The following is a 214,884-nucleotide window of genomic DNA, read 5'->3' as shown; positions in this document are numbered from 1 at the left end:
CAACGTGATTTTGAATTGCTAGGTTGGCAGGCGCTGCAACTGAGAAACAGGAGCTCACCCTGTCGCGGGGCTTCAAACCACCGACCTTCTGATCGGCAAGTCCTAGGCTCTGTGGTTTAACCCACAGCGCCAGCCATGCAGTTAAACTAACAACTATTGTTTGCTAGAAAGGCACACACAGAGGAAGTTGGATCTCACAGGGTCTACAGGAAATCCCACCAGTGAGAGCCCCTCCCACTGTGTCCAGCCAGCCAGGTAAAAGGGGCACCACCTATATAAGCTGGTCAGGTCAGGCCTGCTTTCTCTCTGCTTCCTGATATCCAGTCTCTCTCATCTCTTCTCTTCAGCGTCTCATCAGTGACTAGAGACATAAGCCCAGACTCCATGTTAATCTAAACTACAATATATGTCTGTAACTACCTTTTAAGCCTGCCTCAAGACTGCTACTGTGAAATGCGAGTGAGTAAATTTATCTTTACTTCTAAGAAGACTGTTTTGCATGTATGTTGTTTTAAGGGAGGAAAGTGGAAATTGCCAGGAAATCCAGTCTGCAGTAAAGCATCCTGATTACTTAAATTGAAAGGCTGATCAACAGCTTCCTTATTTTTGCTGCAAAGGTAGATGTATTCCGCTGAATTCACAAACCCAAGGAAGGATAACATCTCACAAATATATCCTCTTCTAGATTCTGTACACAGCCTGACATGGTTTGCGAGGAATGGCCTGATGGACCAGCAGTGGGCCATAGTTGGGCTTTAGCTCTGTGGTAAAGCATGTGTGTTGCCTGCATGCAACAGCTCCCTGGTTCAATCCCTGGTACCTTCAGGTAGGGATGTGAAAGACTCTTGACTAAGACTCTGCCTGTGAATGTCAACCATTCTGACCTAGATGAACCCATGGGTCTGACACTGCAGCTTCCTATGTTCCTATGGATTTGCCCCAGCAAAGGTATATGTCTCACAATTCTGCCCCACAACTCCACATTCCTTTGGTAAGAGGTGGGGAGAGAAGGGGCAGAGGAATATGCTGGGTTCAATGTAGCTTTATGTCACTGAATATAGTGGGAATGTGTATCCGCGCATTTCCATTAAGTCCAATAGGACCCCTGTTAATCTTGTTCCTGAGATGTGGGCTATGCATTCAGCCACAGCTCCATCAGAGTATTTCCTGAGTGGGAAATGGAAGCTATGAAGAGTGAAGTGCACTTCAGCTGGTGCAGAGAATATGTCCGAGGTGAGCTCTGGACCAGCTGTAGGTGGAGAATTTGTGCTATGTTAAAGCTAGTCAGCAGAGGAAGAGAAAACGAGAAAACACGGAGGAGTGAAAATCCTAATAAATTGAAACTTAGTGAAGATGCACAGCATATTAATAATAAGAATAAGTCTGAACCCTTCTTAGTATTTCAAGTTGCAGTGTGCCTCTCTGGTGGGGTATATTGTTTTTATCTTATTTTATATTGCATATTTCAATCCAGAGGTTAAAGTAGTTGTTTTTATCTCTTGATGCTTATATTGTCTTGTTGTCATAAATTGTTTCAAGTGTATTGCTGAGAATATGACTCATGCTTTTATAAAATTCTGTCAATTCAGGCATTGTGTATAGAGAATATTTTATAAAAACTGTACAACTGAGTTTATCTAAAAACAACCATTGCTGATCCATTATTCTGGCTCTGACTGAAAATGGGAGGGAGTAGGACATTCTAGCTCATGTTCAGCTGATGCTCAGTAGTCTCAATGCATACAGGGTATACCAGGTGTGAAAAACTAGCCACACAGTCTGTCAAACCACTCATGTCACTGTAGGTAGTAAGAAAAGCTTGCAATGCCCAATACATCCCAATGGCTGGGATGTATGTGTGCTGGGCAGGAAGTGGTTGCTCACCCTCACCTATTTCACTATTGAAGTTTGGATGGTCAGGCTGAAGGGCATGCCCTTTAGGGAAAGACAAGCGATGCTAAGAATATTCCCAGCTGAGTTCCATGCTGTTTCTGGTGGATGCAATGTCCCAGGACACTTGGAGTGGACAATGCTTCATCAGACGACAAAGGAAGAGACGTCACAGTCTAGGCTTGTAAAGATTCCAGTAGTCATCTTCTTTAAGTTTGCTTTCTAATTTCTAAGGCTATTTCAACCTTAGCCTTGACCTCCACCAGTTGCCATAGTGTAGCCTTCTCCAACCTGATGCCAGCCTGGTCAATGGCCAGGGATGATAGGAGCTGTTGTCCGAAACGTCTGGAAGGCACCAACTGGGAAAGGAAGAGAACCATGTGTCTTGATGGTGAAATACAGGTTCTAAAGTAAGGTTACCAGATGTCCCCGTTTCCCGGGTACAGTCCCCGGATTTACAAATCAGTCCCCATACAAAATCAATTGAAGTTGAAAAGTGTCCCCAGATTCATTGAAAAAACTCTGGGAACCTTATTCTAAAGGGCTGTTTTGTTTGGGGTATGACACTGATATGGTGGTTGGAAAGAACAGGACTACTATTAGAGCTGAGATCTTGAATGTACAAGTAAGGAAGCCCCACTGAAAACCGTGGGATATACCTCTGAGTAACAATGCATTTAATTGCACTGCATGGCTACAATCCATCCAATGCACAGTGACGTGAAAGGAAATCCCATCGAACATGCATAGGACTGGGGTATAAAAGAGGCAATTTGGTGATGTCACCTACTTAGTCTGGATATGCTACAGTGCCCCACACCCTGCCAATTGTGATAGCACTGGAGAATATATGGATCAGCAGAAGTCTGAACTGAACACCGGAAGACCATGGAGGAAAACATTTATGCTTGGAAGCAATCACACTGAGACTTTTGGTATGGAAAATAAGAAAGTTTAAGTTTATTACAGAAAATACGTTTCATAGTAAAGAGTTCCTAGTTCTATCTAACTACAATGGAGGTGCAAGGGGCCATGCTTGGTTCTTTATCTCAGCAGAGACACATAAGAGTGGTGTGCCCTGGCCTCTTTGCCCTGCTGCTGAACCCACACCTCTGCTTAACTCACCTTGACACTTTGTCAGCTGGGCCTTCCTGCAGCTCATGGAGCAGGCTGTCCTCATTAGGTTGGTCATGGTGTGACATATTCAGCATGAGCCTTACTGAACTATTGGACCACACAGGGCGAAGACATGACTGTGTTCAACAATGAGTAAAGATCAATTGTCTGGCTTCTGTTTGTTGAGTGTCCAAAGGAAAAAGTTGCTCTATTCCCCAGGATAAATTTATAAAAGGGCTTATTGAGTGTTTTGCCCAAGACCTCCAAAGACTCCACTTTTTGTTTAAAGATTGATCTATTTTGCATTACATTTTCCTTTATCTTGTGGACAGACAAACATTAACAGAAAAAGTCTTACTGGTTGCAGTCTTTCTATCTGGTGTTCACCACAGCCAAGGCAGATTCTGTGAAAAAGGGGTGAAATTCAGCTTTAGGGTTTTCAAATTTGGCTTAGAGCCCTACAGTATTGTTCAATGGACAAACTGCAATTGTATGTCTTTCGAGCGGCTTACTCTGCTAAATTAACAAATGATAATTTATTACTTGTACCCCATCCAACTGATTGGGCTGCCCCTGCCACTCTGGGTGGCTTCCAACAGAATATAACAGAACACAGTGAAACATCAGACATTAAAAACTTTCCAGTACAAGGCTGCCTTCAGATGTCTATGGAAAGGAGTTAATTTCTGCAACATGCTCAGCCCCCTGTATCACATTTAATTCATCGCTGTTAGCACAGTCCACCATTATTTCTTGTTGCATCTCTTCAGCACCAGGTAAAGGTGTGTAGCATTCAACTATAGAAAGACTGCAAATAGTCAAGTCAGCAAACTGCAATTACATGTCATAGACACTCCCACCCACCCCAAATTATTGCTCTGGACACCCATGGATACCTCCCACTAGGGGCAGGTGTTAATTCCTGCAACATGCTTAGCCTCTATATCACATTTAATTGATAGTTAAGGGAAAACAGAAGGATTAAAAAGCATCAAAATCCACCAGTAAGGGTCTATTGAGACCACTTTTTCATAGTGTGACTGGTTTATTCTGCACAAAACCCCCAGCATTGTATTATTATTTTTTTAAAAGACTCCAATGGAAGCCACGTGTCTATTCCTAGAGACTCTTCAAAAAAAGTGCTTTGCTTGTTCCTGCTTGCTTGCCTCCCCTCCCTACACAAAGGCAAAAATATTTCACTCCCCCCCCCTCCCTGGGAATTCCATCACAAACAGATGCATAAGAGGAGAGACAGGGAGCGATTGGGCAAGGGAGTCAAGGCCCTGGAGCCTGCTCAGAAAGTGACTGAGAGAGAGAGAGGGCAGGATTGCAGCTGGCTTGGAGAACAGCTTCAGCCTGGCAGTGGATCAAGGGTCTGAAGAGTGAGGCACTGTTTGGGACTTCCATCTGCAAGTGCTGGGAGACAGAAGCAAGTGGAATGCATGCAGGGGCATTAATCTGGCTCCAGCCACAAGAGAGGCCTCTATCCCAACAGCTGCCCCCTTCGACTCGCTTTACCTATTCCCTTCTTTCAGTCAGCTGTTGGGTCCAGTAGGGAAGCATAGGGCTCATTCCTGGGTTGGTGGGGGAATTAACCTGCATGATAGGCCAGGAGGAAGATGTACCCTCAGCTGGGAAAGGGAGAAAAGGCCATGGCGAGATGTGCGAGAGCAGCATTACAATGGGGTCACTGAGGCAGGAGCAGGTGTTCCCTGAACTGTGGGGTTGGCTGGGAAAGAGGGTGCCAGCCAGCTACTGTTATCTGAAAATCTTCTGAGGAAGGACAAGCAATGATCTAAGGCATGCAGCTCATCCCAGAGGTGTATTTACTCAGAAGAAAGTCTGAGAGATGGGCAGGTCTTGCTTCCTTTTACTAGAAAGTCCCAAATCTGCAGTCATGCGCATTTTATTGGTTCTATCAGTAAGTTGTTTTAGTGCTTTCTGTTGCTATTTCATTATTTTTATTTTATTACTTTTTTATTTCTCTAGCATTCAACATGTACAACAGATTTTGTTACAAATCAAAACAAGCAAACATACCCATCTGGATTCTTGTTGTGGTTGTTAATTGGTCATCTTCCATGATCCAAGGTGATGTACAAAATATAATTACACATAGTTATAAAACAGCACAAAAAACCAACAGAATGAATTTTAAAAATCAATGAAGTTTAAAGGCCATAAAGAATATTCAGTACAAATTTTGCTGGATAATTCTGCTTTTCCTATTGACACCCAAGGGCATTCTCCTATAGAAGACTATATGTGGAAGGAAGCTGGCAGTTGTGCTTCTTAAGCCTTGCATTTGAAACAAAACACTTCCAAATCTCATTAATAAAATGTGGCTTTGCAAATTATTCCTTCCTGCTCCAATGTGTTTAATCAGGTTTTCCATTAATGCAATGAATTGCAACTGGTGTTATCAGTGAAGCATCAGGTCACCTGTCAGGGACCACCAACGTCTACTTGTCTCTACTTCTATTTGAAAGGGTTTTTAAAAAAAGTTAAAAAAAGGTACTGCTTTTTATTGCTTTACCGTTCCTGTGTTTTTAACATTTTTATTGTTTTCGTTTGTTAGTCGTCATCAATCTTGGGCATTCTGAGCAGGAAGGTAGTGAAAAACGTTTGCAATAAAGTAAAAAGAAACAGAAAGTGGTCATAAGGATATTAACTCAGAATGAAATCTTGTTGCAGTTAGCATAACATTAATGGCTAGAAGATTATAGCCTTCAGAATCAATGGAGTATGGAATCCAATAACCACACACACACACACCTAGTTTTTTTAGTATTTTGCTTTTGCTTATATTGCCAAAAAGGCACCGTGCATGCACAGGACAGAGATAACAGGAGACTTGAACTGCATACACACCACACATTTAAAGCAGACCCCCCCCAAAGAATCCTGGGAACTGCATCTTACCCCTCACAGAACTACAAGTCCCAGTAATCATAAGAAACTACAGTTTGTGTGTGCTTTAAATGTATGGTGTGTACGCAGCCATTGGGAAACTCCCAACATTTGCAAAAATATGAAAATCTTTACAAAGAAACCCAGGGGGAGGGAACCCCACTCCCCACAACCAACACACTGAGGATTGAGTGTGCTTAAAAACAGTAAAGGGGACCCCTGACCATTAGGTCCAGTGGTGACCGACTCTGGGGTTGCGGCACTCATCTCGCTTTACTGGCGAACCAGAGCAGTGCACGGAAACGCCGTTTACCTTCCTGCCGGAGTGGTACCTATTTATCTACTTGCACTTATTGGCCACCAAATGCTGTTTGTTTGGGTGGGAAAGCAAGCAGAACACTGGATAGATTGAGGAATGGAGTATTCTGGAGAACAGCATAGCAGACTCACCCAGACACTAAACAGAAGCATGCTATTCTGCAACTTTTCATTGCAGGTCCCACTTTTCTAATATTTGCTATAGGAGCTAACTTGTGGAACAGAGAGGTTAAGGTTAGTTTTAGTGTCTTATTTTGCCTGTTATTTCCCCTGAGAGTTCTATAACTCTCCAATAGCTATGCTGTAAGTGTAACTCTGTGGTCAGAGGCAGTATCCCTTTGAATACCATCAGTTTATGGGAATCCCAAGCAAGGGAACAGCAGTTGGGTTTATGTCCTAGTTGAGGGCTTCCTATGGGTATCTGCTTGACCGCTGTGAGAGCAGGATGCTGGACTAGGTGAGCTGCTGGCCTGATCCATAAGGACTTTTCTTACATTCTTTGCATTTGAACAGATAATGAGAAGCCCTTTCTTCATCAGGGGGTGATGGGAGCTAGGCATATCATGCACACAAAACACATGCTCAACCTTATAGCACCCAAGAAACTGCATGACGTTAATGAACTACAAGTTCAGAGAAGCAGGCATTACACCTCAAAGTTACTCAGACACCATGATGACCATTGTTGCAGCTTTTGAAATGTTGATAGAATTACATCCACATTACATTGGGTGACATCTAATGTTAGTCCTACGTAGAGCAGACCCATTAAACTCCGGTGACTTGATTTAAATTGGTCTCCTCTGAATATGACCAATGTTGGCCATCAGCCGTGGTGTATAATCTCAGCTTCACTATGTCATGCTGTAATAATGGAGCCAAACCCTTGCTTATTTTTGACAAATCAAAGGCACTTTTCTCATCCAGTTTTGCACACTGATTAGCTTTGCATCTTCGTCTAAATATGCTGCATATTCATGTCTTGGCTAACTCTAACATTCACAAAAACTTTGCACCATCAGATCACTACATCTTCAGTTACTTGTGCTATTAAAACTTTAGCTTCTCTGCAAAGTGTTAAATTTCCACGAGGAGCTGTGCCCAGTCCCTGGAGAGCACCTGGCAACATCTGTTGACACATCAAGGAACAGCTGAGCTTTTGAAAACTTTCTGTTTCATGACAGTCCTGCTTCTTTTTTAAATTTTATTTAAAGGCAATATTCTCCAACAAAATAGCCCCTTTGCCCTTGCAGCCAATTCTGGAGAAAGCAACCTATCATGTTCTCCAGAAGCCTGCTCTTCAAGGCTAAATGACTGTAGCCCACGGAAAGCTTCTTAATTACTGAATGTCTGTTTCTGTTGCATTCTTTGCTCTGGACTTTGAGATACCTGCCTTCTCAGCTTCCAGGAACCAGTTCTCTTGTACATCCACATTTATTTATATGGCCTTTTGAATAAGTATCTTAGAAGACAGGAAATTCATGCTTAGGTAGACCGTGGGAGCATATGTCTCCCTTCACACTAACTTCCTCACACCAGAGACCTGTTCCTTTTATGTCCCTTACGTACAGCAGTTTCAAACAGTGCTGGAATCAAGCTGTTGGAGCTCAGCCATTCGAAAGCCAACTCTTGTCAGGTAGAGATCAGGAGGTCAAGTTTAAACTGAGGGGCAGGTGTCGTGCAGAAAATTAGTTTCTACTTATACCACTGTGTCCCATTTACTATCCATCTAAAGCATTTATGAGAGACATGTTGCAGGCTTTGGTGTGTGTGCCACCTGAAGAACTTCACCCTCTTAAGAATGTGTTGTGCTGGCAGATCTTTTCAACCCAAGTCTCCTCTGAGAGAGTTTCCCCTTGAAGCTGAATCAACAAAAATACTAGGACACCATCTGGATAACAGGAGCAGGTTAATGCTAAAAATTCTGTCACTAACAGGAAGACTAACATACCAGGAGTTCCCATCGCCAGGCTCACCATTACTGATCTTCTTTAAAGTGTCAAAATACTAGGGAAACATACGTTCCCATAAAAAATCATATATCATAACCTACTTGCCACCCCAATTAAAAAATGCACTTCAAAACTATTTACTCAAAGCAGAGGGTTGTGTTAGGTACCTTTGCACTGGCTACCAATTCCCTTGCCCTTCAAAGCAATCCTCCTAGTGATGGATCAGATGGGACTAAAGGTCAAGTTTATGTTGTACTGCAGGTGTCAGAAGTTTATTGATCTAACAATTGAAGCCTGTTGAAGGTCAGCATAGATCCTCAGGGAGCTGCAAACACCCCAGTGCTTCCTATGTTACAGAATTAAACAGATAAAATGAGCTTATTGTAAGAGAAAGTGAGAACCGACAATACTGCTTTGGTGTTGTAATTCTCCTTTGCTGGAGTGATGAGAAAATAATTTGTATAATCTACTCAAGGTCGATATAGGGGAAAGCAATAAAAACCATTCATCTCAACACAGGATGCAACTTCAGAAGGCTCAATGGAGTAAGTTCCCACTCATACGGGAGTAAGACCCACTGAATAGGACTTACTTCTGAGTAGGCACAGGCAGGATGTACAAGCCTGTGTGCCTTTCTATAGCATCCACTTAATGCACACATTAGTTCAAACGCCACCGTGTAAGATAGGCAGAAGCTCAGTAGCAGAGGAAGGTTAAAAAAGAAAAAGAAAAAGACCACAACAGACTTTAAGGAAATGATGTGATTCCAAACCCTATTTAAATATGATCCCATTTTTTAAAAGGTAAGCACCCATGCTGATGAACTAGATATGGGGTGTTCAACATTATCCTCCATGATATTAATCTCCGCAGTGCATTCTGGGTGTAATCATCCTACTCCAATTAATGCTAGGAGAAAATATTTTTTTCAGCTTGCCATTATGGCACAATCGGAATTATATTCTCTAGGCTCTGTTAGGACAAAATGTTCCTTGACAAAAGGCATATAAAGACATGTTCATCCATTAGGGAAAAAAATCCAAAACTCACAGCTGGGCAGTAGGAGTTCAGATTGTTATAAATCACAGTCTTGGGGAACAGCTACACAACTCCCAGCTTGCACTCTCTTTTGTTCAATGTCTTGTTGCCCATTATTTTGTGGCATTATGCTCAGGAATTATCACCAGCAATGGAATCCAATAGAAATACATTCCCACATCTCTTTTCATTACATAAATGTTATATATATGTTCACTTGAGCGCTTCAATTTGTGGAACTGGCCCTATTACTAGGGCACATAATATCTGTTCTGCATTTGTAAGGAATTGATATTTTAGTGTGGGAGCACCTACACATTGGAATTCCCTGTCTATTGACATCAGGCAGACACCATCACTTTACTTTTTAAATGCCTGCTAAAAACAGTTTTGTTTAGAAAAGCCTACCCAGAAATGTAGACTGTCGACATGTGGATCAAGAGATAATAATAAATTTAATAACAATTTTATTATTAATATGCTGCCCAACTGACTCGGTTGGGTTTTGGTTGGGCAGCTCCCAACAAAATATTAAAAACACAATAAAACCTCAAACTTTAAAAACTTCCCTGTACAGTGGTTCCTCTGGTTAAGTACTTAATTCGTTCTGGAGGTCCGTTCTTAACCTGAAACTGTTCTTAACCTGAGACAGCACTGTAGCTAATGGGGCCTCCCGCTGCTGCCGTGCCGCCACCACGCAATTTCTGTTCTCATACTGAAGCGAAGTTCTTAACCCGAGGTACTACTTCTGGGTTAGCGGAGTCCGTAACCTGAAGCGTCTGTAACCTAAAGCATATGTAATCCAAGGTACCACTGTACAGGACTAGACTTGTCACTGGCTCTGGAAATGGGAGAACTGACTATGTCTGGTACTTAAAGCTTTCAATAGCTGATGAAATTTCTGCACATTGCTCTTGTATTTTAGCTCCAAACTGAATAATCTCACTTAGCACATTATTAAGATAAATTCTATTTTTGTGAATAATGTGCTGTATGTCCCATTGAGCTTCGTGTGACTCAGTCCTCAGCAAACATGCACAGAAAATCCCCCGCTGCCCAGTAAATATGGGAGCAGTTGCCTTTCTTACTAGTGCTTTTCTGCCTTTAACAACAGTAAGTCACAAGTAAAGCAGACAGAGGAAGTTTCCCCCAGTATTAAGACTAAATTATAAGGAAAAAGTGACCTGCTTAGGGCCAGACCAGACATAACAGTTGGCAACATGCCAGGTGTTTTGTTTTTTTAAAATTAAATAGCACATTGAGGGGCAGAGAAGTGATTTTCCTATATTCCTCTTTGTCTCATTTTCTCGCCTCACTGCATGTATTAAATGACTTATTGATATATTACTGAGCTACAATCATAGGTCATTTCAAATTAATGGAGACAAAGCAACAGAATTAAATTGCATGTTATACTTTTTGCTGTCTCTGACATTGTTTGTGATCCTCAATCTATCAGGTAAGGAAGGAATCAAATTGAAATTGTGAGTTCCAGAACCGAAGTCACTAGGGGCGGTTAAATGCACTGTACATATTTCTTCTGACTTTCTTTTCTTTTCTTTTCTTTTTTGGACCACTGCAGTCCGGCCACAACCTGCTCCTAAGCATGTTTCCTCAGAAGTCAACAGTGAACTAAGTTACATGGGCTTTGTACAAATGATTTGAACTGAGACACTTCTAAAGTCGCCCTGGACAAGTGCTTCAATGTTGGGAGGCTTGGTTTGAATTTTAGAGTGCCCTGTCACCTAGTGGCTGAAAAATACATAGCACATTTGGTAGGCACTAACTAAGCAAACAACGTCTTGACAAAACAGGGCAGGGTCTGAAGGTACCCGATGCAGCCATCTTGCTGAAACAAAGCAGGTCTAGGGTTGGGCAATACCTGCAGCAGAAAAAAGGCCACACAGAATCCCATGCACACTGCTCCAAACCCCTCAACAAATTTGTTGTTGTTGGTGGTGGCATCCATCTGTCTTGAAAGACAATGGAGTATGCCACTAGGGGTGAAGCACCAAAGTGACCCATCCGGGGCACAAGCCTGGGCAGTGTGTATGGAGGTCCTGGGCTGCCCAGATGACAAGACCAGCCCACCTTGGCCTCAATGGTGTAATCCAAAGGAAAGCAGAGCAACACGCTTGGCACCAGCTTGGTTGCAGGGGTTGCGGGAAGGAGACATACAAGACGCCATCCAACTGTCTTAGAGATATGCGTAGGGTCTACTCCTGAGCCTTTTCTTCTCCCAAAGATATCCCACAAGGCAGTGAAGGTTTAGGATCAGTTTTCCTTCGCCTAGGTGGTCTACCTTCCTTAGCTGATGAGCTCCTTTTGCCCCTCACTTACCTCTACAGCACATGCAGAAACCGCCTTCTTGATCCTTGGACCCACTCATCTCATCTGCTCAACCTGCCAGAGCCTTTCTTCACATTCAGGGGAAGTCCCTAATCCCCTGAGGGTTTGCGAGCCATCGGCTACCCTCACCTGATTTAGGCAGGCAGTCAAAGCCATTCCCAGGGTGTGGCCACCGTTATCACATGCTGACAGCTTCTATGAGCCACAGGTGAGAGCTGAGTGCAGGATGGGGACCAAAGGTGGACAAACTACTGCAGAAGGAGCACAATGTGTACCAGGGCTACTCTTTCTCCCCTAACACCCCATAAACCCTGATGGAATGCAAATGTCAATGAAAAATAAGAATGCACCCAGCAAAGAAATGATACGTGTAGTAAAGACTTATGGTTTTAGCCTTTTTCTAATAGAGCAATCCTGTAATTGGATTGGATTGCAACATCACCTTTGTTGAGGTGATCCATGCAACTAATTCGACATCTTTCTCATGATGCTGCTAGTATCCCTGTCTTGCAGAGGAAACCACAATGAAGTCCATGTTAAAATTATACAGTATAGGCAATATTGGAGTTGAGAGATTTCCAGGTGCTTGTTGCTAGCATCCTGTCAACATGATTTACTTACTACCTGTCCCGCAGCTCTCTGTTTTACTCTGGTTATTCAGAAAATCTTTTTGATTAAGAGGCTATACAACTGCACCCCTAAAGATAACTACTAGGGAGTCAGTTCCATTGATCTTGATGTAAGTAAGTAAGTAAGTAAGTAAGTAAGTAAGTAAGTAAGACTCTTGAGGTTTCGGGCTGCACACAGTCTCAGATCTTTCTGCTCTGCAGATCTTCTGTTTCCACTTCAGATGTGACTGTTTATGAGTTGGTGGTCACCTAAGTATAACATTTTCTTTGCCTCTCCAAATTAAGGGGCACTCACTGCCACTTGGTGCCAACCACATCTGGAGTCCAGGCGAGCCGGCACATGGGACAAAACGCAGCAAGCCTGGAGGACTGCATGGGGCTCGTGCCAAATGAAATGCAGCTCTGTTTATTTAGAGGAACTTTCTTCCCCTTTTGAGTCCCAGACAAGGTATCTCCGAGGAGGAGCCGCGTTCCAATATTTCAATGAGCAATAAACATGTCTGGTTATTGTTACGGTGACACTTGGAAAAATAACCAATATGTCAGGATGGAGGATTGTGGGCCGATGGAGAGGAGATTGTTAATGTCTGCTGGCTTTTGGCTGCAGAGAAGAAAAGAAAAACAGCTAAGCCACTTTCTCTGGCCTCAACAGTGACAGAAGTTGACTAAAAACTAATAATTATTTGGCTGGGAAGCTTTCTGCATTCGCTCTCCCTATTTATCTTTTTTAACGCTTCTGGAGATGTGATTTCTACCTGCATACGGGGATCTTTTAAAACAGGAATATAGGGGGCTGCCTTATACCCTTGTTCCACCGAGTTCAATATTTTCTGCATTGGCTGGCGGAGGCTGTCCAGGGTTTCAGAGAGTGGACATTTGCAGTCCTACCTGGAAATGCTGGGACTGAACCTGGCCCATCTGCAGCATGCAAAGGAGATGCTCTGCCACTGAGAAACAGTCCTTCCCCCAAACAAACCTGGTCAACCAAAAGTCACAAAGCAAGGTGTGCTCCATCACCAGCCTGTGGGTTCACCAGAACTCTTATACCGACTGAATATGAAGCAAAAATGTGGGGGCCCCTGCAAAACAAGGGCAGGTTGAGAGAAAGAGAATTGGCTGGATGCGAAGGAAGCCCTAGCCTGCATATTCTAACAGTCTTAAAGCAGAACTGAGAAAAGTTTGCAGACTGCATTTGATGCACTTGGGAATCTATAATAGCAAATCTTTCATCTCACACGACATTTGATCATTGTTATCCCATTGGCTTCATGCAAAAAACTCTGTGGCCAAGCCTGTATACAAATGACACTATGTAAGGCATAAGGAAATTGCATTCTCGGGAATTGGATGTTGTCAGAGCTGCTTCCAGATCCTAGCTCACAGAGGATCACGCTAGCCAGCGATCATTAAACAAAAGTCTTTATTGAGTTACAGTTTCCATTCTCAAGCTGCTGCGTGCAACTCTACGTCTCATGGTTAGATCGGCGAAGCTCCATCTGAGTCTCCGCCCCCTGTACACCAGTTTAAGATTCTAGCCTTACTCCACCTCTTCCGTCTCTCCTTTCTCCTCTGGGTCCTGCTACCCCCCGGGGTCCCTTCCTTCCTGGATTCTTCTGACGCTGACGTTGACCCCCCTGACTCCTCCCCGTCTTTTCGGCGGGCTTTGGGACCTGGCTCCCTATCCGGGCTGCCAACTGCACCGCCCTCCTGTACATTTGAACTTGGCGCGCGCGCCCAGCCTTCAACCTTCCTCTCGACCGTTTCCTCGCTCCCCGATGGAGGCGTGGCCAATCCTGACTCATGTCCTCCCACTGGCAGTGCGCCGCCTGATCCCGATGCCTGGGACTCCTCCCCCCTACTGCACTCTGGTGTGGACGCTGGTCCTGATTTCCAACTGCTTCTCTCTGAGTCCCCTCTGGCCCCTTCTTCCTGGGGTGTCCCCCTCGGCACCCCCCTTGCTCTGACCATGGGAGCCCCTTTCTGTGAATCTTCCGATTCGCTGGAAAGACTCAGAGACCTCGGACCGCTGTCATCGCTAACATTACCTTCGGACTCCTCCCCCTCGCTCTCTATTTCCTCCCTTTCCTGTGCCTCTGCTCCTGAACCCCTGACATCCATCCCCCCCTCGAAGCCCCCCCTTCCCCCCTCCCCTCCTTCAGGTGTGGGTACTGGGTGCTCCGTCGTTGTGGGGGTGAGTGCCGGATACAGTTCGTCCCCCGTGGCGTGCATCCAGCCGGATAAGTCCGGCTCGTCCTCCGTGCTCTCGCCGACCTCGATTTCCTCTGCTTCCATCTCTTTGCCGCCGTGCTCGAACCCAAGGTCCTCCCCCAACACGTCCATGTCCGTCTCTCCCCCGGTCTCCTCCGGGGACGTTGCCTGCCAAGGACCCCCCAGCCACTTCCTGCGCCACTGCTCCTCTGGTCGATCGTCCCACCAATAGGAACGGTCTGAGGCCGACCCCGAGGGTGATCCCTCCGGGGAACATGTTTCTAGTGCCGGTTCCTCGTCCGAGGTGAACCCCTGGAATGTGCTGGCTGAAAATGTGGGTGTGAAAAGCCAGTCGTCGAAATACTCGGCTGGCATGGGCCTGTGTGGGAAAAGGGCATGAAACTCGTCCTTGAGAAGAGGCTCGTCCAAGGCATAGTCCGGCACCCAACTGTTGGCGCTGGCCGGGGCACCTTCTCTGGCGAGAAAATATTCTACACCCTCTTCCCCCCATCTCGAGTCTAAAATCTCTGTGACCTCGTTGATGGGTTCCCCCCTTGGCGACCCCCTCCTTGGGGGCGTCTCCCTGAGCGGGTCTGGTGCCGTGCCCGGCTCCTGAAATCTGTGAGGTGCTTTGTAGGGCGTGAGCACTGATCTATGGAACACTGGGTGCATTCTGGATCCCTCCGGAAGTGTCAACCGGAAGGCCACTGGATTGACCTGTGCCTCGACTTGGTAAGGGCCTAGCTGCTTATGTCCGAGCTTCTTCTTCGCTAACGATCTGGCCGGCACCGCCTGGGCTGCTAACCAAACCCAGTCTCCCACCTGTATGTCTTCCCCAACCCTTCTGTGCTTGTCAGCCTGCAGTTTGTATGCGTGCTTTGCTAGTTCTAACTGCCTCCGAAGCTGTTCGTGAACCTCCTGCAACTCTGACGCTAAGGCTTCCGCTGCCTGTGGCTCCCCCTCCCCCAGTCTCTCTAATCCCCAGAAGGTTCTGGGATGCCTCCCGTTGTTGGCGAAGAACGGTGTCACCCCCGTGGACACGTGCTTCGTGTTGTTGTAGGCGAACTCAGCGAGCGGCAGGTAGTCCACCCATGTTGCCGGCTGCTGATTTGCGTAGCATCTCAGGTACTGCTGCATGATGGCGTTGACTCGCTCCGCTTGTCCGTTGGTCTGCGGGTGTCTTGCCGACGCTAGGTTGATCTTGACGTTCAGGAAACCCATCAGCTTCTGCCAGAAGTTCGAGATGAACTGTCGCCCCCGGTCGGACAGGATAGACCGTGGCAGACCGTGAACCCTGAACACGTGGTCTATGAACAGTTTGGCGGTCTGTTCCGCTGTGGCCACCTTTGCGCACGGAATGAAGTGGGCCATTTTGGTGAACATGTCCACCACCACTAGCACTGCCGTCTTGCCCCTCGAGCTGGGCAGATCCGTGACAAAGTCCAGGGCCACTCTCTCCCATGGTTCGAACGGAGTTTGCAGCGGTTCCAGCAGTCCGGCCGGCGGTCTGTGCACTGGTTTGGCCCTCTGGCAGGTGTCACACCTCGCCACGTAGTCCGCGACTTCCCCTCTCATTCCGGGCCACCAGAAGTCTCTGGCGACTAATTCCACCGTCTTCTCCTTGCCAAAGTGCCCGGCAGTGGGCGCGTCGTGCAGCTGCTGCAGTACCTTGGCGCGAAGTTCGTCTCCCGGCACGTAGATGGCCCCTTTACGGATGAGCAATCCATCTCGCAGCTGGAACTCGTCGGTCGCTGCCGTGCCCTTGCGCACCTCTGCCATCTTTGCTTGCGCGAAGGAGTCATCCTGCAACGCTCGTCGCACCGCCTCCAGGTCAACTGTTGCAGCAGCGCACGCCCACACTGTCGGTGCGAAGATGTGCATGGCGGCCGCTGGCGTTGCCTCCTCCAGATACTGTGGCTTACGGGAGAGAGCATCCGCCATGATGTTGGTGTCCCCCGGGACATACTCTATTCGGAAGTCGAAGTTCGCAAAGAACTCAGCCCAACGTATCTGCCTCTGGTTCAGGAACTGTGCCGTGCGCCAGTGCTCCAGATTCTTGTGGTCCGTGCAGACCTGCACCGTGTGCTTGGCGCCGATCAGGAAGTGCCTCCACGCTTTGAATGCTGCATGAATGGCCAGCAACTCCCTGTCCCAGATGGTGTAGTTCTGTTCAGACTTGCTGAGCTTCCTGGAGTAAAACGCTCCCGGCCTCCAAGCCCCCTGCGGGTCTTTCTGCAGCAGGACTGCTCCCACGGCTCTGTCCGAAGCGTCTGTCTCCACCCTCATCGGCCTGCTGGGGTTGACATGAAGCAGCTGCTCTTCCGACGCGAAGAGACGCTTGAGTGCCTGAAAGGACTGCTCCGCCTGCTCTGTCCAGATGAACTTCTTTTTCTTGGAGCTGAGCGTGTCCGTGATGGCCGCTGTCTGCATGGCAAAGCCTTTGATAAACTTGCGATAGAAGTTCGCGAAGCCGACAAACCGTTGGGCCTCCTTCCGGTTGCGTGGGCTTTTCCAATCCAACACTGCTCGAACCTTGGCGCTGTCCATGGCGAGCCCCTTGTCAGACAACTTGTAGCCCAGGAAATCCACCTCGGTCACGTCGAATTGGCACTTCTCCAGCTTGGCGTAAAGCCTATGTTGCTGTAGCCTGCTCAGCACTTCCTTGACGTGTCTGTCATGCTCCTGCTGCGATTCCGAAAAGATCAGGATGTCATCCAAGAAACAGACGCACGTCTTGTAGAGGAGCCCCGCCAACACGTGATGCATGAAAGCTTGAAAAACGTGGGAACCATTTTGCAATCCAAAAGGCATAACTCTATATTCGTAGGTGCCCAGGGGCGTGAACATGGCCGTCTTCCACTCATCTCCTTCCCGCATGCGAATGAGGTTGTACGCCCCTCGCAGGTCCAACTTGGTGAACACGCTGCCCTTCCGTACCTTTGCGAGGAGGTCGTCGATTCGGGGCATGGGGAAGTCCGATGGCTTGGTCACACTGTTCAAAATGCGATAGTCCACTACAAGTCTTTTTTGGGGCGTGTCCCGCTTCTTAACAAAGAATACCGGACTGCCCCCCGCTGCCTTGGACTCTCGGATGAAACCGCGCTCCAAATTATGATCTATGAACTCTTTGAGTTCCTGCAGTTCGTCCTCAGACATGGAATACAGCTTCCCTTTGGGCAGCGCCGCCCCCGGCAGCAGGTCAATTTTGCAGTCATATGGTCTGTGGGGGGGGGTAGCCTGTCTGCCTCCTTCTCGCAGAAAACCTCCAAAAATTCTGCGTACTTGTGGGGAACCGCTTGCAGCGTGCCTAGCTGCAGCTGTGACTCCTCTTCCTCTCCTTCCTGCCGGGGCACGATGCAGTGTTCAGCGCAAAAGGAAGAGCCGAAGGTCAGCTGCCTCTGGTACCAAGCCAGCGTCGGGCTGTGCTTGTCCAGCCAACTCATGCCCAATACAATGGGCGTGTCCGATAGTTGAGTGACATTGAAGCTGATGATTTCCCTGTGATTCCCAAGTCGCATCACCATTGGTGGCGTCTGCTTCACCACTTGCCCCCCTAGCAGCTCCCTGCCATCCACCGTGACAACCTGCAGGGGCAGCGTGGCAGGCAGCAACTGTATAGCGTGCCGGTCGACAAAGTCCTGCCCTATAAAGTCCGCATTGCTTCCGGAGTCAATGGTGATTGGCACGTCCATGGTGATTCCATTGGGTAGCTGGAGCGACGCGGTGAGCCTCACTACTGGTTTGGGCGGGAGGGGGTCCATGGGCTGTAAAATCTCTGGGGACTGCTTCACTGACACGTCTGGCTGGGCCCCAGTGCCTCTTTCTCCAGCCAGACTCCGTCGTTTCCCTGCTGTGGTTCTCCTTGCTGCGTTGCTGCAGTTACCATTGCTGAGGCTGCAGTGTGCTTGTGGAGCCTCTGGGGACACTCTTTCGCCATATGCTGTGGATCATCGCAGATGTAACACTTCCTGTTCCCTCTAGGAGGCTTCGCTTTCACTGCTGCCGGTGCTAGGGCTCTGGCTGCTGACTGAGCCCTTGCACCTCCAACCTCCATAGGTTCCGCTCCTCCTCCTGGCGGAGGCGTGGATTGCGCACGCGCTGCTTCTCTGGGAAGGAAGGAGGAGCCCCTGGCTGGTTCGCGCCCTCCACGCCCTTCGTCCCTGCTCCACGGACATTCTTCCAGCCGCACCCCCACCGCCAGCGCCCTCTGAACGATCTCCTGCGTGGTCCGGGGTCTCTCCCCCCTCGCAATTTCATCTTTAACCGAGCCGTGCAATCCCTCCCAAAACAGGTCTCTTACAGGAGCCGAATCTCTGTCCCATTCCAGAGCACTGACCAAAGCGAAAAAGCGGGCATGGTACTGCCTTACGCTGGCCCTCCCTTGCTTCAGTCCATGTATCTGCTGCCGAGCAAGATCCACGTCAATGCTTGATAAAAAGCACCCATCCATCGCTTTAATAAAGGCATCCGCATTTTGGAGCGCCGGATCCTTATCTCTCCACAAATTGCGCAGCCATGCTTTAGCATCTCCATGCAAATGGGACATGATGAATCCCACCTTCTCTTGCTCATCTCTAAAGTCTTTGTTCAGCAGTTGCAGTGCACACATTACATCTGCTCTAAAGTTGGGGTACTGTTGCAAATTCCCATCGAAGTGAGAGACCAGACCGCCTGTTCGTCTCCCCAACCCAATCCCCTCCGGTTTGGGTGTCAGTTGCCCTTGCTTCGTAAGCACTTCCAACCTGACCTGGAGATCCCTGTAGGCGGCAGCTGCGTCCTCCTCTCTCTTCCTGGATGCAAGAGCCTCGGCATTCAGTCGTGACACTGCTTCTCTGAGTTCAGCTATCTGCTGTTCGGCCGTCATATTGTCTGCCGTTCGTGAGCTCGCTAGTAGGCACCCGCTTTCTCTCCTCTCCGCGAGGCCGTAGATGCCCACAATTTAAGGGATGGAGCTTACTGTCAGAGCTGCTTCCAGATCCTAGCTCACAGAGGATCACGCTAGCCAGCGATCATTAAACAAAAGTCTTTATTGAGTTACAGTTTCCATTCTCAAGCTGCTGCGTGCAACTCTACGTCTCATGGTTAGATCGGCGAAGCTCCATCTGAGTCTCCGCCCCCTGTACACCAGTTTAAGATTCTAGCCTTACTCCACCTCTTCCGTCTCTCCTTTCTCCTCTGGGTCCTGCTACCCCCCGGGGTCCCTTCCTTCCTGGATTCTTCTGACGCTGACGTTGACCCCCCTGACTCCTCCCCGTCTTTTCGGCGGGCTTTGGGACCTGGCTCCCTATCCGGGCTGCCAACTGCACCGCCCTCCTGTACATTTGAACTTGGCGCGCGCGCCCAGCCTTCAACCTTCCTCTCGACCGTTTCCTCGCTCCCCGATGGAGGCGTGGCCAATCCTGACTCATGTCCTCCCACTGGCAGTGCGCCGCCTGATCCCGATGCCTGGGACTCCTCCCCCCTACTGCACTCTGGTGTGGACGCTGGTCCTGATTTCCAACTGCTTCTCTCTGAGTCCCCTCTGGCCCCTTCTTCCTGGGGTGTCCCCCTCGGCACCCCCCTTGCTCTGACCATGGGAGCCCCTTTCTGTGAATCTTCCGATTCGCTGGAAAGACTCAGAGACCTCGGACCGCTGTCATCGCTAACATTACCTTCGGACTCCTCCCCCTCGCTCTCTATTTCCTCCCTTTCCTGTGCCTCTGCTCCTGAACCCCTGACAGATGTAATAACTCTCCTACCACCTGGGAGTGTTGTACAAAGGGCAACAGAGGGAGGCTTGCTTCCTTACAGCAAGTGACACTCAGGGGGTGCTAAGGGAGCCTCCTCCCTGCCCCCATCTCTGAGTAGCAGGTCTTTGTTGGGCAAAGAGGCTGAAATGTCACCTCCTCTGCCTCCCATCAAGTATCCAAAGCAGCTGTGAGATTGCTTGCTGCTTGAGATGATTGACAGAACTGAGAGCCAATGATAGCCCCGTTTTGTTTTTCATGGGCTTTCCCCACCCTCCAAACCCCACCACTGAAGGAAGTTAAATCACATGCTGAGCCTACATGGCTTTTCTGCTTTGATCTTCCTTCCAATGGCTCCAGGGTGAGCGTGAGCACTGTCATCTTAGCTATCTCCTTTTTATCTTGTTTATGCTTAGAGAGGCCCAAGTTTATTTTTCTTCGGCTCTGGAAGGTACATTTATAAGTAGAACACACTTCAAAAAAGGCAATTCTCCCAGCCTTTACTTTACACATATCCACTGTGTTCTTCTGGTGATTTAGTTGCTGTTGTGCATTACAATGAACACTAATATTACCTGTGTATCTTTATAGTATGGCATTATGGTCCATGCTGTTTGGCCTAGAAGGAGCCAGCACACTATGAATATATACAGGAGGAGCAAGTGTCGCCATCAGGGAGCTGCAGTCTTGCACTAACAGAGGGGAACAGATCAGGCTTCAATATCTAGAACTTGTCAATCTGACTATGATTGCCTGCCCAAGTGTTTTTGGCAGCCAATCCCAGTCACCAACACAGTATTGCCAGATGCGTGAGAATTCTTGAACACACAACAACTTTTGCATCCAATGCGAAACCATACAAAAAAAGATCATAGCAAAGTGGTAGGGCATCTGTTTTGCATGCAGAAGGTCCCAAGTCCAATCCCCAGAGACCTCTCTTTGAAATCCTGGAGAACTGCTGCCAGTCAGTGTTGACGATACTGAATTCAATGGACCATTGGTGTGACTCCAGATAAGGCAGCTTCTTTGGTTCCTAAGAATGTAGAGTGGCAGGAGTAATTTGGATGGTCTAGGAGCAGTTCCTTGTTCAGCCTGCAATTTTTATACATGAGCAGAAGAGCACACTAAAGGAGTCTGGAAAGAAAGAATCCATTTTTTGTTGTTGCTGCTGCTGCTGTGCATCTGGCAGTGGATCTTCTCTTCCACAGCAGCATTGGCATATGGGAGGGAGGAGAAGGAGCACATGACGACACAGACAATTCCCTTAGGCAAATTGAGAAAGAAAGAGGGCACACCCTCCAACGTTTCTCCAATGAAAATAGGGACACCCTAAGGAAAAGCGGGACATTCTGGGATCAAATCAGAAATCAGGATGGCTTTTCTAAATCAGGGACATCTGTGGAAAACAGGAGCACTTGGAGGGTCAGAGAGGATGCACTACCTTTTTCTCTCCTTCAGTTTGCCTAGGTGAGTTGCCTGTATCATCATGTCTTCTGGCAATGCATATCAGGAAGTGGAATAAAAAAGGCTGAAGATGGCTTTCTTTCTTTTTTGTGAGAGTGGCACAAGTACAAAAACTAGGCCTGAGCCTAGCACCTTTGGAGAACTGACTGCTCCTCAATCCTGACTCCAGTCTTTCAGAACCAATTTTGTTATACATGAAAGAGTTGCTCCCAGATCTCCCAGATGTTGCTTCCTGACATTTCCAATTGAACAAGCGGGAATCAGAAACACTTTGCCTGTCTATTGCAAATGTTCCAGCAAGTGGTATTTCATTGGGTACCAACCCACCCCTCTTCTAGGGATGCAGTACTGAAGTTGCTTGGGGACTGGGACTGCCCATGGGTGGTGTTTGCCTTCCACCTGCTCAACCTTCATGCTTGCAAATGAACGGTTGATTACCGCCATAAGTCTAACCAGCACTTCCTCCTCAAGAGAAGACTCATCCTGTAAAAGGGTGCCCAGGAACTTCTTACTGCGAAGGGAAATGAGGAACAGGGGCGTAATTTTTTACCTGTTGCCATTTCAGGCTTTGCTCTCTAGTTGTTGAGGCCATTTAAAAAGTCAACGTTGTAAAGTAATCCCATTTATCATATGTGTCAGTTCCATTTTTCAGGGTTCTCGTCTCTCAATTTGGATTAGAATGTGGAGCTGAACACAAAAAGCCAGACCCTGCAAAGGATCAAGATAAAGCATCCCTGTATGTGATACAGTTAAAAAGAAGAAAGTGAAGCACTTTCATCTTGTTCTATAGATATATCCCACGTGGGCCTGTCTATGGAGCCTGGTGTGCTCTGATCCTTCCGGAGGCCGTCTCCCTGCCTGCCCTCTCTGCACTTATCACAGGAACAGAGGGACACAAGCAGCATTATCGCCTTGAAAGGCTCAGAACGGCATTTTCTTTTCATGCAGAAAGTGACACTGAACACAGAGCAAAACGTACTCACTCACAGTGCGACAAGGTGGCCTGCCATCTGGGCCCGGCAGGGTTTAAAAGGTGGAGATAACTGGGCTTTTGTTGTGCCATTAGAAAAGCTGACAACACAGTCGGATTTGATCAGTATCACTTTCTGTATCTAAAAATAAAAATATGGGACGGGAGGGCTGGCATAAGCAGCGCCAGGAAATGTCTCACCTGCATTACCAAGACATTGCGGTTCACTGAGGGAACTCTCATTGCCTTTCTCATGACATATCCTGCTAACATGCTATTCCTAAAATAGGCAAAAGAGGATGTTTTTTGTTGAAGCGAGTTGCTGGAAGATGCAGCCTTGCAAGCCCTTTGTTCTATCACAGGTATTCAGAGCAAAAATGCAGTCAAATGGAATGTGGTAACAATACTGAAGTTTGGCCTTTTGTGGCCTGCTTGCCAAGGTCATTGCTGAGCAGGAGGATATGCAGTCCTGCCTATCATGTGATATGTAGGTGTTGAAGTCCTTTCCAGTTCTTTGCTATGAGTAGTTGTGCCACCGCCAGGACAAAAGTGGTGAGTTCCTTATAAAGTAAATTGAGCTGATTTTCTTTAAACATTGTACACAATGATTAGCAATATTGCTTATTTCCACATATACACTTTCCCAGAATGGTTGCACATCAACATGTGTGGAATGTCATACCAACTGCCTTACATCCCCTCCAACACAGTGGTGAAGATGTTTTGTCTATGTAACTGTATCTTAAAGGTGTTAAATGCCACCTATAACTTAACAGAATTATCTCTTATGTGGGTTGACACTGATCTTAAAAGGTTTTTTTGCCCTTAAGATGTTCCAATCAGTCTCTTCAACTTTGGTACGCATAATAGTTTGGTTGCTGAGCATTGTCCATTGAGTATTTTGTACAATATCCAACTGCTAAATTTTGAAGCTGCTTTCGCATGGGATGAGCATTATATTTTGTTACTGCAGAAGTTCCTGATGCTAATTCTTTCCTTTTCACAGAAAAATTTTACCCTGGAATGCTCCATAACTTGACCCTATAGGACACTGCCGTATCTGATCTCATTCGTTCATATGACTTCCTTGGCTTCCCTGATCATTTGGACTAATGCCTTTGTACTGTGCTGGTGTGTTTCTTTTTCCCACACACAATTCCCATGAAATAGCCATGAAAATTTTGAGTTCAGCACATGTCAAAGCCAGACAGTATTCGCCTTTATTTGATCTTTAATTAAATGGGTCATCTAAAATAAACGATCAGGAACTCAAACTAAAGTTGCTTTCAACAACTACTTGAACATTCAGTTTCCACAAATATTAAAGACAGCTTAAGCGCTGAAATGTTTATGGAAAATTTGACTGAAAAAGGCAGATCTGAATTAGGTCCCCACCCCAGTTCACACACTTGTGTGTGTATGTTTTAACACTGGCCTTACACTAATTCTATAAGTATTGACAGGAGGTAAGGAAAGGATGGTGTAAAGCCAGCAAATAATAACATTTCCAATAAATTTGCCCATCAGTTGTTGAACAAACACAGCAGACAGTTTTGAAGCAATAAAAAATATTTAAATGTAACCTGAGCCTTGGAGTCAAATGAGAGCTACGGCTTGTTTTTCATTCTTAAAAACTGGATGTGTTTCACAATGACACAAAGTTTCCACTTCCGATAATACTTTACTGCAGATTGCCAAATTTAAAACTGTTGACTTACAGGAGTAGAAGGTCAACTGAATTATTGAAAGGCTGAATGACTTAAGACAAGGCAAGAGAGCTTTTCACTGATGGCAGAACAATACCTTTTACACTGCAAATTGAATGTTAAATCTAGCCATCCAGGATAGCCAGAGTTTGTTTCTACTCAGCTGGGCTGCCTAAACTTTTAAATATAGTTACTATTGCGGAGGGTTTTCTCACTGAGCTTTCACTGAGCTCTCAGTGAGCTTCTTTGCAATCATTTTGAAACGCCAGTTGTTTTGTCCAAAAAATCTGGAGCAGAGTGAGCACAGACACATTTATACCAGTCCATGGAGAATGCAGTTCACATGCAAAGCTGTTTTCCATGTGTGGATTGCTCTCCATATATGACCCTTCAGGCCTGGGGCCAAATTCAGACTTCCGGCCTTCTCTATCTGCCCTCAGGTGCCACCTCCTCCTCAACTATGGCCTCTCCCCAGACCACACCCCTCAGCTGCACAAATTTGCACTTCCCTTGAGTGCTTTTGCCTGACTGGCCATGCCCTTGAACTCTGATAAATGCCTCTTGCTTGATGGGATGGTAGATAGACAGGCATGTGTGAGCTTCTGTAACAGTAGCCTACTGCATTAAGGTAAAATTTACATTTGTTGCTGGCCTCCTTTTGCATCTGGTCCGGTCCTCCACTGGAATAATAATAATAATAATAATAATAATAATAATAATAATATGCAACCCATCTGACTGGGTTGCCCCAGCCACTCTGGGTGGTTCCCAATAAAATAATAAAAACTCAATAAAACATCAAACATTAAAATCTTCCCTATACAGGACTGCCTTCAAACGTCTTCTATTTTGTCAAATAGTTGTTTATTTCCCTGACATCTGATGGGAGGGCATTCTATAGGGCAGGCACGACTACAGAGAAGGCCCTCTGCCTGGTTCCCTGCAACCTCACTTCTCGCAGTGGGGGAACTGCCAGAAGGCCCTCAGAGCTGGATCTCCGAAAGATGCTTGGGTTTTGGAAAGTCTCCAGGGGATCTTCCTCTCTATGTACTTAAGCCTTTGGATGTGGTGGTGACGATAGCTAACGAAAATAGCAGCAGCAACAGGGTGTGGCCCACCTGGCTTCCTCCCTCTGTTTTCGAGAGGAGCTGTGCATACCTACAGGCAGGCTTGCATCTGCAGCTTGTCTATTCTCAGCCTCGCTGGATTGCAGCCAGCCAGCCATTCCCAGCCCTCTCCCAGCTGGCATGCGCGCCTGAGCCACTTGGCAGGCGACAGCCACCACATGCATCTGACGGTGGCATTTTTAGAAACACCACAGCGATGAACTCACCCTCCCGTTTGGAGGAAGCGTCTTAATGTGGAAAGCATCTCTCTCCAATAAGCACATTCCCCATCCCACATCAATTCATTGAAATGTTATTTCTGTTCTCTACACACAAGTCATTCTATTGTCTTTAGGACAGTCTAATTTGAGGCGGATGCTGCTTTGGGTGCAGGGTGACTGCCCCCTCACCCCCATGTGCAACATGTTAAGCAGTGCAAACATATGTAATTCGCAACCGAAAAAGGAGGTGGGTGATCTAAGCAACAGCTTTCGCCATGGCCATTTATGGCATGCGGTTGCCAGCCTTGGTTCGGTATAAGCAACTGCCTATGGACAAGACCGTATTTCCTGCATGATAGTTGTACGGTGATCAGGCCTCCACAACAGTGGCTACATGCCAGCCTGGGTAGGTTTGGTAAAACAGCTACTTGTTAGACAAATTGTTTTAAGTGATTGTTTAACTAAGTTGCTAAAAAATAAATGAATCATATACTTTTTTTTTTTTTTTTTTTTGCAAAATTGTGCAGAGATTTTTTTGTTTTGCTTTTACTTCCATTGAAAGTTTAGCACAACAAAATTACATTGAAACTTATTAGACTGCAGGGGTCCACAATGCTTCTAATGACAACAGTTGCATTGTATTATGTGAAGACAGCATACAAATCAGCAGCCAAATTGCAAGTTAACATAAGATGACAAATAAGAACCATGTCTCCCTGAAGTCTCCTTCTTGTATTTTCCTACTCTCTAGCCTACCTTGTTAACTTTTCAACATGGGCTGGATGCCAAACACAAATGACCCCCTTCAAATAGGGTTAAGTTTCCACAGGCTCCCAATTTTGCTCTATTTTCATGCATACTACAAGCAGCATATGCTGCAACAAGCCTTTCAACCTTAAACAGTAGCTACCTCTTTTGGACATCCACAATATGGGTTCCATCTGAGGTTAAGCATCAGATGCTATGGTGGACAGAGAATACTTGCGCAAAGGTCAGAACTTATAGGATTTGGGGTACCAAACGTCCTATGAGAATAAAGAGAAAAGGTTCTGAGATGGACCACACAGCCAAGACGGTGAAACAGGCTGGGCAGGCATTTCAGCCCATTGATTTGTTGGGCATCTCTTAGTCAGAGGCATTTACACTGGAGCAAGATGAAATAGCGCTGGAAGTTTTATGAATGGAAGGAAGGAAGGAAGGAAGTTATTCAGCTACAAATAGATAAAGAAAGAAAAATATTTGAAAACACACTCAAGTCTAGTCTAAACCACAGAGCCTAGGGCTTGCCGATCAGAAGGTCAGCGGTTCGAATCCCTGCGATGGGGGGAGCTCCCATTGCTCGGTCCCTGCTCCTGCCAATCTAGCAGTTTGAAAGCACGTCAAAGTGCAAGGAGATAAACAGGTATCACTCTGGTGGGAAGGTAAACAGTGTTTCCGTGCGCTGCTCTGGTTCACCAGAAGCGGCTTAGTCATGCTGGTCACATGACCCGGAAGCTGTATGCCAGCTCCCTCGGCCAGTAAAGCAAGATGAACCCCGCAACCTCCGAGTCATGTGCGACTGGACCCAATGGTCAGGGGTCCCTTTACTTTTACCTTTAAGATACTAGGAAAAAGAGAAAAGGAGAGGGGGTTTGCTTTTATAATTTGTGATTTTAATAAATACATTACACTACCATGCAGTAGTGCTGATAATGAAGATATGCATGTCTGCTTTCATCTTTTGATCAAATCCATATTCGAAAACCCCCCAAAGAATGGTATTCATAAAGAATAATCATCCACATTGTTTGCTGAGCAACAACACCATGTTGTTGCTCAAACACTTTTGGACAAAAACTATTAACGGTTGAAAACTTTTTTCTAGTTTGCTTCCACGTTGCCAACCTAAATTATGCAGTCAGTGCAGAGTCTTTTAAAAATGTTTTAAACATTTTTAATTTAATTTTAGTTGTACTTAGTATTAACTTTTTGGTGCTTGCTGCCCCGTTCTCCTTCGAGAGGAAGGGCCGGCTAATAATAATATAATAATAAACAAATAAATCTATCATGGGTGCAGAGCTGTGTGTATATGCAGAACAGTTAACAGCTGAGATCCTTCTCTACTCAGCAACTTAGCTGGAGCCATTACCTGAAATGAAAGACGCTGCTCGTAGCAGCCAGTGGCCCAGCTTAGACCAGATCCCAGGAAGCAAGCAACTCATGCCGTGCTAACATAGCCTGCATCCATAGCTTTGGGCTCAGCTAATGGCCATCTGTGTGTCATGGCTGTGGACAGTATCTGAGGCTGCAGTTCCACTGGCACAGCAGACTTCCATGGAGCAAACATCTTCCTCTCTTCTTCCCTCCAGCCGCTCACCACAAGACCAAGTCTGGAGGGTTGGGGGACCATCCAGAACAAATTTAGAGGCAACGCAGGGGGAGGAGAGAACGTGGAAGTCCTGTTGCATCAGTGGAATGCTGCTGGCCTGACGCTGAATACAACCCCGTGTGCTTAGGACATTATGCACCCTGTTGAGAGCCGACAGGGAAGGAGAGGGGCTCTATAGTGTCTTACAGGGATTTCCTTCCATGCTCACAGGCCTGCAGTGGTGCAGCTGTAGCCACAGGAAGAGATGGGTGATGCCACTGACTTTTAATCCTGCAAGATATTCCAATGCCTTTTAAACTGATGAGGAAACAGGAAAAGGACAGGGAAGTTTCAGGAGCTGATATGCCAAGCAATTTACATCTCTATCCAATGCAAAACTTGGAATGAAGCAAATGGACTGACCTGAGCTGCACTCTTAAGATAAATAGATGGACAAAGGAAGATACAGTACATTTACAATAATGCCAGTTATGGAGAGATTTTAGAAATCGCCTCGTTGCTTCTTTCATTTGCGGAAACAACTGAAGTAAAAGTAACTTAAAGGGCGACGTTTTCTCTTTGAGTTCATAAGGTATTTTTTTATTTAAAAATTCAGGACTCCCTGCTCTATCTGTATTCAAATACACTTTATTAAAGGAATGTATCTAAATGTATTTTCAGCAATACCGTCCCCCTCCTCTCAGGAACAGATCTCTGGAGGAAGGAAGTGGAATACACATTCCAAGCCAAAGACAAGAGAGGGGCTTAGTATGTCTTCCACCATCCAGTTCAGAACTGACACCTGCCATTCTCAGAGAAACAGGTCATATTCTTATTGTTCCTTGTCCTAACCTGCAGCTCATTTGGCTTACATAAGCAAGTCTAAATCTTCACAGACTGCTAATATGTTCTGTTTATGAACATTTGTGAATGTTCTCTTGATTAGAAGAGTGTCAGGTCTTTGTGAGAAAGCCTTCATTCATCCTTCCTCAGTCACGCTTCCTCTCCTCATCTGAGAATTTTACAAGAAGGGGAACAGTCTCTTCTTCAGGATGTAAAGCACGGTGGCCAAAAACAAGGCAAGGGCGAGAAAGATGAGCAGTTTATCTGTCAGCTCCCTGCGGTTGTACTTGGTAATGAGCTTCCGTCCCAGCTGTATTGTCCCGGACATGGATTTGAATTCCTCACTGGCATCCAGAATGGTTCGTGAAGAAGTGACTGAAAAGAGAAAATGCAACATTTCAGCCCAGTGTTTCAAAGGCACTATCAAAAGCACACATACTATGCAAGTCCACTTTGGGTCCTGTAGCACAGAATACAACACACAATGCAATAGGTACATTGGCTCAAAGCCCCATGAAGCAGGCTACAGAACTTTTCCATTTGAGAAAAGCTGAGGACAAGTCTGATGAAGACAACGCAGCACAAAGGAGATTGTTCCACTAGTGCAAGCATATCTACTTGCCTGATGGAATGATGTTCCCTCTCCTTCCCCAACCCACCAGAGCAGATTTGGGAAAGGTGCGGAGAAAGGAACACGGCAAGGCTGCCCAATTTCTCCATTGCTCTTTATATCGGTCCTTGAGGTTTTGTTAAACATGATAAGAAAGGACCAAGAGGTTAAAGGTATACAAGTGGGAGCTAAACAGTACAAACTGAAAGCATTTGCTGATGATTTAGTATTGACTTTACAGGAGCCAGAATCCAGTACTAAAAGGGTATTGGAACTGATTCAAGAATTTGGACAGGTAGCAGGTTTTAAGCTGAATAAAATGAAAACTAAGGTTTTAGAGAAAAACCTAACTGTGAATGAGAGAGAGAAGTTTCAGGAGGAGACAGGACTAACACTGGTTAAGAAAGTGAAATATTTAGGGGTTAACATGACTGCCAAAAATGTGAATTTATTTAAGGATAATTATGAAAAATGTTGGATTGAAGTGAAAAAGGATTTAGAAATATGGACAAATTTGAAGTTATCATTGTTAGGTCGAATTGCTGTGATAAAATGAATGTGCTGCCAAGGATGTTGTTTTTGTTTCAAACATTACAAATTTTGGATAAGATGGATTGTTTCAAGAAGTGGCAGAAAGATATTTCCAGATTTGTCTGGCAGGGCAAGAAGCCTCGAATAAAATTTAAGATATTAACTGATGCTAAAGAAAGAGGTGGATTTGCCCTGCCAGACCTTAAACTTTATTATGAATCAGCTGCTTTTTGTTGGCTGAGAGAATGGCTGCTTCTTGAAAACACTGACGTGTTGGATTTGGAAGGTTTCAATAATGCATTTGGATGGCATGCATATTTGTGGTACGATAAGGTAAAAGTACATAAAGTGTTTAAAAATCATATTGTTAGAAAAGCATTGTTTAATGTTTGGATAAGATATAAAGATTTGCTAGAAAAGAAAACCCCAAGATGGTTGTCACCAATGGAAGCGAAGGCACAGAAAAAACTCAATATGGAGGCCAAATGGCCGAAATATTGGGAAATTCTGGAACAAGATGGAGACAGACTAAAATTGCAGAGTTTTGAAAAATTGAAAAATAAAGTGCAAGATTGGCTCCATTATTACCAAATAATGGAGGCATACAATTTGGACAAAAAAGTTGGTTTCCAGGTGGAAAAATCAAAATTGGAAACAGAACTGTTAGATCCAAAAATCAAGAATTTGTCAAGAATGTATAACTTGCTGTTGAAATGGAACACTCAGGATGAAATGGTGAAATCAGCTATGATTAAATGGGCACAAGATGTTGGACATAATATAATGATGGCTGACTGGGAACAGTTATGGACCACAGGTATGAAATTCACGGCATGTAATGCCTTAAGAGAAAATTTAATGAAAATGATTTATAGGTGGTACATGACACCAGTCAAGCTTGCAAAAATTTACCATTTGCCCGACAATAAACGTTGGAAATGTAATGAGACTGAAGGTACATTCTTTCACCTTTGGTGGACATGCCCAAGGATTAAGACATACTGGGAGATGATTTATAATGAAATGAAAAAGGTACTTAAATATACCTTCCTGAAGAAACCAGAGGCCTTTCTCCTGGGCATGGTCGGCCAATTGGTGCCAAAGAAGGATAGAACCTTTTTTATGTATGCAACAACAGCAGCAAGAATACTTATCGCGAAGTATTGGAAGACACAAGATTTACCCACAATGGCAGATGAAGTTGATGGACTATATGGAATTGGCGGAAATGACTGGCAGAATCCGAGACCAGGGAGAAGAGTTGGTGGAAGAAGATTGGAAAAAGTTTAAAGACTACTTACAGAAATACTGTATAATCAATGAATGTTGAAAAATGTTGGAATGAAATTATATGGCTTTAGTAGAAATGTTATAAGGATTAAGTATAAATAGATTAATAGAGTATTAAAGGAAAAAACAAGGCTAGAATGTGTTAAGATAATTATAGGATAGAAAACAGAGGAAGATGGAAAGGAATTGCTGAAACAATTAACAGAAGCGGAATACAAAAAGGGAGGTGTGAGGAGGTCGTGGAAATAAGTGAATGAAAGATAAGATATTGAAATTGTTTGATTTATTTTAAACTGTTTTTGTTTTGTTTTGTTAGTTTAATGTGTTTAATGTGTCAATGTTATGTAGTGTTTTTGTATTGTATTATACTGTATTGTATTGTTTTTGTAGTGTTTAAATTGTTGGAAAAGTAATAAATATTAATTTTTTTAAAAAAGAAGATGATACTGTTTTGATACATTTCCAAACAAGGTTAGAATGTGGATCAGGAGCTGTTTAAAATCAATCATGATAATACCTTGGGGAGAAATTTAATACAGCACTAAGGAGATCACTTTATCAGTGCAAACATTTTTGCTTGCCTGATGGAAATATCTCCTCCTCACTCCCCTTGTAGGCTGTTCATGGGTTCTCCCAATCCTCAAGGAAGGCACAGGGGGAACACTGGGGTTAGGGGAAGCCCTGTTGCACTAGCAGAAGTCCTTGCACAGGCTTCCACTAGCAGGACCACTTAGTTGAATATGACCTACGGACTTCCTAATACACACAAGTTGCTCTGATGTCCAGCACCTTTTCTCTGAAGTGAGCAAAATGTCATTTTTTAGTCTTTCTCTCTTGCAGAAATGTCAAGTAAACTAAAAACATGTGTGCTGATCATAATAAATTACACAGCTTTGCAACCAAGTACAAAATATATTGCAAGAAGTGGCCCTAAAATGAACCACTGTGCAGGGCTTCAGTTTCCATTATGGGAGGTCAATTAAAACACACACTAATGGCAAAATGTTTAGAAGCAAGCAGCTAAGGAACCAGTATATTCCTATATAGGTGGCCCCGAAAAGGGCATTTCAGTTTGCAAATACATTTTGCTTGAGAATGAAATTTTATCAGAACCAAATACGTTTCTTTGCCATTTTATTTTCCAACCAAAGAGAAACGTTTTGTCATTCTCATGGTACATGAAAGATTGAGGTTGTTTATCATGGGAAGTGACAACTGTGGGCTTCCTGACTCCAGATTATTTATTGCTTGCTGCTGTAAGGACTTCTTCATTTTTCCATCGTGGCAACATTTTAATGGTAGATTAAGTACAGCTGGCTTTTTCAAGACGAGTGACCTTTGCTAGCTATACCTCAACCAAACAGGATGGACTCTTTAACAGAGGACAGTCTCACTGCCAAGACTGTCACTTAGTGAGAGAGGAAGCATACACTGAGGAGCTGCAGACAACCATCAGCCCTGGAGGGAGAAGGAAGAGAAGAGGCGGACACTGCGTTTATTGAATCCATCCCTTCTGTTTCTCCCAGCAAAGAAAAGGCAGAAGGTCCAGCTGGTCCACTTTCCAAATGACCCACGAATTTTAACAGATTTGATATACAGTTTTGAGGGCTGAAAACTGTCAGGCCAAACTCTGGCTTTCTAACGCAAAGCCCAAAACTCTTTTAGAAATGCTTTAAGACACTGCTTGAGCTGAGTGAAAGAAGTTAATGTGGGTGGGAGTTAACTATTGGTGCACTTTAAAAAGAAAAGCCCCATTTGAAACACATGCATGTTCTTCAGAGTCCATGCTGTAGAGGTCTGGATTTGATACATGGTATCCTGATGTATGATATGATATGATGATATGATATGACATGACATGATATGACATATTATACTATAATATCAACATGCTGGTTAGGGAGAAATGAGCGTTTCTTTTTCCATAGCTAGTGAAGTAGCCAAGAGAGCTACTGGAGGAGGGAATCAATCATGTTGTTCCTCCTTTGCCATTTCACTGCAATTCTGTGCTTCCCGGCATAGGATTAAATATTTAGCTGTAGGAGGCAGCAAGTGAGAGAAAATGAAGTGGGGGAGCGGGAGAGAGAGAAGGTATGCACTTTTGTGTTTTTATATGGTAAACCATCCTGTGATCTTCAGATGAAGGGCAGTATAGAAATTTAATAACTAAAGGGAGTTTAACAACTCCACGGCAGATCTGGAGGGTGGCAACATGAGAACAGGCCTTTTCAGTAATATATTCCTGTTTGTGGAAGGTTTCTAAATTTTTATTGGTTGGCTTGCTGTAAATGTAAGTGTTTATGCTGTGTTGTAAGTTGCTTTGATGAGTCAATCAACTATTATTATTATTATTATTATTATTATTATTATTAACAACAACGACCAAAACTGCACACTGTGGTCATTTACTTACCTAAGGTCTGCATCGTCTCCTCACTCTGCCGTACCTGCTGAGACATCATCCTGCTAATACCCATCAGGTTCTCTGTGATGTTACTGGCCCCCTCTGCCAAACTTTCCTTTGTAGTTTTTCTAAAAGAAAAGAAGGGGGTGGGAATCAAACTTAATATAAAAACAAAATTATATTCCCGATTACTCAAAATGCTTCAAAAGTGATGGGAACCATAGAGCTGGAAGATATCAGCCAAGCATTCAGATACACATACAAATGCAAGCATACGTCTTTAACGTTCTGTTTCAAAATGAGTCTTAAATTAGAAATCAGGCAAATTATGCATACAAGGTTTAGGTTAATCTTTAAACATTTCGTCCAAAATAGCCATCTGGCTGAAGTACAGGGGTAAAATTAAAATGTAATCAAAGATCAATACATCTAACTTGGCACAATGGCAAGCAACCATTTTAATGATCTGAGATTCTGTTTGCTCCTTACTGTGCAATCCTATTCAGAAGCCAGTAAGTTAAACGGGGCCTACTCAGTCAGCAGAGCATGACTCAGGGTCGCAGATTCAAGCTGCGTGTTGGGTGGAAAATTCCTGCCTTTGCAGGGGGGTTGAACTAGATGATCCTCGTGGTTCTTTTCAACTCTACAAGTCTATGATCCTACTCTTAGGAAGGTGGGCACAAGACTGCAAATAGTGACCTCCTAAAGCAGAGCTTGACACAAAAGGCTTAGGAAGTCCCACCACATAACACCTGGCAGCCGAATTCCAGAGTTATAAAAAGACTGTGTACCTTTGTCGTAAAGGATCTCCACCTCGAAGCAGTTCATCTTTCTCTGCATTGTCAATGGCAATTTTACAAGCTAGATTTGCCTTCCTCCAGGCTGTCTGATTGCTGAAATTATTAATAATAGTGAGATTTAGCACAATGGTGATAGAAACACCCGTCTGTATCAAGAGCAAAGCAACAAAGATAACTGCATACATTAAAATGTAACACTCCATTATTATTTGACATAATTAACAACGATCCTTAACGGGCATGCTATATCAACACTATTAACAGGGGCATCTTGCATTTTCCTCACCTTTTTATGTTCCACTCTTTATCTGAACACTATGAGAACACTGTTCCTGGCTCTACTGTCTGTTCAACAATGAAAAGGTCTGGATGTCCGAAGAAATTAATAACAGTCCATCCTATTCTCTGGAAGGTTGCTAAGGACACTCACAGTATTGGATGGATGCCCTGAATTATGCAGCCATCATTGAACTCAATGGGACTTACATCTGAGTAGACGTATAGCCAGTACAGTGCTGTGAGTCTAACCTAGACACCCTCCATGCTGTCACTGTTGCACACAAGTGTTGTCTATACCAAACATGTGTCAGAGCTCTAGGTTTGTCGGTGTTGACACCAATTGAGTGTTGGGAGGAAGGGGATACAAGATCTTAGCCTAAGCACTTATTGGGAAGAACCCTATGTTGCACAAACAGACTCCTGCTCACACAACAGGACTTTACCCTCCTTGTCTCCTCCCGTGCAGGCCCCCACATGCCCCCAAAATCTGCTCCAGGGGTCCCCCAACTCTCAGGAGTAGATTATGAGGGCTGCAGGAAGGAGGAAAGGAAGGTGGTCTTGTTGTGCAAGTGAAAGTCCATTTTGCTTGCACATGGACACAGCATTGGATACAGCCCAGTGGTAAACAATATTTAGGGTTCTACTGACCTGAGCATTTGCTTCTTATGGTTCTCTACTTCTTGGAGCAATGCTTGCTTTTCTGATTCTCTATCTTGCTCCTTCGCCATCTGCTCAAGCTCCTAAAGCCGTGAACAGCAGGTGCATATTATCATTTTTAATATTATTTTTATTCAATTTGAATACAAGCAACAACAAAATTCATTACAATGTTGTTCCTACTTGGTAATAAAGTCTAGCTGTTCTCTTGGGTATTTCTTTCCTAATCAAATTATACACAGTTATTCTTTTAGCACATCCTTTTCAGCAAAAAGATAGCTGGGTCTTTGGGGCTGTTAAGGTCACATTTTGCTTATGAGAGACAGAAAACAGAGAACCAGAAAACCAGGTTTCTAAAAAGCTGTTATGCTTAGTGACATGCTATTTTCAACAATCTGTTTTGCTGTAACAGAAAAGGGTGCTTATTTGTGGCTCAGTCGGCAGAACATGAGACTCTTAATTTCTAGGTCATGGGTCCGAGCCCCACATTAGGCAAGAGATTCCTACATTGCAGGGGGTTGGACTAGATGACCCTTGTGGTCCCTTCCAACTCTACGATTCTAGGATTTAGCAACTCCCCACCCCCACCCCAAAATCTATTTAGTCCTCACCTGTATTCTAAGCCGTAAATGCTGAAATTTTTCCTTTACTTTGGCATTCAGTTCTGTAAGTGTACTTACAGGTCCCATACAATCCCGAATGTCCTAAAGGAAATAACAAGCAGTGTATAGAATAAACACATTTTTACATTGATGTTCTCTTGGGCTGTATGTTCAATTGCCAGCTTGATTTTTTAAAATATAAAGTGTAACCTTTTTAAGAAAACAAAATGTTTATTTTAAACTTTGAAATTGCAACCACCAACAGGTTGCAAATTGACACAGAAATATCATCCATATTATCTACAAGCAATGTGAATTTAGTCCTAAAGGCTGCCCCGACTGCTACAAAAAGTTACATAGTAGCTGATATGCTTCATGCAAAGATAGTTACATGACAATCCTACATATAAATCAATTATTTACAAGGATGCAAACTCACTGTACAGGTACACCTATCCATGGCTTAGCCATGTGTGAGCACACAACAGTAAATGCATGCAACGGTTAACATTTACAGCTCTAATTCCTACTTGGAAGTGCCTTCTCTTTATAAATTTACTAGCATATAAAGTGGCCCCCTCTGAGCCTATTTTTGGAAGCTAGGGAAGCCTGGCATTGTGAGAACTGAACTGAAGGGGAAGGGAAGGAAGGAGGAGAGGGCATGCTTGTTTCATCACATTACTGTATACAGAACCTAATCAAACTGCTTAAAAGTTTCAGCATGCAAAACTGATGCCGAAGTTGCCCGCATGAAGTTGTAACCATGCCAGTGGGTACCCCCTGATGGGAACTAAATATGTCTTTCAGATCATTAAGAAGCTGGTTGCACTGGAAAGCTATGGCAACATCATTGCGTTGTTGCCTGCCAACCGTGGGAAAGAGCAGGAGGCAAACAAGAATTAGTTATCTACAGTGTGATGAAATTCTCAAAGGTTCTTATCCCTACCAAAGGTTTCTCACATAGCAACACTGCACGAGGCCCTCCCACCATCAGACACCCCAGCTCCCAGTGCTGCCTCCAATCATGGCACAGAAGAGAGAATATCATATTGTGAGCAGATTTTTTCCAACACAGAGCTGAAGGTGGGAAAAGTTGCAGGAACTTTCCCTATCGTGGAAACTTTCAAAGGCTGAGGAGGCACCTCTCCAGAGTCTGATCCTGACACCTCTGCAGCTAAAAAGCTGTGAGGAAGAACTGCCATCGCACCAACAACAACACAATCATGCGGCACCTTAAAGACTTAACTGCATCTACTGTGGCACGTGGTAATTTGTGTGGATCATCAATTGCGTGGAATGTCACCCTGAACTGGCATTTGTGTGCATCCTGAGAAGTGCACGCCAGCGCCCCACAGCGGGCATCGTTGCAACTGCGTTGGCCTTCAAGTGCCACGTGACTCCGCTAGGACGCAGGCGGAGAGGGCGGCGCTAAGGGAACCTGGCTGCCCAGAGGGGGGCGTGGCCACGAAGCCCCACCCACCCCGGTGTAACAAAAGACGGAAGTGCGTCTCTGAAGATAAGAGCGTAGCTGCCCGTCGCCCGCGATGTATTGACCGAGGCCGGGGGCTGCTGTACCTGCACCGCCGCCTTAATCTCCAGGTCGAATTTCACGATCTCTTGGTTGCAAACTCGAACCGGCACGTCACCGGCGGCCGCCATCTTGGGAGGAACTACGGCGAGCGCAAAGGGGACAAGAGAAGAATTTCGAAACGCGGCCTCTCCGCCCCGCCCTGGTAGGCGGTGCCAACAAGCAGGAAGAAAACAAACCGGCGGCAGGAGGAAGGCGGCCGAGGAGCCTCCTCCCTTTTCGGAGAGCCAGCCCCTCCCCACCCCTCACTCCGTGCGGCCCCCCGCCCCCAGTCTGCATTCGTTGGTCTTTTATGCGCTGCAAGACTCACCTGGCTCTTTGCTGCCCGGTTGCATTTGCTGCCCCAGGGGGAGAGCCGTACATCTCCCCGGCAGAGCCATTCTTAGAGCAGACTGGCTGTGGAAAAACAAATGGGGTTTTGAATTAGCCACAATTAAATTAACTCACATGGGTTTCAAAAGATCTGCTCACTGCACGACTAACTCTGGATTCAACCCTATATTATTATGGCACAGACCCTTGGGATGATCTCCCCAGGGAGCCTTAATTTGGCACAGAATCTGGTGACTTTTTGGCGGGACTTGTAGCTGGAAACCATTTTACTTAGTACGGGCTTTTATGTGTGTTCACTTTCTTCCCCGCCCCCGATCATTTTTATTGTACTTACAGATTGACTATTCCTAAATTGTATGTAATCTGCTTTGGGTGTGTTCACACATCTTCGTTTAAAAGGCATAGTTAACCATGAATGCCCAGATAACTGCAGCTTCCCTCCTCACTCCAAAACCATGATCCTTGCCTTAGAGTTATGTTCAGCCCAGGGATTGTGGTTTGTTTTGATGCAAGCCATGAACCGAGGCCAATGATAGTATCCAACAGAGACCATGTATGTGGGTAGCACAGACTTCAGTCTCGGGCAAGAGAACTGCACCTTCCCTCTCTCCCCTCCTGCAGTCCTTCAGAGCGGATTTGGGAGTCATTGTGGGGGGAGGAGAGGAAAGTGAGGTTATTTTGTGAATCTCGTCTTCCTTCTGCATTAGCGGGAAGGTCACATCTCCCATTCTACACATTAAAGGGAGATGGAGATGTCTAGCAGTAATCAACACCTCGCCTGTCTCCGGCTTCCAAAAGGTGTCCTCCGTCAGCCAGTCAGACGTGAACGGCTGGTCCCAGCCACTGGTTAACGACCTATGTGAGCTAGAAACTCTTTAAAAGGTGACTGTTGCTGAAGAGTCCTTTGTCCCTCAGCTGACTATCTATATGCTGACACATGAGCTCAGAAACTTGTTTCTAAGTAGCTGTATTAGGGTAGACTTGAATGAAAAGGTTAGCTTTGTTATTTTCTTGAAGCAACATTCTCCCTCTTCCGTTTGTCCTCTTGTTTCATTTTCTATTCTGTAGTAAACACCATCAAATTTGGCTGCTGGAGTGTTGGGTGCCAAAACTCTCAGGGTTATTTCAACCTTTCTCCATGCCTAGTCACTTGGTTCATATTATATGTGTGAGTGGGGTTTGGCAGAGAAAAGCAGGCTACTTTGGACTCTGGGTGCTATCTTTGCTTCCCTTTGTATTTGCCTCTGTTCGCTGCAAAACATACCCATTGGGGATTAAAGGGAGCATATGGGTATAAGTGGGACGCAGGTGGCGCTGTGGGTTAAACCACAGAGCCTAGGACTTGCCGATCAGAAGGTTGGAGGTTCGAATCCCCACTACGGGGTGAGCTCCCGTTGCTCGGTCCCTGCTCCTGCCAACCTAGCAGTTCGAAAGCACGTCAAAGTGCAAGTAGATAAATAGGTACCGCTCCGGCGGGAAGGTAAACAGTGTTTCCGTGTGCTGCTCTGGTTCGCACATGACCCGGAAGCTGTACGCCGGCTCCCTCGGCCAATAAAGCGAGATGAGCGCTGCAACCCCAGAGTCGGTCACAACTGGACCTAATGGTCAGGGGTCGCTTTACCTTTACCTTTAAGGCTATCAATGGCTACAGGCCATTATGGCTCTGCACTACTTCCACTATCAGAGGCAGTATGCCTCTAAATACCAATTCCTGGGAATTGCAAGGAGAGTGTGTGCTGTTGCACTCAGGTCCTGCTCTAATGTTCCACTCATTGCATGAATGCAAGCTTTGAGATACGTTCAACTTAAAAGCTATAAAACACACAATACTTACTTCTGTGGCTGGGTGGTTCTGTAGCATTTCTACATTAAGCATGACTAAAGAACCCTACTACTCCCAATGAAGGAAGAGAAAAGGCTAAGTGGAAGGAACCATGGTCAGAGCAATGTATATGGAACACAGAAGGCATCTCCTGTGATGAAGAGCCCAAGGATTCTTTTTAGCCACCTGTAATGGAACACTACTTGACCCCAGTCTACAATTTGGGAATTACTGGTCTAATCTATTTACACACTTTGCCAACCTAGCGGTTCGAAAGCACGTCAAAGTGCAAGTAGATAAATAGGTACCGCTCCGGCGGGAAGGTAAACGGCTTTTCCGTGCGCTGCTCTGGTTCACCAGAAGCGGCTTAGTCATGCTGGCCACATGACCCGGAAGCCGTACGCTGGCTCCCTCGGCCAATAAAGCGAGATGAGCGCCGCAACCCCAGAGTCGGTCACGACTGGACCTAATGGTCAGGGGTCCCTTTACCTTTACCTTTAAACAGAGAGACTAGGGTTGACCAGTAACCATTTTCCTGTGTGTAACACTTTGCATGCTCGCTCATTATGTAGCCTGTCACTCATTAGGTAGTACTTTGGGAGATATCCAACACTGCATGAACAGAATGGGACTTCTCCCTCCTGACCCCCCCCCCCAAATCTCATGAGTCCCCCAACTCTCTAGAACAAATTTGGGGGCACACCAGGGGCAGACTGCAGAAATATCAAGGCTCAGCAACTAATGTTTTAGAATATTGTGAAACTCTGAAGTATTCACCCAGATAAATGAGGTGGGGATTGTGTTCTTAGTTTGTTCTTAAGCACCTATATGGATCTAAAGCTTTGAGGCTGGGAAGTATGAAGCAGCAGTTCTTGATCAGATAATGGCAAATAGGCCAGACTATATTTAATTTTTATGTTAAGTCATAATTCCAAAGGGCTTTTTCTTGATGTAGTGATTAGAACTCCTAACTGAGGGGGTTCTGTTGGAACCTACAGTTGCTGACTGAAATAATAAAACATTTTCATTACTAGTATGGATATTTCTGTTACTTCAAATGAGTAAGAAAGCTTATGTGGGAGCTGTAGTTAATGTTACTTAGCGGTCTATGAGCTAAGTGCCTCAGACAGAAAACACACAGAAGCCAAAATACTGTCAGAACTTCTCTTCACAATTTATTTTCAGTTACAAAGGATGTTGCATACATTGATGAGTTTGTATCTGAATAGAAGTGCTCGGGCCCCAGGGTGACAGGAGTAAACAAAATCAATGTTTTAATTGTGCCTCTTTTTTTAAAAAAAGAAAAATTACACAACATTAAACATTATAAAAATTGCAAACAGATCATGCTTTTAACAGGATAAAATTTTCTGAACAGAGACAAGACCTTCAATACATTTGTCTGAGCTCCAGTTGGAAATGGACTACAGAACATTATAAACAGCATTACAAACATGATCCCAAGCATAAGATCACCAAGGTTGTTAATATGCTTTTTTTTGGTTTTCAGAAAGCTTTGCTGTGTTTGCATATGCTGTCAGCCTTGTGCCCCAACCTAAACCCATTCATTTGGAAGCAAGTCCCATTGATTGCAATGAGAGTTGGCCCTGCTAGCAGTTAAGTTAGGTTAGAATTGCAGACTTTGTTCATTCTTAAGTATATATATGGGCCAAAAGGTGTTGAGAATGTTTAAGGCAGGAGAAGAGAGAGCGAAAACTATTCATGCATTATACTTCTGTAAAAGTGAATTGTTTCATTATTCCCTAGTTCATGGAAAGCTGTTGGGAAATGAGGCATCTTGTTAGCCTCTGAAGATAATGATGGGTTAGAAGAAGCTTTGGCCTGGTCTCACAAGAAAATTATTTTCTTCTTCTCGTTTCTTAGCTAGGCCTAGCTTTGGCTTAAACTTGCTTTCCAGAAAGATTAAGTCTGCAATCCTAAACTGAAGTTTTACCAGAACAAATAGGGCTTACTTCCAATAAAGTGTGTTTCGGTTTATGGAGAAAAAAATGCATGACCAATATGCTCTTGTGGAAGTTCATTAACATCTTAAAAGGCTGAGCATCACATTGCACAAACACCTTTCTACTGCACTAAACCAATTGGGGGAAATTAAATAGACTGAAAATACGTATCCATGAGACCCAATCAAGCTTAGAATGCTGTGAAGGAAGTATATGCTAAAGTGCCATTTCTGCAATGTTGACAAAGCATTCCATTTACACTGGAAAGTATCACTAAGCGTTGTACTCTCAATGTGGTAATGCCCTTAAACATTTTTTTTTTTCAAAGGAAAGGATCAGCTTTTGGATTAGGAACTGATTGAAATGTACTTTGTATAATCCCTCAGGTAAAACAAAATAAGAAACTGCACTTTTGTGCAGCATTTCAGCTAGCGAAAATATAGGCTCCCATCTGATAGCAGACTAAACTAGACAATTTGACAGCTAAACCTTACCCTACAAAAGAAAAAAGAAAAATAAGAAAGCATGATTAGATGTATGAAATTCAAGTCAGAAGGCTGAATTTCAATATTATGTATTTTGACTGTGCCTCAACAGAATTCCAGGAAGACTGCTAAATAAGTCAAGGAACAGACTGGCTATGCTATTTCTGCTGAAGGCAACTTGTAAGTAAACCCATCAAACACAGATAGGAGGTGATTACCATTTCAAAACTAGCTGTATTAAAAAGACTTACATAAGAGAAACAATACATCATTATTGACATTTGTGAATAAACAAGCAGATTTATTAATGAAGGCAAACATCAGAAAAATGGTATAGACTTATGTGAAACCCACACTGACAGTACGGTATTTGAGAAATGTCTGTTGCTTTAAGATTATTCAAGAGACCTTTAATCTGTGTTAGAAATCATTTTTGCTCTTTTCCACTGCACTTCAGTCTACATTTAAAAATAAATTACTGACCAAACTAGTGGACTTAGTATATCTCTGTGCCCAATTCCTACAACAGTGTCACTGTTTGCATTGATGCCAGAGTTGAGTGGAAAGAGCCAGTCCTTGACTAGCCAGAAGACTAGTACTTATGAGCCCCAAAAAGTTAAATATCAAGGTGTGCTTGATAAATTCAAGAAAAGGCAGAGAAGCTTTTGTAAAGAGATGTAGTGGAATTACTATAAAAAATCCTATCTTCCAAGACCACTGAAAAATTGGTCACCCTATGCCAGTACAAACTAATCAATACAACTAAGTAAATCTGTTTGAAGTTCCTTCATGATGCTTTTATTGTAGTTTGCTTCCAAAAGGGTTCAAGGGTTTAAGGAGTCCTGGGGAATGAAAAATAAACTTGGTTCTAATATACAAGTAAGGCACAATATAAAGCCACATCATAATCTGTCAATGGAGAAAATGGGTAAAGGACAAGAACCATACATGGTACAGAGTAAGTAGTTCATATCCATTCAAAAATAGAAGTGTGGCACTCAGTTTCAGACTGACAATTTTTTAGCAAGAGCATGTTTTAATATGGAAACAAACTCTAAAGTATCCAGTGTATGAAAGAGAGTTCGGAACTCCTTTTAAAAAATAAAGTGTATAATTGCTTCTGCATGACATGAGAATATTCACAATGCCTACACTTGTAAAGTGACCAAAGACTTCAATAAGATCCACATACTGTGTATGAACACTGAAAACCTTTAGAGAGCTCCTCTAAAGATAATCATCCAAAAATGCATGCCACAATTTCCCAAAACAAAACATGAACATTTGGTTTTTTAAAAATCTTTGTGATAATTATACACTAAACGTATATTAAATGACACTAGAGGAAGCAGATTGTTACTGGCATTAAAAGTACAACCATTTTCTAGACTGTTTTAAATGCCACAGAGTCCCCTGGTTAAAATGTAAAGCTGCACAGCTTGCCTATGTCATCTTTACAATAAAGGTTAAACCAGCAAAGGTCTTAACTTTACTCTACATTTTACTGCCAGGTTTTATTTAGATCAAGTATCGCTGCAGCATTCTGACCAGCCCAGAGTTAGCAGCAAATGGCAGGAATCATATAAAATGCAATATCTTTTTTTTTCTTTTTTAAACAAAGTGCTTTTCTAAGATATACATACATATATAAATAGATACAAAATAAAGTGTCACCATTAAAAAGCTCAACTATTTCAAAGCTTTTAGACTATAACTTAATACATAGAAAACACTGAAATGCAAGGGTGTGGAATCCACTAAAAAGATTCAAAGTCTCTTTTCAATGCTAGACCAAAATCATATTCTGGTTTTCAGACATGCACAAAAAAGGCTGCAAATGCAGGATTAGCTCAGAGAAGCCTGAATTACTACAAAGGGGTATTGTATCTTACTGTTGGTTTGTCTTGCTGCACAAGTCCTGATTGCAAAACAGATGTATCCCACTGTAACTATCCTATCCACGCTCTTCTGATCCAGTGTTAGAATCTTAGCATGAATCATATTTAAACACCATCCTTCAATGAAGCTCAACACTATTTCAGTATATCAGAATAGGCTGATGTAAAATACTTGGACACAGCTCTATAACCAGCGTTAAATGAGATACATTTCTGATATGCCAGAACTATTGCAGGCTTGACGCTTAAAAAGAAAAAAGCAGCAGCTCCATCATGACATGCAGATTTGTGCTGAAATTATGCAAATACTTTAGATCAATTTTTGAAAAGGTAGATAGCAATAAGCAGCAGTGCAGGCAGAAAGAGCAAAAAAAGCTTTGGGGTAGTACAACTCTACAGTGGGAGCTACATCTTCCTCAATCTTTCTTTTTTTTAAAGAATGCATTGCTTGCCTATTACAGGAATGTAGCAATTCCCAATGTCCATTTAGATATAAGGAATCACACTGTAAGGTGCATGTAAAGAATTGGAGGGGGGGATAATGAGATTTTTGTATTTACTTGGAGCTGCATCTGAATTATTTGGTATCCTTCATAAATAGTGTTATGTAGTCACCTGTCTATCAAACAATTGGGAGGAAAGGCATTCATGAAACCAGATAATGATCCTGTCTTGACATAAACAACTTTCTCATCAAGAGATAAAGCTTTTCATTGGTACTTTAACACTGACTAAAAGCAGACTCTCGTGAGCCAAACTGCACACGCATTTGTATTCCCCCCAATCATAGAAACTACAAGTTAACAATAAGTCACATAGAAGTTTGAAGAAGCTAGTTGAAATATCTGTACAAAAATATAAAATCTATAAATTCTTTTCTTTTTTTTAAGCCTGTGTTGATCCTTGGAAACATCACATGCACAATAATACAACAACTGGAAAAGTGGCAACTAAGGAATTAGATATTTTAGCTCTTTTCTTTACATATATACACATTACAATAAAAATAATTTTATTTTGGTTGTTTGGTGGAAGTATCCTACAAGCTAAATTTTTAATTTCCAAAGTCAAAATCTACTTTACCAATAGCTTACTAAAATCCAAATATATTAAAATTTCTACTATGTGCAGAAAAAAAAGGATTTACAGACTTCTAGATGGCAAACTTATCTACTATGAAGCGAACTAGAAGAACAGCAAAATAATAGTTATGTATGAATGCTCCTTCCGTAGACAATTGGACCCAAAGAGAAAAAAAATTCACAGTTCAGTAAGATCCCTAACCCTGACCTTTTAAGTTTTTTTCTTTTTATACATTCAGTACAGTATCATGTAAGCTGTGCAAAACTTTACTTAAACTGGCAATCTGCCATATCAGTTGCATTTGTCTTTGGTACAAAAATAAACAATCGCATTAATGTGCAAGTATTTGTTTTCTTCCGGCCAAGTACCGAAAATGAGTTTTCTAGAGCCATCTTTTATACAATACATAGACTCTGTGGCATATCTACATTTTCAACATATTCCTATATACATTCAAAAATTTGTAAGAGCTGGAACAAATACATTAAAACCCATGAGACCATCTATACATCTTCTCTCCCACAAGGGTTTCTTACCATTTTATAGTTACATTTCTCCCCACCCACCCTCCCCCTCAATACAAGGCACAAAGAGTATACATTTTCTTACTTGCACAGACATTTAAATACCGTATCAAGCTCAGAAAACTATATTTTTTTATATGGCACACTAGCGTTATTGCCAGGTGTGCTATGTACAAGTTATGGTTGCAAAGAAAACTTACTGTTTAGTTTAGAACAAAAGAGCAATTATTCTTGAAAAAAACCTTCTTAATCTGAATTCTAAGTTTTTATTTTTCTTGGAGCATAAACCTGCCATAACGTTTGGCATTTCGCAAGATTTTTACTTGCAAAAAACATGTTTTGCTCCTGCATGTTATATTATCTGGTCCTAGGTAAACTTAATTTAAAAATGAATATGTAGTCACCACATTTATGACAGAAGCAGATTTAAAACTACAAGATTTATGCTCCAAAATGCCAGTAAGCATTTTATACCATGCTTTCACTTATCTTACTACATTGTTATAAAAAGGAAAAAAATGATGGAACTGAAAACTGTGTTTTATAGAAAGCTAAATTCACATGCAGACCAGAAATAATTTTACAATGTAGTACATGACACAGGCAGAGCTCTGACCAATGTGAATGGATCAAGTGATGTCTACTAAACTTTTGATGTTGGTATTCGTAGCCCTACAAGGCCTCCTGTAGGATCTCCTTCTGCTGTTTTTTCTAAAACTTGGTTCACAAATTCTGATGTTTGCCCAGATACAGGTGGCCCTGAAAAAATGAATGAAGACATATATTCAGATGTGTGTTTTCTGCCTTCTGCTCATTGTTAATTCAGGATTTGTTAGTGCCTACACATATAAAATGAGGGTGGGGAACCTCGACCCCTCAGGTCATTCTTGGTACACCAGGCCCAACTATTTGGCCTGGGAGGCTGTTTTGGGCAGGCCACGCCCATCTACCCTACATTTGTATGACATCAGATAATGGCAGAGCTTGGACGAAGCCCCCTTGCGCAACTTCCCAAGTACAACAGCTGTTTTACTGAAACAAAGGAAATAAACTTGCATTTAGCGGCACTTTGCTGCCTAGATGCTTTGAAGTTCCAGTTTCACAACTTCAGAGCACCAAATCTCCTGATGTCGTTTGTAACATCAGTTGATTGACAGGTGGGGGGGCCTCACCCACTTGTCGCATTTGGCCTGTGAGGCAGATCCTGATACATATCTGCTGTGTGCAGCCAAGACAGGTTCTGCTTCCCTGGAAAGGATCTTTGTCAGAATAGGTAACAGGTTTGAAAGTCAAAAATTAGGAAGACGGGCCAATAATGAAGAAAAAGAGTAAAATGCACAAACATAAAACCGGAGACCCTGAGTTAGACAGCAGCATTTCCTAGAATATTAAGGAAAACATTCTTCTTGGAATAACAGGTTTGGAATTGCCCATGAAAGACGTTAAATTATTTTTGTATGCCACGACCGCAGCTAGAATTTTGTTAGCGACAAACTGGAAAACACAAGAAGTACCAACAGTGGAAGATTGGCAGATGAAGATGATAGACTTTTCGGAGCTGGCCAACCTGACTGGAAGAGTCCGTGACCAGAAGGAGGAGGAGTATCAGGACGAATGGAGGAAATTTAAAGAATATTTAGTTAAATATGTTAAGTTAAATTAACTGGAAAAGCTTGCAAGCACCAGACAGGCCTAGGATTTAAACATGCAGTGTGATGAATTAATATGTTTAATGTTGAATTGTAAAGAAAGAAAGATGTTAAGTGATGAAGTTAATTTTATAAGAATACTGCTTTTGGAAAACCGTTAAAATGATATACAACGAAATCCATCCAGGGGGATATGAGGAAGTCACTTAACAATGTTATTAAGTTTGGTTTAAATATGGTTGAGATTTTTGTTTGTTTATTTGTTTGTCTAAAAAACTTTTTTGGAAAATTAATTTAAAAATTGGAAAAAATTAATAGAATATTAAGGAAAACAAACAAGGCAAACAGTGGTTTGTTCAAGACCTACTCAGACCATTTAATGTCTGCTGAAGTCCTAGTAGCTCCTTGGTGCTGAGTTTGATCCACTACCTAAAATACAGCTTTTCATTGCAACATAATAGGGAGTATGTGAAGCGTATAACCAATGACCAGAATCCTTAAGATGTGGGGGGGGGTTGGTTGGTGTGGGGGTAGTTTGTGCACTATAGCACTGGAGTAATGAATTAAGAGAAAGTCTGAGAGGGAGAAGTGAAAGGGTGTCTAGATCAGGGTACCAAACCTTTTTTTGGCACATCTTAAGTTGGAAATAAGTGTTGAGGGCACCTCTCTTTATTCAGGTGTCATTCAGGAGGAATGAAGATTCTGGTGGGTTGGAGCATTGGCCAGCACTTCACTTGCAGTGAATCAGCAGAAATGGCGTTATAAAACATTTCAGATGGGGGAGGGGCCTCACGGGCACTGTGGGTGCTGTACTGGAAAAGGTATCACTAGATCAGGGGTTGTCAACCTGGTTCCTACCGCCCACTAGTGGGCGTTTCAGGATTCTAGGTGGGCGGTAGGGGGTTCTAGGGCACAAGCTGAATCCTCCTTCCACCGAGCACTGGTGGGCGGTAAGGAAATTTTACCATCAAGAAAGATGCATTAGTGGCGGTAGGTATAAAAAGCTTGACTAGATGATGGGGCAGCCCACAAAGGGAGGGGATAGTTTGTTGGTGTTTCACCATGCTTTTTTCTTTATACAAACAAGGTGAAGTGTAGGTCAGGAGGAAAGTGGAAGAACAATTTGAAGACAAATGTGAAGCCGATTAAGAGTTGTTACAAGCAGGGCTTTTTCTCAGCTAGAACAAGCTGGAACTCAGTTCCAGCACCTCTCCGGTGGGTGTCACTGCCATTATAAGATAACAAGGTTTGTTCTGGCACCTCTTCTTATAGAAAATTGGCACTGATCACAGGTCAATAGGTGATCACAACACCCAAGCAAAACATTCCACACAAAGTTGATTTGCGTGATTAGAGCAAACATCTTATTTCCTCAGCAGTTATGTGAAACTCAGTGCAATGGAGATGCTTGCTTAAAAAAAGTTGTTTGGAACAGTATATTCCCTGCCTGAAACATCTGAATATGGCCTCTGCTGTTGTGATGTTAGGTTGCATTCGTTAAAAGCAAGATCTCAGTGATTTTAAAAGTCAAGTCAATAGTAGTGTAGTAGTGTAGTAGGTGAACATAGTCTAAAGTCATGGTATTTGTGCGAGCATTGTTTCCAACATTTAGAAAAACTAATGATTTTTGGTACCATCACACTAGATGTTTACTTACCAAGAGTATCTTTAATAAGTACATCAAGCTTCTGACCCATATTGGCTACTCTGTCATCTTTGGGACTCTGCACTCTGTTCACAATTTCTTGTTTGATAGAGTTGATCACAAACAGCAAGTTATCTGCAAGAAGAGACCAGGCAACAATGTAAGTCTACTGGAATGCACCCTTTGGGGAAGGAAGAATACACTTCCCTATTTATTCATTTAACATCTGCTATAATGCCCCTTTAATTCAAAATTTTCAAGTCCATTTGAAATAACTAATACAAACACAACAATAAAAAGTGATGCTTAACATAGAACAGAGGGGGAAGCCTGAGAAAATAAAAAAATGCACTTAAAAGGTATTAATGTAAGCCACAGCTAAACCTCCCTGGGAAAATTACACAAGCAAGGTGCTATGGCTAAAAAGGCCTTATCTTCCAGAGGTGCTTGCCAATAGCTATAACAAACATCTGGTGTTCATCCAGTCCTACTTCTTTTTCTTTTTGTAAGTTGCTTTGAGTTGCCATGACAAAAAAGTAGTTAATCAATTTAATAATAATAAAAAACAGATGATACTATTTTCTGTGGAGACAATAACCTGTCCGTTATATATTTGGACCATCAGATTTCAAGCCTCATGAGCTGAAGCTGCAAGTAGACCCTGATGGCCTGCTATGTCCAGACAGCATGCTCACACAAAGCGACCCTTTGTTATTTCAAGAAACTAGTTTACTAATTAAACCTTTTTCTGTTTTAAAGACTTACCATATTCAGTGTTGAGACCCCACAGTTTCACCTTGTTGGCTTCATACTGGGCTTTCTTTTTAAGTCGGCAAGCTCTGTGATAATGGAAGGCAAAAAAGAAGCTTAGAATATCCATCTAGTTGTCTTAGAGCATACCTGATGTTACTGTACTGGCAGTCATCAATGCTATACAGGTGCCCCCATCCCCACCCCACCTACGTGCACCCCATTCACATGGGTCGCCGCTAAATAAATAAATAGCCATTCTCTCACTCAGGCTTGCTGCCCAGAATCACCTGGGGCTGCTGCCTGAACGAGAGAAGGCGACCTCTGATTGACCAGCTGCGCAGGGCAGGAGACGCCTTCTCCCTGCCCCCATCCTGACACCAGTTCTCCTGGGTACCTTTATTGGCCATCACCCTCCGTGGCCAGTCACTGCAACCACATGCACTGGCTCTCCTCAGGAAAACAGGCAGGCAGGCTGGCTTGGGGCAAGCCGGGCAGCAGCCTCCACCTATTTCCATTTCCCACATGCTCTCCCTATTAAAGTGGGGTACTCCCCACTTTATGCAATTTCCCTCATGCACATGGGGGCACGAAACATAAGCTGTTGGGGGGGGGGGGAAGGACACCTATAATAGCTTAGATGTTATAATCTAATAGTCAAGATACTGAACGATAATTCCCAACACTCATTAAGCCTTGACTGATAACACTACCATAGTCTTATGCAGATGTTTATTGCAAAGTATGACAACTTTTAGACTTAAATAGCATCACTTAGTGTGAAGCCATTTGTGTAGGCTGGACGTATTACACCATCATAATCAGATATGCCTCAAACATACAACAAAAGCAGGAACGGGGAGAGAAAAACAACCACGTACTTCAGCACAACCTACTTTTTCCAGTACAATGCTAGCCTGCAAATGCTTGTCAAAACAGAAGAATCCACTCACCTTCGCATGTAGTAATCTTAACTGCTAGTGATATTATTATTATTATTATTATTATTATTATTATTATTATTATTATGGTGGTGATGATGATGATGCCACCTTACCTGGAAGCTAGCTTGTTTTTTTCTTTTCTTGACCTTGGTCTAGCTGTTAAAGGAAGTTCGCTGACTGGAGTCAAATCACTGATCACTTTATTCAGCTTTCTCAATTCATTCCCAATCTGTAGCAGTTTTTTAGGGTTAGGTGTCAAATCTTCTACATCTGTCCTCCGTGACTTCTTAACAGCATATTTCCCTATGCAAATATATACAAAAGCAGGTTATCTGATGGGTTGCTAGAATACTGTGAATTACATCCAAATTTTAGAAACAGTTTTTATCCTACAACCTCCCATGGCACTGTTATGATTATTACCCAGTACAATATATAATCAATTATACAACCGGAAGGCAAAAAAAATTATGACAAACTTCTCAAAAGGTGCATATGCCCCTGAAAGCAACAACATTTGTTAAGGGACTGCTCTTACCATGATGTAATCCATTCTTCTGATACATGTTACTTGGTAGTGTATCTCGATTCCATTCTGAAGGCCTTAACATTCTCTCCTGTTGTGATGGTGTTAGTTGCTCACTATATTCCCAGAAGTATCTTCGCTTCCCTCTTTTTCGACAAGATATTGCGGTCATTTCTTTCAAGTCTTCCACAGAATCATTCTCATACCCTAAGAAAGGCATAAAAAGTTGCAGTTCAGCAGTTTCCCCCTTCACCACAGCAATAGGGGCAAACCTGCATTAAATGGCTCTAAAGCATTCCATTTAAACTCACCAGATGAGACCATCCTAGTTATTTCTAAACAAGATTCTGAAGCTTGAAAAGAGGACTAGGAAGACAACCATGCAGCATTCTAAACTCTGCAGCCTTCTGCCACATTAGTCAAAGGCATACGCAGCCAAAAAATAGAGTCTCTACATGGACATGGGAACAGTTATGACTGAAAAATAATTCACAACTCTTCCACTAACAAAAGTGTTATGTGGGTCATCAGCCTTGCCAACATACCCATTCAAAATTTTTCCTTTCCCCCCCATACCTGCAGCAGATCTAGCTCTAGATTACAAGCTTAAAATTACCTGGTTCAGAGAAAGTATCACTGATGTCATCATCTTTGTCGTCCTCGTAATCTTCCTCCTCGTCCTCGTTTTCAGAGAGTTCATGCTCACTTCCGAAACCTTCATCGTGATCTTCATCCTCCACCTCTTCCTCTTCTTCTTCCTCCTCCTCCTCCTCTGGATCAGCTTTGCCTGCACCGGCCTGCTCACCCAAACTGTCCGTGACAAAGAGGGAATAGTTGTGTTCTTCCTTTTTCTGCGAAGGATCTGAAACAGAGGTGCTGGCAGAGAGGCTGTTCTCCTCAGCAACTATTCCTGGAGTTTCTTGAGGTGGAGTGAGGAGCAGAGCCTGAGTCTCTTTAAAAGGCAACACTGGACTGTGACTCTGAAGGGAGTCATTCCCTTTCCGCTCTTGTTTCTTTGCTACAGCTCCACAGTAGCAGGTGTTTTCTTTTGCAGCATCAGCGTTCGCCTGGCTCATGGAAGACCTGCTCTGCGGGACTGGATTGATCTTTACTTTTGCCTTTTTAACATAATCTTTGCATTCAACATGAATGTTCACTTTCTCATTACTGTACACGTTGGTCTTCACCATGATTTGTGTGCTTGAATTGGGTTTGCCTCCCTTCAGGGCAGATTCTGATAAAGGTGCCTCAGCCTGGCCCGTCTTGGATGAACAAACGGGGGCTGCTGCTCTGGTTGCAATCTTCTTTGTTGGCAAAGAGGTTAACTGGGTTTGCTTTACACTGAACAGCAATTCTGGGTAGCACAGTGGATCTGAGACAGGCTGAGAGTCCTCACTGTTGAGCTGAGCCAGAGTTGGAGTTTTACTTATCACTTCTTCATCCTGGTACGGGCTTGAAAAGTCATCAAGGCCCAAATAGTCCACCTCTTTTGTTCCCCAGATGTCACAGCTGGTTAGTTTGGTGTACTTTGTCAAATCTTCACAGTAAGTGTCCCACTGCTCCCAATTTGCGGGGAAAGAGGTTTCAGTATCCAGAATGTCTGTAAAGGACTCCAGGTTCTCAAGATCTTTACAGTCCTCTACAGAAAGGAGGTTATCCCTGGAACTCTGCTGGTAATCCATTTCTCTGTCCTACAGTGGCAGATGTAAAAATGTCAGTAAGCAATGGTAAATTACTTTTCTCTCTGGATTCACCCTCAAGCCACACCACAAAAAGCACTAATTTGCTGGTGACATGCATCATACATACCTACAAAAGCTATTCATACCTCAGGGGAGAAATACTTCAACAGCTGTGATCCTAAAACACACTTACCAGGAAGTAAGCCTCACTGAACATAGTGGGAATTTCAAGAAAACATGCATAGGATTGTGCTGTCTGTCTGTCAGCTTTGAATCAAAGGGTTTTAAGAGGTCAGCAGTTCCCATGCCCAGTTCACTGAAAAGCCCATCAATTATAATTGCCTAGAAATAAGTGACTCATCTAGTTTAAGAGCGGAGTTAGTTGTCAGTGACACTGCTAAAATTAGGACAAGAGAGAAAGGGATCACTGATCTCACATTTCTAAAGCACAAAGCTGTATCATCTAGTCTGAAGAATTTTATTTAAGTGCATGAATAAAATACAAAATATCTTATTTGCTTTCTAATCACCTTCATTTGTATTTAACTAATAGTCTTTGACAAGTTCTGTTCAGAAATATTGAAGGAATCAAGCACAATTAGCTTAAGGAAGAGATTTGAGCAGAGGCAGTTTCCAGATACTTGTAAGTACACCTACACTATGGACTCCCTGCCTATTGATAACAGGCAGGCACCTTCAGCGTACCCTGTTTAGGCAAGTTTACCCAGATAGCTAGCACACTGATGTGTGTTTTAATCTGCTTTTAGTTCATTGCTGATTTTAATTTTTTGAATGTTTTAAATTCTTGTTTTTACTTATAATACTATCCTGCAACCATGTGTTTGGCCTTAAATAAGTGTAAATAGTACTAATAAAGCTCAAATGGCAATAGTTTTAACTACTGAGTGTGGACTTTGGTTAAAGGCAAAGAAAAACAGGCCGAATGGGAAAAAACCAGATTGGCAACAAGTTGCCAAGGGAGCTTGTGGCACTTTCTCACTTGGGGGATTTTTCCAGGAAGAGGAGGAGGAAGAGGAGGAGGAGGAGGAAGAAGAAGAAGAAGAAGAAGAAGAAGAAGAAGAAGAAGAAGATGATGATGATATATACCCCGTCCTCCCCGGCCAGGACCGGGTTCAGGGCGGCTAACATCAAAGTATGATACATTAAAAACATAAATCAAACAATCGATACAAATACAGCTTAAAATCAAATTTGGAGCAGAATAAAATCAGATGGCAACCCACAGATTATAACTATAGGAGATTGGAACACTGAGTCCTCACCAGGCCCAACAAGAGATTCTACATTGGGCAGGACCAAGTGCTGGTTGTCTTCCAGCACTTTCTCTATTTCCCTCACTTTTAAAACGTCTTTTCTAACATCCAACCACTTCTGACTCCTCTTGGATGTAGCGATGTCAGCAATGCCTTGAAGTCTGCTCAAGCACAGGTCTTTTTTTACTTCTTTCTTGGCCAGCTTTGTCAGCCTTTCATTGGCAAGAAGCCACTGTTGCTGGGCTCAGGAACTGAGGATTCCTCAATTAGTGATTAAATTTAATAGAGAAGCAAAGCACAGCAAACTGGCCTTCGGTGCACAGGTTGCTGCAAGGCACACCCCCTCTTGTTTGAGAGAGGCTAAGCTGTGCTTTATGCAGTTCAGAGAAAAATACAAGCAACTTACCACTTCATACATGAAATCTGGATCAGAACTGTTAGCCAACAGATCTGTGCTCATCAGAGTCTGTTCTGAAAACATGTGGTTTCGAAAGGCATCTCCAAAAGGAGGGTCCATTCCACTCACACTAGGCTGCAACAGAATGTTAATAATTTGTAACACAAGCAACCAGTTTGTAACAAAAAAACATAAAATCCTACTGGGCGATTGCTAGCATTTTCCTTTAATGTGGTACATATTCCATCTCTTCTTTAAATGGTAGCACCTTATTACAACAGTCAATCAGGAGCCACAGCTTGGGTTTAGCCAGTTTTAAAACATATTTGCTAAGCTAAACAAAAGAAAACTGGCTGGTGAACTATCCCTTTTCTCACTGCCTATACAGTGGTACCTCTGGTTGCAAACGGGGTCCGTTCCGGAGGTCCGTTCACAACCTGAAAAGCCCGCAACCAGAAGCGCTGCATCTGTGTATGTGCGTGGCATGATTTAGTGCTTGTGCACATGCGCGAAGTGCACATAGCGCTACTGCGTATGCGAGAGCAGTGAAACCCAGAAGTAACCCTTTCCGGTACTTCCGGGTCGCAGCGGGATGCAACCTGAAAAAATGTAACATGAAGCAAACATAACATGAGGTATGACTGTATACTAAGCAATTCTCTGGAAATGTATATGTACAAAGGAAGGCCAATGCCTATGTTTCCCATACCTCTGTTCCCATCATATTGTCTTTGGCATCCTGAATCAGATAATTGCTACATGCTAGATTCACATGTCATGGAAAAGCAGAAGCAAGAAGTTCCTAAAGCACTCAACGTTGGCTGTATCCAGTGGTGGCAAGGCTCCATCAGCGGAACAAGGAGGCAGGAATTTCCAGCAATTCTCTTTCCTCTTGCTGCCCCCCCCCCCCCCGCAATCAACTCTCTGAAATAGAAATTTGTTTCCTTCCCTATTCTGCTGAGATAAGCTCTACTGCCACCTCAAAACACATAAAATCAAAACCTAAGTAAAATGTATTGACTTCTTATATCAGGTAAGCGAATATAATACTGGGTATTACCTGAGGCATTTCCAGGCCCAGATCCCCCAAGCCTAAGTCCAAACTTGTTCTTTTCTTTGCTTGCAAATTCCGTTCCAGGTTTTCTTCAGGGTCAATAGGCAACATATAACTCATGCAATGGAGATTCACAGATTTATTTTCCTAGAAAAAGCTTCGTGTCGACTACATGGAACTTTTCTCTGGGGACTTTCTGCATGAAATAAAACCAAAACCAAATATTCAGTTTGCATTGAAATGAAGATTGCTTGATAATTTCTGAACAAAGAAAGTTTCCACAACCTAATACCCATGAATCCTAATGTCAGAACTGAGCAAGTGCATCAATTTCAGTTTGAACACTGTCTGTGAGATTTTTTACATAGCATGATCTGAGTCCATGATTTTATGAAGTCCAAGAGGATAAATCCCTGCCTTGAGGAACTTGGGCAGGTACCTGCTCTCTTGGACTTCATAATTTCATCACAGGGGAGAAAGTAGATAAAACAGAAAAGGAAGATTTATTCAGAGCAATGAGAGAACTGAATGATTTTGGCAGCAGAACAAGGGCTAGAGCTGAGGGGACCACCAGAGAGGATAGGGCATGAAAATCAGGAGTACTTGTTGAAGAGGCACAGTGCAATGACTATATTTATGAAATGTTGAAATGGAGAATGACATGATTTGACAACGGACTGAATATGTGGACATATGAGGCAGTGGTGAAGGGGTTCCTGAGAATGATCTTAATAGCTGGTGTTCCATTAAGCATCCATGTTTCAAGCTTTTCGGAACTTTAAAGGTCAGTACTAGCACTGAGAATTGTGCTTGGAATCAAATCAGGTGGCAGTGCTGCTGTTTTAAGACCGGCCAGAAAGGTTCTATTCGCTTAGTCACGTTCTGTAATCTAGTTGATGTATTCTGAACCAACTGCAGTTTCCAAACAGTATTGAAAAGCAGCTCTATGTAGAACGCATTGCAGTAATCCAAACAGGATGTTACCAGGACATGGTTAACTGAGACTAGGCTGTTCAGAGAGCTACAAGCCTCATTTTAATATTACAAGGCATATTCTAGCATAGCATCTGTTTGTGCTCCCCCCCACAAGATTTTAATATGTAATATTATTTTATAATGTATGTTTATAAGACTGCTGTTATAGCTGGAAAAATTGTAGGTTAACTTGTTTTAACCCCTCGTATTATTGGAATGGTTAAGGTATATTTTCTACTGCATGTAAACTACTTTTTAATATTCAGTGGTTAGTTAAATTCTATTATTTGTTTTTTTTAATTGCCAGTGTGCCAGAAGAAGGAAATTAAAATGTTCATATAAATCCCAAAGTGTCCACTCACAGGAGACACTGACCAGGGTGGCTCTGTATGATCCACTACTCAGGATGTCTCTTCTTCCAAGCAGCCTCTGCTGATGACTATGTATTTTGCCCTACTCTGAATCAGGTGTGACCAAATTATCTCATAACTCCTGATACAGAAAGGCAACAGACTGCCCTCAGAGGTGGAACACGTAGAACAGTAACTCATACAGAACCATGAGGTAAGAATGGATAGTTTTTATTCTAACACCCTTTAAAGCCAAAAGCTTTTCGTATGAGGGTGAAGCATGCCTCAAAATTCAATTAAAAGGAAAGGAGACATGACTCAGGTATGGTAAGTGGTGTCCTAAGATGCATATAACTGATATGATAACTGACCAGCTTTTGCTGCAGCAGGAATAATTGTCATTAATATGAGCTCAGTAAAACACTCAAAAAGCCACAATGCACCATAATCATGCTTGAACAAGACAGAGTCCCAATAATGTCTTGCTTCCAATAAATCTACTTTTTTGACAACTATGCAATGGATCATCCATTTAAAGTTGAATAATAATACTTGTCCTAGAATTTCTAGCTACTCCAGCTTCCCTGCCACCCCTGAAACATGATGTTTAAGCTTTTTGGCAGATCGCCTCAAGGCACCAACTGTGCAACCCTTCAGCATACCACAAACAGCAAGATTATGCAAAGGAACATCTATAGAATAACCCACTCAGCACCATGGCGCTTCACAATGGGTTGCTGTAATGAATTTGCTTGTTAGTTCAGAAGCAAAAGTCCCCAATTAAAATCCATTCACTGAAAAAAGTCCTCGAAGTTTCTTCTTTTTTATCCAGAAAGCTGGAGGTAAAGCAAATGACTGCCATAAAACAACAAAAATCTTCTGCTTGTTTAAGGATTGTATGTTCATAAATTAAAATTGCCATACCTATCATTCCAATATCCTGCCTCCATTCTGCATGCCTCATTATGCCTCTTTTCCTGAAAAAGCTAAATTTAGTACAGTATAAAAGATGCTGCAGATCAGCTTGAAAGCTCGTGAATACAGTACAGTGGTACCTCAGGTTAAGAACTTAATTCGTTCTGGAGGTCCGTTCTTTACCTGAGGTACCACTTTAGCTAATGGGGCCACCCGCTGCCGCTGTGTAATTTCTGTTCTCAACCTGAAGCAAAGTTCTTAACCTGAGGTACTATTTCTGGATAAGCGGAGTCTGTAACCTGAAGCGTCTGTAACCCGAGGTACCACTGTACAAGAATTAAGTTTGGGTTCAAACTGGACCATGAGTCACACAGCAGCCGGCAGGCAAACAGAGTTGGACAAGGACAGGCCTGGTTCTGACCACCACTTAAACTAGTTCCTTTAGTTGCAAAGTGGAGAACATTAGAAGAATGCTTTATCTACATTTACTGGTTAAGAAAATAAAAGTCATGTATCTCTTACACCCAATTTATGTGAAAGAAAACTCCCCTGAAGCATTTTAATCCATGTGCCACCAGTATGATCACAGACCACAAGACTATAAAACAAACAAGAGCTCTAAAACTTGAAGCTATCTCCTCACACACAGCTTTAATTTTACAAACCTGCAGTCATTTCAAAAGCTTCTCTGGATCAATTAACTTCCACTGTACAGTTTAAATACTGCCTAAGGATCACAACTTGAGAGCACTGAGCACTCTATGCAATACTTTGAAACATAAGGAACAGGATTAAAGGAATGATTTCTAATGTGATACCTGGTGATTTATAATCTAGAACCACAAGAGCAGAACTGTTTTACTGATATTTTAGAGAACCTTCTTCAATTTAAGCTTCTGCTAACGACAAAGCTCCACACCTTATGCAACAATCAAATTTGCCACCTGGCCACTGGGCTCATTACCTCCTGGCAAATAGAAGGGGAAGAAATGGAGGCAGCGAGAGATTTTACTTTCTTGGGCTCCATGATCACTGCAGATGGTGACAGCAGTCACAAAATTAAAAGACACCTGCTTCTTGGGAGAAAAGCAATGACAAACCTAGACAGCATCTTAAAAAGCAGAGACATCGCCTTGCCGACAAAGGTCCGTATAGTTAAAGCTATGGTTTTCCCAGTAGTGATGTATGGAAGTGAGAGCTGGACCATAAAGAAGGTTGATCGCCGAAGAATTGATGCTTTTGAATTATGGTGTTGGAGGAGACTCTTGAGAGTCCCACGGACTGCAAGAAGATCAAACCTATCCATTCTTAAGGAAATCAGCCTTGAGTGCTCACTGGAAGGACAGATCCTGAAGCTGAGGCTCCAATACTTTGGCCACCTCACGAGAAGAGAAGAGAAGACTCCCTGGAAAAGACCCTGATGTTGGGAAAGATTGAGGGCATAAGGAGAAGGGGACGACAGAGGACGAGATGGTTGGACAGTGTTCTCGAAGCTACCAGCATGAGTTTGACCAAAGTGCGGGAGGCAGTGGAAGACAGGAGTGCCTGGCATGCTCTGGTCCATGGGGTCATGAAGAGTCGAACACAACTAAACGACTAAACAACAACAAAATAGTCAGCACTGGTTTTGAACCCGTGGATCAGGGGTTAGGACCATCAGATTGAAGGGCCAAATGTGCCCCTCCACCCCTCACTGTCTGGTCATTCTCTCCAGGCCACACCCCTCATTAGCTCTACTTCATACCTTCCTTGAAGCTTTTGCCTGGCTGGATTGTGTCCTTGAATTCTTATAATGTCTCTTGCTTCTCTGAGTGGATACAGAGAGGTATGTGAGTTTATGTAGATGCTAACCTATGGTATGAAAGTAAAATTTGCATCTAATGCTCTCACTGTGTTTGTCTCTGGCCCTGCCTACCACTGGCACATGGCCTTTGGAAGGTTGCCTAGAAGGGAATACAGCTCTTGGGTTGAAAACAATTCCCCATCCCTACCATCTAACTTACCTGTAGCAAACATGTACAATGGAAGCGATAAGTGTGTATTCTGAAAACACCAAGGTGCAACTCAGTCAAGCCATGGTATTCTCAATCTTCATGCAAAGTATGAGGCCACCTTTGGAAGCCATAAGCATTTCAGTTACAAAAGGGAAGAGACTTATTGGCTTATCACATCTAACAGTTGTACCTAGAATACAGATTCTGTCCTTATTACTCTTCTGACTTGTCAATGAGTTCTAAACTTTTTCCTGCCCAAAACACTTTAACGTGGACAATTCCGTCAAAGAAATTTGTGCAAAACATGAAACTAGGTTTTTTAAAAAAAGTTTTAGCATTATTTTCACCACCTGGTTTTAGAGATTTTGGAGGACCAAAATGCTAGTTAACAACAGAAGGAATACATGCCCATATTTTCCCAGTGTTTTCCTTCTCATAAGATACCATCAGGGCTAAATTAGATATGATGTTAAATGTTTGAAAGCAATTAACTTGCACACTTTGGGTTATGTAAATAGCAGTCATAGCAAAGCTTGAGTAGCCAAAGGCATCATGGGGGAGGGGAGAGTTTCATACTTTCCCCCTACCAGATCTGACAAAAATCACATATCTGAAGCTGTTGTTCACATTTCTAGAGAAGCTTCAACTTGGAGATAAAAAACGTGCACATTAATTGCATTCACACAATTAACACTATGTCTAGATTCAACCCTCAAAGAAGTCCCAAACAATGACAAATTGTATCCAGATGTTTTACTCTTAGAAAACTTGCTTTTTATTCTACTTGATGGGACCATGAGGATTATTTTCCTCAAAATTACAAACTTTCTGGAAGCACGTTCCCTCCTCTCTCGTTTGTATCTGTGAGTTCTTGCTCCTACCATTTTTTTTTACTGTCTTACAGAAGGTGGCCTTTCAAGCAGAGAGTGGTATTTATAGAAAGATCTTTTTTTCTGTCTGCTGCCTGGTGTACAGAACACTTTAGAGTCAGGACTTGAAATGCACAAAAGAATCATCTGCTCTATTAATAGCTTTCAAAAACAACTTTAGCATTCAAGACCGTGGTGCCAGATTACGAAAACTGTTTCATGCTATGAATGTGTCCTTATGAAAGAATTCATGTCCAGTAGCTAACTGGTTACGCAGTGATACTTTGCTTCCGCACATTACATAAGCGTGCTGGCAAATACTAGTCCATATCACTGCCAGCTAGCTTGTCAGTCTATTTTAACACAGAGGTACCTATCCCCAATCCTGTAGGCAACCGTCAAAATTTCATCTTTGTGGCCACTGTGAAGTGTGAGGTCTTCTGCGCTCATTACAAAGTTTTCTTCCCCTCAGTACTGTGAACAAACTCCCAAAGGTAAATTGATTATGGAGTTATCATTCTGTAGAAGACACGCCATATTGCACTGAACCCTAAACCATAGTTCATAAATTCAATGCTGTCCGTTTTGAGGATGGCCATATGCCAAGGAGAGTCATTTTGTGGTAGTGCCCATGGTGCAACCTTAAAATTTCAGAAATGCTCATGGGCCCCCAAAAGTTGAGGACCCCTCTTAGGGCCTACATATTTTATTTATACATGTCCCGGCAGGGGGCGGTGGTAAGGGATGACGTATTAAAACTACTTTCAGTAATGAGCCATTAACTCCCCACCAGTATTTACAAGAGTTAAAAAGAAATACTTCCCTCAGAAACGTCATTTGCTGAAAACACCAAATTTGCTCAGCTGCAGTAAAAAAACACCACTATATAGTACTTTGAACGTTAGATGCACTTTAGAAATGAACTATGGAAACAGGCAAGTTTGATTTTCATTTTATCATGGCTATGAATGAACACACTTTCTGTTTCTCCTAAAAACTTGAAATCCAAACAGAACAGAAAGTGAAATAGCTAAACAATTATGCAACTGATACATGTTCCAAAAAAAACCACCAATTATGCAACTGATACATGTTCCAAAAAAAACCACCACAAAAAACTGGAGGTCAATCTAGTACAAACTTTTAGTAGGGGAATAGTTAGGAGCAAGGAGTGGGTAATCTTCAATGATCAAATTATCAGTTTGTGCTCTAATTCTGAAGCTAACAATCATGATATTTTTTAATCTTGCATTTTAGCTGTCTGCTGTTGGTATTGCCTCTATTCTTGCTGGATTGATCATGAGGTAACTAGGAAATTTAGCATCCAGCAATTTAAGGAGGGAAGGTGAAGGATGCCTCCATTCCAGTTATTGCAGGTAAGGGGAGAATACAGGAATTACAGGAGCGACAGGATTTGCTGGTGCCAGTGAAAAGGTCAGCTAAACATTTGCCTAGCCCTTCTTCTAAGTCCTTTTCCCAGTCTTGGGCTCACAAGGTATTGTGAGTCCTTTTCCCAGTCTTGGACTCACAAGGTATTGCTGCTTAATAATTCAGAAAATCTCCTTAATTCTTGATTTTGTTATAGATGATGAAGCTATTCTGACTTGTATCACCAAGACATGGATCGACAAGCTGGGAGCAGATCCCTCTCAGTTGTGTACATCTGAGCAGTCTGTGCAGAACTACCACAGATTAGGCATTGCCATGGGCTATAAAGATCCCATCTGCCTCTGCACGCTTCTGAATGGATTCCAGTTTTGAGCATGTGTACCTGGTGTTCGTAATTCCAATAGTGCTCCAACAACTCAGTCTAACAGTCTCCCTGTCTAAACTTAGGTGGTCTTAGATTGGTGCTCAGAACTCCCCTGCACATGGACCTCAACATGCTGAGGCTGCTATGACAATCATGGGGGCTGTACAGGTCAAATATTTGACTTGGGTTTTCTCATCTGGTCTAGGAGGGTGGTTTAATTTGATTTCCTAGACAAAGCCACTACTTCCTGTTGAGGTTCAGGCTGATAACAGCCACCCGTCTCTGAAGGGTGGTGTACCAATGTGAACAGCCTGATCCTGGAGATCACTCAAGAAACCTCCTGAGGAGGTTTCCATTGGCAAAGCTGGTTCCACACAGAGATGAGTCTGGGACTGGACATGGTTGCTCCTAAACATCCTCTTCTACTAGTCACAGCTCAATGATTTTTCAGTGAGCTGGAAGTAATGAAACGAAAGGGTGATGAAACAGAGAAAAAGATAGGGACATAGGTGGTGGAAAACTCAAAGAGTTTGATGACATATGGCTAAAACACACAATCGAGCCTACTCTGTGAGAGATGGTAGTGAAGAAACAATGCTTCAGCCATTATTGCACCTGTCTAGTGCCATTCAACAGAACTTTCTTGACTAATTTAGGATCCACTGCAATCTGGCCACCAGGAAGACATTAAGGAACCATCAAAAGCCACCTATGACATGCTTACTAAGCACTTAAAGCAGGGGTGTATAATCTGTGCTCCTCCAGATGTTGTTGGACTACAAATCACATCAGCCAAAGCCAGCATAGTCAAGGAGGACAGATGCTGTAGTTCAGCAACATCTGGAGGGCCTCAGGTTAGCCACCTTTTAAATGATAAAATTACTTGTAATCACTGACTTAGGTCTCTGTTAACACAGTTCAGTCATCAGATGTGCCCAGGTGCTGAGAAAAGAGTGACTTGCCATATGTGACAGGAGTTGCCCTGTCCTCCTGGCCACTGCTCCTGGATGAGATTTTTTTAAAGATACTGACTGCTATGCTATTTAATATTCAGAATTTCTATGTGGTACACATAAAATGTTTTAAAGGCCTTACAAAGAATAGAAACAATTAAAATTTATCACAGAAATGGAATTTGGGGGAAGAGTACTTCCAGAAGGCAAGTCAACCAGTCAGCCAGCTGCTGCTTTTCTAGACAGCCAGAATCTGCTTAGACACAATGATATAACTGTGCTATAGGAACTGTGACTTTAAAATTTGTGCTTGCTTTCCCATCCTCCCACTTATTCTTTTTTTCTCATGTGTCATCTCTTTTTAAATTGTGACTCTGAGGGCAGGAGCCAATTCACTACTGATTTTTGCAAGCTGCTCCGAGAGCCTTTTTGGCTAAATTGTGGGGTATAACTGTCTTAAATAAGTAAATAATTGTTCCTTCATTGCCCCTCACTGCTCATTAGCCTCAAGTAGGGCTTTAACCCTCAGGGCCCAAGAGGTAATGAGCGCCTCTTCATGATAAGTGGCAATCATGAAGATGCTCCTGAAAAACAAAAATACTAAATTCTTTACAGTATTAGGAAAAAATCTCTTTAAGGAACAGAAGATGTTTTCTTCTTGAATGATGCACTTAAAGTTCTCATCAAACCACTAAAAAGTGCTAAAGAACAATGGTATAAGTTGGTTTTCCAGTGCACTGGTGGTCTCCAGTTGCCTCAAACATGACTGAGATTCTATTCCCAAACAAGGAATATGATACCTTGCTATGGCAGGCATAAAAGCTGCCAAAGAAAGAAAAGGATTATTTTGTAAATTGAAATAATGCAGAACTGCAATTCATATAGAGAAATCCCTCCTCAGTACAACCCCACTATGCACTGCTAACAAGTACTGTAACAGGAAAGCAGAATTGCCTGCACTTACAGCGTCACACAGCTTCTTTTCAGTGTTGGCATAAGATTACGGTATTTAAAGAGTACCTCCTGCTCCCAGTGTTACATGTAATGAAAGCACCTCACTTCCATGCAACTAGGACAATGTACCAGGAGGTGTACAGACTAAATCCTGCACCCTGTAATTAGACAAAGAAGCAAAAGGTTTGGGAGTCTTTTGATTCTTCCATAATACAGTACTTAAATATTCTCCGATCAAGCCCTTAAAAAGTTTTAACTTGACATTACAATGGTACTTCAGTTCAAGAACAGTCCTGTTTACGAAAGATTCGGTTTACAAACTCCGCAAAACCGGAAGTAGTGTCCTGGTTTGCGAACTTTACCTCGGTCTAAGAACGGAAGCTGAACGGTGGAAGGGCACCGGCAGCGGGAGGCCTCATTAGGGAAAGCGTGCCTCTGTTTAAGAACGGTTTCAGTTTAAGAACACACTTCTGGAACAGATTAAGTTTGTAAACTGAGGTACCACTGTACTTGTATTGCTTTTGCAAGTGAGCAAGCCTGCAATACAGGTTAGCATTCAAATTTTACAGAAAGAAAACCAAACAAAAATAAAGAGCACATGGCATATTACTATGCTCCACCAATGAAGCAAATCTGCAACACAGAACAGCAGAATCTGCCTTATATGGAATCAAACAACTGGTATATCTAGCTTGTATTGTCAATACCAGCCAGCAGCTGTTCTCCAGGGTTTCATACAATAGTCATAGGAACATAGGAAGACCACTGGTCCATCTTACAATGGCTGTAGGTCTCCAGGGCTTCCCAGTCCTACATAAAGATGCTGAAGACTGAAGCTGGGACCTTCTGTGGAGAGGCTCTACCACCAAGCTACAGCTCTTTGTTAAACTCTTGTTTGTTTAGGAACTGCAGCATCACATGCAAGAATGACTGTATTTACAAGAAGCTTGCACAAAAAATTGAGGTTGCTTCAGTGACCTCTGCAGAGATAATGCCGTCTGTCCAGTACTGGTTGCAGAAGAGAAGGTAGCCCTTCTACATCATCACAAAACACAGGCATTTAAAATAAAAACACATTAACCTCTCTGGTTTATACCTTAAGACAGTGGTTCCCATACCCCTTCTCATCACTTGAAAATTGCTGAGGGTCTTGGCAGACCACTTTATGATTTTTCTGCCTGTGGTACCGGCTGCAATACACTGTGCTAGATGCTGTATAATTTTTAATTGCATTTAATTGGGGGGTTTTGTTTCTTACATTCTTTTCTTATATTGCACCTTATTGTATTACATTCTGAATTCAAATTGCAATAAAATACAATATAATAAAAATACAATTAAAAATCAATGTGAATATTTAACGCAGACATACTACAAACCACCTGAATGAAGCTCACTGACCACTGGTGGGCCACAGACCAATTTAGGAACTCCTGCTTTGAATGCATTGATCCTGAACAGCAATATAGAAGCCACTTAAATAAATAAAATCACTGAACTATAGTAAGACATATAGACCTTGTCTCTTTAACTGTATTCATTTTATTCCATCCCTGGACTTGGTTATGTGTCTCCATAATGATTTATAATGGTGCACATTTTTCCTGCATGGTGTTTCTTTTTAAAGCAACGAAATTGTATTTAGCTTTTATAATGGCTTGCTGCAGGTATAGACATTCCTGTGCTTCTGCAAGGACATAAATACAGCGTGAAAGGTTTTAGTATTCACACGAATTCTAAATATTAAATACTAATACGAAAAATTACATGGAGCGTGATTATTGCAACTCGTGTGAATACTAAAACCGTTCACGTGAAAAGGAACTGCCCCCTTTTCCAGAGAGAAAGGTGACGGGTAGATAGGAAACCGCCCCTATAATTGAAATGTGCTTCTCTAAAAACTCATGGCAACTGTGACCTGACTCTCGCCTGCTTTTTGCTGCATGCCCACATGCCTGCCCCAACATACTTTGGCGGCGGCACAACAGAGTTGGCATGACTTTTTTTCACTGCAGGAAAAGGAGCATTAAATCCAAGTCGTCCCTCCAGCCTACAGAAACTTGCTCTGCCCAGGGCCCGCCTGCTCTACGGGGTGGGGACGGGGCCTTCAGCAACCTCTTAAACTCCTGCCCCTTTTTATTTCATCTCCCCCAGGCCACAGCCCCCCTCGGCTAGGCTGACCCACTAACACACCTCCCATCCAACATGGCCGCCCCACCAAACGCACCGAAACACAGCCAACCGAGTTGTCACTTGGCCCCACCCCCTCCCTGGTCGCATTGGCCCGCCTAATTCCAAGCCCCGCTGCCATTGGGCTGGTTCCCCGTCAGTCTCTCTACCCAGTGGCCTCCCCCAAGCTAGCATGAGGCGACATGTAAACAAATCACTTTCTGGATGCTCCGAAGCGAGCGGGACTCCGCCGGCCCACGCCCTCCGTCCTCCCCAAGCCAAGGGCGGGGAAGGGATCCGGGGGGAGGAGGGGAAGGAAGTCCCCCAAACACCTGACTCGCGAGGGCAGCGACATTCTTTAGCCACAAGATCACTTACGAAAGTCATAAGGAGTGGGTGGAAGAGAAGGCAGCTGTGACCTGCCTTTGGGGAGGGTGGGAAAGAGGAGCAGTGGAGAGCAAGAACGAGAGGGGGCTCCGAACAGACTGCATGTCCCCCTAAATGAAAGGGGTGCCGGCAAGCCTCGGGTTCCGCCCCCCTCCCCTTGTGGGGCCAAACTCAGTTGTCACTTTCCCAAAGTCCTATCATTGCAACGAAACTGAGGATTTCTCTCGCACCTCACAGAGACGCAGAGTATCACGAGACTTGAACTGACCGATTTTCATCTTTTTCTGCCAACGCCTCTTTTGCATAAGACAACAAATACAACATTTCTTTCTTGGACTCCGCACGGTTTACTTGGTTTCCATGTTCTACTCTCTTGGCTGGACCATGGCAAAGACAGGAGGACTCAGGCAATCTCCCGAGAGGTTTCACTTCCCCACCCCTCATGCAGTCTAAGCAGGCAATAAAATGGGAACACGTGTAGCCTTTAGGTGTAACACGATTTGAAGCAAAAGGATTCTGGATGTTTGTCTCTCCTAATCTTGACGGCTATTTAGTAATAGTTCATCATTAACGATTTTTCCTTCGTTCCTTTTGCAACAACGACTTCTGGCAACACATTCATCCTTAAAGGATTCAGCTTTTCTGGGAGACGAAAGATCTGAACCGACACAACTGCACAACTCAAGATCTTAACTCCTTTCGTTTTAGATACCTACCCCAGACTGAGAGGAAACGTGTGGACGACTGCGAAAACGAGGCAAACAGCTTCTTATCATCCTCCACCTTGTCATAAACATATCAAGACACCTTTTGAAACAACCAGGTTGAACTACGTCTCTCAAGATGGAAATAGGGCAGAAGGTAAGCACTGGATTATTCTAACTACCATTACAGAAGTCCACAGTATCACCACACCTACCATCAGCTACCTCCTACATCTTACAAGGAAAAGGAAACTTACAAAATCAAAAGCTTCCCCAAACTCCCCCTTCCCCACGCCTCTCCCTCCCATGCTCCTCTGCAGTCCTAGGAGAAGGCAAAGCCTCCCAGCGAGACAACCAAGCAAGTACACGCCCCTTTCTTCCATATCCTTTCCCATGTAGGGGCGAGAGGCCAAAAGAAACCAGAACTGCTTTCGCTGCAGGAATCCTGCACAATCGCTGCTAGGATTAAGGGGACGCTCCGGGGGGCGCGCAGCCCCTCGCCCTCCTTCCTTGAGTAAAGACCACACACCAAGCCTAATCCTCCAGCCAGCAGTTGCTCCCGCAGCTGCCTCCACGCCCCCTTTCCGAAGCAAAAGCTGCGGCAGAAGAAACAGCAACTTTAGATCTCTCCTCCCGACACGATCGCTCTTTCCCCCGCAGCCTCCCCAGCAGAGGACTCTCGCCTCCCGGGGGCAACAGCAAGACAAACTCCCCGCACCCCCCAAAAAAGGGGGCGCACGGCAACCCCGCCTCTCTCCTCCTGCCTCCCACCAGCACGGGCCTTTTCGGAGAGCTGCTGGGACTTTCAGCGCCGCTTCTCTGCCCTCCTTCCGCGCTGGGGCATTACGGCCACCGCTACACCCCCTTCAAGCTCCTGCCCCCCACCCTCCGCCTCGGGGGCTCCAGCCTTTTCCGCCTCACCCTCAGGCCCCTTACCTGGCGCCCCGTCCCAGCGGGGTAATGGGGGGTGTCTCAGTGGGGGCCCCCACTTCTGCTGAGGCTCCAGCCCTGGCCCGGCCCCTCCATGCCGCTCTGGGGTTTGTTTTGTTTATGTCCCTTCCTGACGGGTTCCCGGAAATCGCGTGACTCGCCCCCATCACGTGGGCTTTTTATTAAAAAAAAAAAAAAACCGGGGGAGGAGAAGGGAAAAGCAAAGCCAGGAGAGGGCAGAAAGTGAGGAAGCCAAGGCCACCAATCAGAGAGCGAGGAGCCGAGAGCCAATCAGCGGCCGCAGAAACTGTTTTCCCTTCTCACGTGACCGCTTCAAGTGAGAAGGGCGGGGGAGGATAGAAGGAAGAGAACGTTCTGTTCTCAGCTCGGAGTGGCGGCGGCGGCGGCGGCGGCGGCGAGCCCGAGAGAGGCACGGCTGTGGCAGCTGCTAGTTTCGAGCCGCACGGCGAGCTCGCAGGAGAAAGGAAGAAGTGGGATCAAACTCTGCATTCGGCCGAGCATTTGCTATGGCAGGGATAGGTTACCTGTGGTCCTCCAGGTATTTATGGACTACAGTTCCCATCATCACTGGTGGAAACCATCGTCTGCAGGCCTCAATATACAGCGACAATTTATAGGAAATAGATTCAAGGGATTTTTTTGTTCTAAAGGTACACAACTGAAGATACTGCAGAGCAAAAATGAGCATTCCTCCCCAGTGCTTAACTTTGCAAGTGCTTCTAGTGTCATGATGATGCTCCTCATAGGAAGGCATTAAGAGCTGTGCTTCTGTGGAAATCGCCACCAGGCTTTGGGTTTGGTGCTTCTTTCTCATTGCTTGCTCTTTTGCAAACACAACTTTGTTAGGTGAGTTGCAACATTGTGCCAGTGGATGCAACAGGACTTTCCCTTCCTCCACTGCCTCCTGGCCCCTGCAGTTCCCTATACCCTCCAAAACAGATTTATGGGAGCTGTAGGGAAGGGATGCGGGTGGTACTTTGGGTTAAACCACAGAGCCTAGGGCTTGCTGATCAGAAGGTTGGCGGTTCGAATCCCCACGATGGGGTGAGCTCCCATTGCTCGGTCCCTGCTCCTGCCAACCTAGCAGTTTGAAAGCACGTCAAAGTGCAAGTAGATAAATAGGTACCACTCCGGTGGGAAGGTAAATCGTGTTTCCGTGTGCTGCTCTGGTTCACCAGAAAGCAGCTTAGTCATGCACCACATGAAATTAGAAAGCACCACATGACCAGGTACACCGGCTCCCTCGGCCAATAAAGCGAGATGAGCGCCGCAACCCCAGAGTCGTCCGCGACTGGACTTAACCATCGGGGGCCCCTTTACCTTTAGGAAAAGAAAAATGCCCCTTTGTGCACATGGAAGTCTGTTGCACAAGCAGGATGCCACAACTGGATGTCACTCATAGCGGCAAAGGTTTATTAGCTCCCTTCCCGTTTTCCAGAGCTAACTGTGGCTATGTGTCCACTGCAAGGATTTGAGCTTGTTACAAAACCATACCTCACTGCTTAGTAATCTCACATTCAGTCATCCGTATAACTTTCCCACAGTGCTATTTTTGAAGAGGACCTTACAGCAGTCTAATAACTTGTTTACATATGGATTACTTGCTGACTTGTGCACAAACAAGCCTTCCTAATTCCAAACACCCCCCAGCTAGGACTTTCACATCTTTGTCAGCTCAAGCAACGTTCTGCAATGAGTCTCTTTAAACATTCAGCTGCCAGCCATGAGCATGCATGTGTTCAGAATTGCGTTCACAAGCACATTCAAAAGCACAGCCACTCCCAAGTATTATTCCCACAATACAACATTTGCATGATCACTTTAGAAGTCTGCCATGCACAAAACATCACAAAAGGTGCTTTGTAACCATATTCATTCCTAATATATGCTTCTAAGCAAACCAGCTGATGAAGCAAATTATATGCGGGTTACCCAGTCACTTCATTATTTCATAAACATTTGTAAATTCTATCCTGAACTTAATATGGCTTAAGGAACAATTACACTATTTGTACTGCAGTTCCATTCAAACACCATGAAAGTATCCAAGTTCCCATAGTGGGTATTTCTCACAGCATACACACTTCATGAAGGGTGGGGCAAAACTTCAGTGAAGCAACTGAACTGTTCCACACAGGCATGCAACCAATCATTAAGTCCCTAACTTTTCAGATGTTATAAAAGTGCTGAATATGCTTATGCAAGAACAACGTGTTCTAAAGAAAGCCAGAAGACCACATTAAGAAGAAAATAATTTTATTTCAGATTTGAGGACACAATCATATTTCTTAAAGTTATCAGACACAGCATTCAGACTGTGCTTGTAAAACTGGATCAGTAGACAGTCTAGTATAAAAATTGGTAAGGCAAATAAATGCTCAGAGGCAATTCTCAATTCCATCTAGCCACTGTCAGTGCAGAGAAGAGGGATGGAATATTATTTGTAATACTTGAAATTCAAGCACAACATTGTACTGAGTAGAAATATAGGTATCTATTAGGCACTTTCATAGGTGAAAAAACAACAAGATTAGGCAAACATTTCTTGTAATAGAACAGACAGTAAGGCATTGAGCAGACGTGGTCGGATTCAAAGTACGTTAGAAGGCATCTGGATCAACAGGGCTTTACATAAAGAAAATCTCTTCATATCCTGCAAAGCAAAAAAGCAGTTTAGTTTCTTTCAGTGGCATTTTTAATTCAGCTATTAGTTAAATTCTTGCAGGGAGGTGTTATTATACTAAGCATCACAGTTGCTGCAAATAAAATTTTACACTAATAGTTGAAGATCCATTTGGATCTTGAAAGACTTACTTTCCAGACTCTACTCACTAAAACATGAACCAATTGTGCAAAATGCAGTAATAAGTCAATACAAACTGTCAGCTAGAGTCCACTGGTATTAGCAGTATCAGAAAAAAATAAGAGCAGAAACCAAGTACCTAGTGCCAGAATATCACCTTTGAGCAACAAGGCTAAATTTTGCCCCCACCTCCAAGTTAATTCCAATTCCTTAGTTATTGATATACCACCAATTTAATTTTCAAGTCAAGTTGTTACTTGGCAGGATGCACTGCACTATTACAAGCAAATACAGCCAGGTTCACTGCTGTGTTGCACGAGGCCTTTCTTTGTAAAATACAAGACTACTGCCAACTTGTATGAGTTGCTAAAAAAAGGGAAACCAGGCTCCCTATGCTCACTGCGGCCTGTCACTATCCCAATTCATTACAACCCTGATCTGAAAACACTAGAGCTTTGTTTCAAGGAAGCTTAACTGCAGACAATTAAACCATAACATCAGCCACCAGTTGTCCTCTGCTATTCAGCTTTTTCAAACAGAGGAAATTATAGTTATTAAGGTGAATCAGAGCTGCAAGATAAAACAGCAGGTAGAACCCTTTTGAACTATTGAGTTTCACCATTACAGAATCCACATTCCTGAAGTGGCTTCCTGCTGTAATTGTTCGCATGGCAAACTTCTTGGTGCATTGAGAGACGAAGACTTACTAAAACAACCCACAGCCCTGTCAGGCCTTAGCCAACATTGCAACAGCAATGTTCAACCACTGAACTAAAGCAGAGAGAATGGTATACCCCCCCCCCCTTATACAACACATACCTCATACAGGAAGTTTGGGGGCACAGCTATTTTGTTCAATATTAAATAAGTAGACAGAATAAACACTGGATAATTGATTAGTGCCCCTTAGAGCAAAAGCCCTTTTTGACTCCAGGAATAGAAAAGCAATAGGCAGGAAGAAAAGGGAGCCAGCGCCATTTGTTTGCTTGCATAGGAACAATTGCTTCTCACTCCCATGCAAGCAGACAATTCTTTTATTTTTGAACAAAAACTGAAGGGCACCACATTGGCTACTCCACCTTAAAGACCATCATATTTGTTGAGGCATAAGCTCTTATGGACCACAGTCCACTTCATCAGATGCAGAAGTCCACCAAACTTTATGCCATAATGAAATGCTATAAGCCTCTCCCTTCTTTTGCTGCAAGAGACTAACACAGCTGTCTTTCTAGAAACCCATAAACAGAAACTGGAATTTGCATTTTTGTAGCTCTGCAACAGACACGGAATATGGCATGGAGAAAAAACTTGCAGCATGAGCCAAAACCATGGGAGTCCAAGTTTTCATTGAAGAGAAAATGGCAATAGAGAAAGAATGGAAATTGTGCTGGGAGTTGAAGTACCAATTCCACTGGGTATGTAAACATGTGAAGATAAAATGGGAGGAGGTGAACCATGTCCACCAACTTGAACTCCTTGGAGGAAAAGTGGGATGTAAATGTAATAAATAATTTTAAAAGTGGCAATATTTACCCAGTCCACAAACTGCAGTAGAAGAGCACATTGGTTAAGGCCAGTGGTACCTTAGATATGTAATTACTTCACTTTTTAACTGTGGTCCAAAGAGAGGGTTCAGCTGAGCCAGGATTGCAATCAGCCAGCTGCAAGACAAGAGCAGACTATTAACAGAATGACTAAAATTTATCAGGATACCCAAGGAAGAGATAGAATGGCAAGTTACTTAAAACTAGTGTCCAAACAAAATGTTACCAAAATTAAACTTTGAAAATAAGATACCCATAAAAGTTTGAGCAACTGCCCATAAATCAAAGCGTATTGCCCTACCTCATTTCAAGTAATTCTCATGTTTTAACTAGGCAGCTTCTCTTCCATTTTCACTGTTTAAAAAAGTGTTCTAACTCATGCCATTACCCAGGAAGTTCAATATGTATCAGCATCATTTCTATCAGCCTCCCCCAACCTAGGGCTCCTCCATATGTTTTGCAACTCCCATCAGCCCCAGCCAGCATGGCCAATGGTCAGGAACGATGAGAACTGTAATAAAGAAAACAAATGGAGGAAGGCTGATCTACATACGAATTATGATTTCAAGTCTGGTAGTGCTCACACTTATGCAACCAGAACCACACTACCCACACTAAGTGGGAGGTATCAGCAAATTAGGGGTACCCCTGAAGATTATTTCTATACCACCCCTTCATAAAATATTGTGGTAGTGTACAGTCAGCAATATAAAAACATAAAAGGGATAGAACCACCTCTTTGTCTAGATAGGCAATTTCCAGGATCACTCTGAGAAGTTATTTTTTTTAATTTTCCCAGTGATGGAACAGAAAGCTACTCATAGAAATCAAAGGAGACATCCAAGATTTCTATGTAGCTGGGGCTGTGCACCAGAGTGTTCACTACACCTCGAGGAAGAAAAACCAGTCCAATGAGGACAGCTTTGTGGGCAAAGAATGCTGACTGACTGTTGGGGGAGACAAGACAGAAAGCCAGGCGGAGGGACGGGATGGAGTGGAGAGACTTGAACCTTAAACAAGCACTCCACATTTTGATGCCGGGACCTACTGGTTCCCTCTAGTTCTCATGTTCAGAGGCGAGTGCTGTTTATGTAGCCAAAGGCACCTTCCACACATAAAAGGGGCATATGAGCAGGCCTGGATAAACCAGAAGGTTTGCAACCCGGTAAAACAACCTAATAAGAACAGAGCATGCTGAACACAGAATGCTGAATGACAAGAGGCAATTGGAAAACTGGATGTGAGGAGTAATGGAATTAAGTATGGAGAAGGGCACGACTGACTGAACATGAACACTCCAAAGGGTAACATTTTGTTGCAGGTCTGACTGGTTTCTTCCAATATTAAAGGGCAACCTAAAAATACAGTCACTCGGCAGCCCTATTTGTCAGACCCATCATTTCTCTTGCTCTAATTGTAGTTTCACAGGGTTGGTGTGTCTTGTTTAGACATTGACATTGCTAGTGGACATACATTAGGAGCAGGAGACAAGCGTCAGGGGATTTTTGCATCAATGTTATACTTATAAAAGCTTAAGTCTTCTACCCATATATCTTTTATGACAACCTAACACAGAATGTCTTTTAAGAGTTTGTGAAGCTACTAGCAATGGCTATAGAACAAAATGCATACTTCTCAGAGCAGTGACCATATTAGCGAAGCAGGAGGACTCAATGCCCCAGTAGGACACAATACATTTTGTAGCACGAAAAACACTTAGAAAAGTGCAACACATTTATTTCTGGGTTACATATTTGGTATGTTAACAATGGCAAATAAGAAAGGGCTTAAGAATCTCTTTAATTTGTACAACGTTACTGTGTAGCTAAATGTTCAGTGCACAAAACATTTTGTGAACACACAGGCACATCTAACTGCTAATTCTAGAATGCTATAGAAGGAGGAGGAAGAGCAAAGCGGCTTTGTAATGTGAGCTGCTACAGATGCAGAGTGCTTAGGCAGTCATGGAAAATTCCACACAAACCTGGATGCTTCGACCAGAGAATGAAACGCAGGTCAGCTGGGAGAGGGAAGGAAAAGCCATAGCAGACAGAGACAAGCAATACAGGATTAATGCTATTCAGAGTTCATTGGTCAAATTTCAGTACTGCTCTTAATTTTACAGATTAAACAGCCACAGCAAAATGAATGCACACTTTCAACACTGATTACTAACAGGACTCCTGGCAAAATCTAGCATTTTCATCATGGATTGCTACAGATATAGGATGACATCCTCTTTGATCCCAGTAGTTTCCCTTGAAATCATGTAATCACAGAACTGTAGAGTTGGAAGGGATCCTGAGGACCATCTAGTCTAACCCTCTGCAATGCAGGAATACTGCAGCTGTCCTATACAGGGTTTGAACCTGCAACCTTGGCATTATGAGCACCACACTCTAACCAACTGAGCTATCCGCCCATTATTCTACAGATATGATTACTCATGTTTGGAATCCCAACTGACATATTTGTGACCAGAAGGAAGCTTAACCCATATCAAATAGTTACGTTGCAGTGTATATATGCAGTGCACTGTCTCTTTCTCTTTATATAACCAGCATACATCTTTGCTTGTTTGCTTACTGTTTGCTCTGCTTAGAGCGTGCTATAGGTCAGCACTTTTCACACTGTGTCCCAGAGAACCCATGGGGTTCTTCAGAAGCAATCAACAAAGGGCAGAATATTTTCTGAAAGGCAGCTTCTCTGCTGTTACCAATCTTCCTCCACAGTGTACAGCCACAAACAGTTACGAAGGCATTCTATGGCACATGCTCAGTTCTCAAGGGGTAACAGCAAAGACCAAAAAGCACAGCCAGTTAGTTTCCTGCTCCAATGGAGTGTGGAACGTATTCTCAGTTACACACAAGGTTCTGTGACAGGCATGTCAATGTGAAAAGGGTTCCCTGAAAGTAGACATTTTGAAAACAGAAAGAACACATACGCTCCTATAGGTTTATCAGGATGCCATAGGTTGAAATAAACTCTCCTTGTGGTGCCTGATATTTGGCCTTTTCAAATGATAATCAGATTTATTTTTGATAAGTTATTACAAAGGGTTGTATCCAATGCTAGTCTTACGCAGAGTGGACCAACTGAAGTTAATAGGCATGACTAACTTAGGTTCATTAATTTGAATGAGTCCACTCTGAGTACGACTTAGTTCGACACAACCCAAATTGCCCCAAATTTTGAAAATAAAAAAATAAGGTACTATAACAGCAGAAAACAAACACAAAACAGGGCAATCTGTACAGCTACTATATGTATTCTATCATGTTACCAAGAGGCAATCTATCCTGTTTCCAGATTAATAATGGAGCTCCCACAAACCTTAGCCACAGCTTCTTTCCTGGTGGAGGTTAAGACACTCCCCAGCATGCAAGTTAGTCATGCCTAATCCAAAAAGGGATGTTTTGTGCAGCAAGCATAGGGCAGTTTCGGGCCACAGTAGTACTGATTCCTGCAGGTTTCAGGTAAGCCCATTACAATATTTTCCAATGGTATCCTCACCGTTATCTAGTACAGAGTAGTTAACATATGGCTCTCCAGATGTTGCTGGACTCCAGCTCTCATCAGCCCCAACAAGCTGTCAGGGACAATGGGAGTTGTAGTCCAACCACATCCAAAGGGGATACAGATTTTGCATCCCATTTCTAGTACAGTGGTACCTCAGGTTAAGTACTTAATTTGTTCCGGAGGTCCATTCTTAACCTGAAGCTGTTCTTAACCTGAAGCACCACTTTAGCTAATGGGGCCTCCCGCTGCTGCCGTGCCGCCAGAGCACGATTTCTGTTCTCATCCTGAAGCAAAGTTCTTAACCCGAGGTACTATTTCTGGGTTAGCAGAGTCTGTAACCTGAAGCGTCTGTAACCTGAAGCGTATGTAACCCGAGGTACCACTGTATACATGATGAAAGCAAACAAGTTACAGTGGTGCCCCGCAAGACGAATGCCTCGCAAGACGAAAAACTCGCTAGACGAAAGGGTTTTCCGTTTTTTGAGTCGTTCCGCAAGACGAATTTCCCTATGGGCTTGCTTCGCAAGGCGAAACGTCTTGCGAGTTCTTGCGAGTTTGTTTCCTTTTTCTTAAAGCCGCTAAGCCGTTAATAGCCGCTAATAGCCGCTAAGCTGCTAATAGCCGTGCTTCGCAAGACGAAAAGACCGCAAGACGAAGAGACTCACGGAACGGATTAATTTCGTCTTGCGAGGCACCACTGTACAAGTGCACTCTGAATACAGAATTCACCTACCCAGAGCTGTGCTACCAGGTACAAAGTGAATGCTGTTTCATTTTCAAAAGCAATCTTGCCAGAAAATTACTCAAGACAGAAATTACAAGGCAGCCTTAATGATCAGCACCCAGATTCAGACTTTGTTTTATCTTTGATGGGAAGAGGTCCCAAGAACTGACGAATGAGAGAACCACAAAGTTGTGCTGTTTGCCAAGACTGCCATAAAACATTTTGCCCATCAATACATATGAAGGATATGTAATGAAAAAAACTATTACAACAGTAGCAATGAAGACAAATGCAAAATGCATATGCTACATTAGTAACATCTCAGTGTTGCCAAAAGCACTGCCATTCACAATTACCATTGATTTTGGATGCCACGCTTCCCACCTGTTCCAAAATAGTAGAAATATTTAAATCATGGGGGAAGTGGAGATTTTATTATGAAATAGTAGCCACACATAATTATTTGGGGGAGAAAATCAGTTAACATAATTGCATTCTAAATCTCCCTTGAAAATAAGGATTAGCATTTGGTGTTAACCTACAGAATAGATGTGCAGAAACTGAGCTGAAATACATAGCTAAAGAGGTGAAGGAGAAGATGTACTGCTCTTGCTTGGGAAGCAGAGGAAGAACCGCTGAACTTCCACTGTTAGGCAGGGCCAGCTTATCTGGCTCTACAACTTAGGAATTCTGCACCATACTGATGTCACCTTCACCAATTCTGATTGTTCACAAGGACAAGGGAGGCCCAAGTCAAAAGGAAGCCTAGATATCAACAGAAGCTTTATATATGGAGCTTCCCTTCCTTCTACTCTATTGAGAAGACACCTTTCTGCATCATTGCATGCTGTAATTTTTAGATTTACAGAAGATAATTAAAACGGTTGACCAGGGCCCATTTATGTCCTCGCCCTACACTCCTTACACTGGAGAGCCAGTGTGGTGTAGTGGTTAAGAGCAGTAGTCTTGTAATCTGGGGAACCGGGTTTGAGTCTCCGCTCCTCCACATGCAGCTGCTGGGTGACCTTGGGCCAGTCACGCTTCTCTGAAGTCTCTCAGCCCCACTCACCTCACAGAGTGTTTGTTGTGGGGGAGGAAGGGAAAGGAGAATGTTAGCCGCTTTGAGACTCCTGAAGGGGAGTGAAAGGCGGGATATCAAATCCAAACTCTTCTTCTTCTTCTTGAATCAAAACATATAATGACTGATACAGGGTTTGTTTGAGCAGTGCAGTACTATTTTAAAAACAAGAAGAAGTTATGTTTGGAATGTCAGATGACAAGATCCATTTGTTGTACTGCCATTCACATATGCAGCCCATGGTGGCTATTGAAGGCGGTTATAATAGCATTTAATCTAGTTTAGGTTCCAAGGAGGAGGAAGATAGAGCTAGTCATTGTTTCCTTCAAAGTGTAAAAAAACTCTGTGGACTCGGTGGTCAACTGAATAAGCTACATTTTAGTATGTTATGTCACGATGTTGATTTTGACATTATGAGAAGCTGTATCTAATTTTGAGAAGTAGTTAAATAACTTTACAATTGTTATTATACAGCCTATTACGTTTATGTGTTTTTTCAATTAGATTTGCGCAATATAGGCATTCTAGTGGTTTTGATTTTTATTCCTTGAAAGTGTATGCAACATGGTCACCTCTCAGCAAGCAGCAGTGCTTACTCCTAAGTGGGGCTCTGTGAAAATGCAAACTAAGCCCAAAGCCACTCCCATGGAAGTCCAGTTGTAATCATGTCCCACATTGCAAGATGCTATTTTCTCACTTGGTGTTGTGAATGCGGACACTGTTTATCAAAGCCTATGATAAATTTGTACCAAGCCATGGAAGTGCAATGGGCAGCCCTCGTATGTTTTTACAACTGTGGAAAATTACCCTGAAGCTATATATGAGCACCAAGCTGTTCCCACCACATACATAGTGGTATTGATTTAGCTGGTATCAGATTCATAAAGAAAACACATGGATGGGTGGGGAAGAAAAAGATTTAAAAAAGGAGTTCGCTCAAAAGGATCTCAGTGTTCCTCCCTTGACTCCTTATCTCCATCCCATCTTGTTTTTTCCTCAAACCTCTTACTTTTCACCTTAATCCTATAAACAGTTTTTAAAAAGAAAAGAAAAAACTAGTTCCACAGAGCTACAGGTACTATATTGTAGCTTTGTAGACCTGGATTCTTTCTTTTTTTTTTTTTTTGTAAAGATGACCCTATTTACACAAAGGGAATATTGCAAAAAGCCCTGTGCACCATGACACTTAGGCCCCGCCCACACTTCTAAAGTATTGTACAGTGGTACCTTGGTTTACGACCTTAATCCGTTCAGTTGTAAACTGAAACCGGTCGTAAACCGAATTGCACTTTCCCCAATGAGGCCTCCCGCCGCCGGTGCCCTTCCATCGTTCGGATTCCGGTCATAGACAGAGGTAAAGTTCGCAAACCAAGACACTACTTCCGGGTTTGCAGAGTTCGTAAACCGAAAAATTCGTAAATTGGACTGGCCGTAAACCGAGGTACCACTGTATTGGAAACTAGTTTGTTAAGGGCGCAGGGAGCTGTTAGGAGACCTCTAGTCACCTCAGAGCTACATTCCTCAGAGTGGTACAACACTACCTTCTCGGCAGTGGCACCCGCCCTGTGGAATGCCCTCCCATCAGATGTCAAGGAAATAAACAACTATCTGACTTTTAGAAGACATCTGAAGGCAGTCCTGTTTAGGGAAGTTTTTAATGTTTGATGTTTTATCATGTTTTTAATATTCTGTTGGAAGCCAACCAGAGTGGCTGGGGAAACCCAGCCAGATGGGTGGGGTATGTATGTATGTATGAATAAATAAATAAATAACTATTATTTTTCCCTCTTCCCAGGGATCTAGGAACTGTATAGCTTCTGTACTGCAAGGTCAGCACTCAGCCCTCGATCCCAACAACACAGGAAGCTCTCATGTGGGTTAAGATGTTGTAAGTCTCATGATACTATCTGAGTCAGGTATTCTGAAATTTTAGTATCACTTACACAGTTGTACCCCGTAGCTAGTTCTGACTGCTGTATTTGCTATGTACTGAATCCTAGCTCCACTTTTTGGGCTGGTGGGGGGGGTCTTAGGGAGGCTTATGTGCTGTCACTTGGGACCCCAGGTGGCAGAAGTGCTGCAGCTGCCAGCTTACACTCACCTGGCACTGCCAGGCAAGTTTCCTTGAGAGCACATGGTTAAGGGGCAGCCACCAGCTCCTCTCCATGAGCAATACTATTCACTCCCATGGCAATAGCTCTGTAGTAGGCCAGGAGGCAAGCTCTACTACAGTTCTACAAGCTCTACTGTAGTCTACTATAGTGTCATGGCTGCTGCCAAAGCCACCAGCTCACAACAAGTTAACAAGCAGAAGGAGAGGTTCTCCACTGTGGAATCACTGCTGCCTAAGGCCCAGGTGGTAGGAGGAGCTGAGGAGGGGGAGGGCAAAGCAACAGCTTTGCTGTGATGGCTTAGGCCCCAGCAAACGCTTCACTATATTGGGTGCTGACACCAGGTCTATGTGTTTACCCACCTTTTTCCTGGTTTAGTAACAACCCCTTCTTCCTTCTTTCCCAGACAACATACCGCCACGACAACTGCTTTCTAGAACTCTTTATGGCTGGATGTCCATGCAGAAAGTATTGTCAAAGTCATGTATTTGACAGGATGTTTAATCATAGCAAGGAATTTTGGGATAAAATAGCTTTTTGATCTACCTGCTTAGCAAAAAAGAGAAAACGTCCATGCCTGTAAGTGACTAACCTTAAGTTGTCAGAACTTTTTACTGCCTACATGCATCTATATTTGTGCTTTGAATAAAAGCAAAGGAAAAACAAAGACATCCTGGTGTGATGCATTTTTAAGTTAGCCAGGTCACAGCTTCACATCCATGAGTCTTTGGGTTTGTTGAACCATAAACAAGCAGGATGTACTTGCACAAAACTTGCTTGCCCTAGCACTAAACCAAACACAAACAGGCCTATACCCCAGGGTAGTCTAGCTAAAGCAAGGCAGTTCTTGATGGAAGCATGCTGACTGTAAACACTGCAAGATGATCAATCTAGACTTTGTGTAAGCAAAAGCAGAGGCAAATTCTTCAGATTAAACTAGCACTACACAATGGTATTCTAGCTGACTAGCTTCCTGTTAGTACAGAAGATCAGTTTACTCCCATGTGGATAAGTTGCATTGCTGAACTAGGAGCCTGTCAGCTGGTAAAACTAGGCTGAAAATTTTGTTATGGTTTACTGTTTTAGCAATATTCTGAAAAGTCATTTTAAAGCAGAAATAAAGGAAGCAGAAATGGTTTAAACAAATTTTCTAGAAAAGGAGGAAGCACAACTATTAAGTATTAAACAGCACAGAAATCAGAAGGGTGATAGGACTTCAATTTCTGCATCCCAAAAGACTCATGTACAGTCAACTCTATTATAGAAAACTTAATGTTCCCATCATTTATGATACCCTGGTTAAGAACTAACAATTGATTTACATCAGAGAACTATATAAAGTTCTTTATCCTACATAGTATGTTCATATTTTTGCAAATCAGCCAATCACATCAGACACCCAGCCAGGTTACTAAAATAAAAAAGGCATTGTAGTTTTGTGCTATCAAAGATTTGGCAACATCTGGACTGAAAGGAGAAAAATGGATACTTACAAGAGGTAGCAGCAGACAGCACATGTCACCAACATTGTGTTAATAACACTGTAGAAAGAGGGGGAAGAAAGAAATGGTTGACAAAATGGAAGCAATATTTACAGACTTTCTTTGGACAAAAGAAAAGAAACACAGCTGAATAGTTTCTCAGTTTTTTACACATGCAGACAGAGGATGATTCAATGTAAATCTATTGCAATAACAATAATAATACTTGAAGATTCTAAGGTGCTTCATACATACCAAGATTATTTTCATATCAGGAATCCTCACAACCACCATGTCAGGTAGGTCAGGACTCTCCCTACATTGAAGATGGGGGAGTGGGTGGACTGAGAGACGGTAGATTGCTAGGTGCCATCTAGTAAGTTCAAGGTAATACCTGAACTAGTGATTTCTAGGTTCACAACTCAAGTCTCTTGGTCATTACAGTACTCGCAGTAAATTAAAGCTACCCCACAGCTGTAGTTTCAGATAACACATATAATTGTTTAGAATCAATTCTCAAGGTTCTGCTTACTCCATGATCCCAGTTGTGAAATTCAGTATCATGTAAGATTAATGAGCACCATAAGAAACTCGGGTTTAATTTTTTCCTCTCTCCTATTTTAAGCAACATATTTTGAACCTATATAACTGAATGATTGTTTTAAATGCATTGTGTATCATGCCCTGAGATCAATGCATATAAGGCAGGCCATAAATATTTTAATAAATATGATCCTAAAGCACCATCTGTCAAAATATTTGCACCCAAGTCTGTTGTCCTGTCCTCAACCCACCAGTGCTAGATTCTGACCCACCAAGGATTTAGAGCACCCTGTTTGCAAAGTAAGAGGCTGTTAGTACCAATGCTAAAAACAATATAGACCACTAAGAGAAGTAGGTCTTCAAATCAGGACAGGAGATGAAACCTTTGCATGAATAAATATAAATTCAAAATAGATATCATAAGTTGGGTGCTTGGATACTACTGCCTAGGCCTCTTGCCTAGGTAGTGAACATGGGATATGTATTAAAAGGGAACACTTTTTACTCTGGTGTATCTAACCAACACCTTAAAAGCATAAGGTTCAGTATACCTGAAGGAGCGTCTCCACCCCCATCGCTCTGCCCGGACGCTGAGGTCCAGCGCCGAGGGCCTTCTGGCGGTTCCCTCATTGCGAGAAGCAAAGCTACAGGGAACCAGGCAGAGGGCCTTCTCGGTAGTGGCGCCCACCCTGTGGAACGCCCTTCCAGCAGATGTCAAAGCGATAAACAACTGACATTCAGAAGACATCTTAAGGCAGCCCTGTTCAGGGAAGTTTTTAACGTGTGATATTTTACTGTATTGGTTTCTATGGAAGCCGCCCAGAGTGGCTGGGGAGGCCCAGCCAGATGGGCGGGGTATAAATTATTATTATTAATTATTATTATTATTATTATTAAATGCAGCACTGAGCTGAGCTGCACTTAGTTCTGCTCACATTTCATTATATGGTTGAATCACTAATTCAAGACAAAGAGAATGCAGTGAAAAAATCATTTCAAGCTTGTTAAGTATGTGGGGAGGAAATCCCCCTGCCTCAATAAATGTCGTAAAGCCGGGAACATTGAGTGGGGAAGTGTTTTCAGAAATGCAGGCCACACAATTGATTTTTCCTGTTTAGAAAGGAAAACGTTGACAATCTCTAGCTATGGAAGCTAATTTCAATCTTAGCATCAATTATGGCTTATGCCAGAAACACAAACACTGTTCAGGTCCACTTCTTAAACCCGACTCATAATGCAACTTAGATGTCAAGACACCTACTGCTAATTGGGTGTTATTGTGCTGCTCTCTCTTAGGTCTAACTGCCTCCCTGCCCCATATGTTATCATTCACTGTTTTGTAGGTTTTTGCTGAAAAACTATTTATACATTTCAAAGAAATAAACTAGTACTGTTGCTGGTAATCCTAGCTGGACATTCAGCACCAGTAATGGAAATGTAGAAAGAAAGAAAATCCTCAATTGCACTGGAAGAGGAAGTTATCAGAGAGGAAAATGTGGTTCAATAGGAAAATCTTATTTCAAATCACAAAGAAAACCTCCAGGATGAACAACCAGAATGCAGTTAGGAATTCAGCAGTTTGGTTAATGGATTAATTACAAACGGAACTAGCTTATCCACCTCATAGTCCTCGAATTAGGGGAAAGAGTTACACACAGCAGACGGAAAAGATAAATTGTCACAAGACTGCGACATGGTTGTGAAAATGACTGTGACATCTGACCCCTCTTTTACAAAGCAGCTATTCCCAGAATATCCCAAACAATATTCCGTTTCAAGAGATAACGCAAAACAGTGCATTTGACTCGGGGGCTGCTTCATTTGAAACAGGTTAACTTAACACGGGATGGGTACTAAAACAAAAGGGGATCGACGCTGGGAAATCCCAAGGGCACTCCAGCCGCTTCGCAGGTGTAGCTACTTCTGAATTGACACCTGCCACTCACGAAGTGCCACAGAAGCTCCCAGAAAGGCTGGCAGGGCCGGCGCTGCTACGGGAAGCGGGGTGGAGGTGGGAGAGAAAACAAAAAGGAACAGGAAGAGGAGGCACAAGGGAGAGAGGAAGGCCGCAACTGGGGTTGCGCGACGGCAGTTGCTCACTGCGCCGCATCCTCCGAGAACGCTGAACAACAGGCCGTGTAAAACTGCGAACTGTGAAAAAACCGCGTTTGCTCCCCTCCCGGGCCAGGAAAACGGCTGTTAGGCAGACGGAGGCGGAGGTGTAGCCAGAGCACTTCAAGCTCCCACGGGCGGCCGGTTGGGGCAGCCAGGCCTCCTCGAAAAGGGCCGCCCGCCACCGGTCTCCCTTGCTGAGAACGTCCCCCGTCCCCGAAGCCTCCGGGCACTTACCCCCGGTTAGGCCCCTTGGGCACAAACCACGGCACGACGCCGCCAACCACCGCCCAGAACACGCTCATGACGGTGATGGGCACCGCGAGACCGCCGTACGCCATGGCCGGGCTCTTGCTCGCTCCCTCCCTCCGCCGACTACGGAGCTCCGGCCTCCGCCGCCGCCTCCACTATGGCCGATTTCTACGCCACCTCGCAAGTCACGCCCTCTCCCGGGAGCACCAACCAATCAGGGGCTCCCGCAGCGTGAGGGGACGGCGCACGTGAGGAGTCTCTCCCTCCTTTTCCCCGCCCACTTTGGGCAGCGAGCGAATCCGGATGCGAGCGGGGGTTGCGCATGCGTTCTCTCGGCGGCCTTCTGTGCCCGTGGAAGCTCCCTCCACCCTATGCTCTCTCTCTCTCTACGAAGCACGCCCGTGTCCTTATTCTGCGTCGCCTCCCACACGCGGGCGGGGGCATGTACAGCCTCAGCTTTCCCTCCCTCCCGCCCCAGTGCTGTGCCTTGTTATCACCCATGCCTAGCGTCTCGTTCGTTGCAAGGTCGCTCAAATTTAACACTACTCTAAACAAATCTGCTCGGAAGACCTCCTGCTTTTAAAGGAATCTCAGAATTGTTGAGTCGAAAGGGATCCCAAGAGTAATCTACTCAAACCCCCTGCAGTGCAGGAATCACAACCAAAGAATCCCTGACAGATGGCCCTCCAACCTATTTAAAAAGAGGAATCTACCACCTTCCGAGTCCGTTCCACGGTCAAATAGCTCGTCCTAATGCTTAGTCAGAATCTCCTTTCTTGTAATTTGAATCCATTCAAACTTGTGACAGCCCTTTAGATATTTGAATATGGCTATCATCATAGCATCTCTAAGTCTCTTCTCCAGGCTAAACATAACTCCCAAGAAGTTGATTTTCATTCTTAGGGTTTGTCTTAATTTGCAATTTATTTCATTGGGCCACTGTGGATTTTAGTTAGTAGGACAGTTTATCAATTTTTGCCCTACTATGTCCAATTTACAAAATGATGCAATCCTCACCCCTCAATTAAAAAACCCAAGTATTTAGCTTTCTTGTCCAGGTGCATCATTTTGGTTTCACTTTTCCCAGTTTTAGAATATATTTAGGCAGTGCAAATAACGGTAATAGAATCCCCAATGTCTGGTTACCAGTTCAAAGGCCCTTCTGTGAACACAAGGCACCAATTGGATTGCATGCGTGGAATTCTCTGACACCCCCTGAACCTTCTATCATGTGTGTTGCTACAAGGTTTTCACTGAGCTATCCACCACGACCAAGATAATTCTCTAGCTAACTGCAGCTAGTAGAGCCTTCAACATGTAAGTGAAGGGGTTGTGGTTTTGCTGTTGTTGTTCCAGTTTGTGTCAGTTTATGCTTGCTTATACTGAATGTCATCTGCCATTTTGCTGCCCATTCACTCCGGCTGGAAAGTTGTTTGTATCCTGAATCACTTGGTATTCTCCCAAAACTTACAGCTCAACACAAACTCCAATCATATATGAATAATTTATAAAGTGGGGGATCACACTGCTTCTCATTGTTATGAAAACTATCAATTTATTCCTCCCCATTGTTTCCTGCTGTTTAACCAAGAGGTTCCATGCAACCGTTGTTTTTACTTGAGAACCTTTGTTATAAGCCTTCTTTACACCCTCCAGGGCCAGGCCTACTGACAAATGATTTTTAAAGGTAACAATATAACTAAATACCTATTATAATCTGTCTCAAGCATGCAAATCCCTTCCTCAATAAGACCAGTTTTTCCATATGCTTAATAACTCTAATAGACACCATTTAATTCAGAATTGCTGCTAGGCCAAAAAGCCTGTAATTTATTAGCTTCTCCCTAAACTGAACCATTGGACTCCGCATGAGTGTCCCTGCTTTTTTTATTGTAGTGGTAAGCTGTATTCTTTTTAAAATAATCCATTTTTGCATTTAATTGGACTTAGAGCTTGCATGTGACCACAGCTATTTGACTGTTTCAGATGTTCTTAATGAGAAATATGATTCAGGCATGACTATCCATTCAACATTTTCTGCAGTGAATACATCTATTTTTAGAGGCAAGATCAAAACAGATGCTGAGTAAAATTTGAATTCCCTGCCTAGGAAAATCTGCTCGATATCTTGCTCCGTAATTCCTGCTGGCAGAGGAAGGCCAATTCTTACCTAATGCTGTTGCTGTCTCTGTCTTATGTTAAGATACAAAATGAGAACACTTGCAGGTTAGATTTTATTGAAACTTTAATGGGTTTCACAAAAGAGTCCATTTTACTCTTGCATCTTCTCTATTGTTTCCTCCTTGTACTTTCCTTTCTCTTTGCCAACTTGGCGAGACTTTGCTTTACGTTCCAATATTTTCTTACGATCCTTGTCCAGCTTTAGTTTTGTAATCACCACCTAGGGAGTCAAAATAAAATTTTATTACAATATTTATATCCCATCTTTCTGCTCAAAAAACTTGTCAATACAACTCAGAGAACAAAAACAAAGTATGAAAAATAAAACTTTCCCCCCAAATCTATCAAGTCTACAGTAGAACAACTCAAGAACAAAGATAAATAACCAGCCAGTGTCTTCAGAGAGGGAATTTCACAAACAGGACACCAGCACAGCAAAGGCTCTCTTCTGAGCGCTTTGATTTGTAACTACCGTAACTAGAAAACAGGGACTGTTAACTGAAAATTGCTGAATGGCATTAACAACCTAGCTGCCATACATTAATTCCACTCCCAAGTGACAAGTGTGATCCTTAAAGGAAATGCAATCTATTCCAAAGAGGCCAAAGACCACTTCTCCTGTTCATGAAACCACCCTATACGACCAATTGTCTGGATTGACCCTCAGTTTATTAGTCCTTATCCAGACCATTACTGACACCAGACACTTGGGCAGAATGTTCACTGTCACTCCTGAATTTGATGGAAAGGAGAAAAGGGTTGAATAATTTCAGTATTATGACAACTCATGCAGTTATGACAGTCACATTGCGCATCTGAAACTCAATTAATGTCACTTGGGAGTTTGAAAGTGGACTGGGGGAACCCATAAGCACTTCCAAAGTTCCAATTTGGAACAGTCGCTCCAGCTCCAAACTCAAGCAAAGGACTGAGGCTTTTGTTTGTCATGTTATGCTTGAAACATCTAAAGAACCACAACAAAACTCAGGGTGATATCCCAACCTACCCATTCCCTAATTCCAATGTCAAGAACAAAGCTAGGGCTCATCACTACTGCTACGGCAACTATGGTGAGCAGAATTATGCACTATGGTTATTGTAAAACAAGAAACATGGCTTAAAAATGAAATCTCCTGAGCACTGAAGCAAAGCAACAACATTAAGAAGAAATGTTGGTTTTTAAAGGCAATTGTACTAAACAGGGAGCAAGCCAATTATCTGGTCATATCAGCATTAGGCTCCCAGGAATATCTGACCAAAAAGGCAGTCAGTAAACAGTATGTGACCAGACAACCAGCGTAACAATGTAGAATCAGCAAAACTGTCAGGGATTAATAAGGGTTAATTTAGCAGAGGCCCAAACAATCCCTGAAAAACGAACCACCTTCTGTCTGAGAGCACATCCATCACAAGCATCCCATTCTCAAGCTGCAGAAGCCGGAATTTATCCAAGCAACAGTAACATAATGGCCTCAGGTAACATTTGGTTATTATGCACGAATACCCTAATTGGTGCTTGGGATTAGCTTCATCCCACCACTCAGATGCAGATGATATTTTTCCATCTAATTTGATTAGAGTAATAACACTGCAGTACTGATACCTAAGCAGTAAAAACAGTAGCAAGCATTGTTTCTGGTCTAATGACTCAGTATAAAAGTTCTAATAGTTCATCCTCAAGTATCTACAAATTGGAAGTATGCAAGCACTGCTTATCCTTACTTGGTATGGCAATTTTAATAGTATTTTTGAGGAATTCTCAGAAAAAATACAGGCTTCTTCCAATAATTCTCCAACTTGGTGGTAGTTCCTCCACCACTTCCAGCTCTCTTGTATGCCAGTATCATTGGCTAGGCTCATCAAGCAGCATGGTGGAGGGAGACGGAAGAGAAGAGGGAAAATGGCAGCCAAGAGGATTTGCTTCTGAGTATGTTTGAACTCTCTAGTTCCTAAAAATTATAGGAACCCTAACAATTATTCATTTTTATTCCTTCTACTAGATGAGTCACAGAGGAAACAGTTTTGGGCTTTAATCTCAACGGGTTTTTTCCTTCTCTCCCCCACACTGTCTAACCTTGCAACTTGGTAAATTTGCAAATGTGGAAAGAGGTAAGTGGAGGGAAACTGGAAAATGGGAGGGCTGGATTGAGCTTTATGAGCAGAGGCCAAATTTCAGAACTAGGAGAGCTCATTTAAGAACTTCTCTGTTACTGGGTAGAAGGCAATATTCATGTGAGAAAACATCTGGAAGACTTACCTACTTCACTTTACAGCATGCAAGAATACCAGCACACAGTAACAGGGCACTAATGTCAGCTTTTTGCTATGTGCTAGTCTCAGTTTAAATTTTCTCAAAATAAATCCTACTCTTACTGGCATAACATACATAGAGCTAATCTTGTTTCTGAGCAAGAAGAAGCTTCAGCCAAGATACAATATATGGTGGCTGCTTTGAGTAAGGCCTCCAAAGGATAACAAACGTATTTGTAACCCACCTAAGTTAGGCCCAATGTCACCCAATTGAGCTTCAGGGTTAAGCGGGATTCTGTTTCCCAGTCCCTAGCCCACTGGCTCACTATACCACAACAACTTTTATCTAAATTGTAGCGAAGCCTTAAAACTTCATTCAATGTGATGCAAAGTGTCTTATTGCCAAAGGAACAATGCACATATGTCTCACTTTTTTTCCTTATTAATTTCCCCCCAAACTATTTCACCAAGGCGTGATAAACATGCCAGCTTTTTCTTTGAAGAAAATTAATTTCATGTCTGACAAGCATAATGATACATCCCACAACCCTTGATCACCACCCTATTTCTGACAACAAAACTGATTTCACATTCCAAAAGTGGAATGCAGACAATAAGCATGACAATGTCCTCACTGTCTGTATTTTTCCCATGTATTGGGGGGAACGAAAGTGGCTCTTCACTAACTCTCCATCAAGCAAAGGAAGAAAGGCAGATTTCCAAGGTACACACTGCCCATGTACAAAGTGTTTTAGATGTCAAAATCAGCACTTCAAATTATGACAACAGAAACCAGTAAAATCCCTGCACCACTGATATAAATGTGTAGATGATAGCTACTTATTTTATCAAAGCATCATAGCCAAGGCCATCAGTGCCCTTCCAGGCAATATGGCCTTCCAACAATCACTCTCTCAAATCTTGTCTGAATTCAATGCTATAACAGACCCAACAGCATCCAGTCTCTCATCATGGAATCTGAATGAGATGAAAAAAGTGAACTTCTTTGATGCCATTGCTATGGAAGAACAAGCATTGGCACAATGATGGCACAATTTGTACTTTCCCAAATCTTAGGGAAAATGGAATCAATCAGTTAAAATATTCCAGGAACATGGAAAGAGAAGGAACCTTCTTCTCTGAAGCAAACATGACATGGACAAGAATAGACCAAATCTGGACAACTAGAGGACTGGCCCCTAAAATTAAAAAAGCGGTGATTTGCCCGAAAATTTGCTCTGACCATAATCCAGTAAAGATTGAAATGATATCAACGCCAATTGGGGCCTTTAGATGGAGGATGAATGACTCCTTATTTAGGAATGAGGAAATTATTTAAAAGGCTCAGAAGAATTTGAGAGACTATTTTGAGATAAATTTGAATACTATGACAGAAAAAAGAGTGATTTGGGATGCCAGCAAAGCGGTCATGAGAGGATTTTTGATACAACAAAATGCAATTAGGAAAAGATATCAAAATGAGAAGAGAGAAAAAATCTTGGAAAAAATTAAAGATGGAGAAAAAAGACTGAGAGCGAAACCGAACTCACAGGAGATTTTAAAAGAGATAAAGCTATATCAAGTACAATATATGAAATTGATGAATCAGGAGATAGAATGGAAGATCAAACAGATGAAACAAAAGACTTTTGAATCGGCAAATAAATGTGGGAAGTTATTGGCTTGGCAAATGAAAAAAAGACAAAAGCTGAATACGATTACGAACTTGGTTGTAGAAGGGAAGAATATACAGAATCCTGGAGAGATTCGGAAGTGCTTTCAGAAGTACTTTAAACAGTTATATACGCAGGAGACTCAGAAAGAACTAGACATTGACCGATTTCTGGAAAATAATGGATTACAAAAAATATCTCAAGATAGTAAATCAATATTGAACTCTACAATATCTGACCAAGAAGTGGAAGGAGCCATTCAGAATATGAAATTGGGCAAATCTCCAGGGCCGGATGGACTAACTGCAAAGTACTATAAAACTCTGAAAGAATGGCTACTGCAACCGTTGAAAGAACTTTGCAATGAAATACTACGGGGAGGAAAAGCACCCGAGTCGTGGAAAGAAGCATATATTACACTTATACCAAAAACCGAAGGGGAGAAGACACAGATGAAGAACTACCGTCCCATATCCCTACTAAATGTGGATTACAAAATTTTTGCCGAAATTATGGCTAAAAGATTAAAAAATGTATTGGTAAAAGAGATTCATAAAGACCAGGCGGGCTTTCTCCCTGGGAGACATTTGTCAGACAATACTAGGAACATCATTGATATTTTGGAAAAATTGCAAGTTAATATCAATACTAAAGCTGTTTTAATATTTGTAGATGCAGAGAAAGCGTTTGACAATATTTCTTGGAGTTTTATGAAGAAAAACTTGCAGGGGATGGGGGTAGGTCAAAGTTTCGAAAATGGTATAAGTGCAATTTATTCGGAACAAAAAGCTAAGCTTATTGTGAACAATGTAGTTACAGAAGAATTTAAGATAGAGAAAGGAACAAGACAGGGTTGCCCAATCTCCCCATTGCTTTCTATATCGGTCCTCGAGGTTTTGCTCAATATGATTAGAAAAGACCAATTGGTTAAAGGTATACAACTCGGAGCTAAACAGTACAAATTGAAAGCTTTTGCCGATGATTTAGTTTTGACATTACAGGAGCCAGAAGCTAGTACAAAAAGAGTGTTACAATTAATCCAAGAATTTGGTCAAGTAGCAGGTTTTAAATTAAACAAGATGAAAACCAAGGTATTAGAGAAAAATCTTACAGAGATAGAGAAGGAGAGGTTTCAGAAAGAGACAGGATTAACAATTGTTAATAAAGTGAAATATTTAGGGGTAAATATGACTGCCAAAAATGTGAATCTGTTTAAAGATAATTATGAAAAATGTTGGTCAGAGGTGAAGAAGGATTTAGAAATATGGTCAAAATTGAAGTTATCATTGTTAGGCCGAATTGCAGCGATAAAGATGAATGTATTGCCTAGAATGTTGTTTTTGTTTCAAACATTACAAATTGTGGACAAAATGGACTGTTTCAAGAGGTGGCAAAGAGACATTTCCAAATTTATCTGGCAGGGCAAAAAACCTAGAATAAAATTTAAGATATTAACAGATGCGAAGGAAAGAGGGGGATTTGCCCTGCCAGATCTTAAACTTTACTATGAATCAGCCGCTTTTTGCTGGCTGAAAGATTGGCTACTTCTTGAAAATGTGGACATTTTGGATCTAGAAGGTTTTGATAATGTTTTCGGATGGCATGCATATCTATGGTATGACAAAGTTAAAGCGCATAAGGCCTTTAAGAATCATATTGTTAGGAAAGCATTGTTTAATGTTTGGGTGAGATATAAGGATTTGTTGGAAAGTAAAACACCAAGGTGGCTGTCACCAATGGAGGCAAAGGCATTGAAAAAAACTAATATGGAGATAAACTGGCCAAAATATTGTGAAATTTTAGAACAAGCTGGTGATAAACTAAAATTGCAGAGCTTCGACAAATTAAAAACTAAAGTTCGAGATTGGCTGCATTATTATCAAATAAGGGAGGTTTTTAATTTAGACAAAAAGATTGGTTTCCAGGAGGAAAAATCTAAACTGGAAACGGAATTGTTAGAGCCTAAAACTAAAAATCTGTCAAGAATGTATAATCTGCTGTTGAAATGGAATACACAGGATGAAATAGTCAAATCTGCTATGATTAAATGGGCGCAAGATGTTGGGCATAACATTATGTTTGCTGACGGGGAACGGTTATGGACCACAGGTATGAAATTTACGGCCTGTAACGCCTTAAGAGAAAATATAATGAAAATGATTTACAGGTGGTACTTAACCCCAGTCAAGCTAGCAAAAATTTATCATCTGCCTGATAATAAATGTTGGAAATGTAAAGAAAATGAAGGTACTTTCTTCCACCTTTGGTGGACGTGCCCAAAGATCAAGGCCTTCTGGGAAATGATATATAATGAATTAAAAAAGGTATTGAAATATACTTTCTTGAAGAAACCAGAGGCCTTCCTCTTGGGCATGGTCGGTCAATTGGTGCGAAGGGAAGACAGGAATTTTTTTATGTATGCGACAGCAGCAGCAAGAATACTCATTGGGAAATACTGGAAGACACAAGAATTGCCTACCCGAGAAGAATGGCAGAGAAAAGTGATAGACTATATGGAACTGGCTGAGATGACCGGCAGAATTCAAGATCAAGAAGAAGGGTCGATGGAAGAAGATTGGAAAAAATTTAAAACATATCTTCAGAAATACTGTAATATAAAAGAATGTTAGAAAAGGTTGGAGAAGAATATTAGACCGTATTGGCAGACAGAGTATAATGGAATAAGTAAATATGAAGTGTAAAATAAAAGATAGAGGAGAATTAAATATCTTTGAATGTTAAAATAAGCAAATGAAAAGAAGGTTAGAAGGATTTGCTGGAGATACGATTTGAATTAGAATACAAAGCAGAGAAGTGAGAGGAAGTCACGGAAATAAGTAAATGGGAAAACGGTTTTAATGGTTTAAGTTGAATTTTTCTTTTGTTATCGTTTACTGTGATTTTCTGTCTTGTGTATTTTTCTTTGTATTGTGTGTTTTTCTTGTAGGATGTACGTGATTTGTTTTTCTTTTTTTACTTTTTTCTTTTTCTGTAATCTGAAAATTTGAATAATTATAAAAAATAAATAAATAAATAAAATATTCCAGGAACAGCGTATCTGGAGTGAGTTCATGCAGTCCCTGTCCACACAAGAATCAGGAGGTATTCTGTCATGCAGAGACAGAGCAGACTATACTGGACTGTGTTACTGCCATGGAACTTCTGCTTTTGCCCCAGATGCACCTCATCATCTGCACTATGCTTTGGAGCAATCAACAATCCCAATCAGTAAATATTGAGAAAGCACAGCAATTACCCTGATTTTCAAGAGGAACAGTTAACATGCTTTTATTTGTTCTAAACATGTTCAACATATTAACAAGAGCAAACTTGAAGAGCCAGAAAGTCTTAAGTTCCAAAACTTCCACACAACCCCCAATCAGCACTGCTAGAAGTTAAAAACCAGTCTGCTGAAGCTGATTTTCATCCTACGCTACTTGTGTCTTTCCTGGTTTAGCATATACTAGACAATCCTTGATATATGCCTGCTTTATATCACGCCTCTGCATATGCTCTAATAAGCTTCATTAATCTTTGACTGAAATTTATACTTTCTATAATTAGTTATCAAAATTCTAATATCCCAGGAACTTTGTAAAGTTTGTAACTTGGGCTAGGTCAGATGCCTTGTTCTCTCAATTATGATTCTCTATTTTTTCATAACGCTATAGACTTAAACATTATAATCACTAAATGAAGTACCGTTGTACCTTGGAAGCTGAACAGAATCTGTTCCGGAAGTCCATTCGACTTCCAAAACATTCAAAAACTGAAGCACAGCTTCTGATTGACTGCAGGAAGCTCCTGCCGCCAATCAGAAGCCGCAAAAGCCCTGACGGACGTTCAGCTTCCAATAATAGTTCGCAAACCAGAACAGTCACTTCAGGATTTGTGACATTCAGGAGCCAAAACGTTCGGAAACTAAGCTGTTCAACTTCCAAGGTACGACTGTATATATAAACTATTTGTAAAGTGTTAATATAAAGGGACAGCTACTTTTCTATGGATTACATTATTTAACCACCACATATGAAAGTTTTTGTTTTTTTAAAAAGTTCCTTGGATTGTTCCAAGTTTTGGTCTCCTGAAGTGCCTCTTTTTCTTGATGATCATGCATGTTTAACAACTGCTGTTGGGGAAACAAGAGAGTTCTGATTGCAGAACTAAGTAACGCCAGTTATCTACAGCTACCAGGATTGCACTCTATTTAACAGAATAATTCAAGAAACATGAGCATTTCCCTTGAATACCATCTCAGCCAAGATTACCTTGCTAGGGTGAATGCCGACGTGTACAGTTGTGCCATTGGCTTTCTCACGCTGTACGCGTTCAATGTAGATGACATACTTCTTTCTGTATACCTGGACTACCTTGCCGATCTGCTGCCCTTTGTAATGACCCCGGACGACCTACAAATACAAAAAATATTTAATATTCTCAGGTATCATTGTTATACACAGTATCATAATCACCTTTCTACAGCAGAGAATTTCATGCACTAAGCATTGGATTAAATAAAGAGGAAATACTTTCTCTTACACAGGCCAGGCAGGAAACTAGATTCAGGGACAATAAGACTGATACAATATTAAATATTTACTATGCTAAAAAGTTTTTATTGCAAGCACCCACAAGACATTGCTAATCTGAAAACTGAATTTGTTTTTTCACTCGAACAGAAATAAATCTGCACACCAAAAAAGCACCATTTCCAGCCATATGCTGGAAGGCAATCTTAAAACCTTCATTGACTTGCTTGTGCATTACTCCCAGTGTTCCAGCAATTCCTCCCATTCCTATGAGGATAAAGTTGTCATAACTGACCTTCATCCCAAAGACAAGGAGACAGCTCGGATGATTAAGATGCCTTTCGTTCTATGCTCTTTTTCCATAGCACAATGCTACTATGTTAGTTTTCTTCTCCTGGGGGTTCACTTCAGATCACAGTTCCAGATTGTAAAAACCAGACATTGGGATTGTACCATGGGAACACAGCCACCTTCCTCTTCCCGATGTTGGCTAATTTCCCTCTTCCTGGTTGCAAGTAATAGGTCCACCATGACATCCAAATCTGGCAAACTATGGCTGGCACAAACAATGAATGCTAATGCTAAACAATGAAATTCTAGTTTGAAGTTTGTTTGCATACCAGTTTCCAATTCTGGTTTTCACTAAGCATTGTTTGACCTATTTGGACATCACTACAAATCAGGAAAAAAGCGGTAGGAAGAGTGCAGAAATGTGTTTGCATGACATGACTCTTACACAATTTTAATTGATTGAAATTAAAGGGCTCTGATAGTATGGCAATCAGCCAAACCACACTTGATCTGAAATGCCGCAGGCACACTTGCTGTTTTTGCTTCCACACACTGGCATAAAACAGCTTCTTATGTGGGACAGCACCCACACATTGCATTAAAGGTGACCACCTAAAATTGCTGCTTGAGTGAACGAGGCCTGATCTCCATGCAGTTTAGAATTTGGTATTTGATGCATAAGGAAACCCACAAAATGTTGCTTAGATATTGTTTTCAAAACTAACCATTTATCTTGCTGACGTCTATTGCCTTTATTAGTTGAAAACAAAACCATTATTCTTCGCAGAAGAAATCAATAACTCAAAACACATACTTGGACTTCGTCATCCTTTCGGATGGGCATAGAACGGACATTGTATTTCTGCCTCAACTCCTTGGAAAGGGGAGAAGACATGATCTTCCTGCGAATGTGAGATGGCGCATTGAAGTGCCGTTTGCGGTTCTTGCTGCGGTCTGAGGTCACAAACGGATTGAACTTCATTTTGACTAGAGGAGGGAAAAAATATGCACACCAAATTATTCACACTGAAGTCTAGCAAGGAAAAACGACTACCAATCATTCCTCAATAAAACAGTATTTAGCAAAAAAATGTAATAATTGGAAACGAGTGCCCCCAAACTAAAAAACATGTTAGCAGCCAAGGTCTCAAAGATACTTTTGCACTTTGGATATATCCTGAGAAAGTTAAGAGAAGCAAGTCTGAGACATTTGGAGCTGTGGGGGTGCAGGGTTGTGAGCCTGACACTGGAATGTCAGGCTTACAAGACATATATAAAGCTCAGTTATAACTTGGACTCTATTAATGTCCTGTAAAATGTTTCTTTCACAGCACTGGAGTTATAAGCTTTCAGCGCAATATTTCTTAAGGCCCAGATAATAATTTATTTGGTATAGGAGCATTCTGGCTTAGTCATTATTGAGTATATTCTGGCCACGATAAAATCAATGTCTGCTCTACTATTATATTCATGCTCATGCAATAAAAGTTCAAGTTGCTCATCTGAATTGAAACCAGTAGCAATGTGTATCAGGAGAAATAATTCTTGCTATGTTCAGTGTTCATTATGCCCAAAAAAGTGTGCATAGGATTTTTAACAGTGGCAGCTACAACACTAAAATAATTGGGACAAGCAGCAGATTCCCAAGAGACGGGGATGGAGTAAAATTAAACATCTCAATACCCCAGTAAAACGCTGAGAGAACATAAGCAGTAGTATGAAAAGTGAGGCTCAAAGACATACACGGAACAGCTTTATCAGGTTGGATCAGCAGTTAGGTAATTTGCGATCCTACAGACGTTGGATTCCAACTCCTATCAGCCTGACGCTGGGAGATGTGGCTACGCATTATGCGGAAGGGAAAGCATCCAGACCCTCCAACTCGTACTACTGGATATAGGAAGCCGCGCAACAGATGAAAAGAAAGTACTCCAGCCGTCTGTGTCCCCATAACCTGGGAATGCGTTCCATCGTCAGGCCTTCTATCCACTTTCTCCCTCCCATGCCCTCCTCAGACAGCACTTCCACCGGAGAGCATTATGGGGCGAAGCGCACCACTGCCAGGCATTCCCAGGCCCCAAACCGGCCACGGAAAGAGGTGAGCAGATCCGACGGAGAAACCGGTTCCTCCCGCCTCAAATATAGGAACCACCGCGACGCCCCCTCCACCCCGCATGCTCCCCGGTAAACTGCAACGGGGTCTCGGCCGTCAGTGGGCAGATGATAACAGATTACAATCCTCCTTCCATTCTTACCCGCTGCTGCCTCGGCTATGGCCGCCCGGAAAGAGAGGTTGATTCTACTTCCGCCGGTGCTGGTGAGAGCTCAGCTCTCGCGAGAACGCCACCCGCTTCCGAGAAACGTCGACAAAACGGAAGCGCAGGAGGAACGGTCTGCGCCCCCGCGCGTCCTTCGGGGGAAACTGCAGCAGGAGCTGATGCAGGGCGCTGGGCGCTGCTTGCTTTGACTGCCATGCCTCGAGCGAGCGGAGCTTTGCAGTCCGGAGGAGAAGCGAGGCGCGCGGAGGGAGACCCTGAAGTCCGCTGCTGTAGGGAATGCGAGGGCTGTCCCGCTCCTGGGCTGAGCCCGCTTTCCGCCAGGGGACAGAAAACTAGTGAGACCAGCGGATAAATGTCCCGCCAGCAGCGTGGCGTATTCATATGCGCTCGCTTTGATTTCTAAACATTTTCTTCTCCTGCCATCTTTGCACACTTGAAGCAGCCGCCGTCCCATACACTTTTAAAGGAGCCCCACACCTCGCCCGTGGTTGCTGTCCTCGCAGCTACGAGATGGCCAGATGCAAAAAGAGAACAAAAGCTCCTTTCCATATAAGTAAGTCTCCAGGGAAGATTTCAGCCTCCGCAGCTTGCAATGAGAAAGTACACCTAACAGTAGTATTGCCTCTTCTGCACAACTATTGGAGGGGCAGGCAGGAGCCCTTGCCCTCTTTCTGCATCTGGACAGCCTGTGATGAATTTGTGAATTTGGTTCCAGCAGGCCCTCACAGAGGTCCAGGGCACTTCTGGTCTTGAGATCCGTAGCCACAATTAAAAAAGGATTGCTTTGGTTTGATACCGTTTCTCCATAACTGTATTTACACTAGTCCATCATCCTCCACAGTTGGAGGCAGCAATCCTCCAAATATCAGTTGCTAGAAAGCTCGGGAGGGGAAAGTGCTCTTGTGCCCATGTTTGGCCCAGTCGTTTCCCCACTGGCATGGCCACTGAGAGGGCAGGATGCTGGACTAGATGTGTCATTGGCCTGATCCAGCAGGCTCTTCTTATGTCCTGATCATTGCACTGTAAACATTGGCTGGTTCAACAGGCAGGGATAGGGAAGGACAGTGGGGCCGGAAGGAGGGGGCACATGTCTGTAATAAATGACATGGGGCAGGCGGGGGGTGGGGAAGAAGGTTCTTTCCATGCGTCGCAATTTTAGGCCTCTGGTGAGAGCAGAAGAGACTTGAAGGGGCTGGTGGAATTGGGGGGGGGGGGAGTTTAAAAGTGGCATTTGGATGAAAAGTGGTACAGTACACTTTCCTCCTCAGAAAAACCCAACCTCGTATCCATGTAAGAAAGGCACAGGGAGACAGAAATGAACACTCATGCATTATTTTCAATTTGATTTTTGCAAATGGAAAAAAAATGTATAAAATCCATCCAAATATTAAACAAGATACAGGAAGTTACAAGATCCAGTTTTACACCAATATAACAAATCATTTCGTAAGAAAGATAGGGGGAATTCTAAAGATGTTTTATCAACATTGTAAAAGCATGAAGGATTCAAAATCACTGAAGAAAGGGCTGTTGAGGGGGGGAATCAGTGAGAATTGCAATCAGAGAAAATTTGCTATCTTTCCAACACCATAGCAGAGTGAAATTTTCACACAGACATACTGGGCAGATGAAGGCTGTAATCCCAGGGGTGGGGGGATGTAACCTGTGGCCCTCCAGATGGACTTTTGTCAGCTCCAGCCAGGTGAACCCACTATAGGGGGGTGTGGGACCTGTGACAAATCACGATGTGGGGCCCCTTGTTGCCCTCACCTTGCCCCTTTTCCTCTTCCTGGTGATGGTGGCCATGGCAGCCCCTCCCCTGGCTTAGTTTTTGTTGTGGTGGTGGTGCCACCACACTGAAAGCAGCAGCAGCAGCAGCAGCAGCGGTAAGGCTCTTCCAGCTCCTTGCCTCCCCTCTAGGAAGGGAGGATGTGAAGAGCCTTGGCAGGTTGACAGCAGGGCTGGCCAGGTGGCGGTGCTGCTAGGCACGGCTGCCAATATCAGATGAAATCCCCTACCAAATGGCATGGCCTGGGTCAGGCTCCCTCCCCACCACCACCACCAAAGAGATGGCTAGTGGTCAGGGATGATGTGAGTTGTAGCCGAATAACACCTGGAGGGTCTAAGATTCACCATCCCTGCTGTAATTCTGTATCCTTTTACCTAAAAGTAAACTCCATAGAATTCAATTAGACTTACTTCCAAGTAAATATGTGCAGATTTGTGTCATTTAGTCACAGTGTCTTGATATGACACTTCCACATTTTTCAAAGGTCACCCTTAAAAGATCACGCATTATTCCAGCAACAAAATACCCTCCCCCAAACTGTAACATGGAAATTCTTAGTGTTTATTTTAAGAAGTGCAGCAGAACCTAGAGAACACACAGCCAATGTGCATTCATATCTAGGTGATATAAAATGTACAAAGCATGCAACTAATTATCACTTGATTCATATATCAAAGGACTATTTGAGGTCTATTGAAATTATAGATCTTGCTGTAGTTCTCAATGTCAACAGCATATTAAAAACTACTACTAGCAGTATTTCTGCCTTTCCCCCAATCATTGCAGGCACACACAAACAATTGTTTTATACTTAAGATTGAAATGCACCTGTAGAAAACATCTGTGCTGCAACCTTGTCTCGTTTTTTACAGGGCTGTACCTATCCTCCTTGGCAAATGTTGGCAATCTAAAATAATTTTAAAGATAAGCAAACAATTGAAAAATATGTACAGGGATTTGGATTCCACACACTGAGGGCCAAGTCCTATGTTCTTGGCATCTGTGTCTTTCAAAATTATGCTCATCCATCCAGGTTACTGGAGTGCCTCATTCTCTCCTCTTTCAATCCAGACATTCTAACCTGGGCAGGTGGGGTAGTAAATGCTTCAAAAGGCAGAAGGAAGTAACAAAAAAATGCAGCAATAGCGATAATCATCTTCTGCTGCATATTGCAGTTCTCAATTCATTCGTTCTGCTTTTGTCCTGCTGCCTTATGCCATCTATAAATGCTAACACTGTTCAGTTTCTGAAAAGAAGAGAAACCATTTTAACATCCGGAAGATTAACAGAAATATATTGTTCTATTTTACTGTTGTTCAGAATGATCTCAATATCCAGGCTAGGGTTTTTCATGCACAATTTTTGTCAAAGACAACATGATTGTCCATTTTGACTGAAAAGAAAAATCTACTTTGCATAATTAGTTTTCGCCTTGACCAGCACCTGTGAGAATTTAAAAATAATTATACTAGTCAGATCCATAGGATTTGGTTTTACAACAAAAATCATTTTCAGAGGATGTAGTGTAGGAAGCCCCACCCACCTGTCAATGCTGCCATCTTTCAAGACACACAGAGTGCAATCTGAACCTTACATTTTGATGGCTGGCAGAGTAGCGGGAGAGGTCTAGAATGCTGCATAGATTCCTCACCAGTGGCTTTTGCCAGCAGAGAGGAGTGTTGCTGGGGGGGCTCTGCCATAGCTGAGTTCCAAGCTATGCCAGGCAGCTGGTCATCTCCCACTGACAGTACTTTCGATTGCAGTAGGGCATAGAAAGCCCCAAAGGTGTGTTTCAGGGCTGGTCGATCTTTGGATGTAACACCGGGTGGGTCCTCTGCTCCATACCTCCCCAGCCCCTTGTTAGGATTGCTCTACTAGATTTGTTTGCTCTTTTACAAAGTCTTCAATTAACTAATTAAAGTGGCATGTACCAATGGAAAACGATACAAAGGAGGAAAATGGATAGCAGTGACGTTTTTATTCTTTGCTTCTTCTCACAGGACCTGGAGGAGAGTTGCTTTGTTACTGCATCTTCCCTAGCTGGATCTTCTTCCAGGCTTCAGAGGCAGTGAAAATACAGGAATCAAGAATCCCAGCCACTGTGAAGGTTCCTCCAACGATGGCACAAATCTGACATGTTGAAAGAAACAAAAAAACAGGTTGGTGTAGGGAAGATCAATTTGGTCCTCAAGCGTACAGAGGTCCTCCTTGGTTTCCATTTAGCTATTTTCAGGCAGCCTATAGAATCGTAGAACTGCAGAGTTGGAAGGCACCACGAGGGCCATCTAGTCCAACTGCCTGCAATGCAGGAGCCTTTTGCCCAACGTGGGTCTCAAACCCACAACCCTGAGATTAACAGTCTCATGCTCTACTGACCGAGCTAGGAAGAGACCTAAAGCTAAGTGTAAGTTCATTCAGAGAGCTGAGCAAGAAGTAGAACCCCATTTCCCACATTCAGATCCACAGCCTATTCATAAATACCATGACAAAAAAAGGATGACCTTGTTATTAGTTATCACACCCCTAAACAAATCCTCACTACTCTTGGCTCAATCCTCCGTTTTCTACCCTTTAACTTTTGTCATAAGAACATAAGGTGAGCCTGCTGGATCAGGCAAAATGGCCCACCTAGTCCACCATGGGGTGTTAGGGGAGGGGTAGTACCTCTGGTGGGGGGCACTTTTGGCTCCTAGAAGCTGCCCTAGGAACAGCATCTGGAGAATGAATTCACTATTAGTATATTGGATGTGTTTGCGACGGGTGTGCTGATCCTATGATGAATTTCTTTCCTGGTTCTCGCCCAGGGTCCAACAAACTCTCACAAACGTCTCACAATGAGAAGAGTTCATGGAAACAGCGGACATCACCCTAGTCTCTCTCTTTCAAGACTTGCTTTCTATGGGCAGGCCCAAGGTGGATGGTACTTCCTCAGGCCACCCACAGCTGTGTCCCATTCAGCTGCACTCTCCACACACAGTTCCAGGTACAGCAAGTTTGTTGATTTTCCCAGGGGATGGGGAAAGTGCACCCCCCACACACACTCACAGCTCTTTCTTCACCCTCTGCCCTCTCCTCCTCCAGCTTGTGAGCTTAATCACCACGCTGTGGCTTCTTCTGCACACTGAACCCTCATATCTTCTTAACTTCCTTATCAGTTATCTGTTTCTAGTGTGCACAGCACCATACAGTCCTTATCTCAAGCACCTTCATAGCAGATTGATGTTGGGAATTTTTTCAGATTTCCCAAATGGGGAAATGATTATGATGGGGAAATGATTATGTTTCAAGGCAAATCCAACACTTCAGCCACTATATTTAACAGAGGGCGAAGGTGAGTCTCCCTGTGGACCTCAGCAACTCTTACCATCCCTTGGCCACGCTGGCTATGGCCGATGGGGGATACCCACAGTTCCCCGCCCAGGACAAGTGAGATTTAAAATGGATGAGTAGCAAAATATAAGCAGAGTTAATCCCGGTGAGAAAAAAGCTCAAGAAATTCTCAAAATAAAGAAACAGGAGGTCAAGGATTATGTTCTAGGGACAGTAAAACTCAAGAAGAATAGACTTTGGACAGATGGGAAACAAGACATTCAGGAAGGAATTACTCCTTTGAGACTGCAATCCTGTGCACATTACCTGAAAGTAAGTCCCAATGAACTTAATAGCAGGAGATATTATAGGATTGGGCTGTAAAGCAGATCAATAAAATGAGCTGTAAACCTTTCACAGAGGGGAAGCCAAGCCCCCTTGTCACCACATAGATCTATTAGCATGTGACACAGGGGACAGCAGACAAAGAGAACAGTGGCCAAGTTTGAAATGGAATTAGGAAGCATGAGTAAACAGGACTTTAATAGCAAGCAGCAGCAGCGAGAGAGGAATTGCTCCTTTCTATGTGTATTTTTAACTTAGGTATATGTGTCCAATGAGCCCAGCAAAATGGGAAGATGTTTCAGTTACAAAAAGTCTAGGTAAATTTATTTTCCGCAGCACAGCTGACATTCTCAGAACTGAAAACCACAAAGAAGGCAGAGGAAATAAACCCCTGTACAACTGAATTTCTTTTTTAAAAAAGAAATGGGTATGGCTTCCACCATCACTCCTCTGTTTCTGTTATTTCCCTTGCCCCCACCCTGTTCTCCTCTTACAGTGATGCAAACTTACTTTTCAGGGAGAATGACACCAGAATGAGTTGGGTAATTTCAATCCATGCGGATCAGCTGACACAAGACGTTTTATACCACAAGTAGGGAGGAGGGAATGTACTTTTTGCATTGAGGGCAGGAAAATATGACTTCAGAGCAGCAAATACAAGAAAAACACACACAGAGAAAAACATATTCATCTGTGCGGCTCTGCACCACTGATTACTTATGACTCACACATACCTGGCATCTGCTTAGTCTCTGCCTTCCCTGCATGCACTTAAAAAAAAATCAAAGGTAGACGCATTCAGCAATTGAGAGAGGGGAAGGCAGAATCCTCCTCCTCCTTTAAGAGAAATAAAAACTCTCATCAAAGAGGCTAGGAATGAGGTTTTGTGGATGCACCCCCTTGGTCTAGACAGCTGTGCCTTGTTGGTTCCAGAAAATAAGGCATACAAGTGATGCATCTTTTAGTGCTTGGTGCTGAGCGCTCACTACTCAAAAGGACAACAGATGGTCTCATCTTACCCATTTTGTACTTGGCTACACATATTTTGGTGGAATTTCCTGCCAGTAAAGTGTTGGCAAGACTCATCCCTGCCATCTTTTAGATGTCTCCTTAAAGAACTTGTGTTATTCAGGCAGGCCTTTGCAATGTGAATTTATTTTTACCAACCAGTGTTTATTGATGTATTTACTGATGTTTTTATTTATCCAATTGTAATTTTGTATGCTGTATATCACCTTGCTGTGTTTTTATAAAAGTGTGGTCTATAAATGTTTTAATAAATAAAAATAAAATAAATCCAGAAGTAGTAGACAACTCTCATTCCTCTTAAATATAACCAGCAAATATGTGGGTACAACAACACTTTTGTTTAGTGGCGCTGTTCCTTCCCCAGCTATTTTACTAACAGCTTTTGTGTGCACCAAGACAAACCCTTTGTGTGCCTTAAGAACAATAATGGAAATTGTATCCAAAACAGCCAGTCCGCACATTTATGTCACTCCTACTATAAACAAATACACACAAAATGCCACAGAGCCGCACCCAGATGACCAGGCATACATGAACATCAACACTATTCCTCCTGACAGCCCTGCTTAAAGTTCCCACAGAGAGAGACACTAAAAAGGTCCATTCCCTTTTGAGGTAACAATAGGAAGTTTTACATTTCCAAACCTGGATAAATTCTCTCACGGCCTGGTAGGGTCTTTTCCCACCTATGCTCATGAGAACACATTTAAAAACACTTCAGTGTTTCTGTGACAGTTGTATGGGTGCAGCCTGGTAAACAAGCTACCCAACAAAAGGAACAGCAGGTGCTCCTTCCATGGGCCTCCTTTGTAGCTTTTAACTAAGCATCTGCTGCTTAACAAGATTCAGGGTGCTTCTGAGGCCTGCCCCTCTTGACAATAACTCCAGCTGCCACAAGTGGATAATCTCTGGCTGGGCCAGAAGGCTGCAGCCTCTCCACAGCAATGACGGCTAGCCAGTCTCCAAGGCAACCATGATGCAGAAGGGCAAGCGGGCAGCGTTAGCAAAGACTGGGACGGCAGGAGTGACGGCGGCCCAGAGAGCCATTGAGCTGGGCTGGATAACTACATCTTAATATATAAAGCCCTGCCTGCCCCACTCCAGTGTCCATTCTTAAAAAGATGGCTGGCGTCTCAAAATGGTGGAAGTGCGCAGCTTGTGTATACAAGGCATGAATCTATCCTGATGGGCAATTTCTAGTAGCAATAGAAAAGGGCTGGTACCATTAAAACAAGGCACTTAATACCAGAGCCCAGACTGTGCAAGAGACAAGAGCTCTTCACCTGGATAAAGAACTTTGGTCGTCGAGTTCGGTATTATAGTTCTTTTCTGACCCTGTCACATGAGCTGCACTTGCATGCACACATATATAAGACGAGTCAGCTACGGAGAAATAGAGAACATGATGTAATGGAAACTTACTGTTGTGATGAACCTGTACAAGGGCTGTCGCCTTTCTGTGTATTTCACTGTGATAGGACTCAGGTCATATCGAAACCAGATGGCTGGAATGATGCGGCCTGTATGGCTGTATGCTACGTATTCCTGAAAAAGATTCATATAAGGTAGAACTGAGTTATAATCTCCATTTGGAGAGGGTTTGGTGGTGCCAGCTGAGAACCAGTGGCTTGCCTAAGATTACTTAAGACACGGATGTGGAACCATTTTTCTGTTGAGGGTTGTATTCCTTTTGGGATAATTTCTTGAGGGCAGAGCAGAATCTGCTGTTGGCTAGAGTAAAAAGAGGCTGGGGCATCTCATTTTATATCTGTCACCCCTTTTCCCTCTCGGATTTTCCCTCATTGCCATTCACGTGAAATTAGTCAAAGAGTCATATGTGGCCCTCACGCCGCAAGTTGTCCACCCCTGACCTAAGGAGCTCATAGCAGAACTGAAATCTGAACTAGGGGCTTTGTAGTTTACAGATCAGTCTCTTAGCCACTATGTTACACTAGCTCATAATGGATTAGTGGTGGGACAAATGACCAGCTCATTGCACATTCTAAAATGTCTGTTCAAAATGGCCATTAATAAAAGGTAAAGGACAACAGAATAAGGTTACTATCTTATACTAGAAGTAGAGAGAATCATGCCTGCCCCTCAAAAAGAACCCTGTGGCAAACATGAGACTACCTCGAGACTGAGAAGAAACAGTTTCATTTTTCCCCCTGAATCCCATCCAATTGGGATAGATTCAAGAAACCTTTCTGCTCCTTCCTGAGCTTATATTTAGCAGCCACCCCACTTGGATATTCATGCACACCCAGCCCACATTTGGAGACCTTGATGTATTAAAAAAAACAGCATGAAAAATTATGAGCAGCTCAATATTCTGAAAACATGTCACATCAAAAGAAACACCACGTGTGGGTATCTATCCCAAGTTATTCAAGCTGGAATGAAAAGAGTAAGCACACTAAAAAGGTGTTAACCTTCTCCACTCGAAAACAAGCCATTTTGCTCCAGACCCTTAACCTTATATTGCCTTACTGCTTGAAAAGTTGGGAGCTGAGAGGTAAGTAATGGGAATAGAATATATACAACTCCCCTAAGATTCATGAATCCAACCATGCTTTAGGCATACGTCAGGGGTGGGGAACCTCTGCAGACAGCTGAACTACAATTTCCATCAGCCCTGGCAACCATGGCATGACCAGGAATGGCGCGAGTTGTAGTTCAGCAACATCTGGAGAGCCCAAGATTCCCTACACTGGCTATACAGGATTACCAATAGCAAACCAAGAAGTAGGAAATAGGTGAATCAGTCTGTTTCCAGTCTGTGTCTCTTTCATGGGTATCCACCTGTCAGTCCATTCTGTCCCATTCTGCATTAATCAGCCATAAAATAGCTACATGAAAATGCACATCTGAACACATTTCAAAGTGTAATTTTGAAACCTACTTTCTCTCCAAACATGCACTTCTAAAATATTTTCTTTCAAAACAGGAAATCTATTTAGATACAGCGTATGTATTTTGGTAAGCTTTTTGAGCAGAGAACTGCATCTGGTGGATTACGAAGTTTCAACCTAGGAGTTGTGGATCAGATCAAATTCGTCAAACATCCTTAGTATGCAATGGCACCTCTGTTTCATTACCAGTGCTTCGCTTTTCCAGCAGGGGCTGCTATTGCACTCACTTCAAGCACAAGGAAGCACAACAGAAGTAAGAGCGACAGTCGAAATGGGACCTGCAACAGAAGGCTCGTCCCGTAGGGTGTGCTTCATCAAGCACTTTCTAGCAAAGGATATACTACTGCATGCTTACCTTACTGGCTACAGTATACTGGTATGAGTACCGTTGCTTGCCACTCATGTCTTCATACACCGTGGGAACAATTTTCAATATATAATCATAGGATGCAAGGGCTGCGTGAACAAGAGAGAAAGCTGAAACCCCCCAAAAGTCACAGCACACGACTATGCTCAGAAATGCCTCCCTGAAATTGTTGTTGTTGTTTAGTCATTTAGTCGTGTCTGACTCTTCGTGACCCCATGGACCAAAGCACGCCAGGCACTTCTGAAATAGGCAGCTTTAAAAGTGTAGCTTTTTCTTTTTTAAATCGAATTTGGCTTAACCCAGTCAATTCATTCCTTGCAGGGAACAATACACTTTTGTCCTTCTGCATTTTCCTCAACACAGAAGTCGTACCTGACCAACACACAGAAGAACATACTCAGTCCACAGATAGGAAGGTACACAAACAAGACTTTGGGAATGTGCCACAACCCCCTTTTTTTTTTAATTAGCAGATGGTTCAAGACACTCACTGCACCTTTTTGATGTACAGTCATACCTCAAGTTGAATGTGCTTGAGGTTGAGCGCTTTTGGGTTTGCGCTCTGTGGCAACCCGGAAGTAACGGAGCGCGTTACTTCCAGGTTTCGCTGCTCGCACATGCACAGATGCTCAAAATGCGGCGCGCGCAGACGCGCCATCACGTCTTACGTTCCATTCAGGATGCGAATGGGGCTCTGGAATGGATCCCGTTCGCATCCCAAGGTACCACTGTACTGTAAAAAGCTGGTACGGGCAACCATTGGCAAGTTGGCGCTTACAACCCTACTAAAGTTTACCAGAAGCAGTGGCACCCACCCCCCAACTTGGACAGTCACTCCAGAATGAATGGGGCACAGTTGCGGGCAGTCTGAGAAGTACCACCCACCTTGGGCCTGCCCAGAAAAAGCAAATCTACAGTGAGAGACTAGGGCGATGTCTGCTGTTACCAGGAACTCTTCTGGTATTCCTGCATTGCAGGGTGTTGGACTAGATGACCCTTGGGTCCCTTCCAACTCTAAGATTCTATGATTGTATGATTGTTGTGAGATTTTTGTGGGTGAGCTGAGAGTCTGTTTGGACAATGGATGAGAACCCAAAGGCTGAGGGAGGGTGTGTCAGAAGGAAAATGAATTGATATTGATTGATAGATATTAATAACTTTGTATTAACATTTTCATATGTGACTGTGTATTTTTGTAACATTTTGTTTTAAGTTGTCTATTGCTGCTTCAGTTCTTTGTATGCTGCTTAGAGATATTTTTAATATATTAAGTGGTATAGAAATTAAATATTCAATCAGTCAGTCAATCAGAAAGATACTATGGTCAATAGTATCAAGAGCTACTGAGAGATCGAGGAGAATTAACAGGGGCACATTTCCCCTGTCCCTCTCCTAACAGAGGGCATCCTACAGGGTGACCAAAGCAGTTTCTGGGCCAAAACTGGACCTAAGCCCCAATTGAAATGGATCTAGAAAATTAGTTTCCTCCGAGGGCTGGCTGATAGCATGAGCACAATACTCCAGGTTGGAGAGAGGACTGGCACACTATATAGTTTATTTCCCTACACTCAGTCCTTCCCATTGGGATTAAAACATTCAAGCACTATTTTTATTTCATATATTGTATCCTTGGCAATGGTTGCTTTCATGGATAATCAAGCCAAAAGTAGGAAAGCAACCACTCGGTCTCAACAGCACCTGACAGCACAGAGAAAGAATGTCCTGGGATAAAGCCTTTAAATACAACTTCATGGGGCAGAGAGGGAAATAGGGGGCCAGAGTTTCCCCCTGCTGTGTGTTTCATGGAGTAGGAAATACACTGCAAGCGATGCTAAGATGTAGAGCAGCACATACAGACTGCAGAAGTGTTCTACATGCCCAATTTAGACTAACTCATGACAGCTGATAAGTAAACACCAAGGAAGGAAATACCAAAAATTAAGATGTTGGTTAGGATCAGGCTCATTTCCTGGCTATGACACAGATGCTCTTAAAAACCTTGCAAGTCTGTCTCTCTTTGCCCTGCCTCCTTTCTGTATCTAGGTATTTATATCAAATATTTTCAAGTTACTTTTCCACTAAAAGTCACCAGAATGGTTATATACAGCCAAAATTAAACTGCTAAGAAAGAATACATTAAAAAATATGGAGGGTAAGGAACAGCCACAGCAGGGCCTCTGAAGCTGAACTTAAAAGATCAGTCAGGTTCACATAGACCACTCAGTGCCCAAAGTCTCTAGGATGTTTAGGAATCCTATATCCATGGCGGAGGAGCACACCAACACTTTAGAAGACCAACTGTTCCCTGTAACTTTTGTTATAAGCAGGCAAACTATGGGTTTTTTAATCTGGGCCTCTCTGTTCTATAGCCAGGGAAAAGGGGAAATCAAATTAATTTATCCTATAGCCACTGTAATATTATTTGATAACAACCCAGCTATATAAAGAACATAAATAAAGACTGTAAGAATTTTCAGAGGGGTGGCAGTGCTAGTCTGCTGTGACATGGTAAAAAGATAAAGGTGTCTGATGACATGGTAAAAAGACTAACAAGATTTGACGCATGTTTTTGTGGACTAGAGTCCACTTCGTCAGATGTATGCAGCGTAATCCTCAGTTGCAGACTACATCGGTCTATCTATACACACACGCACCCCAAACACGCACACAAAGGGTGGGTCTGAACAGAGACAACGGTTTCCTTTCCCACTACAGATGTCAATTACCTCATCATTACCAAGCTGATTGTTTTATCGCCTATGACTACCGCTGTAAAAGGGTCACCGTCCTTATCTTGCATACATATATTCTAGCTCTAACTGGATTGTCACTGTTTGCCCTTTTTTGCATTTCACTTCTCTATGACCTCACTGCCTACTATTCTCTCCCCACCCCCTCCCACTTATCACCATGTATGCCTTTCATTACAGCCCCTAGTTCACAAAAAAATTTATAAAATTTGTTAGTCTCTATAGAGCCGTACACTCTTTGGCTGTGTATATACCATACATTTAAAGCACATGACTCACACACACACCCCGGCAGAGTCTTGGGAACTATAGTTTACTACTCACATGGCACCCTTGACAAACTACAGTTCCCAGGATTATTTGGGGAAAGTCATACCTTTTAAATATATGGTGTGTACACAGTTTTCATGTCCCTGGAATTAAATAAAATTTGGCTAGCTCCTACCAGTCTTGCCAATCAAGGTATCTTTACTAACCCCAGGTAAGACCCTGCAAAACACAGTGTACGTACGGTTTGAGCTGAGCTTGTCTGCTCCCTCCAATGCATTGAATGCTCCATGAATGTTCTGGACCTGGAGAGGGAAAGAGCATAGAATTAACTTTTGTATTACATTTGTTATTTTATACTTCCAGAGACGACCTAGCTTATAACAGTGGAAGCTTCAACACTGCAGGAGAGGCAAGGAGCTTAAAGTCATTTTGTGCAATTTAATTTGATGTAATCTCTCATCCTCTCTGGGCAATAGGTGTTTCACATTTGCACTGACTTTGCATGTGAAATATACTACAGTGCAGCCTATCAACACAAGTAGAGAACTTTGCAAATAGCAGAGCTCTTTCTCAGTCTTTTCCAATAGCCCTAAGCCTACAAACCATCCAATATAAGAAAGAACCTCACAGACCAACAATGGGACCTGAAGAAAGAAGCCTTTCTCCACCTAAAGAGATGAGGCAAGTGGCCACTAGGGAAAAGGCCTTTCAAAAGTAGTGCCTCAGTTATGAAATGCCCTCCCCAATGAGGCTCATCTAGTACATACGCTAAAGCAGACACATACACATTAGCAGCTTAAAATGCTGCAAGGTCACCGCACTGTCCGCCCCCCATATTCTAAGTCATATTTTTACATTACTCTCTACACACAGAGAGGTAGAGGGGTGGGAATGTCTTCATCCTTTTTTATTTTCCCATACCAGCAACTTTCCCCCCTCTCCCCGGCAAACGTCTATTCAATGAAGCTGTCGTCTACACATGTGCTGACATCTGCGCATGGACAACAGCTGTCTCAAATGTACCCACCGCAGCTTATCTGCAGCCGGCAAATTCAAATCGGGTGGAAGCTGATTTGAGGGGAAATGCATCAAACAACAGGATTTCTCTAGAAACTGCAAGATACGTTTGGATTGCAGCTAACTTCATGTGCACTCGGCCTCAAACACCAGAAGTAGGAGTGCACTGAAGCCTGAGTAAATGGTAACTCTCCCGCTTATTATGTATCCAGTGCACTCTGATTGCAGGTCTGTACACAGCATTAGCCACAATATACATCTATCCTGTTGTCTCTTGACAAACGCTGCACTTGGAAGTGCAACCCCCCCAAACCAGCTTCAATCCAATCTGAAAATGTAAGCCAAATGAATACATCCACATCCCTCTCCACGCCCCGGTGTGGACAGACAGTGGGCAAATTAGAAACACAATCAACAATTCTGATGTGTACAATGACAGACAAATGAAATTTGAAATGCAGCTTAAAAATATAACCTCATTGTTGTTTTAAAACAGTAACGTATACAGGACCCAAGACGTTTTCAATGAAAATTGAAATGCCAAATGAAGATTTTTTTTAAAAAAAATAATCCATGCTTTATTCCCTCATACAAACCTGCCCAGGTTTTGAGATCTTTGGGGGAAGCCTTTCGCTTGGTCCCACCACCCTCATAGACATGCTTGGTAGGATGCGAGAGAGGACCTTCTCAGTGGCTGTTCCCAAACTTTGGAACTTCCCCACTAGAAAAGCTAGACTGTCTCTCTCCTTGTTCTCCTTCCACCAGCAGGTGAAGACTTTTTCCCTCAACAGGCTTTCAGGAACTAACTGCTTTTAATGAAAGGGCTTGTGCTGTGCTGTTTTTATTGTAATTATTGATATGTTTTAAACAGACTTTATATACGTGTATAGTTTTAATTCTATCAATGTTTAATTGTATTTCCACAATCAATTTATGTCTTTAGAGGTTGTTGTTTTTATCTTTAAGCTGCTTTGAGTCCTGTCAGGAAAAAAGGTGGCGTACAAGTAAACAAACAAACAAACAAACAATAATGACAATGCTTTAGTGTATTCTTGTCTTTGGAGCAAATTATTTTTAGCAGGGAGCTTAAATGCTGTTTTAGAATGATTTTATGTTGTGTGTACTTTTACATAGGCATTCTTATTAATCTAATATGACAAATTTAATAAATTAGAATATTTTATTGTTTTAAACTTTGTGTGACTACCTTATGTTTAATGGGTGGTCAATAAAAATCAAAACATATAAACAATATAAAATTAATGGAAACCCACAAAACACCTCCTCCATTATTAGTACTCACATCACCCCCAGTTCAGCTTCCTTGTAATTACACACAAGCCTCATGCAATTACAACAAAAGGGGCAAGTGACACAAGGGTGACAAATGTAACTGGATGGCACATCTGGGTCTTCTATGGTGCTACTCAAATTATTAGCATCGAGAGGCTTTACCCTGTACCAAGCGACACAGTGACAACTGAAGGATTATACAGAAAGATGACCGCAACTCTTTCTCACAGGACCTCATTCACAGATGTGCTATCAGAACAGCTTAATAAGAAGCAGCATTTCTGAACAGAGCTGATCTCAGCTCTACGGGTCAGGGGAGTTCATCTTCCCCCAGGAGGGTAGAATTATATGAACGATTTTGTCTGAAATATGTAGCATTCATCAAAGATAGCGTGCTAGTATTAATTCAAGGCCGTTATTTGATTCAGGACTCATGACTTCAAGTCTTAAGGACAGAAAACCAAAAAGGGTTCTTTTGGTACAACTTTAAGGTAGCTTTCTTTCTCTAATACTTTCTTACTTATTAGATACATTTATATCCTGCCCTTCCTCCCAAAGAAGCCCAGGGCAGATACAATTAAATTTTTATTTTTTAAAAGAAGCACAATTAAAAGCATCTGAAACATTTAAACAACAGCAGACAACATAAAACATTTAAAAAAAAATTAAGATGTGACCAAATAATGTGACCAATGTATCTGACTAGACCCACTGGAAAAGAAAAGTTTTCAGTAGGTAGAGCGAAGGCACCTACCTATTATCAATTACGCCCTTACCACATTCAAATGATCAATCCCCCCCCCCTTCAGAAAAGTCAGGTAATGAGCTTTCATCTAACGCTCACAATGCACAGTCAGAATAGGTAAGAGTAGGCTAGATGGACAAACAGTCTGACCTCTTGTAAGGCAGGTTTCTGTGTTCACTGAAGTAAAAAACTTCAGCATGGCAGTAACTGCTTTTTCCCCATGCCATAATATTCTACAGGTGAAACGAGCAAGGCAACCGGCACGGTGAAGGGCAGGTGTGGGAGGGTGGCCACGCACATGGAAACACCAGCTTGATTCAGGAACAAAATGTACACATAGGCAGCAGGTATTTTCTGAAACCAATTTGGAAGGGATGGGTTCAGGTAAATACCCATTGCAGAGGTGTGCCTGAGCATTACATAATGGAATCACTCCCAAGGTGCTTTAAGGAATGTGAAGGCAAAATCCCATTGAATCTTAAAAGCTGCTGAATAACGCTGCTGGTTCTGTGATGGCGTTTTGAGGATGCTTCCACATTTTTAGCTTACTGATATTGTTTTTAATGGTGGTGTTGTACATCGCTGTTGTAAGGCCTTGAGTGCCCACAGATGGGCCAAATAAGCTGATATTTTAATGGTTCTCATGGAAGCTAAGGGCAAAAACCAGACGAGCGTTAGAAAGGTTTTTGAGGAATAGGTGTGTGCGAAGCAAGTGTAATGAAACGCCTGTGTTGATTAGCCAAAATTGCAATGAGAGTATGGTTTTAAAAGCATGGCTGGTACGTGTGGTGAGTAGGTGGTGATGGCAAATACTACTGCAACTCTTGCGAAGTGAAGTCTTTGAAAAGTAGGTGAAGAGGGTGGTGTACAGTGAGACATCCCCATTGTGAAACTGAGTGTTATGTAACAACATTACAGAGGATACCGGCCACGGGGCAAGTATGTGCTTTTCCTCAACCAAAGCCGATTAGAAAGAGAGAGATGGTAAAAGAAATCTCTCTTTCCAGCCTCTGTTCTCTGTAAGAGCATAGGAATAGAGGAAGGATTGTAGCAGCCGTCCTCAAACCAAAGTCCCCATTTTGCTAGACTACAACTCCAATCCTCCCAGGACACTGGCCATGTGACCATTGGGATGATAGGGGTTGTAGGCACCAACATATGGGGACTCGAGTCTGGCAAAGGAGCACTAATGAGTGACATGGTAACATTCACAACAGTTGAATCCAAACCTCAGCGGTATAGCAATCCCCGCCGGCACCTGGGGTGGAGCACTTTTTAAGAGATCGCCCAAAGTTGTTCAGCTTTTTGGGGAAACGTTGCCTTGGGGAACACTGCATAAACTTAGCTGGCTTCTTGAAGGACTGCTGCACCCATGCCGCCCAGCTACCCATGAAAATCCACTTTCATGCACCCATGCCGCCCAGCTACCCCGTGACGCCCTGCAGCCCACCTGCTGCTCTCCGTGATGGCTGGTGCATCCCGCCCCCTCTTTCTCTGCTACTGCCACACCTTCACTACTGAAAACATCTAGATTTGGGAAAGGATATGGAAGGAGACAATGAACTGTCTGTGCCGACTCCTCCTACTTTTGACTGAAATACTTCTCTTCGGCAGAGACAAAGTAGTGTCTGGTGGTTTCTCTGACAGTCCCTATTCCCAAGAATATCACTCCCACACGTGTCACCAAGGCACAACCACACATATATAGTAGTGTGAATGTCACCAACTATTCCTAAGATATAGGAATAAATGCAGAACAGAAGAGAATAAACTAGGCAGCAAGCCTCCCCTGGCAAATGTGAATAGGCAGAGAACCCACTGAACAATTTATAGAATAAGGAAGCTACAGCCTGAGCCCTTTACACTAGCAAATGATTTGAAGCATTGCAGCACGCTCCTCCCACCAAAAAATGGATGGTATGCAATCCAACATCATAAGGCTGTTGCTACAACGGGTGCTTATTAATGTAGTTGTACCTCATAAGTCGAACAGAATCTGTTCCGGAAGTCTGTTCGACTTCCAAAACGTTTGGAAACCAAGGCATGGCTTCCGATTGGCTGCAGGAAGCTCCTACAGCCAATCGGAAGCTGTGTCAGCTGCGTCAGATGTTTGGGTTCCAAAGAACATTTGCAAACTGGAACACTCACTTCCCAGTTTGTGGCGTTTGAGAGCCAAAATGTTTGACTTGCAAGGCGTTCGTGATTCAAGGTACGACTGTATATTTTATCATGAAAGTGGATTTTCATCTTATAATACGTATGTGCTTATAAGCACCAATCAGGTATACTGCTTTATTTTAGGGGGGTAGAGAAGCAGCCCTTTCCCAAATACTTTTACCTATCACTTTTACCTATTAAATATGTCAGACTGAAAATGTAACCTCTTCACCCTCTGGAACCTTTTATGCTACATACGACAACATACATGAAAGTTTAACAGTTAGCAAATGTAGCTTCTATTGCATCCTCTTAAGAGATGTCTTAACTCAAGACTCACCTGTAACTTGTCACCGAAGGTTAGTTTGTGGATGACGTGTGTCATGTCAGGATTCTGAGGCTGTGCAGTGGCACTGTGTGTCGATACGTGAAAATTACCTGGAACCTAAAAGCAGGCAAGAGTTCAGCATTTGTTAAGCTTTTAAGTTCTCAACACAGACTAAGCTGAATGATGGGGAACACAAGGCTAAGGCTGGTGACTTACATCATTTGGCCTCCAACATCTATTACAGAGCAATAAGGTTTTAAAACCTTACAATGCTTTCATCAAGGAAAGGGGTTAGTCACAGGCCAGATTCAATAATAGTCACAATAATCTACTCTCAGTCTAGAAGACTGCTATAATTGACCACTCACTCATCAAAGGCTCAGAGATCTGGAGCACTCTTGCCTCCTCCCCTAAATCAAATGAAATATTTGTCAAGCTCCACCTGAGGATCCACGGAGCCACCACACGATGGCTGCAATTTTGCATCAGTTGCTGCACTACAGGAGTAATACTGATTCAAGATTATCACCCACCACATAGGCCTGGGCTCCTGGTTCTGCACTCTAGCGCTAAGCTAGAAGGATGGTACGCTCCACCTCCACCCGCCACAAGATAGGAAATGGCTGTGGGAAATATATCCTGTGCTAACATTACTTCTGAAACAGAGCAGGCTGCACTTCTTGCATTGGCCCTGTGAATCATTCCCATCTACACATCCCATCACCAAGAGAACTGCCATGAAGCTGCACCCACATTTCACCTTCAAACAAGCACCTTTGTTAACAAGAGGGTGAAATACTGCCACCACCCAGTTCTTTGTGCTGCAGTTCTTAGACGGTTTGAATTCCTAAGACTCTCATCTAGCACAAAGACCTTTGGCTCTTCTTAAACTACGATTTATGTTCTTCGTTACACCCCTCATTTCAAGATGCTTTGTCCCTGATCTTCATGACCACCTCAGTCTATGACAGCTGTAGGGAAAGTCTTCTGGCCCACCGCCTCCAAGACCATGTGCCAAAACATGCAAGCCACAGCTTAAATCCAAACAACCAGCCTGGCACGTGCTGAAGCAGCTGGAACTTCACACAACCTCTCCTTTTGCTCCAGCTGCCATAGGATGGATTTGAAGACAAAATAGTTAGGTCAGGGACAGAGAGATCTGTAATGGCCATTATCACCGGACGCCCTGGCAAGTGCCAAGAGGGCTCTTCAGCTGAAGTAGGTTTTAAATTAATTCTTTTTTTAAAATGACAATCAGGCTCCAGCTTTTACAGTGGCCCCTTCCCAAACATGCTTTTTCTTTACAAAATTTTAGTACACATAGTTCCTGAATGCACAGATTTCAGCTAAGAACTCTGGTTACCATGACAATTGTTAATTGTGATTAGATCACTCTGGGATCAGCAGCCTTTCAGGGTTTGTTACAAATGGAACTGCATCACAAAGCATTTTAAACAGAATCCCGTTCAAGCACTACTACAATAAGGAAGCAAGTAGAAGGGGGGACTGTGTGTGTTGGAGGGGGGCGTGCGTTCATCGTTTTTGGCTTCTCTACATCATGCAAACTGCTAGTTCACTGTCCTGCAAAGGGTGGAGCAAAAACTACATTGGAGATGGGCACAGTGAGTACCCACCAATTAAGCTTTGAAATAAATCTCATTTCATATAGTTAGTACTTTTATAGATTATATGATATCATTTTATGGTACACTGCCCTGTGTTCTCTTAGTAGAAGAGAAGAAATATCCATTCATTCATTCATTGCTGCTGCTGAGCCCAATGACTCATTGGGTGATAAGAGCAAGTTGCTCTGCATAGGACTTGTCCTCCTTAGCTCCATCTAGTCAAGGAACGTAAGTGAACCTTGTGGAGAAGGGGAGATGCTTAGTAGAGTGTCTCACACCCCATCCTTGCGCAGCAGCTGCTCAACAGCCCCAAAGCCCTAGCAACTAGGTCTTACTATCAAACAGTTGCTTCCACCACCATCCTTCTCGGTCGCCTACAGCCCCAGAAACAAAGGCAGAAACAGTATACTCAATTAAGTGTTAAAGCCCTGGTTCCTGGACCCACATTCTTCATGCCTCCAGCCAACCCCTTGCAATTTACACAGGAGTATAAAGCCAGCTCTCTGCTTCTCCCAGAGAGAACTGGGCAAATTCCTGGCTTTACGCACTCTGGTCTTATGACTTCCATTAGCATGAAACCCAAAGTGGTCTAGGCACATTGAGATTTCTGAATCCCAAGGGTGGCAATCACACTCTGCTTTCACTCGTCCAATTTTGAAACTTCATTAAGATTAAGTAAGGAAGAGGGCAACAAGGTCTCACGGAATTATTAAAAACAGAAAGAGCCCAATGACTCCAAAAGCTGACTACTTCTGTCCTACTTACTAATAGCACAGTGATCTCAGTCTGCTTATGAGGAGGTAGCAAAGACAGTCAGCTTCCTCTCTGGACTCTGATCGTAGAAGGCTCCAAGTTGCAAGGGCAGATCTGCTTTTAAAGGCTCTCTCTCCTACCCTTGGAGGGAAGACCTCATGCTCTTTCTGACCAATAACAGCCAGGGTCAGTTTGTCAGGTACATCACATCTCTGTCAGGTATATTTTGTCAGGTACATCACATACTCTTTTTGCATCTGAATAAAGCTGGGGAGAACTCCAAACAGCTTGACACTTGAAAGAGAAAGAGGGATGCCTACCTGTGACCGTATACTCATAAACACTCCACTATAGTATTCGCATCAACCAGCTCACTAGGGTCTACATGTCACCCAAAGCCTGTCCATTCAATCACTGGGAATGCCAGCTCACTGTGCAGTCAAATTACCCACAAAGGGGCTTGCATCATTTAAAGTATCCAAATGCAAAACATTAATACATCATTAATAACAACAAAGTCAGAGCCAGCAACAATGTCATCATAAAACCACACACGCACACACAGAAATAAGGAGCTATTCTTTATGACAGGAGTGGCTAACGTTTGGGGGTCCAAGGGCCTCACTGACACATTGTCAAGGGGGCCGCATTTCAAAGTGGGCACGGCCAAAGTGTAAAAGTGGGTTTCAGCTTTTCTTTTCTAGAACACAGTTTCGAGGTCTGGTGGATGGTCACAAAAACCTTGTGGCATCACAGAATCACACCAGGGGACCATGAGAGTGGTAAAAAAAATATTTTTGCATCACAGTGGGTTGCCTATGGGAGCTGTCAGGATATATATATATATATATATATATATATATATAATCATTTATAAGTTTTTTCTTAGAATCACTAATGGGGGGAGGGAGCTTGAAGGCTACAAAAAGCTTTTGAGAGAGTGCTATGCAGCCTACAGATTAGCCACCTCTGCTATGTGATCTTTCACTGAAAGCTCTGGAGAAATAGAAGTTCTCTAAGACCTGCTTAAGACACAAGGGATGTCTAATTCTGAAAGCACTGAGGAGCAGGCCACATTGCAAGCGCCCACCAGCCTGAGCACTTCCACCAGCAAAGACTAAAGCAGGCTGACTGACACAGATCTAGGGTAGACAGAAGAGCTCCTTTAAGAACTGTTGTCCCAAATCATTCAGGGCTTTAAAAGGATAGTCCCATGACTTCCCAACATGCTTGTCCTATCAGTATTTTTCACCACCCCCAAACGTTACCACTACATTATTGTACAGACTTGCCCTACGGAAGTCAGAGCTCTGCTTCTAGAGAACATTTTCTACTCTTAACTGGTTCTCCTCGATGTATGTAGAAGCGACGCTGGACCTTGGGGGGAAAGAAGAGTCATTTCCAAGTAGTTCTTAATGATCAATGTGGCTTTTGTTCTTAGGTTTCCTGGATGCTCATCGGGGAACTAAAACTACTAATATTGTCCTGGAGGTCACCATTCAATATGGTCTCCATTTGGGGGGGCAGAAGTGGGTGGTGGAAACGGGTACTCCAGAAATGCGTTTATAAAGCTGTGATGTGTTGTACGATGTTGTTTGTAAAAACAAAGGTGATGTGGTCTCTTTTTTCCTTTTTACTAACTCACTGCAATTCACCATGCATGCATTTCATATTGAATGCCATTTTATTTCTGTTTTTTATTAGTATGACCTGAATAAAAAATTACAGGCGTGTGTGTGTGTGTGTGTGTGTGTGTGTGTAATAAGCAGCACTTTGAATCTGTCCCCCAAATATATGGGCAACCAGCACAACTGATACAAAAATTGGTGGGATACATTCTTACCTCCTCACCATATTTTGAATCTGTTTATTTTGTACCTACAATGTGGGGTAAGCAAGCAAATAGCTCCTTAACACCAGGGAATTACTCACAAACATAATGGGAAAGAACACATCTAATTGTATTGTCATTAAACCAAAGCAGCTGAAATTTAAGGTACTTCTCCTAACAAAATTCCACACACGAACCACCCAAAATAATACACAGCTGGAGCGGGTGAGGGATAAACCGTACTAAGGACACTTTTTCTTAGAAGTACAAAGAAAGCCTTAGACAGAAAATATACAATCCAACGCAGGAGCTCTTTGTGTACTTTGTTGTTATTTTAAGTATAAAGATTAAAAACTGCACAATCTACATAGACTCGCAAGTTGTTTTTCAGTTTGCTAGAGTGGCTGATGACTGACACACAAAAACAGCTGACAGGGGGAAAGCAATCAAATAAAAACATTCACATATATTTTTGTACTGCAGCATAAGCAAGGGTAGGGCCTGCTTGTTATTTTTAGGTGTGCTCCAACATGAATTAGGAGGAAGAGGAAGCAGCAGGATTTTGTAGCCTGTGGTATAAAAATGAGGTGTGAATTAGGGTTACATCCTTATTATGCTAGCAGTCACACACTCCCTCTCCCCCACCCAAGTGAAGTCATGGACTGCCTTACATGGTCAGATTACCTAATGCTAGACACACCCGCCCAACAAAATGCGTACACCCCTTGCTGCTGGAAGAGAAACTTGGTCTCCACTGAGATGAGAGAAGAAACGCATCTCCCACACCATCCATCTCTCTCTCTCTCTCTCTCTCTCTCTCTTTTGCTGGCATTCCTCAACGGCTGAGCACCTCTTGGAACAGAAGGGAGTTTGTGCAGAGTTGGGCCACAGCCCTTTGCACTGCAGTGACTCACATGCTGGCTGTACAATGCTTTGGGAGGAGAAAAGAAAACACGCTGACACTCTGAGCTCATCAACAAACCACAAAGAACTCAGAAGTGTTTTCAGCTCCCATGTTTACCCATGCTCCACCCCATGGCAACATGTCAGTGCAGCATGACTTCCTCTTTCTAGCGTGGTTTTTGCCCCCACAAATACGCACCTCTCTTTGCTGCTTTCCGTTCTAACTAGGGCTGCTGGTTTAGTCAGCTAAATAGCCAGATTAACTGATCTAAAATGTACCCTTGACTAAATCAGGCAACACGTTTTCTAAGATGTGTCATTTTCTTAAAAACAAAAGTGTAAATATTTATGAAAACTATAATAGTAGTTGGCATCTTAGAAAAGACTACAGTGGTACCTCAGGTTACATACGCTTCAGGTTACATACGCTTCAGGTTACACACTCCGCTAACCCAGAAATAGTGCTTCAGGATAAGAACAGAAATCGGGCTCTGGCGGCGCGGCGGCAGCAGGAGGCCCCATTAGCTGAAGTGGTGCTTCAGGTTAAGAACAGTTTCAGGTTAAGAATGGACCTCCGGAACGAATTAAGTACTTAACCCGAGGTACCACTGTATTTCACACAAAAGTGGGCACACTTCTATAGTAGTGCCTGCTGTAATTGGCCACTGTTAGAATGGGACCCTTGGTATGATCCAGCAGCGATCTTTTTACTGTATTTTTCACTCCACAAGACGCACTTTTTTCCTCCTAAAAAGTAAGGGGAAATGTCTATGCGTCTTATGGAGCGAATGCACTGGGCAGCAGAGGGATCCCTCGGCTACCGCTGCAGTCGCGAGCTGAGGGATGCCTCCGCAGCCGGAGCCATGGCTCCCGCCTGTCGCTCTTGCTCTGCTGGGTTCTCAGCGAAGTGGAATGAGGGATGGAAAGGGCTCTGTGTAAGGGCTACCTTCAGTCCCTCCTCCCGCTTCGCTGGGAAGCCAGAAGAGAAGCCAGACGCACTGCGCTGCTCTGCTGACAGCAGAGAAAGAACGAGAGCAACGCAGCGCCTTTTGCGCTTCTGGCTTCATAGCGAAGCGGGAGGAGGGACGGAAGGGAGAGAGCAAAGTGAGAGCCGCTTACATGGCTTCTCTCCCACTCTGCGCAGCTCTCACTTTGCTTGCCCATCTCTCCTCCCACCTCACTGTAAAGCAAGCAAAGCACCTGTCCCAGTGTCTCCTCCTCCTCTTTTACAGGGAGGCGGGAGGAGGGATGGGCAAGCAAAGTGAGAGCTGCGCAAAGCGGGACAGAAGCCATGTAAGCGGCTCTCGCTTTGCTTGCTTTAAAGCAAGGAAAGCGAGAACCGCTTACATGCTCTGCACAGAAATTTGTTTTTCTTGCTTTCCCCCTCTAAAAACTAGGTGCGCCTTATTGTCAGGAGCGTCTTATGGAGAGAAAAATACGGTATGTTCTTTTCACACATACATACACTAGCCTTTGCCAAGCTAGTGCCCTCCAGATATTCTGAACTACAGCCATGCTGGCTGGGGCTGAAGAGGGTTGTGGTCCAGAACATCTGGCGGGCATCAGGTTGGCACAGGCTCAGCTACCCAAATACACACATTTTTCTCTTCAATGTAATTGTTTATGCATATGGTAATTCATGCAGATTTAAAAATCAATCAAATAAAACTCAACTCTTATTCAACTAAAATGTATTTACTTTGGTAGCAGTAGTATCTTTGTTTCTGCTTTTTGAACTACATCCCACGATTTACGTACACAAAGATTAGCACAAGAACAATGGCATTTGCTAGCAGGTAGACACACCAGCCATTCATTTCCAAATAGCAGAATGGTGCATTTTTTGCCAATAGGTGCTCTGGTTCTCATTTCAAGACTGGGCTGCTGTGTTTATTCATAATTAGATTTACTTCCAGAAAAACATTCTTATTTGCTGCCAGAAATAGTAATCTGGAAGATCTACTGACACACACAATTCCCCTTACCATGACTGCATTAACATTCTGGTTCCTTGAAACAAAACATAAATATAGAACCCTCATTTATCCTGGAACAGTGCAGGCTGCCTCAGTTGTTTCCATAATGTCCTGCAGTGTATTCTTGGGGGGGGGGGGCATCCGTACCTTTAGACCTGGCTATGTAACCCTCCCAGCTCTCCCAGCAGTGCAGCACCCAGAGACTTCACAACAATTTATTGTCAAATTTGCCAACATTTCCCCAGCATGGATTATTCCAACTTGCCTTGTTAATGCTAAAATGGCCCTCGAATCTGCACCCATCCCCATTATTCAGAGGAATTTTCATCGATTTGTCAATGTGGCCAACTTCATGTCTTCCCATTTCATCTTGGATATCCAGACCAATCACTATGTGTTTAGGAATCAGGGAGAAAGCGGGAAAAGAATGGGAGTGTTAAAAATAACATACTACAAAGAAGGATACATGAATCGTTCTTAAGAAACCTTTCTGATATTTAAAAAATTAGAATACAAATAAAATTATTTAATTAAGTCAGCAGTTAGGCTAATCAGAAAGCATAATCATCAGCAAGTTTCTCTTATCTCCCAAGTACTCCTTTAGTCATAAATGGGCTCTGTTATCAGATTATTTGCAGATCACCTTGTCTGAACTCAATAAGTACTCTAGGTGAATTGCATTATTAAGTATTTAGTGATTTGTTCCTAGGATATAGGTATCAATCCTTCTCTCCTGCTGCCTTTCATAGCAAGGTACGGGTCTTTTCTGTGGTGGCTCCTCATTTGTGGAGCATTCTCCCCAGGGAGCCTCACCTGGCACCTTCATTACATATCTTTAGGTGCCAGGCAAAAGTGCTTCTCTTCAACCAGGCCCTTGGCTGATTAACATCCTATGTCCTTTTACATTTGGGCGGGTGTTATTGGTTTGTTTTTACTTTTGTTCTTATTTGTGTTATGTATTTTGCATTCTCGTTTTATGGTTTTTTTATTGTGAACCGCCCTGTGATCTTTGGATGAAGGGTGGTGTACAAATTTAATAAATAATAACAATAATAACAAACAGCAAAAACAAAACAGCAGCAACAGGATAAAACACAGGAGCATAATAGGGACAGGTTAAAACAGTTCAGCTAATGTTATGTAAGGCCTGGGGAAAGGAAGTTTAAAGAAGGATTTCTGCCTGGTGCCAGAAGACAGGTCCTAGGTGAGTCCCCCTGGGGAAGAATGTTCCAAAAATTCTTTTCTTTTACCTTAGGGACTATGTCACTTTAATACAGTGCCTTATTCGCCATTGCCCAAATAAGTGTTTAGTAATAGCGGAAAGCAGCCATTCATAAAAGCAAGAATGCACCCTAAAGAGGACATTTTCTTCTTTTTTCCTAGAAAAAGAATGGAAATGATTCATAGCAATCTGAACGTGAATTATGAAGCCAACATAGTGGTTACTCAATCACTACTGGCAAACACAGCCGCAAAAAAAGATGTACTCACATTCACAGTGCAGATTCGGCAAACTGATGTTCAAATTTACTTCTATTTTACCACCACTCGTTTTGTCTGGATCATCCACGTAGAGCTCGTTAACGCTGCAGGGGAGAGGAAGATAGGTGGTTTCATTTTAGACGGAATAGTACAAAAACCATTATTTGCGAGAGACAGGAAGAGGAAATCTCCACAGAAAGAGAACAAAGAGGGCTTTGCTGTAACATTGGTCATACAAGCTTCAAAGCCACATCATTCTTAAAAACAAACAAACAAACAAATCCTCCAAAAAGAGATATACAATGAAGAACTGCAGATCCAAAAGTAATTTAAAGGTATATTGCTCTCATTTAAGTCAGGGAGAGGGGTATGGGTTTGAATATACAATGGTGTTAAACATAAAAAATGTTACCACAAAGCCCTCCTTGCCAGCCCAAGTAAAATTAAATGCTTTATAAATGAAATAATAATGTCAGGTGTAATATTGCCTCAATCAAAAGTCAGAACATACAGTAACAGAAGTGAAGCCCAAGATGATGACATTTTAGCCACTGAACTAGAAGGTCAGAGTGACACTCTTCCTTTGGCTCTGTGAAAAACTGTACTTGAAATTACTGTTTTCACATTACTTAATTGCAAGTCCAGCCTTGCATGACCTCTTCCATTTCAATTTTGGAATTATTAATTGAGCTAAGAGATCCTTGTGGAACATTTCTGGCCCGCCAACTTATAAATGGAAGAGGGACAATCTTATATATGGTCCTCAAACTAAAAAGGTGCAGAGTGCACACTTTGTTCCCCCAAAGTAGCCATACACACTTGACATATCTAAACAGGGAGGAGGAGGAACTGCATCCACAAACCCACCCACCCAAGAATCAGAAGAGCCAGCGTGGTGTAGTGGTTAGAGTGCTGGACAAGGACCTGGGAGACCTGGGTTCAAATCCCATTCAGTCATGAACCTCTCTGGGTGACCTTGGGCCAGTCACTCTCTCTCAGTCTAACCTACCCCACATGGTTGTTGTGAGGATAAAAGTGCAGAAGAGAAGAAGTGCTTGCATCACCTTAAGGCAGGCATCCCCAACCTTTGGCCCTCCAGATGTTTTGGACTACAATTCCCACCATCCCTGACCACTGGTCCTGTTAGCTAGGGATCATGGGAGCTGTAGGCCAAAACATCTAGAGGGCCGCAGTTTGGGGATGCCTGCCTTAAGGTCTCTGGAGGAAAGGTAGGATATAATGTAAAAATAAATAAATAAGCCGGAACAGATCCAACTCGTAGAGCGGATGCAACCAGGAGACACAATCCTGCTCAGCCCACCAAGACCTCCATATTCTCAGAAATGAAGAGGCTTGATGTGCATTCATGGAATTCCAATGCTTAATTCTGTGCAAATATTTCCTCTTAAGACAAAAAATAGACTATAAGTATGACAGGCCATAACTCCTACTGGTAAATATCTATATTTAATTTTAAAATGAAAACATGCATAGGAACTATAACAGTAACAGGAATGAATTAAACCTATAAACACCTAACAAACTAACAATAACAAATACATGATGCATTAACATAGAGAGCTACAATTACAATATATAAAGGATTCGATTGGTATAGCATGAAGTACCCAGAAAATGAGAAATGATAACCAATTAGCATAGGAGTGAAGATCTGAGTGATGCACCTGTTCCCATCACAGTCATCCTGGGTCACACCTTCTTTCCAGCAGGTCTTTCTCCATTTCACTTCTGCCTGTTGCTACCACTCCCTTCATTCACTCATGGCAATTATGTCTTTTTCAATTTATCTGACTTTGACCTTTTCCTCGCTGCATCTTTCACATTCATTCCTGACAACAGCTTCTGCTTTGAACAGGGGTTTCCAAATCTTGTCACAGAGAACCCTTTGTAAGTTGAGGAAATAAATACCCATGCCTTCTTATGCGTAACCAACACCAATGAAATGTATCATGTCTTAAAATTAATTCTATTTCTCCACACACCCATGTGAAAGGTAGCAGCTAAGGGAAATGAAATAAGGGGAAACAAAAGCTTTGTAAAAACAAAACAAAACAAAAAACAAAACAAAACAAAACAAAACAAAACAAAGCAAAACAAAAGAGAATGGTCACATTCTTTCCCAGCACTTATTCTGACTAGAGCAGGTAGCTAAAAATCTCCATCTCCTGACCTAATGAATACATACTGAGAAAACCAGGAAGGGCCTCATACTTGTCCGGCCATTTTTCGTACCTTCTAAGGTGGCCCACCTCACACTTCAAGAGTTGAACCAAGTGCAGAAAATGGACCACAATGCTTAATGAATAATGGAAGAAAGTTTGCAGTGGAATAGTTGACAGAAGCTGGGGGTGTTTGGCTCAAGTGTTTTCCCTGTTCATGGAGGGCACATTCCTCTTACTTTAGAGAGAGGGTCAGAATTTCTGATTGAGTAACAGGTCGCACTACAAGTTTTGTGAGGAAGACCATTAGTGTCAGGTGAACAAGTTCAACAGCGTGCTACGTTTCTTCAGTTGGCTGCCTCACCTACGCACAAGCAAACATATAACCAATCCCTCTTAAATTTAGCCCGAAGAGCTATTGGTAAGCATTGCTCAACTTATTTTTTGAGTGATTAATAAGCATGACACGGGTTGGGGGTGGGGAACATGTCTGCTCACGGATGACCTAGTTTGCTGTTCCCTCACTACAGCTGTATGTTCTGATACAAAGAATTAAGCCTTCAAAATAATTTCTCATCGGCTGATTATGTAGTCCTTCGGATTAAGTAACACTGTCCTTCCAGATCCCAGGAGTGATGTCAACCAGGACAAGCATTAATCCTCATCAGCAATGTACCTATCTGCACTCAAGTAGTGCTTCCTGTGGGATGCCCGTTTGCCAGACAGCCTGTTTCATAACAAAGCCTTGCTGCTTCCTTCTCTTCTCTTCCTAGATCTATGAAATCAAAGCCACACCCATCCTGTCAGTTACATTCTGTTTATTAAAAAACAAAACAAAAAAACAGCCTCTCAAAACTCACTCCAAGGCAGTCCAGCATTGCAGGTTTGACATTTATACTACTAGTGAATACAGGTAGCCAAGTCAACCTTAAGTGGAAAGCTTGTATCAATCTGTCATGTTCTTCAGGAACCTGTTTTGTGATTTGATTTCTTTCTTTCTTTCCCAAAAACATCTATAAAACTTCAAGTGAGGTAACAATACACCTCTACTGCAGTTTAGTGCTTTGCTGCAGAGACTATTAACTCTTTCGTTTTTTAAATTTTTTGACAGTTCCTCAGCTGGTAACACGTATCCTCCCTCTCCTACAAGATCTTCTTTTCACCTGGAAGGGTGTCTCTTGGGACCTCAAATTCCTCTTAAATCTCAGTGCTGGGTCCCTATTTGTCCTAAATCCCATGTACCCTAGTTAGTGCCCCAGAAGCTCTCTTTGGGTGCCCAGATTGTATGAGAAAAGATTTATTTGGGGGGGGGCAGGGAGTGATTAGTGTTTTCGGAAGATATCCTGCAAGTTTTGGAATTCTCCAGCACTGTACAGAAATTCAGAATTTATTTATTTTTAAACAGCTTTGATGTTACCCATTCAAAGCAACCAAGAAAGCTGAAATGTGCAACACTGTTTTGGAGGGGTCACTTTCTGTCAGCTTGTCTATGCTGAACCACCACAGCAACTGCAAAGGAAGAAAAAAGTTGTAGGCACCAGGGGGAGGCAAGCACCACTTTTCTCCAGGACTTGCAGCCAGTACTTCATGTGGCATGTGGCCACGTGAAGCGTGGCAGAAGCGTTAAAAACTTAACATTTGTTGGGGCCAACTCAAACAAGACTGGGGCTTGATGCTCAGTGAACTTGCACTGTACAAGGAGCTTTCAGGGACAGTCTGGCCAGACCTACAAATTACATAAGCAGCAGCTGCAGAGAGGGGTTTAGGTGAGAGAGGAGTTTGCCCCAAGAAGGAGAGGCTGATTCCTGAAGTGAGGCCTCTGTGAGAGATATTTTGGGATAGCAGTCAACTCAAGAGAATTTGCACATATTTTTCTTCTTCAGTCACATTAAAGGATTTCAACACATCTAAATCTCATCATCTTTCAAAAGCAGAGGGGGGAAAAGAAAGTCAGACTAACGCCTTGTTGTTTTAATGTTTTCAAACAGATTTGCAGCACAGTCTAGTTCTTCTATTTTCTATTCACTACCTATCAAATTCCTCCTAACCCTTTCCCTTACTGATGTTAAGAATAACACTTTTAGTAAGAATGTTCTCTAAAGCTTCTTCACTGACCCCCACCTTCCAATCCCACCATTAAATCTGAGTAAAAATTGCCATCCAACACCACTTAATCTCAGGCTACCCAAATGTCTCAAATACATTTTCTATTGTTCCTTCCCACCCTTCATAATTCTTGCAATTGTAGTTTCCTGCATCTCCATTCCTCATTCACTAAGAGAGGGGTACGCCTGACACAGAGGCCTTAGTTTCCAGGCCTAGGTTTGGAACAAGAGGCAAGTTCTTTTTTTAACAGCAGTGTTGCTTTGCTACTTAAAAATGCATGCTGTCTCAAACATATTTGCTACTTCCTCATTTTAAAAAGTCATTGCTCATTGCTCAAATCAAGAATGTAAAAAACAGACTGGACAACTAAGAAAGGAAGTATAGTTCTCAGACCGGTACAAAAGAAAATGGAGGTCAGATGTCAACATTCATCTGCGTCAGTCATCATAATTGACACCATAGCACACAGACTTCCACTTCCTGTTAACCCACACAAACACACACAGAAGAGGATGAATGGCATAACTCAACCACTTCACAATCTTGCAACACCTTTCATTACAGTATCTCAAAAGTGTTAAGTGAGCATTAATTAAGCTGATGAAGCAGCCAGGCCAATACGGTCATCCTTACTTTAAAAGTTTGGCATAAGAAGAAGCAAAAGCCAAGTTATTTGCCCAAGGTCTGCCAGTCATACCATTAAGAAAGCAATACAGGAGACAAATGCCATCATTTCTTTCAAGTCATTAAATCACACTCCCTCAACTAGAACAATTGACACTCACTTTAAACCAGCAATTTTCTAACAGTGTTGAAGGAATTCTTTAGTGTTGCAGAAGCATCTTAGGGGTTCTTCACCCCAGAAATTAGTGGTGCTGGATAAGCCACCCTAAAAGTTAGCTTGCCTACTATTACTGATTCCCACCCCCTGCAATGCGCAGCAGCATGAGACAGTAGTGTATGTTCTAGGGCATACTCTCTGTTTACACAGGTGACGCCAGGGAGCAATGTGCCCTAGAATCCTCCAAGAGAGACATGTAATGGTTCTTTGGTCGACAAGCCATCATGGAAAGTTTGCAAACTACTACCACAAAATACCAGGCTGCATTCAAAGGAACCAAAACGGAGATTCATGCAAGAAGAAAAGGCAGCCCACATCCCATGATCTAAAATCATTCTGCCTCATACCCTGTGATTATTGTGCAAAAGCACAAGCTAATTGGAGGAGATGGTCTAGGAAGAAGTCTGGCACTGGCCTCCTTCATGAACACTGCACCATACCTGCAATCTTTTCCCCAACACTTTTATTTATAACAGTGATTTTATAGCAATGCATGGTACAGTTATCTTGCCTGATAACTTCTTTCTGCAAAAGCCAAACCTAGCTATTTCATGATCACGTGTAACAGTTGCTTCCTAATCTTATCCCATATTTTCTGCACACATTCTCCCTACCCCCACCCCTTTGCACAAATCGCTGCTTTTTAAAAATATGCACAGCAGAGGCGTACCAAGGCTCACTGCACCCTTTGCAAGGAGCTGTATTGGTGCCCGCCCATCCCATCCCTTGTGCCCTTGCCAGAGGTGTCTGTGCACCTCACACAGCTGCCCAGAGCAGCAGAGGAGAGGCCCAGGGAGTGTGTGGTTGGCCAGGCAGGCTCCAAGCCATTCCTAGCCAGAGTGGAGAGGTGCAATTTTTGTACCCCCCTGGGCCTGGCCCCTTGGCAAGGGCCAACCCGGCCAACCTCAAAAATCTTAACTGTGTAAGTTTGCAGACCTAGATGTTCATTTATTCCATCTCACACAAAAACGAAGTTGCTGCAGAGGAACCTACTATCGCCATGCATCCTCAAATGTAACCTAATGACAAACACACCAAAGGAACTAATTATTTAAAAGATGTGCATAGAATAAACACTAGGTTTTTAAACAGATATGCAAGGACCTGTTGTGCTCTTTATCCTCTTTGCTATGACAATTCTCGAGTTCTTTACTTGCAGCCGCAGATTTGCACACAATCTGCACCAACTAAACTACTTTGCAATGGACCATTGGCTTTCTCTTTTTAAAAATACAGTGGCTGCTAGGTCACTCACAATTATGTAACTAGCAGCAACAAGGTGCTCCTAATACCAAAAAGAGCTGTGGCACTATCTCATCTTATGCCATTCTCACAACAACTCTGCAAATTTTGCTACAACCCCACTGTGTAGCTATCAATTAGTTGCGGCATACACTCGGCTAATTACTTCATTCCTCCTTAATTGACGAATGTATGGAAAGACTCTTTAAGTCACTTCTGCAGAGTATTAATTAGGTCAAAAAGTACGTGGCTATTTTCTCACCAGTTATACTATTACAATAACAACAGCCAGCGGTTAGGCTACAGAACTGGGTTAACTATGAAATAGGTTATTTGATTTATGGTGCATCAGCAAGATGACGCAGGGTAGGCCGTTAAAAATTACAAGGAGTGCCTACTGATGGCTCTCAACCTGTCACCAATCCTGCCCAGGAAATGCCAAAGGCATTTAACACTTACAGCTGTATTTCCCTAACCACGTGAGTCACTCACTTAGTGGGACAGGGTACCTGTTTGTGACCGTCAACTTCGCAAAAATCCAAATGTGGAACATTGACCTCATTTCCTTTATCCGTCCTTGGAGTCAGAGCGCTCATCATCATCCTTGTGGGTTTTTTTTTAACATGTCAATAGAAAATAATAGCTCTGAAGGAAAAGTTTCCTTTGAAACATGCTCACAAATACGTTTTTAGAAACCTTCGATTGAAATATTTCACTTTGATCCTTTCAAAATTTGGGTATTTAATCTCAGCTCTGGGGCAATTAGAAAAAACAGGAATATTTAATAGGAGAACTTTCTTTCTACTAGGGATGGGGGGGGGGTGTATTCCAAAGTGGGTTCACTAGTCGAAACTTGTAAGGAAAGAAAGGATAGCTGACCCTCATGGGATCCCTGAGACCCCAGCAGTTGCATTTCTAACCATTTGGAGTTATTATCTGTTGTTGCTGTTGTTGTTGTTTTTTAAATAAAATGAATAGTTTTTGTTTTTAAAAAACAGCCCTTAGAGCACTTTGTAAAATTGTAGGTAGTTTGATAGTAGGATTGTGTGCAGATTTAGAAAAGGAAAAAAATAATAATATGGAAATGGGACAGAACAGACACACAAAAGCAAGGCATACTGAACTCTGACTGATCCGGTCATCCTACTTTCTACCCTCAGAGAACCAGGATTTGGGTTTGGTCAATGTCTGGATAAGAGACCACTTGGGAACCCTATGCACACCACTCTGCGTTTCCTGGAAGAAAAGTTAGATTTAAGTGCAACCAAAAAAAGAATAAATTCTTTAACAAAGCCCTATTGAAATATCTGTCAATTTCTACCTCCCCTTAGTAAGGCATACAGGCTACCATTTCAGAGATTTATCACTGGATACCACTTCTGGCAAGGATGCATTAATGTCCCCCAATGTATGTTCGCTCCAGAGAGGACTGATCCTTTAAACACATGCCACGCAATCACACATCAAATAGATACGTGAAGTGCCTGCTGTTGCTACTCAGCTTCCTTCACCCCGCAAGTGCCAAAACTTATCTGGGTAGAAGGAGGTGGAGGCACCAAGGGTCAGGGGGTTCACTGAAGGGGTAGAGGCCAAGTGATGGTCACCATCACTTACTTCTCCTGTCCCATATAAATTTGTAGGCTTTGGGTGAGTAGGACACAGAAAGGGGAGCTCAACCAGTACCTACCAACAAATAGCAAATAGGAGTTCACATACTGGACACTTAATCCCCATTCTGAAAGCTGGATAAATGCTAGTCAACCAGAATAGTATTACAGCAGAACCAGGGGTTGAACAACTGGAGCCCTAGTGCATCTCTCTACCATATCCATTCAGATACAAACTACTAGGTGCTTATAGAAATAATGTTATCTTAAAAGTTACTAATGGAGTTGAAACCCATTCAAGGACATGCACAATGGAGAGAAGGGAAATCATGCCATAAGTAAACTTTAATTTTTACTGCAATAAGAAAATGGGGCAAACATAATAATTCTGCAGGGGCTCATGTTCAAAAGCATACTATCTCAGTATTGTTGATAGATTGCCCCATTGCCTCAGTATTGTTGATAGATTGCCCCAGGCTTCCTACAGTGGATGCAGATAATATGTGGCTGTTAAGATCAGTACCAGTGAAGTGAGCAAAAGCAGACTCCAGATCAAATAGCATGGGTTCTAGCAGATCTCAACCCTACTCCAAAAATTCTGTGGGCCATACCAAAATCTGCCAGGTTTTATTTAGTTATATTTAGAACATTTCTTATCCCATTTTTCAGCTCAAAGGCTCTCAGTGCTGTTAACAAAGAAGCTTTGTTTTGAGAAGTGGTATCCTAGCATCCTTCTTCGAGACTTTTGGAATCCCTGCTGCACATTTACCTGGGGCTGAAACATTTTTCATGCTTGTTCTACTTACACTAAGAAGCCTTATACATCTCCACAATACTTTTGACCTTTCTGCACAAAGCCTGCTGCATTTGTACATTGTGTTTTAACCCTTGTGGGCCAATCCACATTCACAAGAATATCTGAGCACCAGATAACGTTAAATTATTGGGGGAGGGCAGGCATCACACCAGGTAAAATTGAGATTCAGCCAATATAATTTCCAAGGAAATCCATTGCTTGGGGCCAGGAAAACAGAATTCCATGTGTGGAGTTTACAAATGACTAGCATTCAACAATCAGTGGCCTATACATGCCTCTGGCTTAAACCTCTGGATCTCGCAATAGCGTAGCTATTCCCACATTACCACACTTCACAACAGTGTTGCTTTGGGGGAATGTCTTCTTTGATTGCTCAATAACAAACACACCAAAGGAGTCGCAATATAATAGCCAGTACCGGGAAAGCAGGTTGAGTTTCCTCAGTGCACAACTGCATAATAATTTGAACTATGAACAAGCCTAACTTTTTGATTAGCGATATGAAAGAAAAATTTGCCTGGGGAAGATTACACAGTTGCGAAAGGCAGAGCAGAAAGCCTGCAGGGTAACAATACTAGGCCAAGTAACGATCTATCCTTACTGTTTTCTACAAGTGCCTTACTATTAGCCAAGCCTCACAATACTCTCGTGATATTGGTCATTGTGCTTTCTCCTTTCTTCCTACAGATGTGAGACACGGAATGAGTTGGGGGATTGGTATGTGTTGCTCCCAAGGCTGATATTCCAAACTACAATATACTCGTTAGTCTTTCCAATTTTCATTCCAGTTGCAAAAAGATCATATGTACCAACAAAATGCCAAGGTTTCCTAGAGGGACATGCAGTAAAATGTGCCCAGTGACAACTACAATAGATTTGCCAAATTCCTAGACGCTGCCTTTTTGTCTTGGAGCCGAATTACCAGATGCCAAGCTCAGCCTCACACTTACTTTCAACTGCCTTCAAAACATATCCAATGCCATTTGTTACATTATATGCTGGAACTTCATTAAACTGGGACTAAGAATAGGGTGGGACATGGGTGGCGCTGTGGGTTAAACCACAGAGCCTAGGACGTGCCGATCAGAAAGTCGGTGGTTCGAATCCCCGCGACGGGGTGAGCTCCCGTTGCACGGTCCCTGCTCCTGCCAACCTAGCAGTTCAAAAGCACCTCAAAGTGCAAGTAGATAAATAGGTACCGCTCCGGCGGGAAGGTAAACGGCGTTTCCGTGCGCTGCCCTGGTTCGCCAGAAGCGGCTTAGTCATGCTGCCACATGACCCGGAAACTGTACACCGGCTCCCTCGGCCAATAAAGCGAGATGAGCGCCGCAACCCCAGAGTCGGCCACGACTGGACTTAATGGTCAGGGGTCCCTTTACCTTTACTTAAAAACCAAAAAGGAGTATCACCTCTGAAACACACTATTATACAAATACAAAATAAAAATAAAATGCAGTATTTATTTGGAAATCAGGAAAACATACAGTACAGCACCTTCTTCCTGTATTTATTTCAGCCATAATCAAGCCCCAAATGAGTAGGATCTCTCTCAGAGGCTTGACATCACAGTTTATCCCTTCAAGTGCTCTTTTCTAGGAAAATTCATCAATGCCTAATAGCCAAAGAATTATGTGTCACGGGAAACAAAGTGAACTCATCATGATAAGCACTGGATGCCAGTGAGTAACCTGTTACCCATGATGGATTCATTTATGTTAAATGTCACTGATGGAACCTGATTTTGGTTTTGTAGGAAGAGAACTTGAAGGTGGAAGTCAACAAATTAAAGTCTAAAGAACTAACATGATTTGGGGTTTAGTTTTTGTTTGGGTTAAAAAATATATATTTTTCAAATAATTTATTACAATATGTATGTTACTGCAGAACAGCCACATTTGGCAGTATTCTATAACCCATGATCAGCATCAAAACTATATGCCCAATTCCCAGCCCCCAGAAATATTGAAGAAGGACCTAATAGGACAGAAGTGCTCTTCTGCTTTTAGCCTATCTATCCTTGTCAACCAGAATATATTATTTTGTACTCTAGTGTTTCTCTCGGTTTTTCAACATGATTGATAATTCAGTTTCAATAAGCTTGTACTGTCCCCAGATATGTAGACCCTCAAAATATATCCAACAAGACTGAGGTCATCTGTTAAGTAAAATAATCTACATTGAATTAACTGTCAAGCCCTGCTTCAGAATACCAGTCTCCAGCACTTCTGATTCAACTTCAGGTCTGATGTTTTCCTCACTCCTTCTGAATTTCAGAAAATATCACACATCCCTCCAGATAGACAAGCTTGTGTCAGCAACACACATCTTTATCAGACAATGGGTTTGCCTAATCCAGGAGTTAGCAACCGTTTTGAACCAGTAGACACCTGTTGAATTTTGAGAAAGTACTGTGGGCAGCAGTCACAAAATGGCTGCCATGGGGGCATGGCATAAGACAAAATTAGGGAGTACAGTGGTACCTTGGTTTAAGAACAGCTTAGTTTATGAACAACTTTGATTAAGAACGATGCAAAACCGGAAGTAGGTGTTTTGGTTTGTGAACTTTGCCTTGGAAGCAGAACGTGTTCTGCTTCCTGTTGAGTGTGTTCCATTTGTAAATTGAGTCCCCCATTGCTATAGGAAAGCACGCCTTGGTTTAAGAATGCTTTGGTTTAAGAACGGACTTCTGGAACGGATTAAGTTCGTAAACCAAGGTGCCACTGTACATAAGAAAAACCTGCTAGATAAGGTCAATGGCCCATCTAGTCCAGCATCCTGCTCTCACAGTGACTGAACAGATGTGGGAAACCAGCAACTGGGATTCAAGCACAAGAGCATTCTCCTCTTCTGTGGTTTCCAGCAACTGGTACCATCATCACAGCTTATCCATTCCCTGGATAAACTCAGGCTTACCATGTCAGGTAAGTACTGCTTGTCCCCAGTCAGCAAAAATCTGCCCAGATGTCATTTTTGCAGCCCAATTCTTGGACGTATGGCAGCCATACCTTAACACAGATTTAGATATAACATAACTGCAAACTGAGTTATTATTTAACCAATCACTTTTTAACATGAGGAGAATTGCCAACAATAGTTTGTACTTACATTTCAGTGGCTATGAATCCAGTAAGCTCAGACAGGAAGAGAAACAATATGAAGAAACAGCAGCAGACAGAAACTAGAAAAGACACATATGGAGACAAGTTAGTTAATTATATTGTATTACATTACATTACATTACATTACATTACATTACATTATACTATATAGTGGTACCTCGGGTTAAGTAGTTAATTCGTTCCGGAGGTCCTTTCTTAACCTGAAACTGTTCTTAACCTGAAGCACCACTTTAGCTAATGGGGCCTCCTGCTGCTGCTCTGCCGCCGGAGCACAATTTCTGTTCTCATCCTGAAGCAAAGTTCTTAACCCGAGGTACTATTTCTGGGTTAGCGGAGTCTGTAACCTGAAGCGTATGTAACCTGAAGCGTCTGTAACCCGAGGTACCACTGTATTAGTTGTACCCTGCCCATCTGACTGGGTTGACCCAGCCACTCTGGATGGCTAATTTAATTTAAACACCCCAGACAGTATTTGACAGTATTTCTACACATGTGTATGCACACCTGAACTCCAAAATGACCTATCTATCTATCTATCTATCTATCTATCTATCTATCATCTATCTATATAATTTATATCACACCTTTCCTCCAAAGCTTGAGGTGGTATACATGGGTTCTCTTCTTCCCCATTTTAAATTATCACAACAACCCTGTGAGTTAGGCTAGGCTGAAAGATAGCAATTTAGACTAAAACGTCATGGTGAGAATTATGGCTGAACAGGATATCCTGCCTTTCAGATCATCCACTATACTCACTGTGTGATATCCAACTAAGTCATACTCAGGCCACTGATTTCAACAGGTCTGCTGTGAGGATGGCTAACATTGGATATCATCCGCTGGCTTCATTATTATTTCTTTTGCCTTCATCTCTCCCTCGAACGCTTCAACTCAGAGAAAAGGGGCAACTTACCAAATTCTTACTGGTGGTGTTTCTGCATTAACATAGGATAAACCACAGATATTGCCTACATGTTCGCTTCAGTGAAGGCAAGTCTACATGCATTATTGTTCTCATTAGGTCTTCCTAACGATAAGAACAAAACAAAAACTTTTCGTCATTGTTGGAGCTCTGCTACCCTAGTTTATGGTATCATAATTTTTTAAAAAAGTTTTTAATGCTTTTTGTTGCTGCTGCTGTCTAGAACCACCTGCTGTTACTACCTGCTGGAGTCTTTAGAAGAGCAGCAGAGAAACACTGAAAATGGCACTAAATGAGAGAGAAAGAGTTTATCTCTCTCTCTCCCCCCAGCAGCCCCACACAGGGAAGGGGCAATGTGATTTTAAAGAGGAAAGGAGTCCTTGCCACTTTCTCTTTCACAACTCAAGACACGCCTACTGTCCACATAGTCAGTCTGCCAAGCACCCTCCCTGATTAACAATAGTTTACTGGCTGGCTGTTGAGCTGCCAGGCACCCAAAGGGAGGAAGGTTGTGGCTGCTCTGGCAGTGAAGGAATGTCCAGGGAAGAAAAGGGCAATGAAAATAACTAGTTGCCTTGTCCCTGGCTGGGGAAAAGATGGGTCAAGCAGCCCTCCTCAACCAAGAAGCTTTATTTCACCCATTGTCTCTGCCAGCAACTGCTGTTCCATTAGGATAATTTATCTCTTCACATTTTTTTAGTTGAGAATCTGTACATCACACCTTCATCAAAACAATTTCAGGATGGCTTGCAATCCCATGTTTCTCAATTTGATCCTTTTACATGGCTTTGGAGTATTTTATGGATTGTGACTTGCCAATATTTTTATTGATTATAATTTGGTAATTCTTTATTGTTACTGTTAAGCGTAAACTGTTTAATTATTGTTCGCTGATATTTAATTTTACTCTTTACTATTATATTCTAATGCATTATTGACTACTGCTTTACCCGATATGTTGTTTATTTGAAAGTTATTTGAAAGTTGCTATTAGATGTGAAATCTTTGCTGTCTGTTTGGTTGTTTCTTCCACTTGTAAACAGCCTTGTGTATGATAATATAGAAAGGCGGCAAACAAATTAAAAGTGAAATGAAAATGAAATAATAAAAACAAACATACTAGAATCCAAAATTAAAGCATGTAAAAAACACTAGGGCTTATTACAGAAACCACCATGCATTTAAAATACATCAAACACCAATGTTACTGCAGTTGTTAAATGGCCAGGGAAAATAAAATGGGGTTTGCCTGGCACCTAGATGGTAAAAAATAAGGTATCAAGTGATCTGCTTTGGAGGAGTTCTAGAAACAGGGCACCTCAGTCAATGTCCTCCCCCTTGTCACCAGCCACCTCACCATCAGTGGCAGAGGCATTCAAGGGGCAGAGAGCCTCAGAAGATTGCTTGTATCACTAACAAGTTGATATGGAAGTAGGTGTCTCATTAGGTACAGTGGTGCCTCGCAAGACAAAATTAATCCGTTCCGCGAGTCTCTTCGTCTTGCGGTTTTTTCGTCTTGCGAAGCACGGCTATTAGCGGCTTAGCGGCTATTAACGGCTTAGCGGCTATTAACGGCTTAGCGGCTTTAAGAAAAAGGAAACAAACTCGCAAGAACTCGCAAGACGTTTTGTCTTGCGAAGCAAGCCCATAGGGAAATTCGTCTTGCAGAACGACTCAAAAAACGGAAAACTCTTTCGTCTAGCGAGTTTTTCGTCTTGCGAGGCATTCGTCTTGGGGGCACCACTGTACTAGAGTCCCAAGACATATAAGTTAATATCAGCACCTTGAAACCAGTAGTCTAGTAGTCAAGTCACCAGCCTCTGCTCTGTAGGAGAGACAATTGCACTAGTAGGAGGAGGGACAATTGCCACTGCAGCGGTGGTGGGTTTCTTTCTGTGACAGATTTTTTAAATTTTTTTTACAAGTGTGATAAACCAGCACAGAAAGGAGAACACAGGAATGCAGCAGTTTGTGAGGAGCTGTCTAGTTCCTCAGTGGCGCCCAAGAGAACGAATGGTATCAATAGCAGGCAAAAAAGTATACAGTGGTACCTCGGGTTAAGAACTTAATTCGTTCTGGAGGTCCGTTCTCAACCTGAAACTGTTCTTTTTTTTTTTTTTTTTTTTTAATAATATTTTTTATTGCTTATTTTCCAAAGTCAAAATCCATCATCAATTTACACAACAAAAGCAGTTTTACAAAGAAAAGAAAAAGTTAAAAAAAAAGAAAATTCACATTTCCACATCTTTTTTCATATTCAACTGGGCTTCCCCAAATCTTCCATCCCTGCATTCTTTACAATAAAAGAGTATTATACAGCAAATTAATACCTTGTTTCGTATGTTTTTGTACTTTCATCTACTTATATATTCCAAATTAAAACTTTTCACCGTTATAACTTAGTTTCAATCATTTTCAATTCTCAATACTGAAGCATGTTTTCCTCCAAACTTAGCAAATTCTCAACTTTCATATAGCTTATAATGTTTTTGTAGATAGTCCTTAAATTTTTTCCAGTCCTCTTCCACTGCCTCTTCTCCCAGGTCTCGGATTCTGCCCGTCATTTCGGCTAGTTCCATGTAGTCCATCAGTTGCGTGTGCCACTCTTCCAGTGTGGGTAGCTCCTGTGTCTTCCAATATTTAGCTATAAGAATTCTTGCTGCTGTAGTTGCATATAAAAAGAAAGTTCTATCTTTCTTTAACACTCTCTGGCCCACAATGCCCAGGAGGAAGGCTTCTGGTTTCTTATTAAAGGTATACCTAAATACCTTTTTCAACTCGTTATAAATCATTTCCCAAAAGGCCTTCACTCTCGGACATGTCCACCAGAGGTGAAAGAATGTTCCTTCAGCCTCCTTACATTTCCAACATTTATTGTCTGACAAATGGTATATCTTTGCAAGTTTGACTGGGGTCATGTACCACCTGTACATCATTTTCATAATGTTTTCTTTTAAGGCACTACATGCCGTGAATTTCATACCGGTGGTCCATAACCTTTCCCAGTCTTCAAACATAATGTTGTATCCAATGTCTTGTGCCCATTTAATCATGGCTGATTTAACCATCTCATCTTGAGTATTCCATTTAAGCAACAAGTTATACATTCTTGAAAGCACTTTCGTCTTAGGTTCAAGTAATTCCAACTCTAATTCTGATTTTTCCACCTGGAAGCCGATTTTTTTATCTTTTTTAAAGATCTCTAAAATTTGGGCATAATGCAACCAGTCTCGCACCTTTCCTTTCAATTTTTCAAAACTCTGCAACCTCCAAGTGTCACCTCCTCTTTCTATTATTTCACAATATTTTGCCCAGCCACCCCCCATATTAAGTATTTTTGTGGCCTTAGCCTCCATCGGTGATAACCACCTCGGAGTCTTATTTTCAATTAAGTCCTTGTATTTAGTCCAGACAATGAACAAAGATTTCCTGACAATATGGTTTTTAAACATCTTGTGAGACTTCACCTTGTCGTACCACAAATATGCATGCCATCCAAAAGCATTGTTAAACCCTTCCAGATCTAGGACATCAGTGTTTTCTAACAAAAACCAATCTTTCATCCAGCAGAAGGATGCAGCTTCATAATACAACCTTAAGTCCGGCAGGGCAAATCCCCCTCTTTCCTTTGCATCTGTTAATATTTTAAATTTTATTCTGGGCTTTTTGCCCTGCCAGACAAACTTCATAATGTCCCTCTGCCACTTTCCAAAACACTCTACTCTGTCCACGATCTGCAGGGCCTGAAACAGAAACAACATTCTTGGCAATACATTCATCTTAACGGCAGCAATTCTTCCCAACAAGGAAAGTTTCAATCTTGACCAAATTTCTAGGTCCTTTTTGATTTCGGTCCAACATTTTCCATAGTTGTCTTTAAATAGATTCAAATTTTTCCCGGTCAAGTTAACTCCCAGGTATTTCACTTTTTTAACCACATTTAATTCTGTTTCCTTTTGAAACCCATCTATTTCTGAAGGTGTCAAGTTTTTTACCAAGACCTTGGTTTTTTGTTTGTTTAACCTAAATCCCGCCACCCGACCAAACTCAGAAATTAGTTCTAAAGCTCTTTTTGTGCTAGATTCTGGCTCCTGTAATGTCAAAACCAAATCGTCTGCAAAAGCCTTCAGTTTATATTGTTTTCCTCCGACCTGTATTCCTTGCACCTGCTGATCCTTCCTAATCAAGTTAAGCAACACCTCCAGGACAGAAATAAATAGCAAGGGTGATAAGGGGCACCCCTGTCGTGTTCCTTTTTCAATTTTAAACTCCTCTGTCACCACAACCTGAAACTGTTCTTAACCTGAAGTACCACTTTAGCTAATGGGGCCTCCTGCTGCCACCACTGCATGATTTCTGTTCTCATCCTGAATCAAAGTTCTTAACCCGAGGTACTATTTCTGGGTTAGCGGAGTCTGTAACCTGAAACGTCTGTAACCCAAGGTACCACTGTAGTGTGAAAGCACATTTATACTAATCAATAGTTTATTTTCTTATGAAGTTGACTTGCTTAGAGCACATGTACACCTTTGCACTTCCCTTGGCAACTAATCGTGCCTCATATGTGCTATTTTTGCCATAAAATGGAGTGCTGAACACCCATGGTGATTTATGGGACTGTTGCATATACCACAGTTCACCACAAGCTAGACATCACGCAGGTCACCACAACTCTGATTAAATCGTATCACTTTCAAATTTTAATTTAATAAAATCTCTGCTGAGGAAGAAACCACAATTCTCTGGTTTTCGGACAAGTTTTGAAATATTATTGGATATCCCTGCCAGAAAGTACTTCACGTTCTTCAAAAGCAGTCTCTAAAAAGCAATAGCCTGCCCTGAGGGAGGGAAGCCGCAAGTGTTAAGGGTGTAACTAAAAGGGGCAGGGTTGGTATTTACTGATGAATTAAAGCAAACATTCTCTACATTCTGACTCCATGCTGAATCACCACGGAAAAAGCAGGCAAGAAATGCCACAAAACGATAGACTAATAGTATTGGGAGGAGGGCTTAAGGAGAGGGTGACCCTATTTGTTTGTTCTTCAGTCACGATGACAGGGCATTCCACCATTCAGCCAATCCCCATAGGCAGGGCCTCTTTCTCTAAACTTTGCTCTGTGTATCATCACAGTGCTGTTAGCTTGGCAATGACACGACAAATCTGGAAAAAAATAATGGACACAGCCATTTGTCCAAATGAACTATGCCAGATTTACTTCTAAAAATGCCTGCCAAGATGAAATCTCTCTTACAGAGCTAAGGGACAATACAGAAACTTTCTCCTGCAATATATAGATGTTTACTATGATACATATTTCAATTTCTATATTTATCTTAAGTTATTGACAGTTTTAACTGAATTTGGATTATTTACAAATGATGTTATAGAAACCACAGTAAATGGGTAATGTCTTATAATTAGGGTCCTATTTGTAGACTTTTAAAATTGTGCAGATGACATATATGTGATTTTGTAATTTACACTTAAATTAAAAATATTTTAAAACATCTTTATTAGATGTATATACGGCAAATATTTAAATATGTATTGAAACCACATACACAATGATACCAACCAAGAGAAGGGGTTTAAAGCACCCCTAAAGATACAGGTGATTAAAGTCACCTCCTGTCTGTTTGTCACCTGTGTGCAGTTCAGGAATTAAAGATCTGCATCTAAAGCAAATTCTGATCTTGGGCTCTCAAGACCCATGAAGGGAGCTGAATGGTTAAAGCAGTGTCTCTAAGCACTATGTCCAACCCTGTCCTGCTGCCATTTGACTTTCCCACAGCAGGGCTCATGCTGGTCACCTCTGCTTGGAAGACTGAAGGAGGACAGAGAGGGAGAGATGGTTGCAGAAAAAGTAAGCACTTTGGCTAACTGTTCTCCCTTCCACCCTTTGTGTTGTCACTCAGTTCATGTTCATTCTGCTTGGCCTGCAGTCAGAGAAAGAGAAAGCATACCAGCACAACCCCTGGGTGAGTCATGTGTCAGTGGAGGAAGGTGGCTTAGAGGGGGAAACACTGTCTAAATCAATCCACTCCCCCATCCAGTCTTTCCTCCAGGGTTGGTTTCAGGTTAGAAGAACATGGTCATCAAAGAGCCATCTAGCCAAGTAATCTGTTTTGCGTCAGCAACCAACCCGATGGCTCTGGAAAATTTACAAGGACATGAAGGTAGTAGGCTTCTTCTGTTGTTTATTCCCAGCACCTAGCATTCAGAGATAGAAAAATGGAAGCTCCAATCTGTCACAGTTAGTAGCCATGCTGAATAGACCAACTCCCTATGAATTCAATAGGCCTTCCTGGATGCCTGCAGTGTCTCCTCTCTCATTCCTTCCCCCCTGAAATTAGGTTTGAAGTAAGTATTCTGTTGTAGTCAATAGAAGAGGTTGAGGTATGTGCTTCATTGTGGTACATGCAGCCCCCAGGAAAGTTTTTCCAAATGTGACCAGACTCAAAAAGGCTGGCAATTCCTATTTTGGGATGACTTCCATGACTATACAAGCCTAAAAACCAGAGTTACTTCTGGCAGTTTCAAATAAATATGCATTGGAAGTCAAAATTCTTTTCTTTTTTCTTTTTAAATCTTCAGTGTTTACAAAGTGCCCAATACCAAAGGTTCTCAGGGTGGTTTTACATGGGAAGAAAAATGAAGCCATAAAATATGACAATGCAATAAGGAAAATTATCTAACATACAATAAAACTAGCAACAGAGAATGATCTTTACACAACAGATCCAAAGAGCACTAAAAATATATAAGAACAAAAATCCTGGGGGAAATAAAAAGGCCACAATGTAAGACAGGCCATGAAATTGTGAAGCTTGGCACCTGTTTCGTTGCTGTTTCTTAACCATACATATCAAGGATTAGGGGCATGATCCAAATCTCCCCTTCTTAGATATACCAAAAGGGCACGTCTGTGAGGGATAGGAAAAGTAGCTGGGGATGGAGGCAGGGGGGGAAATCCTTTCCAGGAAGGTTCCTTCCCCTCAACTCCAATTCATCCCGGAGTTTACAGTCATACACAACTTCCTGTAAGGCTGATCAACACAGCGGGTCTCAGACAAGAAAAAGGGGTAAATGCCCTGCACTGACCATTCCCATTCATTTTCTGCATTCTATTATGGCTTTTGACTGCTCTTCGGAGGTAAAGTCATTGAATCTGGATTACGTCCATAGTTTATGGTTGATCTGCTCTAGTAGTGTTTAAAAATAATAATTTAAAGTATTTCATTAAAAGATTCTAGGGCAGTGTACAAAAGTATAAATAAAAACTAATTTGGTCATAATATAGAATTACTTTTTAAACAAATAAAAAATCAGCAAAAGATGAAAGCAAATAAAATGCTTCAAAACAAAAGGGCAAAAACAGACAAAAATAATCTATAAGCACAGTCTTTTTACATTACTCCTGACATTGTTTATCTGCTTTTAGTTTATTGCATTACTTTCTCTTGATTTCTTTCTGAGGCTTGATCTGTAGACATACATCAGAATGCACATCCAGCTGGGGCGGAGGTGGTGTGGGGAGGAGCCACCATCTCAAGCCAATGGCCATGCTGTGCGGGGCTCATGGAAGTTGTAGCCCAAATCTGGAGGACCCCAGGTTGAAGAAGACTGCCTGGGAGGATGCTTGCTTCCATAAACTGAATCCAGAGTTCTGGCAGCTCTTACTTTCTGCTTTCTGTGACCTGTCAATCCTCTGTTCACTGCCTAGAGCTCTAGGGCAAGTTTTCAAGCAATGGCCAAACAACACCCCTCTATCAGATTTTGCCCCTTTCCCCATTCCTGTAATGTAACCTTTTTGATCATCACCCTCATCTCTTACTTTTTGTTATGCCAAAACACACCACAAAACTCCAAAGAAACAAGAAAGGATGTTGTCAATAATTCTTTCAAGTCACATAGCAAATACATTTAGAGTCGCCTTCCCCAGAATCTGGAATTACACAGAAGGCAAATGCGTAGCCTCAGCAACTGAGTGTCTGAGGGGAAAATCTCTCATTGCTCCTTAAATTATTGCAAGGGAAAGAATTTACTATCAAGGGCCTTTAAAAGGAGCCTACTGATGTGTGATCAATGTACAATAGTTATTACAGCTGGAGAAAGGCCATGTCCATAACTTTAGAACTTGTAGTAGTAGGTAGAAAGAGAAAGGAGGACACAATGAGAGTAGGAGATACAAATTAAGGGGCCCTCAAAATAGAGAGATTTAAGAGGAAGAAAAAATCCAGTTTTATAGTGGCCAACCCACAGTAAAGACACACAAAGGAGGAACAAAAAGGCATAGGGTGACATTCTCCTAAGACTTCATCTGTACTGAATACTGGGGTTTGTTTTAGGCTGGTTAAAAGCGGAAAAAGCTGTGTTCAAAGCAGCCCAAACTGGTTCATCAGGCTCCTTCTAACTGCCAAAGACCAGAAAGTTCAGATCTCTGATAGGGATGCAAGCCCTCAGGCACAGCAAAGCATGACATGATATAAATGACACAGTCTCTCAAATAAAAGCTAAGCTAGCACCAAAGAACAGAATCTGTTGAAAGCCATACTATTCTCCCCCCTTAATGAATGCCCTTCTTGCACATCTATCTATTATTTCTCTTCTATATTCAATTCCATCTAAGTCTCTTCCTCCTCACAGTGTAACACCAACCTGTATCACAGTGCCTGCCCTGCCCAATTTTCACTTCCCAAAGCCATCTTACGGCTTTTTCCACCTTCATCCTCACACCATCTCATATTTGGTGGAGGTGGGTGGGGAGAAACTTCCATATTTTTCGCTCCATAAGACGCACCCGACCATAAGACGCACCTAGTTTTTAGAGGAGGAAAACAAGAAAAAAAATATTCTGAACAAAACAGTGGATGTGTGATTTTTTTGGTGCTGGCTATAGCCATGGACATGCTATGTGATCTGATGGTGAATTTGGGGTGACCCAATGCAAAAATCCTGAGGATCCATGTGATTTTACCTCCCCCCTCCCAGGCAGCCTCCTTTATCACTAGAGTCCCTTATCTCCCTCCGATCACTTGCCGATCAGCTGCTCAGCGGCTTTGTTTCAACACCCACTTCCCTCTTTCTAAAAAAAAGAGCATGATCTATTTTTCCCCCCTGGGAATTCGGCTCCAGGGACCACACATTCGCTCCATAAGACGCACAGACGGTTCCCCTTACTTTCTAGGAGGAAAAAAGTGTGTCTTATGGAGCGAAAAATACAGTAATTTTTCTTTTGGCTAGAAGTCATGTTTCCCTTTAAGGAACTAAATGTGTCAACATACTTGGCCCATTCACATGCCCCATTCACAGTGTGGTGGGGCATCATCTGTACAGTAAAATGAACACATGGGGAAAAGAGATGCAGGGCAAAAATCTCTTTAAAACAATGGAGCACAGCAAAGTGAAGGGGAGGGAGGAAACAGGGTTTTGCTTCCGCTTCCCGGTGTGCCCTTCTTCATGCAAAGCAGTCATCGCCAATCTGGTGCCCTCCAGATATTGTTGGATCATACAACTCTAGTCATACCTGACCACTGGCCTTGATGGCTTGGGCTGATGGGAACTGTAGTCTAAAATGTCTGGAGGGTTGATGAAGGTTGATGTAAAGAATAAATTCACCTCCCACACTTTACATGGGGCAGACATGTGGATAAAATTCTAAATAAAATAAATAACGCATTCAATCACTAATACCAGAGTAAAATTGTATTGACTTAAAAAGCCTTTTTAAACGACTTAGTTGCATTAAACCTAACTTGGAGATAGATGATAGACAGATATTGCTGAATGTCAGTTCTACAATAAATCAGCTTTATTAGCTGCCACAAGCCCAAAAGGGACAGAGGAGGAAAATCCCATGTTCTTAAAGGGCCATAATTATTGCAAATTTATTTGGTTAATTGATAGTTGAGGGCATTTCCTCTTTTTAAGAACACAGACCATTTAAGAGGCAGCAGACCTGCACTTTGTGAAGACAAATCCTTTAAAAGAGGATAAAATTTCCTCGTATACATGAACATTTGTTCCTTCTAGTACAGAACAATAGTTCTAGGAATGGGACACAGCAGGCAAATAAAACACATACAAAATGAGAGAACGACTGCACGGCTCCCTTTAGTTGGCTGTTTTGCAGGTACAAGCGTTATCTACTTCTTTGTGACTGAACGTGCAGTTCCCCCAGCTACGTAACTGCACCATGCTCAGGCACAGGGGCTTTAAAAGCTAGAGGCAGATTATATGCAGATAACCACTTCATTGCAACACTTCATTCTACTGCAGGAACAGGCATGCTGCTGTACTCCTACAAGGATTGCAAGGACCAATTCAGGCTGGCTGAACTGAAATCTGCCTACACAACACTTTATCACAATGTATCACACCCCAGAGATTAGTACACATCATCATCACTGGTGATCCTAAAGGCATTAATGCTTGTTTAGCAGCTTTTCGTACACAAGAAATGGTTTTGTAATGCGGAAAAGTGGCTTTAAAACCACTAAACTTCCAGTGCCTCTAGGCCCAAAGGACAAAGGCAGTTATTCTTCCTACATATAATTCAGAAGAATCAAGAAGGAATTCTGAGCTACTGCTGTTTTTTAAGCAGTCACTCTTACTTCCCAGAGAGCCTTTTAGTCTCTGACAAAAAAAAAGCAAGAGACACAACAGGGCAGTTTACATATGATACAACTGGACCAGGGAGAAGTGTGAGGGGAATTTCTGAGCTGTGTGCACCACTACACTGCTTGCTCGCGTTAAATTATAATTTGTTTTAACTACATAAAGGCCATGCTTTATGAACGCTCACTGTGCCAAAATTCACTTACCTGAATGCAACAAATTAGTACCCAACCCTTGCTATATGCATTGCAGATTCCATGAGTAGGTACGCATTAGAAATTTCCCCACAGAAACCAATGGAAATCGTCAATTCATTATGCGAACGGAAATTGTTGACTCGTCATGCAAACGCTCACCTAGTGAATGATTTCCAGGGATTGCATTGTGTTCGTAAAGTGGGACCTGTGTGTATAGTTCATTCTGATGCTCAAACCAGTGCACTATAATGATTAATCTCTGGTATTAAACTGTGAGATTGACAGAGCCACTTTCTGAACTGCTTGCTTCTGTCAATATGTCATATCGCTCATGCCAGTGGGATACTAGCTGTCACATGCCAGGGCCCATGTCACTGTATGCTTCATTTCCAAACATGGGCACCTTGGCAGAGTTACACACTGCATTGATCTGGAAGGCATTCGGCAGCTGACACATGCAAGTTACTCTACAACAGAAATGGGCTGTTGGTGCAAATGATTCCCTGCTTTGAAAAAATCTTTTAGGAATAGGCTCCCCCCCCAAAAACCCCATAAAGTAGTACCTAAACTACTCAGTATCAGTTGTGAAACCTCAAGTATATTTAGGGCTTTCCAGCAATGCTGATTTATGCCACCTTCTTAATGGACAGTTATACAGTTCCTTCAGAACAGGAAGGGAACGTGACTTTAGCTCAGTGGTAGAGCACATGCTCTGCATGCAAAAGATCTCATATTCAACCCCAGCACCTGCAGGTAAGGTGAGAAAAACCCCTGCCTGAAATTCTGGAGAAATCTGATGCCTATGTAGGCGGTGTTTCTCAAGCTTGTGTCCCTGGCTGTTGTTGTACGACAGCTCTCCTCATCCCTGATCACTGGTCCTGCTAGCTAGGGCTGATGGAAGTTGTAGTCCAACAGCAGCTGGAGACCCAACCTTGAGAAACACTGATCTAGACAATATTGACCGAGATGAGCCAATGTTATGAATAAGCAGAAGGCAGCTTCCCATGTACTGAAGGCTGAGCCTTTGTGCAAAAAAGGTTTAGCACAAGAATGTGGCTTTGCCATCTCTACAGAGCAGAACTCCTACTGCAGAGCTAATGAGAAAGGAACATTTAAGTACTTGACTGGTCAGCTAACTTCTTACGTACATAGCAGATATGCTGGTCTTATGAACATTGTAAAGGATGAAGAGGACAGGGGTGCGTTTATAAACATGTAAGGGGGCAATCTGTACACTGCTGAGATGCTATGCATCTCCCCTTCACGAACTATGGTGTTACATTTGATGGAAGCATCTGCTGTCTAGAGTGATCACACGCTAAAAGGTTCAGATCCTCAAGGATAGTCCCAGCTTTCCCAGATTTATGTCTCAAGCTCAGCTTTGCCTGCCAAGAGCACATAGTTTAAAGGATGGCAGAGCTGGGAGGGATTTGTGGACCATCTACTCTAATCAAGTCTCCACTCCAATCTTTCCAATGAAACAAATATTCTGCATTATCCCTATGTATCCTGCTCCTTTGCTGAATTGCTCTGCCATTTAGAACACCCTTCTGAACAACCCCATTCTCCTCAGAGAGTGAACAACCTCTCTTCTTTCAGATACCCTTTTTCATATATGGTCATGAGCATAGGTCACTCCTTTCCTCAATGAATTAGTCTTTTACACCCTTAATCATCTTGGTGGCTGTCCTCAGAAGAATCATTTCCCATTTGTCTTTATTTGCCATGACCTGTGCTCCCAAGATTGGATAGAGTACTCCATAAGTGCTCTCATCTGTGCAGAAGGGAACAGTGAAATTACTTTGCATGAAATAAAAAGGGTTGTCATGTTAGCAACCCAAGGTTGAATTAACCACTGCTGACCAATAGTGACTATGGGGCACTGGTTTAGAGTCCTACAGCCCAGGGGCCCTTAAATGCCAGCATTACATGAGCAACAGCCTCTCCTCTTTCCCCCCTTTTCCTTTTAAACATTTCACAAAACAGTTGCACTCTCGAGGAGTAAAATTCCAGGCAATCATGTTCACTAGTACTATCTGGCACACTGGAAAATAAAGGTAGTCAGCGCAACTGTCTTGAACTTTGCACCTGCTCTGTAAAAAAAATGAGAGGAAAACAAAACAGCCAAGATGTTGCAGCAACTATTGTGGCTGCCATCACAGCACCACTGCTGCCAACACCGCAGACGTCCCTTTTGGGGGTTGGTTTGGTTTGTTGGGGGGACTGGGTGCAGAAGTAAAATAGGGATCTGTATGCTCCCTTCCTGTCACCTTAATCAGTTTGGAGGGTCTCACTACAACTAGCACTTATCACGGATAACAGGTCTGGAATTTGTCTTCCTAACCACAGCATAGACACATTATGTGAAGCAGTAACTCAAGTAATGTTCTTCTCCTAAACCATATGATACATATGAACAGTTGCAGTATGGTGAAAGCAGCAATCTAAATTTTAGAGGAGGAAAGGGAGCAGACAGTGACATTCTAACATAAAATGGCCTGTCACCACTAAATATTTGGTAGAACATCTCATCTTCTGTCAGGTGACTCTTCTATGGTATTTCATATTGCTTCCTTAATGATTCAGCATTACTAAGTTCTAGGGATGTGATTCTGTCTGCATCAGCAAGGATATACAGGGCTAATGAACCCAACTAGGGGAGTAAGTAAACTTGGGGTTCACCTACACAGTTAAAGGAAACAGGTGTGTAACAGGAAAGCAATAATAGGCATCTAATTACAGGCTTGGCAGGATCAACTCAATGTGTATACTGATACATGCAACATGCTCACTAGCAATGATGGTGTGAAATTGCATTACTCAGCCAATAATATTTAACCTTGCAAAGAAGGAAGGAGACGAGGTACCAAGAGAAGAGGGTGTCAGTCCCAAACCATGCAATCTGCTGACAAAGGCTGGGGACAAAAAAGGGACTCTGACTGTCACTTTCTAGCTATAAACAGCAATATGGCTTTTGTTACACAGCCTTCTACTTTGAGTTTAATTTTCTGGGAGGAACTTAGTTGCTTTCACCCCAGCATCCAAAATACTTTCCAAAAGCCGCCCAACATGGCACGATTCAGAAGGGTCTCCCAGGTCTGAGACCAATGTACTGCCTGGGCGTCCATGCTGGCTCTTCCAGTTATCTTATTGGCCATTCAGTACAAAATCACAGCAAGCTTTTGTGTTACAAACCTGCTGAATTATGGTAATGACCTCTAGAGGGGAAATCATACTGTTTAAATCAAGGAGCAAAAAGGAACCGAGCAGAGATTTGCAAAGGCAAATGCGCACACAGATACTTACTAATTGCTCCTGTAAAAGTTGGCTGCGTAAGGTCTTTTGGCACCTTCCTGTAGATGTCAAGCCTGGAAAAACACACATACAAAAATGCTATAAAACAGGTGGAGCATTTCACTATACACAGTCAACAGAGCTGAATGATGCTTAGAATTTTTCCATTAAGTTTTCCAACAACATCATTTCTCATTTTACACCAGAGCGCAAAAAACATCTTTTCACTCAGTTATGTAAGTGAACTAGTTTGCAATTACTACTAGCTAAAGTTTGACGGGAAGGAAACTGAGCGAGGGAGAGGGAGAATTCCTATTCTTTTAACTGTGTCTCACTCTCAACCCTGACTAACCGGAGGAGAGAGACCTGACAATCAATCCCTTTCCCAAGACAGCTCTGGTCTATAGACTGTGTAATAATCTACCACCACCCACCCAGGCAACCCCTGTGAAATGTAAGTGTAGCTCTTTGGTTGCTTCCAGGAAGAATTTCAAGCTGAAATGGTAATCAGTGGATGCTATTAGCCTCTACTGTTTTAAATGGGTCTTGTATATTTTCTTGTTCTGCTGTTTTTAGCAGTATTTTATCCATTGCAAGCCACAGAAATTGATCTATAAACATTGTAACAGTATGGCAGTAGAATGGACAGCTGGAGATAGCTTACTCAATTCATGTTGGTTCCAAACACAATATCCCATTTTTAGGTATCAGAAGAGAGCCCTGCATCTGAAAGCACTTCGGTGTGAAGAGTTTAATCAGACTGGAAAAAAGAATCACTTTCAGCCTTCTAGCATGACACAATTGTACGTGTGTGTGGTTCCTTACAAACAGATCACACACACAACCAGAGAGACACGAGGACTTTATCACCTCAACAAAGTCTGTAGCATCTGACATTTTCAGAGCTATACATATTTTACAGCCTGATTCATCTTTCCCCTCATTTATAATATTCCTGAACAAAATGGCCCATTTATGGACCCGCAGCTTCCCTGGGAACATCTGGAAAGCACTGTTTACATTCTTTCCACACAGACCACAGCAACAGCAGCATATGATAAAGAGCCCCATAGCAGCTCATGACATCATGGCCTCACAGGCAGAGGAAATAGCTAAACTTCCTGCTCACAGCCCATTAAAACCTCAGCACTGGCGTCGTCTCACTGAAATGACAATAATGCCTTGGCAAACTTGGCAAGGAAGCCAGGAGGAGAAAGAGAGGGGCTTTGGCGTGTAACTAAATAATTGGAAACAGGAAATAGCTCCAGGCTGAAGGCTGTAAAAATAACACTATGTGGATACTATAAAAGGAAGTGTGTTCTTGGAGGGAGAGACAGCCCACTGCAAGATTTTAAAATGTGTTGTCAACATTTCGGGGTTGGGGTGGTTTAATGAGAAGGATGATGTCTTCTCTGGAAATAAGGAAGTTTCTTCTCAGAACTTTTTATTTAAATTGTCTTAAATGACTATCATCTGTAGAATGTCACTGGCAGGGCAGTGGAGGGGAAAACAGATTTAAGGGGGTAAAGACATTATGTTACATGTATTAAGAGAATTCATATATTTATAAAGGATTTTTTTAAAAAAAAGTAATTAAGTTGACCAGTGGTCTATCTACTTATCTCCACAAGATGCTTGCCAGTCAAGACGCTACTGTACTATTTGGGGCCTACATGGCAAATGTGGCAAGCTAGAAACACCTGCCAGCTATATAGCAATATATTTCTCCTTTTCTTTCACCCTTTTCAGTACAACTGCATTATAAACAGTAGTGTTACCATTTGACATTATTTGTCCTGGGGAAAGTGCTCTTCAATTTCCTCTGCATATGACCCCAGGGAGCACCTAAAACCCATTACAGCAGGAGTATCTAACCTGTGGCCCTCCAGGTGCCGTTGAACTCCAAATCCCATAGTCCTGCTAGTCAGCCATGCTGTTTGTGCTGGAAGCTCACCACTTGGGAAGAAAACCAGCATTGATACTGAGAAAGAACTGACACCTTGCGGAGGGGCAAATCTGTGACAATCATGGTCAGAGCTGAGAATCAAACTTTTAAAGACTAATACCCTCATCACTATTCTAACCTAGTGCAACTCTCAAACTTTGCACCAAGGAATACTCGTCTGCCACAAAGAAATAAATTTGTGAAATAATTTTGCTGGATGCTATGAACTCAAAGCAGCCATTCAAAGCGGACAGTGCCTGCTGGGAGACTGCATGACTCATTGCTCTGGCCTTGCCTCCTTCTAATTAGCCGCCACAGAGACCAGGCAACTCTACTGAGTCCCACTATCTGCCTGATCACATCAGATCATGACAGAACTCCCCAACGGAGGCTGCTTTATGCAATGCTGCATGCGTTACTGCTCTGGCTCTGCCACCTTCCAATCAGGAAAAAAAATGCCCAGGACAGTGGCTCAGGCAGAAACAAAGGCAATTGATTCCTCTGAAATCAAGTATATCTTAATCTTAAAATCTACCCTTGGCAAGTGCAACAAAAGGTGGCATTGTTGAAAGCTTCTATTCACGGTTCCAGCCAGCCAGATATGCCCTTTCTCCAGGATATGCCATTCCCTTCTGCTTTGACCAGTTTTTAGTTCCCCCACCCCTCCCAACAGTCATCCTACTGTGTCTACTGTTTTTATCTTTTATGGGTCCTCCCCCCCATCTACAGATTCTTTTTGTACTTCTGCAAACCTTGGGGTCAGGTCTGTGCTTGGGCTGCTAGCAAACACCTCAGCTTGCTAAATCTGGTAGAATGCTGCAGTGCGATCAGCAACATGCCTCTCAAAGATGTACATGGCCACCACCTCTTAAGGAAAGTGATGCACAACCCGCTCACTAGGGCATACCTCCGCCACAGAGGTAGGAGAGCAACAGAGGCAAGGGTAGCAGCTTTCAGAAATGAAAGGGGTGCGGGTTTGTGCGTATGCCACACAATCGAAGCATTCTGAGCACAGCCTGCCACTTAATTGCCTCTCAGGGTCGTTTTTCTCTCCATACACAAGTGAATCATTCTGGTGGTGAGTCACTGAAGAGAAATGAAATTCCTTAGCCACCCACACTCCACAAGTTCTCAAACAAAGCTGAGGTGTGTGTTCAGGGGGGTGGACAGGGATGGAGATTGGGGGGGCGGGATTAACAGATAAATTTACAAAAATGTGCAGTTGTTCGCTGAACTACGGGAGAGGAAAAGTTTTCACTGCGGTATATTCAGTCTATTAGTTTGAACCACAGGTTTCCTCTACCCACAACCTCAATCACACTGTGTTATATTGCATAAAGCACTCTAGAACTGAGAGGCACTTCAGGTATAGGCAAAATATTGTTAAACACAGAAACCAAACAGATGAAAAAAGTGAACAAAGAACAAGTTGAATCCACAGCTATTATTTTTTAAACAACCAGGGATAAGAACTGGATGTTTGGATTTGTTCTGTTGTTATTCTTTTTGCATGGAGTGGACGGGCATTGGAAGAAAGCCCCAATTTGTAACAAAGGAAGCCTTTCTTCCAGTGCAGATAGCAGGTGTAGAGGCCCAGATCCAGATCAGAATCACAGCAGGAAGCAAAGGGTTAACATCCCCCTACTCCCCAGAGTCCTGATATGGTTCATGAGCCTCCCAAGTCTGCTATGTACTTTTTAAAGCTATTTAAACAATTGTGTGAATGGCATCTCATCTAGTTTGGCCCTTACAGTATGTAAGAGATGGAATATACAGTCAGAGCAAGGCACATTTCCTCTTCCACAACTGTCCAAGCTAAGGATAAAAATTTCAGGTGTAAATTAGCTGACACCCATTTACAACATGCCCACTTAGGGCTAGTTCTCACATGCAACGGATGAGGAGACAAGCACTATGTTTGGGCAGTAGGAGGTGGGAGAAACAATCAGTCCAATTCTCCTCACAGGATTACATGATGCTCCCCCACAGAAAAAATGAACAGCAACAAATGACCCATTGAGTTTTCATGCAGTTGCTTTAAGGGGGAGGGGGAAGGTAGGTTGGGAGGGAGTTAAGTACCTACAAACTTTGGGGTTTTCCCAAATCTGCTGACACCTCTGTTGTTTATAGGTGGTGGGAGGCATATAAGCATGGGAAGGCAGGAGGCTTCAATTATGTGTAACAGTCTTGAAAATAGTTGCACACGCCATCACTTCAGAGACTGACTCTGCAAGTTAAGTCAATAAATCAGTTATGCAGCAGCATAGTCCATACATCAGTAGAATCGCCAATCGGTTCCAAGATGAAAACACCAGGAATATTCAACCTACCTAAGCCAAATTAGACAATGAATATATTTTTATATCTGGGTATACAGACCACATCCTAACAACAAAAAAACCCCTTTTAAGAGAGCATGGTTGCCTGGCACCAGCAGAAGTAAAAGGCACTTGAGAGGCAGCCTTATCCATTTTCCCCAGTAGATCGCTGCAGTCTGCAGGAGAATTTCTCCTGCAACTTCCAAAGGTCTCAAAAGCCTCTTTTGCAGTACCTCACAGTAGGGCTTTTTAGTGTGGCTGCCCCTGTTCTGTGAAACAGATATGATGGAAGCTCACTATCTGCCATTTCCAGAAACGGCTGAAGGTATTTTTGTTCAGAAAGGCTTTGCCAGCTGGATAAATGGATCTTTACCTCATGCCCACTTGTTAGGGTTGTAGACTTGTTTTAAATGTGTCTGTGTTTTTATCTGTTTTTAATCACTTTATATGTAGCTAACCTTCAGACAGTGGTTTAGGAAGTAAAGAATAAAATTGATAATGATGATGATGATGATGATAATGGGCAAGCATGACACTATGAGAGAACGAAGCAGAACTTTATATAAGTGAACAACATCAAGTCTGAAACTAATTCCAAACATTCTGTTCAGGAAATCTATTCAAATTTGGGGGCAAATACACTGAACCAGTTCTTTACAGGAACCACTGAATGGAACCAGAAGAGAAATACCAATGCTTATGCATTTGAAGGTCACTGCAATCTGATCTAACAAGAATTTTTCAATCCTAGCCTCCAGCCTCAAATATACAGTGGTACCTTGGTTTGCATACATTTTGGTTTACAAACACATCAAACCAGGAAGTGCGTGTCCCGGTTTGGAACATTTTTTTTTATTACAACTCTTTTTTTTTATTATTATGAACAAAAAAATTTTGGAGGCCCCACTGGCGAAAGTGCGCCTTGGGTTACAACCTGTTTTGGTTTACAAACGGACCTCCGGAACAGATTATGGTTGTAAACCAAGGTACCACTGTACTGGCTAAAAGAAGGATTGTCCCGCCCTCGCCTTCTGGAAATTTCTATTACTTAAAGATATTTCATTCACAGGGAGATGAAGTAGAGAAATAGGACTGCTACATTTTCTGAAAAGGCTCACAAAAAGACTACATTTTTTCCACACTGCAAATCCAGTTATGTACCTAGAAAGCAAAATACTGGTGCCCAACATTCCGGGTGTTAATGCATAGTTTAAACTACATACTCCAGAATGCCCAGTAAAGCCACACTAGGAGACTGTTTCGGCCAAAGGATGCATTTATTGCCAGCACTGGGGTGGGGTGTGTGGGGAGGAGGGAGAATATGCACAAACAAGGGGCATACTTTGGTCAATAAGACATCTGAACTGGTTCAGTTTAGGCCCATGTCCGCATGACAAATGGCGCTATGTTAACCATAACTGGGTTAAAAAAACAGCTGCCTGGGACAACATTAAATGTGTGTGTAATCTCATCTCACAGAAGATTACACTACATGATGCCTGAAAGAAGACTGATTTTTAATTTAAAGATGCTTAATTAAAATATACCACACACAATTAAAGATATTCAATTGAATGAGCAGGAGTCAACGAGACCCCCAACTCTCTGCAGCAGATTTTGGGGGTATGCAGGGGGCTGCAAGGGGAGGAAAAGAAGGAGAAGTCTGCTTCTACAAGCAGACCAACATGGTTGAATGTCACTCTGAAAATTGTTTTTTTGTTTAAAAATCTTACAAGTGTTGACAAATGAAATAATTTGCGTTTAACACTGCTTGGTGAATAGTCAATACAACTATTATACATCGTTATTATAAATACATTTATCCTTTAACATAATCACAACTACCTGAATTTATTGCATTTCACTTTGCCTCTGACCTCACAGCTAACATATTTATTTCCCAGCACCAGGCACAGGAAAGCTGTGACTCTCCAGACTATTACTGCCATCATCCTGGACCGTGGGCCATGCTGGCTAGGGCTGATGGGAGTTGGGAGCCCCAGAGATTCTCCACCCCATCCATCTGATAACATTCCACATATCTAATGAAGTGGCTCTAATCCACAAAAACGTCACAAGACTTTTATGATGCACTGTTATTAATGCTAAATTCTCTCATCCTTCAGCAATTGATATGGCTCTCTCTCTCTCTCTCTCTCACACACACACACACACACACACACCCACACCACACCTCATTACAGAAGAAAATACGACTTTGCCAGCTCCTGAATAAAAAATAGGAACTGAGTCACTCAGTTATTTGCTCTGCGGATACCTTTCTGCAGTGCACCTGCTCTCAACATAATATAGTGTGGGTTGATATGGAGGAGGTTTGATATGGGTGAATGGCCATGCATTGTGCCATATGTTTGGGGGGGCTGCCTATTGAACATTGTCAATTCAGAGCCTCTGGTTCTATTAAAAGATCCTTTCAAACATAGTAAATTATGCCCTTCAGTGATTTTTAGCTTATTAAGCAAGCTAAAACTGAAGCCAAGCATTCATTTTTCACACTATATAAGGCCAACCAGTTGAAGACACTGGAAAATGAAGTTAAAATAGCAAGATGCATAAAAAGGGCATTCTCTGTAGCCATATGACAGTATAGGAATATGAAGGACTGGATATAGAGAGCTTCTTGTTGCTATTTTTTAAACAGCAGTTCCTAAAAGGCTATTCTACTACAGGCCAAAATAAATAAATAAACTTTTGACCTTTCAGCTTCATTATATATACTAGCTCACCATGTAACAATGCTTTTGGAAAGGCTATTGGGAGGTACCTGCAAACTTCCTTCCTCCAATGTCAATATCTTTAGTTATGAAAACTAATAAAAGTTCTCATGATATATCTGAGAATATACACAGGAAAGGCCAATGCTTTTACAAATTCAATCTCACAGCTATTTTCTTTACCCAACACACAAATCCAGGGGTGGAAATGAAGGGATGTAGGAGAGAATCCATACAGGGAAGTCAAGACTGTAGTACATGCTGCATGCACAAATCCATATGCTTAGTTCACAAAATAAGGGATTCTGATCTGGGAATTTGCACCATTTGACCTGCAGATCTATCCCCCACCCCAAATTCCCAACTATAGGACTCTAGTTACTCCATAGTTAGTCCAGTTATAGGACTCTGCACATATTCAAGGGCATTCACTGTTTTCCAATTTATTCTGATGAAACGGGTATAGAACTGGATCCAGAAATAGGATTGTCAATCACACAATGATACAACAATGCCAGGTGACTCATTTTCCTTTAGCTACACAGTTTGAAATCAAACTGTTGTGGTCAAAGGCACAACTCTTTGCAAGCACCAATGATAAGATCATTATCTATACTTGCAAAGTAAGGGAGCACCCAAAAGGCACCATCAACAAAGAAGGCCTGCTTGCACAGGAACAATCTGGAACTCATTTTAAGCTCCTAGTTGTTCCTTTGGAGCCATACCCTTACCTGCGTTGCACCTGACACCACATATGTCAGGTGCAGGACAAGTTGGCAAAGGGGAGGTGTTTTTTTTTGGGGGGGGGGCTTATATTGGAACTAGTTAGACCAATGGAACAGGAGGTTCCTCACCCCTGAGCTAAGCCACAGCACTGAAAACAGGTTCCGAGGCTAAGCAAATTAAACCCACCCAACCCTTCAATACCTTTTAGGAAAGGACAACATTTAATCACACCCATCAAGCATGTTGAGAAGCGTATTATTTAATAACGAGCGAGTTCCAACTTTTCCTTGGGTCACTGCTCTGAAACAATGACCACAGGATAATTTATCTTTGCTTCTTTAGTAATGCTAGGTCACAGGCACTCAAATCCTAAACAGTTAGAACAGCCAGAAACAATACCATGGGCCTGGCAAGAGCACCACGTTCTCTCAGAGAGATGGCTAGATTACTCAAGCTTAAAATAAAACCATAAAAGGTTCCTCTCCTATGCACTCTACAGAAGGTAACATCAATCAACCTTTTACCCCATGGTGGTTGCTAGCACTCTTACTGGATGGATTTGCAAGGTAGCATGGCCATACTTAAATTTGCCCTGCCGTGCAGCTAGATGCACCAAACAGGTCTGTATGTAGTTGCATGTGTGATCTGTAAATGTACCTGTAGCCTTAGTGGAAGCTACCAAGCTTGGAACTTCCCTTTGGATGACTTGGATCAGAGACGTGTTTTTTTCTAGAGGCTGCAGGTGCCAATCCCAGGTGAAAAAAGACTGACTAGATGTGCAACATCTATGCACCTCTCTAGTAGACGTGCTGCTGTCAACTCTACTCACGTTGCTGTTCAAGGACTCTATCGTTCTGTGCGGCCACTCAATAGTCTGTGCTGTCACTTGGTCCTATCATTTGCCAGAGCTTCCCACTCACTGGATATCAAAGTATCTTAAATTATGTTTACAAAGGAATCTTTTCATCCATCTTGGATCTTATGCCCCTTTCCAAGCTAGTGTGCGCTCTCTGTTGAGAAGAGCCAGGAAGCTTGGTTGGCTGGACTTAGCACAGGTAATGTCTACCTGGTGACCCTGTAGTGCCAGGAAATGCCAAGAATGCAGAATGAAAAGTGATGGTAATGAGTATTGGCAATTACCAACTAAAAGCTGCTTGTTAATATCACAATATAGCAGGGATAGGAGAGCAGACCTTTGTCTTAACTCACTGATAATCCAACATTATTGCAAGAACTGAATGGTCCTCCCTGAGCTGCCATCAGATATCTTTTTCTGGCTCCCATTAGACAGCCTACTGAATAGCCTCTTAAAAGTCCAATACCTTATAACGTTTGCTTCTGAGGTTGCATTTGACCTCACTGCAGACACAGGAATAGTCACTTGGCTCATGAGGTCATTCTGACATTAAAAGCATATATTGGTCATAGGCCAATGAGGTTATTTTCTTCCCACCATCACTGAACTCTTCTTATGGGCGAGGGGACAGGGCACAGCCAAGTCCATCAATCCTCTCTAGGAAGTGAGATGAGTTACAGGCAAGACCAACTAACCTGTGTTGTGCTGGTCTAGCTTCCTCCAGAGTTCCAATATGGATGTTCAGTTTGTGTAACTGATTCCCCAATACTTCAATCACTTGAAGGCCTTGACATTCTAGCTTCCAAATTTAAAACTTTTGCAGGTTTGAAATAGTTTTCCGAGGAGCCACCAGATGATAATTACTCATCTCCTCCCAAATAGAGCAGTGGGGAGCCCTCCTTAATTTTAACTCCCCGCCCCCAGCACACACTAAAAGTGCAACATTTGTTATTCAGATTACACAGAACACACAAAGTTATTTATTATCTTAAAATATTCCCTTTATTTTTTCACACATCCCCAAGATGACTTTCTAAAGTGAGTCATACAGGAGAAATCAAACTGTGGCATCAGCTACAGCAAAAAAACTCATTTACAAGCAGAAGCCTACTTGGATAGCTTCTGTCTTACGACTTAGCACTTAATTATTGTTACAAACAATGTGCAACAGCACAATGACCAATATTAAGAAAGAAGAAGTTGCTGTTCTAGGTTTAAAGGAGCAAGATAATTTCGCAGTTTTACAGAATCCACTGCCACTTTTTCTATTTCAGACCTTCACACAAAAGCCAACAAAATTGGATAACAAATCCTGCTTAGTGTGTCTGTAGTTGTGCTTTTATGTGCTTGCTTGCTTGCTTGCTTGCTTGATTGATTGATTGATTGACTGATTGTTCTTCTTGTTGTTTAGAATCAAAGAGAAGCAGGCCACATAATTCAGCCAACCCCTTCCACATCCTAGTCCAAAGGAATGAAGGAAAAGGGGAGGAGTGGGTTAAAAAGTCACAGTTCATTTTTAAAATCATGTGCTGAGTACAGAAGAAGAAAAAAGGACAAAAACAACAGGGAGCATTGCTACTTAAAAAACTCAACAAATTTTATTTATGCCACCTGGTGCCGTCTAGTCCATGGAAGATTATGCCATAATAAGCATGTTAGCCTTTTAAGCTGCCACAAGACACTTTGTGATTTTTGCCACCCAAGACTAACACTTCTGGAATAAGGTGCAGAAAGATCATTTCAAGATTTTTTGAAGGTTTAAAAGGACTTACGGCATCACATAGGTCAAGAGGGGGGGGGGAGAGAATATTTTATTCCAAATTGCCCTGTCACACTTTTTTATATAATGCTGCTCTGCCAGTTTTTTTTGTGTAGACAATGATGGGTCAGAATTTGCAGAAGATGCCAACATCTTTCACACTGCTGTTTCATTTCCTTTTAAAAGAGTGACATTTAAAACATATTTTTCTTCAACTGAAGGGAAGAGTTTTTTCGGAGTTCCATTGGCCAATTATATCTAATCCAATACACCTAAGGAAAAAGATGGAGAAGGGCCACAGTTCAGTGGTAAACTGTATGTTTTGTATACAGAAGACCCCAGGTTCAACCCACATCATCTTAGGGAAGTTTTCAATGTGTGATGTTTTATTCCGTTTTTCATCTGTTGGCAGTTGCCCAGAGTGGCTGGAGAAACCCAGTCAGATGGGTGGGGTAGAAATAAATTATCATCATTATCATCATCATCTTCAGAGACAGTTGAGAAAAATGCCTGAAGTCCTGAGAGCCACAGCCAGTTTGTGTAGACAGGATGGCACAAGGGTCTGAGCACGATGGACCACTGATTCGACAGTAGAAAGAGTTTCCAATGAGATAGACATTTTGGATTTTCTAGCTTTATTGCATTTATATCCCACCTGTACTCCAAGGAGCTCTGTGTGGCATACATAGTTCTCTTCTCCCCATTTTATGCTCACAAAAACTCTTTGTGTGTTAAGTTAGGCTGAGAGCGAGTAATTATCCCAGTGAGCTTCATGGCTGAGTGGGGATTTGAACCCTGGTCTCCCAGGTCCTAATCCAGCACTCTAACCACTACACCACACTGTCACATAGAGCTACAACTCAAAAAGCCAGAACATAAGGGCCAAAGTACTCTTTCATGGTGCTCTGCATTGTGAAGCACATTCCAATATTGCTTATCACACGGGTAATTACAGGCACAGTTGTAGGCCCCTCTCCTCCTCACCTTGCCAGTACTATGCAAAAACACCAGAATCATTTATATTTTATACAAATAATTGTATTTATACACTATAATAATACTGCTTGAAATAACAAATGTAACCAAAAACAAAGTAAATGAGGCAGCTTTAATGAAATACTTCATTATGCAGCAGGACTCCATTACTTTATAGCTGTAGAGTGAAGGGAAAGAGCCACAGGGGACACAAATACTCTCCCTGTTCTCTTTACCGCATCTTGCTCACTTAGTTCATTTTGTGTGGGTGGGAGCATAGAGCACAACGCCGCAGAACTCCACCACAGAATTGTGGCGACTTGTGGACAATGCAGCACGGCAACAGGAATACTCTCCCAAAACAGCAAGCCGAAAGCTCCCGTCAGTTACCACAAATACCAGGGCCAGCCCAAGACATTTTGCTGCCTGAGGCAGAAGACAAGATGGTGCCCTGAGGCCCACCCCTCCATTTCATGCACAGAAGCTGAATGGACTGGCAGTTGAATCTTACGTCAACACTGGCAACGGTATGGCATCCTCCAGTGCGCCTGAGGGAAGTAGGCTCGTTCAGGCCTGTGGCACTGATCTCTGACAGAGAGGAATCGCCAGGAGCTCAAGAGGCGAGGGAAAGGGGCTGTGGCTGCTGCCACTCCCAACATCTACTTCCTGAGATGAATTGCTTCTAGTGGAATGGCCAGTCCTGCCCATTGGTAAGCACCAATGAACCTTCATAGTTTTGTTATACACTTTGAAGCCAGCTAAACCTTCATAACTGCATCATGAACTGTGTGAGGAAAGTACAAGTTACGCAATTTTTTTCCTTTGCAGAAGCAATAACAATACATACTTAACACCTGTATAGCAATTTCAAACGTTCAAAGCACTTCACACACATTATCTAGTTGTAGTCTTTGTGGCACCCCTGTAATGTAAGCCAGTATCATTCTTGTCCATACTGCAGATGGCAGGGGGCTGTGGCTGAGACCAGAGTGATTTACCTAAGGTTAACCAGGGAGTTCATAGCAGAGGCACAATTCAAACCAAGGCCCTCCCAGTTAATAGCTCAGTCTCTTAGCCCTATGCTACACTGCAGGAAAGGTGTGTAAATATTACTGTCCCATAATGCAATCTTTCTCCATAGGTATGACTCATGTAAGAATGGAAAAAAACAAAAACAAAGGAAGTTATTCTCCAAAACTTGAACATGAATCTTTATGAAGCTGACCAAACACCTATTCTAAGCAGGATGAATAAAGTGTTTGTTTTAAATGCCTACTGATTATTAAGTGACTAAGCGATTAAAATCTGTCAAACAGATAAAATGAAGATAAGCACACTCTTCCAGTGTCCTTTACTCCTCTGGCTTTTAACTTACTGGTTGGCCACACTCGGAACTGAGGAACAGGAACACCAATCAGAACCAGTCTGCTCCTCCCTTTTAATTCCAGTTTCAAAAGCTAATTGAAATTAAGCAGAGGAAGTTTCTCAAGAGAGGAGGAGAGCAGGCGGCCAGCAAACAAGGATGTAGCACTATTGGGACGGGCATATTAATCTCATTAAGTAGAACAGAACACCAATGAGGTACTCACTCAGGAAGAGTACGGGAGGCTAAAACACTGGGGTTACTGAGTTGCCTAGCTGAAAAACAGAAGGTTATATTCAAATGCAAACCCTTGAGTCATCTCCCTAGCTAAACAAAATGCAATCTATGTGCCAATCATGAGCCCATTTATTGTTATCACAGGAGAGGCACATCTATGGAGGAGTCTCCTGTGGTCCCAGAAATTAGGAAAGCAGTCCCCTGCCACACACCAAAAAAGGCACAAAAGTTACTGGGGTTTCCGGTGTCCATTCTTGGTGTGAACTAACCTGTGCAACTCCAGACCTTCGATCTTACTGGCTTCCTATGCAAACTGGTGGCCACATCACTGTAAGCTGCAAAGAAGTGCCATGCTACTTGAAAAAGACTACATGTGCGCTGAAAAGGTCCAGGGAACATTTTCTAAGAAAATGCTTGAAAGGGATTGCATCCTAAATAGATGCAACCTGCAAAGCCCTAGCTGGCTTTTTTTAGCAGGACGAAATGCAGACACCTATCCATCGTGGTTGAAGACTGTGCTTTGCATAAGTTTGTGGAACTATATCCAAAATCATTTTATAACAGAAAAAAAAATCCTCACTCTGCTACAGGTCATGGGAATTCTTGTTTTGAAACACACATGCCAACTATTATTACACTTTATCTACTGTGTTCGTTCAGTTTCACTAATTTGGAGGCTTGGCTAGAATAGTATTTGGGAATGCATGTATGTGTGTGCGTGCACTGAACATGTATACTGAAGATTTGCTCTGAACCTTTTGCAGGCATGTCTGATAAGCCTCACTGATGGCTTTATCAGAATATTTTCCAGGCTTACTACAGAGTTAAAGTGTCTTCGACAATGTGTGAAAAACCACATTAGACAAATCTGACTTTTGAAGCTAAGTTTGTAGATTCAGCTTGCGCTTAATGCCAAAAGTCTGTCCTTTCTATTGGGCAACAAGCGTCTAAAAGCAAATAAATAATATAAGCATGATGTTGAATTCCCCTCCTCTTTAAGCCAGCCAGCGACATGGTTACATCATCAGAGAGGAAAATATATTCAAGTAACAGGAGAAATATGTTCAAGTAATAGAAGCGGTATTCAAGGAGACCAACCCATTTTTGGACTGAAACCTAAAAAAGTCACTGCAAGAGAAGCAATGAATGAATACGATGCACAATAATATATCCCTACTGGCTCTTTAAAATGCAGATTGCAGAGCAAGAGGCACCACTGCTCACCTACATCCTGTGCAATCTTGACATCACCTGATTCTCACTATACTAACTGAAGGTAGCTGCGCAACTCAAGTCCACGCCACGCTGAAATAGAAACAAAGGCACCTATTTTGATATATTATTTTGATATATTATTTTGATATGTATTAATAACAAATAATAGTGGGGAGGGAAAGGAGGCAGAGAAAGGAATGATGAAGGACGTAAGAAAAATTCTTTCTAGCACAGCTTGTAAGGGCAGCAAAGGTATGTGGGAAAGCTCCTTTACACCAGGTATGGGTCAAGTCTTCGCATAAGGAAGGACTGGTGGTTTACTAATCAAAGAAGTATTTCTCTGAGAGATAGAAGTAAATTTCCTAGGCTGCCTTGTTGGTACAACTGTAAACATCCATAATTTGCCATAGTAATTTCTACAATGACTTGGATCCTAAGATCCTACATATGGGAAGAGGCAATTTTCATTGGTAGTTCCTTCCCCCTTGCAGCTCCCTTTGCTTCTGTAAAATGTGTTTTGGAGGTTTGGGGAACCCTCTGGGACAGAACAGGGAGCTGTGCTGAGACTGGCAGCGGGGTATGGAATCAGGAAATCACATTTCCCTCTCTTCTGCCAGCCAGGAGTGGGGTACAATTGCCCCAGGCCTCAGATGGCTAAGCTGGCGCAGCGGGGGGGGGGGGGGGGGCTACCAGGGGCCTGCCAGACTTACTCTGGCAGGGGAACTCACAATCAAGGTTAACACATTATCTTTGTGTCATAATTATGATATATGATGTTTCCCACCATGGTATGAGGTTTTATGTTTTTGTTTGTTTGTTTTTAAGAGAAAAGTAGGATTTTAATTCAGTGTGTTTTGATAAGAGTGCCACTGATTCAGTTTTGAATTAAACTGTAAATTAAACTTCTAACAGTTTGCATTAAAATCAGATTTTTTTAATTTAAAATTTAAAATCCAATTTAAAAAAAAATTAAGTATTTTTATTAGAAACTAGGCAATTTTTAATCCAAATTCACAATTGTTTATCTAGTTTCCATACCTTTAACATTGTGTGAGCCACTGTCCCTCAATTCACACTTATATTCACTTTGTGTTCTGTGAGCTGCCATTTATGACTGACTGCCACTGGAAATCCTTCCCAATCAAATACCTGGTATTGGCTGAAAAGGACAAAGGGACCCTTCAGCAGTACAATCTGCCCCATGTGGTCTAGCATGCTCTGTAATAGAATACTGGCTCCTCATACAGGTACAGTGGTACCTCAGGTTACATACACTTCAGGTTACACACACTTCAGGTTACAGACTCCGCTAACCCAGAAATAGTGCTTCAGGTTAAGAACTTTGCTTCAGGATGAGAACAGAAATCGTGCTCCGGCGGCGCAGCAGCAGCAGGAGGCCCCATTAGCTAAAGTGGTGCTTCAGGTTAAGAACAGTTTCAGGTTAAGTACGGACCTCCAGAACGAATTAAGTACTTAACCCGAGGTACCACTGTACAGTGGTACCTTGGTTTACAAACTTAATCCTTTGCGGAAGTCTGTTCTTCAACCAAAATGTTCTTAAAGCAAGGCGTGCTTTTCCATAGCAGCACGGGACTCAATTTACAAATGGAACACACTAAACAGGAAGCGCAACATGTTCTTATTCCACAGCAAAGTTCACAAACCAAAACACCTACTTACGGGTTTGCAGCGTTCTTAATCCAAGTTGTTCATAAACTAAGCTGTTCTTAAAACAAGGCACCACTGCACATGTGAAGATGTCCTGAAGCTCATGATCTACACTTTGCAACTAAGAAAGATTTCTTGAATTGTGCTTGTGCCAAATTTCTAACTAATGGAGAAAGACCTCAATAATTTTGATATTCTCACGAGGTAGTCACAAACATTTCATATTAAACCTACCTGCTGCCTTCCCAGTCAATTACTTCCTTCCTCTGACGAAACAGAACCAGAGCCTACAAAAGCTCATGGCGTAATATTCTAGTCAATCTGATTTCAGGAAATTGTTTAATAAATAATATTGTGGTGAAACATCATTCTTTTCAAGGTTTAAGTGGCAAGTCATTTGCAAAGATATGTTAATATATATTTTTATTTATTAGATTTATATACCGCCCTTCATCTCAGGGTGCTCCACAAGATAAAAATACAAGATAAAAGCACAAATAAGTAGTTAAAACAGAAACAACAGAACAATAATCCCCTCTCCCACCAAGACATTTAAAAGGCTGTAGAATAGTAATCATCCCAATGCTTGGTTGAAGAGCAATGTTTTGCCTGGAGCCTAAAATATATATAATGAAGGCGCCAGACAAACCTTGCTGGGGAGAGCATTCCACAAATGGAGGGCCACTGCAGAAAGGGCCCATTGGGTAACATTTTCTCTCAGCAGTCACATATTCCCTTAGCAACTTACCCAAGTACTGCTTAGTTCTGGTAAAAATAGGATATTGAGGAGATGCTGAGTTATACATCAACATTCTGGGATGTACTCTATGAGGAGAAAGCGCTACAAAAATATTTCTAAGTATCTCCTTAATAAGGACAGATGACATCACAAACCCTATTTAAATAATACTGTGCACAGCGCAGTCTGGGCACTAAAATACCACATGTGGAATAGAACAATATTTTATGTTTATACGGCATTACCTCAAGTCAACCACAACACCTGGCTTTCAGACATATTTATAACCCAATTTTCCAGCCAGAGTCACCCACATTTTGCAGTGCTAAGAAGAGAGAAAGACAGTTGCTTTTGTTAAGTTCTTACTAACCAGCCACAAAAAAATTACTAGAGACTTCCTAACCAAGTCCAGATTTCTATTTTATTATACAGAGGCTTTTGCCAAATTAACATCAACCTGAGAATAGAACTGGGTCACATAAGCTTATATAATACATTTTATAAGGGCTCTCAAATTTTAATTTCAGAGTATGTGCCTTAGGTCCAATGGTAAGGAAAACAAGTCAAAAGTCCAAAAATCCTTTTCACTTAAGAGCTAAAATACGAGGTTTTATGTGCAGTGAATCACAGTAATTCCATTAGGTTTATGCAAATGTAGAGACCTTTATAGAACCCACTGATAGTGTAAAATGGTTTCTCATCCACTACTTCCAGTACACACAAGTGTTACTAGCTACAAAACTAAATTTTAAAATTTAATCCAAAAAGTTAGCATATACTGTATTTCATGTATTTTGACTTTCTTGTACACTTGAGCAAGCAAATTAAAAGCTTCTTCTCTTCATCATTAAAACTGGCACCTTTGTAATGAATTTCTGTTACTTTACCAACAAGCTATCTCAGGTCACCAGTTTGCTCGCCAAACTCAGAGTGCTGGTCACTAATCAAAGCAACTGTTTAGAAAACCGTTTTAGAAGCAAAGTAAAATTAGTAACACAGTCACTGCAAAATTATTCTTACACATTGCCGTTCAATGGATAAGATCATCATTAATACACATTTTGCTATTTTCCATGAGCAAACACAGATGCCTATATATAATCTGTTCATCATTCACACTCACCTTCACCCACAGCTTCTACCGCTCCTAACTACATTCAGGAGATGCTACCATAAGCAGGTTGCCCTTGAACAATGATATCACAGACGTGGCAATGTCAAAAGTGAGAATTACAGCTTTACAGTCCCCCACCCCACTTTCTGTGTTATATTCCTTTCTGTGTTATATTCTTTTCTGTGTTATACTCCTACATTGCAGGGGGCTGGACTAGATGACTTTTGGGGTCCCTTCCAACTCTACAGTTCTATATTTAGTAGAAAATATGGTCAGTTAAAACAAGATGAGTAGGATGTACCTCCCAGGATAGGGACATCCAATAAGGGGGTGGGGGGAATAGATGAAACTTTAGCCGTCTTTTTCCAGATCTAAGACGCCTCAGGTGCTTTAGCCTTTTTTCGCAGGTTAAGTGCTTCAACCCCATGATAGTTAGGCTGTCCTTTTCCACACCCTTTCCAGCTCTATAGGATCCTTTTTGACTTTGGGTACCCATACAAAGAGCTGCTGTAGCATCATAAGCCCTTGCAGAGGTATGGAACCTGAGGCCTAGAAACCTAATGAAGCCCCTCTATCTGGCGCTCGGGACTCTCTCCACACCACACTCCCCCACCAGCCCTCCTCCATGCCCTCAGGTGCTTTTTACCTGGCTGGAATGTGCCCTTGAACTGTGTCAGTGCATCTTGCTCGCCCAAATAGAGGATGGAGAGACTTCTTGGAATGAAGTCTACTGGAAAAGGTTAAAGGGTCACATCTGTGGTCACAACCACTTTTGCCTCTAAACCCATCCATCACTAGCATGCAGCCCTTGGGCTAGAAAAGGTTTCCCCCATCCCTGTTAGATGATGTAAATGGTCAGAAATTGCTCTGACTGAAGTTACATTTATAAGTGACCACCAGGTACTTACCATTGTCACTAGGCGCTAGAAAATGTCAGAGCATTAATATCAGTTGGTTTACTAAACAAGGAGTTTACACAGGCTGTATCTCTTATCTCTTGTTTATTATAAAAAAATACACCTACTGCCGCATAGCCTCAGGACTAACATTATGTTCCACATGGAAAGACTATACAAACATCTTTACAGAACCAATTTAGTACATAATTTTGCTCATAAACTGCTCTGCTTTATCACGGCCCATGTAAGGATTATGGGAAGAACAAGCAGTACAAGTTATCAAATCAGCAGACGAATACAGTTCTCCAGAAAAGCCATTTCTTATACAGTTCAATACTTAACATACTTCCATGAATATAGGTCCCACTGGACACAAATGAGGATTGATTCTGAATAGACATGTATAGGATTGCACTGTCAAATACTTATTTCCCCCAATAGCCAATTATATGAGATCTATATACACTAGCAAATGATTAAGTGTCAAGGTCCTTGGGGGGGGGGGGACTCAGAGGAAAAAAATCAAGAAAGAAGCAGTGGAAGAAGCACTGAGTCAGCTACCAGATAACTAACACAGAGCAGAAAACCATTATTTCAAAGGCAGGCCATCATGGAATCTGCTATCAGAAAGTAATAGTAATTGGCAGGAAAGGGAATCTTATCTATCCATGTACGCCACCTTCTCTAACCTGGTGCCTTCCAGAAATTCTGGACTTAAAACTCTCATCAATCACCCCAGTCCAGCACTGGCTCAGGCAGTTGACAACTATAGTCCAAACATCTGGCAGGTAGCAGGTTGGAGAAGACTACATTGGAGGAAGAAGCAAACTGCACACCCCAGTACATCAACACGTAATTTAAAATTCACATCTTAGTGTTGCCTGTGTAGAGACTCCACTCTTAAGACTTGCAGCTCTGGTTCTTTACTTGGCGCATTTGCAGACGGGTTATTCCTTTAATGAGGGATATTTATGGAGTGTGGGGGAGTATTTCTACTGCATGTTCACTGTTTGTCTAGCTGCTGGGAACAGAACTGGACTATTTAGGCACACAGATATTACATTCTGGGCCACATATCGTTCTGGGCAACTTATGAAGGAAATGAGGTAGCAATAAGGTTCTTGCGGCAGCTTAAAACACCTGACTTCCAAGTAACCAAGCATGGAAGAAACAAGATATTTGCCATCTCTAAAGGTAAACTAAAGTAGCAATGTTGCACACAATTTCACAATAAACCCCACTGAATACAGCAGAGCTTACTTCCATGAACAGGTTTGTGCAGCTAAGCACTAAATAGGAAGCTCTATCTAACAGATTAAAAGAAAACTGGTGGCAGGAGGGACAAGTCTGGAACCAGGAGGGGGAGGAAGAATCATGCAATAATGACTGCCCTTTGGCGCAGTGCAAGAGGTTATGACTAAAAGGGGCTTAGTTGCCTCTGTGATCAGCCAGGTAGGCCTGACTAATACAATGCACTCCAATGGCAGCCCCTGAAGGCTGTTCAGAAATTTCATCCTGTCTACTGGCAGGAGTTGGGTGACATGAGATATTTATGTGCTGTAGCTCTGTGGAAGCACGCATGAGCTACAGGCAGAAAGCCTCAGGGTCTATCCCAAGGATTTCCAGGTAGAGATTCCTGTCTATTCTGGGAAACTGCTGCCAATCAGTGTGCAGTAGCCAAGACCGAACAAGAGAGACCAATAGTCTGATTCAGTTTAAGGGAGCTTTCTGTACCATATGGATTACCTATTCACTTCTGGTTCCAATTCAGAAGAGTTCTATGTAGGAGTTATACTGGTGAATTTGGGGGAAATTGAATCCTTCCATGCTTGCTGCTCTAGGCTCCTGAGATAAAGGGTAAGATACAAATGCAACTGAAAGATTTGTTTATTTTTTAAAGAGTTTGAGATTGGGAAATTAAGTCACAAGTTAAAGAAAAGCACTAAGAGTATCTGAAACCTTAGCCAAGCATCCGTCTCAAACTAATCCAGCACATTTAAAATACATAAAGGGAACATAAAACAATGTTCCTTATCATTCAAGTATTCATGTTTGTCAACAGGAGCAGAACAAATTCCGGATCACTCAAAGACAAACACTCTTAATATAATGCTTCCTATTCAAAATACTTTGCATAATAATTCCTTCTGAGCATGACAAGCAGCATTAGTACCTGGACAGCTTCCCAAATAAATTTTAATATATGTTAGTCAAACAAGTGCAGAGATTAGGCACCTCTACTGACAAGAAAAGCACAATATATGCCATTGTCCCATGTTTCCTGGTCATTGTTTGTGTTGTGGAGAACAAGTGTTTTTCCATTGCCACTTTAAGGAGGCATGAATTATTCAACTATACCCTGAGATTTCCTTCCCCAACACACCCAGGTGCCTTGAAGTATCTGATGGAGAAAGAGTAACATGTTATATAATAATAATAATATGTTTGGAAAATCCTTAACCTTCTACACACCTACATGCTCCTCCAAAACTACACTTTGCATGCAACCACCCTATGTCCAGTCGTCAGGCCACCACACCCTCCCTTTATGCCTGCTGCTTGTGTGTTAACTTATGTCATAAGGCCTTGGGGCAGGGACCTCACAAAATACTAGGTGCATCTGAAGTGTTATATAATAATAGCATGTTTCCATTTATAAGGAGAACATCCTCACCTGTGTTTCCCCACCCCTCAGGGAAAGATGTAAGCACACCTAGTAAATGTATGCAGAGGTGGTACCCTCTCAAGACGCAGGTGGAAGGAAGTACACAGGGAACTGCCCCATGTTATGAGGGCAAATGAGGTTTTCAAGCTTGGCTGTGGAATCTTTGGCATCAAGCACTTTGAGACTAGCAAACAGAAACTGCTCTCTCAGGCATGCCTACCAACAGAAGAGCCAGAGAACAAGATTCACTTGTCTCACTCGGTTGCAGAAAAAGAACTTTATAAGGGCACTACAAACTATCTACACCCCAAAATACAGGAAGAACTGTTTCAGTGAAGAAGCATTTTTAAAGTGCAGTTTAAAAGCCTGCAATCCTGTAAAATGGGGTGTGGGGTGAGGAGGACCTGTAGCCCTCCAGATGTTATCAGACTCCAACTTCCATCAGCCCCAGCCAGCATGCCGCTGGTCAAGAGGTGATGGGAGTGGTAGTCCAGTAAAATCTATAGGGGACTACAGGTTCCCTCCCACTGCTGCATATTAACACAGCTTGCACAGAACAAATTTCAACCGATCCATTTGAGGATCTTATAATACAATGGGATAATGGCTGAAAATAGTAAGGATTAAGGGAAATGCCGTTTTGCAATAATATAGTCTTTTTCAGACTGCAATGCATAATAGAAATGTTACATTAGCTGGAATGAACAGGGGCAGAAGGAATAGAAGGTATGGCAGCAAACTCTTGTTTTTAAAAAAGGGTTCACAAGTCTTATATAGCACTATGGAAACAGGCAGAAAGGCTGATATAAAAAAGGGCCAAATGACAGAACGTCATTTGTTGGGGATGGGAACAAAAGACTTATGCAAAGGAATGTGTGGCACCTCGCTGGCATCATAAGCAGTTTCATGACGGAACCAATGCATCTGATGTAACAGCCAAGACTACTTTGGCAGACAATTGAAAGGGAAATCAGCATGCTATTTGTGAGTGTGTGATTGAAATAAATCTCAGCTTTCCTGTGTACCTACTCTCCTTAACTCTTATTGTTCTATCCAGCTGCGTCCAGGACACACACCTTATTACTATTCTCCTTTGAGTCACCATGCTTTTATCTTGGGGACTAAAAGAGCTCATCTCAAACCAGCTACTGGGCATTTCCACTTCTATTCCTTTCAATTCATTCTGACTTCTACATACCTACTAAACTCATTAAGACTTCGAGTAGACATGCATAGGATTCCGCTGTCAGTCACTCATCTCAGCGCACCCTTTATGACCCTAAGAAGCATCCAGTTTTGCTCAAGAGCCACTTTTAAGAAGGGGGAAGGAATAAGTGGGCCAACTCTATCGGCCTACAGCATCCTGCTCATCAAACTCAATTTTTACCACTGCTTCCCACCATCACCTTCTTTTGCCTCAGTGTTGGCAAAGTGAATGCACTTCATACCCTTCTCCAAATCAGATCTGCCCCAGTGACTGCTACCTCACATTCATGCTTCAAGTACAGAAATCACTATTCATAGGGCAGAAGGGACTTGAGGGAAACATGGGCATTTGACAGAAGTTTTCGGGGGTGGGACAAAGCAAAACACTGAATGGGGGGGCAGACTATTACACACAAAAAGAGAAGAACAGTACATTTGGCCTCATATCTGAGAGCTATACATTTTGCCTCATATCTCAGGTCTCACAAGTGCTAGAAACTCACCTTTCCCCCCCTTTTTTAAGGAATTCTAGGGATCAGAGGGTTATGGCTGGGGCGGGGGCCTGCTCTGCCTGGCACCCTTTATTACTCTTAGATTAAAGATCATAATAATTTTAAAAGAAGTGAGATGTGGGCTTTGTTCTACAACCCGAGGCTAAGCCTTTTTCATGGATTTTTATAGTAAACAACTGCCCAAATGGGCCCATAAATTGGATGCCCCCCACCCGCTTTCCTTTCCCCGTCCACCGAGCACCGCAGAGGGGCGCTCCGCACCTGAGGGACCGTGGCGTGTGCCCCGCTCCCCACATCCTGATGGGAAAGATGACAGCTGCACTAGCTTAATATTGGGGGGTGCGGAGTGGGATGGGTCGCCGTGTGCACTGCGCCCCCCACCCCACCCCCCACCGCTTGCTGCAAAGGCTCTCCCTGCACATGCATGCATGCATCCATTCATTCTCTCACACACCCCTTTTCTGGGGACGCCGCCCGCACTCACCTCCTGAAATCAAAGGGCATGTTGGTGGCGAACGCAGCTCAACCTCCCTGCTCCCCGCCCCCCTCCTCCTCCTCCTCTTCCTCCTCCTCCTCCGCCTCCACGGCCGCCACCTCCACCTCCTCTTCCCTGGGATTTCAGGCTCGGTCGTGCCGGCTACAGGGGGCAGGAAGTGACGGACCCAGCCCGGCCAGGCCAGAGGACGCGCAGCAAGAACTCATTGGGCGCCGGAGAGCGGCCGACGCGCCGCTTCCGCCGCGGAGGGAAAGGGGGCGGGGAGGTGGGCGCTGGGGGCAGAGCGAAGCGAAAGGCGGGGGAGGCGATCCTAAAATCTAGGCACGAGGCGGTGGGAACCCTCCGTCTGCATGCACGCGTCAAACTTTTTAGGGCTGGGAACTTAACGGGTTAAAGGGCGCAGGCGGACGTGTCTGCAAAGAGCGGAGGGCAATTTGTCCGTGATTTAAGAATGCGCTCCTATGCTCGCTTACCTGTCAGTGAGTCTATAACTGAACGCTCATCCAACTGAGTAGACCTATAAGATTGTACAGTAAGGCCACGATCCTACTACGTACGTGCCTTAGGTATAAGTGTCGTTGAGCACATTCTGCGTAAACACGCGTTGGTATAATAATTATTTTATGTTTTAAATAAGCTGTCAGGAGCCTTGGGAGGGCTAGCCGCGAGAGGTGGCATACAAGTACTGTACTGGCAGTAAATGAATGAATAGGCGCTAGATGCATGCATTAAATGACACCGTGTGTTATGTGACCCCAGTCTTACTGAAATTTTAAGTTAATCTAGGATGAGTGCCACAGCACTTTCACACATATTGAAATGCATGCAGTGAAAGAGTGGACAACATCTTCCTGTAGCCCAGTAAGATTGTCTTCCATAGACACGGTTTTAACAATGAGTCCGTAAGTGACTGTGGAGGCGAATTCTGGATCCACATGTCCTTCCACAGTGGAGACATTGGTTTCCCGGCGGGAGTTGATCACGGTGTGGATTTGCCAAGCATGCCTTCCTCTTAGCACATTTCTCCATTGCGTCCTGAGTTTGAGTGTTTTCAAAGCCCATGACACCTTTGATAAAGGCTGTTCTCCAACTGGAGCGCTCGCAGGCCAGTGTTTCCCAGTTGTCAGTGTTTATACAACCTTTTTTTAGATTTGCCTTGAGACAGTCTTTAAACCTCTTTAAACCTCCTGTTTATTACTCGGGTTGTGACCCAAGACATGTTTACCTGGGAGTAAATCCAATTTAAATCAGTGGGTCCAACTTCTGAAAAGATATGCATAAATTCTATAGCAGAATGTTGATACGTATTTCATTGCTATGGAGGTTTTCTTTGTGGGAGAGTATGCATGGTTGTGGTGTTAATGGGTACAGAGGCCTACATGGTACTCTGGGGCGGGGGGGGGGGGCAAGGGCTGCAGAAGGAAGGGGAAATAATAGAAAATTGTTTTCCAGCACCCCTTCATGGAAGCCTCCACTGGAACAAAGAGGGACTTAATCTCAAATAACTTTACATAAGATCGCAACTTTAGCTACTACACAACATTTTGTAATGTAACTGACTTGTGAGCAATTCTTCGAAAATGAAACACCTTCAGAACAGTTTACAAAAATTCAGCCAATGAATCCTGTACCGTCCACGTTTTCTGCCCGTTTCAGATACTCTTCCGGCTTAAGTGCAGGAAGAATCACATCAATTTAATCATACTATACCACAATCCTGCACAGAGGGGAAATGATAACAGATCACAGATCCTGGGAAGTAATCAGTGCAAAGAACACAATGTAATGCAAATTTTCAAATCTGTTGCTTTTGTCTGTGCTATTTATGTGCTCAGAACCTGTGTGTTCCCACTTCAAAACCCAACCCAACACACTATCCATTATACCTCACTGAATCAAAATATTATGTAACCCATTAGGGGCCCTAATTAACCCCTAATGGCTGGAAGAAATACAATGTTTGTCCACATTTCACCTTGTAATAAGGTTAGACAGATAATTATTTATTTGTTCTGACCTTCAGTCATCATAAATAATATTGCTCAAGCACATCAAGAAGAGATGAGTATAAAAAGGAGTCATTAATCATAATACCAATTAACCCTCAAAGACAGTTAAATTTATTTTAAAGCCATAAAGGTAAAAGAAGCCTTTTCAACAGTGCAGGCCGATTGAAATGCTGATACATATATTTTAAAGTTGTCACTATCCTGAAGCTTGCTCCCTGTAATGCTGCTCCAGTAATGTAGGGATGTTTGTATCACATGGGCAGGTCTAGTCATGTGGGTCCTACCCATGCCAATGCCTCCCCTCCTCAAGGGCCACTGATCTAGCTACACTAGGGCTGCCATATTTAAAACAGTGAAAATCCAGACAGAAAGGCCGTTTTTGAGCTATTTTTTAATGGAAAATCGGCAAAAACGACATGGATTTTCACAGACATTTTTACTGATTTCCGCCCGGACACTGCTAGAGACAGCAGTATTATGGATATGTCTGGGAAATTCCGGATGTATGGCAACCCTAAGCTACACCATGTAATGGCAAAGGAGAAAGAGGGAAAGCATGCTATTTTTTCTCTCTTTTTTGCCCTTCCCCACTTCCTCAAGTGGCAAAAATTTCTAGGGAAAGCACTATCCAGGTTTACCAGGCATGAGACAGTATCTTTGTCATATTTGCCTTATTTACAAATAAAAGCAGAAGAATGTAAGTGGAGGCAAGAAGCAGGCATTCCTACAATGCAGCAGATCTGTTCACTAACACAGATTGCAGAGAAAAACCAGCTCTCAGCACACAGCCTCTCTACCTCAAACTGAAAACTGCTGCCCTTCACATACAGACATACATGCATCACATCTGCCCCTGCTCCTTAGTTGGAGTCAGGATGCCACCTTCTCTAGCCTCTGTTGGGTATAGCATTCAAACATAGAGATTCCCATCCTATCAGGAAACCATTGTCTATGCTGACTGGCAATGGCTTTCCAGGATTTCAGGCAGAGATCTTTCCCAGTCCCACCAGGAGATGTTGGGAATTAGACCTTCTGCATGCAAAGCAGGTGGTTCTACCACTGACCTACAGCCCTTCCCCAACTAATATTTTTTTCTGCCTAGAATCCTAATAGGTACTTCACCTCAGGACTCTAGACTTGCTTCGCTAAGGTTGCCTACACTTAAAGCATATTTCTCCTCTCCCCAAAGAATGCTGGGCATTGGAGCCATCACAGAGATATACCAGTAATTCCCAGCCCCTTTAACAAACTAAAATTCCCAGCATTTGGGAGGGCTTCTTTAAATGTATAGTGCATATTCAGCCTCAGTGGTTCTTAACCTTGGCTGGGCACTCTTCTAAATGAGTTACATAAACCTGGTTTACTTGTAAGATTAATGTTACTCATCTACACATATTAATAAAGTCGCGTTTGGGAGGCCCATGGTGAGTTTTCTGGCAGACATTTCACAATGTATGGGGGAGAGGGACTATATTTTAAAAGGTCACATTCTTTTAAAAACAACACCCCACCACCCCACCAAAGGACTGCCAGAACATTGACAATGCTCCATGTTTTATCCTGTCTAAGCATTAAGACATTATTGCCCTGAGATAAGACGCCTGTCATCACATTGTTTAATAACATGAATCTTCTAGAAAGTATGAGATAAGAAACAGGAATTTGACTGCGTTCCAGCTGGGCGCAGTTCCTTAGATCATTCCAGAGCGTGCCAAAATGGGCTAGCAAAGCAAGAGTTTAAATGAGGTGAGGATAACATGATCAGTACATAGGAAGCTAGTTGTCGTTGATGATCTCAGCTGAAATAAACATTATATTTTACTTGCAATTAAGAAAATACAGCAAGCGGTAATGTTAATAACTGTAGAAACCATTCAACATATGTTACCAAATGATCCTCATACTATTACTCAGAAGATGCCATTTTACAGATGAAGAATCTGAGGCAGTGAGTCAAGCAACCAAAGGGGCTGAATCTGAGAATTACAATTAGTAATGTAGAACTTGTTTTCCTGCACTTTGTTCATTCCCCCTGCAATGAAAAGCAACAGATTTCAGTTTCCTGATCACTTTCTAAATTTAAATAGATTATATGTGACTGTATCTGAATTCTGAACCTATGCCTCATGTTTGAGAGACTCAGAAACACTGAAGGCCAGTATGTATGACTAAGACACAATGACTAGGTACTTTAATCTGAAGTCAGAGCGTTTTCAAGGAATTTGCTTTGATTTATGGCCTGTGTAAAGTTACCTTCCTCTTGCTCAATCAAGCATTCCAAATTTTAGAGCCAATCTACAAGAACCATGACTGAATTATCGACTGTATTGCTTTAGATTACAGATGGTTTTGTGTTTGTGGAGTCTTGGTTGTTGTTGCTGCTGCTGCTGCATTTTAAAATGTTTGTTTGTTTATTGAATTCTATATGCCACCTTTCAGGACAAAACTGTCCCAAGGCAGGTTACAAAAAATAATTAGTTTCATATACATAACAGTATATAATTTAGCATTATATACATAGCAGGGGGTGTCAGCTGAGGGGTGTTTGAGTGTGGGTTTTCTCACTCATGAAATGATCACTTGTGTCAAGGTTTCCCTACATGTAACAGACTTAACACATTAGAATGAAAGGGTTAGTGGTGCTCTGTCTTTAGTGTGCAGGGTTTTTTGTTTGGTTTAAAAATATTTTTTAATGTTCTCCTTACAAAATTGTACACACATAAATCATAAAATCTGACATGACTAACAAAAAATGGGTCACTAGGGGGTAAAGTACTAAATATATTATTTTACAGTACATAAAAATGAGGTGATTACAGGAAGCCAGTAAATGATTCAAACAAGGAGCAGTCATCCTGATCCATCACAGTAGCAGAGATGCTAGAGACCATCCCAGGCCCCTGGATCATAACCAGGCCTGAGCCAGAGTCTGTCAGATCAGGAGGCCTTGAGAGAGGAGTCCATACCTTCAGAGAACCTCCATCGCTGCCATTCCCCACTGCTACAAGGCCCCTTTCAGCCCACCGTATGCTTCATTAATTTACCTTGCAATAGCCTCCCTTGTTGTAGTTTCTGATGGAGGGTGTGTTAGCAAAACGACTCTGAAAATTTAACATCTTTTTAAAAGGTAATAATAGTGGGGCTGGTTGTCCATGCTGAAGAATAGCTGCGATGTAAACACATCCAACAACATTTACTATCTGAAAAAGTGATCAGGTGGAGGAGGGGAAGGCCGCTGTCCTCTTTCTTTTCATATCCACAGGTGTACAATTACATCAAAGGGGTTCTAGGGTCAAGATGCATCTCTAGGAGTCAGAACTTTGTTCTACAAAATTTTTAAAAGCATCCCCAACATTTCCTCAACTTGTAAAAATAGGGGTAACAACCCTCTTTTTTCTGAACAGGTAGAAGACAACAGGGACTGTTCCCAGTAAACAGGAGCTGTTGAGCATATTGGCCAGCTCTTCACAGTGAAGGTTGCCCCGGTAATTGCTCTTCGTGCTAGGAAAGCTTTCGCCTGCTTAAGTTCTGTGTGTCTTGCCGAAGCAGAGCCAGAAAAGAAAGGCAAGCCTACAACATACATCGGTTTTGTTCAGAAGTTGCATATGTGCTAGTGCCTGGGTGAGAAGCGCCACCTGCTATAAGAGTGGGTGTATGCTTATTTGACATTGTGCTCCTCCTACTCCAGATGAACTTAAGCACACATTGAATCATCTACCAGATAAGCACCACTTGATCTACTTTTCCCTTTTGACTTGAGACTCAGTACACATCAGGGAATATTGTGTATTTCAAGTGACCATACTGCCTTGCAGGGTGTGTTTGTATGCATATTACATGATATACTATAGTATATACTATAGAGAGTGTGACTGAACATTACATTTGGGAAGGGGGGGACCTGTGATGAAAGAGTCAGACATATCTAAGCTTGCAAACTGATGAATTCTGTGAGTCAGTAATCCTTAAGGGACTGAATTCCCTTTCAAATATTCTCCCTCCGGTGAAAACGGGGTTACTAGAACACAGATGTAGTCAACACTATCTTATCCCTAATGATCTTTAAAAGGCTTTTTTGCACAATTAAAAATCTTTGTGTTTGTGTGTTTTTCCATAGAGCAATGTTAATTCAGAGTTGTTTTCCAAATAATTTATGGTCAGCTTTATTTATAAAATTAGGGTTCTCTCATGATTGCATGGTAACAACCTTGGACAAGATCCAGCATAGAAGGCTCACAAAGGCCTGTGTATATTATTCTTTATACTATTATAAGAACCTTTGAACCTTCTTCAAGCTGCTGATTAGTTTATATATATTCAAGAACTGACTCAAAAGTTGCGGTGATCTGAGCAAAATTCAACAATTAACACAAGGTCAATGGCCCTTTCATATCTTTCTTCTATCAGTGATGGTGTAAACAACAGCTGAGTTGTCCTCGGTGGTAGATGGAACTCATGGTTCCTTGGCACAAACAAGGAAGCTTTGCACCTTATGTGGAGGATCAAAACAGGGTGCATGAGTAAAGTCATGCTTCAAGGGTAACATGAAAAGGTTGGAATAAAGAATATTTCCCATTGGGTGAGCTGCAAAACACCTCTGCTGTGGATTTCTCTCACATCGAATGTTATCCCAGAAATGAAGAAAGTATTCCAGAAGTAACTCACATGGTACTTTCACTTACTGTAGTGTAAAGGTAAAGGTGCCCCTGACCGTTAGGTCCAGTCGCGGACGACTCTGGGGTTCCGCGCTCATCTTGCTCTATAGGCCAAGGGAGCTGGCATTTGTCCGCATGTGGCCAGCATAACTAAGCCGCTTCTGGCGAACCAAAGCAGCGCATGGAAACGCCATTTACCTTCCCGGAGGAGCGGTACCTATTTATCTACTTGCACTTTGATGTGCTTTTGAACTGCTAAGTGGGCAGGTGTACAATACCACAATGATGTTTGACTGATCCAAAATAGTCAGAAAGAATTGGTGGCTAGAAGACCCATTCATAGACAACTTTCAGATAAATCTTGAGGCCTGAATGTGCAAAATAAACCCTGAGAGGAAGAGAATGCGCTTGTTTTCTCAGCTAGCAGAAAGGCAATGCATTATCTGAGGTGCATGAAGCTCCACTTTTGACCATGCCACTGACGGTAGGGTTCTCTTTTTCTAGCTATCCCAGAAATAACCCCTATCTGCCACAGCCCCAAAAAGTACTGAATGAACTGCTTGGAAAAACCAAATATGCACCTCAGGACATATATTAGGTGCCAGCCTGGACCAATTTGATTTGGGCCTCTGCAGTTCCCTGATAGTATTATTGAGCAATTATCTCAAGACACTGAAGCAAGAAGGAAGACTTTTAATTATTTGCTTTATAACGTTTACGTTATTTCAGCACCAAAGTCAAAGGATGTATCCTTTGTTCAAGTAGATAAAGCTAAGATTGAATCAAATGAAGTCAGTGGTATATTCAGATACATTATCACTCTCACTCAGAAACACATACACTGACAATATATAGTGTACAATATAAAAATAATGAATGACACCACTTTCACAAGTAATATATAAATTATTTCTTGCATTTTCTGCTTCTGCAAATCAAATGAATCAGCTACCATGACAAAAACATACACTAGGTTTTTAAAGAGTGCATTTACAGTTTCTGTACAGCAATTAACAGCATTCATAAATGACACATTGTGGACTAAAATGCAACATTTATGAAACCAGCCTCACTGAAACCATTGGGATCCATCCCTTGCCTGTTTCTGTGAAGGCCATTGATATTTGTGCTGCTTTCCAAGAGTTTTTGATCTATTCTATTGGCCGGATGGGTCACTTCCACCACCAAATGAAGGTATTCTGACTCAGCTCTAGGGTGTGAAGCAGACTCCCACAGCATCCTCACTTCCTGGTTACTCCCATTCCTTCAGATGCAATACCTGCACCACAGAACTTTCCAAGGCAACTGCAGTGAAGCCTGTGATACTTTCCAGATGAGAAATGAACCCTTTCTCTGAGTGCGCTGCCTTCTTTTATAGGTAAGAACAACCCTCCTACCTCTCATCAAGTTCTTGCTGGCAATTCTCAGGCAGCATAAAGTCGCTGCTGGTGGTAGTAAGAAGGAATGAATACACTAGATTCAGTGTTAAGAAAAAATACTGTACTGTCCAGTATTACATATTCTGCCATATCAAGCCTGCTCAAAATATAAGGCTGCAACAGGATACGTGAATGCTTGCATGTTTAAATTTTAAAAAACCCAAGGAAAACTCTTCGCATCATGACAGTTGGAACCACTGTAATCATCACCCAAGTAGCCTAGGAAATATACCAAATTCTCTATATGACATCGGTACCAGTGTAGGCCAGGGCATAGTAGCATCAGTACTCCCAGGGAGAAGTATATCAGAATGTTGACATTTCCTTTCTTTGTATGATTGTTTCACAATCCAGCCCAACTTATTGTCAAGATGTGAGCCAATCAAAAAACATTTTTCTTTATTTCTCCAAAGCTCTGAAAGGTACATGGTGAAAACAAATTTTGAATGTATAGGCCAAAACAATAAATGTAGAATGTGTAAAACAAGACCAAACAGACTTATTACCTCATTCATAAAAATTATGTCTGCTTCTCTAGCACAGATTAGCTATTGTCTCAGAAACATACCTATTTCTGTCTCAAATAAAAATAAACTGAAATTACTGATCATAACAAGAGCAAGCAGCAAAACTATAATCACCTCATCCATGATCAGAAATTATAATTACAGCCTAACTGAAGGATATGTTTAATCATTCCTACCTATGTTCATCCCGAATCATAAACTTATCAAAAGCATGGTTTCACTAATATTTCTCAAGATAAAAAGGCATTTGCCATATCTGTATCATTTACCATACTACTTCTTCATAAATATTAATACATTGTAAACCAATAAGTCTTACTACTAATCAATACATTTCTGCCATCTTACAAAAAAGTTAATATCGTGTCTTCCCTCTCAATGTCTTAGAAAAATGATCAGTTTAGCTATGACTGCCATTAATGTCAAAAAGCATTTTCATCAAAGTTCAAAACTACAAAAATTGTCATTTACCAATACTTCTAACACATGGATCTTTGAGATGTTTATTCAGGATTGCACTTGAATTCCTTTATCATATTATATTGACAAACAGAAACATTTTCATGTAAATATTGGAAACTAGGAAGAAGTTGAGCCATTCATTGGAAGTACTTGGAAAAAGTTAAAATTTACTTCTTACTCAGAGAACAGGTGGTATCTACCAGGCTTACTTTGGACATCAACCAGCCTCTCTTGGTAGAAAAGACCAACATTTTTAGTATATAGAAAGAATTGGTATCACCCAAGGTCAGTAGCTCTTGAGATTTAGCAGTAAATGTTGGAACTGACCATGTCTCTAGGCTTGAAACAAGAGAATAATGAAAGAATGAAATATCCAAGTACAACAGAGTGCTGAAATCATAGAGACCAGCAACTGGCACAAATGAGGACAACATTTAGAAACATTTAGAAGAGCTGTGTGGGCGGTGTGTAGGCAGCAATATGCAAGGAATAAGGAAATGACAGCAACATGTGTAGCTACAAGCAACTTCAGGAACTGCCTTGGGGGTTATTTGTAATCAAATTTATGATTCTGAGGTAAACTAGAATTTTCATAAGAATGGGCAGCAGTTTGGATGACTTCCCAAAGTGGTCTGTTCTGAAAAGGGATGCTTGAATAGACATGTCTGGCAGGGCTGCCATACATCTGGGATCTCCCACACATTACTGGGATTTCAAAGGCAGAAATGATGACCAGGGGAAATTCCGGAAGGCGGTGGTTTGTTCTGGCTCTTTGTCAAGTGAGATCCAGACAAACTTTGGGGTTTGTCTAAAAAAAAGCTCAACAACCTTCAGGTAAGAATTGGTACAGATTTTTGAAATATGGCAACCCTAATTTATGGTCCTTGGGTACACTAGAATGTTCATTCTAATTTATGTCAGAACCACAACAGGCAGCACAAGAGGATTTTAAAGTCAAAGGCCTTAGCTGATTACACCTTCCCCAAATACACCTTGTCATTTTATTGGGGATGTACTAAACTGGTTTGAGCTAGTTTACAAAAGGTCAAAGTTGAGTTTCCTGGGACAGCTATTTGACACATGATGCAATAGTTCAGACCTCTTGATAAGGTTGACCTCTTTGACAGCAAAATCATGAGCTATCCAGACGAGGTTGAAGCCATCTCTCTACTATTAGGGAATTAGGAGCGTTCCATAATGTGCCTTTTCTCAGGCCCTGCTACTTCTGTGCTTAGTACCTGTATTTCAGAGCCCTAGTGAAACAGGAAGAAATGAAACAGTTCCTGTAAGAGCAAGGAGGGACAACAGAACATAGTGCCAATCATTTTTTTTTTACTTATGCCTGCAAAAGACTATAGCTGTGGATCAGTAGAAGGTAGATCTCTAGGTGATTTGCAGTAGATTGGCAAGACTTTCTGACTCTCAAATATCAAATAACAACAAGTATAAAGCTCCCCCAAAGGATATGTATATGCCTTTTGGCATCCTTAGTTCTTAGCTTATGGCCACCCTCCAGAATCACCATTTTCAGGAGCATACCTAGGGGTTGGTTAAGTTGCCCCTGCCCAGGGTGCAGGCCCAGGGGAGTGCAAAAATTGCACCTCTGCACTCTGCCTCAGAGTGGCTATAATCCTGCCTGCCTGCCTGTACACTATTAGAAGTGTTCATTGGTAGAATGTAAAAGGTGACAAAAAGCTCTCTGTCTTTTTAGTTTCTGGTCCATGTGGGGCACACTGATACATCTTCTTGCCAGAGGTGGGGGGCACTGATAAAGCTCCTTGACAAGGGTGCAAGGGAGCCTAGGTATGCCTCTGACCACTTTCACCTGTCTCTGGTTGATGGGCCTCAGGGTTCATGTAACTGAATTAAGTAGATCCCACAAGCTTCCAGTCTGTCCACTCCTGATTTAGCCAATGCAGAACCAGGATAGTGTGGTCCTCCTGGTAAGAGACATACTGCTTTCTTCTTTAGCAGCTGGTGTCACAGCAGTGATATAAAACTGTGGTTCCCAGCAGTGGATACAGAACTGTCTGCTCACATGCCACTTCCCATAACATTTGAAGAAAGTTAATTGTGTGGGTGGGGCTGTGGGGCTGGGCCAGCAATATGGTTACTTCCCATGCTGACACCACCCTGTTCCCTTAAAATAAACTTAGCTTTAAGCGTCTTTAGAAATGAAACCGTACAGTAACGGTCATGATGACTACAACAGTCAGACAGGCTATTTCTTCTTCTTTCCAACTTAGGGAAATTTATTCTTCAGAGTGCTTGTTAATTTCCCTAACCCAGCCACCAACTGGGGTCATGTGAATGTCATGAAAGCACCTGTAGCACATGATGTACCTGCCACATGGCAGCTTTCCATGGCAGCAAGCTAAATGTACATAAAATGAAAGGACAGGGCAGAAGATGAGAAAAAATTGCTGTCACTTCCCATTTTCTCTCCTTGCCTGGATCTCGGCTCAGTTGCACTGTGTTGCACTATTCTGCTTTCTTACCCAAAATGGTAACAACTCTTGGTTCTTCAGCATCACAACTGCACACAAGGGACAGTGCAGACACACAGTGGACTGGCACAGGCCTCTGACAATGTATCCCTTGTGGCACCCTGAACGAATTACACTAATCTGTTAGCTGACACTTGCTGGATTGTCTTGCGTGCGGTTAGATTGCAAAATTCATGACGACGCATGCACTTGAGCAAAGACGTTTAACTGGGGTAATGAAAAGGAGAAGTTGTGGATTGTGGCCAGCGCAGGTTGTATACCGGGAACCAATTGCTCTGGGGTCATTTAAAAGGCTTGTCAAGATCTTCCCAATGTACAAATAAAAACATTAAACGATAAAATTCATAAGCTAAAATCATCACATGGTCACTAATGTTAAAAACAATATCAATTAATACAGTGTGCAATTTATACTCAGAGTTTGGTGACAAAGATAGAGCATAGCCTGAGGTAGATAGATAGGATCAAATAAATTCATCTCCTTTACAGTTAATGGCTACCTTGGCTATATAATTTGCTCTAATTTTCCTAGCAGCAGTTGCAAAAAGTGCTACCCGCCAGGTCACATACTTATCTGTGTCTGCAAGGAGATATAACATCATATCAAGGGGGTTCTGGCCAGGGGACCCTGTCATTATAGGTACCAAAAATCTTTTTCTTGCATCATTATATAACGGACAGTGCAAGATATAATGCATAAGGTCCTCTACTTCAGAACATCCCCTAATGCAAACACGTTCGTTTTTTGGTATGCCTCTATGTCTCCCATCTCTATAAGCAGAGCTTATTGTATTTAGTCGTAGCTCTGTAAAAGCTTTTCAAAGCTGTGCAAAAGTCAATTCATTAAAATAAGATATGTGTTCATTGACCTCTCTAAGTTTAAAATACAATGGGGCGCATGTAGATGTGCACATAGAGTTTAAATCGTTTTTAGTTGCCACTGCCCTTATGGTTCGTTTAAAAATATTTTTCTGTGAATATAAGGGGAGTTCTTTAATCTCAGTCACTGAGAGGTCATATTTGCCCATCAGTTGGGCAGCATGATGTACCCAGTTTTTAAAGGGTAATCCATTTGAGAGCTCAATCAGGCATTTTTTTTGGTAGCCTAGTGTTGTCCATCTGTTGAACTCTAAACCAGTAACAGAGAATTCTTTTATCTATTTGGCTCTCTATGCTCAACATGCGAGTTTCCAACCTGACCATGGCAGATTGCACGTCTTTGGGTAAACCTAAAAGAACTCTTAAAAAATAATTCTGTGAGGGTTCCAGACCGGAGACCTTTGAGGTACCCCAAACCTCTGCACCATATAAAATCTGGGCCATTGTTTTTGCTTTATACACAGATAGAGCTGGGTTGACCAGATTTCCACCTTTACATGCAGCGAATTTCAGAATGGCTTTTGCTGATTTAAAGGCTTGCAATTTAATATTGGATAGCTGTGTATTCCAAGATGCCGTTTCTGAATAAATCAATCCCAGATATTTGAACGTATTTACTTGGTTTATGATGTGTTCATCCAGGTGCCAAACATGCTTTTTAGAACGCTTCCCAAATACAATGACCTGCGTCTTATCATAGTTTATAGATAAAGCATTCCTCATGCAATATGAACTTAATTTTGCAAGCAGCCGTCTCAGGCCCACCTGGGTTCTAGATACAAGTACTAGGTCATCAGCATACATTAAAACTGAGAGTTTTTGGTCGAGAATTGTGACGGGGCAAACTGTAGGCCCTCCAGTTCTTTAACCATGTCATTAATATAAAAATTGAACAGGAAAGGTGCCAAAATGCATCCCTGTTTGACTCCAGTAGTGGTCTTAATTCTAGTGGTGAGATGGCCAGCCAGATTGTATTGATGTGTCAGTATATAATGTTTTGATGAGAAATAATAGACGGAGGTCTATATTTGTCTTTTCCAATTTTTGCCACAATGCGTGTCTTGGGACCGTATCAAAAGCTGACTTTAGATCGATAAAAGCAACATATAATTTTTGCTTCAAATTATGGATGTATTTACATAGCAGAAAGTTCAGCACAAAGCACTGGTCCAATGTGGATTTCCCTCTTTGGAAACCTGCCTGGACTTCAGATATCACCTTATTTGTATCTGCCCATTCTTCTAGTCTCCCAAGAAGGAGCCTGGCATATAGTTTGGAGGCTACATCTAACAAACTAATGGGTCTATAATTAGCAGGGTTTTTCTTATCGCCCTTTTTATATATTGGGGCAATTATACTCAACTTCCACCCATCAGGTATATGACCTGAGCTGTTAATGTATGAAAACAATTTTGCAAAAATGGGTGACCAGAAATCAGGTCTTATCTTATAGATCTCCATTGGGATCATGTCTTCTCCTGGAGCTTTATTAGCTAGTTGGCTTGCGATTAGCCTCTTAATCTGATTGGGCGTGACGTCTGGCCATTCTGGCAGTTCTGATAACTGAGTATAGTAAACTTGTGGGGGTAGGTCAGGACAGGGGTAATATATTTCTGTAAAATATGTCACCCAGTCCTTTCCTTGGACAGATGCTTCTAATGAGTAGCCCAGCCCATTGGTGCCTTGGGCAACCAGATGCCAAAATTTCCGTGAGTCCTTCTGAAGTGCTGCATCTCCCAATTCTTTCCACTGTTGTTCATAATATATTTGTTTCTTGCTTTTAAGTAATAATTTATAGTTGTTTCGTAACTGGGCTACCTCAGCTTGTAGGGCAAGATTGTGCTTATCCTGTTTTAACTTCAGTTTTCTAAGTACCCTAGCTAGGCATTTTTTGCTATTCTGACATTCCTTATCAAACCAAATCTGTCTCTTAAACTTTTTGTTTTTTATCACACTAGCTGTGGTCATCAGTGGGCGCATTCGGTTGATTATGTTCTCATAAAGTCCAATTACGTTTCCTGTTTCTAACAACATTTCCCCCTTTAATAGAGCAAATTCATGGGAATCCAGGATCTGAATCATTTTTTCTTGGACCTGTGCATTCCATTTTAACCTTCTATTTCCAAGTATCAGATATTCTGTTTCATCCAATAATTTAGGAAAGGCAGGAGAAAAGAATAATGTCAGAGATAACTCAAGTGGAAAGTGGTCACTTTCAGCTCTGGGAATTATCCTGAAGGTATCTCGGTTAACTGGCACATTATTAGATGTTAGAATATAATCTATGGTGCTAGTAAATCCTCTGGGGGAGATAAAAGTAAAATAACCCTCTTGATCCCCTTGACCGTGCCCATTGCATAACAAAAGGTTATGCTTTATTATAAGTTCACAAAGATGTTTCCCAGCGCGATTAGGGATGGTGTCCATTGCTGCCCTCTGACAGATTTCAGGTTCGTCCTCCAAGTTTAGACCAGATAATATTGTATTTTGTGGGGAAACAAGGCCGATCCGGGCATTGAAGTCACCTCCCAAGATAAACCGAGGGTTAGGTGACAGAGAGTCTATACTTTTGAGTAGTTGGTCAAGTTTATCCCAATATGATCTCAGTTCCCTACAAGACTTTACTGGAGGTATATACACGCATATGCATTAAGTATTTCTCAGGAGACTATCAGAAAGGGACAACACTAAAAAATTAGGGGTGGTCAACGAGGGACACTGTTGAATTGATACATTAAGAGAGGTTGACACCAGCACCGCCAGCCCCCCACTAGGCCTTCCATACTTTACAGTTTTAAGAGCTGGTTGAGTGTAACTTGTAAAACCCTGTAATTCAACCATAGTGCCCTCTTTTGCCCAGGTTTCTTGAAGAAAGATGATATCATGTGTTTGTAGATAAGAACAGAAATCACTGACTTGGATCTTGTTCATCCACCCTGTTACATTCCATGAGAGAAGTTTAATTGTTTTACAATGATTTACTCTTAGTCAATTGTTGGTCGATGTGCTCTCGGAGTTTACCAGTTTTTGAGGCAACAGGTTATTGCTAATGCTAGTGGAATAATCCAGATGTTCGATTATTTCAGTACATAAAGTGCTCACATTTGTAATCACTGGGCCTTTTCTTTGCAAATTGTTTGCCAATGGGGATTTATTGGGTGTATTTCCTGACTCCTCCTCTTCTAAATATCTCATCTTTGTCCAATACTCCGGTGGTTCTAGAGTTATCATTCTGTTGTGGCCATTGGATCTATTATCAATCTCTGCCTCCGGTTCTTTAATCTCTTTCAATGTCTGGCTCATAAGATCAAGCCTCTTGATAACTGTTTGTTGCTCTTCCTGAGGGAGATTCCTAAAGGAGCTGAGAAAATCCTCTTCCAAAGGATTTACAGAGTGCTCAGATTCCTGAAGATGATTGTCTAGAGGAATCGGCTGTTCCTTTTGACTCACCTGGTTATTTTGATGTTGGGCATGATCCTGTGGATTCAACTCAGGCATGTCTGTTTCCTCCCCACCTGCCAAGTTTTTTTGTGATGTTATTACTTCCATTGGGGGTCCAGGCTTTGGTTTTGTGAGCCCCTCTGAAGCAGCAGTCCTCATCTTACATAAGGGTGCAACAATAGAATTGCGAAATACCCGGGTTGGAAAAACTCCTCTGCTTGACAATCTGAATTTCAGCTTGTGAATCAGTGAGGGCAGTCTAGTAGAGGAAAAAGTTAACATAATTTTTTGGCTTTGATTTGTGGTACTCAAGAGTTCAGTCTTAAGAGGTCGATCTCTGTAAGTCCCATGCCAAGTAAGTCTGATAAATGTCGTTTGGAACGCTGGGCACCTTTCCAGCTAGGAGTTTGATCTGGCCTTCCACAAATTGTCATGCAGATCTTTTTTGGTTGGAAAATTAAATAAGAAGAGTTTGTTTTAAGAGCCTCTGCACGTTCTATGTTGAGCTTAGGGGTCTGCTCTTGTTGTCGCCAATTTCCTTTGGTACGATGGTGGTCTGTTGATGCCTGCTTGTTATTAACTGATAAACTGTGGACCTCTTTGGATAACTGGGTTATTTGAGAGGCAATACCTCTAATTTGCTGGAAGATATGCTCAACCGTTCTTGCAATTAGAGTTAATTGGGTGCTCTCCCTACTTGTTATTCCTTCCTCTCTGAGGAGCACAGGATCAGCTTGCCCCATTGCTGGAGTCAAGATCTTCCAGTCCCTTGAACTGTTATAAAAAAGTTCAGCTGAAGAATGGCCCTGCATTACGTGCCACCTTGTAATGACCCCAGCACAAGCAGAGGACCCGGGGCAGCAGTGATGCTGATGAGAAATGAATGTAGCCAAATCCTGGGAGGAATTCACCATGTGTCATCGTCAAATGATACGATTCTAGGCAGAAGCCCCAAATCTTACTTTATCCCAGTACAGGCGAAACTGATCACTCATTCAGGTCTCTGGAGTTACACTAGCATGGCGTGAAAGAGACAAATCACGCTCCAAGACTTTGACCCTTCTAGCTGTCCTTGTTTCTTATATGCATCATCCCAGTGACTCATGTTCCATGCATCTCGCCAGCAGATACAGGGGAGCAGCTAAAACTCTTGTGGCTGACTGAACTTTATAGAACCAAATGGTACGATAAATTCTTGGAAAACTGGGACGTATTTAGAACAAATTGCAGAATTAGGGAAGTGGTATGTCAAAAATGCAATTCTGTGGAAGCTTCTTTATCAGTGCAAAGTCTGGTGCCTCTCCACTCCAAACCCCCTTCACTTAGAAGTCGGATTGTTGGATCGTGTTTGTTTTGTTTTGTTTTATGTCTAGAAACTCAATGCACAATACCATAAAACATTTAAAAATACAGTTTGACTTCAGGATACGATAATAAATCTGATCCAGTTTCCTAACAGCAGGGAGAGAGAATGCTATAGAAATTGGGGCAACAGCTAATAAAAGCATGTACCTGACCTCACCTGAGGACCCCACTTTCAAGTAAGAGGTCTGTACCAGGGGCTCTCCAACTGATTTTGAATGTATAGGAGGGCTCAGGCAGTTCTTAAGTTTATCTGGACCTAGGCTGTTTAGTGTCTTTGCACTTGGGGCAAAGATAAGTTCACCATGCTGCTAATATGCCCATTCAGTTTAAAAATGCTTCCAAAGTAGACTCAGGCTCCTTACAAATTTTGATGTCTTACCTGAGTTATTTAATGTCTTTCAGCTTTAAGCTTATTGGGATACTGTTGGGATAGTGTGGATACTGAGGTACACTATCAGTTAGGAGAGAAAGTGTTTCTGTGCAGTGGGATAGAAGAGCACCAAATAATGTGTAGATCATCATATATTGTGAGTATGTATGTAGGCATATATAGTATTGTGTACAGTGGTACCTCAGGTTACATACGCTTCAGGTTACAGACTCCGCTAACCCAGAAATAGTGCTTCAGGTTAAGAACTTTGCTTCAGGATGAGAACAGAAATCATGCTCCGGCGGTGCGGCGGCAGCAGGAGGCCCCATTAGCTAAAGTGGTGCTTCAGGTTAAGAACAGTTTCAGGTTAAGAACAGACCTCCAGAACGAATTAAGTACTTAACCCGAGGTACCACTGTATTTGGAAACATTAGGAAGTCATGATTGGCCACAGGTTCCAGTCCCTGAATACTATGAATGCCACATATGCAATGTGGCAAAATAAATGTGCAAATGAATCGCCACATGTGATCATGACATCATAAGGCAGAGGGCCTTCTCAGTAGTGGCGCCCTCCCTGTGGAACGCCCTCCCTTCAGATGTCAAGGAAATAAACAACTATCTGACTTTTATAAGACATCTGAAGGCAGCCCTGTTTAGGGAAGTTTTTAAGATATGTTGTAAGCCGCCCAGAGTGGCTGGAGAAACCCAGCCAGATGGGAGGGGTATAAATATTATTATTATTATTATTATTATTATTATTATTATACATGTAATATTCTCATCCCACCCAAACCCCACAAAATCAGTCTTGGCTGCACCAGACTCCCAAATGGAGGTCAACTGTGTGATAATCTTACATCAGTATGATATAAAATTGCATCATACTGCAGAGGTGCAGTGATATGACATATTTTCTATGTCATTACATAAAGCAGATGGAGTGTGCAAACCATGATTCTCAGTGCAATTTTGTTCTCAGTGCCTGCTGATGACCTTGTACCCTCTGCACTACTTCCTGAATACCTCAGAGAAACTTCCGAAATATCTCTTGCTGTAAATCAGAGTTGAATGTCAACATATTGCTGTTGAGTTTCACATGTGCAATCACACACACAAGTATGTAAGTCTACCGGAATCATAACCCAATAAAAACTGTCTGAAACTAAATTGGTCTGGCAGAGTATGGTTATGGGTTTGTGGGGGGCCAGATTCCCCTAAATTGCTGGGTACCACACCCTCACCATAATTCCTGGATTTAGCAAAAGTTAGAATTAATCCAGGTTTGATTAAACTTTGCCAACCACAGAAACCCCCAGGATTTACCGTATTTTTCACTCTATAAGATGCACCAGACCACAAGACGCACCTAGTTTTTGGAGGAGGAAAACAAGAAAAAAAATATTCTGAATCTCAGAAGCCAGAACAGCAAGAGGGATCGCTGCGCAGTGAAAGCAGCAATCCCTCTTGCTGTTCTGGCTTCTGGGATAGCTGTGCAGCCTGCATTCGCTCCATAAGACACACACACATTTCCCCTTACTTTTTAGGAGGGGAAAAAGTGAGTCTTATAGAGCAAAAAATACGGTAGTTATACTAAGGAGCCAAGCCAGCTCCAGAAAGCCAACTGGATGGGCCATTAGCAGGGGACAAAAGCCAGTGATGGCTCATCAATGAACCACCCTGAGACCTGTGAGTATAGAGTGGTATATAAATTTTATTAATAGTAATCAGCATCAGCATCAGCATCGGACAAGACTGCCAGGCAAGGGGGGAGTGGGGTACCTTTTTTAATGGGTGCTGGTGGACAGAGGCAAAGGCCAGGTTTAGGGTTTCAACTTGGAAAGACTTAGGCTGGGGGCATTGCTTTTTTTTCTGGGGGTACTCAAGGGTACACAGTACCGGCACCCTTTTTCCTAGAAGAAAAGCACTGGTTAAAAATATGGCATTTAGTGTAACAATTTCACAGTGAGTACTGGCACCTCTTTCTAGAAGAAAAGCACTGGCTGTGGGGATGCCATTGGGGTCGGTTAGCAGCAAGAAGGAGAAGGAGGAGCAGGACTTCTACCAGGCAGCTTCACATTTGTGGTTATTGTAGTGTGAAGATAAAGGGCAAGAGTGCTGAATTCTCTCCCATAAACAGCCTTTTACCCTGTATAAGGTACCAACAAATAGCTTTGAGGGTCAAAGTTTGCGAGACTGAAATAGGTGCCTTTTTCTGCTACAAGACAAGTGTCTCATTTGCATACACACCACACATTTAAAAAACATTTCAAGCCCATTTCCCCACCAACACCACCAAGGAATCCTGGGAACTGTAGTTTGGTAAGGGTGCTGGGAACTATAGCTCTGTGAAAGGTAAATTACATTTCCCAAAATTACTTGCGGGGTATGTGTGCTTTAAATGTGTTGTGTGTACACAGCCTTAGTTCACTCCAAGGTGATTAAAAGCACAGATAAGCTATTATTATTGACTCTATGGGCCTCAGCTTGCTGACGAGTGACTTTGTGTCACGTAACGCATGAGTGGCGAAGGGAAGAAAAGTTCAAAGTTAAATGCAAATTGTTTCGTTCAGATAAGAGCTGCCTGGCTCTCTTTGTTCTGAGTAGAACAAACAGAAGCTGGTATTTGTTCTGTATGATCCAAAGTCTACTCATACTACCAGTTTCAAATTCAGCTCCATTGTCCAGTCACCTGAGATCATCTTATTTCAAATAACTAGCACAAAAGAGAAGGAACCTTTCGATCAAGCTGTGGTTGGGTAATAAATATGTACACAGCAAAACGCTGGCATGATGCACCTATGAGGCACGCTAGGCATGATGGGAGAGTTCTGTGGGCCGGCCCCACCATGAGGCGAACTGAGACATTTGTCTCAGGTGGAAGAATGGGAGGGATGGCAAAGAGCCTTCACGCCCATCACTGCTGCCACCTGCCTCCTGTCACCCACCTACCCATTCCTTGGCCTCCCACCCCCTGCCAAATAGAAAGCTGGGTGTGCTTCCTGGGCATGGTGGAGGAGCAACCCCTGGCCTAAAGCCATTTCGCCACGACCACAGAAAAGCTGTTTGCAGTTTTAATAGCACGTTGTCAAACTTTAAAGAGCATTTGCTGCCACAGGAAAGCAGCTGCTCCTGTGGAGCTCTGTCAAGCCTTCTCACCCAGTTATGCAAATGCCTCACATAGATGAAGAAAGCTGCATCCCAACACAGACTCCTTCCTCAGAACAAAGGATTGTGGGGTAAGATGGCCACAGAAAGCCTACAGCAGTGCCCATGCTGCTGCTTTGCTGTGACAACAAGCACCGTCTAAAGTCCAACAGTTTGCTGTTAAACTTTAAACAGCATTTGCCAGTGCAGCAAAGCGGCTGGCAGCACTTGGCAAACACCTTTCCAAAACCCTCTGGCCTGGAAGAAAAGCTGCTATGTCTCAACGTAGGGTACTTTCTCAGGCTGGCACTGCCATCACCCTGCCAGAATGGTAAAAACTATACTTAACAGCTTATTTAATAGGTTTTGCTGCAATAGCAAAGCAGAAGTGGTGCGGGCACCACTGAAGATCAGAGGCCGCCTTGGCTTATCACATTGCCTCACACTCTTTCTTCTAAGAAAGGATGCTGTGGTGGGGACAGTGGGCGGGGAGAGGAGAAAGTGGCAGGTGCACCATGTGCTGGAGAGGAGGAAGCAGAAGTGGAAGAGGAGGAGGAGGAGGAAGTGAAGTGGGTAGCTGGTGATTTGGACTCCCAGTGACTTTTTGATTTTACAAGACACAGCCGGCGAGCCCTGAAAACCCCCCTCCTCCACAAAATATCTATTTCGCCCAACTGCAAAAAGGCCATAACTCACTATGTTGTGACTTATACCACAGTCCTGAACACTGAACTTTAATGGCAATTCCCTTGCTTTCAGTGGAGCATACGTATTTGCACTTAATGCATTTAGAACTCAAATGCCAGGCACATTTGAAAAGAGGGAAAGGGGAGGGGTAATCCCTAAATCATCCTGTATGTTTCTTACCATCTGCTGTTTTCTGATATATATTATCCTCCCTCCCCACCCCAATTTATTTTGGCAAATCAAATATGACGTCTTTTCTTTGGAAGAAACCATGCAATAAAAACAACTAAAGTAGGTTTAAAAGCAATACAAAACACACATACACAAAAATAAAGCTAGGAGTGAAAACAAATACAAATAAACACCCAGTGCAGAGACATACAAAAACCTCAGACCCCACCTAGTTGGAAAATCTTATCAAAACAACATCTTCAGTTGTTTCCAGAAAGTACAATCCGCAACTATTGTATCACATCTGAGATGCTGTTTGTATTGCAGCTTATTCCCCACTTACAAAAAGAAAAGAAATAGGATTATTATTTTTTTATTATTTACTGCATGCTTGTAGAATATATCCAAACTACAGCTGTCATGAGTGTCAGTGATGGAATTAATAAAGTGCATTATTAGATATAAAATAAACTGGTGCTGTTTTTGTTTAAAAATACAGCTTTTGTAGTTTTGGAGTATATGAATTTTCCTGATGATTATTCAAGGGAAACAAGGATTGAGCCTAGAGAGGGAAATACAGGCAAGCAAGAGGTGATTTCACATTCCTTCCCATCACAAAACTGTGCTGCAAAGTTCTCTCTGCAAGATACCATAATGCAGGCATTTGGGCATTCACATGGCAATCTATCTCCTGCTCAAGTCTTGCAACTCTACTATACAGTGGTACCTCGGGTTACATACGCTTCAGGTTATATACGCTTCAGGTTACAGACTCTGCTAACCCAGAAATAGTACCTCGGGTTAAGAACTTTGCTTCAGGATGAGAACAGAAATCGTGCTCCAGCGGTACGGCAGCAGCAGGAGGCCCCATTAGCTAAAGTGGTGCTTCAGGTTAAGAACAGTTTCAGGTTAAGAACGAACCTCCGGAATGAATTAAGTACTTAACCCGAGGTACCACTGTACAAGCAATGGTGCTCAATTCCTTGCCTTGATGTTCCATAGGCCTAATTAGTAGAGCAGGGCTGGTGGAAAGTCCTCTGTAAATTCCTCCACTTTGCTATCTCAGCTGTTATGCAAGCCCTAAGGTGAGCTCATGGAGAATACTGCAATATGCTATGTGGAAAGGAAGGGAGAGAAAATACTTCCTCCCAGGCAGCTGCTGCAAGTCACAATCATTTTTTAAGGAGAAAGTATCTCACATTCCTGAGGCTCTTGAAAGACAGTAAGGAATGCAGAGAAGCAAATGTACTTTGTGTACTGAAGCAGTTGCATTGCAAGAGCAACTTCCCCCAGCGCAATGACTAAGAGCAGGTTATAGGACGCAATTTGCATGTTTCTCCATCTCTTTCACAAGGGGTTGTACATTTGGTTCTTGTACTTGCACCCACCAGGAAAGGCTGTCTGCTAACAGAACTATGTACATCTAGGCATATTGAAGGGGAGGTGATTTATGTGGTTTCACAGAGGAAAGCATCTTTGGGTGGGTGGGGTGTTTTCTTCTGATTTACTGCTCATTGGAGAAGCACACAGCATCTATCTGAGGTTGCCTCCAGACAATATTTTGCAGGAGGGATTCACACACACATCTGAAATTTATATAAAAAAAATCCTTCCAGTAGCACCTTTAAGACCAACTAAGTTAGTTCTTGGTATGAGCTTTCGTGTGCAAGCACACTTCTTCAGATACACTGAAACAGAAGTTGCCAGATCCTTCTATATAGTGAGAAGGTGGGGAGGGGTATTACTCAGAAGGGTGGTGGGAATGGGAGATTGGCAGATAGCTGAGATGAGCCTGCTGACGACTCTTAACGACTGTAATAGGTCTTACAGGAAAAGGCAAGGGGTGAGAAGGTGAGAAATGGCTTAGTCATGTATAATGGGATAAGAATCCAATGTCTTTGTTCAAACCAGGTCTCTCCATGGTTTTAAGTTTGGTAATGAGTTGCAATTCAGCAGCTTCTCTTTCCAGTCTATTTCTGAAATTCCTTTGTAGTAAAACAGCTACTTTGAGATCTTGTATAGAATGTCCTGGGAGATTGAAGTGTTCTCCTACTGGTTTCTCTGTTTTGTGATTCTTGATGTCAGATTTATGTCCATTTATTCTTTGGCGTAAGGTTTGGCCTGTTTGTCCAATATAGAGAGCTGAAGGACACTGTTGGCATTTGATGCCATACACAATGTTAGATGATGAGCAATTGAATAGTCCCGAGATGGTATGTGTGATGTTGTTGGGGCCAGTAATGGTGTTGTCCGGGTGTATGTGGCAGCAAAGTTGGCATCTGGGTTTATTGCAGGCTCTGGTGCCAGTGTCCGTGTTAAGTCTGGTTGTAGTATTATTGTGGGTTAGGAGTTGTTTAAGATTGGGTGGCTGTCTGTAGGCAATGAAAGGTCTTCCTCCCAGAGCTTGAGAAAGAGAACTGTCATTGTCCAGGAGAGGTTGTAGATCTCTGATGATGCGTTGTACTGTTTTAACTTGGGGGCTGTATGTGATGACTAGAGGTGTTCTGTTATTTTCTTTTTTGGGTCTGTCTTGCAGCAAGTTCTCTCTGGTATACCCAGAGAGAACTTGCTGCAAGACAGACCCAAAAAAGAAAATAACAGAACACCTCTAGTCATCACATACAGCCCCCAAGTTAAAACAGTACAACGCATCATCAGAGATCTACAACCTCTCCTGGACAATGACAGTTCTCTTTCTCAAGCTCTGGGAGGAAGACCTTTCATTGCCTACAGACAGCCACCCAATCTTAAACAACTCCTAACCCACAATAATACTACAACCAGACTTAACACGGACACTGGCACCAGAGCCTGCAATAAACCCAGATGCCAACTTTGCTGCCACATACACCCGGACAACACCATTACTGGCCCCAACAACATCACACATACCATCTCGGGACTATTCAATTGCTCATCATCTAACATTGTGTATGGCATCAAATGCCAACAGTGTCCTTCAGCTCTCTATATTGGACAAACAGGCCAAACCTTACGCCAAAGAATAAATGGACATAAATCTGACATCAAGAATCACAAAACAGAGAAACCAGTAGGAGAACACTTCAATCTCCCAGGACATTCTATACAAGATCTCAAAGTAGCTGTTTTACTACAAAGGAATTTCAGAAATAGACTGGAAAGAGAAGCTGCTGAATTGCAACTCATTACCAAACTTAAAACCATGGAGAGACCTGGTTTGAACAAAGACATTGGATTCTTATCCCATTATACATGACTAAGCCATTTCTCACCTTCTCACCCCTTGCCTTTTCCTGTAAGACCTATTACAGTCGTTAAGAGTCGTCAGCAGGCTCATCTCAGCTATCTGCCAATCTCCCATTCCCACCACCCTTCTGAGTAATACCCCTCCCCACCTTCTCACTATATAGAAGGATCTGGCAACTTCTGTTTCAGTGTATCTGAAGAAGTGTGCTTGCACACGAAAGCTCATACCAAGAACTAACTTAGTTGGTCTTAAAGGTGCTACTGGAAGGATTTTTTTTATTTTGACTATGGCAGACCAACACGGCTACCTATCTGTAACTGGAATCTGAAATTTATGTTAGCACTATTGGAGTGGATGGTAAAGGTAAAGGACCCCTGGACGTTAAGTCCAGTCAAAGGTGACTACTGTATGGGGTTGTCATCTCGCCTCAGGCTGAGGGAGCCGGAGTTTGTCCACAGACAGCTTTCCAGATCATGTGGTCAGCATGTCAAAACTGCTTCTGGTGCAACGGAACACCGTGACAGAAACCAGAGCGCACAGAAACACTGTTTACCTTCCTGCCACAGCAGTACCTATTTATCTTCATGCACTGGTGTGCTTTTGAACTGCTAGGTTGGCAGGAGCTGGGACAGAGCAATGGGAGCTCACGCTGTCATGGGGATTTGAACCGCCAACCTTTTGATCAGCAAGCCCAAGAGGCTCAGTGGTTTAGACCACAGCGCCACCCACATCCCTGGAGTGGATACAAGTGCTCTGTTACAACAAATCCACTTCTTTTTTTTTTTTTAAAAAAAGACTTTTCCAGCTAGGAAAGTGATGGGGAAAGTTATTGAAAAATGTAGTGTGAATGGATAATTAATGTGAAGACATATAAATCATTGTAAAGCACTTCAAGAACTTTTTTTAAACACTCAAGTGGTGTATAATTGTATTAACTAAATAAGTAATAAAACCTGTGTAAGCAAATTGGAATAAATGTTCATTGTTGTCTAACATCCCTGCAAGCAAACCCCAATGAATGCTTGAAAAGGATCAGACATACCGTAGTTTAGTCTCCATGTAAACTTTGTGCAAATTAGGATGAATGCTCAGTGAACAGGTATGTCTGTAGAGTAACTGACATACACTGTCTCCAGTGCAAAAATAGGAGATCCAGAATACACACAATGCTAACACTTGCCCTTTATTGCTACTGGATCTTAAATGCAGTCACTATTTGGGAAACAGAAGGAAATTGGTATACTGTATAGATTTTGATATTGATCTAGATTGTGACTATTTATAGTGTTGTGAGTTTGGGGGATTCAATTGTTGAAGTAGCCAGGCCAGCTTCCTGGTGATTTAATGGGCTCAAGCATGGTTGTTAGTATAACAAATGCAGTGGCTTTGTGCCAGAGGGCAAATGGGTGGGCTCCCCTCCCTCACCTGGTTGGTAGTAGGAAGGACAATGGCCAGAGTGGTGTGTTTGAGGTGGGCTAGAAACAGGAAGAAGCCAGAGAGACAGAGCAATGCTTGATTTTTGCTGGAATCCAAGGTTGTGACTATAGAAGCAAGATCTTCTGGGACATTAATGCTGTGAGCCCCTCCATCGTAGGCTCAGGTTGTATATATGTGTAAATAAACGATATATTGTAAAGACAGCACAATCTCTGCTGCCCCTTATTCCAAGGAAACTGAACCCTTGGGTAAGTGCCTGAAATCCCTGGAATCGCTTGCCACTCTAAGATTGGGGTGGTGTGCAACAATATTTTGAGAAAAAAACATAAAGTGAAAATAATAACTGGGCTTAAAACTGAACTGGCTTGAAATGGGATATTTTTCCACTTCAACTCACAACATTTCACAAATGTCCACAAAGATATCCTGAAAATAAGAAATGGAGCCAAATATGCACAAGGGAAAGCTGTCATTTATCATCATCACCACCCCTTATTTCTTCCAAATTGCTTGTGTTCAGAAAAAACTGACTTTAAAATGAAATCTTTATGTTAGCACAACATTAAATAGGTAAAGGTAAGGTAAAGGTACCCCTGCCCGTGCGGGCCAGTTGTGTCCAACTATAGGGTTGTGCGCTCATCTCACTTAAGAGGCCGGGGGCCAGCGCTGTCCGGAGACACTTCCGGGTCACGTGGCCAGCGTGATGAAGCTGCTCTGGTGAGCCAGCACCAGCGCCGCACACGGAAACGCCGTTTACCTTCCTGCTATAAAGCGATACCTATTTATCTACTTGCACTTAGGGGTGCTTTCGAGCTGCTAGGTGGGCAGGAGCTGGGACCGAACGACGGGAGCTCACCCCGCCGCGGGGATTCGAACCGCCGACCATACGATCGGCAAGTCCTAGGCACTGAGGTTTTACCCACAGCGCCACCCGCGTCCCAACATTAAATAGACCAGCTCTATAATATGAAATAACACGGGGGAAATCCCATGCTCTTCTGTGTTTAATAGCAACACAAGGTGTGAAAATGAAGAGGTGACCTTTGATTCCATTCACCTGGTAATGTTTGCAGTGTGAAAGGCATAGCTACAGAGCATAGCTGAAAAGCTGGCAAATCTGTTAGAGCATTGAAAGGACATGATGGGACGAAGTGACAATTTGAACCATGAAGGTGAAGGATTGTCACTGAACACTTTGCCACATGTAGTAGGTTTTGGCCCTGCTTCCCTGGCTTGTGGTCAATTTTACATTGCCAAAAAAGAAGATAAAAGTGGGTAGACATGTGCATAAAATTTTGCATAATTTATATGTAAACATTATTTTTTATGTGTAGACACAAATTTAGAAAAAAATACTATAATATAAAAAGAAATAAAATGCATCTCACCAATGTGGAGAAAACACCAAGTTATGACTCATGCGCCCGCTCAGTCTGCAGACCAGATGCTGCTAACTGCTCATGGGTAACTACAAGGCCCCTTTTATGGTTCCTTATCCTTAAACCAGACTTGGACTGAACATCCTTCAAGTACAGGCCACTGTCCTGTGACGGCCCTTGAAAACAGAGGACCGTGTTTTGCAAAATCAGACATATAGGCACCCTAGGTTGTGCTTTCCTCACCTTGAACACAGAAAGGGCTTTTGGGTGTTAACAGGTTTCAGCCAAAGTAGCTCTGCTCTGCACTTTCCTTCACTTCAGGCATCAAGTTTCTTGCTTATAATTTTGCCCTAAACATGAAACAGAGCTTCAATTGATGGTCATGGGTGGCAGCCTGAGCAATGCAAGGCCTGAGGAGGAAATGAAAATATTTTCCTCCAGACTGAGATTTCTTAGAGGGATGAGATTTCCCCACTCCTCAATAATTCTGCTTTTCATGTCAGTGATGTCATCCCCAAATATACTGCCATGTGGGCTGCTGACTTGTTTTAATTATTTCCTACCAGAAATTAGAACCTCCCTGAAACTTATGTACACTGCAGAGGCTGTAGCGGATGGGTGAGAAGCTTCAAGGTCAGGGGTTGGAGCTGTAACCATGGATTTCAGCTCCATCCCTAGATCTGGAAGCCTCATATCCTTTTGCGTAGGCCTGTTGCGGCCTGCTGTTGGAACTCCCCTTGCAGGAAAGGTCAAAAAGTGGAAGAAAATAAAACTAGCCAACGTTGTTTCCTTTCGTCATGGAAGGGTGACCTATTAGATAATTTTTAACACATTTAAAGTGTTCAGTCCCATTAGGGATGAAAAGAATGAATGCCAACATTAATTTGGTTACATACTCCTGTGCCCCTGTAAAAATAAATCAAAGGTCAGCCTGCAAATAGTCTTATGAATAATCTCTGAGGGCTGAGAGGCTAAAACAGAAAAGTGCTTTAGCTGAGCTATCATTCTCCTTACTTAGCAGAATGCTGAATATAAACGGTACACACAACAAACATCTCGGGCTAGGCAACTGCTTCGTAAGTGGCTATCATTAGACATAGAAGGAGAGACCCATTCCTAGTACCAGGGTGAGGGTGGGGAAAGGGAGCCCGTTCAGGCTGGCAAGAACAGAGGTGCTTTAAAGGTGGAGCGTGAGGTGCACCTTCCCACTACACCTTGACCAGGCAATTGTTAAGGCGCTAGCGTGATTGGCATTCCCTTTTTTGATACTAGGATATATTGACCTATTGGGGAACAGAGAGAGGTTTCCTTTGGAAATTTTTACTTGAATGCTAAATAAAGGTATCATCATCATCATCATCATTATCCTGATCTTCACCCTAAGGTCCCAGGGTGTGTTACAACAGTTTAAACACAATGTTAAAGGTGCCAGAACTCACCCTAGAGCTGACGTTTTCTGGAGTTGCCTGCCATCCTGCAAATTTTTAAGAACACACAGACCTGTCTACAGAGCTACTTCCCATTTGATGATTAATATTTACTTCCAGCTCTATTTTAAATAATCTTCTGGCATGAAATAAGCCTCCTGTTTAAGGCAGCCATGCAACGTATGTCTTCCTGGTTTTGTAGGTGTCTCTGGGGCATCATCCACTTACTTGCAGTCTTTTTGTCCAGTTTTTGAGGTCATAGTTCATGATCCAATACAATCATACAGACATGGAATGAAAGTTTCGTTTCACTTATTCTTGCACAGCTATGAAATTCATAGATACTTATTCAATAGAACAGTACCCTATGCTATCAATTGCAAAAGCATCCTGAAATTACGAGGAAGAGAAGGGCTCTTCCCACCATGTTGTGGTTGTGATGATGTGTAGGCTGGAATCCAGACAATTTTCTAGACATGCTAAACAAATGGCATTTAGAAGTTAGAAAATGCTGTTAAGCAGATCTTTTTAAAAAAAAGAAGAAGCAAAACAGAAAACTTGTCCAGATCTTTTTAAAAATACAGCTGAAATATTTTTAGCTTTGGTGGTCTTCAGACCACAAATAGGAACCATATGCATTTTGGGAATGGCGGACATTCTTGGTAAATGACATTACTGCAGTGTGTTCCAGCAGTTTTTTCTTGAGAAGTGTGTCTCTTTCCCCCTTCTCAGCCTTTCTTACCCACATCTGCATCAGTAATATCTTTTTGTCAGAAATATTTCTATTCTTTCATTTCCCATAATGAAAGACTGCAAATGTTTTTGATTAGCTTAATATGGAAGCTCTACATTCCACAGCTGTCAAATTAAGCCGGCCAAGTTTCTTGAAGAGAATTGGGCCCACTAATTCCAGTGAAATACACATGGCATTTCAATCTTAAACATTTGTAATCCACCTTTCTCCTCTACGTTCTTCTTGCTTTTGCCTGTTTTTTATTAGTTGCTGGTGTAGCAACTAAAAAAGTACCTCATCAGTCAGAAACATGCTCACCTTTACTGGTGCACAGGGTCTACTATATTATAGGGTATTTTTGTAAGTGTAATATGATATTGACAGCTATCGTGATTGTTACGGGCAGGTCTAGCTCCAGGGTTTTGGGGGGAAGGTGCTGAGCAAATTGCCTGTGCTGAGTAGGCTATGGTGCTGATTGGGGGCCATCCAATAAGCCCAGTGTCAGGCCACTTCCACTCTTTAGCTCAGAGTGGTCCAACACACAATGGCATAGCAAGGTCAGGTGGTACCCGGTGCGAAAAATTTCTTGTTCCCCCCCCACACACATTGAAATTATTAAAAGAAGAAAAAAGAAGATCCTTACAGACAGCCCAAGGGTCCTACAGTCCTCTCACCTCTTTCCCAAAGCCTAGTTTGCACTTTCCCAGCTTTGGATTGGAGGTGGAAGGGCTCTAGGATATGGTTACCAGATGTCCCCGTTTCCCGGGGACAGTCCCTGGATTTACAAATCTGTCCCTGGACAAAATACGTCCCTGGAATGTCCCCGGATTTCATTTAATGTCCCCGGATTTATATTTTAAGTGTTGTAGATTTATTAGTAGGGAATGAATGTTGTGTGATTGGTTCAACAGCACAAGACACATCATATGGGGATTTCCGGTGAGGCATAATGGTGGGCACCATGGCAGCGAGCAGCTCCTGAAGCCAGCCAGAGGCAACTGCGCTACCAGGCTGTCTCCGGGCTGCTGAGACTGCCGCCACCACCACCACTGCCAAGGGGGAACTGGGGACGCCTGGTGTGTCAACTGGGGGAACCGCTGACACACACACACACCGTGACCCAAATTGAGCCAGGAGCGAGAGTGCCCAGCCACCCGGCCAACTGCCCAGCGACGCTCCGGGGCCAGGAAAACCCCAGAGCTGATGCAGGGAGAAGGAAGAGAGGAAAGGGAAGAGAGAGAAAGAGGAAGGAGAAAAAAGAGGGGAGCCCCGACCTTGCAGAGCTGCTGCCACCCCTGAGGAGGAAATGTAGGAGAGAAAGGACACTGGCAGGGCAAGGACACGTGGCCAAGCCCAGGCCTGACCCGAGCCTACTCCACAGTGGCTAGCACTCCAAGAGAGCAGGCCAGGACCCAGAGGAAGGCCTTGCGACAAAGGAGACAACAGAAGAGAAGATATTAGTTCTTATTTTATTTTATTTTTAAAAAAACTTTTAAAAATAACTTTTGTTTTCTCTTTTTTTAAAAAAAAAAAGTGTCCCCAGATTCTTTGAAAAAAATCTGGTAACCTTACTCTAGGACCCTGCCAGACCTTGCACCTTCTTGCCAGCATCTTACTTTCCCAGCTTTGGGATGGCAATGCAAGGGCTGAGGTGTGTGTGTGTCAAATTTTGGCCTCATTCCCCACCCCCATGCAATAAGGCAGGTTCCATGTCAAAGTACTCTTGTATGAAAAGTTGGGCCACCCTGCTCTAGCTAGATAGGCTGCCATGGAAGTGAAGAGTAGCCAGGAGCTAGCTAGGAAATCTAACGATTGTGTAATGTCGATATAGCACACGAACTATCAAACTACGCCTGGCTGGTAGCTGTGTTTCAAGCGTAGGTGTAAACAATGCAGAATATTGGAAATAATGAATTTTCTTTCCAACCAAACTCACAATGTCGGAGGAACGAATGGATGTGGGGGAGCAATGGGTTGGTTTTTTTAAGTCAACAGATATCAGCAGGAGGATAGAAGCAGCAAACATGACTCACCCACTTGGTCCCTCCAAGCAGAGTTAATAACTGGTAGGCTGGAAACGCAGCATAAACTGCTTGGACACAGCTGCTGTTCCTCTTGCTAGCTGGGAAGAGCAAGAAAACTTCCACCCATTTATGACCCTCCCTGACTCATTCTTTAGTCAGACTTCTCCTTTCTTTTACCCTTTTCTCCGCAATCATGGGATAGAAGGGTCCCGATCCAGAGAAATGTACCGTAATCATGCTATGATGTGTTAGTAACAGCTAACCTAAATGCCTTTTAATTTCAATGGGATGAACAAACTTTGCTCTGGTTTGAGACCAAGGAATACACCTAGATCTGGTTTACCCAATCAAGATTCTGGGCTGTAATAAAGATGAATTTTTCCAATGAAAATGAATATTTTATATTTTCAATATACAGTGGTACCTCTGGTTAAGTACTTAATTCGTTCTGGAGGTTCGTTCTTAACCTGAAACTGTTCCTAACCTGAAGCACCACTTTAGCTAATGGGGCCTCCCGCTGCTGCCATGCCGCCAGAGCACGATTTCTGTTCTCATCCTGATGCAAAGTTCTTAACCCGAGGTACTATTTCTGGGTTAGCGGAGTCTGTAACCTGAAGTGTATGTAACCTGAAGCATATGTAACCCGAGGTACCACTGTATTTATTATTATTTATTGGATTTAGATTTATTAGAAATGAACAAACACAGGTAACAACATTAAGTATACCTTCATATTTTAAGATGGTCACAGTAAAAAGGTAAAGGTAAAGGACCCCTGGATGACTAAATCCAGTCAAAGGTGACAATGGGGTGTGGCGCTCATCTCACTTTTCAGTCCAAGGGAGCCAGCATTTGTCCACAGACAGCTTTCCGGGTCATGTGGCCAGCATGACTAAACCGCTTCTGGCGCAACGGAACACCGTGACGGAAGCCAGAGCGCACGGAAGAAGAAGAAGAGAAGAAGAGTTTGGATTTGATATCCCGCCTTTCACTCCCTTTAAGGAGTCTCAAAGCAGCTAACATTCTCCTTTCCCTTCCTCCCCCACAACAAACACTCTGTGAGGTGAGTGGGGCTGAGAGACTTCAAAGAAGTGTGACTGGCCCAAGGTCACCCAGCAGCTGCATGTGGAGGAGCAGGGAATCGAACCCGGTTCCCCAGATTACGAGACTACCGATCTTAACCACTACACCACACTACACTGTTTACCTTCCTGCCACAGAAGTACCTATTTATCTACTTGCACTGGTGTGCTTTGGAACTGGTAGGTTGGCAGGAGCTGGGACAGAGCCAACAGGAGCTCACCCCGTCACGGGGATTTGAACTGCCGACCTGATCGGCAAGCCCAAGAGGCTCAGTGCTTTAGACCACAGCTCCACCCACGTTCCCAGTAAAGGTAAAGGTAAAAGTAAAGAGATCCCTGACCATTAAGTCCAGGCGCGGACAACTCTGGGGTTGCAGTGCTCATCTCGCTTTATTGGCCGAGGGAGCCGGCATACAGCTTCCGGGTCATGTGGCCAGCATGACTAAGCTGCTTCTGGCAAACCAGAGCTGCGCACGGAAACACCGTTTACCTTCCCACCGGAGCGGTACCTATTTATCTACTCGCACTTTGATGTGCTTTCGTCCCCAGTATGTTCTCATAAATAACAATTTAAATATAGCAATGTAGAAATATATTTATACTATAAACTGTAAGACTAAAATTATGTTCATTTTCCACACACCATATTATATTACTACACACTCATTTGTTTCCATCTGGTACATGTGCTAATCAGTTTGTACATAATGTTTTAGAACGTGGTCACACCTTCCACCAGGTTCATTTCATAACAAGCAGCATTTTCTTAGCATGGGACTTTTTGGTGTTTGATGCTGGTAATGTGATTGTGATACTCTGATGATTCATACTAAGTTCAGAGAGCTCATGCTATTGGATAGAACAAAGCTTTTGTCTCGTAAACTGCTATCTTTTTTGCCCTTACTCGTCATTTCTAGACAAGGATGACTCATGCACCTCGTTTATTTACAGTTTCAGAATCTACTCGGGCCTTTCGTAAATGTTCACTTCTTCCTCTTTATATGTGTGTATGTGTGTGTTTTAAAAAATCAACCCAGTGGAAAAGAATTGTCACAAGGCCTGAGATAAGATGATAATAGCAACAAGACAAAAGCAGAATGAGCCACTCAAAATCAAGGGAGAATTCTTTGGAGCACTTCTGAGAACTTTTATACACGTGAGGCTTAAGCCACCTTTGAGTCACTCTCTTGTTCTTTATATGAAGATCTGACTGTTGTTCATGTGGGAGAGAATGCAAAAGAGAGGCATTTTGAAAAAAACAATGAGCATTCTGACTATACACAAATTGATTCAAGCAGAAGCCAAAAAATGCCTTGTGTATGAAAATGGCCAGATATTAGCATCCAGGGTTTTGTGATAAGCATTGTGTGAAAAATTGATCCAATATGAGAAATCTATTTAAAATAGTAAGGAGTAAAGGCCTACATGGCTGTTGAGATTAAAATAAATAAATTGAAAATCAGTCTTTTTCTGAGCAGTATTCCTTCATATTTCTGGGAGACAATGCACATTTTTCAGATTAAGAGTAAGGATTTTTACAACCATTTTCCTTACATATAGCTACATGGGATGCATGCAATGTGATACCCTTCAAATGTTGTTGTACCGTAACTCATACATACCTGTCTAAGTTGCCCACTGTTTACATTGCCAGGTACAAAGTCAACCTCATTTTGTGTTATTGCATTAAACAGATGCCAGCTACATCCTGAAAACACTCTGATAATTCAAATATCATTTATTTTAATGAAGCATTTTACACGTGGATCAATATGACAGTTTGCCTGTAGGATTCTAGTCCTCAATGTGCTATGCCCTGAGGTCTTTTTCCTTAAGGTAAAATACTGGGTTAAAAAGTTGGTTCTAATACTACTAATGATGATGGTAATAATAATACAGTGGTACCTCTAGATACGAACGAGATCCATTCGTACTTCCGGGTTACTTCCATTACTTCCGGGTTGCCGAGGGGCGCAACTCGAACGCGCTCAACTCGCAGCATATTTAACCCGAGGTATGACTGTAATAATAATAATACAATGTCAGGTGTCATATCAAGCTCTTTATGTATTTTACTTTTAATAAGCCAAAGTCATGCTCAAAACTCTGGACAGTTGTGAGATCCTGTATAGTTCAAGCCCAGTTATAGGTTCCCTCTTCTCCATACAAAGGGACAGTTTGCATGAATAGCTCAAATTTTTTGAGAGAGTAAGATCAATGTGCTGCTGGAAAACAAACTCCTATTCTATTCTTCGTTCTGAAATATATAGCCATATCTTGAACAGATTCTTGGGCATCTTGGACATGCCCAATATCCATAAACATCAGAATCTGGCCCACATTGTCACTGAAATCTGAAGAGAGTCCTCTCAGACTTTGATCTTGGAATCTCAGGCTTCCATTTTGCTCTCTGGCTTTGTACATCCTCTTGTCTGTGCCTGGATAAATTGCTTTGACGGCTTCTCTTAAGAAATCAGGATTTCAATCTACCTTAAATAAATCAGCCTTCTTTGGAAGCTTTTTGCCACAAGTTCATTTTCCAAATGTTCATCTCCTTCGTTTTTCTCTTGCGCTTTGACAAACCATTTCCCACTGGGAATGAGTAAGTGATGAAATCATAAGAAAGATCTGGCTGAAAATAATTTGATCAAAGATTGCTCTTTTCTAGAAGGGCTTGGCCAGACACATATTCCAAAACGTACATGGATCCTGGAATAAGCTCCAAACATTGTTTCATCTCCTTCATTATAGGACATGTCAAGTCCAGTTTAGACAGAGGCCAGGTAGCAGGAGAAAGCCTGATTCCATTATGTCTTGTCGGGCTTTTATAAAATCAAGGGAGGGCTTATTCACAGATTTCTTTTGGAAGAGAGATGCCAGGGATGTAATAGGAAGCTGCCATTGGCCTATCTAGCTCAATATTGTCTACACTTATTGGCAGTGGTCCTCCAGGGTTTCAAAAGGGGTCTCTCTCAGCCCTACCTGGAGATGCTTTAAAACTAATGGATTTATTGTGCCATAAGTTTTCATGGCCCAGAGTCCAGTTCATTAGATGCATCAGACATTTTCTTGATACATATGCGTGTCAGGTAGGGAGAAGAAAATTCTGACGTAAAATGTCATGAAATGCAAAAAGCACAGCCTGTGACCACTGAATTGAAATTTAAATGCATGCAAAATAAACGCAGTGACCATTCAAATCAGCAGTGTTTGGGGGTAATCAAGTTGGCTATGTTATCACCAAATACTGTTGATGTGACTGGTCACTGTGATTGTTTTGCATACACTTGAATGTCAGCTGAATGGTCACAGAATGTACTTTTTGTACTTCCTGCTATAGCTCAACTAAGGAGAACACTTCATGTGTCTGATGAACTTTAGTCCATGAGGGCATCTGTCACAATGAACCTGTTTGTCTTTAGGCCAATTTACTTACTTACTTACTTACTTACGTACTTACTTACTTACTTACTAACAGGTTTTTATCCTGCTGACCAATACAGGGTCAAGGTGCTATACAAATATATACAGTGGTACCTCGGGTTAAGTACTTAATTTGTTCCGGAGGTCCGTTCTTAACCTGAAACTGTTCTTAACCTGAAGCACCACTTTAGCTAATGGGGCCTCCTGCTGCTGCCGCGCTGCCGGAGCCCGATTTCTGTTCTTATTCTGAAGCAAAGTTCTTAACCTGAAACACTAGTTCTGGGTTAGCGGAGTGTGTAACCTGAAGCATATGTAACCTGAAGCATATTGTCAGGGGTTCAGGAGCAGAGGCAAGGGCAAGGGAGGAAACAGAGAGCGAGGGGGAGGAGGCAGAAGAAAAGATGAGTGATGACGACGACCCGAGATCTCCGAGTCTTTCCAGTGAATCAGAAGATTCACAGAAAGGAGCACCAGTGGCCAGGGCAAGGGGGGAGCCTAGGGGAACACCCCAGGAAGATAGAGCCAGAGGGGACTCAGAGGGGAGCAGTTGGAAATCGGGACCAGCGTCACCGCCAGAGAGCAGGGAAGAGGAAGGGCGCCAGGGATCAAGCGCTGGCAGCTCACAACAGGGGGGAGGGCACGAGTCAGGAGTGGCCACACCTCCATCGGGGAGCGAAGAAACGGTCAGACGGAAGGTGGAAGGTTTGGCGCGCGCGCCAAGTTCAAATGCACAGGAAGGTGGCGCAGTAGGCAGCCCGGAAAGGGAGCCAGGTCCTAAAGCCCGGCGCAAGGAGACAGGAGGGTCCGGGGGGTCGGCGTCAGAAGAATCCCGGAAGGAAGAGACCCCGGGGGGCAGAGGGACCCAGAGAAGAACAGTCAGGCGGAAAAGGTGGAGCAGGGCTAGGATATTAAGTTGGTGTACAAGGGGCGGAGACTCAGACGGAGCTTCGCCGATCTAACCATGAGACGTAGAGTTGCACGCAGCAGATTGAGAATGGAAACTGTAACTCAATAAAGACTTTTATTTAATGATCGCTGGCTAGCGTGATCCTCTGTGAGCTAGGATCTGGAAGCAGCTCTGACACATATGTAACCTGAGGTACCACTGTAATACAATTTAAAATTACAGTATCATCATCATATGGAATTAATAAAAATAAGTACAACTGAAAATGGGCAGGAATTAAACAGATCATATATGGGAACTAGTTTAGTTTATTCTCTTTCTATATTGTTTCACACATCCCAAGGTATCCCACAGTGATTTACAGTAATAAAATACAAAATACATTTTAAAGTTCAGTAAAACAATACAAACATAACATACTAAAAGAGTTTCAGAAAGAAAGAAGGAAAGAAGGAAAGAAAGAAATAAAGAAAGAAAGATAGAAGGAAGGAAAGAACCAGCAAAGGCGTAAGTGGGGACAGAGAGATATTTTGAGGAGGTGCCAAAACATTGAGAGTGCCTGCCTCAATTCAGTGGGGAAATGGTTCCACGTGAGGGGCACCACAACAGAAAATGTCTTTCTTTCTTCATGGCTGTTTAATATGGTAGTGTGAGAAGGTAATAACGATATGGTAGTAATGATTGTGTAGGACAGCAAGGATGAAGGCACTCCGGTAAGTAACCTGGTACAGATAGTTTAAGTTTGCTACTGTTCAAATGTGCTGTGTAAACAGCACCAAATGTACTGTGTAAACAGCACCAAAATGATCTGACTGGTAACATTAAAAATACACAGGGACAGGAGAAGAAAATATTGCTGGTATATCACATGAGCAAAGAGCAATTTCAAAACACATACTTTATGGGAAGGCACTGCATTGTTCCAATACAGAGGGCACCCCACTGAATGAGTCAGTCCGTCCATATACGCTGTGATGTACTTCTGGAACTGACACAGTGGGACAAGGTTTGATTTTCCGCAGCCTGAGGACTTTCAGATTTAGAACAGTCAAGTATTCTTCCCTTTTTATGACTAATGCTACATTTTTGCTTGCCTCTCATTACGAAATGCAAACATTACCTCACATAGTCATACGAAGGAGTCATGTAGTCTTGCAAACATGTTAACGTACTTTACTTAAAATGAATAAGCACATTTATGTTTAGTGATACTGGGGTATCTTTGCAAATAGACAATGAGAAGGTATTTCCATAGAAATGTGGGTTCCAGAATCTATGGAAAAGTAGATTACATTTCAGTACACGAGTGTTGTTCATAGTTTCTTTGAGGGCATTTCTATAAACAAGTTTAAATCAGATGAAATGTCAAATCTATGTACATAGGCTAGAAGATATTGTATTTCTTTTCCAAATTTTCTCTCCTGTAAACAGCTTTGAGACATGACACACAATGCCAGAGACAGGCTCAAATGTGCTTTTTAAGACTAATATTTAAAAGATCATTTTCTCTGTCAGATGTGCTTAGATCGCTAAAAAATAAAATAAAAACAATGGGTGGAATTCAACATAGCACTAAGGAAATCATTCTGTCAGTGCAAGAATTTCTGTCTGAACAAAGGAATAATCTCCGCTTTCCTCCCCTCACACATTGTGAGGTAAACACCTGGAACCCCTGGAATCTCGCATCGCTTGGAGATTTGGGTGGCATGCAACAATATATTCATATTCATAAAGGGGACAATGAGATACAATATATAACAAACAATTGCATTCAAAAAAGAAAAGAAAAAACCTTGCTGTATTTCAAGGTTTACTCAGGTTGACCTAAAGTTTTGTGCAAGATGGACAGGAGTTGATAAGGAGTCTAGTCCCAAGGCTAAACTAAATGATAAGAGATCCATTATCAGATCTCCCTATGTATTTTTCTTTAGTTAAAAGTAACCACCGGGGTGGGGGGAGATTGATTTGGATGAGAGCCACAACGCTCGACAAGGAAGTTTAACCCTTTTCCTAATTTAAATCATGTTCCAAAGCTGCTATTAGCTGCCAGTTGTTGTTTAGTCATTTAGTCATGTCCGACTCTTCATGACCCCATGGACCAGAGCACGCCAGGCACTCCTGTCTTCCACTGCCTCCCACAGCTTGGTCAAACTCATGGTGGTAGCTTCGAGAACACTATCCAACCATCTCGTCCTCTGTTGTCCCCTTCTCCTTGTGCCCTCCATCTTTCCCAACATCAGGGTCTTTTCCAGGGAGTCTTCTCGTCTCATGAGGTGGCCAAAGTATTGGTGCCTTAGCTTCAGGATCAAAAATGAGTAAACTTTGGATAGCTTTCTTTTTTTCCTCACCTTGGGAAAGGAGCAGTGACTGAAGTTGGGGAAAAAGTTATTCTCCATCCTCC

General features: G+C 42.6%; 5 protein-coding genes across 6 annotated transcripts; all 5 read right to left on the bottom strand.

Annotated features, from left to right (window-relative positions):
* Positions 1 to 28,582: 28,582 nt before the first annotated feature.
* BNIP1 (BCL2 interacting protein 1) lies at positions 28,583 to 37,815 on the bottom strand. Its single transcript, XM_080997295.1, has 6 exons — positions 37,542 to 37,815; positions 35,976 to 36,068; positions 35,356 to 35,447; positions 34,420 to 34,521; positions 33,638 to 33,756; positions 28,583 to 29,168 (listed from the first exon to the last, which is right to left on the bottom strand). The coding sequence occupies exons 1-6, from the start codon at positions 37,623 to 37,625 to the stop codon at positions 28,972 to 28,974; spliced, it is 687 nt and encodes a 228-aa protein (XP_080853421.1). The 5' UTR covers positions 37,626 to 37,815; the 3' UTR covers positions 28,583 to 28,971.
* A 7,899-nt stretch (positions 37,816 to 45,714) lies between these two features.
* Positions 45,715 to 69,058, bottom strand: CREBRF (CREB3 regulatory factor). 2 transcript variants are annotated; one of them, XM_080997193.1, is made up of 9 exons: positions 68,544 to 69,058; positions 55,591 to 55,780; positions 54,540 to 54,665; positions 51,794 to 52,868; positions 51,190 to 51,384; positions 50,765 to 50,954; positions 49,723 to 49,796; positions 48,970 to 49,092; positions 45,715 to 46,422 (listed from the first exon to the last, which is right to left on the bottom strand). In XM_080997193.1, exons 2-9 carry the CDS (start codon positions 55,702 to 55,704, stop codon positions 46,307 to 46,309), a joined length of 2,013 nt encoding a protein of 670 aa, XP_080853319.1. In that variant the 5' UTR covers positions 55,705 to 55,780; positions 68,544 to 69,058; the 3' UTR covers positions 45,715 to 46,306. The 2 variants fall into 2 exon arrangements, with proteins under 2 accessions (XP_080853319.1, XP_080853320.1); XM_080997194.1 differs by lacking the exon at positions 68,544 to 69,058 and adding an exon at positions 67,620 to 67,764.
* Positions 69,059 to 70,797: 1,739 nt separating this feature from the next.
* Positions 70,798 to 84,909, bottom strand: ATP6V0E1 (ATPase H+ transporting V0 subunit e1). Its single transcript, XM_080997316.1, has 4 exons — positions 84,711 to 84,909; positions 81,831 to 81,878; positions 72,895 to 73,022; positions 70,798 to 71,211 (listed from the first exon to the last, which is right to left on the bottom strand). Exons 1-3 carry the CDS (start codon positions 84,812 to 84,814, stop codon positions 72,929 to 72,931), a joined length of 246 nt encoding a protein of 81 aa, XP_080853442.1. The 5' UTR covers positions 84,815 to 84,909; the 3' UTR covers positions 70,798 to 71,211; positions 72,895 to 72,928.
* Positions 84,910 to 86,952: 2,043 nt separating this feature from the next.
* RPL26L1 (ribosomal protein L26 like 1) lies at positions 86,953 to 98,029 on the bottom strand. The gene is made up of 4 exons (XM_080997313.1): positions 97,905 to 98,029; positions 96,464 to 96,636; positions 95,098 to 95,238; positions 86,953 to 87,126 (listed from the first exon to the last, which is right to left on the bottom strand). The coding sequence occupies exons 2-4, from the start codon at positions 96,629 to 96,631 to the stop codon at positions 86,998 to 87,000; spliced, it is 438 nt and encodes a 145-aa protein (XP_080853439.1). The 5' UTR covers positions 96,632 to 96,636; positions 97,905 to 98,029; the 3' UTR covers positions 86,953 to 86,997.
* Positions 98,030 to 101,676: 3,647 nt separating this feature from the next.
* ERGIC1 (endoplasmic reticulum-golgi intermediate compartment 1) lies at positions 101,677 to 175,457 on the bottom strand. Its single transcript, XM_080997281.1, has 10 exons — positions 175,172 to 175,457; positions 151,768 to 151,829; positions 136,708 to 136,780; positions 124,819 to 124,913; positions 123,593 to 123,717; positions 116,252 to 116,356; positions 110,941 to 111,001; positions 107,668 to 107,768; positions 105,823 to 105,945; positions 101,677 to 101,847 (listed from the first exon to the last, which is right to left on the bottom strand). Exons 1-10 carry the CDS (start codon positions 175,189 to 175,191, stop codon positions 101,740 to 101,742), a joined length of 873 nt encoding a protein of 290 aa, XP_080853407.1. The 5' UTR covers positions 175,192 to 175,457; the 3' UTR covers positions 101,677 to 101,739.
* Between the last annotated feature and the right edge of the window lie 39,427 nt (positions 175,458 to 214,884).

This window comes from Podarcis pityusensis, assembly GCF_964106645.2.
Source record: "Podarcis pityusensis genome assembly, chromosome: 2".
In the NCBI taxonomy this organism is placed as follows: Eukaryota; Metazoa; Chordata; class Lepidosauria; order Squamata; family Lacertidae; genus Podarcis; species Podarcis pityusensis.
The sequence above is the reverse complement of the archived record's forward strand: the minus strand, read 5'-3'. Positions and strand labels throughout refer to the sequence as shown.

What these genes read in the sequence shown, in the direction of transcription:
- BNIP1 (XM_080997295.1), bottom strand. Translation starts at nt 37,625, where the DNA reads ATGGCGGCCGCCGGTGACGTGCCGGTTCGAGTTTGCAACCAAGAGATC. An exon ending in CATAAGAAGCAAATGCTCAG is followed by an intron (nt 34,522 to 35,355) that starts GTCAGTAGAACC and finishes TAATAATTTCAG; the next exon opens with CAATCAGACAGCCTGGAGGA. An exon ending in GGAGACGATGCAGACCTTAG is followed by an intron (nt 29,169 to 33,637) that starts GTAAGTAAATGA and finishes TTCTCTTTTCAG; the next exon opens with TCACTTCTTCACGAACCATT.
- CREBRF (XM_080997193.1), bottom strand. Translation starts at nt 55,704, where the DNA reads ATGAGTTATATGTTGCCTATTGACCCTGAAGAAAACCTGGAACGGAAT. An exon ending in TGGGCCTGGAAATGCCTCAG is followed by an intron (nt 54,666 to 55,590) that starts GTAATACCCAGT and finishes ATTCTGTTGCAG; the next exon opens with CCTAGTGTGAGTGGAATGGA. An exon ending in AAAAACAAGCTAGCTTCCAG is followed by an intron (nt 49,797 to 50,764) that starts GTAAGGTGGCAT and finishes CCATTATCACAG; the next exon opens with AGCTTGCCGACTTAAAAAGA.
- ATP6V0E1 (XM_080997316.1), bottom strand. Translation starts at nt 84,814, where the DNA reads ATGGCGTACGGCGGTCTCGCGGTGCCCATCACCGTCATGAGCGTGTTC. An exon ending in CCCAAGGGGCCTAACCGGGG is followed by an intron (nt 81,879 to 84,710) that starts GTAAGTGCCCGG and finishes CTCTTTCTACAG; the next exon opens with TGTTATTAACACAATGTTGG. An exon ending in GCTGTCTGCTGCTACCTCTT is followed by an intron (nt 73,023 to 81,830) that starts GTAAGTATCCAT and finishes CTTGTCTTGCAG; the next exon opens with CTGGCTGATTGCAATCCTGG.
- RPL26L1 (XM_080997313.1), bottom strand. Translation starts at nt 96,631, where the DNA reads ATGAAGTTCAATCCGTTTGTGACCTCAGACCGCAGCAAGAACCGCAAA. An exon ending in GAAAGGATGACGAAGTCCAA is followed by an intron (nt 95,239 to 96,463) that starts GTATGTGTTTTG and finishes TTGTATTTGTAG; the next exon opens with GTCGTCCGGGGTCATTACAA. An exon ending in TCGGCATTCACCCTAGCAAG is followed by an intron (nt 87,127 to 95,097) that starts GTAATCTTGGCT and finishes TTGACTCCCTAG; the next exon opens with GTGGTGATTACAAAACTAAA.
- ERGIC1 (XM_080997281.1), bottom strand. Translation starts at nt 175,191, where the DNA reads ATGCCCTTTGATTTCAGGAG. An exon ending in CCTTCGGTGACAAGTTACAG is followed by an intron (nt 111,002 to 116,251) that starts GTGAGTCTTGAG and finishes TTCCCTCTCCAG; the next exon opens with GTCCAGAACATTCATGGAGC. An exon ending in TGTACAGGTTCATCACAACA is followed by an intron (nt 101,848 to 105,822) that starts GTAAGTTTCCAT and finishes TCAACATGTCAG; the next exon opens with ATTTGTGCCATCGTTGGAGG.